This window comes from Tinamus guttatus, unplaced genomic scaffold (assembly GCF_059628265.1).
Source record: "Tinamus guttatus ecotype Peru unplaced genomic scaffold, ASM5962826v1 Tinamus_guttatus_pri_ptg000193l, whole genome shotgun sequence".
Taxonomy (NCBI): Eukaryota; Metazoa; Chordata; class Aves; order Tinamiformes; family Tinamidae; genus Tinamus; species Tinamus guttatus.
The window spans coordinates 2,553,152-2,841,509 of NW_028288727.1; the positions used below are offsets into that span (position 1 = coordinate 2,553,152).

The 288,358-nt window shown below is 37.6% G+C and overlaps 1 protein-coding gene across 2 annotated transcripts; it reads right to left on the minus strand.

Moving 5' to 3' along the window:
- Nucleotides 1-73,126: 73,126 nt before the first annotated feature.
- SEMA3D (semaphorin 3D) lies at nucleotides 73,127-211,055 on the minus strand. Of its 2 annotated transcripts, none has more exons than XM_088523517.1 (18): nucleotides 210,986-211,055; nucleotides 165,861-166,051; nucleotides 149,794-149,954; nucleotides 137,643-137,705; nucleotides 135,976-136,095; nucleotides 131,521-131,614; nucleotides 128,302-128,430; nucleotides 122,430-122,572; nucleotides 108,699-108,813; nucleotides 108,232-108,301; nucleotides 106,898-107,042; nucleotides 94,240-94,462; nucleotides 91,245-91,333; nucleotides 89,567-89,608; nucleotides 88,167-88,324; nucleotides 86,048-86,112; nucleotides 83,818-83,957; nucleotides 73,127-73,999 (listed from the first exon to the last, which is right to left on the minus strand). In XM_088523517.1, exons 2-18 carry the CDS (start codon nucleotides 165,973-165,975, stop codon nucleotides 73,586-73,588), a joined length of 2,286 nt encoding a protein of 761 aa, XP_088379643.1. In that variant the 5' UTR covers nucleotides 165,976-166,051; nucleotides 210,986-211,055; the 3' UTR covers nucleotides 73,127-73,585. The 2 variants fall into 2 exon arrangements, with proteins under 2 accessions (XP_088379643.1, XP_088379642.1); XM_088523516.1 differs by lacking the exon at nucleotides 210,986-211,055 and adding an exon at nucleotides 199,471-199,679.
- Nucleotides 211,056-288,358: the final 77,303 nt, after the last annotated feature.

Below are 288,358 nucleotides of genomic sequence, written 5' to 3' on the forward strand. Positions count from 1 at the left end.
AAAAAGAGATCTTAATTCAATCTTTTAATTTAGTACTTATTCATCTAAGTATATACGTCAGCTTCTTTCTTATAACCCATATTTATCTGAATTGTAGTCATAGTGAAACATGCTTATATATACATGTCGTCTGTCACACTTTTTATTTTCTATACAGAATAGACATTGTTCAGTCATTAGTTACTTCTTCACTATTAAACTCGTGTCCCTGAGCCTTATTAAAATACACTATTCAAACAATAAAGCACATTTTACACTGCAAGTAGATCCTTCTAGAGCTTTACCACTGCTGTAATTCAGGGTTTACAATTATTAATGAAGTATTTTTGAAACCCCTCTCAAAGGGCACAGGATGTGTGATGATCCAAAGAAAGCAAACAACCCGCTTTGTTATTTTATCCTACAAAGAACAGAATAAGCATGTCGTGATCAGTAGATCACAAAAGGATGTAAGGATGCAAGGCAGAAGATATAATTACAAGACTGGAATTCACTTACTAAGCTTCTTAGGTACTCAGGCAAAGTCCTCTGGTACAAAGTGATTCTAAGTATATAGTTGCTACCAACAACAATTTAAATGACTAGTTACAAAAGACGCTGGGGATCTCTGAAGGATGTTAAAGCAGGGGACAGTAGAGCATTTCCAGAGATTCATCCCATATCATGAGCAAAGGCGGTAAGGAGCTAGAAGCTTCCTGTGTAGCAAAAGATGGTTGTGCATTTGGTGGGGTTTTCTCCAGTAAATTTTCCATGAACAGGAGGGCTAAAGGAGTCAGGAGAGGCAGACATACATAAGAAGTAAAAAGGTGAAAAAAAGTGCATATAACTACCGGTAAACCTAAATAACCTTATCACAGAAGGACACAAAAGAGGAACTATTTAATTTTATGTATGTTACTGTTGGAAGTCTACATAATAAACACAAGCAACTGGAACTGCTTAAGATAAGCGTGACCTAGTTAGGAATTACTGAATTGGGGCTGCAGTTTTTCAGTAATTCCTAAGTGAAACTATGTTCTAACATTCATATTACAGGAATCTTACCATTGATGATTATAACCTATTTAGGAAGAACTCAGTAGGGAAAAAAAGAGTGAGTTAGTACAATATGTCAAAAATAACTATTTCTAAGTTGCCAGCATTGTGAAACAAATGATCTTTTATAGTTATGGGTTACTGTGGTAACAGATAAAGCACTATATGTGGAGCTGCAAATTACCAAATCTTGCTAGAAAACAAGATGATCAGTGTCATAAAGACCAATATGTAGATGGAAAAAGATGCATTATCATCAAAGACTTAAAATTTTACTGGAAATCTCATAGAGGAAACACGTCAATGCTTTCAAGATTTCTAAAATTAGAAAAAATATCTAAAATAAGAAAATACATACAATATGGGAGAATGGCAAGTTCTTTATCCTCGTATGAAAGAAAAGAAAAGAAAGGGAAAGGGAAAGGGAAAGGGAAAGGGAAAGGGAAAGGGAAGGAAAGGAAAGGAAAGGAAAGGAAAGGAAAGGAAAGGAAAGGAAAGGAAAGGAAAGGAAAGGAAAGGAAAGGAAAGGAAAGGAAAGGAAAGGAAAGGAAAGGAAAGGAAAGGAAAGGAAAGGAAAGGAAAGGAAAGGAAAGGAAAGGAAAGGAAAGGAAAGGAAAGGAAAGGAAAGGAAAGGAAAGGAAAGGAAAGGAAAGGAAAGGAAAGGAAAGGAAAGGAAAGGAAAGGAAAGGAAAGGAAAGGAACTCAGGGCAAAACTTAACAAGCAAACAGGTACAAGAAATAATGAGCCAATTATATCTGAGAGTGCACAGTAAAGTCCCCAACTCCAGTATATTTACACTTCATTTCAATTTTATAAGCTAGCTTCATGAAGTGGATGACAATTATGAGCAAAATCCATTGGGAGAAAGTAATTAAATGTGATTGATAATTGGGATTTTCTTAAATGCCCAAAATGTCAAAATTTCTGCTAAGGAAGAAGTCTGTCTATTATAGTTAAAACAGACATAGAAGGGATGTGAAAGCATCAATTAATTAACTAATAATTATGATAGAAAATCGAATGTGATGAACAGGCATAAATACATAATAGAATAGGAAACATAAAAGATTAATAAGGCAAGAAAAGAAATCTACAGCTAATAGATTTATATAAATTGCATGTTTAATTTTTTAAAAAGTATTACTATACATTTTTTGAAGTACATTCAGACATTGAGATGGTAAATTAAATATTTTCATCTACGTCTTCTTCTATATCTTAATAAGATAAGTGATAGAAAGCTGTATAGCACATATAATGGGTTCAAAAAGCCAAATCTTACTTCAAAGAATAAAAGTTATAGTCTTAAATTTTCTAATGTAGATCTGTAGATTCTAGTTCTTGAATATACACTATTTAGTCATTTTAGGCAACACTTGAGGAAAGACAATGATTAACAGTGAAGAAATTATATCATATAATGCAGAATTAACTCAATTTCTTGGTAAACATACTGTGGGAGAATGGTTTGCATATCAATACAGCCTAGTGGAAAGAACATAATTATGAATGAGGAATGTAAGTCATTCTTTAGGATGGGGAATTGTAAGGAATGCGAAAAATATTGAGTGACTTGGAGGTCAGCATGGATAATTACTAGAACATGAGTTTTCATTGTGGGATAACATAGTCCTTGAAAATTTTAGTAGGGAAATGCCAAGTATGAGTGAGGAAGTTATATGACATCTGTACTAGTACTCAAGCCATCAATGTTAGATTATTCTATCTAATTATCCATTCAAATAAAGATGATGAAAAATTATAAATGGCTCAGAGAATCCATGAAAATGATTAAAGGACTGGAGAATATGTCTTAAAGAGAAATGAGGGAAAAGAAGAATTTAATTTCCAAAATTGAAGGTTAAGTGACATGATCAGTGGTTAAACATTCTTTCCAGGAGAAATCTGATAACAGAGAACTTCTCAACCAGAAAGCATAAGGATAATAATCCTTTCTCATTTTTCTTCCCAGATAAAACCAGCATTTCTGTGGGATGATTCTGACTCCCAATGATCATCAATTTTAATGTCTCAAAATCCTTCCCTGAAGGTGATTTTCTGACCTCCACATGATTCTAATTTTTAATTTCAGAATGAGAAATAGCTGGGCAATTTCTGCCATAAAGATTTAAGGAAAATTTCAGCCTGAGGATGGACACTGTAAATTTCAAATAGTTAAAGTCTGGATGCCATCTATTCACCTAAGAATGCAGACTTACGACACACAACCCCATCCTGCGCTGTCACTTTCTCAGCTACCTTTAATAAGTCTTCTGTATTTTTCATCTGAGTGATCTCAGTGTTCCTCAAAAGAGGATGAGTGCCCTAATCTACATTTTCTAACTCAGCTCCTGTGAAAAATTTGGCCTTTCATGGCTTATCCAGGCTCACAAATAAAACAATTTCTCACAAAACAGATCTCCCAACCCCAGCCAGTCCTGAAGTCACTACCAGTCCTCCTTGTTAATAATATAGTGATCAACAATACTTCATTACAACTACTTCTTTAGAGGATTTACTTGTACTCCAGACTCTGAATTCTGATTTGGAGCTCCCCAGTCCTCAATCTGCAATTTATTTAGCCAAACAAAACAGAGATAAGTCAAATAAAAGCAACAATTCCTCACTGGGGACCCTCCAGGTTCTGGATAGTTTCAGACTCTAAATATCAGATATCAGAGGAACTTCACCATAATAAATAATAATAATGATGATAATGATAATAATAAAAATCAATTCTCCTGATTTTGGTTGTAGAGGAGAAAAAGGTGAAGTCTGAGATGAGTTTTGAAGTTCCCAGTCTCGAAGTTAGAGACTGAAGTCTTCAGCTCAGTATCTTAGGCACGGTGTGTATGGAAAAGTTTCCATGTGCTACAGTTTATGTTCTAATCTAAACAGTACAATATAAACTGAGGCATGTGTTATTTCACGGATGACACAGTTTTCAAGTTATGACAGTTTAGTAGTGTCCCAGGCTCTGGGTTCCCACACATTCCACGTCTTTTTCATTTTCCAGAGCTTCCATCAGAAGCAGCTTCACACTGCTAAAGGACACTGACAAAAACAACAAAAATAACAACCAAAAAATAAAGAAGAAGAAAGAAAGAGAAAAAAATGCATTGTATTTAGATAGCAAATTGTGATGGATCTGTGTTATGACATTATCTATTGGTATGATGATAGGTCAGGACTGCAAGCAGGCAGTTTAGAGCAGTTTGTCCAAGAAAACAAAATTATTCCCAGAAGATTTCTAAAGACCATTACAAGCAGTAGAGAAAATCTTTTTACACATGCACTTCTCCAGCTCTTATTCTCCTGTCTTCTGCCATAATGAATCCCAAAAATAAACAACCTTTTTAAATTCATTTTCTCCAACCTCAAAAGCACATTTTCTTCAAAATAGTTTATCTTCCTACTCTAGTGAAAGCTGAAATGAATTCGATATCTCCTCATCTTAGGATTGTTTTGTGGCTTGCTTGTTTTAAAGTTAGTCTGATTCTAGTCAGCTGGTTTCTTATTTTCAATACTGGTCACATCTGGTGAGTAAATTGTGTACATGTTTTACCACCTCTTGCTTAATAGAGGAAAGTTAGACCCATATTTTAAGCTTAGACTCTTGTTTTCTTTCCACTTTCACATATAGGCACAAGTATCATTAGTCCTTTTACAATGAATTATTATCAAGAAATAATCCAAATGAATTTAGTAGGGGCCTTGGCTTTCTTAATGGAGCTGTGTTTAACATTTCTTCACATTTTTTATGTAATATCATTAGAGCATTTCATTTAGAGCAGCACATGTTTGGAAGTTTTGTTTTCCTTCCAAAGGAGCAATATTCAGTGAGGATGGCACCTAAAGTGCTAAAACACTAGGTAAGAGATGTGCTCTTCAAATGATTTTTTTCGTAGCTCATTTATTGTCAGATTCATCAACAAAGACACCGGAAAGTAACGGATGCTTTGTAGAAAGATGTGGAAATAAATTTACAACTGCTTTAAAATAGAAAAAAGTCAGGTTCTGCTCTAGGCTGAGTCTATTGGAGTTATATCCATTATAAATTGATAAAGACACAGGTTACAATCTTCATGGCTAAGAACCTGATCGTATGCCTGGGACACAGAGAGATTTGTTTATTACCTGCCTGAAGCCTGTGCACCCATGTATTAGTGTATTTACCCTAACCCATCTTCCAGTGATGAAATGACTCCAGCCTGTATTTAGAAACAGTTGACGGGATAAAATAAAAATACATAGGTAACACAGTATACATCAAAATAGTCCATCCCAGGTTAGGACTCTTGTTAATTCAGGCATGCAGAGCACATGTATTCTCTTCCTAGGTTCAGGTCAACAGACTAATGTACAATAAATCTTTCAATATGAAAGTCTGATAGGTAACACTATTGCTATGTTGCATGTCACCATGCAGTCTGAATTTGCTAAAATATTACTGGTACCTCCTGAAGCTTAGAAAATATGGATTCATTTAAAATGACATCTGTATGTAGGTTTACTCTCCAAGTTTGTGTTCAGAAATTTAAATTTAACTTAGAATTCTGTTCCAGTCATCAGCATTTGAGGCTTAACTGTGCTATCTTTCTTATATTTGCAGAGATTAAAAAGATTTTAACAGTAAACTGAGAAAGACAACTTTTTTCCTACCCTGTTCTATACACTCTTAGAAAAGTCATTTCTTGGTGCTAAGAAATCTATTGAAGTACAGCAGCTTGTTTCAAGGGATATCAATAACTCAGAGCAGGTTAATGACGACTGGCTTTGATCATGCATGTCCACACTTGTACAAATAACACAATGAAGCCAATGGGATAATTCCTGCAAGTACAGGCCTTTTCTGCTAGGAAAGATAGCCACTTTGTGCCTGCACTCTTGTGATAATGAGGAGGCAGATACTGACATGTGAATTCTAATGTTTTGTTTCCTGCAGTAGGAAGAATGATGGTCAAAAATGTATTTAATTTTTCTTTCTAATATCTGCAATATAGAGGGGTCTATGGTTCTAATTTGGACATGTATCAAGCAAAATTCTTGCTTTTCTCTTTGAAGACTGTCTCAGCCACTGCTATGCTCATGTTTTGGGCAAAATTCAGCAGGCTCCAAGCTTTTACTGTAGCAAACAGCAGATTCCAGAGTGCCCATGTGTAATATTTTTTGAAGAGGATTTGGACATTGTACTTAATCTATAGGCTTCTATATATGCAGTTAGTCCAAATAACTCAATCTGATTAATCAAATTTCCTCAACTGAATCTTATTCACATCACGGAGCGAAATTACACTAGAGATGTATCCTCTAGCATGTATATCTTGTTTTTTATACTTTGCATAAATGCTTTTGATTACACTTTGATTTTCCAAAACTCCTATAGATTTTTACACCCGTAGAGAATCCAAGATGTGGCTCAGTCTGTGCAATCTAAGTGATAGCTTTCGAAAGTCTTCAAAAACAAAGAGGACACAACACCACTCGTGCTGAAAAACAAACAAACAAAAAGACCCAATGTGAAGTAAACATTTTAATCATCAATATAAATCTTTAGAACATTATTAACTTAGAAAATAACAGTATAAGAAACTGGAAGTTTCCTCTTACAGTTCAGCCATCTGATACTATAATTCTTCAAAATAAGCATGATAGACCTCATGATGATGGTGAGGTGGGTATGCAGAAGTACAGCCAATTCTCTGACAAATGATTGGAATCAACATCCACATGGGGCAGTGGCAAGGTGGAGTCAGATGTCTTCTTATATTATCATAACAATTTTGTTAAAAATTATAGAGTTTCAAAGAGTAAATCCAATTTCTGTAATTCAGAATACCTCTTCCATCACTTTTCTTTTACCAAGTTTTCCTCAGAAAACTAAGTGTTAAAGGGCAGGAATCTACTCTTTCTGGTCAAATAATTTGCCATATTACTTACGTGCTTCCATAAAGGCCCACTACCCAAGTAAATTACTATTTTTAACTTCTCAGCTAGTATACGATCCTGTTTCCCTCAGCTGGGGAAATCCGAGGGGGCAGCAAACCCAGAGTACTAGGAAGGTCCTAACCAGGAAAATAACCTTTTTACTTACAGCACCTCACTGGCCAGGCAAGTGAAGAAGCCAGAGTTACTGCTGTGTCTAAATTGTGCTTGAGAAATTTGGTCTCCATCACTGTCAGCCTGCAATCTTTCATGAACCCTGCGAGCCTAAACTGTTCTGCAATCAGAGCCAACAAAAGATTCCCACTGCCTTTAATGGCAGCCAGCTCAGGTCTTGAACCCCTTCAGATCTGAAATTCCAATAGCAGAAAAAAATAATAATAGGGCATTCAACAGGCATGACATAAAGATTTTACAAGTTAATTCCCTTGAGAGTTCAGAAATTATTGACTGATTGAGAGAAACTGCTCATGTTTTCAAGTCTAAAGTATTACGAATACTTCCAAAATGAAATTATTTTATGGAAGTATTCTCATGGATTGCTCCAGTTTTGCTTTCTGGTAGAGTGGCACCTGCCTTTGGGCAGGTCAGTTTATGTATAATTCATATAAACTTTGAAAATAGGAATAAATTGAAGACTGATGGAGTGAAAGGCAACATTCCTCTGATGAAGCTTTTTGCCAAACAGAGCATCATCTGCTGAAACCACAGAATCCTTAAACTACTCAGTTTGTCACGAATTTTGAGTTATGTTTACAGTAGTTCTTTTTTTTCCATCTCCCCCTCACAGTTTTTAAATCGACTAAGTGCTGTTTTCTATTCAAAGCTGTAGAGAGGTCATGAAAGTGAAGGGGTTACATGTGGTTGAAAGCATCACCATGCATTTTAAAGACAGGTGCTGCACGACACATGAAAAAAAAAAAAAAAAAAAAAAAAAAGTTGTTAATTATTTTCCTTAATGGAGCATGATCTCAGCCTCTCTCTTCTGTAAACTATGACCAGAATCAATTGCAAACACTAATGAGAATACAGCAGAATAAGGACTGGGAAATTTTTGGCTCCATAGTTGACCATAAGAGAGTCCCAAGGTGCTATCAGAATATAAATTTTAAATTGCTAAAATAAATTGGGACTCCCACTGCATGCTAAGGGAAGCTGTGTTCATATATAATTATAGGATTATGACCTATTTTCCTACTCAGAATCTGATCTGTAGTTTTTCAAAGCAGCCTAAGCTAATACTCAATCCCCAGTGGGATTTAATCTTATTCTAGACCATTCCTCCAAGTTAGCATTAAAAAGGACACTAAAAATGACCACATTAAATTTAGAAATGATCATATTTTTATTATTTAATATTATTTAAATGTACCATTTCATCATAAAATATTCTTTGACTGCCCAGTCTTTGAATTAATATAAATGCTCTAAAAGTTTATCACATCTGATTTGCTACAATTTTGTATTAACAGACATTTCCCATGGCACTTCCTTTCAAACGTCCATAACCATTCTCTTCTAAAAATCCACGTCTGCTATCTTACACAATCTGAAAATTATATAATTGTGGATAATGTATTTTACTCCCATAATCCTTGCTTTCACTAAAAATGTGTTTTGTTTTGCTTTTTAATTCCATCTCTGTTTTTCAGGTTCGATGAGTTCACAGCATCCTTCTATAGAGCATTTCCTTCTACAAATACCTCATAATCATCTGTGTCACCATTTAGAACATAAGGTATTTCCTTCTCTTTATTTTTTTTTTTATAATATTTGTTTCTTCTAGTAAGAAACATTTGACTTTTTTTCTTTTCTCTTATTTTTACCTACTTGTAACTTCTTTTGAAGTTAGGTAACAGCATGCAAGTCTTCTTCAGGATATTCAATCATTTAGTTATTAAAAGCAAGATCCAGTGATTAGAAAACCATGTTATGAGAAAGGATAAAGAAATGTGGAAATTGTAAAAGAACAGGACTGAGAAAAAAATATGCATATAAAAATGCACCTATTGATGTTATAGTAAATACGAGTAAACATCCATTAACTGCAAAGAAGTTCGAAGAAATCAGGCCATAAGTTGAATCTGTTAGTTTGTCCACAGTAGGAGGAACAGTCATTTAGAAGATGTGATACAAAGATAAAATAAATTGAACTGACAAACAGAAAATAAAAAACGTCATCCAGGGATCTTCGTTAATTTTCCTTTTTTTTCTTTTTTTATCGTATTTGCTCATTTACCTTCCTTGTGATAGTGATTCTTATATGGGTGGTAAATATTAACAGCTGCCTACAAAAAGGGAAATTTTCAGTAGTATAATTGAAAGTATTACACATCATTATGATGTGTGAAACATATTGCTTTGTGACTACATAGCTATAGGATGGACATTTTTACATAGCGCTCTATACCTATGTATGGCTTTAAAGAATTCTAAATACTTGGAAAGCAGAAAGTAAAATAAACTCTACGTTCATTTGTTATTAGTACACAGATTTCCAGATACTTTCTGTTAATAGAAATAAACTATTGGTGACTGAGATGATGAGAAATACCAGAGGATGGCAAATCTTCAGGTACAGTCTCTATTTGAGTTCTTAGTGTCATTTAATGAGTAAGCTGTCTTTAATGTCAAAATGTTATTATTCAGAACGGTATAATTTAGTATAATTTAGAACAGTATAACAGGCTGTACAGCTGGATCTGTTATTTAGTAAGACACAATGATGAAGTGATCCAAATTCTTTCTTTGTCTTTTATCAGCTTTCTATTGCATATCTGGCTGGACAAATCTGTTAGATAAATATTAAAAGTAACACAGAAATATAAATCATGGAAATCACAAAAAGAAAATCACAGCAGTCACAAAAGGAAGGGAAACAGTTTCAAACCCCTTATTCATCACTATTCATGATTAAGAGTTGATTCTGACAATATTAATAAACTATACATGTTCACAAAGCTGACCTCTCCAGGGACATTAACAACAGTAAAGAAGTGTTGATTTGCCATAGTTAAAGTTGTCCCGGAAAAACAGAGAGAAGGAAAAGCAATATAGGAGCTCCCTACTCTGTTTTCTCCTCATGAGCCACATAAAAATTTTTGCTGATGTGCCCATAAAAGGCAGAACATGCTACAAATGTGGGGTCCTCCAGCAGAAATTATTTTACTGCAGAATGTTGGTCACTGTATATACTGGGGTATAAGATAATTATAGGGAATGCAGCAGGACTGAACTTTGTTGAAAGCTCCTACACATTCAGAATGTAAAACTGAAGCCAAAGCCTATAAACTCTTGGACATTTCATGTGGATTAGCCATGGTTTTGTTTATGCAAGCTGTAATTAGACCACATTGCAAGACATCATGACACAAGCAGACTTTCATATATCTAAACACTGCTTTTTAAGAGTTGTGCAAGCCTATGAGAGTGGTGGAGTGATTCTGCTTCCATAATATACTGAAGAAATGGTGATACTATGTGAATATCTTGTTTATTGTTAGATTATTCGCTGCTTATTTTTATACTATTTTCCTGTAGCTAAATAAACAAAAACAGGTCCACCCCTGCAATAGCTCTAATATGGAAGCTGAAGTGTCAAATATCTTTATATTGCTTAGACCGTTGTTAAGATATTTGCCATCACAGCCAAGCTTTAGTTAGCACAAAATGAACAAACTAAACTTTGCATTCCTTAAGTACTTTGCTTTATCTGTAAAAGACTAAAAAATGGCTTTTTGGCTGGCACCAGTGACTTTGAGGAGTGTTTTACAGTAAATTTTTGAAAACTGCTTATTTCAGGTTTATTGGCCTCATAGCAGAGATTACAGAAGACCACACAATCTGAACGATCATTTTTCTTCGCAATAGCAGAACACATTTCAAATGGCAGGAGCTAACCTTAGGGGAACCTGGACTAATGAATGGTGCTTCATGGAAAATGTTTCAACATTTAAGAGGCAGTACAGAGGGGAATCTTCAAATGCATCTTTGGAACTGAAGTCTGAAAAGTACAGTGAAAGCTGATGAATTTCTGTTCCTAATTCCCTGGGTTTTGATTTTATTCTAATTAGGCCACTGTTTCCCTGTCTTCAGTCCTTTATAAGCACATTACATGGGAAAAAGTTATGTGCTCTAATGGCTCATGGGTAAAGAACTCTTATTCCTTTAGCTGCAGCAAAACAGGCTTATTTCTGAAATAGAGGGAATTTCCTTGCTGATGGTCTGCTAGACTTCTGAGAAAAGTATTTCTGAGCAGGCGACATGTCCATAGCACATAGGGATTATAGAGTTCTGCAAAATCCCTTGGAATTTAAGAGAAATTTTCCTTCTCTTGAAGTGACACATAAATACACACATGCATGCGTATTTATGAAGTGACTTGACTCCTACTTCTTTGTTCTATGAAACAATAGTATGAAAAAACATCTATTCTTTGGGTTTAGAAGCTCATCTTCTTTGTTTATTTTTGGCTCCTCCTTTCATAATCCCATCATAAAGAATTGAATTAAAGTTAGAGAAAAAAAGCCCTATTATATCATCACTTTAATCCTATTTCAAAGCTAGCATATGATACAGTTTATGAGTAGAGAATAGAATAGATGATAGCAGTCTTTTACAGAAATTATGTGAAAGTATAGGAACATGGGTCAAGCTCATCCATATTCATTTGCTTCCTAAGCACATCTTACACCAGGACTGAATTTGGAAACATAAACAGTAGTTAAAAATAAATGCTTAAAAGCTAGCCCCATGTACTGTTTTCATTACATGTCTGAATAATAAAAAAATGGGGAATGAAAATTCAAAACATATTGCCATGATCTCTAAGTAGCACTGTTTATTAATACAGTAGTTACAACAGTTTTCAAATAAACTGTCAGCCAGATGAAGACATCTTCTGTAAAAGTATAAAAAAATGCATACCACATTTTAAGTAAATAAAAAAATACTTTATGGATGTGTTCCACATGATCTTGCCCCAAAAAGATTAAAGGTCAAAACATAAAGGAGTAAAATCATTGAAGTGTGTGAGACTGTCACTCTGGGAGCCTGTGCCAAAGAACAAAATAAATAAAATTAAGTTTGGAAGTCTATACCTTTATCAACCCCAAAGTTCAACAACATAAGGACTGGCTATTTTCCAGAGTGGGCAAACCTCTTTCATTTGTTTGTGAAAGCATCTTAAGACATCATTTTTTTTTGCCTTAGCATTTTCAAAGTTCACAAAAAAAACCCTAATATATAGGGTCACAAGAAACTGCATCTATTATATATATATATATATGTATGTATATTTATCCAATAGATTTATAATGCTATCATTTAAAAATAAAAGAGTCTATAATCTCTAGCTGATCACATTAGGTTCTGTTTGAAGGCTTAGAGTAAAGACATCATGTTTCCCTCCTAAGCTGGGAATGCAGTATTCTACCAGGCACTTCATATTGTAACATTTTTTTTAACTTTCTGTTGAAACTGGGAAGATATACTGGATTGCACTTTCTTTTAGCTTCTATTTATTTTCTTTTGGGCAATAGCAAATGGGATTTAATAGGCATAGTTTTAGGATGATAACTTTGAATATATAAAGATATTATTTAATGATAAAGACAGAAATCTATCAATCCAACATATGACTCATTTTATCAATACACTTAATTGACAGTCTTTAAGAAACATTTTAGAAGCGCAAGGTATTTTTCTTGTAAACTTAAGGTTATTCCTCTCTACATTTGTGTATGTAATGAACTCAGTTTATGACTTTATGACAATCTGAAAACTCAATTTCTGTTTTAGACACTGAGAACTTGTTTTTATTTCTTAAAATATTATTTTTACTCAATATCCATCAAGGACATATATCGTTATTTGATACTCATGTGGCAAGAAAAATTGCTCAAGACACAATCTTCAAGAAACATTGAAAGTTGCTCTAAAAAGGTATCTAACTTGTGATTCTTGTTCATGCCCCAAAATATGACATCATTCTGAGAGCACTGATTTAATTGTATGCTTCCTATAATTGGCAGCAGTTGAAGTAACAACACAGAATTTGCAAACTTTGTTGGTTCTAGTGTATTGTGGAATCTGTCCAAACTTAGTTTATCAGAAAAATGTGGCAAAATTCAGGACTGCTCTAATTCTGTTGACATTAGGAATGATGAGTCATTAATGATTTTGAAACACTGAGCAGAAAATACATATATATATATATATAGACCAATCTCAGGGTTCCTTTTGTTTTAAAAACCTGATTTACTAAACAAACAACATGTGATTGCAGGACAAATATTCTTTCTGTTTATAAACTTAACATGCCCTTTAAACCTTCCATATTCTTCAAACAAATAATAAATTTCTTCATTTTAAAATGTATGTTTTCTCTAACATTGAAAGCCATAGTTAAGCAAAATTCTGAAGTTTCTGCCTTTACTGCATTAACTCCAGGAATTACAGCCTGATCTTTTTCCTGATGCAAAATATTAACCTTTGCCAAGTACATTAGACAGTAATTAAAAACAGGTCTAAATCCTTTATCAATCAAGATTTCAAAGATGTTGCAGCAGACAGATGCTATTTTGAGCAAAGATGAAAGCTTCACATTATCATGATCACAATTTATGCACTATATGCCTGCACAACCACGGTTAAACTCAGGGAAAATTTAAAAATTGTGGCTTTGTTTGAAAAAGGAGAAGTAGGTCCCTGCTTGCAATTAGTAGGTGAAAAGCCAGGAGAAGAATTTCACTGATACATTCTTCTTTAAAAAGATACCTAACATATTTAGCTGATAAGCTGAAAGTGAAGAGTCTCCAGAGAGGCCAAACAGTGGTTGTACTTGAAAAATGATCATGATACCTCCAGGGAATGAATATCTTCCAAGTACTATTTCAAACTAGACTGGCCAATAAGCAACAGAAACCAGAAATACAGATTTTTTTTTTTTAATGTGTACTGCATGACCTTTAATTTAAACCACAAATATGGCAGAGAGTGCCCTTAGACTTCAGAAAGTAGTGTAAAAAAGCTATAGTTAATGTTGTTCAGCAAGTTATTTTATGTTCTTTGAAGTGAATAATCATCTCTATGTTTATAAACAATGCATCCAAATACTAACACTTTAGTCAAAGTTTTAACCCACCCATGACATAGTTATTTAGTTATCAGACCTTCTGACTTAAGCTGGGATTTCTCCATTCTCCATATTCTCCACTTGATTTGGTGATTTATTGCATGCTTATGAATATTTTAAATAGCATATGCTCAAAAAAAATTTTGAAGTGACAGGGCAGGTTTGTTAAACTGTCATTAAAATTTACCAGCCACATGCAAAAGAAATGGTATCATTTTTAGTAATCTTTGACTCGCTTAAACAAATCCATTGTTCATCTCGAGTAATAGGATAGTAATGATATCAACTACTTTTCAAAAAAATCTTTGGAGATTGTTCAAAAGTGTTCTCCTAAAATATCATTTCCTGTTGATATCAAGAACAAGGTATTATATGTGTTGTCTTATTTCTCTGTTATCTATCACATTAAAGATCACTGATCATCATTTTTTTGACAGACAGAAATATTTACTAAAATTATTTAAGTTCTTTTATGAATTTTCATTCAAAGTTAACCTATAAAATAATCATTGCATAGAGTCATTTCTAGGAAGTGAACATTGTCCAGTATAGAGTATTTTGTAAGACTTTTAATATTTTTAGCTTTATATGCCATGGAGAAATTTTTTCTTTACCTAAAATGTGACAGCGATTTTCCTGAATACCAAAGCTTCCATATACAAGTTGACATTATTCACTACTCAGATAAGGTAACGCATTTATCATGTCATTGAACTCTTCAGTCATTCTACAGCTGAACATATCTCTTTGGGATGCTTTTTCCAGGACAAGTACTCTGGATATATTGCTTTTATAGGAGATGTTAACCAAAACCACTACTTTCCTTCAGCCTTGAAATTCTCGCCTGGCAAATAAGAAATATGAAACACATTGTTTGAATTTCACCAAAGCTAAATCATCAAGAGGAGGAAAGAAGGGGCAAGTCGAACAATCACTAGAAAGTTAAATTAAAACAAGGCAAACCACCCAGGAAGGAATCTTTTATAAGTTATTTTACAAGAAGAAATAAGAAACGATTATTTCATCAAAGATCATCTTTTTGCCTTGTCAATGTGACATAATATAAGAACAATATAGTTGGCATTTTAAAACTCATAAAACATTGGGTTTATTAACTTAAGGCTTTCTAATAGTCATCATAGTTGTTGCCTTGTTGCCCATGAACCTCTTATTGAAAGGCGATTCGGAGGGACCACCCATTCAGAGACTTTATTGCCAAGCAGGGAAGTGCCAAATTTAATCCTTGGGGGCACTTTTTACCCCCACTGCATATCCAGCACATCCACTAAGTTACAGCCTTGAGTGACAAGAGATTTAATGTTTTGTAATGAGAGGCTAATTTTTCAGGAATTATACTGGGGGCAAGGGGTCTCCGTAGCAGAGCTGTGTCAATGAAAATGCCACAATGGTGATATCACCTCCAGGTTGCAAAGATTACCACCTACTGATGTCCCAAAGGTGGAGACTAAAGAATGGACTTCACAGATTTAGTTATGAGTTCATGTTACAGAATGCAACCATATGTTGGCATTTAGGTTGTGGAAGTGGGACTCTTAGCTATGGAAGAAACTGATAAGACAAAGGGAGGCAGAGAGAGATAATCAGGCATATACAGATATATGAAAAAATATATATTTATAATTTTAACTTTAAAAAAAGATCTTTCTAGATTGGATTTCCTAGAGGAAAATAACCTTCTCCTTCATTTTATTGAAATACTCACCTTTCAGCTGGCATAAAGTAATAGATTTTTATTTTTATTTTATTGTTCAGTAACATATTTATCATAGGTAAGCAGACCTATAGGTATTATAGGTCCTACAGTAAATGAACGGGAATTGTCTTTAATAGCTTTACCATGAGGTTGGTTTGTTTCGGTGAAATCTGTGAAAAAATATCTGTGGTTAAAAATGTGTTGATGGTATGTTAAATGCATGGATATTCTGGTTGCCTGCAGGCAGAAGGAATGACTGTTCTCACACACAGAAGTACTTGACCTAGGGAGTGCATTCAAAAATTGGGGTCAAATGGGCACCAGCTGAGTTAATTTCTAAAGGCCTGGTTTGTCAGAAATGAAATTGAGAAAATGATGGGGGAAATGCTGATGAGATCCTAGGTTTTTATACTAGTTTCAGGTGTAAACAACAGCTGCTAGAGCAAGAAAATACATGATATCCGCATAACAATGTTAAAACAGCTGATAATAAAAATGTGCTATGAAAACAATTTCAAAGGTTTTGTTTCAGTCAGATATCCGTAGTTGTCTTTGGATGCTTCATTTATTCTATGCTTAAACATAAGAAAAGAGATCTGGAAAAAAATGGTGAAGGTTCATTAACAGAATGATGTGAGCAGCAGGGCAAATAAATGACATAAAAAGAAAGAATAAGTTTGGAAGGGAACCTTTAAAGATTTTTATTTTTCAAAGCAATAAAACTCAGAAAAGCAAAAATGATTCCTACATCCCTAAGAGAAAAATAAAATGGAGAATCTGAGTGGTTCTTTCTCTTGCTTGCAAGGTTCAAGAGTCTTTATTCATAGCAGAAATAATGATCATAAGCATCTTATCTTTACTATATGAATAAAAATGTCAGTTATAATTCATTTTTGTGTGTTTAAATGTATAATTCTAGACATGATAGGATATTTTATGCAGAGGACTGAGAGTCTCTCTTTTTACTCTTTGAGTGCATTCTTTTTTGCATTTTATCCCTTGGGGAAAATGGATGGAGAAATGACCTGGCTATAAGACAGAAAAAGACAGGAAAACAGACTGACATTCATGAGATGTGTTTTTGTATTCTGGCTTGAAAGTTTAGGGGAATTATGCTTCTCCAAATCACATGGATGTCAAGACAACTCTTACACATGCTCCTCACATGCATTGGTCAAGAAAACTATGTTAAATATTCAGCTAAATTGTTTGTGGACCTACCTTATAACTTTTGTTCATCCATATAATAAAGCCTAGCCAAACAGCAGTATATCTATACTTTCCCTGTATGCCATACCACCTACAGTGAAAGATTTTAAGCAAGTACAATCTCTCTATTTTCTATGTGAAAAACAACAAAATCTGTCAAATGTTAGTAGATGTGGTGTGTTTCTTTGTCCACAGAGTAAAACAGAATCTGATTCTTTTTCTTCCATATTTTCTTGACTAGTATATAGTGCAGTGTGCGGTGAAGTGAGTGATGTGGGAAGATCTTAACAGTGTGGCTGAGGAGCATGAAATCACTGTGTCTAGCACATTTGAGACAACATTAATCTAGCAAGTTGAGGTAAAAAAACACTGCTATGGCAGCAGTATATGGTTCAGCACACAAGTAAATTCATAGAGTTGTTCCCAAATTGGTTCAGCCCCAGTTGTCATCTGCATTTTTGCATCTATACTATAGCATCCATGGTTTGGCTATGCTGGAAGGCAGGCTGGAAACAACTGTATATGTTTCAATCATATATTTCAACTGCAGTACAGCTAGAGACCATGACTAATATGAATATATCTTTCTTATTTTGTAATTTTGCAAGGAAATTTCCTTTCTTTTTCTTTTTCTTTTCCATTGGAGGGTGGAAATAGCTATAAAATTCAAACATAATGAAATGTACTCCAGATTAGAGCTGGGTAGTGCTGTGTTTACATTAAACTAATAAAACAAAACATACTCCAGAGGAGTTGATTTTATGAGGACAATTGTGTCATAACTCATGTCTGCTCCAAATTTGACACATTTTTCCTCTTTCTCAACATATTTATGATTTAAAGTGGATAGAAACTCCCCTTGGAGTTGTATTCACCCAGATCCATCAAGCTTGAGAGGCCAAAATTAATGCATGAATTACAAACCAAATACACTCAGCAGAAAGGTTAAATAAAGGAATAAGAGAGATGGAAATATTACCACTGCCATTGTACAAGCCATTGATTCTGTAGTGTGTCCATATCTCTATGTCATGATTCTGATCATCAGAAATGAAGGATCCATGGCAAAACTGTCTACTGTGAAGACAGCATATGTATTACAACTGTAACAGAAAATGAAAGTATGAAACAATCACCATCTTCATGCTGCTTTCAGAAAATCAGACACAGGATTTTTTTTTTTTTTTTTTTTTGCATATGATCATGGCACTTTAGTTAAAGATCTCTAGAAGATGTATAGAAGAAATCTATTAGAAAGCAGAGAAAAAGCAAAAGTCTTTCATGACACTATCTAATTCATTGTGACATTGAGGACTCTGTAAATACAATATTATTTATCTTACCCTGGAATTAATTTCCTTTTACTAAATATTATAAGAGATATTTAAAGATTACTAACAATGTTGAATGTCTCCATGTTGTCATTACTGACTCTAGGAGATCGTAGTTACATACTCTGTTTGGAGAAGTTTCTCAGGATTCACATAGTCTTAGTTTCTTTCTCAGGGCTCTGTTCCAGGATCTCCAGGGATGTTGAGTTAAAGCTGGCATGTGAAAATATGTCATATGTGAACCATCTCTTCTATCACTACTAAGGTGCCTTTCAGGCAAGGACATAGTGCAAAACTGAAATGAAATTTACCCTCTTTTTTTATATGTTAACTTATTAATTACTATTTATATTGACTATATATTTAGATTTAATCTATGTTGACATGAGGCAATTTATTTCTATCTGTAATAAATTTAAGATATTGGCAATGCACGTTTACTGCACAACATAAAAAGCAATTGCAATGAAGTGATGAATGGTGATTCAGCTTTGCAATAGTTAGAATTAAGAAATGTTACTTTGGAGTTAGGAACTAAATTTTAATTGTTTTAAAATAGCTCATAAGAAACAGTGAGCTGCTTCTTTGCCCTTTGACTAAAAAATATACTTAAAACTAACTTTGCAAAACTTCTCTGCGTATCAGCTGAATTTATTTCCTGCTATTAATTTATTGAGATATTATTAACAACTTTAGAAAATGACTGGCAAAATGAAATATATGATCTATTTTTATTTAACCTGACTGTTCTCATGGTATTCTCATATATAAGCAGTCTTTCTCTTATACTGAGTGATCCTTTCACTTTGTAGTTTCCCAGCTTGTGGCTATGAACAATTTAGAATCTTGTCTCTAAGGATATATTTGGATTATAACTATTTTAGTTAACACTATTTCTCACATGATTGCAAACTGCAGCTAGTTGTATGATTTGCCAACTAGATCCTGCTTTTGTAAGATCCTGCATTTGTCAAAGCACATGCCTTTATAAAGGTGGTTAATCCCCTCACCGAAATAGAAAAGGAATATTTGTGACCATAGGCAACTTTCTAAAGGCTGCAGACAGCTCCAGATGTAGCCTCCTTTTTTACAGAATTGTGTGGATGAAAGTGTGTGGTTGTCTGTAAAAGCAAAATAAAGTCTTGTTTTACAGTCATCTCCAATGTTCAGTTCAATGAAAACATGCTGAATTGCTTTCTTCACTCCAGCAGCTAATTAACCACATCAGTTTAAAGAATGATCTTGCTACAATGCATGCATAAAAAGACTGTACTTATGAAGAATATTTTCATATTAAAGCACTAAACATAATATAGTACATTAACCACTAACTTTCCATAACCAAAATGGCAATGAAAATGGAAGGAGACACTATGTGAGAATTCAAATATGAATAAAAACTTGAGTTTTCTACAGAGAAGAAATGATAAAATGAAACTTTTGATTACTGTTCATTTGAATTTAGCACAAGCAGCCTCTGAGGGACTCTCTATAGTGAAATTTACCACAATAAATGATTGTGCTAATACATCACAGTTCTTTAATGCTTATTCAAATCATTTACTTGTTTGAGAGGAATAATGTTATGATACCTTGTTATGAAATCAGTTTTTAATGGAATCTTATCTCAATTGTATTGATCTGGAAAAGTACATAATAGAAATATAAAGTTCCTGATTATCATAAGAACTTAACTTTTTTCTTTAACATCAAACAGTTTGCGTGATGACTTCGATTCAGATTCGTGCTCATGGATTGACTGTGGACAATTCATGGTATGTTGCACAAGTGAAAAAACATAATGACTTGAGCATAGATTCTTAAAAACACTTAGTCAAACTAAATCTCTTGGACTACAGGGGGAATTAGTATTGCTTTTTATAGTGTAGCATAAATAACTTTAGAGTTTAGGTTGTAAATAGCAACTCAAGTTTCAGCTTGCTTGAACTAGAGCTGTATGCATGAAATAATATCTGTGGGCTTTACTGTAACCTGTATTCAGGAAATCAAATTAATCATCTCTTCTGAAGACCTTTGCATCATTCCATTAGCAGATAAATGGTGCATATGCAGCTAATATCTATCCATCAAATTGGTATAATCTCCGAATAAAACAAGACTGCAGCGGAAGTGTGCTTAGTGGGAGCCGGGAGTGATGAGCAGAGCTCAGGGCCATATGAGCAGAAAATAAACTGAGGCCGTTCATTCTTGTGAAATTATACTAGTCTTTCCTCAGCAGGAATGAAACAAATTGATTTGTAAATGCAACCAAGTAGTTATATAAGAATGCACGCTCTGTACGGCAACACTGCACATTTGCCAGCTAATCAGCACCAAGCTTTTGATCTTTGCGTTCTCTCGCTAATGCAGAAAATAATGAAGCTGTCATGTGAACTTGAGCAGGGCAGTTAAGCCCCAAGCTTGCTCCATATGTTTGTTGCGTATACCAGAGGGACTTGTGATAAGTGGCTTTTCAGCATATTACAGCCAGATTCCATTTCACCAAAGCCAGATTCCTTTTGTGTTAAAATGAGAAAATCCGCATATATTTGCCCCAGTTGTCTCTAATTTTATCCAAAGTTATTTTACTCTCATCATCCCTCTTCAATCAGTGCTCCCAAAGGCCAGTGCATATCAACACCAAAAGAGCAGTGTCTTGCAAGGCCTGCAATTATCTAATGAGTTGATATGGCAGGCTAATCGCATAAAATTGCAGCTATATCCTTTCAACTGGATTCCCCAGCTCCAAATAATCAGCATCACAAAGAGTAAGGTTCTCTGTTTTAATTCTTTATGGGTAGCCAAAATGAGCCCTGCATCATTCTCCCAGAACAATATTCAGCATAATTCAGTGTCTGAAAACTCTCCTATATTTAATCCAATTATTTTGGTTCTTGTTCACAAAAGCAATGCATTTTTTTTCAGCCTTAAACTGTAAGATAATTAACATGATGGTTCACTAGGCCATAAAATGCCTATCAAAAAAAAAGGGCTTTGGCCAGAGATAAGTTTGTCAGCAAATCCTTAAGGACTGCAGAGTAGGTACAGGATTCATTCTCAACCGAGGAAGCTGTTTCCAGTTATTATCTATCCATCTCTAATTGATATCTCAAGCCCTAAATAAGTTTTTAGAGTCCACTATTGTTATCCTTTTAAATACTGATATTACTATTTAAAACCTAGTAATGAAAGGAACCAGAAGGAAAATACCCCACTCTTCTCAAGTGTACAACCAAGATTTTTTAAAAATACAAAATAGTCATATTTTGAGATTTTCTTCAGCAATTTTTGAAAGTTTCTTCAACAAAGTCTCATCATTTTGATGAACAACTTGAAGCACACAAATTTTCAGAAATTGCGAAATAGGTGGCCAGTAGATAAGGCTCGTTTACATTACTTTAGTAGCCCCAAGGAATATTCTGAAATCATATCACCTACTCAGAACATCCTCTGAGTATATGGGAGTATTAGGAGTAACAGACACTCTGGATAAATTATGAGGCAACATATGAATAAAAATTATGACAAATGACTAGATATCTATGATCAAAGGCCTTCATTCCTTACAGTTTAACCTATTTTATTCAACAAACCTGCGTTTCTGCAATGTGCTAGAAATACTACAGCAGTAATGGAACAATTTCATTTTAATACTGAAATTTTGAAATATCAAAAAAATACATCCCACAAACATGAGTGTTTGGAGATTTAGATATTAAATTCAATTGGTAAAAAACTACCACCCATGAGAAAACATTTCAGAATTCTGTAATAAATACTCCTAGTAGCACTGTAGCAGCTATAGACACTGCTGAAAATGTTAACCTGGGATAGTCAGATAGAGAGGTTAACTGAAGGTCAGCAGAGAAAAGTTTAATGATGGCATTTAAAGGATCACCAGACTACTGAGAAGAGTGGCCGCAGTTTGTGCCTTCCGAGGTTTGAGGAAACTCAAAAATAAATTAAAGTCATTTAAGAAACAGACCTCTTCTTTCCCCAAAATAACCTACAGTACTCATATGTATTACAGTCAAACTGAAAATCCTCTCTAATTGTTTAGGTACCTGTTCTTATGTATGTATTTCCCAAGCAGTACTTATTTCCTTTTCCTATAAGGGTGCCCAGCAGGTTTGACAGGCTGGATGCCCTTTAAGGGTATCCCTAGTTGAATTGCTGTGTTTAAAAAAAAAAGACATACCTTTGATTCTACACTGTTTATTCAATTAATTCTTTGATTCTTTATGAACAGTATAGAAGAAATTGCTAAAACACAGATCTGAACAACAGAGTATAGGTACAGAAAATAAATTAGAATAAGATAGGGAAGTAGTCAATAGTACAATATATCTAGCATTAGAGAAAAAGGACCTTGAGCAACTTAGTTTGTAACAGATACAACATGACAAAAGATATTTTCATAGCAGTGAGACACACATACATTTTCTAGATCAATGGTGTCTTGACGTCAGCTGACAAGGTGTCTTGATGTCAGCTGACAACGTTAAGTGATATCATGACATCAAATAACACAAGGGAATGAAGGTAAAGTATTTGCCATTCCTTTTTAGCAACAACTTTTCTACCTGGAAATCCCACTAAGTGGCTCTCTCTTTTATCTTATAGTGAAAAAGGAATTAAAGGGAATATAAACTACACAGCTAAGGGGAATAGAAACTACACACCTGCATTCTGGAATTGAGTTGTCTTTGAAAAAAAAAAGGGGGAGGGCAGACAGCAGCTATAAAACAGGAAACCACCTCTTCAATTACACAATAAATTTGAGATAAATGCCAGGAGGATGACAGGCTGCACAATAAAGGAGGAAGAGATGAAACAAGAAAATTTAGAAATAAAGACATTAGGTGAAACTCTAGGTAGAGGTATGTTAACACCTTGGGAAGAGGAAGGAAGCATTAAGAGTGATTCCTCCCACTAGTATTTATTCCTAAAATTGCAGGTTTGGTCCTAAAAGAATGTAAAACATCCATTAGCCTTCCCAAAGAGAGACTAGCTCGTGAATTATAACCGCTGAGGAAGCAGCTAAATGAATGTCCAGTCTGGCATATTTTTCAACTTAATTTAGAGATTTGTACAAGAGATTAGTTTATACAGTGTCTTCCTTTCTTGCAGATTCAACTAAGAGGGCAAGTGTTGGTTCTGTCTCCTTATTCAGACTGGGGATATCTCCTCAATAGAAATAGCAATGCTGCTTCTGCTGCAAAGACTTGTAATGTAAGGTTTCAGACCCAAACACACCCAAGGAGCTGTTATAAAAACTTAATAAAGCTGCTATGTTGACTACAGAGGTGGTCAAAAAACCTGTCTCTATTATGTGGTTTAGTTTTAAACACCAATATTTGGAAAGAGTGGATAAAAATAACTACTAAATCATTCTCTTTTTTTTCTTTATAATAGAAAAATCTGCTTTCTCCAAGGTCCAATGCAATGAAAAATAAGTATTTGACCAAATTCTTCTGTCTTTCACTCTGAGCCCACACAGCAGGTTCCAGCTAAGGTTTTACTGCTGTAAATGGTTAAGAATCTAGTGCATTTCCTTAATGACAGATAAACAGCTTCCTTCAGCTTCTTTCCCTTTGCCCTGTTTCTCTGCCTTCACATTTCTATGTTTTCTAGCTGCATTTTCTACCATTATTTTTTCCAGTCTTTCAGAAGGTAACAGCCCGCTGAGAATGCAAGCACCACCACTGATTCACGATGCACAGAGGACGTAGATTTGTAACAGCTCAACAAATACAGACTCAGTATTTGGCTCAAGCTACAGAGCGTATTTTTTGCTGGTTCCTAATGAATTGGTTTTCCTGCCTTGCCTGGTGGCCATCAAACACATGGGGATTCAATGCTAAATCAGGAACAGATAGGCAAGCAATGACTACTAGCCAGTGGATTATATCAGTGGTGCTGTAGCTGCCCTAAAGCCTTCAGAAGGGATTTCAAATTCAACAGTACTCATGTGCGATCCCGATGCAGAAGAGTGAATTTCACCCTCAGGGAGCTTAAACTAGCTCATATAGTTGTCTTATTGTGGATATCTCACTTCAGACCCAATTTACAGTATTCCCCCTCTCTCTTCTTCCTTTCCTCAGCCAACAAAAGGAAATCTGGTTTATATTTCTCAGCACAGCATTTGTTTTCTCCTCTGACATGCACTGAAGGATCTCTATGTGTGAGCACCCTGCTAGCAGCAGGGCCACGCTTCTCACTTCATGGTCTCATCACTCGCAGCCTCCAGCGCCTTCTGCCCAGCTCGCCACCAGCTCAGTGACACCTTCCCGATAAAGCCTTATCAAGGGGATTTCATTCGGGGAAATGAGAAAACGTGCAAGATCATAATTGCACCTTAAATGAAAGTTTATCTTGTCAAAATTATGAAGAACACTTTCCTAAAATGGGTGTTCAGCAAAATGCCAGAAGGCAAAGACAGAGCAACTTTATCGTATTTGTGACATGTTTCAGGATCACCTTTGTTTCAACAGCAAAACTGTTTGAGTGCAATGGCTGAGTGAAATCTAAGCAACTGGAAAATAACATTGAACTAAGTTTTCTATGACTAGTCATCAACTGTCTGTGAAAGGAGAGTAAAAAAAAATGGTGATGAGCCCTACCCAGGCTTAATTTTCAAAGATGGCTTGGCCTGTGTGAATTGGAAACCCTGGTGTCTGGATCCAAATGGGATTTACCTAAAGCTGCAGATTTGAGTGTGGTGCTCAACAGCTCCTTGTTAAGTCCTTGAGTAACATGACAGCAAACACCTTCCCATACTGGTGTGAACCTGTACTACTATGAATCTGTGGCTTAACAAACATTCATATTATTAACAATTCAACCAGACCTGATCTTTAATTTATTATAAAGACTATTCTCATCCTTTCTTTAGTGCTGAATTAACTCTCGGATAACTTTAGCACAGCAATTCAAAATTTTGTTCATATTGTACTGACTTTTCAGACATTGGGGGACTCAGGCCCCATAAACATTTGTGCTCATGCTTAGCATATTGCAAATGAATCTGCAAATGGTCTCACTGAGACCATTCCTACAGCTAAAACTATGCACAGCAATACAGCTGGATTAGGCTCATTGTTCTAAACACTATATACAGACAACTTCTCCTCTAGGGCATATAAGCTAAATAGACTAAACAGACAAAGTCTTCGTGGGGAAGCAGGATCCTAGCAACTTCTATTTATCTTAGAATTTGCTACAGTTCCATAAGTGAAACCTTGACTTGTTCTTTTAAAGATTTTGTAAGCATCAATCTAAAGCAATCTGACTCCTTCTCCACAGGAAGAATAATCAGGTAACTTGCCCAGGCTGCTAGGGCAAGTCCTTGGCACAGCTGGGAACAGGACTGAATTCTCTGCAGCTCGATTTATAATCCTGCTTCAGACTTCGATAAATTTGCATCCTGGTGTTAAGCACTGGAACCATAAGCAAATGTGCAAAATTTTCTTATCTTAAACAGAATCAATTTACTGAGGTCTTCTAATCTCCTCTTGAGATTATCTTCCTTCTTATCACAATCTTTCCAAGCCCATGCTTCCTTCCATTGCATCAGACTTTCCTATTTTATTCTCTCTTATGCTGATTATCCATCAGAGTGTGTCTTTTCTGTTTGTTTTACAGACTGGCAAGACACTTTAGCCCAATGAGTGATAATCATTATCTAAATTCAAAACTGGGTTTAGGCACTAAATGCAAGGTAGGGTAGACTTCAGAAATCTTAGTCCAAGAAGCCTCTTCAGTTACCAGGTAACCCCAGACTAATTAAAAGTATCTTCTACTTGTTTACCCTGAAAAGTCCATAGATACATTTGGCTTAGCTTCTCTGCATATCAGAAAAGAATGGTTTTGCATGACATTTGCAACTGAGCCTAAGGAGAATCTAATGATATTGATGTTAGCTTCAGAATGTATCAAATCAGGCACAAATTAATGGAAAAATAGAAATGATGTTTTCTTCCATCAAATTGACCACTTTATACATTGGCCAATGCAACAATTAACGGCTTGATAGATCATTTGATCACTCTTTTCATTCCTACTTTTTGTTTGATAAAAGCGTTCAGAATCCATTTTGACAGACTGCCTTCTGTCTGTCTTAAGCAAATGGAATTGTTGAAGTTTATTCACTATCTAAAAAGACCTTTCTGTACCTAGTAACTTATGAATTTCTTCACTCAGGAGCAATTTCAATACTGTGATTTCCTTTGCTCTGCTAGCTGGCACTGCTGCAGTGGGAGGGGTTTAAGGCAAATTCCCTGTGTCCCCATTTTATCTCCTAGGTGGTTCATCCGAGCTCGCTTTCTGAAGATATTTCTGTCTTTCTGAATGGTCCTTCAAGAGGTAGTTCTCTCTTGAAGGCTGTGCTAGGTGGCACAGCTCCACAAGTCTGAGGCTCAGGCTGCTCTGGATGGACCCTCCAAGTAGTGCTGCTCCTAACTATGAAGGTGCATTGGCCCAAATCCATAGAAATGTTTGGTGGAGTCCTTTGAAAAAATCAACTACAAGACACTTGAAGTCCCAACCTATTACCTCAACACTGAATCACCATTGCTGAAGCCTGGTTAAATTTTTGAATTAGCCTCTTGCTAATAGCATTCCATTCTCTCTGTCCATGTCGACCTCTTTTGCTTTCATTGGAAGTGTGAATTCTGTGGTTAATATTGTACTATCGACGCACCACAGAAATGTGCTAAGTATTGTCCTCACGCTAACAGTATTTTCAGTAGGTTTTTAAACACTTATACGTGACCAAAAAAAAAGCCCAAATTTTCTCTCATTGTCCAAAGATTATTTTTAATCTAGCGCTAGAATAGTTAGAGCAGGTAGAGTACCTGCACATCCATGCTGGGCTCCAATATTTCTTTCTCTCCCTCTGTAGCTTTAAAGGTAAAGTCTCTCAGCATGTCTTAAATAGGGAGAAAAAGTAGGGATAATTCTAGAACTGAAGGAAAGAACTGGCAAATAACCATAGCCATGTCAGCAGATTCAAGTCCTCACTTTCCAGGCTGCTACGACAACTAAAAACAACATATCCATTTCATACATGCTCTAGCCCAAAGGTTCAGAAGGTGAGAGGCAACTCTTGTTATGTATAAACAGTCATCTACGGCATATTTGACAAAGAAATTTTATTGTCTTAAAACGGCTTCACTTCTACCACCCACAGTGTAGAAATACAACAGCGAGGCTTGTAAACCAGCTTCCATCCTGTTCTAATGATAGTTTAACAACCAGAGGAACTATAATGTTTAAATATAGAATTATTTCTGTTTACACATTTGGCTATCCCCAGTGTTTCAGGGACTTTGGCAGTTTACATAATATCTTCTGAACAATAGATATGTGCAGTCTGCACTGGGTGAAATGATGCAGCCATCCTTTAAAGGATGAAAAGTTGTAGCTTTTCTCTTTATCTTTTTTTTTTTTTTTTTTTTTTCAGCTGTCACTGATCCTGTCTTTGATATGCAATGCCTGCGTTGGCAACCTCCACAATGCTGACAGCATCTAGGTTCAGTTCAGGAGCTCCAGCTTAAATTTGCCCCTCCATCCAGACTTATAGGCACCAGGCACTATGGTGATGTCTACACTAGCAAATAAAACAGGGTGCAGCCCTCTGAGCCACAGGATATTTAAACAAGCCAGGGAGAAATGTTCAAAGCAGTTGTACATCTGACATATTCTCCTTCTCTACTCTGAATTTAAGTACTAACCTCAAACATATCTATATGAAACAGGCTTTTCATGGACCAAAATCTTTTTTGGTCTTTAGATACCTAATATGTCTTAAAGGAGCTACCTCTTTTAAATGTGAATATGATGATTAATATCCTTGAGCTTTTTGTCTATGGACTGAAACATTAATTCAGGAGCCATGTTCAGTGTTTTTATCAGATTTGAGGGGATTCAGACTCACATATTTTTAGTTGTTGAATCAATCTTCAAGAACATCCTAGAAAATAGGGCCTAGAATCAATCTTGGGTTTGCATTATAATATGCATAATGTAAAATTTTGTGGTTATCACTGGCATATCAAGAAAGTTTCTAACATTCTTGGATAGTTACAATGCTTGGTTAGTTACTCTTTGCAAATTATCAAAAATTTGTTTATCTTTACTCCTTATAAAACTCTATCAGTCTTAGACTGTCGCTTTCTTCAAAATCCCAGAATGTGAGCATTAGTTTGGCTCTTTTAAGATGGTTGATAGAACAGTTGATCCAACAAGAATTTTATGAAGTAAAATAGTTCTCAGCTCTTTCATTAGGATGGTATTATATTGTACTGCATTAAATATATTTTTAGCACTGGATGAATCACATGTGTACCAACTATACTGTCCTCAAATCACAGATTTTATTTTTTTCTCATGCTTCTTTTTTTATTTTGATCCTTCACAGATGTATCCAAAAGTGCAACCAGACTATAGCATTGTTTAAGTCCAATGTTTTTATTGTTTTCTCACTTTTGAGGAAAAAAAAAAGACTATATAAGATTAGTCAATCTCTCATGCTTTCCTTGTAAAAAGATGAACTGCTGTGCTTGATATTTGGTCCAAGTTCACATGAGGTACAGCCAAAACCATAGTCAGAAAGGTCAGAAAGGAAGATAGCAAACGGCTGCCTGTTCAGCATAGGCCTCTGTACTTCTGGTTATTATTCTTTCTTGAAATAAAACTTGGACATACTTTTTCTTAGACCCAAAGGACTACTCCAAAGCCCTCTGAGCATTGGCTGTGTTTACCTTAGTTGTCTTCCATGGAGAAGGAGGGACACATACGTTCTCTAGGATAAAAGCCACTGTATTAAAGTACATCTACTAGGGTTAAATATATATATATATCGACCAAACTTGATCTACAGACTTTGCCTTTATGTTACACTTATAGTAAAACTGAAAGCCAGATGATATTGCCTGACACCATTTTTAGTAAGAATTGTTTCCCAGAGATTGGAATGAAAAATGTTTTTCTTTCTCTTAACTAAATGTGCTTTATTTGAATTGATGAGGAAAATACAATGTGCTACCAAGGCTATCAAATCAAATATAGAAAATAAGTTACTTTAGAAATTAATCTCTTCTTCATAGTTGGACGTCTGCTCAGGAACTATGTTGTTGTTAGATAGCATGTATTTGGCCAGCGTGTGCTCTGGGTTTATATTAACACACATATTCTCCAGCACTAAACACAGCTGTGAAATAGAGAGTGAAGGAGGAAGGCTGTGCAGCAATGTGAGCACTTCTCCATTTCATAACTTGAAGCACATGTTTGTGTTGAGCATTGCTAGCAGGGACCCACAACTCCATTAGCCCATTTGTTTCTCCACTCCTCTTACTGTTTTTAAGGATAGCAGGAGAGGTATAGCCCCAATATCACTACTAAAGAAGCAACAAAAGGGAAAAAATAAAAGAAAAAAAAGATTGGAAAACTCAGTAACATGGGATTTCAATCTCTGTTATGCCCTAGTAAAGCTTATTACCACGGGTCAGAGGTGGAGACATTTTAATTGTGATTGTGAAGGGTGGTGACAATTTTGTATCTCTGTGTTTATCACTCTTACATCTGGTTTATATCTTGGCATGGTTATAATTTGTTAGCATCTTGAAGTATTTTTCTTTCCTTTATTATACATGAGTACACTCTGTCTAGATAGATGCCCTTGCAGTTAATTGACACAACAGAAAGGATTCCAAATATTAACATAAGAGAAAGCAATATATAAACTAATCCCAGGAATGCAAGGAAGTTGTCAAAGATTGTCAAATTATTGGGTGAATACAATAATAAATAAACCAAGGCATAATAAAAGCTATTTCACATCATTTGAATTAGGACAAAAGCTTAATTAAAAAGGATATAATTAATAAGTAACAATTACAGAACTCAATTGAACTGCACAGATAGAAGTATATAACCTTTTTTTCATGTAAAGTTTATGCTTCCTAGGCATACCACATGACTGCCATTAAGCTCAGGAACGGTAAACATGTGCAATATAGTTTAAAAATGGTCATTTAAAGGCTATGCTAAAGATATGTATAGCTAAATCTGGAGTAAAATCTATGGCCGTGATGCAAATTGGTATGACAGTAGACAATGAAAAAATAACACTCAGTGTTGTGATACGTAGTCTATACAAAATGACACATTAGGACACTCAGCAGATAAACCAGCAAAACCTTTCTGCGTTTGATTTTGCAACTATCGGATCTCCCATCTAAGTCTTCTGCTGAGAACTTTGGGGTTCCAAATATCACTTGCCATGCTGACTGCAGCTTCTCCATAGTGGCTGGAACCAAAGGGGCTCCTCTCAGCTCTTTCAAAGCTGCAGTACTGCCTGTGTAGCTCTAGTCCAAAAGCCCAGAAAAAAAATATATATTTTAATTTTCCTTATTCAAATTCACTGTTTCTGCTTTTAAGACCACCCAGTGACTTTCTCGCTTCTGACACCCATAAATTCAAAGCATTTAAAACATGGAATTGCAGAAATAAAAATGTTGACTTTGATAAGCCAATGAATATCCTGGCATTTGTTTCTGGAATGATGCAAAATTATTTTAAAGATAGGAAACATATGTTATTAAAATCCTTATAACAAAGACAGAAATATATAAATTAAAAGATTTTTTTAACTAGTGCAAAATCATGTGCAACTAAAAAACTAACTTTGTTAAAGGAGTTCATACAAATTAATTTATTAAATACATTAAGCTAAAATATAGATAAAATTCTGGGCTCTTTGGCGGGGGAATATCATTATAACTAACTAATTCTCTGTAAATATATCCTCTCCTGATGCCAGAAAACTTAGAAAACAAATTGCCTAACTGGTCCAAATAAAGCATATAACTGGTTAGATTTTTAAGATTTAAATACTGTATCCGTTCAAGATATAAAGAAAAAAATAGAAATCCTTAGCTTTCTGGTAAGTAATAAAATATATCCAAAGCCACAGGCTCCTCATTAATCTGTTCTAAATTCCACTTTCTTCCGCACTTAGAAACATCAATATATTTTCAAATAATATCCCCTGAAAAATTTATTGCTGTTTTGTCTGTTCTCATTTCTAGACTAGCACATGACACACACGACCTTAAAACACTGTAAATTCTGAAAAGAGTACAGAAATCTTTCATATATTGGAAAGCCGTCTGCATGTTTTGGGTTTTTTTTTTTTTTTTCCTTTCTCTCACTGATATTGTATTGCCAGAAATGATGTCATGCTATTCATACCATATCTCACAATAACACTTTTCTAGAGTAAACCTTAATCTCCTAAATCCAGTATACAGTGGCTGTCCAAACAGAATAGATCTCTTTCTTTTTTTTAATAAAACCCAGGTGATAAATTAAGTGCTTCTGATAAATGAGAACCCCACTGTTCCATGGGCCTAATCCTCCCATGGAGAGAAATATTTGACCAAGTATAATATGTTTCTTATGAGGAAGGTACCTTCGAAAAGGAAACAAGGCATGGAATGTCTGTAACATTCCTTGCATAAACATTCTTATAAATGCATTGCATATGGAAATAATAATAAAAAAACAACTAGTTTCATCATTCTTTTTGGACCAGGAAACAATAAATAGGTAGGACACCTGGCCATCATTTTCAAAGCTCTGTTTCTGAAGGTAGGCCTATAAATTGTATCTATGTGAAAGCAATTTTCAGGGGTGCTGAACATTCACAGTTCTCACTGATCCCCATGTGGATATAGGTACTTCTTTCTAGACAGCCAACTTGGAAAATTTTGGCATGTGAATCAACTACATAAATTCAGGATTTGTCCCAATAAAAATATGAGTGAGATTCATCATTACTTCTCTTGATATTTACTGTCTCTATCCAGCTACTTATATGGCCCCATCAGCATAGTTTTTTGAGAACCTCCCAAGATTTAAAAATTAAAAGCAATAAATCTCCCTCTCTTATTTCCTGTCTTCCTGTCTTCCCAGTCTGTAGAACACAGTTTGATTCATTTACTTGGCTTTGCTTTTTCAGTCTGTGAGACTGAGTAAAATCTCAGCGGGAAAAACAGAGGGGTGGAGGGGAGGGAGATCTTTCTGACCTTGTATTTTAGCTAGTTCTGCTCATGTTTTAGACAGTTCTGCTCAACAGTAAATTATGTCCAACTACAGCCATGCTGCACGTAATTGTCCTGGTCCACTTCCCAGCACTCACCTTGCTCGGGGGGTTTCACAGAATGATATTAAGCTCTGGGAGGCAAGCAGGACCAGAAAGCATCCTGAGGACTAAAGGAAACTATCCATGAAGGAGTGTCCTGTCGTGAGGCTGGGCTGCCATAAAGTCACATTGCTTGGAGCAATATATTACCTCCACCCTGGGGTGTTTTCTTATGTTCCTCAGGATAGTTCCCAAGTTTCCTCCTGCCCTCTTTCCCCACAGGAGGATGGTTTCTACTTGGTAAAGAATTAAACATAGCCTTAGTCACTTTAAAACCATTTTATTACCTGTGAACGGTATAGTTAAATATGTAAAAAAAAAAAGAAAATATATTAAAAAATATAAATAAGTAATAAAGGAATATGTAAAAACAAAAATATACTAAAACAAAAGCCAAACAAGAACAATTGAACAATTATCAGTCAGCAATCCTACAATAAAATATCGTGGCAGCGGCCCTAAGTTCCACCCTGGAATCAATGTGCCGCCAATGCGGTATGAGCCCACAGCTCATGGTTTGAAGGAGCGTGTTGCCTAGCAGGGCACTTGTTGTGCTTCAAACAAATAGAGGCTTTTCTCTGTTTATGAAACTTCGTGCCTTCATTCCTGGGAACTGGCAATCGCATTAGTAAGGTCTGAGCATGATGGATTTCTGCACCAGCCCAAGCAGGTACCTGTTCTGATAGTGGCGACTGTATTCCAGCCCGGGCAGATGGAGATTGCCTTTTTCAGGCATTCAGAAACACTGAAGAGCTGGAAACAGTTCCAGTTTTGTCACTGACTTCATCCTGAGGCAGCACTCCAGGCAACATGGGGAAGTTCAGAGAAAAGTGATTCTTTCTAAGTGTTCTTTTCTCCTTGGCTGTCCTTTTTCTTCCTGCTATTTTTTTTCTTTAAATATATATACATATGTATATATTTAAAAAAAACAATAAAATAAAATAAAAAACCACTTTGGCCCTAAGGAGGGTAGAGGTGATGCAGTTTCAGCCTGATAAACAGCTGAGCTAAGCTCTAATTGCCAGGATTGCTCAGTCCTGATATATAGGTCTGCAATGCTGGGCAGGGCTTTTAGAGATGCTCAGGAGTACAGAGAATGTTAATGATAATGCCAGGTGGGAGATCTGAAGGTTAGAAAATATTCTCTGTGCAACGCCTTAGATACTGCTTGAGGGGAAATAATTAAACAGGTTCAAGTTATTGCCATTTAGGTCGGCTCATCTCTAACAGTTACAGAGAAACTTATGCAGAAGAATCTGGCTATGCTCAAAACAACATATTTGCACTCTTTGGGCATAGAAACATATTTATAAATTAATAAATAAAAGATACAAAAAAATAAATTCATATTGACATGACTGTTTCTGTGGCCATGTCTTACAGAGTTTTTCCATAAGCCTGTCACACTATTTTTGAGCAATCATAAAATGCAGAAAAGAAACTATTCAATTGTCTCAAAATTCACTTTATTTCATAAATTAGCAGCATGAAAAGATTTAGCATTAATACCTAAGTAAAAAGGTACCCAAAAGCCCAATGGAAAACAATGCAGACGCCTGTGTCTGTCTAGTAAAGTCAAACAATGGCATAAACAAAACAAAACAAAAGGTTCTGTTGTTAAATGCTGAGAAATGGAATACAAAGAAGTTGCTGCATAAAGTGTGGCCTCAGGAATGGGCTTGCTTGCCACCAGACACGAGGACGGAGAGGTCTTGTTTGGCTGGAGAGCCAGGAGAGGAGGTGTGCATGCATTTGCACACCATGGCTGCCCTGACCTTGGCCCAAAACATGGACCAAACACAGCCAGGGCAGTGACGCTGCTTTCATAATATACAATATTTCCTATAATAGTTTAATTTCATGATACTTGAATCAAAGTCAAAAAATTAATTCAGATGCCTCAATCTAGTACTTCTAATACAAATTCATCTTTCTATTATTTGCTAGGTATCAGTTCTTTTTATTTATTTTTTTTTCCACCCATAAAATGCTTGAATGCATCTACAGGTAAATTTATGTAGTTTCTGCAGAGTTACTTTGATATGTCTGGTATATCAGGTAAGTATAAGATGGATACTATATCATACAATGTTTAGTGTTTTGTTGTTTTTTAGGCTACTTGCATAATGCCTTGAGTCAAAACTAAGTTATTCCTCATAGCTCTGAACAAATGATTTTTTTTTTCCTATATTTATTTTTTTAGCAGGCCTAGAAATTCACAGTATTTTCCTGTGCATGGGACTGAGGCCAGGACTGGAAGATATTTCATCAGGATAGCAGATCATGAAAAAATAATGGTTTTGTCAATGTTTGGAAATGGCACTTTTGAAAGTGATGTCATTATTTATGGGATCAGAGTGATGCCCATACACAATGATCTCAGATCTAGAATGTAAATTAAATAGATATAATCTGATCTTTCTCAGATGTTATGCCCCTAAAGTTCAGAGAAAAGAAAGAGAGCCTCATGTCTGCGCACTAAAGTACTTCAAAATAAAATTCTGGCCAGTTCATTTACCAACTTGTTAAAAAAAAAGAGTCTATATTTTGTGTGCAGCCACTTTCTTGAGCGGTGTATTATCTTACAACATACTTTTGAAAATCTTAATGGTCTAACTGGCAGAAAATCCCCAATACATTATTCCCGTATCTTCAAATAGCTACATCACTTCAACAAAGTAGAGGAGACAATTAGAATAAATATTTTACTAAAAATGTTCTAAGCTAAATAGTTGGGTCTGCACTAATCTTTCTATTTATGGCTTCCTAATGAGCATTAAAACGTGCTGAGGATCTTTTAACAGATGGATCACAGGGAAGTTCAGTACGTAATTTACATTACCAATTTTAAATTGTTCGCAGCAAAGCTAGGATTTCAAAAATAAAGTTTTACATAGTTTCTTTAAACAATCTAGTTATATTAGGGATACAGCCTTGTCAGTTCTGAACTGTCAGTTTACTTCATTTCTCATGATAGGTGTTTGTTGCTTGAGATGGCTGCCTTTAAACCTGAGGAATGTGTAAGAATCTCAGTTTCCACTAAAAAGAAAATGGAGGAAGAGGAGGAGGAGATAACTTTCTCTCCTTACTAATCAGAAGCAAATGTCAATGGCTCAAAAAAGGGACAACAGCAACAAAATTTTATATAACTTCAAAACCTCTTTTAAAACTCTTTATTCCTGAAAAGATTTGTAAATGAAGGGAATCTAACACAATTTTATGATTATGAGAGGATTTTAGAGTACTAGGGATGGCAGTATTGGAAATAGCAGCTTCATACTTATCAAGTGAATCCAAGTATATACCAAATGGAGGAGGCCACACTACTCTTAATTACACAGAAGCATCATAGCTATCTTCTTGCTTGACAACTCTGAATCTTTTTGACAGGCTAGCTATCACACACTGCTGGGGAAATAACCAGCTCCTGGCTCCTTCATGGGGCTTACAGGCGGGGAAAAAGTATAGAGCAACTAAAGCAGGATGATAAAACACAAACTGGCTTTAAGACATGAGCCTTCTTAATAGCAGTCTGGAGTCATTGCAATTAGCACTTTTCAAGCACTTTCTTAGATACCTCAATTCCCTGTGGGCAAGAAGTCTAGTTGTCCCTTTGGTGACACGCAGGGGAGGATTTAGAATACCGTTTCTCTGCGTGTATAAGCACAGACAGCCTTAGACTTCTTCTTAAAACAGTTGTCTGAACTAATTCAGATGAATCGGCCCCTACAAGTGCCCATTTCCCTCCTCAGACATCTCCACGACTCTTGGGGTGTGTGGCTGATGTTGACACTTGCAGTAGATAGATGGGTCAGGTCATGTCTATCAGCAGCAGCCTGCTTGTCACGGGAAGCTTCTGCAAACTGCGGCATCCTGCTTCCCAGAGGTTGTGCTCCTCCTGGTGCTTGAATTAGCTCTGTGAAAGCTGACTTGGCCTCTGGTGTCTGTTTACATCACGGGCTGGCTTGATCATTTTTGTGAGTAGCAAAGCAGAGAAGTCTCAGAGCATCAGGAGCCAGCGGGCTGCTGCCAAAGCAAGAGATGGCAGTGAGGCTCCAAAGAGAGCTGGGCTGTGCGCTTTCTTCTGCAATTCTACACCTTGGAAAATCAGGTCATTTTTTGAGTCAGATGCCAATATTTTGAACTAGCTGCTTTGCATCCAACGGGTCTCCTTAGCATGTCAACCTTGGCTCTTACAAAGCTGACCACACAGCAAAGCTGGCCAAAAAGTTTCTTGCTCTCTGAAACTAGTTGTGAACATACAATAACTGAGCAATATACTTTTGACCTCTATTTTAGAGTGTAAATCTGTGATTCATTTATGCAAGCTAGCTAATTTTTCTACAATCTTAACTTTTCCTTGATGTGGCTGATCATATTCTTACTTACTTTGGTCAAGAGCCTGAAAGGTATGTTCTTTATTTGTTTTTGGCAGTGTGGTCGTCTTCCCTAGTTGCTATGGGGAGAAAAAAAAAGAAAAAAATATAAAGGAAAAAAAAGAAGAAAAGAAGAGAAAAAAAGCACACTAACAGTGCAAGGGACTGACAGATGGTTACAGTTTCCTGACAAATTATTTATTTGAATTCTCAAACACTCAGCTCTTACTTATGACTTTTTCACTTAAGTTTTAAGGGCCCATTTATCAACAAGAATGATCACATATTGACTGTACCCATACTCAAAGGCAAATGTATTCAATAGTTCACTGTAAGGAAATGAGTTAGTGACAAGTGAACTGACTCAGACAAAACACCCAAACTAAGGCTTTGGTCCAACATTTAAACTGTTACAAATAGCTTGTCTAGGTTCTTTCTTTCAGTCTTTTTCTAAACTTTTTATGTAGCCCCCTGCTTGACATCACATGCCCTGGTGTGGGTCTCTAAATTTTTCCTTTCAGAGAACGGATTTTTAAAAATCTTTTTGATGTGTAAAAACATTAAAACATGTTTTCTAGATATTAAAAAGCATTTTAATTTGTATTTTGGAAGTATCATGAAGGATCTATTTTTGTTTAACAATTTTAATTTTTTTAATAAATTGAGTAAAATGCTTGAAATGAATTGATTTTTCACTAAATGACAAATTTTGCTACTAGATTTAATGAAAAAGCTGGAAATTTGAAAGGTTTTTTTGGTGGAAGTGATTGTCTATGATTTATTTTTGACATATAAAAATAAATTTTAGTTTGTAAAACCTAATTGGAAAGCTTTTGCTTCCTTCTTTCTATCTTCCTCTGTAATTGATGTCTTTTCAGAATGCAAGCTCTGCAATCCTGACTGGCCCTTACTTTCTATGGTGTTCTGGAAAAGTTTTAAAAATCATTATTAATCACAACATCTAAATTTTGGGGTAGAAATTTTTTGATCAGCTTCTCAGAATGACTGTTTCTTTAACAATAATAATAATTATTAATATAATTACTGTTAACATAAGTAATAATAATAAGTAAATATCATAAGTACTATTATATATGCTAATAATTATATTATTATTACTCTTACTATTTTGCAATTCATCCTTTGCATAACAGGAGATTCATAAAGGATCTTTAAGTAATATAATCCATCATTTATATGGCAGAAGACCAGTATTCACACTAGTCTCTTAATCTTCAGTGAAATATAGCTTACTGTTAAAAATCCACTTAAGAAACATCACCAAATCGAAACCCAAATTTGTCATATTTTCCTTGCCTGGTTTCTCTTCCAGTACAGTGAAGTTTTGCTTTGTTTCTTAGATGTATGGCTTGGTGTCTAATTTGTAAGTATATATGATTCATCTGTATATATTATAATTACAGTATTATATAATATCTGCCTGTATCTGCAGTTTATGTTTTATCTCACTGTTCACATCCTGTATTTTCATGCTACACAAATGGAGCATTTTCTACCTCCTGATGGAAATACCTGGGAGTCCAACCTGCAGAGGCTCTCTTTTAAATGCAACATGAGGTGAGGGAATGTGTGTGTATACACATGCAGAAGGAAAAGATGTTCACTTACTTTGTAGTGGGCACTGTGGGATGTAGACAGCCTGGGGCATAGGCAACCTTAAGTGTAATCTTGATTAAGATATCTTTTACAAAATGACAGCATGTTGTTTCAGGCAGAAATGTGGAAGGTTAAGATTCAGGGTTGGTTCCCCTGTCTTTGACTACTGTGTATCCTGGATGCAACCTGGAATCTTTCTTCTTCCTTTTTTTTTTTTTCCCTCTTCAAAATATAAATATCTAATTCTGTAGCAGAATGAAATCTAGATTAAAAGTTTTTTTTTTCTGCTTTCTTCTCCTTTTTTTTTTGAAGCAAAAAGTCTTTTCACCCAACTCTACATAAAATATTTTTATTTTAATTGAGCAGGTATCTTAAAAAATAGGTTCTTCATAAGGAAATTGATCATACATAGTGATGGCCCCAAAAGTGAAAATAAAAAGCTTGTCATAAACATCCAGGTCCTACTAGCCTAGTAACAGGAGTATCCTTTATTGATTCAAGTAGCCATGATTTCAGCAACAGAGAACTCTGGCTGCAGAATCAATATTTAAAACATGATGAATGGATTCAAAACTAAGAAAACACACCAATCAGCCCAGCCTGAAGACCTTCTCTAATGGAAGAAAAAATAACTAAGTGATGTAAACAGACAGAATAAACCAAGTGACAACCTGCAAGACCACCCATCTGGACTAGGCAGCTTGTTTGGGGTTATCTGACTGCTTCCTTTGTCCGGGTGCATACAGTGACTATTGCTCTACATTCTGTTGACAGTGACCACAGATTAATCAGATCAGTGCTTTCTTAAAATGTAAACATTCCCGAGTTTGAAGACAAATCTTGCACACAATTTCCAGTATGTTTGCTAGGAGGGAGAGGGAAAAGAAAAAAAAAAAAAAAAAAAAAAAAAAAACCACCATAACCTCACAGATTACTTAACTGTTGCCTTTCTATGATCTGGAGTTGTGCAGTCACTGCTAATAGATATCTGTAGTTCATTTTTAGAAAGCATCCTTGAAAACTATTTTAGTTTTACTGAGAGTAAATTTTACTTTGCTGAGAGTCACAAATGTCCAATGTCAATTCCAAAGTGAAAATTAATTCCAGTTAAGTTACATATAACCACTATAGAAGAGGAATGATACACAATAAGCAAAAAGTAAACACACTAAAATATTTAATTGATCATAAAAAACTTACTAGCAGTCTTTGTGGTATATTGGATTCTGAAATAAAACAGTCAAAAGACTTGGATCATTTCTTTTTATCGGTTAGCCATTAAAAATTAAAACATATGCGTCCGATTCTGCCACCAGAAAAGAGTGCCACACTCCATTTGTGCTCTCACGATTTCAGTAGCCTACTTTTTTGGGGAAAAAAGTGTTCAGTGTGCATTATGAGACCTAAATACTGCAATGAGCTGTTGCATGTCTTGCCTTTAAATATTTGTTCTTCTGCCTAATTGCAAGTGCTGGTTGCTAGTTGCTGATGAACACCTGAACTTTCTATAGCAGGCCCATCTGTTCTTAGCTAAATATCTTGCTCCCCTCTTGAAATTGCTGAATTATTACCTTTACTTCCCTCCTCCAGTGCTGGAGGAAAGTACTTAGAAACCCAACAACTTCCTTAATTATTAAAAAGCACAATAATAAGTGGCTTGGGGCAAATAATTGCCCTTATTTTTTTCCTACTTTGTGGAAGTCTTCCCTGTTTTATGGGCCCTCGGGCTGTAGACTTTCTCAGGGTACAATGATGACCAATAAATAGTTTTCTTGATTAGTAGCTGAGGGCTCCACTATACAATTATTCCTGTTTTTCCTGAGACGAGGATACAAGGGAGGGTTCTGCAATACAGTGGAAGCCAAAGTAACGCCCTTCTCCTTTTGAGAATGATATCCATCTCCGAAAGCAAATATCAAAGCAGCTGAAACTAGATTTCATGGACCTCAATTCCCACAGATTTTTCTGGGCTTCAGATTTGATCACCATTATAAAACATTCTATGTGAGTAGCTTAGACACTTTGAAAAAAAAAAAAAAACACAGAAAAAAATATACACAAAAAATCGTTCTGTGTAATTTAGAAAGTTGAATGAATCAATTCTGTGGAAAACATTTTGATGTGAACTGGATAGCTTTAAAATCAGTATTCAGCTGAGTAAAGAAAGGGCTCTATTCCCCTTTGTTGAGCTATTGTGCATTATTATTTTTTACTTAGGTCTACCTATTGTGTCTCAGATTTTAGATTAGCAGAAAAAAAATGCAAGCTGCTATTGGAACCTGTTTTAAGGAATAAAACAGCATAGGGATATATGGGGAAGATTATTATCCTAGTAGATGTTAGTTGACACTGAAACAACTAAAATGCCATGTAAAATATTCACCTCCAATACTTAGTTTTTTTTTTTTTTTTTTTTCTCTCCCCTCTTGCCCCCTTAAAGGAAAGGCTGCCCTCTTACGGCAACATTTTTGGCAAAAGAGAAAGATTAAAGTTTCCAGATGGGACATCAATCTTTTGTTCTTCATTTCAGAACTATATAACCCTGAAGTTTTAAGTCCATGCTCTCCAGGTGTGTTTTATTCTTTGGCCAAACTCAGAGAACATTTTTTTATTATCATTGTTCAGAGATCATTTTTATTATCATTAGCAACATGTATGGCTGACTACCAGATAATGAAGACTCCTGTTTTTCTCATGTCACTGACAGACGCTTGCATAAAAATTCAATTAGGTCAATGACACTACATTAAAATAATAATAATAAAAAAGCAAGGCATCATAGATCATGGCCTTTATAGTGTTTATTCCTGTATATTTTGAAACAAATCACTATGGATATATACCTAAGCTGAACTCTGTGAATAACCAAAATGCAAGTCTTTTCCATGGCATGGAGCTGTATAAATTTATGTGTCAGAACCTGGAAATGCTCTGCAGAAGACAGCAGAGGAACTGAATGTTTTCATATGATGGGTGCCATCAATTATAGAAAGATTTATTATTATCTAATCATGCTGAATAGAGAATTTATAGACTTTAGATAAATGGGCATGGCGGCTCGAACATCCCTAATGTGTTTAATACTTTCCTGAGCTATCTGTGGCAATTTAGTGTGTGGTGAAACTAACCATTATTCTCTAGAAATCACTTATTTTTAGAGGAAAAAGTCCTCTTTCAGCTTGGGTTAGATTTGGACTTATCATAGTGGTAAAGAAGAGGTTAAGGAGAAAAGCCTTTCAGTGCTTAAATTAGTACTATATCCACTTCACATCCACACAAGAGGCAGAGATTGTTCTCTAAAGCTGTCAGTGTTATTCTGCTCTGTTGACCCATAAGTAGCTGAAATTTGGGCTTACTCCAGTGTGTGATTTAGGGGTTACCCTCTCACTTGCAGAGTTAGCATGTGGTCTTTTTTTCTGCTGTATAATTCTCTTAGCAACACACACTTCTGTTTGCCAGCCTTTCTCTTGTGGATTGTGTGGGCTTGAAAACACATGACGTCCAAAAGTTTGGAGGTCAAATCTGGCAAACTGTAGCTCATTGTCAGGAATTATTTCTTCTGAAATTCCAGAAGAAAAGAAGTTTGTCTTTTAAATTTTGTAAACCCTGATGAGTTTTGTAGGGAGAATAGGAATTTCTATGTAGTTGGAAAAAGATCAACTTTTTTACCTTTTCACACAAGTTGAGGATTATTATATCAAAAAGTCTTTTGGGAAACATACAAAAACAAAGAAATATTTTGCCTCTTTGATCATTTCGTATGGTATAATTATATACTATTATATGATTTTACTATATATGATTCCTTGCATATATGATATTTTAAGTCTTGTCCTTTGTTAATATATCTGATCAATATTTAGACTACCTCTTGACACTTGTAAGACTTTAAGTGTCTTAACACATATTCTTGCCAAGATGTGACCCTACAAGTGCAGTGAACCAACAGTGTGGCTGACATAGAAAGGACTGGTTGACCAGGATAGTCATAATGCTTCTCTGAATCTCATCTCGTCTGAATCTCGTCTCATAATGCTCCTCTGCACTTGAATGCAGACTTAAATCTACATGAGAGGCATGAGAGGCCTTTTTTTTTTTTTTTTTTAATGACCTATCAGTTATTAGATACCCACACTGATTTTCAAATTCACCTGAAATTCTGGAGTAATAGGGTGACCAAGCCTTCCTTGAGAAGACACTAACAATAGTTAGGATAATGAAGACTGTGAAGAACTGTCTGCAAATATTTGACTCATATTTAAAAGACAAAACAACCTCTGGTGCAAAAGACTGTGTCTGTACTCCACTGGCCAAACTTTTTTTTTTTGAAGTACTCTGTAGGGCTTTTTTGGCTTATTCTCCTGCCTAGGTATAAGGTAAGGTAGAAAGATCAGTACAGTCTGATCCCAAGCTGGCGTGCAACTGGGCATACACTCTGGTGTAGGTCCTGGGAACTGCTCCAGCATCTGATGATATTAAGCAGAGCATAGTTGAGTCTGCTCTACATATTTTCTTCTTAGGAAAGAAGACTATTACTGTCCTGAGATTATCAAGACTGGAAATATTCTGCGAATTTATCACACTTCTGTAAAATAGACAAACTTTTTCTCCCTCTCTCTCTCCTTCTCTCTATCTCTCTCTATATATATATACACACACACATATGTGTATATTGAATATATATGTATACGTATATATTCAATATACCTCAATGCATCTCTAAATAGCTGTGGTCCAGATGCCAGAATTTTAGCAACCAGGATCTGCAGAAGTGATCATACTTAGAAATGTTATAAAATATAATACAGGGGATATGGTTTAGAGATTATTTAAGCCTTCCTTGCAATTCAGAGCTCTATTACTGTCTTTTGTAAGCACTCCATAATAAAAAAGAAAAAAAGCCTGGATTTCTGAAAGCTCTCTAGAACTGACATTTTTACTTGTTCTATGAACATGAGGACATAAAAAATAAAATAAAAACTTCCTCCAAATATAAGTTAAACCATAATGGTTAAATCCTGGCATTACTGAACTCAATAGAAAAATTCCTGCTGACTTCTGTGTTCATAGATCATACTTATAAAAGTCTAAATTTTTGAGCTTTTCTAAGTCTTTAATATATTTAGCCCTACACCCTCCTGGTAATGGAGAGAACAACTGTAATTTTACAGATGGCAAAGTCAGTCAGGCAGGCTAAGATTCATTTAACCGGTACCACCTATTTGAAAGTTAGGCATTTAGTCTAAACTAATCACCTCTGCTTCCTCATTAGCCATCAAAATAGAAAAATGTGTAAGGTAAGGAGAAGGAATTGCCCAAAGAAAGTCCCTCCTTTGCATAGCAAGAGCTCTAGATGCTAAAGCTAAACTAGACACCTATTTTTTAGAAGTTAAAACCAGAATTTCATGGTGAAGTCTGCAAATAGACTTAGGTAATCACTACACTGAGTAGTAAACACTTAAATTCTAGGTGTTTGCCCACAGTGTGGAGGTTGCTGACTGTTGGCTGGGCATTCCAGATCCATGTACTGTGCTCCTCAGCCACCAGCTGAAAGGTGGGCCCCCAAGTTATTCATTTCTAAATGAGCAATGTAACTTCTCTTGTGCATCATCTCACTGCCCAGGGAACTCAAAAGGAATCAAAAGACCTGGGTTCAAAGCTCATCTTCTCACAATTTTAATTAATTTCAAATTCTCACCTCTCAGCATAAAAACTCATGATCTGTTTGACATAAGAATGTGATTAGGACAGTTTATTGGATGAAGCAGAAACCTGAACCTTGGCCCTCACTCCCAGATTTCATATATTTTAGCCCTAGAAGCAGAAATGGGAACCCAGAAATCACTGCCTCAGATACTAGTCTGAGAAAGAAAAGTCACTTCCTCTCTTACAAAGTGTTTCCACCAAGAACCTATTAGCTCAATCTCTCTCCTCTGATCACAAATCCTTCTAACGGTGTAAAAAGTTATAATTTTAATGCTTTGACATAGACAATAACAAGTGTTTCTTCCTGAATTATTTGCACTTTCTACCTGGTCATAGGCAGATGTACTTACCCCACCAAGATACCAGTGAAAGTTTGCTTGGAGGAGAAAAAAAGAGAAAATCTACAAGGTGATTTATAACCACAAACACCTGTATTTAAAATGACAGGCATCTCAAGAATTATGCGAAATAATGAAATAGCAATAAATCTTATCTTTGCTGCTGAACTCTTTGATAACTTTGTTGTATTTGCTGTCTGACATTTTTAATTACAAGGATGGGGTAAGCCTGGTCAGACAAAGAAGAGAAACACGTTGGGATGGATGCACGCCAAAAATATCAATTGGTTTTCACTGGAGGTACGATAACTTCTTATAAGTATTCCTTGGATTTGATGAGTTATTTTCATATCATGGAAAGATGATCTGAAGTTAACTGTTTTTCACTACATTTTCACTTGAAAAATACAAAATGAAAACCAAACAACCACACAAAACAGGTCAACTAGTTTTCAGTAAAAGTATGTAAGGGCCACACATCATTTCTGAGTGTAAACTAAGAGGCATTTGTCAAAGGCAACATGCAGCATTTCCACTGTTCATATATATCTACTCTTAAGTGCTTATGTCCTTTTTTTTTCCTTTTTCTTTTCTTTTTTTTTAAGGCACAAATAAGATCTCTATGTAATATTTTTCTACCTCACATGCATAGAAAGTAAAAACACAAAAGATACTTTTAATAATATGCTTTGAAAAACATTAATAAATGGACACTAAGCTGACTTTGTCTGAATTTCTGATATATAATAGCCGGAAAAACTTAACAGATAAACAATCTCATTAACAAAAGCAAGATTGTGTAAGTCTTCACTTACAGAACGGATATGGAATGATCAAGCTTCTTTCTTTACGAACTGGTATAGAAACAGTGCTAAGAAGGAGAGGCATTTTGAAGTTAATTATGGGAAAGCCTATGTATATTATTATTATGGTCCATAATTACCAACTCAATTTATATTTAGATAAAGAAAATATATTTTAATTAAAGAACAACATAATATAACAATCAGAGACTATATTTCAGTGCAAACAGTAAGGTTCTTTGTCACTGGAACAGTTTTATTAGGGTTATGATGAAATTTCCACAACTTGAAAAGCAGACTACAATAAGCAAAATGTGTATTTACCCTCATCTGAACTTGATGAGCTTTACCAAGGAATTGCTAGGTGAAATTATGTGGCTTGTGCTGCATCATGACTTTTTTTTCGGCTCAAGGTGCCATTTGCATCTGTCTTTGTGTAACTTCACGGTTTGGTGCAAATAGAGTATATGCTTTATTTTTGTGCTGCTTTGGATTTTTATGTTTGTATATTTCAGTATGAAGAACTGAGCAGAGACCACGAAACTCTTTGAGGTGGAGACTTGTGAGTAGTCACAAGAGTGAGAACTAAAAAAAATAGTATTTGTCACTTCTGACTTCGTTCAGAATTAAATTAATGACCTTTTGTATAATTCATTTAGTACATTAGAATATTAAATTAATCTAATGCTTTCCTTTCCTGATTAAGATATTTTGTCAAACTCTCTCTCATTTAGGTTTACAGGCTTGAGTATTCCAATCAGTGGCCTTTTATACACTACTAATTCCAATTTAGATGTGCGATCAATGATTTTTTGTGAGTAATTACCCTAGGAGATTAAAGAGGTTGACTCTCTTTTCAGAAATCATTTTATTCTCCAGCATTTTCTAGAAAACAATCTGGTTTGAGAGCAAGCTGTATTTTGAATAAGACCCTGTAGTCTTGGCCTCTGTTTTAACAGTGGAGTGTTATAAAAACAGGTGCTAATGTCAAGCATATTATGTACTCACTCCCGAACAGTTGTTACGGTGATAGATAGGATGGAGGAAAGCACCTTCTGGTAGATGAAATTTCCTGAAATGCCCTTGTATTCCCCAGCGGCTGCATGAAAGGGGGGTCAACAGCCATAATGTGCTCTGAGATGAGCAGCTTCAGTTATGAAGCTACAAAGCTTGGAGGCCAAATTAGGAATGTGAGGAAGTGGGTGAAATCCTGGCCCCAGCTGAGTCCCAGGGAATGTTGCTAATAGCTTTAGGAAAGACAGGGATTTTGTTCAATGTGTTTTGGTAATTAAAGTCGAGACCAGGATTCCCTAACAAAGACAGAAGCCAAATGAAGTATTTTGTTGGTGACTGTGAACGGTTCAAGAGCCAATGTTAAGTGGATGTGATTACTTTTCTTCACAAATGTATCTACATATTCTACCCGAACAAGCAACTGGAACAAAACCATGATGCTATTAAAACCATTTGATTTCACCCACCACCCACCACGGAATACCAATCTTAAAATTTCTGTACAATAAATTTTAGCTTGGGGATCGTATACATCATTGCAGACTGTAGGGAAGGCAGCATACAGAGACAGTGAGGCATGTGACATCTGATGGGGGAAATTGCTGGAGCGTTTGTATGGAGCAAAGCACTGCTCCGATTGCAGTGCTCATGCCAGGCAGCTCTAGCATTCCAGGAAGGGGGATACAGGGACTCCAGGGTATTGTTCATGATGGTGCCTACACCGCAGGCAAAGAGGGAGCATGGCCCCAAAGGAAGGGCAGTGACTTCAGCATGGAGAGCATTGCCTCCGGACAGTGACTTCTATTTTCTCAGAGCTAGCCAGAGGTCATGAGACCAGGGTCCTATTTCTCCCACTTCGGCCATTGACACAGGTTTGCCTCACCAGTTACACCGTTATGGACCATCTGTATAACGTGGGGCTTGCCTTTTGGTGAAACACAGCCCCCACTGCAGAAGTGTGTTCAGCAGTGCAGCACTTCTGCCCCTGCTGTCTAGTCTGAGATCAATACTTTTGTCTAGGAAAAGCAATATTTGAGAAAGTTTCCTCATGCTCATAATGTCAATTCAAATTGCTGTATGCAAGAATAGCCAAAATGCTAGTTCAGGACACACTTTTGCTAAGTGGGCAAACAAGTTAAAGGGAAATATATATGTTCTTTCCAGTGCATGTCAACATGCCAGCATGTTGCTGACAAACAATTATTTTCAAGAACTGTCCTTTGTCCTTTGGAAAAAATACTCGTTTAATATCTAGGCACTGGCTGGCTCTTTCAGCTTATTCGAAAAGGAAAGGCAGGACAGAATATTTGAAATGTACTTAAAGCTAGAAGTCATTCCTTTGCAGGGGAATTTAATTGCTGGAGCATTCAAAATACTGCAGCACTTTCCACTAAGTTTTAAATAGGAGAGCTCAACCAAACTATTTTTGAGTTTATTTTTACTGAGAGGGAAGCTTTCACATTGTGCTGCTGCCGCGTGTAAGAGCAGAGATTCTGTCTGAGTTTCAGAACCTTGACCCTATGGCTTGCACAGATGTATCATGAGAGGCTCTCCCATTACACGATCACATAGCAAATTCACACCCCGATTCCTGTTAAATAATTTGCAACTGTTTGAACATGAGAGCTTCTCACTATTCAGCAAAAGCTCCATGCCAGCCGCCTGCAAGTGCGCACCATATGAGTAGCTGAGACTCTTGCTGCTCTGGCTCTGCCACCAGCACATGCTCCCTAGCACGTGGCCTGCTTATGTACTTAGACATCTTGTTTTTAAGATGCTTAGGCAGGTGGTATTGTTATGGCCTGTGAAGCAGATGTGCACCTATGACTAACAGATCATAAAACGAAGAGGTTAATAAAGGGATAAGAGGTGTCACCCTTGCAATATCAGTGCTGAGGCAGTCTCGACGGGAGCCCAAGGTGTAACCATTGGTTAAAGGATATTATGTGATTTGCAAGGCTTATTAAAAAGTTAAAACTGTTTTTCAGTATTTCTCTGCAATTCTCTCTCACACTTCTTATTGCCTTCTCTCTGCGCCCCCATGTTTTTAAAATAAAACATTTGGAAAATATTGTGGTTGGTTATAATATTTCTTTTCCATACTTCCTTAAGTGTCCTTTAAAGCAGGTTGATTTTTCTATTTACTTTGAGTTATCCAATAGAAAAACTTTACAGCTGCTGTAACATTTTTGGCCCTCTTTCTCTCTTTTTTCCTTTTTTTTTTAATTTAGAAATGAAAACAGTAAGTGTCAAAACATTGCAGCAGATACTGAATCTGCTTTTATATGAAAAAAATCCTGTTTAGTAAATCTGAATGACCCAGGAAAGTAAATGAGCTAAAATATTGTTACACCCTACTGAAGCTTTTGTTTCAAAATTCCTTTCTTCAAGTTTTTTAAAGTTGATCAGTGGTTAATACAGAATTAATGGCAATAATAGTAACAGTATCAATTACTAACAGCTGTGGATGAGAAAAGAAGAAAGATGATTGCAATGTAGGATCAATGGAAGCGAAATGTGCACTAATGAAGTAGAATTAGAACATAATTTTGTAATAAAATGTCCAGATTTTACTGTTTTGGGCTTCAAGATTTAATTAATATGCCTTTATTTTTGATTCATAACTGGATCTTCATTTCTCTGTTTCTAAGATTGCATATTTGAATTCAGGTACTACCATCAACACCTAACTGGATAGGCTAATAAAGGCTAAAGGGGTAATGGGGTGACTGAGACATTGTAGGAGGCAGATATGATCTTCGTTTAGTGTTTTTTTCTTTTAATTTAGAGCTCCCATCTTGCAAATTTAGAATCACAAGATAGCAAGAGACAACTGAATTTATTTAAAATGTATATTTAAACGTTAAACTCTGTGACTTGAATCAGGAACTTTCAGCTGACTCAGCAGATGCAGCAATAAGTGAGCCGCAGCTGGAAGTAAGTCTTTGAAGATCTTTCAGATCCATTAATCTACATCTACTTATTCACTGAACTGAAGAACATAATTCAGTAACTTTCAAACTGACTCAGCAGTCCCCAGGAACTTGTGAGTTATTTGACTTTCATCCTTTATGAAGAAAAATATAAAATGTAAGAATATGAAGACTTTTATCTACAACATCTGATTTCAAAGCTTGCCACAATATCTAGGCTTTCTGCATTTCTGATTGTATTTAATTTAATAGAGTTGATGTGCTTGGAGCATTGAGTGTACCCAGCAAAAAAATTAATATCTAATTACAGAAGTTGACAGAAAGCCAGAGCAAAGATGACACCAGCTGACATTCATTCTGGCTTCTTGGCTTTGATACTATATTTTTCACAGTGCAAGTACTAAATACCTATCCAGAAAATCTGATGCTTCCCCTTTGGTCTGTGTAGTAAATGAGTCTTGTCCTCCAACACGTGTGCTTCTACAGTGCTGTTCAATTAAAGTGTGTGAGTAATGGGGTGTAAAAAAGATTATATCTCAGACATAAATCAATCCTGTGTCCTCCAGATCATAAGAGGTTTTGCCCAGACTTGAAAGATTGGAAATGCCTCTTGGCAAGCAATCTGCATTTTCAAGATAAGACCCACTGCAATTGGCATAACTGGGCGCCGTGGAGAATATCTTTTGACTTCACATGGGAATACTCTAGCATATAACACATCATCTGTAACTTATTCCCTTCAGGAAAATGCATGGCGATTTTGGAAAGCTTGCTCTAAATTACCACTAGAATGTAAAGATAAGCTCTGTGTCACTGAAATGTAGAGACATTCAGACTTTGTGCCTCAGTGTTGCCATTGTAATATTCAGAAAGAACATGAAAGATTAGGGCGAAACCCACTTGTTTTGCTTTCAACAAAGTTGTGTTAGCCTTTGCTGACTGCTTCTGAAAACCTTGTCTCCTTTAACATGTGCCTTAGTGGCACATTGTGCTCTGGGGTTAAGAAGTTCTCCATTTGTGTAATTCCTTTGCCCTGAAACGGGACCACATACACGTTTTACACACTTCTTAAGCCATTGCTGCAGGGCTTCTGTGAAAACTGAGGACAAAATTCTCATCTTTACATACTTTTCTCACTTCTTGCAATATCATTGGGGTCTGTGTTGAAAAAAATAGATTACCGCATACTGAATAGAAGTGTCAAATATAATGACATTTTTACATGGCCCTTGAAGAACAACAGTTTTTTTGAGAAAAAAATCAAATGGAGAGTTTTTATATATAGTATACATATACACATATATGTTTTGATATACATTTATATTTTTAATGAAATTTGAAGTAACATTTCAACAATTCAAATAATCCAAAATATTCTTAGTTTCAGCCACGAAGGATATGAACAACTATTTTACATTATTAAACTACTAAGCCCCAAGATTCTGCTCCTGTTACTGGAGGTTGCTATTCAGACCTGCTGACTTGACTTCAGGTGGTCTTTATCTCGATAAGAACAGACATGATAACAGCAATATCAATTTAAAGACTTTTTCTCCATCGTTAAACAATTCAAGTTTGGTTTGATTGAGAGATAGAGCACTTTTATCAACATTTTTATTGAAGAAACCATCAGAATACTTGCTTTATCTCTGTAAAAAATCTTTTAAAAGTAACCTAACTTTCAAAATAAAAGCTTTCAGTGAGGTCAAAGCAGAAATATCACAGAATATTTTGTTTGACATAAAATTTCAGAGAGTTTGGTATTTTGTAATAATTTAGAAGGAAAACAAATTTCTAAATATCAGAATTTTCCATGTTTTGGAAAAGTGCTTTAGAGCCTGCTGTTAAGAGAAGTATAACAGTAAATTGTCTGAGGCCCAGGAATATATCCTTCTGCATAAAGCAGAGCAAAAGAAGACTGATAGTCTTTCCAAAAGCTGTAGTGGGACCTGGTAACCAGGTGCTGATAAAACTGAATGGAATTAGATAGCAGATTCCCTTCACCTCCATTGAAAATTCTTAGCCACAAGAATGAAAGAACAAAGACCTTTCAGCAGGTTGGAGAATGTCCCATTAAATATTTTGACTAAACTTTGATTATTGATTTGTTTTGATTCTAGAATCAAGAGAAAAAAATAACAACACTATATGTTCTGATTCCGATGTCCACAGTGACATCTAAGCTTTTCTCTTCTTTAGATAGTGGAAAGATGCATAATTAACCTTCAAAGTGTTGGCAAAAACAACACCCCTCAGAGTTTAACCTCCAAATTCTACAGGATGAACACAGTGACTTTGTTAGACAAAATGACATTTTAGAGCAGCTGTAGTTTTGGTTGAATATAGGTGAAAAAATAACAAAAAATAGTTTATATTTCTTCCTCCATTTTTTTTTTAATTTCTCTTTTTGGGTGGAAACTTGATTTGTATTGTTTGCCTGGCTATTGTTTATTTTCTTTTGTCTATTATGGAAATAGTATTTATTAAAGAACAACACTTACTAGAAGGAGATGGCTGAAAATTACAGATTTGTTGTATCTGGTAGTCATATGCAGAAGAATTTTTTAAAAATATGTATTTTCTGGGTCTTAAAAATAAGAGTGTGAAATAAATAAAATGTAAATTCAAACCAGAAGCCTCAGGGTATAAACTGATCACCAGATGGAGTAAGGAAGAAATATTCCCAATGGTATAATATTGTATGCGCTAAGTGGGTTTAACACCTTCCTCTGAAGTGTCCAGAATTGAGACAAGATGCTGGATAAGATTGATTATTGACCTATTCTGGTAAAGCACTTCTTCTGCTATTCTATCCTTGCAATAAAAATGATGGCTCCTTTCATGCAATGGATTCCAGCAGCTTTATTCTGTTCATCTTGTATGCACAACAAACTGGGAAAAAAAAAAAAAAAAAAAAAGACTATTTCCTTGCTTAACTCATACTGCAAATGCAAAGTAGTTTTCCTTTCTTAGAAAAATCCAAAAGATAACTAGTAGGAATTTTCATTGCAAAGCATCTAAAATGACAGCTACTGTCAGCTGAAAGTAGCCACAGGTGTACTAGTGTTTCTGGAATTTCATCCCTTGTTCTATGGTGCACTTTAAATGTGCTTTAAATAAAAACAAACTACGATAAAAAAATAGAGGAAGAAGGGATAAAAGACCAGTAGAAATCTTATTTTAATCAATAAATTACTCAAGGATATGAGCCAATTTAGCATCACGGCTGGCCCTCCAGAGCACAGATATCCAAGAACTCAGATAGGAGGCTTTTCCATAGTTCTAAAGCATTAAGTCTCAGTCCCTATTTAGATTTTCCTTCATTATCCATTCTTTCTGGTGTCCATTCCATTAGCTATTGAGCTGCTCTGGGCCTCTATTTTGCTCCTATTATATTTATAGTGAATTTATTAGTATAAGCTCCAACAAGATTAGAGTTTGGACACCTGTGAAGAGGCAATGACTATGAGATCTTCCCCAAGAAAAGGTAAACTGTTCAGCTTCTGAAAATACCAGCTGGTCACACAGCTGCACATACATGTACACATACACAATACTTAGCATTGTAAGGCTGACAGAGGGGAACTCTCAGGATGACAACATGAAGAATGCTTTCTTACTTTGGGCTCTGTCCTATACAAGCGGTCCATGTTTATAAAGGTTCCCCACAGTTCTCTTCTTCATTCTAACCATTCTGTTGTATGAAGGATATCTTCACAATTAAGTCAAAAGTAACATTTCATAGTTGAACAACAGTACACTAGACTTGATTAATACTGTATTCAGTTTTAACATCAGCTAGAACTCTTTTTTCATTATTCCTTACCCTCAAGCAATGGCATGTCTTTGACCAACCCAACAAAAAACCCAGCATGATGACTAATGTCACACAGAGGTAAATTAAACTGTATGAAATGAATCAATTGCCTCCCTCCTGTTCCGTTGATTCCAATATCCCTAACAGTCAGATATGTTGGGATCTTCTTGGGGACATATGATAAGAGTTTTCTGAATTAACACAGATGTAGCAAGTTCACATTTCTTGGGCCTATCAAAGTAGTATAGGGGGATTTACAGGGGATGTATGAGAGATGACTATAACTGATTAGATTTCCAAGCTTTTTAATAACAACTGAGATTCCAGTCTCCAAAAACCAGCATCCTAAGCACAAACCTGTATATCCAATAGCTTCAAGCAACTTTGCTGTTCACTTAGCAATAATGGACTCAATGTTACAAAGGATGACTGCACAAGTAGATACCTAAATCTTCTTGTTTATGAGAGGATAGGAATCCAGTCAACAGCTTGCCATTACTCTGCAGCTAAGTGTCCTGGACACCAACAGCCATCAAAAGAGGGACATTTTGCCCCTCTGCAATGGATCAAGAACTAAGACATTGATTTTATTCTGGTGGGCAGGCAGTTGAGACATTTTTCAGCTACTCTGCATAAACAGAGTTTTCAGTGAACCAGGACTTTATTTATTTATTTATTTAAAAGGCAGGTTTTGTGTCTTTTCATACAAATCTGATTAGCTGTGGAGGAGAAAAGTAGGAAAGAACAGAGCTCTACCCACTGGTTTTCTATGGGCTTACTCATGTAAAGAAATAATTGTGAGAAAATTTTGCCAGATAAGACAGCTTTCCTGGTTTCTCCATGGAGCTCTTGTGTTCCCATTCATAACACGCTTTGCTCTGAATCCTTAAACACAACAAATAATCATGCTTTAGTAAGCACCTGTTTGGCTTATGTGAAGAATCTGTCTGTGACAGCATTAAATCTTGACCTTTGGCTTTTTCTGTCTGATGACAAAGTGATTATTCCTGTTGATTCTTGGTTTGACATCAGGGAGCAATTGGTTAAGCCCCAGACCCTTCAGCCTTGTTATCTGCCATTCTTATACATGCCTGTCAAGTTTCTATACTTCAGATTTATTAAGATAGATTTAGTATTCTAACAACTATAGAAAAAAAAGCTACCTCATTTTCAGTTGATGATAGCTCACCTCCATCCATAAAAACACAATTAAACTTTCTTCTTCTTTTTGCCCACAGAAACACTAATGAATGAAAGCCAACAGCTCAGTTCACACATATCAAAGAAGCACTCACAGAAAATCTGAACCCTGTAGGAAAGCAGGTCACCTTTGCAGAACAAACACAATTAATGATGATTCTAACTATTGTTGATCATATTTTTCAGGCAAAAAAATAAAAAAAAAACTAATTTTTTTTTGGATAAAATCATATTGTACCTTTGTGCTGGCATAGCTCAGGACAAAAAAGAAAAACAGTAAACATTAAAATATTTTTAAAAAATCAATTTATCAGTTTGTATAGTTTCAAAGCAAAACTTTATTCTTTCAACTTAAAACAACATTTCATTTCAGACATAAATATATACTACGATAGTGGGGTGAATGTTCATGTTGTATATGCTTTAGATTTTTATTTTAATTGAATAATTTAAGTTTTGAAGCCAATCCAATATTTTCGGAGATCTCAGTTTACATCAGGGAAAATACAAGCCCGTGGCCTCCTGATGTACAAGCTGGGTCAACATGTATCTGCACTAGCTTTGGCACCCATTTACATGCTTCAGATGGGTATAAACATACCAGTAGGATTCCCATGAAAAGCTGATGTTAAGACTTCTTCAGCACTTTTGAGCAATCGAAGCTAATATGCTGAAGAGCTCTTACACACATCAAAATCAAGGAGCTAATGCGTAGCATGGGCACTAACAAAGAGCACGTTCTGGGTGATTTCCACTTGCAGTGTTGAGTTTTCAGGCAGATCCATTGTGACAATCTCCGAAGTAGTTTACACAGAGGGGCAGCAATCGCAGTGTTTTAATTTAAACTACTCAGTCAAATCAAGACAGATGTCATTTGTTATTTAGTGAGTAGGCCAAGGTTTTTTCTAGATTGCTGCTTTCCTCAAAACACAAGTTATGTCATTAGCTGCATTCAGTGTAGGAGCCCCATTTTACATTTGCATTGTGTTTGTCTTCTTCACAAAATGAATGAAGCCTTTGGGGTTTTATTTATGTTATCTTTGGTATTGCAGATGCTACCAGAATTGCCTCTCTTCAGTATGAATTAACCTGTATTTCTCTGGTTTATCTTCAAGCCCCCCAGCCTCCCAATCTTTGAGTCCTTCAATTTGGCGATTTTGTCATCAAATTATCATGTCTGAGTGCTGTGCATGCCCATACTAACGGAAGCAAGTAGAATATGTTTTTAATATTACATTTGTCCTTGCAAGAGTGCCGATACTAGATTGCCAAGACCACCAGGCAGGACGTCTCTGCTCTGTCACTTACCCAGTTTGAGACACCTTTTGTTTTATTTTTGCAAGATGCTACTGTTGATTTCATTCTCCTTCTCTGCTCCATATTTTGTCTTTTTCTTTTTAGTTTATCTTTTTTTTAATATCAGCCATTATTGATTCTTTGTCCTTGACTTTTTGTTGGTCTTTATCACTTGATTTAGCTGTTTGTGTATTTTCCTGCATTCTCTGGCATGCAAACTGGGAACTCTATTCCCAATTTACCCAATGAGCACTTTGTGAATTCTATGAGCACAGTAGCTCCTGGCCTAATGCTGTTCCCACTGAGGTCAGCTGGCAGCTCGCCATAGACTTCAGTGGGAATAGTATCGAGCTGTTATTTTAAGTGCAAATTCAGTCCCAGATCTGCAATTTGAAGGAAGACATTGTGTCTCAGCCATGCTTAGCTTGAACGGTTCATATTTTAGCCAGTTTAACATCTTAGATCATGATCTTGGCATGTTGCTCTGAAGCTGGACACTCCCACATCTTTTGTTACCATCATTATTATATTCTCCATGGGTTCTTAGCATGCTCTCATCACTGTTGTATCTCAGGCTTTTTAAATAGATCATTAAGGGACTAACATCTGTCACATGTAATTCATTCCTGGTCTCCCAGGAGGAGTTCAGTGGAGGGTTTTGCCATGGCTTCCTCTTCTCCACCACATCAAACACAAGCCCTACCCTTCCCTCGCCATCAACTAAAAATTAGAGCTGGTAAGAGCAGACTGTCTGTAAAATCCCTCTCCAGTCATAATGAATGTTTCTGAGGTCAAAATGTTGCACCCTTCTCTATGTAAGAGTATGTTTTTGCGGAAGGATGTATCCAGATGCAGATGTGCAGGCCACTGAACTCCACAGGAGTGCATCTACAGCCCAGATGTGGATCCTCCTTCAAATTATACAGGCATCCACACTGGCCTTACAGGATTTGTACATCCAAGTAATAAGATAGATGCCATACTGCCAAGGATCATTCCCGGGCTTCAGGGAAGTGATGTGCATACATATGGATAATCTTTTCCCCCAAAAAACACAGTGACACCAGCTATACTGAGAAGAGTCTGTGCTCTGTGATACCCTTTGATTGTGCTGGAGCATAGTCTAAAAGAGAAGATCACATGCTGTAGCCTTGCTTATTTTACAAGTATAACTTCCGTGTCCTTCCACGTCCTGTTACAGAAGTCCCTCACTGCCTCTATGCGCTTCTTGTCACAGCCAAAGTCACAGGGTAGGTCTAGCACTGCAAAATAAAAAGGTGAATTGGTTATAATATTGTCCTAAGATTAGGAAGAAAGAAAGAAATGTGAAACAGCATGGCTTGCTTAGAAGAGTGAGTGATATAAAATGCAAGTTAAACTAGGGAAAAATGATGGCAAACTCTATTAACATGCTCCTATTATTAGGAAAATATTTGGAAATCTATTAAGAAAATATTATTTAACTCTAAAAATACCCAGAGTATCTGAATAAACAAAAAACATATTAATTTCAGTGGGTAAAAAAAAATCAGCGATAGAACCTATATATAGGGAGTTTGGAACTGACTTTCATGAGACAGTTAAAAACTTCTTTTTATTCCTCATCAGAAGGGAAAAGTTCACCAACCATCAAAACTGTACAAAATTTCACTTTGGACAGGACCTCTTAGGATCTTACCTTAGAAGATAATTTTAAGCATTAGTCTGCAACTGCATGTTGCAAAATGTTAACATGGAAGGTAAAATATTCAAATTTTCAGATATCTTTCCTGCCCTGTGAATATCGGTGTGCTGCAGGCAGACTGAACAGTCAGACTGAGCCTGAGCAGTCTCTCATCCCAGCTCTGTGTCATTATACATTAATGCATAATGTCATTATGCACAAGGCCAGGTGGGCAAATCAGCCTTTCTTCTTTGTTTTTGTCTTCCCATCCAAGATCACATTTTCCAAAGCTAAGGCTGAAGCGCTTCCTGCAGAACATTATAGTCTTGGTAAAACAACATATTTTAGCAACAACAACAGCAACAAAAGAACCTGATCCCACCAGCCCACCTACTCTTTTCAGGAACATTTGGCAGTAGGTCCTAACAGTTCTTTTTTTTTTTTTTTCTTGATTTTATTCTTTTAGACAAAAATTGTGTAAAAAGTCTTGAACAATTATTTTAAAACAGCTCATCAGACAGCAGATGAATCATGCTTGAGGCAAACAAAATACCTTTGGATGATTCAGCCTGTGCAAAGTAGCAGCGTACGGTGCAGCTTGTCCTGCTGGCCCTAGGAGATGAGATATTCATTAAAAAAACAGGTTGGTAACAGTGCTAATGTAAAACATTCTCTTCCCAAACTATTGCCAGATTGACTAAAGAATAATAAGGTTGTTAAGCAAAATAAATAAATAGCGAGCCTGAAGTTAGAATAGGTTTTTTTGTGCCTTTTAAAAAGCAGAATAAACTGAAATTCTCATTTATTCACTTAACACCAAGACATTAAGAAAATATATATAAATATTACAAAAAATTTTGACAGTAACGCTGTTGAGAAAAGTCCAATATCCATATTGGGAATAAAACAGACTATTTTGCTAAGCATAAAACATACTGGATCTTCTAAAAGAAAACTTTATTTTCATTAGATGCCTTTATTTAAAAATCTAGACAAGTTTAGAAGTGATATTTGTATAAAACTTTCACATGTTTCTTTTCATTAAAACATTCGTAACCTTTCTCCATTCCCACTGTTTATGTTTTTAATGGGTCGCCTGGACAAGGCACTCAGATATTGTAAATAAGCACTTTTACAATTAGCATTCCAACATTAAAAGAAAAAAGTATTGGACGAATCAGAAATGCAATGTAACCAGTTCGACTATTACAGAATCATAAATAGCAAATAAATTCTGAGATAGCACGGGAAAGAAAACCTGTCCTCTTTCAGAAATGCATTTTATTTTTACTTTTCTTTGAATTATTTTAATGATATAATGTCAAATATCTGCAGGAAACCATTGTCTTTGAGAGTTATCTAAATAGTTACTCAAGTTAGTATAAGTTCACAGTTGGGGATGGAATCAACATTAATAATATGAAATACATATATAAGAAAACTATATAAAAATTGTGAGTGAGATTCATTAACCTCAACTAAAAAGCTTTCCTTGGTTGTAACAATCACTTTGGAAAGCCAAACGCATGTCAATAAAGACCAGATTTTTGCCATTTAAAGAGGCACAGCAATGTAATGAACATGAAATCTGACTCTTTATGGAAAGCAGAATTTTTCTATTTCTTTCTCTGAAGTACTATTTTTGTGGGTGCAGAAGCCCCTTGTTCAAGTGGATTTCATCTCTCTCTCTCTAAGTGAATGGGGCATAAATCCATTGGAACTAAGCATGGAAAGAAAATCCTAAGGGCAAATATTTTGTTGTATTTCTAACTTCTTTGCTTTTTTCCCAGTTTGCATTTTGAAAGCGTCTTTTATATAGTCATGAAAGCTATAGTGCTAGCTTAACTAGAGGTGGCAGAAAAATAAAGATTAAAAAAAAAAGTGTTTTTCTTTAAGCTTTGCTTTTGTATCACTTTTACATTTAATTCAAGGAAGATTTTTAGTTTCATAGGAATTGTTATACTACAACAGGTTAAATACTCATTCTGAAGTAATATTGTGTCTCCAAAATTTGATGTCTCTCATAGAAGAAATGAACAGAAATACAATTTACTATTCCATGCTATTCTCAGAAAAGTTTCTGTTGTTGATCAGTATTTTTCCTTCAAGGACAGTAGGAGTCAGTAAAATTGGTATATATTGGATAAAGAGAGGCTAGATTACTAAATTACTCAGTGGTACTGAATGGTGTCTAGAGAGACTGTATGCTAAAAACCTGGTCTTTTTCTATTTATAATACACACTGATAGTTATAATAGTTATAAGAATCCCAGAACTCCAGACAAAAAGGCCAAGGAAATTGTATTTTTGACAGTCACATCTTTTACCAAGTAAAGCCAGAAATTCTTTGCCACAAATCCTGATTCCAGGGTTATTTACCTACGTTTTAATGTACCATACGTTTAGTCCCAGATCTTGATCTAACACAGTGACAGTTGGATATGATCTTCATTAGTCTTACCTTTGCAGAGGTTAAATGCACAAATGAAACCAACGTGTGTGGATTTAACTAGATTTTTTAAAATGATATGAATGGGTTGGCAAAATGCACACACAGCAAATGCAAGCATCTCTCCTCTGGTGACCTAGGTTTGATCTGATTCAGCACAGAAGCACAGAAACGTTAAAGGTCTGGGTTATGTTTTTGAAAGAAGACTCCATAGAAAATATTCACACAAATTACTATAATAAAGGACAGTTGGCAAAAGTGGTAAGAATGATAAGGATAAAGCCTGAGCATATTTTAGTCTGAAATAGTCTTTCACTATCACAGACCATCTGTTTCCACAGGCATTGGAATGAAGCTAAGCAATGTTTTCCTAGCTGGAAATAAGACAAAAGGAAAGTATTCTGTCAATTCCTCATGATTAAGCTAGCAATTTTTTAATACCGTGATTGGATATCATTGATTTGCTTTGAACTCAGATTCCCTAAAAACAGAAAGTTCATATTTTTTTGGTAATATCTTAGTGTAAATCAAAAATATTTCCACTGGATTCTTATTCTTGTACTTCAACTTGTTCTGAAATACCAAGTTGCACTTTGGAGAAAAAGGGGATTCTCCTCTTTTGGTGGCTTTTTGTTTGCTTCTTTTGTTTGTTTGTTTGCTTGTTTGCTTGAGTTCTTTTTTTCTTTTTTTTTTTTTTCTCCATTTGATCCTGAGAAACACAGTAGCCATTTTATATTTAGACTAGCTAACATTTCTAAACAATGAAATAATGAGACTTATCACATTTAAAAAGCCTTCTCTAGTGAATATTGTAAAATTAAATATGACTAACTTAACAAAATATTTATAACATTTGGCAGCAAATGTAAGCATTTCCTCATGAATTCCAGAATATATTCATGCAAGCAAACTACATGCAACTTACTATATAATCATTATTATATTAGTAATATATTTCAATTAAAAAGCTGTTTGATGACTAACACCTCATGAGATTAGACATTAGATTAGTCACTTATAATGATATTTCATGTTTACATACTTCAAGCTGAAATTTTCAAGTCAAAATTGCATGAGGTTATAGCACTTTCAGAAATAATACATACAACTGTATTACTGTATGCAATAACTGCCCTGATTCTTCTCACATGATGCTAAGAACAGAAGCAACTTCATTTTAATCAATGGAATTATTTATTTTCTGACACTGAAGCTGTTAAGAGAAGAATAATGTCATGCTGTGACTTACAACCGATTTCTTCAACCCTGGTTACATCATATGCTAACTGATCATGGAGAGGTCAAAGGATTTCAGCAAGACAACTAGTTTAATAAAGTCCTACTTAGCACAGGTCAGACAGCAAAATGTGATTCTCCAATTACTCAGTGTCACAGTGTCTTTGCCCACAGCACACATGGAGCTCTGGGGTGTCTTTTCCAATTTTGAGCACAAAGAATTTGTGGCCATGCCCCGTGCTGCTATAGATATGACATCAATGCCCGGAGCTGCCATATTTGAGGACTACAAATGATTGGATCCCATATTTCAGTAGGAAACTACAGTTGACACAGCCAGATAATGATGATTTTTCCAATAGTCTTTGCTAGATTATTGTTTGTAATAAAGTAACATACTTGCATATGGACTGTAAAGCCACATTTCAGAATCATAGAATCCTTAAGGTTGGAAGAGACCTTCTAGTCCAGCCCCCCTGCACATTCAGGGTCACCTAGAGCATGTGGCACAGGATTGTGTCCAAGTGGGTTTTGGAGATCTCCAAAGAAGGAGACTCCACAGCCTCTCTTGGCAACTTGTTCCAATGCTCTGTCAAAGATTTTTATTTTATTCTTTTAAAGATTATATTGTTGCAAAAACTCTACAAAGACATAGGGACAAATATGCAGCATCTGTGCATCTCTTTTTCATTTTTCTAGTATATACTTTGCATGTACACAGATGTATTTTTCCCCAAATAATACAAACCAGAAAACATATTACCCTTTCTATTCAGCCTTCATCAAGCCTAAGTAAGATTTGCTATCCTTTCCATTTTATCATAAAAAATATAATTCTGTCACCTCTGAAACCATGATGCTTATGATCACTACAACATAATCACTCAGCTGGTTTAGGACTTATCTTACTAATGCTTCCAATATGAAGTCTGCCATCAAAAGTCATATACACACCACTTCTTATTCCCTGATTGCCTTCTCTTAGAAGTATCACATATCCTATAACCACCAAATGTGCTGTGGCAGCTAGAATTGTTTCATACTTCTTCAAATCTTAGTTTTTTCTTTAATCTTTTCAACTTTCTTAAAGCATGTGTTGCCCTAAATATTTTTTCTTATGCAATTTCTATTATTTAATCATCTCTTTCTTAAGCATTTATTTAATTGTCTCTATATACCTCAGCCAAAGCTCATTTAAAAAAAAAATTAAATGCAATCCCCCATTATTATGCAAAAAACAAAGATTCATCTTTGAAAAAACATAGTGTATGACAAAATATAGTACAGTATAAAACAGCAGTTTTTCACAAATATCTTCCAGGTCTTTGAGCTCCTTTCAAATCTATTAGCCAACTGGTTGCACATCACGTAAAACAAGCTTGCTGTGCTGTGTCTGAAATGTTGGTCATTTCTTAGTATTACATTTACCTCTTTCAGATAACATATTCATAGATGTAAACCTGTATTCTCCTACAAACAAAAGAGGTCTTCATGCAACCCAAACAAAAGCAGAACATGTAAGACAAATAAAAAAACAACAAAAAGAGCTGAAAAATAAAACCCAGAAGTTTCAGTGTTTTTGAATAAGTTTTTATATGGAGAAAATGAAAAGAAAAAAAAAAGAAAAAAAATCTCTTAATAGGAGCAGAATGGAATTGCATCAGTGCATCAGTTCTACAATTTATATTCCAAAGCATTTTCATTTATCACAGAGGAGTTTCATACACTCTTGTAATGACATCCAAAAGGACCAAGGAGTAAATCCGAAGTATGGAGTTGGGTGCACAAGTTATTTGAGAATTTATCAGATAAAGAAGGCATCTCTACAAAATGAAGTTCATATTGTATTAAGTTAAACAGAACATTTTCATCATCTCTAAACCCTGCAGTAAAGAACACTAATTAAAGCATCTTTATGTAAGGATATGCCACCCTCTCAGGAATAAGAAAGGTTAAAACGGGAGATAAATACTGCTAAATGGAAGGTGAAAAAGAAAGGAGTAAAAAGAAAATGGAAGAGGGAAAGAAGCAAAGGGAACAATATGTAAATTCAAAATGGTTGACTGTAATCACCACTTATTCATGTTGTTCTTCCAAGATTCTCTTTTCACAGAAGAAAGCCATTTGAAAGGAAAAGTGCAAGCTTCCCATTACATGCTAGGTAGCTTGTTCTCTGCAGCCACTACCTAACATGTAGCCAAGGTACAAATCTAGAGATCCAAACCATCTTTCTGATGAAACTTCCTTAATATATAAGGTGATTCTGCTGCCAACTGCCCAGTCTGTCATTTCATTCAGATGGAAAATCTTGACATTCTGAAAATTGAAGAATGTCATAAATAGTTCACTGCTTGAAACTGGAGATTCGATCTAAGAGAAGCAATACTCCCCCTCTTTCTCTAGTGTCATGCTGTAGATGGAGCTGTAGTGATCAAATGAGGCTCAAACAGACCGAAAATTTGTCTTTGCAATAGAAGGCAACTCCATGCAGAGAAAAGCTGACTCTTTGCTTAGGCTCCTGGTCAATGTCTTCAGGATTAGAGTTCACTCTTTCCTCTACCACAGATGTTTATTTTGTGACTTGGGGATAGATCCATAATAAGATTCACTGTCACTCTGCAACATAGTTCCTGAACCCCAGCTGCTCAGTGTCCCAAATAAAATCTGTAGTTTGAGATTTTATATTTGGGCTATTTGCACAAAGTTGAAAAGGTGTTGGAAAAGTGGGAAAAAAATCTAAAACCCCACTTGTTTGCTTCTGAGAAGACAAGTTTGAATCTATATGGTTTCCAAATGACCTGGCCAGTTTCCTTGGACCATCCCATATGGGGCTAAAGTTCTGCACACCATGGACCCCTCCAAATACACAAACCTTTGGGTGTGCTGGAGTCCCAGCACCTGTCTAGGTCTCTTGCACAAACATTTCAGGACTGCCAGGCTTCTCATCAGAGTGTTTGATCACACTTCTGATCTCCACTATGCTAAACACTGCTGTGCACAGATAAATATATGGAGAATCATTCTGAACATTGTCTTGGGTCAGATCAAAGGACAGGGCATTGCTGTCCTCTTTTCCTGAAAGAAGAATTACTAATGTTTCCTATAATTTTTCATCACTTACTATGAAACTTTGCTCTTCAAAAACCTTGATCTACTGCTGTGCTTTGCAGAGTAGAACAAAGTCGACCTATCTGCTGACTTCTAAAGATTTTCACTTAAGGAGAGCAATAATTTTATTATTGTGACTGGTCTTCTTCATAATACAGCATCAACCACAATGGATATTACTTTGATTCCATAACAAGGTTCTATGTCTCCTAAAATAAATAAAAAGATAATGACAATGACTCTCATATGTTTTTAAAGAGTGTTTCCTGTGGCCACACTCTCAGCTTCTGAAAGTAAACCAGGAATCTCGGCCCTGTCCATGCCAGCACCTGGCTCAGCTTGAAATCGCTGAGAATAATGCCAGCCAGGGGCAGGAGCAAGTCTTGTGTTAGCAGATTCAGTCCAAATATTTTGTGTTTGTGGTTCTTTTTTTATGGGGAAAAAAAAAATCGACCAAGTTTTACAGGGAGCTGTTACTGACCACACCTATCTGCAAGAGACAGAAAAGACAGCTGCTAATGCTTTCACTGATGGTTTTCTTTCCTGTGTGTGGAAATAAACACAACACTGGCAGATATAATTGTGTGTGATAGTGTCCTTAACATTTTAATGGTGAGGCAAAGAATGAGACTTTGGCTATAGAGCCAAGGTTTTTCATTTCCTGACTTAGCCCCCTTAAGTTTCATTTAACAACTCCTAAAAAAATGCTTGGTTTTCCGCGGTATACTTAGTTGTAAATTTTCTTAAGGAATTTAAGCCAAACCAGTGGGGAGATAATATTTTCCTTTCATAAGCAGTACTGTGTATCCTGGCATATTTTTTGTTTGTTTAATTGTTTTGTTTTGTTTTTTAATGTGAGATTTCTTATAGCAATGCACTGGGGAACTCAGTGCCTGCAGACAGGCCTATTTACCTACAGACAGGGTTTTACCTCGCAGCAACACAAGTGATTATGAACAGACTGTCAGCTCCCAGGTGCCTGTTGTTTTCACAGTACATACGGACCCTATGTGTGAACACGTCCCTGAAAACCTCCAGTGATTTGAGTGAAGGACCTGATTTACCACATACCTCTTACCTTAAACACAGATTTCCTCAGCTAACAGCACTTTTGTTTTCTAAGAGCCTGGAGAAGAAAGGCACCACTCACTGAAAAGAGTGGAACAGAACAAAATCAGGAAGCTAATCAATTTTAGAAATGTTTCTGAGTGACTGTAGTTTGCTTTGATGAGCAACGAGCTTGTTTGCTTGTTCCAGAGCCTCATCACTAATTGTCTCAAAGTCTGACCTTGCTAAATCATTTCAGATAAAATGACAGATTCCAGTTTAATTAGCTTTTCTTTCTACAAGTGGACACAAAGCAGAGCTGCATTTATGATCTTCGGAAGCATGTGGCTGCAAAATGGAGCTTGAGCGTTTCTTTCTCTCTTACTCCCCTTCCCTCTCAACTCCCTTGCTGACTAATGAGTCCAGATAATCACCAGACTTTTTGCAAAGCACCTCTTATCCTTCAGGAGCTGCAAGTGCTTTGCCAGCTGTATGGAGCACCAGATCTGGGACGCCCTGGCAGAATTCCCATTGACTTCAATGGGACCAAGATTGATCCTACATGAGACGTTATCAAGGGCGGCCACCTGTGGGGAGGGAGCGGGGGAGCAGCAGCTGCTTAGCAGGAACGCAGAAATAAGAGTTCAGGCTAGGAAATGAAGGATGCCGTATCCAATTGCAACCGCAGGTGGAATTTAGGTAAGCGGAACATTCCTGCTGCAGTTGGGACTTGGCATCAACTTTCAGGCCAGCAGGACCATGGGGTCTTTCCCAGAGAAGGGTCAGAACCACTGTGGCCTAATGGACACAGCGTGGGACTGGAAATCAGACATCCTCGAGTGCACTGGCGCGGATGTCCTTGGAAATAACGTGATGACCGTCTGTTAGCAAAATATCCTCCTTAACCTTTAATAAATTCCGTGAAACACAAGGGGCTCTGCTGGAGGCTAGAAAAGGAGGTGGATGAGAGAGTCTATTTATTTTCCCGCCTGAAGATTTTTTTTTCCAAAATTCCCCTTTCCCTTTAACCATTGAAGGAGGTAATGATACTTGATTAAAAAAACAAACAGCCTTTCCTTCTCCCAGAAATATCCCTATCCTGAAAACACTCCTAATTGCAGGAAACAGTTGCACTCCCTTAGAACCAAAGGTCCTCCAGAGGCCTTCAGAGATGGAGGATGGATCAGTTTGACTGGAGGGCAACTGTGAAATAAAATGTCAGTGCAGTCTTTAAGGATGCTGGTTTTAATGCATGCGTTTAAAAGCTATTGTTGAATCAAACCCAACAAACATAGAGATGCCTTTGTGTATTGTTTTCTGTGTACTAACTCCAAATCAGGTCAGGTCCGTGGCTTCCCCGAGACGTTTTTGGAGGCTCACTCTTTTTATTGGTCTGGAGCATGTTCTCCTTATAGGGGGGAAACTCCAACCATCCTTACTCAGGTAGGACACCTTCTGAAGCAAGACACTTTGGGTGGCTGGCCTTATATTAATTCCTTAGCCTTGTTATTTTCATTATACGATGTGGACTTTATTTCTCTGAAAGCTCATATTTTCCTCTGGAGTTGGACAGGAATTTAAAGAAGAAACAGACTCAGAATTTGCTGTTTATTACAGTACAGATGAAAGATACATTTCATGGTTTCTATTACCTTGCAGAATAAGATTGGAATCTCTAGCAAAATAGCAAGCATGACAAGCTCATTGCTTATTGTTGGTCTGAAGTGATTTCTCACTTATAATGTTAACACAACATTGCAGTCATTTACAAATAGACACTCTTATCCAACTATTTCAGTCATATTACACTATAAACAGTTATGCCACAGCAGTGAAATTCAGCCCCACTCATAAGGTCAACCTCTGTACCACTCATGCTGTCCGAATTAAAAAGAAGATTTAGGGAAAACAGTCCATGTGCTGGACTTCTGAAGGAGCAATGTATTTCACCTTAGGAAAAAAATACTAGCATTTATTGGTCAAATGTGAGGCATTAATCAAAATTGTGATGGCAAGTCCATTTAGTCTGTTTTTCCACTCTAGAATTTGGAGATATTCCTTTGTAAACTTTTCCTTTCTTCCCAGACAATACACATCCTGAGATAGCCCCAGGTCACTAAGGTAGAGTAAAATACAAAAGCATGCATCATCCACAAGAAAAATCCATGTAAACATTTGGAGATAATCTATTTTCACTTCTATTCCCTCAGATCCATGTTCTTTAAATCCAGTTTTTTACAACGAAGAGATGTTGACAAGCAGTCTTAAAATGTGATTATTATAATTCTTTTCAATAAGAAAATTCACATAGAATTCACTTAAAGTTTCAAACAATGATACAGGTAGTCTCTGCTGCTGCTTTTTCTAAGCTTTGAATACATTACACTTGAATATAACGTTCCACTTCAACTTACTTACAACATTCCCATTTTTCTAATTTTGCTTACAAAAAGATATTTCAAAGTGCAGATTAGAAAAATATTGAAGAAAGGGAATTCTTAATAAAAACGTAGTTCAAATAAAAACATACTTTAATGACAGTTGATTATTAAATAAATTTTAAAATCTGAAAACAAGTTTCTGAAAGTCCAGAAAATAAAAAGTAGAAATTTCTGAGGTTTTGTTAATGCATTTTTATTTGCATAATTCTGTCCAGTGACAGATAGACCTAATAACAGTTAGATTTTCTATATGTATTTACACTGACAATGTTTTAAAATTAAAAAAAAAAGAAAAATACATCTTCTGTAAATTTATCCTCAATTTCAGCCTAGACCAGGTAAATGGTACAGTGCCCATTACATCTCCATATAGTCATTCAATCCATAAGACATTATCCACTATGAACATATTATGTTATCTCCATATCAATAACTGTGTAAACTTCTGTCCCACTTATTATTTTGTCCTATGTTTCATGTCTAGAAGGTGTCTGGCCTTGGACATGATCCTGTCTAGTGATAGAAGTAGCAGGAATAAAATGGTTAGAACAAACACACACGCACACACACAAATATCCAAAAGGCTTTCAGGGGAAAGGGTCGGAATATGAGGCAACACCAAAACTAAGATGTTTCTGGTCTTGTTAAAAATACTGTGGACATCTATGACTGAGCAGAGAGCTTCCTTGGCTTGTTGTACTGTTTGAAGCTATTAACCAGCAGTCCATATCAATCCAAAAAATCACGCAGAAATGCTCTTCTTCTACCACATGCAATGTCTTATGTTTTAAAGCACAAGAGACTTCGATTTTAAATTGGTGAATTTGTTAAAGTTGTCACATAAGCAAACGGAAAATGGACCTGGTCTCTACCACACAGTAGTTTGTTGACATCTGATACAGAATGTAAAACCTAATGCTTAGGAATGTCCCTGTCTGCAATATTTCTCCATATAGAAGCAGAATTGCATGAGAGAAGGAGAAAGTCTCAAATGCATGAGAAAACTGGCTTAACTGGAGGAAGGGGGAAAAAAAAAAAAAGCAAATAAATACCCACTCTCACTACTCCTGTCACCACAGATGTTTCAGGTACACATTGGGAGGTGATAATCTGAGATTTAGAATCTGTTACGTACAATTACCTGTCCAAGAAAAGGAAAAAAAAATACTGGTGTTTACAATACATTTTCAGATGGTCACTATTTTGATATTATATAGAAGTTAAATTTTACAAAAAAAAAAAATTGTCTTGTGGAATATATAATTAAACCATAACTTCTGTTTTGTTGCAATAATGAACTTACTTTACAAAGCTGGAGACTGGCCTACAACTGCGGGGAATTTCACACTTCAGCTAACCACAGAAGCCTAACTCAGGGTAATGTTAGCAACACCAGAATAAAATGTTACGATAGAGACTATTTAAAGTTTATAAAATGTAACAGAATATATTAGAGAGGCACGTGGGCTTAATTTTCCATCCATGTTGATGTAACGCCTTAGACCTCCCCATCTCCTCTGCAACTGTACAAGAGAAGAACCAGGCCAGTGCACTGTACAGAAGGACACACAGTTTGGGCTGACTACTGAACCATTGGTAAATTAGAGTCTATTTAGACAAGGATTCAGTTCTGCTGAAGCCATTAGGACTTTAGTCTTTGCCATCCGTGGAAGATCATCTGAACATCAGCTCTTGAAATCATCGGCAATTACCTGCTACAGAATGAGCAGACAATAACACATTAAGACAAGCCCTGCTCTACATACATGCTTCCATGGCAAATCATTAGCAAAATCAATTTACATTATTAAATAGTTTAACATTATAACAAGACATATGGACTCATTTTTGAATAATGAGCAATAATAACAAATAAGTGTTCACCACCTTAAATGCAGATCAATACACATAGCGGTTAGATTAAGGGGTTTGTAGCAGTTAAACTGTGGGGATCTTCTGATTTCAATAGCACATGAAACAGAGGAATTCCATTGCATTTAACCTAATTAGTACATTAAAAGTGACGTAAGAAAAAGTCCAAAGACTACTTACGATTAAGCTGTTAGATATCTCAAGCAAGTGTAGGTTTAACTGCTTAGACGAAACAAACCAAAAAAAAAAAAAATTGCTTATGGCCTGAATACACATTCACACCTGTTGTTAGAGCTATTTCCAGCAACTGAACTGGTTTATCACAATAAGTGTTAATACTTTATTCCTTTTTCTGCTAATCCCATTTTCTGTTTTATTTTAACTGACTTCAAGATTGCTGCAAAGTTTAGGACCCTGTTGGGCTTTAAAGCTTATGTCAGTTTTTAACATTTTTATAACTTCAGCTCACATTGTGCTGGTTATTCTAAGACTCCATCTGAAACCCCTGCACTTTGATTAAACTCCAGTCTTTTGCTGAAGTAGAGTCAGAAAGAGGAAAAGCTAATTTATTATTTATTAATAATCAGACTCCTGGTTAATATGTAAATATATACCTATATTGTATCATTTGCACTAAGGGATCTGTTTAAAACTTTCAGTTATTAAGGTGGAGGCAACTTTTTTCAGCTCTGAACCAAAACTTTGTTTAACTTCATTTTTATTGAGCTCTTGAAGGAGCGTAGGTTCAGTTTCATTTTAACTATGAGCCTGTTGTGGCTTGTAGTGCAGCTCACAGCAGCACAACTGACCCCCAAATCCACATTTTGAAATTCAAGTAGATTTAGATTTGAGGCTTTAAATTATACACAAGGTGAAACTTTTTCCTTTCCTTTCCTTTTTTTTTTTTTTTTTTTTGAAAAGTGGGGACTTTTTCCAGTCCTCTCCTGTTACAATCTCTGGGCTATGTCAGCCTTTGAAGGCCTCTGTAGGATGGCAGGTTGCTGGATGACCCACTGCTCCTACTACTCCTTCTTGTGACCTTGCATTAAGAGTCCAACCCAACAAAATCCTGTCTTACCTTCTTTCATGATCCCTGGTCCGTCCAACTCATACCCTAGTCTCCGATGGCCTCTGGAAACATGCATGTGCATTAGCTGCTGCACACAAGAAGCTGTGCTAGCAGTTCAAGCTACAGGATATGTCTTATACAATGTATCAAACCACAGATTTTTATCTGTGCAATATTATTAAATACCTCTCCCTGGGGTGGTATCAACCCAATAGAGTGCACTGATCTGGAGGATATTGAAATTATTTCCCTGTGATGAAAGTGGCCTTATATATCACTTGGGGTTTCACTCTAGCAGCAAACCCCAGACTGATGAGGTCATTTCTTTAAGAAAAGTCTCATTGCAGCGACATTTGGAATAAGTGAAATAAAAGGTATTTTTTAGGAGTAATAACATTTTAATTCAACTACTTAAATCTAATGCTTCCAGCGCTATGACCATTAGTCCGTCAAGACTTCTACTGAAGTCAATGTTGAGCTTCCTTTGCAGAATACATACTCCCAATAATTTTTAAACATAAGTCAAATGATTTAGTTTCCATGGAAGATGAAAAACATGAAAGAAGGAGTTGATTTGTTTGTTAATGTAGAAAGCGGGCATGGGATAAGAACTTTCTGAAATGCAACAATTTAAGCATCGAGTCATCACGAGGGAGAAAAGCAGACCTCTGCCAGTGCATGTAACACTGTGTGTCTAGACCTGAGTGTGGTTCCACTCATTTACTTAAAGGCCAAGTTAGAGAAATGGGATTTTATGGACTGATAAAGATCCAGTAAGGAATAATTTGGCAAGTTCCGTAAGGTGACAGCATACGTTTCCAGCCAAGAATATTGAATACTCCAGGCTAAGGGTACTTTAAATTTAGCAGTTTAATACACCCCACATGTTCTTAGAGAAAACTAAATTGTCCTTAATATCAAGGCACCCCAAATGATGAGTCTCTTGTGAAATATCTGGCCTTAGTTTCACAGCAAAAAAAAAAAAAAAAAAATGACAGAATGTTCTGTGCAGGTGCTCAGACATTGTACTACTGGTTAGTATCTTCAGCATAAGTCTCTCTGCTGATTAAAGCTCCTGGGCCATGAAATTCCCTCTGCCCCACAGCCATGTTTTTACAATATTTAGCACTCAGTGCTTAACACTATCAAAGCATTTTACGTATGCCATCTAATACCTTCCAATTAACTCATACATCTCCTATAAAAAAAAATAAAATTAATGACATATGGTACTGCTGGCTTTTATATAATACATGCAAATTCGGCTTTAGGGGACAAACCTGGGTAAGCTGAGCTCCCCTCCTGAAACCCTCCCTGCACATTGCACGTTAGTGCTTCTCAGCAGAAAGGAAATGAGCAATGATGCAAATTGCATTCACGCAATTAGGGGCCAGGGACCAAACACACACGCAGACACCAGCGGGGCTGCAGGCGACCTGCAACTTGCAGCGCCCAAGTTCCCAGTGCCTTAATGAGCTGCACACCAATTACACGAGTTTCCCACAGGCTTTGCTCTCAAGGTCTGCAGAATGCATGAGAAATGGGTGAAGCCTGTCGTTTTGGTAGCCATCAAAGCTCCCTTCCATGCGAGGAAGTGCCTAATTTGTCATTTCACACTCAAAAAGGCGTGAAAGGCAAAAGGCAGGGAGGTTAGATGGAAGAGAGAAAAAGGGGGAGCGACTCATGAGAAGGCACAGTAAGCCTAATTTTGAGCTTGTGTTTGTTGCTGCAAATCAGGAATAAATTTGATGAAATCATACTGGTATAAAACAGGTAAGAATGAAGCCCAGTGTTTCTGCTTATATAAACTCTTAAAAGCCAAATATGAAACTAGGAACAAGGAACACTTTACAAATGAGATTCTGGTCTATAGCAAATTTCTAACTTACATATTTTATTTACACATGGACATCTTTTGTTTTATTTAATTATAATAAAAAGTATTAATTCCAACAATGCATTTTTTTTTCAACTTAAAAATACATAAGACCTTTGGGGAAAAAATCCCAAAGAATACACACATCTGAGGAATGTCTGCTCTGTGTCAAGAGCACTGGTCTCAGGCGCTAAATATGTTTCCCTCATCGTCTTTTCTTTTAGCTTTGTTGTTGTCTTTTATTTTTCTTTCCCTCTGCATAAAATGAAGCTAGCAAAGGGACAGAGAAACAGTCAGGTTAAAACCTTTGGAGAGATAGGAGAGGTGCAGGCAGGAATCCCATTATTTGTTAATAGGATTTGTGCGCATACCTCCCACGCATCACTTAGGAAATTTACTCCCAAACATCTTGGTGGCAGTTTCAATTAGAGTCAACATTTCATTTCAGCAGATGGACTGCAAGCTGATGGCTTCTCAAACTCTGAAGGATAACACTCTATAATTTCCCACTTTTAAGGTATGATTATGCCGTCTTCCTTTTGTGGGGAAAAATGAATGTCGTTCCTAAGCCAATATTTGATTTTTTTTTTTTTTTTTGCTGAGCCTCTCCCTGCTAGCAAACCCCACCCATGTGCCTTTATACAAGACAAATGGGTAAAAAAAGAGTGGGGGGGAGCGCATTTTTCGGATCTGTCACACATTTCTACAGTGCTTCTTATTCAGAAAGATGCCAAAGAGCTACAAATACGTCTGCCCTCCTCTGAAATGCAGTCACCTCTGAGGGGGAACGTGGCAGCAAGTACTAACACGGGAACACGGACACTAAATCCTATGTGAAAATTATGCAAGAAGAAGTACAGAACACAACTCGTGTAGCCTCAGGCTATCCAGAAATTAGCTGAAGTGTACATCTTTTGTTCTTAATGAGAGCATTTGAAACTATTGCCTGGTGTGTGGTACTGTGATAGGGAACACTTCATTTGGTACTGTGTCCCATGATACAATCTTGTAACAGATTAATAGTGATTGTGAGTTATCTGATTTTGACAAGAAGCAATATTAATTCAGAGGCAAGATGCACAAAACCATAACACAGTATATTTTTTTTCTTTTCACGGAAAATGTCCTTGCTTTAAATAGAATTTCCAGACTACGTAGATGGTGGCCGGGCAGGCTCGTGGTGCCTCCGGTTTCGCTTTTTCTTCATCTCCTGCACGTGCTTCCACTTGGCCCCACCTTTGTTTCGCTGCCGCCGCTTCTCGCGGTGCCACATCTGCTCACAGTACTCGTCCAGGCTGAAGCTGGGGCTGCTCACGAGCTGGATGTAGTCCTTGTACCTCAGCCGCGACTCGGTGAGCAAATCCCTCACCCGGCCCTCCTCGTCCTCCGTCTTCTGGGTGCTTTCCATCTGCCCGTTCTCAATGACGTTCAAGTTCAACTTCACGATGGTGTGCACGAAGGTGTGCTCCTGGGCTTTGCAGTAGTAGGCTCCTGCATCCCGCCTCTGCAAGCTGCGGATCAGCAGCCCATGCTCCGTTTTGATGATCCTCTCATCGGCCTTTAGCTGCGTGGTGGGACAAAGAAGAACACGAGGTGTTAATTTTACTGGGAAAATCTCTAGGGCTCTCTTCAGCTGGTGGAGAGACATGGCCAGCACATGGCACATCCCACCCATGGGCTGCCAGCATGGATGGGGTGCGTGAAGCTCAGGTAGATGCCATGCAACCCCTCAATTTTGGAGTGGTGCTCCTAACTATAGCATCTCCATCAGTAGTGTTTCAGCATGCATTGGTGAAATACACATGCTGCACAGCTGAAAAGAACAAAATACAGGATGGTTGATTACATTCTCCATGGAACAGTATGCTTTTAGGGCCCACAAATCTCAGTAATTTTGTAATTCATGACGCATAGACTGTATTTCTTGAGGTATTTTTATTTCACCCAGCATATTTGGGTCTTTATATGCACATGAAGCACGTAGGCACCATTCCATTTCTAATAACTCCTACTCCTACTATCAAGTTTTCAAAATCACTTTCTTTGATTCTGATCTTCAACTTGGCTTTATAAAAGTGAAATGACTTTGACTCACTGGATTATGATTAAAAGTACCCAGTAAGACTAGAAGGCTACAACCCCACATGGTTCTTCAATTCTTTCATTATTTTGCCTTTAAGAACTGTGGAAAAAAAAAGTATTTACAGGAAAAGAATGTAAATGTATGGGGAAATGCAATGTGCTGGCAAAGAAAAAAAATAAAAAAGAGAGATTTCAAGTGAGGGCTGAAGCCTGTCAATGGAAAACTACACTTTGATTTACGAATGGGAATATTTCCAAAAATACAGCATAATATTTCTTATTAAAATAAGGAACACCTTAAGAGTAATAGCACTGTCAGGTAAATTACATATCTATCTGGTGATCTGAAGAAGATTTACAAAATAATCTAACTCCCAGAAAACAACCAAGACGAGCAGCAGACACCCAAATACTTTTGCAGCTGGAGCACCCAGAAGGTAAGCGATTTGCCAAAGCCCGTGCAAAGATCGATAGCAGAGGTGGGAGTAGAAGTGAGGGCCCAAATTCCCAGTGTCTTCTTCTGACACCAGCCTTTGCTTGGAAATGATCCTATTCCAGCAGCAAGCTGCCACCTCGGGCCATGCTATGCTCTGCTGCCACGCAGAGGCTGCAGTGCCCAACAGCACTGAGACAGCCTGCAGTGCAGCTCCAGGAGCCCACATTAAAGCCAGTGCTTTAAATACAGCACCAGCACTGCTGGTGGCATTGCTATAATGTATAAAAACTCCAGCATAAGGCAGAGGGCTCAGTTTAAAAAGGGGGAAAGGAGGGGGCACAGAAACTCAGCGATGAATCTGGAAAATTTCCCAGGGTGCACATCTGACCCTGCAGCAAACTTCAGAGGAGGAAGAGCAGGGAGGCATAAAGATGCCTAAATTAGATTTATTCACAGTGGGTAAGCTACACACTGCTTCTTTATGTAAAAAATCTGCACACAATTCCCTCCTCGACTCCATGGGAAAAGATGCGTGCATGCAGTATGTGTGTGTGCATATGTGTATATACACATACTTTTTCTAAATATCTACATATAGTGTATATATATGATAAGATTCCATGGTAACTATTTTGTTATTACTAAATAATATAATAAACCATTCCTAGATCACTAGAGAAAGCAATACACACATAGATATATAAATAATACGTATAGAGAGAGGGGGTTTCTAGTTTAATACTATATCCACTATAAAACTCTAGAGTAAAGTACAGATAGCAGATAGACAAATAGATCCATTCCTCTGTATTACCATTGATCTGACTGTGTCAGAGACAGAAAATCCACAAATGCCACAATGCTACAAATCTCATGACAGGACATGGCTCTGGCAGCCCAGTTCTTTGGCCAAACACTATTTGGCTCCTGCCACCCGTTCACAGTGTGGGGCTGCCCCTCAGCTTCAGCTTCTTTAATCATAAACTGGATATAATCATGTTTACTGGCACCAGCAGCATGAAATCCTGCTAATTTCAGCAAATTCCTGGAAAAATGGATTATCTCCTGACAACAGGTGCTACATGAGTACAAGCTAGTTTTGATTTACTACACTGCGTTTAAACCAGAGAACTCATGGTGGATACACAAGCACTTGCACAGACTATAGCAAGCGGACAGATAGAAAAGACCACTTCTCCATCTGCAGAAGCTACAGCAGAGAACAGTAGTTCTCAGTTTTAACAGCTTGTAACACTTTATTCAAAGCTAAACTCTCTGTACGTTTCTTATGATTGCAGTAAATGTAAGGGCACAGAAGTTATTAATGCATCCAAAGATAAGTAGCTATACGCGGAAACATGTCTAGGGCAGGTGTTTCCTTGTGGGGCTGGACTGCACAAAGACAGGGAGAGTGGGACCAGGTGGAAATACCCAGGTGGGAGTTTTGCTTGTCACCACCTGATGGGGAATCCCTTCTCTTCTGCCCAGGCTTCACGCCAAGGATGGCGAATCCCATGCATCAACACACGAGGAACTTGGGGAAAAGAAGGTTGGGAAGCAGCAACTGATTCCCAGACATTTGGGTTCCATAAAGTGCTACCAGAGCCCCGGTTCCCACATTGCCTGAGTGAGAGCGGGAGCAAGTTTGCCGAGCAGGGGGGCTCTGTGCAGTTGCACTCGTAGCATCTGCCGATGGGTAGCTCTGCCAGCGCTGGAGTCTAGAGCGGCTGGACAGCTGTGCACCTCCCACCCTTGGACACCCTCCAGCTGCTCCAAAAGGCCCCCACTAGCGCGCCGATGATTTTCCAGTGAAAGGACAGCAGGATAATGGCAGATCTCCAGCTGAAAAGACCTCCGGAGCCCAGCTCCCTGCAACTTGGAAGCATTCACTATTGTGCCTTCACCTTCTGGTCTTAAACATGTTAACTAAGGCAGCTGCCCTCTCTGCCTGGGGTACCCCTGAGCAGGCTAACAGGGTAAATTGGTCATGTCCCTTAATCCCAGCCCATCACAACGTCTATTTTTAATGAAGCAGCACTCTTACAGAATGTCCCGTGCTAACCTTGGGTAATGATTTACGGGGACTGTCACCTCCTTCTTCTCTGTGGTTTCACTGTTGATTCCTTTTTTATCCTCTGGCAGGATGAAATTATGGCTCCGATTTCACACATATTGAGCAACACTTCATTATTGTTTTCCCTCCTCGCTTCTCTTTTTGGTATCCTGTTTATGTTGTTTTACCCACAGGTTAAGAATTCTTCCTGCCTTTCCTCTCTACTTGTTCCCCCACAGGGCTCTGGAGTTTCATAAACACCTGGCATTTCATTACTTGGTAGCAGATCTTTAACCTTTCTCTTGAATACTTAATGTGCTCTTTGGTTCCTGGACTATAGATGTAAAATATATTTTATTAAATTTTGGGGATGGTGAAAGACTGTGTTTAGGTAAAAGCATTATTTTATCTCTGTCAAATATGATTTTTTTTCAATATATCATAATCAATTATTCTCTTGTATGACAATTCTTAAACTATTTATAAATTAGGTAACAATTCAGAAAAACAAAAGCTTTAATTCATAAAAGGATACTGATATGTGTTTAAATCTGCGCATACCATAAAGACTAAACATTACTTTTCTTAGTGGAGAGGAACCAGATTTTGACCATATTTTATCAGATTTTTTTTTTAAATCACTGCAGTAATCACTTTAAGTTTGCATAAGATACATTACATAAAACATGGGGCATGCCATAGATAGCAACAACATTTAACAACGGAAAAAGACTTCCATGTAAACCAAATACTTGATTTTCCACAACCCGGTTTTAACCATGCAGGAAGAATAGGCCTTGCCAATAAGGATGGCAAATCTTTAAACAATCAGTAGGTTGGAAAACAACCAAGGATTTGAAAGCGCTGTGGCACCAGGTTAAGTCAATGCCTTTTGTCCTTTGCTAATGATGTGTTTAGATAGCTCCCTCTTTACAAATAATTCACATGTCAACTCTCACAGTTAAAACACTGCACCTGTCTGGGAGAAGAAAGTGGCTTCAAAGCCTTGCCCTCCCTCATTAATCAACATGTGAAAAAATGCTAGAGGTAAAGCTGGGCTAATCAAGGGTTAGCTGCAAACCCTGAACAAATTGAGAGTGGGAGGAAGGAAAAGGGGGAGCATTTGCTGAGAATTTGCATTCATCTTTGTTTGTGCATTGTCTTTTTCTTCATCCCCACCATTTGACTGGAAATAAAGGTCAGTGTTTCTGTTGGAATTATTGTTATAGGTAATTTTGAGGCTTTTGTATGGGGAAAATAATCATTTAACTCCAACACAGCTGCGGAGTTATTTATTTCTCTCCTTTTCTCTCTCTTTTTTGTTTTTGCTTTTTATTATTATTTACTAAGAAACTACAGGTGAAACTGTGAAGCTAATATCTCACTACAAGCTTATTTTTTAAGCTCCTATCCCCAATTATAGTCAGATAAAAGCAAAAAGAAAAATCACAAGGCATATCTCAACTCGGAGATACTTTTCTTTTCTCTACATTTTTCTAGAAAATTCAAAATATTATTCATATTTAATAATTTGACAATATCGGGGGAAAAAGGAGATAATAAAACAACAGTTCTAAGCCAATGAATCAGAGTAAAATAAAAGAGGAAAGCAAGAGAGCTGCATTTAGTTTCTAGGCTGCAGAATCAACTTCTTATTTTTACCTCTTCTCTTGCTCTCTTTCTCACTGACCCAAAGCTTCAGTGTGTGTCTGCAACACAAACACTGAACTGCACCCCTCTCATCAAGAGTCCTGCTGAGACTCACACTTGATGTATTTCCTCTTCCTCACTCGGCTCTCCTCCAACTCTCAGATTTTAAGGCTCACGCAGAATCTGTGACCTTTTATCACACGATGCTGCTGACCAGATGTTTATAACAAAGACAACCGTGGCCATCGTGACGCAAAAATGTCCAGCCACAACACAAAAGGGAAACTTTTGCTTCATTCACCAATGTACTCCCGATAAGGTTAAGTAAACGGGACAGAAGTCTAGGCTGGCCAAACTGAAAAACGCCTTCTAAGTCTGGCTAAAATGCAGAAAGGGAACAACAGCTCTTTGCTCTGATGGGGTGTGTGGGTCAGAATGTTGTGCCTAGGAAGGCACCTTTCCTAATCCTGTACTAAGCCTTCCAGGTGGGCATTAAGCTGGGCCTTCAGGAAAACACTGCCTGTGCTTGGGGGCAGGAGTTTGGGAAAAGAGCTACCAAAGGAGACACCAGAACATACCTCAGCCTTCCAGTGGATTCTTCCCCCCAGCTATGAACAGAGCTAGAAGGAGCAAGATAGAAGACATAGGTGTCTATCCTGCATTTCAGACCATATGGCTTGTTCTGTACCCTGCAAGGGCACATGGCAGCTTGGTGAACCTGGGGGGCACAGGTGACTCGGTATAAAAGACTTGACATTAAGTAGAGCTGAATATATTAAAAATCCATTGGACACTCAAAAGAATGGTTTTGTGTTCACTAACGGCCCTGCATTTGCTTTTTTTTCCAGTCCTGACACCTATATACATAACACAACACACCGGAATTTTAGGAGAAATACACATCTGATTTTTAAGCTTCAGGAAGCTTCAGCACTTTAACACATTATGGACAAATGGCGTTCCAACTTTTTATATGATTTCCACTCCCAATAAAGCTCTGACTCCACTCAGTGACTAACCCTGCAAGCAGGGGAATAAATATGATCAATTGCGTGAGCACCATGAGATGCAAAAGCACTCGATATTCAATTCGTGACCTTAAAACAGCCCCAAACTGCAGGGAAATGTACTCCCACTGGCAGCCAAATGACCTGGTGACAGCTCCTGTGTCACAGGAGATCCTGTCCCATCCCACAGGTCGTTCTGGCGAAAGTTGGAGTCTGAACCATGACCTGGTGGGTGAAATGTCAAAGGCATCCTGCTGGGCCAAATGCTTCCCATCTCCTCTGGATTTTGTCCTTTTTCCTTTCCTCAGGAAGCTGGACTGCATGTCACGGACAAGGCGTAACCATCTATTTGTGAAGTGAAGTTTAAAGATTTGCTGAGACGTTACAGTTACAGCTCTGGAACTAAAAGTCCATAACTTAAGTTCCAGGTGCAGAGTCATTTGCAGAGCATGGTATTGTCATCACTATAAGTTATACCTTGAAGACACGCACTGAAATAACGTACAGTGTTATTTGAGAAATCTACTGCAGGAAGAGGGAAAGAGCAGAAAATATAACTGTAATAGGAAAAATTACAGTACAGCATTGGCTGAGCAAAGATCAAGCTACACATTAAATATGATTGCACTATTTTCTGTCACGTGCAGTATTTTGGTCAAATAGAAGAAATTTGAAAAGAAAATGCCATTTGCTCTATCTTTGTATCTTTGCATCTTCTAAACCCTCCAATTAGGCAATAACCCCGAATAATTTGTTTTCACTGAGGAACTAGGTTTCAAATTAGAAAATATCAAATCCTTAATTTCTAGATCCACAAATTAAAAAGCGATTTAGTGTTCTAACTTGAAAATATCTCTATTCTCTCTAATAGGAAAAGTGATCACTCAGCATTTGAGTGATTCAGTCATTTATTTAGGCTGCAATATATAAATTTAGGACCATAGCTTCAGATATGTGCATTTCAAAACATTCAAAATTAATACATTTATCTTTTTTTAAAAAAAACATAGAGTTCCTCTTTAAAAAAATGAAATGTCCTAGCATGATGATTTTGAGTGTGCAAGCTGAGTTTCCTCGCACTGACTTCCAGTTCTTACAACACTGACACTAACCTAGGTCAAAATATTAAGAAATCTGTTCCTATAGGAAGAAGAATTTTCTGGCAGGGACCAATATATATGGATATATATTGTCTCTAAATGATCTGATCCTGTGATTGCCAAAGTGTGCATGCATTTACATAGGCTGTAGTCTTCAAAGACTGAAAAAAAAAAAAAAACCCTTACCCTCAAGGAGTTCTGCAACATGTGCTCCAACTTCTATTTTATCAAAGTTAGATCTTAGAAACACTGCTATGGCTTTAGGGACAATATGTGGCAAAAAAGCTATTTGCCTACTGTTAGCATTCATAATGTAGACAATCTGTCTGCAGATTTCTTCTTCAAATTTTCTTCTAAATTTGCCTCAAAGGTTAATCTAGCCTTTTAGCAAAGCTTTACTTTTCTCATACAAACAGATGTCAGGCTGTTTACACAGAGCTAGCCCAGTAAACAGCACTGGGGAAGACTGCTGATGTGTAAAGAAGTGTGCTGTGTGCTTGTTAGAGATCCTAATACTATCAACTCATGCACTATCCCCTTGCCATCCTTGACTCTTTGCTTGGGAGAACTGGGCAATCCCACGGGACAGCAGAATTGCTGCTCCCGGATTACTGGTTTTTCAGCCCAAACCAGGGAATGGAGTGCCAGTTCACTGCCCCAGTGAACCTTTTGTAAACAGGCATGGTAGCAGGAGGTAATAAGGTAATAAAGTCTCAACTTAGGCTATATTAGGTAGGCTTACAGGGTGTCTTAACTTTGTTCAAGAGCCAGTTTGACATGCAGCCTGATGTATAATTGGATGAGAGAGAAACACAACATGAATTTGGCTTCCTGACCTCCAGAGGTCTGGAATTAAAGCAGTGTTTTATAAGAAATTCAGCTTTTTTTTTTTTTTTTCTCCTCTCTCCTCAGTTTGGATAGACAAACCTGAGAAACAGCTCTGTACATAGCTCAGGCTTTCAAAAGTGGAAAGTGCTACTTATCGTGATTCTGAACTACACAGCCTTCACAGCGAATTGGCCACATTAGGCAATTTGTAGCTTTCTTTGAGAAATGTGGGCCCATGTTATAATGCATTCTTTTTATAATGATTGAGGCTCCTCAAAACTCAGTATAAATTTCCTCTTCAGGAAAAGAAAAGAAAAGAAAAACAAAAAAGTAAGTATCTGCTTAAATGTATTTGAAAATGAGACTTAAACACGTGGTTGGAATTAAGCATCTACTTAGCTTGTTTTCCTGAGTGAGGATGGGTATAATCAAATATGTAAGTGCATTTTCTGAACTGGTGCCTTAGGGAAGTGGAAGACATAGTCATTTGTACTGGGCAGTTAAAGGTAAACCATTCAAAGCATAAACCATGAATGTTCATAGGTCTTTAAAGACTGATAAACATAAGCTTAAGGTAAGTTTTGAGTTCAACCACCTGTGGCTATGAGCATGCTTGGCCTGTTGATCAGAAGTATGTCTCCAAGTATGGATTATAACAGAGGTTAAGATAGTATTTCAAACTATTAACCTCCTTCCTTTGGTATTAAGCCTACACTATGGGAAATACTATGCCTATCCATTAATGATATATTCTTTCTCCACAGAGGAAGGAATCTTTGCCAACCCAAAGCACAAGAGAAAGGAAGAAAATTCAAAATTCAAAGTACTGCAGTGTTGCAATCAATATTCAGTCCTGCATTTTTGTCTCAGCTGGTGGAAAATCAGAAGCACATGAGGCCCCCTTATCCTGCCCCCTTACCCTCACTACCTGGGCCAACACATAACTGGAATTAGCAACTCTAAGCTGACAACTTCTTGGAGACTTGCCTTCATGCTATAAGCAGTGCTTTGAGTTTACCACGGTGAGCTGCATCTCAACAAATGGGGCTGTGCTCACAGGTATCTGGGCAAGCCTAGGTCTCCCTGGCATTTAAAAGCAAGGAGCCCACGTGTGCACTCAGAAGGTCTCAAGATGAATGAGCATTGAGAGAGGAAGGCCACACTTAAAACGCCATTGTGCATTTGATAGTTCCTGTCATTGAAATTAAATTTTATCTAGGTTGAATATTTAACAACAACAACAAAAAAGCATATCTAACACCTGGGACCAGCTAATCTGAAAGGATAGTTCTTTTCCCTTCTCTTTCCTTGTTGCCATGGTTGCAATCACAGCAGGACTTGGCCTCAGATGCAGAATCATTCATGTAAGAGAAAGGATAGGAAGACTTATGAGATTGGAGATGCGCTCCATCCCAGTTCAAAACAGTCCCAACCTGTAGACCGTTTGGGAACGTGCTCAGGCTCCCTTCATTTCTCGCTAGCTCGGAGAGGAATCTGCAGGAAAATATGGAGGGTGTGAGCAGGGAGCTGGAGTCTTTCCAAGGGCTGCTCCACCAGGGAGGACCCCGAACCTGATCCTGCAGAAATTAGGGACAACCACATATCTCACCGCTTTCTACTTCAGATGCAGAGTGTGAATCTTTAACCCGACTTCTTCACACAGGTGCAGAGCAGCATTTAAATAAAATCCTCAGGCTCTACCAGACAAAACAAGGTGAAAAGAAACTTGTGACTGCATGGGCTGTTCCTTTCCCAGGGAGGGATGGAGAGAAGCAGTGAGCCATATGCATCAGCCCTTAGCTACATCACTTAACATGATAAGGGATGGCAATCAGACACTAAAGTCAATAAAGATTGATTTAGAAAAAAAATGCTTTGAATATATTTTTGTTCATAGAAGTATTAGTTTTGCTAATTGCTAGGGGGAAAAAAGTAACTTTTTGGTACTCTGATATCTTAGTACTGTTTAACACACAACTTCTCTCTCTTTTTTTTTTAATAGAATGAGCATACAACCAAAGTAAATAAACAAAACTGCTTAAGATACAGTGCAAATGGCCTCCTCTTCCCCCCACTGTATGCCCCAAATGGTGATACCAGAATGCTGTGTGATAGCTAAGGTGAGGCAAGGAAAAGAAAAACATCTACTAATACCAGTAACTCCTGCCTCTCAATACTCAGCTGAATTCTCTGTGGAGGAAACTTGCCTTGATGACTATAACTTACCTCTTCTCGATGTTCTTCTCCAGAGCGTTGAATATACCACCTAATAGAAGCTTGCTGGGACTTAGGAATACATTCCAGAAAAGTTGAATTAAATTCAATGCCAAAAATCACCTTTTCATCAGCAGTTTCATGACTAATGCCTGGAAAGCAAACATGGTACAGGAGATTAACCCTGACCTGATTTTTAAAGCAATGGGAAAATAGCCTGATTCAGAACAGATGCTATAAGAGCGAATGAAGTATAAAAAAAGCAAAAGGAAACTTAACTTTTAGCTTAAAACATAACTATGAGGATTTAGAGACGGCTGCTAACCTTTTTTCAGTGCAACTGTTTTTTAAGGAGGTCAATAAAATCTCTATCATGGGCTTGCTCCATTTTAAAGTTGAGGCTTTCACCTTTTAGGGATTTAAAACTCGCTCTGTGTTTTTCCTGGACGTAATGCTACTACTGGACCTGATTGAGAGGGAGCAGTTCAGCCTGCTCCAGACAAAACTCTGAAGTTGAAGATCTGGGTCCCCTTTGTGGCCTTCTATAAAACCTAAGCATGACATTTCTAATCTCTGTTCTCTGTTTCCCTTTCCAATATGGTCTTATCTGCCTTATCTGGGTCTTATCTGTCTTATCATTAGGCATAAGCTGTTTCTTACACTCTGCCAATATCAGTGAGGAAGGTGAAAGCAGCAGCTTCCCCTAAAACAAAAGTCAGCTCAACACAAAATGGATACAGTTTTGTTTTTTCAATATTTTAAGTACATACAGGAGATCTACAGAAATTCAAGCTCTCTGCATCAAATGTTTTTCTTTTATTTCACTGCACAACAGAGATTTCAGTAGAGCCAAACAATTTTATGCAGTCAAGACAGTCTGCAAACAGAAAACCTTGCACAGTGGAGCACTAAACTTGAGTAAGCTTCGGGGTTGTAACACTCCTAATTATCACAAATAACAGAGATACACCTTTGTGGTGGTAAAGGCCACCTTTGAGTCCTTATGGTGCACAGTGGTCATCCTCAGTTGGATAAAGTTTCTGTTGGTGGCAGTACAGGATGGCCAAGGATTTGTTTTAATTTTTGTACTAAGCCATTTTACATTTGTCCAGCAAGAATGGTTCTTTCACTATCTCTTTATGTGTCCAAGAAAAAGTGCCACTGGCAGCCTTTTTCTTAGTGTTGCTGCAACTGTGAGCTTTGCACAGTCTCAGATACCACAGTAAATGGAGAAATGCCGGCCCTTTGGGAACCAACGGGAGTTTTGCCATTGACTCTAATGGAAATGAGATTTTTTACTTTTTAATTATGTCTGCATGTACGCATGTACAGTGGGAGCCCTGAATACTGTGCAGCAGGCTCGGGCTTTGATCCTGTGGCAAGCAGCTCTGATTTCTGCAGTGACTCATGCTGAGATCTGCAGCAGGCATCCAGCGCCGCCGCCGCATGAGAATAACCCGAGATCAGTCGAAAGTGGTGGCTTCACTCGAATCAAACGTTCAACTCTGCGATACGATCAATACTGTTTTGACTGGGCTGTTCACTTTAATAAGTGAATACAAGAACCCCAGACAAACCCAAGCTTGGTTTTGAATGCTTTCCATTTATTTGTGCTGCCACAGAGATCGCTGCGTAACCGCAGGATTTCATACTGACAGTGCAGGCTGCAAGGGAATGGCTGCAGTTGCCAATGGAGCAAGCCAGACGCTTTGGCTTTCGAAAAAAGGGTGTGGGAAAGGGAAGGGGGAGCTGGCAGGAGGGGGTCGAGGCTCTTGTTAATAACAGGAGTATTTTAATAGGCTTTGGGTGGGGGAGGTGCCTAATTTGGCAGCTGGAGCTGGGCCCTGGGACTTTTGTCCCGATGTGCATGGCGGCAGGGAAGAGGATGGAGAAGTCCCAGCTTGCCCATATGCATTTCCTCAGGAGGTTATCTGCTGTCTTCTGAACGAGTGTAGGTCCTGGTATCTGCTTTCGTGCAGAGTGGGGTTTTTGTGTTGCTGACACATTTTGGTGCTGTGGGTCAATGCTGCAATGCATCACACAAGGAGCAGGAGGGGTGCTGGACCTCACCTCTGTTAATGGTCAAGCCTGAGCAAAGCCACTGCAGCATGAGAAAAAACACATTGACAGCAACTTCTTCAACAGTGTCAGTCCCTCTAGCTCAGCAGGGTTGCACAAGTCAAGACTTGCAACAAACTGTTATTGAAGCAACCAAAGGAAAAGAAAGATGCAAAATACTCACTGTCTTCAACATCCCAGCACTGTGCAACAGGGTCTCCGTATTTGACATCCTGCCTTCTGGCTCGCCTATGGGAAGAGCATGACAACTTGTAACACTTCAGACATAATTGCTGGAATTCAACAACAAAATGCAGAGGAGCTCAGCAGATGTGGACTCGCATTGCTCCCACCCTACTGCTGACAATTACGGTCTTAACTAAAACCAGCCTCACCCTCAAAGCAGCATGTGGCCTAGAGAGATTTGTACAATTCACATCAAGAGAAAGGCTTATGATTTGGGAAAACCGCTGGGAAGAGAAAGAGGGAAAAACGAGATGATAGAAAAAAAAAGTCTGACTAGAGTAAAAGATGTGCAATATGTTGACAGAGCACCCGAGCCTGCTTCAGGAGCTCTTTCACAGATCTTCGGATGGGATTGACTGTCTTGAGCTCAGGATCTGCCCAGAATAAGCAGTAAGTCAACCATTAAAATGAAGAAGGAAAAACTTACATTTTACTTAATTAAAAAAGAAAGGAGAGAAATCTGATTATTTATAAGGAAATGAACAGAGTAAGATCCTGAGAGTCAAAAGTCTTAGATTGTGTACCCCGTTTCACAACTAACTTATTTGGTAATCTCTGGGTGTGTCACAGTTACTTAAACTGTGATTTAGTGCTGTTTCATTGTAATAGTTCTAAAGAAAATAACTCTTCCCATGTCAATGACTGCATTTATCTCCCAAAAAAACAGAAACAGAAGTTCATATTTTAATCTTTCAGTAGAAGCAGCTGAGACACAGGAAGGGGCTCAGTTTCTCACAGCCACATTGTGAGTGAAGGGAGCAGGGCAACGCGATGCCTCGGCAGGAGAGCTGGATCCTGAGGCAGAGGTGTCCACTGTGGTAAAAGCTTTAGACATGCTGGAAGCGCAGGCAGCTAGACAGAGGGAAACGTTTAAGTAACTGATCTACTGGAGGATTCCCAAGGCCAGGCACCCATTCCTTCTTTTGAGCCACAGACTTCTGGCCTACCCACCAAACCGAACATCTGTTTAAGAGCACGGACCATCAATCTCTGTATCCCAGTCCCACCTCAGGCTTCAGCAAGCCTCACGTGTGACTAACTTTGCAGTGAGCCTGAACACTTGCTTTTCTGCTTTCATCTACATTTCACTGAATTTAGTTTACTTTGGCTTTGAGGGAAAATACATAAAGTTCCATGACACCATGACACAATAACCTATGACTCATTAACTTCAATGGCTTGCCTAATTGCATAGGTCCCAGTCCTGTAGTCCCCAAGGTAGATAAAGGTCTCATTCCCGAGCCTGAGCTCAGGCTGCAACCCCTGACCCTTACTACAAGAATTACTGTCAGAAAAGCTTCCTCTAAACAGGAATGAAGAGGCTGTAAAGGCAGCAATCTCAGAGCTCTGGCTAAACCAGCCAACAGACCAAGAGGGACATCATGTGCTAAATCAGCAAATGTACTTACTGCTCTGCCTTCATGTGAATTCATATCGGCTGTCCTAACCCATAGGTAGAGAAAGTTCAGATATAGCCCCTTTCTTTGTGAAAAACTGCTCCTGAAGTGGTTAAAGTATACCACTGAAACTTCTGTCTCCCTCTCACAGTTGGTTCATGAATGCGATTTATGAGTGACACACTGAGACACAACTGGGTTACTTAGTTATATGAGACAGGAGAAACTCGTTAGTTTAGACTTGCAGTTAAATGTATTCTGCTATTGATCACTCTGGGGTGCTGTACTAAACTCCACTATATGACTGTAGGTCACCCCTACGCAAAATGAGAGGATCTTGCTTCTCTCTTTTCCACCACTACATTCAGGGTGGCTCAGCTCTCAATCTAAGCATCTTGTACCTTAAAGCACTTGGCACAAATAAAGGGAAGTGATGGATTTACAGTGTCATTTGCAGTAGCTGAGTTATTGTCACATGTGCTTAAACAGTGTTACGTTGCCTTCACAGCTCTCCAGCAGAAATACAAATACAGCCAAAGCTTGATCCAGATTTTAAGGCAAAAGGCATGCCAAGTAAAAAGGCAACATGTTCTGATTGAGAACCTCTATATTCTTGCAATGAGGAGGGTCTTTTGCAGTACATTGTATTCTTTTTCTCACCTTTTAGAAGTGGGGGCATATCTGGAACATGAGTTTCCATCCCAGGCACAGTATGGATCTCTGGCGAGGCAGCAGTCTGCACAAGCCTTCCCATACGTGTGACATCTGTGCAGGGAAAGCTGAACCAATCCATCCCTGGAACCAATGTACAATTGTTGCTGCAAATCAAGCAAAGCAAATGAATTAGAAGCGTTCTCTGGGCAGCCCTTTTTAAAAGTTCCTTTCTGCAGGGCCACATTCTCAGACTTTCAACCTTGTCCTAGATTTTAAAAGGCGAGTGAGAACGCCTCCTTCGCTGCAAAATGTTTCTCGTGGCTCTATATGAACTGGACAAACTCCATCAATCCCTGACAACATGATAGCAAAGGCAGGGGGCCGTAGTCCTGAAAAGGCACCAGCACTCAACACCCTTGCACCTTTTGCCTGAACGTGCCGTATGAAAAAAACAGAAGGCACCCACAGTGAGAGGAGTTTAACAGCATGCTTAAAAAACAAGGGGAAGGATATCCGTGACATCCAGAATCCGGATGGGGAACTAGTGATGACCTTGTGTGAATAAAACACTATCTTATTTTGCTTCTGTTCTCCATGCAAAACGGGGATAATGTTACTTCCCCGCTCCCCCAAGAGTGCGCGGGCTGCGTGCTGAGACAAGGGTGGTCCAGCGGTCGCCCTTGAGCCGGATCCGGCTTTGGCAGCGCTTCCAGCTGGCCCAACACCTCTTCCCGGGGGCGATGGATGGGAGGCAGCTGTGCGGTGCGTGTCCTGCTCGGCATGGCAGGCACGCCGTGCTCTGCCACCGTGGCAGGGCGGTGAGGGGGGCTCTGCTGTCATGCGGCCCCCCGCGCGCAAGCGTGGCCACCACAGAGCTGCCGTAGAGCAGCTTCCCATAGGGAGCTCCCCAACCGGCATCGGACTTTGTCATTGCCAGGCTTCGACCACCCAGATCTACACTGTGAACTTGGAGCAGAGCCACCACTTTTTGGTCTGGATAGGCACAACTTTTAGCACAACAAGGCCATGATCTCAGTGAAGTCCTAATAACATCATAGCAGCAATAATAGTAACGAAAACTTATTACTAGATTGTATATAGCCAAGCATTATCAGTGTCAGGAGAATGAGTGTGCATTGACTTCACTCACAAATCCCATAACCATATGACTAAAGATTTGTTTCCATGAATAATTACCAGCTTGGTACCCAAATTACTATTTGCAAGCAAATGTGAATTACACAAGCAAACACGTTTAAATTTATCTTTTTCTTCTTCCCCAAATACAATTTAAAAATCAGCTATGCAGAATTTGGCTAATAAGCAACAGAAGTCATCTGAATACAAGAAGCTAGATGTGAAGTATATGATATATCTTGCATTGATTCAACAAACATCTAAATTACCTGCTTCTGAGAAATCTCCATAGTTGAGATAAACGAAGGATGCTGAAAAATGAATTAGTAAAGCTTATTAATTTACATATTTTTCAGATGTAAATGGAAAAAGAGAACATCTGCACAACCACCACAAAAAAGGTAATAAAATTACAGATGAATTTACTTGGTTTAAATAGGTATGAAAAAAAAAACAAAACAAAACAAACACAAAACCTCCCCAGAAGCCTTTACATACATGCTTCCAGAAACACGTCCCTGAATTACTGATGACTTCATTACTGATGAATTTTCCCTACTGCTCATGAGGTGAGTAGCTTTAGTTCACAAAGTCTGCAGTTTATCTCATCCCAGGGACTAGCAACAATCCTTCACATCAACCTAAGCACTATTTGAAAAGCTAAGATGGCACTTAAGGGATACATACTCACATCTTCTGCACCAGAATATATTTCAATCCTATGAAAGACAGTGGAAGTTTTGCCAGTGACTGATGGGAGAACAGGACAGAGCTCAGAGCATTATCTATTCCTTAATAAAAAATGATTCATCTAAGTCTAATGTTTAATTTTAATTTTTAATTTTATTTTTTTTAATTTTTAAGTGCCTCACTTTCTTCAATTTTCTGTATTCAAAAGCATAGAGGTAACATTTATAAATGTTACCAACAGAAATTTAAAGGAATGTCTGCTGAGCAGAAAAAATATCTACTTTTTTGTATTAAATATGATATGGTGCATTTGCCCTTGACGTTATATTCTAAGAATGCAACAAATTGGTACACATTGTGAAACTCCTGATTACTTGGCAAACCACTGAGTAATCTTGGTATTTTCAGAGTGATATTTATAATTAGTGTCTAAGACAGTGGAGATCCTTTAAAACAAGAGCATGACATATCAAAAGATATATGGAGAAATAATGTATAAAGTTCCTGTCCTTAGGCTTGGAAAACACTGTGTTAAGTTCCAACTTAATTTATTTAATTTTGGTCAGAACTTCTGGCTAAGACTACCTCTAGCACATAGGAGAGAAAATATATGATAATATCACTGAACTTCTAGGGATATGACTAAACTTTAACAAAGAAGTAAGGTGATAACTGAGGAAAAGGAGACTACAAGGAATGAAGAAGAAACTAATGGAAAAAAAATCCATATGTGGATCTACAATTTTCTCTTCTAAATGTAAATCGATGTCACCAACAACGAGATTAATCAGAAACTGGGCTAGTGCAACAGAATGGAGGTTTGGCTTATTGAAACTTCTATATATGAGGAAGTCTTTAGTGTTAACAGAGAAACTGTGACTTTTCTATCATTCAGCCAGAAGATCCAAATCTAAGTGATCAGTAATGTTAAGCCATAAAAGAATTAAAGGACATTAATAATCCAAATTTTCTTCTTTTTAGTAAAAAAAAAAAAAAAAAAAAAAAGTGGGACTCAGTAAGTTTGTGAGATGGAACAGGGCAGGATAAAAGAACTGTGACTTTGAAAAAATATGGGGCTTTGTTTGTTTTTCTCATTTGACTTAGCCAAGGAATACCAACACATTTAAAATTTTAAACAGTGTCCCTCTGGAAACTTGAACTAGTTCCAATAAACAAACAACCAGACAGATGAGGCCACTCTGGGCCTTAAATTCCCCTAAATAATATTTAATTAATGTTGTTTCTATTAATACCTACCTTGAATATTTGGAGTTCTTCTAGGACTACCTCCTCTTTAGTCCACTTCTCCTTTGTGATGCTCACAACTTTCAACACTGTGCCTATATCTGAAGCAAATATACACCATGTAAACCCTGCAGTCATGTTGCAGTACAAAAGTGCTACTTTGTTTCTTATTTTATATCAATTTGAACTCAGAATTTAAAATAAAATAAAATAAAATAAAATAAAATAAAATAAAATAAAATAAAATAAAATAAAATAAAATAAAATAAAAGAAGTGATGTTTCAGACTTAGATTACAAAGAAAAAAATGAAATAATGGGCACTGGAAATCAAGTTAGTGCATCAGAGATGTAGGCTTCAAACGACATCTATCCATGCTTGGTATCTGAATGGCTCTCGTACACCACACCTGTGGCGTTACCGTATGGCTGAGCCAATGTAACTGCAGGCTGCTCTTGGCACGGGTGGTCTAATCTGTCTGCTAAACACACGAGCACACACCATGCACACACACACACGCTTCCCAGCTACCAGTTTCTGCACTTCCTTGTCCCACACTTGGAGCCCATTTCACAACCAAGGAGACTCAACCTGGGGAGCTGTGGTGGCAGGAAACTATTTGCTTTGGTTTTGGACAATCTGTTTTTATACAGTTGAGCTCCATAATGAGAAGTAGGTTGCATGTTAATGCTGGCAATTATGCAGTGTATTTTTTCTCATTTACCCTGACAGTTGGGGGAAATTTTCGAACAAATAGTTCTTTTCACATCAGAACATTCACTTAAAAATTGTGGAAACTTAGACTTATCTGGAGAGTTTTTGTTTTGCTTTGTCTTTAACTTAACTTATTTGTTAATTTCAACTTTAATTCCTGATTTGTGAAGAAAATAGCTACACAGCTCAACTCAGATCCCCACAAATATGTGAATCGTGAACTGCCTTAAAACTAAACCTTTAAAATAGGTTGGGGAAGTGGACTGAGTGGCTTGAATATACAATGTGCAAAACCAAAAGACAGCTTGATCTTAAGCATTATGCACAATATTAAAAACATAAAGAACAGAAAGTGGAAAGAGTGAGATTTTCATTCTCGGTTCTCCAAACTACACCATATCACTAATCACAATTGAAAATATTTCAATTTGTCTTCTGTGTTGGCCATTTTACCATGTCTGCCAGGGCCTGTGCATGCACAAGGAGCTGCAGTGAGGCTGAGTGCTGAGCTCCGGCCTCCCTGAGGTCTGCAGCAGTGCGGTCGGTCGCATCCAAACACACAAGCTCCTGAACTGCTGCTGTTCAAAATCTCAAGGTATTTGCTATATTTGCGTTAGGTCTCTACATACAACAGCTGAAATTCTATCTTTGAGTTTACTTTTCTTTTTTCCTTAGGACAAGTTTAAGTGGATAAAATGGAACAAAACCATGTGTTTTTGGAAAAGCTCCTGCTTTTAAAGAAGGCAGTGCAGACAAAAAATGTTTATGTATTACAGATTGCCACCTAGTGACTACATGGTTCATGCTGGTCTAGACAGCTCTAGGACTGAAGAATTACTCTGAACAATTAGTCGTTTATGCTGGCCAGTAACAACTAAGATGTGAGTATTCCAGTTGTTAAACTCTCAATATAGCTTAATTCCTATAAGAAACAATTATAATCAAGGATAGCAAAATTCTGAGAGCAACCTTTGCAACCACTGAAATTTTGTACTAGCAAACTTACGTTTTCTGACAGCTTCAGCTTAAAATTATTTTTCTCCTTTATTATCACATGAAAAGTAAGTTTTAGAAGGAGGGGGAACTCTCTCAAATCCTAGGTATCTCGCAACTTGGGAAATGTGGTCACTTTTTCACTTGGATGACTATAAGAACAATTGCATTCAGAAAGCAACAAGGATTTTCCATGATCATAGAATCTAATGCAACCCAGTAACACCAGAGCAGATTCAAAGAGAGACTTAAGTCTCACAGCTCATGTCAGTAGCTTATTTATTGCCCTTGGATAAACCTTTCCAGCTCTGTGTACCTTAGCTTCCCCTGTTGTGGGACAGGGATAATGACAATGACCTCCTCAGCAAAGCATTCAGATGTGAAAGAAAGTGCTTTGTAAGAGCTGATAATACTCAGGGAATTTCAAATGTGGATTGGGAATAAGGAATTCCAGTGGAGTAAGTAAGTGTATAATTATTTCTGAAACATTATGAATAGGTATGTTAATGTTTCTTTGCATACCATGCTCCTGGGTGATTTCAGTGATTTGAAACTTAATTGCAATTGTAAAATTAGACTTTCCTTAAGGTATACAATATTCATAAAAATTTAAATAGATACATAATTATGCATAACATAACTGCAAAGCATGTTTTTTTTCTGGCATAGTAGCCCAACCTCAACCTATTCATCAAACCTAGACCTCTGATTTGGAGCTATTCATATTGCAAAGTAATATTTTAAAAGTGTTTTAGTGGAATAAGGCATTTGCTTTAGGCCTAATTTTAAATGTTCACTGTCACACAAAACTTAATGCTGAATCACTAGGTCACTAGATTTTGATAATGGAAATTACTCCTTTAAGCTACTAAGGGTTTTTCTTTTTATTACTTTGTTGTGTTTTGCTTTTTAATGGCTTATTGATGTGCTGCCAACAGAAAGTAGAGCCAGATTACCATGTAGTATAAAGTCAGGTACTTGGACAGGAAGAAAGCCGATTTATTCTCAGTTCAAGTTATCTATCTCCTCAAAAGCAGGACACGTTAAGATCCTCATGTCAGTGGTGATTCTCTGAGCCAACAAGTTCATCTAATCTCAGTGTTTTTATGAAGTGCTGGTATACACTTGAGGGTACCTAAAACCTTCATGAAGTTGCATTCAGGAGAATAAAAAATACTTTTAAAAGAAGATTTTGAGCTTTCTGAGGTTAACCAGAATGTTTACTGGGGCCTGCTGGATCAAAAGAAATTGTTCTTAAGTGACAAGTCTTGTGTAGAGTGACCACGGAAATCTTACATACCTGTTCCTAGGAATATAACATCATATTGTCCATCCTCTGCCATAACGTGATCCACCACAATCTGTGTCAGTCGATAATCCACATTGATCCGAGTGAACACCGGTCCTCCAGTCACCGGATAGACTGATTTGTACATCAGTGGATGGCGTTTTATGAAGCTGATGACTTCATCAGGGAAATCTCTCGTAGACTTTATAAGTGGGTCGTAGGTTTTGCTTGGACACTGAACAAAAGAGAAGGAACAAGAAGATGAAAGGAGTATTAGGAAAGAAATAGGGGTAATTTCAGAGTTTTCGTGTGTGTGTTTTGAAGACTAGAGGTTTCTCTAGCCCCTCAGTTATCTTGAAAAGCAGGATACTTGCACATGTGCCTAAATAGAAATATTAGTCAGATATTTCCTTACCCTAAAATCTTGGCCAAGGAAGGCTTTTTTTTTATACACGTAAACATGCAAATCCATTCAAAGAATAGCAACTACCAATGGCTAAAGTGCTTTTGCAGTGGCCAGTTATTTAGCTTGCAATAGAAATAACATCAGTGGTTTCGTCTCATCTCACCTATTTGTGCTACTACTCAGAATTACAAATCATCTGTAACATCTCCATATCTGCACCTACCCCACAGACACACGTATATTCTGAAGAAAGAAGTCCTACAGATTTTTCTTCTTTTCCAGACATAACTTTGGCTAACAAAAAATTAATATTAAAAAAGGTAATATGAGAAAAAAAAAGAGTTTGTCTGTTCAATGTTGCATAGTATTAGATGTGACATTAATATGCTTACCACTATAACCAGTCATGACAATATAATATTATTATTAACCTGCTGCTTTGAAGCCACACATTTGTGACAGATTTTTAGCTTTTATTTTTTCTTTTCAATATATGTTGGCATCACCAAAATTTAGTCATTAATGATCCAACCACATGGGATAATCCCCAACTTTTCTTTTAAAATTTTGGAACTACTGGAATATAATACTGTAATATCCACTGACAGTGTAGATCACATAAGAAATTTGGTCTCATATCAGTCACAAATTCACTCCACATTCAACTAGAAACCAAGTCTTCTGCCAGAACACTCAGAACTCCCTTTGAAGCTGTAAGAAATCAGGGTGCTCAGTGCATCATCTTATACCATTGACCAGAAAGCAGCACTAGTGCCCATTAGTTCATTCATGGAAAGTATCTCTCTGCCTGTCTCTCTCTTTATATATATATGTGTATATATATAAATAATCATATATATATGGCATATGTATAGATATTAATCTGGACAGTTCTTATGATGGGATGCATATATCCCTAGAGAGTTTTACCTCCCTCATTCTCTGCCCCACTCACAGGAGCCTTCTCACTTCAGGTGTTTTCCAAGAAAGGGAAATCAAGTCTGAAGTAAATAAATGATCTATTATTCTGTCCTGCTTGCCATTTCAAGGCTCAGGTACGCATACACAGTTCAATTTGCTATATACTGAGTAAACTAGTTTTGCTGGTAGCCGTGCAGAAGACTTTCAAAGATAAATCTGCACTGCCCTCCAGTGGCTATCACTGGATAATCTCGATGACTCAAACAGCAGGAAATATTCACAGATCATTTATTTACTGCTGGTTTTATTATTTGCTCTATGATCAGCAAAGCCACAGAATGCTTCCTCTGCGCACAGAAGAAGAGAGAAATCAAGTACAACAAGTTTAAAAAAGGAAGAGGATCTAAGCAGAAGTATTCCTGCCAATTTCCTATTTGTGAGCAATGGGTGATGTCCGATTGCCCCTCTTCCCAAGGCCAAGTATCTGCCCTGTTGCTGCAGCAGAAAAGAACCGGGCAAGTGCCCCCACTGACTTGGGGCTTGACTAATGCCTGGATTGACTAATGCCTGAATCCTTAGGGAATACGCCCAGAGCCACTGTAGTAAAAGACCACTAGTAAGTGCTTTACCAATGTTCATTTTTATTTTTTTCTTGCTTCTTGACTGAAGTGTCCACACCTATATTTCCCCCAGTATAGACAATCAAAGGCCGTAACTTTTTAACAAATTGCATAGGACATCTTCATTTTTTTTTTCTTAAAATAAAGGCAGATTCCACAAATGATTTCTCAGAGGAGACTTCTGTTTCCTATCCGCGTAGCTGGAAGTCGTGCTCCAGCTCACAGCTCCATGGCTGCTCTCTGGCTCTGAACAGTGCAGCCTCATCCTCTGCCAAGGATGCTGAGATCCCTCTCTTAGATCACACTTGCCTGGTGTCTCTTGCTCACTGCTGAGCTTGGCTCCCGTTTCTATTTGGCCCTTACCAATAACCTAATCAAATCCAGCCATTCATTTTTTCTTACACACATTTTTGTGCTTTACTCCAGGCTCGTCCTCACATTTCCTGCTTTCAGAATGCCATAAACTTTCCTCCTTCACCTCCTTCGAGTCTCCCCTTATCTGTTGGTGTGAGTCCAAGAAGTCCTACAAGGCTGGTCATATTGGTACTTTGCGACCCATAATCTCTCAGACTCACCCCTGTACCTGCTTTCCTTCCATGACTTTTTACATCTTTTTACTGTCCCTTGTCTTACACTTAATCTATCACCTGAGTCTGAGAGACCTTTTAATTTCAGTCTGGATGTACCTAAATGCACTACTGGACAGTGCAAATCGTAGACAATGATAAGAACTGGAGATTATATTCCATCTGATGATATGGCTTCATGTATATATTGCAGTTTTCTTAATTTTTAAAACTACTTTTTTTTCCCTGTGCTTCCTGCCAGGTGGAGCCATAACACCATTTGTGAAGAAAGAAATATGATTAAATAATATCTTTGCAGGGTTAGGATTTGTGGTGAAGTTGCTTTGCAATCCTCCTTCACAGTCAATCCTTACAAACAGAAAGAACTGAAGTCTGTCTCCCTAAATCTCCAGCTCAACAAGCCTTCCATCTGTGGTGCCAATTAAGGGCTTGCAGTCAGGATTTATTCACGATGTGAGGGTTGGCATTATCCAAAACATTTGGAGTGAGACATACAGTGCCAAGGGCTGAGCACATGCTTCTTCCTTTGCTGGTGCTTATTCTCCTGGGGAGGCAACTTTGGTTAACTGGGAGCAGAGCTCTCCCTGCAGGCTCTGTACCAGACCCAGATCCCTCTTTCCTTTGGAGACCCTTCTCCTCCCCACTGACAGTTCCCTACTTTGGAAAAGTAAACGTCAACAGGACAGGGCATGACTGAAGTTTTGGTCTTGCAGATTTAGCTTGACATAGGGTATTGCATGCCCATACCTAAATACATCTAATTAATACAATCCATATACAGTTTTACATGAACATGTACTTGCATAAATAAACTAAATGAAAAGATAGAGAAGTGGTCAAGCAAAATATTCTGACTGTGGATAACATTCTCAAAAGTGTCAGAGATTACCTCTGATTCATCGTAAATAAAACAGGTCAGTGAAGCACAGACCAGCTACTGTTCTTATGGTTTAAATTTCTTTCTTACTCTCCAAAACAGAGTGACAACATCAATCCTGCAGCGGACAGTTCCAGGTCTGTCTTTAACCTCAAACAGTGCCACAGCATTGCCTGGGGGACACATGCCTCAAGTATGGCATGGACCATACTAGCATTAAGCTGTACAGTGACTGCGGGCCAGTATTTGAACCTCACTTCTGCTTAGGAATCATGTAGCTTGATTTAAAACACCACAACCTATTTCCTGAACTTGCTTGGACCAATATGTATAGCTACCTAGAGACCTCATAAGTTTTGAAAGTGCTGATTTGCCTAGCTCCATTTCAGTCAATAGGAGTAAAGTTTGTGCATCCTTATCATGACAAATACCGTGACACTGGCTACTGAAAATAGGACTTAACTGATAAATCACCCAGTGACTTTTAAAATTAAAAACTCTGTAAGACAGTAAATCTGTGCTAATTTGAATTAAGATACACTTCGGTGCATGCTCAGTCACTTTTTTTGCAAAATACAGTTTAATGCATGGCTGTGAAAGTACTGACTAGAAAACAAAGAGGTATCTGTATAATCAACTTGTAGTAAATACCCAAAGAATACTCCTTGAAAATGGAGCTTAGTTTCAAGCTAAGTAGAAAGGAAGAAGATGAAAGCCCTATTGAGACAACTTTTGTAAAGAGCTAATCCTATGGACTTTCTGCTAGCATTTGCACAAGAAATTTATCCTCTGGTTTGCTGAGCGTGATCTCCCATGTTCTGTTTCGTGCTGCGCTTTCACAGATTAAACGCTTTACAAGGTTACACCATCCAGGTGGGTTGTAATCAACTTGGTTTCTGAAGATAATAATTTTAGTTTAATCATTTGACAAAGAAAAGTTTTGAATTACTTAGCAAAAGACACTGCAGAATAGGTGTGACAAACAATGTAATTCAGATTTTATACTTTTTTGGGGAAAAAAGTGAACATTGCAAAAGTGAATATTGCAAAGGAAGTGATTAAGACAGTCTATACAAACGTCAAGTTATGTACACACTTGCAACATAAGCAATGCTTCAGAAATGGATATTTCTCTTTATCTTTAGAACAATTTACTCCAAGTCTCTTCCTACTTGTACTGGAATCGGGACTCAAAAATCCTACTGATTTCAAAAAGGAATTTGTGTTTATGGGGCTGAAGTTTTTTTAATTTAGTAGAAGGAGACCCATGTTCTGTATTTACACAGGACCAGAATCAAACTATTCTTATCTGCTTCCCCAGCTGTACAGTAGCCCTCTTTTCCCTTACTCAGTATTACAGTTTGATTTTCCCTTATATGTGCATTTTCTGTGGTTCATGCTCTCACTTAATAACTTTAAGATACAGCCTAGATCTTCTAGGGCTCTGTTTATTGTTCACCTACCTCCAGCCAGAAATCTCTTTCTATTTGAAAATGGGAGTAGTCCAATGAGTCTAAAAAATGTCCCAGATTTTTGCCAAATTTGGAACATGAAATGCTTAAGCACCTTATCAAAAATGTTTAAACAAAGGATGATGAGAGTAGCGACATCACTTACTAAAAACAGCTAGGATAAAATGTATACCAAAATATAAAAAGCTGTTAAAATTTTCCCAGAAGGCTAAAACCTATCACGCACGATATAGGGAAATCTCTGCCAACTTGTGTAGTTCATTTAGGAGAAACAAGGACTAAAGGTCTGATCCAGAGTCCACTTGAGTCAACAGGACCTTTCCAATTATTTCACTGGGCTTTGGATCCCATCCTAAGACAGCATGACCACCAAGAACAGCTGGCCAGGTGTGACCCTGTTATGCTTGGCAAAGAGACCTATTTCCAGAGGCATCACTAACTGTGGCACGATGAATGGAATATGGGAGTGAAAACTGTGTTTTGGCCATCCTTTGGCAAAGTCCTCAGGCAGCTGTTAAAAACTGTGTCCACCCATCATTACAGAACAATTCCTGTAAGCTTGTGCTTCCTTTCGGAGCGATCGGTGGGATGTGTGATGATAAAGGCTGGATGGCCAAGAGAGTGAGTGAGTAGCCTTTCATCTCTGAAAATGTGAGATCACATCCTCATGCATGTCCCATGTGATAATGGTATGGGTGTTCTCTGCTGAGTTCACAGGGAACATTTATTCATATCATCAGCACCAGATGCCATTTCAGATATGTGACATCTTCTCTCACTGGAGACAATGAGAGATCTGCATTCATATCAAACGTCACAGGCATAGGTTGGCAGTGTTGTTACATGTGAATTACACAAGGATCCATTTCTGCAGAAGTTCTTATAAAATTATCATCGTGCTATCTCATCATCATCTGCTTTTTCAACAGAGAAGGGATTCATCTCGCCTAACTTAGATTCTTACCTTGACTGTGTATGAACTTTTCAAGGGAGGTGTCTATCTCTTTCTTTCTGAAAAACATATCTAAAGAACTAGCTCAGAGATGATGCTTTTCTTCTAGATAGTTAATGCCAAGAAATATGAATCATCCCTAATGAATACTTCACATGGAAAAATTGGTTTTGCATCAGAAATCATGCATTGAATTTTCACTGTGTAATTTATTCTTTTCAGATTTCTTACACCTTTGCTATCATGAAGGATAACTTGATACAAATGTACATGTTCAGAAATGAAAAATAAAAAAAAGAGAGAAAAAAATAAACCCCATGAAACAGAATGAAAAGTGCTACAAGTGCTATGCATATTTCTATTCAACTGCTGTGAAAACTCCCAGTCACAAAACTTTTAAGGAATGAATTCATTGTTTACTTTAAGTCTTTTCAATACCTTCAGTGTAATTTCAAGTCGACAATAATCATGCTGGACCCCGTTCTAATCCTGGATGAACTGAAAAAAATGGCTTTTTTTCTTCCCTCATTTATCTGTATCCAAATTTGATCAGAAGGTGGTAAACGAAAGTTAATCTTTCTCAACTAAAAGTAAATACTCACTAACTCAGCAGCACTAGACATACGTGAGATTTTCTCTTTTTTTCACTTGTCTTATTAAATTTGCAACTTAGCATGGTACTGGATGTGTAGGTCTCACACAATACTAAGATACATGGTGTGACTGTGTTAACATTGTGTGGGGCCGCTGGCCAAGATTTTCAAAGGCTGGTGCCAGAAGTCAGGTTCCTAAATAAATGCCTGATTTGCCAAAACGCATAGTGCTTCATATGATCCAGCAAAGCCAGTAAGAGCTGCTGGATCTAGCACCTATTAAAACTGTGACAATTATTTAGGAATCTAAAGATTGTAAAAAAGTATATCCTTTTCATTTAGTGGTGTGTCTTTAATTCAGCAATAATGTTGACTACTGATAATTTTTCAACATAATGCCCTTCCCCGTGAGCTTCAAGAGTTCTATTTTCTGCTGTGCCTAAAGTGCTAGCTTAGGAGCGACTTATCACATTGAGTCTTAGACCCTGTTAATAACCAAACACCCACAGGCTGGGTACGCAACAGGCACTCGACAATATGGAGTGCAGGGAGAAACTGCTCGACAAATTTTGCAACATCTAGGCAATTTTTATGCACCTCACAAGGAAAAATAAGCACCATACTAAGCCAGGCACTTTTCTGAGAGCATCTGAAGAAGTTAGTGGAAAACATTAAGGTTGCTAATCCTTAAATCTTTCCCATCCTGGAGAATTAGACACCTTAGTCTAGATTCTCTTCTGGGGAAAGATTCCCTCTGTTTCGGGCTCATGGACCTGAGCCATCCTGGGATCTCCCCCACTCCTTCCTGTGGAAGGTGTTTCACCTCCATAGAATAATTATTATTAGTTTAACCAAAAGTACTAAAGATGTTATATATTAACCAAGAAGGCAAAAGATATGTTTTCCACTGGAAAGTTCTCTCCTTTACATTAAGTGCTGCAGGACCTGGGAAAACAAGCTCTGCTTTACAGGAAAATATATTAACCAGATAACCAATACAGACATAGTCCTTATCTCTACAGCTCCCACACAGTGAACTTCTGACTAACAAGAGGACACAGTGAAAAAAATATGGTGCAGTCCATCAGCATTCCCCAATGGCATAAAGTCTCCCAAGCTCTAAATGAGTTTCCTTATCACTGAATTAAGTATTCAATTCTATGTTAAACATGGACCTTCCCCCTGGCATTAAATGATGATTCTCAGGATTGAAGTACTTTTATGTTGTTGGAGATTTACCTATAAACTGTTTTGAAGATGAGACTTGGGTTCCTGAGTCAGATAGACGTGTGGCTTCTTCTCAGCAGTCCGATCAGAGCTGCACAATACATTTGGCATTTGGACATGCTTTCAAGGAGCCTTATTGTTTCTCTACAGAAAGAAAGTCTGGATATTCATTGGGAAGAATTTCTTGCTAACTTTGTAGCTATTCAGAGGAAGTCTTAAGGAGGCCAGGAAATGAAAAAGGCTTTGAAGGGAAGAAGAAAACGGCACAAATTTTTAGTGGAATCAAGAAGAAACCTCCTCCCTCTGCTTAAAGGGCACAAACAAACAAAACAAAACTCTCTAAAACAAGTTGGAGATAGGACATCTGCTCTATGCTGTTCTGCTGCCTGCACTTCATGTTTCCTTTCCATTTAACACACCTGTAGTAGAGGCTGATATAAGAGAGCATTAATCTGAGGCCAACCAGACTGAGAACATTTGGATGAGCAAACTGGTCTTTGCAGGTGGCACTTTGTAATCCTGCGCCAGCCTCTGCAAGTGGGAAAGGTGACTGGGTTCACAGAGTTTTGAGAGGCAGCTACGAGCTGAGCCATAATTCATGTTGGGGAAAACATCTTGGTTAAGTAGGAGGAAGCGGAGGAGGATTTCTCAGCAAAATAAACCCCTAAAGTGAAACATTTCACTTAACTGAGCAGCCCCGTTTACAGTGGGGAGATCAAAGGACTGAGGAATTGGAGAAGTGAGGAATACATTCCACCCCATAAAAGAGCAGGTGAAGGAGGAAGATAAGTCTAAAAATAACAAGAAAACCTGTGCAAGCCTCAGTGTTTTATGAACACACTTATTAAAGCAGCAAAACTAACCAGACGGGAGGACAGCGGGAAGCTTTTTGGCAGACAATGTTGTAGCATCTTTCTCTGTGGCTCAGCCAAGTCCCAATAGGATGGCCACAACATCTTGACTAGCCTGTGCGTTGGATTAGCAGGAGAAATAAAAGAAAGGACTTCATTGAAGAAGGAGAGAAAAAGCAACAGAGAAGGAAAAAGATGAGAAAGATCAGAGAACAGTGAAACTGTTGTCAGGTTGTAAGGTTTTTGAAAAACAGAGTGTTTGGGAGTTCAGGGTGACATTTTGGTGTTCAGATAGGAAGTGGAATGAGATGAAATGCAATGCTCTTAAAATGGACAAAAGGTGCATCCTGCATCCTAGACAGTTTCTTCTTGTGGTTGAGAAATCAATCAGGATGCAAAATTCTGACTTTGCTAATTCTGAGAATTGTTTTGAAGTCTTGGCAAATTGATTAATATGAAAACCAGATCCCTCTGAAAATCTTTGGTGCTGCTCAGAATAATAATTAAAGTCTGTGATATTTTGATAGATTTGATTAAATGTTAACCACCATCCTCAAACACTAATAATCTGGCCTCGGTGATGAAGATCTATTCATCATCAATAAAGGCAGGATGTCACCTTATAAGGGACCTTATAAGGATCATAAGGGTTTCCAAATGGGCTGAATTCACTGTGTGGTGCTCTGATATTACCAGCTGCAGAAATAGCCTAGAAATGCTCTTTCCTCCTAATTTACTGAAAATCTTATTCTAATGCTTTCTCTGATCCCTCATAGTGCATTCTGAAAATAGTTTTAGGACACAGAAGGAGATTCAGAACACATTTTAAGCAAAGTCCGTAATGATTTCCTTATCAATGGATAATTTCCTGAATGAATCTTTAAAGGACTGGAAGAAAACTAGTTTTGTTATCTAGGGACAGCTGCAGACATGCAAGTCCAATTTTTAATTTAACGTTCTTAAACAGCTAAAAAAGACACAGCTAAAGCTCCCTGGATTTCCAAGCCATCTTGTGTGCTGGGGCTGTTTGTTTTGTCTCTTTTTTTGCAGCTTCCCAATCTAAGGGTATTTCAAGCATTGCCTCTGCTTAATCTCCGTTATTTCCACTTCCTACCAGTAGTGAGAAGAAAAGACCTGCAGGATCTGCAGGCGTGAGACACCAGACACAGGCACGTCGGGGGGCCCGGAGCTGACACCAGAGGGCAGGCGGACCATGCGGGTGCGCGAGCCCCGGCGCTGCTGCCCCGAATGCAGCAGGCTCTGCATTGCAACGGCATGATCTCATGCTCATGTTGGGAGTTTATCGCCAGCACAAATTGCCACAGGAAGCATTTTGTCAAAATTTCAATATCAAAGTGGTCACAGCCCCTATAGTGAACAGCTTTATTTACTTAGGAGATAAAGGCAGCTGAGCAGAACGTTAAATTAGGGTAAGCAGGCTCCTGCTTCTGTATAAATGCTGAAAGGAAGTCAATATTTCTCTGGAAGTCAAACTTCAAAAGGAAATGCATTTCATAATATAGCCATTTTTAGAAGTGGCCAGTTACTTAAAATATAAGAAATATAAAATCAGAGGATTGCTGGTCATGCTAATAGTGGGCAACACTTAGGTAAAGTTTTAATGTAAAACAGAAAAAAATATTAAAAATGGATGGATTATCCATTTTTGGCGTTATTCTGAGCACTCCTGAACTAAAAACGTGACGTGACGACATTTGTCTGTAAGGAGTGGTGTTACAGCACTTACACAAACCGCAGCTTTCTGAAGGCACAGAGCATACTGCTTCCCTTCCATCCCTTTGAGCACAGGCTTCTGCTTTTGGATCACAGCCTAAAGCTGTGCGATTCCACAGGCTTGGCTTAACCCATTATAAAATGACAGCATGGTATAAGTCTACTTTTTATTTGGATACCCTACCTTAAACCACCACGCTTAAAGTATGTTACAATCTGAGACCACTCCAGCTCACTAAGACGAAAGATAAATAACTGTGCAACAATAATTTACCTTATCTATATAGCAAATATTACAGATAGCCTTCTTCAGAGAGCTTTCTTCAGTAAAATCAATTTCTCTCCTCAGTCCCCGATCAGACAAACTCCTACAAAGATCAACCGGGTATGGAAGTCCTAAGGATTTTTATGGGACCATTTTCTCACAGCTGTTATCAGGTGCTTAAAGGAAGCAGTTGTAGAGTTAAGGGGTGGCTTATGGAAAATATCTGTTTATCTTTAAACTTCCCAACCTTTAAAATACTTTCATGGATACTCAAATCAGTGATAAAGATCAGTGTTGACATGCTTCAACATGACATGTTTCCTTCCTTGTGAATCCCAGCTCAACCATGTGATGGCTAATACACTCAAAAATGCAATGAGCTTATGACCCGTCTGTCTGTGCAGAGTGTTCATCCTTATGGGGCACTGTGAGCTTTTCAAGAGAGTTATTTTAATCTCTTTAGATACCATGGGACCAGCTATTGTTCTCACTGGCACCATTTTTGTACTTAAAATGAAACGCATCTGCACTTCTTGACCAGTAATGGAGTTGCATGTGCTGAAGAAATAATAATCAAAATAATTAAATGTAATCTTCTTTCCTGGGGACACCATGCATTCTGCACGACAGCGAGACATGTAAACTACAAGTGTCTAAATTAGGACTCTGCGTGCTCCAGCAGTTCAGATCCTAGACAGCCTGAATCAGGGTCTGAAGCTGCCTTGCGCTTTATGGAGATCGACACCATCTCGGTCTCTCCTGTGCCTTAAAGAAGTGCATCAGGGATCGGGACACAGCCTGCTGAAGTGGGAAATGGCTAGTTCAATAGTTAGTTCAGGCCTATAGTTTTGAGTAAAGAAACTGTGAACTACGACATCCAGAACTCCGAAAATTATATCCTGATACATACGTGTCTGAATGTATTACTCAAAGATAAGCTGTTCAAATATGTCTTATAGATGGCTCATTCCTCCTGGTGCAACTGACCCCTGACATATAGGACAACAGTGGACTTGGCAGTAAGGTGCTTTGACAGGATGATGAAGAATACACAGAGACACAAGTAAAGTTGTGAGAACAGCTAAATAAACCAGAAAACATGGCCTGAAACTAAGGTTGCGCTGATGCTGACATCCCAGAAATCACACCGAGCCACCTGGCTGCTGAGGCATCAGTGCCATTCTGACCTGGTAGCTCGGTGTTCAGCTGGGTTCGCACAGCTGCCTACTACCACTTTACTCAGTACCCCACCTAGATAACATAAAGCTATCTTAAATAATATCTATATTACTCTTAATTTATTTATCTTCTACATTCTAAGTAAAATTCTACTCATTTTATTTTCTGCTTTTTAAAATTATTATTATTTTAAGTGGTTGCATTTTTTCTGAAATATCTTTTTCTCCCTCAACTGTGAATGCAGGACCATGATCTTAAAAATTTAATAGAAAGACAAGAAGTAGAAGGAGAATTCTTTAATGAACTTTTTCAACATTTTCCTTTTTGTTTTGGCCTAGTGGTTATATCTGGACTCTAACTGATAGGGATTAGCAACATATTAAGCTTAAGATAGAAAAGATAGTAATTTTCACTTTTACTGCTATCACTTATCCCTTTTTTTTGTCACACATAAAATCTGCAGCAACTGACTGCTTATTTTACTTTATCACACAGCATGTGGACATGCATGCATACACACAGAAGAATCAAAGATCATATCTCAAGAAACAGAATCGTTACAGCACAAAGACAAAAAGGAAACTCAGATATGTGAGAATTCCAATAAAACACCTCTTCACAATTTAATAACCTGAAAAGAAAAACATTTAGTTTTGTACAGAGTGTTGGTGTCTCAGAGGTGATTTATCCCAACAGATGGGAATATAGCTGAACAGTAGAGAATAGCTGAATAGTAGGAGACTACAATACCAGAGACAATCAGGAAATGGACAGTCTGGACACAATGTTATCTCAGAGAAGTGGAAACTATGCATATATATATGTACATACATATTTTAAAAAGGTAGTTAGAAGTCTGAGCTGTCAACAGTAGGGAAAGGGTTGAGAGGATAATTTAAAACATCCTGAGTGGAAAATGTAAGTTACTAATCTGGAGGGGAAAACTTCTATTTTTACTCAAAGTATGTAATTAAGGAGACACTTACTGTACCAGGTCTGGGATACGGGATACGACCTTCATATTGCACCCATCGATGATCTGCACTCTCTTTGTGAGCGTAAGGGCCATTGAAGACAGCCCGGATGTCTGCCATGCTGTACACACAAACTGCAGAGCCTTTGAAGACAGAGCTGAAAAGAGAAGGCAGATTGAAATGCCTGTTTCAACAGTTGATAAGCATATCTTTGATCAGATCAATTAATTCTGACGGGTTCTGCATCAAGTCCTGCACCCGAGAGTTGCTACAAATGGTGCTAAATAACAGATGTTGTGTATTGGTAACTTCATATGCTTTATGTTGCAGTCCCTTCAGTTAAACATTGCTCACTAGGACTTGCTGGTCTTTGGGATAACTTGCTAGACCTTCATTTCTCCTAGTGGCAGAGTGGTTCTTCATGTCATTTATTGACTATTTTTAGAACTTTCTGCAGTGGAAGTCAGCATTTGAACGATTCTGTAGAATTACAGGTACACAGAACAGAGTAAAAAGAAGAGATAGAGGAATGAATATTCTGTGTCTTTCCTAATAGAAACAGTTCAGTTTTTTGGTGAAAACCACATCAAGCTGCAGAGCGTGATGTATTTTAGCTATTTCATAGGCCATTTCATGTGGTTGCATGTTCTGTGGAGTCATTGTAGAGGCTGCTTCTTGCTTAAGAAATGTCTTTTCACTGTGGTTGCAGTGTTCAAGGTACAACTAGTTCTTACTGATTACACTAAGTTCAGAGGTTCTGGAGACAAGAAATAAAAAATTTCTGTCTGACAAGTCTGCATAGCATGCCTCACTACTGTAACTGAGATGTTCATTACTCTGCCCTACGAGATAAAGATAAGTTATTCTTCGATCAACTCTGCATATAAAATGGTAGTGCTTTATGAATTTTTCATTAACAAAAATGGCATCTTGATATGTTGCTTTAAAGCACAATACTTTTTGATCTCAAGACAAGCTGATGTCAAGCTGTTGTTGATAGAAAGGATAACATTTGATGTCAATAAATTGTATTAAATAGCGACTATTTGGCTCTTAATAAGATTGTAGTTTGTAAATTAAATTAGACTGAATTAAATCAGTATGTTCTTGATTGTTTTTAAATTTGCGTGCTATTGTTATCATAAGTTAGGCATACAAAGGTTTAGGCACACAAATTTCAATTTTTGAAAATACTGGCCATACTGATTAGAGCCCCAGTATGGCAAACCTTCCTCCAGCAGTCTCTTGTTATTCTCAAAATGAGGATCAGGTGGCTTTACGAAAAGCCTGAGCAAAACCTTCAGGCCTGGTTTGGTGGTGGTGGGGAACATAATCCTAACACATACCTTGTCGTAGTGAAGACTCCATATACAAGAGGATTTCTCTCATCTCTGGTAGAAAGTAAGAATATATCTTCTGCAATGGGAAAATAGCTTATTTTTAAATTAAACATTCATTGAACATTTATGCATTTATATTTATAATTTGGAGATTTGTAAAAATTTAAGCTTCATTTTCCAGTTTTAATTTGTGCCATATGAATTCATGCTAATATTCTGAGGTTCCTCCATTTGCAGATAGTCTGTTTTCTATACAGAATCACAAGGTCATTTTGCAGTTAGGGGAAAGAAAGTAGAAAAAAAAATCTGTGTGGAATAATTGCAGTTATAATCAGGGAGCTCTAATAAAAGACAGAGATATTACCAGCAGTGAAAAATGAGCGAAATCAGAATGAGACATGGTGCTTCGACAAAGTAGAAATAAACAAGCAAGGGTGATGTCAAAACAAGCCATTAAGGATCACAGAACTTACGCAATTCATCAAAATGTGTGTCGGCTCCCTCAGGACCAGGTATCGAGCACACGAGCCTAGCTTTCAGAAAAGTAGTCCACTTGTTTATTAGGCTCCGTTGCCCTCCCATATCATTCTAGTAAAAACAGTAAAAAGGCACAGCTGTGATTTTTTTGTTTTTTTCAAAATATAGGGCAAACTCCTTTATAAGTAGCTCCAGTAGTTACTTCTCAGCTCAGAGAATAAGCAATTAAAATTTCCTAATTATATCCAAATCTGTTTGCAATATTCTCTGAACAGCTCCACAGCTGGAATGCCCCAAAACATATGTCTATGTCATGTGATTTCTTGTTCCCTGTAATGCTATTTTTTGCAATCAGTGGTTCTTCCAGAATTGTTTACAAACTCAATAATAGCATAGAACATTTTGGATAGATTTCTTAAAAATGAAAACTATATTCATAAACAATTCTAGAGATGCAAATACTGAACTGCTTTGCACATGTATTGAAGATATGCATTCCAGGGAAAGCCAGTCATATTATTTCTAAAATTACTGTTATGGAAATATCATTCTATCCTTCTCAAAAGTTTTTTTTTTTTTTTGTCCCATCTATATTATTTTAATTCTCCAAGATATTAGGACACTTGCCCAAGCACTCTGTAGTCACCAGAGAGAGGGTAACTGGAAATTTGAATTGCCCTTCTGAAGGGTAGTTGTCCTTCCACTGGCTTATTGTGAACCTATGTGCATAAAGACAGGCGAAAAACAGGACTTGATAATTCCATCTAACTGCATTTAAGAAATTAAGTTATTTTTAAAATGACTGGAGATATTCAAAAACATTTCTCTGAAGGAAATAGAATAGTATGACCGAAGTGATTCAAAATACTGACATGTAACAATGGGTATGTCAAGGACAGTAGTAATCAGTTGTCAGGAAAGAAAAAAAAAATGGGGGGGGAGTGAAGAAGGAATTTTCAAATTTTAGAAAGCAGGAACAAGGAGTCTGCTTAAGAATTTACTTCTTTCCAGTGAGTATATGAGCAATCTATTGATTTTGTGTGTTCCCTGTTGTCCCAAATCACAGATGTATTTCAGTTCTACAGCACTATTTAGGCACCACATTTTATATGTTGGCATACACAAAGATATTGATGAGCAGAAATCAAGATTTTGAACACTTGAAAGAAACATTCTCATCATTAACAGTGGTCTGTAGGCTTTATAGATGTCTATCCCACTTCATTTCTAAACAAAGAAACTATAAAATTTAAGTAGCTGTAGCTCTGAAGTTAGGCACTACAAATATGGTCATAAAAGCCATCGTCTCTAGATTCATTAGAACAAAGGAAAAAAAGAAAAAAAAAAAGACTTTGTAAAGATCAATTGAATCTGAAAGTCTAGAACCAGCCAACAGGAAACACTGGATAGAGGGAGTTAAGTGGTATTTCCATGGATTATATGCGACCCTTTAGGGCTATATCATAAATATTACAGGCATTCACAAAGAGAGTTTTAAGTGCTGAAATTCACTTCACGAGGAGTAGCAATTTTCTGGTAATGCACTCTAACTGACTTCCCTTTTCATCTACTTACTACTTTTAGATAGTTTAGCTCAGTTGGAAATAATTTTTGTTAATATATTGCCTCTGGAACTCCTGTTCTTACAAGAATTGCTACCTCTCCTCTTGATTTCCTAAAGGCCTGCCAAGCCTGAAGCTTTGCATCTAGCTAACAGATTTATTACAAAGGTGTCAAAATTAGCAGCCTTAAGCCAATAGAAGTCAGCTGTGCATGTGTGTGTTCCATTCAAAGGCATGAGAGATAAAGGTTGCAGCATAATTAAAGCCAAACAATTACAAAGACATGACAAAGATTCTTAAAAAGAAAGAAAAAAAAGAAAAAAAGTGTTAAATTTTTCCTCCCTCTGGTAAATCAGATTGGCTAAACAATTTTTGTGTTGCAGTGCTTTGACTCAGGCTTCTGGTGGATGCTCACATGCCTCTGAGCTGTGCGTAACCACCTGGCTAGGATCAGAAAGCGGAGAGGCAGCAAGAGGTGTTGGGGCTGGAATGGAAAAGCACAGCATTGTCCAGCTCCTGCTCCTGTCGTCTCAGACATTCAGCTTCTGTGAGGGACTGGAAAATCCATACTTGTGTTTTACACCCTTAAGCTGTGATCCAAGAGGCTATTTTTGCAAATGTTTATTTTAAACATATCAATAGTTCTACAGAGTGAGGGAGACTAATAAAGAGTGGTGCAAACCAAATACTTTACTGGAAGGAAGCAGTCTTAGCAAGTGCTATGTATTTTGAAATATAAGTTTCCCTTGGATTTAAGATGCTTCCATATTTCCTTGTGTTCAAGCCAAGACACAATGTTAACCATGTTACTTGAATTTAAGAGACATTAGCAGAGACATTTAGTTGAGTGTGCCGTATGTTTGAAGCATATATCCAAATGTTGCCAATAACACTACACTAATTATAAGGGAATAAGGAGAAATTAATGACCAGCCAGCACTCTAAACCAAGTATGCCTGCAGCCAGAGACTGAGAAACTCATGGTAAAAAAACTGAGGTGGAAAATACCCTTTACCTGTTTACACAGCTCTACATATGATCTTCCGACACATCCTTCAACATGCTTCAAACTACTGAAACCTAAAATGTACACTTTATGTTTTTTTTTTTTTTTTTAATTTGATTAGCAGTGATATAATACCATCTCTGAATAATGCCATATCTTTGAATGTCTAAGCGTGACAGTGCAAGAACTGATGATGGCTGTGGAAGTTTTAACTACAGGGCAGACTTAGCCCAGTTCAGAGGAAAGAGATTCCAAACCTATCAGCATTTTAGACAAATATCTGCTCTTGGATTCCCAGCTAACATCTGGGAAGCCCTGGACATCTCCACGTCCTAAAAGAAGGATGGTGCTTCCTTCGTAACACTATCTATTTGATATATACTAGGTTAAACTTTGAGACCTGTCTTGAAGTTTCAGCTACGGAAAAACATATGATTATCTGCCTTTTCTTCAGACCATGTTGGCACAAACTAATTAGCCTTGCATCGTATCATCTGCTGACCTTGATATAAATACCTCAGGTTGTCATATTTCATCATTATTGGTCCCTGAGAGGTTGGGTAAAGGAGTTATTGGCCCAACATCTGTCCAAGACAGGGTTAGTCCACAAAGAAAACAATCTCTTCTGCGGAAAAGTTGATTTAATAAAATCAGTCCACAATGAATCACTGGTATGTGCTAAAATGCTTGCAAAGCTTGATGATTGTATTGATATAGCTAGATGTTCACGCTGAGCAATGAGTGGGTTAGAAAGAAGGTTGAATAAGAAAGCAAAGATAACATGGAAGAAGAACTTAAAGGGGGAGTTAACACAAAGTAACAGATTCCTAAAATCCCTGTTTGACTGATTTACACCAAGCAAGGATTGGGCTCAGCACCACTGGAGCGTGTAGTGTGTTGATACGCTGTAGTGATTCCGAGTTGGAGATATCAGGACGGAAAACAAAGAATACTAGGTATTTCAGTGAGATGAAACAAGAAGACAAGACAAATTTAAGATTTAAGTGCTCAGAGAAGAGAAAGGCAGAATGAACAGTCCTTTCATTCCAAAAATATGGCTAATCTCCTTGTAACAGACAAGCACCCACAAGTATCTGAAATCTTATCTCACAAAATATCACTTCTAAGCACAATGGATTAACAGTGTTTACTATAAACTTTGTTACATTACAGACGAAGGCACTTAAGACTGCATATTTCTTTTTGAATATAAATAAAGGTTTAATTATCACTTACTGCTTTGCAGTCTCACAAGCTGTAACAGATACCAAAATTTCTGCCTGAAATACCCTCTCTATAATAGAAAAAAAAAAGTGTCTGTAAAAACTCTAACTTATGTTTGTCTGATTTGGAAATTTAGATAAATTGTCAGCTAGAAGGCAGACAGTTCAGTGCGTCATACATTGAGAACTAAAACAATAAAAAAGAACCACAAAGACCTAAACAAAGAAATTATCCACATAAGTAGGTATTTCATTATATTGATAGAAATAAATTAGAAATAAATTAAAGAGTTTTTTCTTGTTATCGTGCTTTTGTTCTAAAAATAATTTGGAGTGAGAAATCACGTTTCAAGCTATAGAAAGAATTCAAATATCTGATGCACAACCTAGATGAGAATACAGGTATATCTGTAAATATACGCCTTCTGAAATCACTAAAGAATGATGTTTAAATACCATAATGTAACATTTATGAAGCAAAAATATTTTTATTGGGCAAATTTTATGCATATCTGCAATTTACATATAGCAGAACAGAACAAATGAGATTTTCAAACCCGTGGCTTAGAGATATTACCAGTTTCTTGTAAATTAAGACTGTTGGAATAAAGAGTTAAGAACAAATGGTTTAAAAAACAAGTTATACTAAAGACTCTCTGTTTCATCAATTTTCCCTTCTGCTGTGTCTTCTACAAGCTAGAAAATTAGCTTCATCAAAATGCACAAATGTAAGTCACAGAATGCACTAGGCAAGCAAACAGATGGCAACAAAGCTAAAGAACATCTGCATCTCAGAGGCTCTAAATCTTTTGTTTGTTTCAAGTAATAGTGACAAATTGAGCATTAGAACAGAAAGTGCAGCTTTTTGGAAAATCAATCAACTTCAAAGATGTCAAATGCTGTGATTCATAAAACTTTTAAAATAGTAATTATCCTGAACAACCACTTAAATCAAAGAAGACAATGACTGGAATTTCTAGAAACAGGTTATTAATTAAAGCCAGTGGCAAGATATGCAAAAGGATCCTCCGAAGTGAATTCCTTGACTGAACAAAAGGAAATGCTGGAGAATAGAGGGGGAAAGTGCTGAAACTGCAAACGGCTCTGGAGCCCGTCTTTTGTTTGCAGTCTAAGTGGTAAAGCCACCACAAACACATTAAATACCAGCAGCAAAGCCCTACATTATGGAAAAATCTTTCAGTAGACTTCAAGTAATTTCTATAAATGGACAAACAGCCAGCATGCTTATCAGTGGACTTATGTCTTCAAAGCCATATTTCTTTTGTTAACTATTATGTTTTGTTGCATACATTCTGTCTGTCCCCAACTCTTTTAAGTACTGGCCATGCACAGGAAAGTAAGATGTCTTCCTTCACAAATCTAGCTTCAAAATCTCAGGTCTGAACCATACTGATGTCAAAGGAAAGATTCCTCCCACCATTTCAACAGGCTGTGGGGAATATCCAGGCAACCCATGAAGTGTGACTGAGAGCGTGAGTAAAAGTTCAGCTGATACACAAACAAGGGAAACATCATTTAAATATTGGACTGCTCTTTTATAGAAGTCTGGAGTAGCTTTGGGAAAGCCAGTTCACCCTTCTGTCTCCAGGTCTTATCTGAAAGTGAAGGTGGCAATTCTGTCTAGCATTTCTGCTATTTCTGTGAAATGACAGAGCCTTTTCATGGGAATGTTTTCCATCATGGGATCATATATTGTTCTCTACAAGGCAGCTTCAGCTTTTCTGGGCACTGTGGATACTGCTAGTTTATAGCACTTCTGCTACTTGATCTTCTACAGCCAAAATCAGGATATGGGTGGGACTCAGTCACTCCTTTCACATGCGTTCTCAATAACATATGTTATCAAACATGGAGTAGCAGAGTGGTGTAAATCTTCAGCACATAGCCTGCACATTGCAAGGTCTCCAGCACCACAGTAGACCTGAGACATAATTAGAACTAAGTGGAAGAAAAAGTGAGAACACATACAGACAGCTGATGCGAACTGCTGTTACACATTGCCTCCACAGGAAGGCTTGGGATAAACAGAGCCCTCCTTACTTCTGGGATAAGGCATGAGCATCGTAACTCTACAGGCCTCCTCAAGCTGCAGGCCACATGTTATCTCTCTCCTCCAGAGACACAATCAGAAGTACCTCTAGATTTGTGAGACTCTGCTGTTGAGCTTTCCACTAGTGAAACTTTCTTCCGCAGGCGCTTTGACCACTTTCCCCACAATTCTTCAGAGCTGGATATTGTTGTAACTCAAAACAGAAAACTCAGTCTAGAGTGCAGATGTGCAAACCCCAGATGGCAACTTGGTCCCTGCGGGGCTGTCATGTCTGAAATCTTTCTGAACTCAAGACTCTGTCATAGTCCAGCACCTAACATATCACTGGCCCTGCATTTCTGCCTCTATCCCCCAACCTGAGACAGTGCCATAGGGTCAGGCAGAGAGACTAGAGGGTCCTCATCTTTAACGCAGCAAGTCTACCACTCTCAACTGCTGTCACTGCACTAGCCTCCTTCCCTTAGCGTAAACCATGCTGTTTGCTGCAAAAGAAACTGGAGAGGTTAAGTAGGATCTTCTGCAGACTAAGATTAGGTTGCATTGAATTATAGGTTGTGGATCAGATCATTCAGTGAGCTGTGTGCGAGTACAAAGCCGATTGCACAACCAGGATTAAATATAGATCTCAAAACCAAAACAAACCAAAAGGCCAAACATTTGTCACAACCTGTGCCCTTGCTCAACTAGACACCAAGCTGAGGCAGCAGAGAGACATATTTCCATAGCCAGTGGCAACTGAGGCTAGTTGTCAAAATCGCTCCACATTTCAACTCCCTTTGCTGAAACTAATGAGCGTGCAGTAGGACTGAGCAAGGGAAGTCTTTGGCCTGAATCCAGAGATAAGCTGAGAGAGATGAACACAGGACAAGATGTCCCGTGGTCCCTTGACCGTACACCATGAGTTGTAAAGCTTCCATGAAACTTGCAGGGTAAGGATGCCATTCTGGGCATCCACCTATTTCTAGCCCTTAAGACAATAGGAAAGTGGTTCTTTATCATAAATGAAAAACAGAGTTAAAACTGGAGGACTATAGTCTGAATGGGTCATATTCACTATGGAAATGTCCTTTGTCTGAACTATGGGTCAGAGAAATGGTATTTATTTTAGCTCTGAGTTCCTGCTCTTCAAACAGATTTGCTGCTATTTCATTCAGAGCAGTAATTTACTTATGCTAAGCATGCACAATTATTTCGTTCACTACGGAAAATGTTGACTCTCATTTTGGAAGATATTTAAACATCATACCCAGAGGTTTTTGCTGGGTTATGTTTGGACAGGATCCAAATTGGAAAATCTAACCATACAGAAAAGAAAACTTTTGGAATGTTGCTATGCATACCACGAGAAAAACAAAAGCCAGAAATAAACAGTCTCAGGTGAAGAGACGAAGATGACAACAGCATGCTTGAATGTGTTTCAGGACAAATACAATAATAAAATTAAACTTTTCACTGATAAAGCTCCACTTTACCACATGACCACTCAATATTCATGCTAATATCCCACAACACCTTGTTTGTCAGCATTAAGAACACTTCCCAAAACTGTTCAAAGACTGCCATGAATATACTCTGTATATTCACTGTTGGTCTATTTGCTCTAGTACTGATGGGATTTTCAAACGAGCAGAAGATGATGGCTGAAATGAACACATTTTAAAATTAATTCTCTGTAAAAATCAATCTTAAATTTTGAGTATAATCACTTTAGAGTTCATTCCACTGTTTGATTTGCCTCTACCTATCTGTTGTCCAAACTCTCAGATTTAAAATCAACTATGCGGTATAAATGCATAAAAATGATATAAAATGACAGAGGAAAAAATCTTCAAATCAATGAAATGTACCATTCTTGACCATGAAGTCATGAAGTCCAGTCCAGTGACTAGAGAGATCATGCAGCTAAACCTGAACTTCTATGATTTGAGTAGTTGCATTTTGAAATCTTTGTACTGGAGTATCATAAAGAAATGGGCATGGCAATATTAGGATAGGCTATTTTCTTTATGAACAGTCATGCCTGAAATCACCCAGAATTTCACATTCTTGAATAAGCATGGAGCTAACTTATGATGTAAAAAACACAAAGGCACAATTGCTACTTTTAAAAATATTTAATGATCTTAACCAAAAGAAGTCTGAAGTCAGGGGCTTTGGATTGAGCTAGAGATGCATAGGAAATCTACTGCAGTTAATTTTGCAAGTTCTTCACTTCTACATCAGTAAAGACAGTATGCTCTGAAAAGCAACTAGAAAGCTTTCCAGACTTTGTTTTAGGCATTCTGCAGCTGCATTTCTATAAAACAGTTTTTAAAACTGTATCTTGACACTGTTTTTTTTTCATTTTCCCTGAAGCTCAGTAAAATTCAGTCACACCTCTTATATAGAAGCATAACTTACATATTTTTGCTTCATCGGCAAAACATGAAATCTGACAGAAAAAATGCTGATTACACTGTTGAAACACACCCATCAGGGACAAAAAAAAATCCAGAATTTCCTATACTCATGCCTGTACCTTTGCCAATAGGCAAGCTGGAGCTAAAGACCTGACAAAGTCGAGTCTTATATCTCATAACTCATTACACTTAGAAACAAATACAGTGTGGAACTGGGTCATCTCCAAAGCATCAGCCCTTAAAATGACATCATCTTGATGAGCATCTGCTTTTTTTATGTCATTTGAAAATTTTAAAATTGAACATAAGGTTAAAATGTAAAACTCTGAAACCCAAGAGGATCTGGCTGTTAAAAGATAAACTGCCATAAAGATGTTTAACTGGCAAACAAGGGCCAAAGTTGTTTTTCGTTGGGTGTTTTTTTTTTTTTTTCCTGGAGATGACATTTTCTAAGTAAGTGATCACTGAGAACTCTTCCTCAAAAAATATCGCTATTGTGTCTGGGCAACATTATGGTGTCAAGAAAGTATGCGAGCGTGTAGCCGTCAGTAAGTTCGGTCTCCTAGCTCGTCCGGAATGAGTTGCCTCCAGAACTGGAAGCAGGATAGCTGCGCTCACATGGCACCCAGCCCAGGCTAATTAGCCCTGCTGAGAACATGTTAACATGGCTCTTTTGCTTCCGGGAGCCGAGCTAATATTGCCGAATGGTATAGCATTACGCTATAAAGGCACTTGGTCGTTTTTGGAGGTAGCTCAATTATCTATATACGGTGATGCATTACATAATATAGAAACAGAAGGAATGTTAATGATCCGGTTATCCCGACTCACACTAACAGAATGGCTAGACTATTTCCCAGACAAGAAAAACACCTCCTAACTCTTACACACAACCAGTCCAACACCAGAGACCACTGGAGCCCCCGTGCCTGGGCTGGCGGGAGGAAAGTTGGCACTCCAGGAGTACAAATTGCCTTAAAGCATCAGACGGGATGCAAGGTCATGGCCTTGAACTCTTCTTGTGCTCACGGCTTTGGAAATGAATTGCATTCCCCCAAGGTGGAATGCAGGGTGTGTCCGCCGCTCTCGACTCAGGAGCTCTTAAAATGATTGCATTCCACCACGCTGAGAAAGCAGCATTTAAGCAGGAGGGCTGTGCCTAATTGCTATATTCCCGTCCCCAGGTACGGATTGGTATATGTTGGGTGGAAGGGCATACAGAAAAAGCACAAAGAGCTCAATTGTTCCCACCCAGCACAAAGAAAGCTTCTGGATGCCGAATGCGCTGGGAAATACAGTTACACATCAGGGATTGAAGTCTGATTTCTTGGCAGCTGAGGTCTCTTAGAAATCAGTCTCTAAGCCCACATGCAGTAACTTTTGCAATACATCACCAGAGCCATTAAAGAGAAGCTTGTAATACAAGAAATAGACATTGCTGTAATAATAAACAGGATTTTCATACTGCAGCAGAGAGACTACTGCTTCTGGCTAATTTACATTCCATTCCAATAGAATGAGGTTGTAACTGTGAAAAAAAAAAGTAATTCCATGTAGAAAAATGAACAAACAAAAATCTCCTCAACCCACCTCCCTCTCCAGAACCTTTATGGGTAGTCTTATAAACTAGGATTTTTGTTTTTCATTTTATTTGAGTGGGAAAAATGGAAAGAAAATCTAAGCCTTTTCACAGAATCACACAATGGTTGAGGTTGGAAGGGACCTCTAGAGATCACCTAGTCCAACCCTCCTGCTCAAGCAGGGACACCTGGAGCATGTGGCACAGGGTCACATCCAGGCGTGTTTTGAAGATCTCCAAAGGAGACTTGACAACCTTTCTGTTTCTGCAGCCTGTTTTCTATAGTTATATTTGTTCTTATATGAGGTGTGCTTAAATACAATGACAATCCTGTCATCACATTATAGTAAACGTATATGCCAAAGTGTAGCTGACATTACTTGAATGCAAAGGGCATAGTGCATGGATGGTGCATTTGTTTTTAAAATCTAGGTCCATGTGTAATGACTGGGTCAGGTCTTTGGCAGATGCAAGCTGGTGCCGTAGCACTGACCTGAAGGCAGTGCAGCTGTAACAGTTCATGCCTCTATTTCCAGAAATGGATATATATTGGCCCATGCTCCTAAGAAGTAATGGTCTGTGCGATGCATTCAGTACATGGGAGTGTATCTGTGTGTGTTTTAAAAAAATGGATAAAGATTCCTTGATGAATGTTTGATAGTCATTCTCTCTTTTCATTTATGAAAAGAAAGCAAATGACGCAAAATATCACACTTTATGTAAGTACAAACATATCATAAGACATATCACGTACTGCAGATAGGTCGATGATACTTTTTCCCCCTCCCTCAAACCAAATATAAGAAATGCCATTTGCCATGATAAATGGCATAACAGGGTCTGAAAGTGACTGTTGAAAGCCCTTCCTCCCCATTCGTAATGATATCCCCTAATGACACATAGAGTGCAGATGACGTAAATCTAAATCAGTGCTGTTCAGCACTGCAGCGGCTACGTTATTACTGGACATGCTGCTTGACGGTAAGAATAAGGATGGGCTGATGAACAGGACAAGTGACAGCTGTTTGACTCCGGGCAAAGAACAGCCAGGGAGTGTATTGTAATCTTCTGGGCCTGAAAGTAGCCGGGAAAAGGGAATGCTTTCCAGAGAAGATGTTCCCTAAGGGGGACGACCAGTGAGACAGCACATTGTTCAGACAGCGAAAAAGTAACCAAAGAACAGGCTGCATTGACCAACCTCCTTATTAAAAACAAAGCCTATTCTAATTTCAGCATGTCTCTGACATTAATGTACAGGAGCCCTGAGGCACCTTGAGGTAGAGAGTAATTAAACTCTAGTGGAAGGAAATTGGGTTTACACCAAGCAAATGATTTGGAAAGTTGCTGGTCTACTCTCATATACTGGTATTCTGTGCTTGCTATGGGAAGAAGGCAAAGGTTTATCTTTATGCAGTACAGACCACACTAACCAGGCAGAGTGAGTAGAAACTGTTATAGACATCAATTCCATATCAGAGAATTAAGAAGTACAGCATATTTACCACAGCAGACCACAGATACAGAGCACCTTAGCGGGTTAGTCTGCAAACAGCAGAGTGCGCTTACACAACATTAATTTATATGAAATAGCTATAATAATTTTATTCATACTGAGGCTTGAGGCTAATCTAGACAAATGTACCAGCACCAAAAAAAAAAAAAAAAAGCAGTAATGTGAATTTTCAGTAGAAGTCTACAGCCTTCAGGAAGTTCTCAATGAATGTGTAAAACAAGGCAGTGTAAAACTAAGATTAATTATAATCACCTTAGCTAAAAGTTTCCATTGTTTTGGCAAAAAAAAAAAAAAGAGTTCTGGGGTGCTCAATTCTTTTGAGAGTTCCCTACTTTCTGGCTGAGGGTGATGGGTCCTCTTGAATATTTGTCCTTTTGTGCATTTGTGTGACCATGCACAAAAATACACATACGCAAATGCACATTATAACAACTGCGCATACGTGTGTCTTGCTACACAGGCTAATACATTATCATTGTTACATATTTTTATGCATGAGGGCAACAAAACAGATTCAACTATTCAACCAGATCATGAATTCAAGGCACTCATGATCCTGAAAAAAAAACCAAGGCATTTTTCCCCTAATGTGCTTACTCTACAAATTCAGTCTCTTTTGAGGAACAAGTATGTCCAGTCATTAGGATTACCTTACAATATGTCTGCTTTTGTTAGGATATCTTATCTGCTTTTTCTCCTAGGTAAAGGATGCTGGAGCTCTCTTGCTAATATATCTTAGTTTAATGTAATCTCTAATGTGCCTTGTCTTGAAAATGTTGTCTATCAAGTTTTACTAATGCATTAAGTGCTTTCTCATAATCAGCAAATGCCATGTCACAGCAAATCATACATGTTTGCATTTCCAGGCTGCCATTAATCAAACCTCTGAGAAATACCCAACTAAAAATTATCCATTCTTTCGTCTGGCTAAAAACCTCCTAGACAACTGATTAATGAATGAGGTGGTTTTGTTTGTTTGTTTTCTTAACATTTAGGTCAAGGACCAAAGTGTGAAATGTCTGTGGTCACTGAAATCTCAGTTATTAAGGGGTCCCTGAACTGCAGAAGACTCACAGATTTACATATTCATACACTCCATACTGGCGTCTGGTGTTTGATTTTATTAGTGAGTGTCCATTTTGTTTACAGCATTTTCCTTTTTTTTTGCCTAAACACATCTTACGGAAAATCACTATTTTGTTCATCATTTGTTTACTTTCAGTCTTTTTCTTAAGAAAATGCTCACAAAAATACATGTCAATGAAAACAAATATCAAAACATCACAGAAATGTGCTACCTAATTGAGTGATTACTATGATGGTGTTACTGATCATCTCAGGAAATAAACATTTGCTCAAAGCTTATATTTGTTATTATATTTGCTGTGATATTATGTGCTATATGAAGATAACTGTAAAGTCCCATTTTCCTGACTTTTGGCAATGATTCCTGGGTGCTTGGATTGACTGAAGGACAGGATGGGAGCACCCATACAAACCCACTCCTTCAGCACTAGGGCCTACAGGGGTGTGAGAGAGTAAGCCTGCAAAGTCCACAGACCCTCCTGCTGCAACCAGAGGCAGGTATTAGTCACAACAGCAGGCTGTTGAATAGCAGACTCTTTACTGGTCACCACTGCAATGTAACACTAATTGGTTTACCTTTGCATTACCATTTTAAGAGGCTCCTGGCCTTGTCAGAAACGCTGCATCAGTGAGTGCAGTTCAAGAATATCTAGGTCCAGGTTAAGTGTGCCACAGGGGCAGATATCTTTCATAAGGGGCAATGCCAAACATAGAAGAGAAGTGGGAGGGGACAGTCTTCTAAAGCAGGCCAGGAACTAATAGAATTAAACTTTTAGTGCTGGAGCAGACTTGGATCCTGATGATCAACAGTTCAAGGACTGCATTTTACCACAGGGGAGGGCACCTTCACGAAGATGTGCATGTATCTTAGGAAAAGGTATAACTTTTTCACTTCCTCCCAATCCAACACCCACATCAGGTGTGCACAGAAACAAATGAATGATCCCAGCTTTCTGCAGCGCCCAGAGATGACGTACTGATGAATAACATACCAAGGAGTGAATACTGATGAATAACATACCAAGGAGTGAATCCCCACTGAAAGCTAACAAAACAGAAACTGCCACTGCTTTATAACTCAAGGTCAGTGCATTATTGTTTATAGACAAGGTTATTGCTCATGTTAGCTTTTTCTAAAAGTAGTACACACATTCAATATCAAGTCTATTTTTCAGTGAAGCAAGTATCATTACTTCTTTCTGATTATTTGAAAAAAAAAAAAAAAGATTTCCCAGAGAAGCACACCAAACTTTTCTATTAAAAATAATGTAAGAGAGAGAGTCCTCACCTTACAAACCCTCCCAACTCGGGAAAGGATTGTCTTGTCAGATGTTCCACTATCCTGTGATATTTCTCGGAAAAAGAGGTAGATTTTGTCATCATCTGGGTTATAGGTGTCCGGAATGGGAAAAGTTCCAACGAATTTTGCTCCTGGAAGTTCCAAAAACATGTTTTAAAAGTATGAAGAAAAGTCCTAACACATGATACTACTACACTTCTGCTTCTCTAGCTGCTTTTACATCACATCCTCCAGTGAAATTAAAAAAAAAATCATTATATAGACTTGTTATTAACTCTGAGTGAAAAACATCATAGATTCTAAAGTATTTACTCTTAGCACGGTGTTTTTGTATGTACCTTACTTTCACTTGCACAAATATGCAGCATTGACTATCATTTCATGTGTGTTTTAGGACAAAATATTGCCTACAGAAATCTGCATCACTTCTCTTGCCACATTATCAGGCTTAGGTTTTCCAAAATTACAGGGTTGAATTTAAATTTATTTTATCATACATTTATAAATTACAAATTTGTAAGTGCTGTAACAAGATTATGGACTATATCTACAAAATGCAAAACAGCATCTTGCTGAGATCAAGCATATCAAAGCCCAGGGCTGACCTGTATATCTTAATGCCATGGTGTCTTACTATATGGAGACATTGACCCGCATTGCCAGAACAGGCTAGCTACCTCAGCATAACAGTCTTTTGGGACTGTTAAAACTTGCTTTTATCAAGGAATGCCATGGCATGCCTTGCCTTGACATGGCGAGCACTTACACTACTTCTGGTGACTTTCAAAAGAAGCTTGGATATTTCTGCCTGCATTTTATAGGCATGTCTATTGGACCAACAACTTGAAACAAATCCTTCATTGGATAAATATATTTTTTTATTCAGCTCTCCTGCTCATAATATCCAGTCCTGTTCCACTTGCTCACCACATTTCTCACTTACAGTAAAATCAGAAATGAAATTCCAGGCATTCAGTTCACTGTTGCACCAGGGAACCAGGTATCTGGGGAAGCGATTTGAAGGACCGATTCCCTGATTTGCTACCACAGATGAGCTCTTCTGAGGACCCTTGGATCAATAATGTTTCTTCTTTAAGCAGAGTAGAGCTACTAGCTAGGCAAATACAGTGTGAAGAGACCCTTGATTCTAAAATACATTCCTTCGGGAATAAAATACATAGACCTTGTTCTCACAACAAGGCAGATTGTAGGAGCAAGCTGTAAAAAGGAGGATGACAGATGTTCAAGTAAGCAGTGCACATTAATTATTTGTGGGGTATACTATTATCTGCTTTTAATATAGGTACTCATGCCGTTGTCACTGTTCTAGTGATTATTGCCAAATCTACAGTACACAAAGAACAAAAAGATGGTCCTTGATTCATAATTTCACAGTCTAAGACAACAGACAAAGCAGAGTGGGTTTAAGTGCTGAGTATGCACCTTAATGCCAGCAAGGAAAGATTTATGTGTCAAAACAGCCACACTAATACTTCTATTTGAAACCTTTCTGACACTACAGCATGGCGTCAGCAGGAAAAAGAAATGATGAAGGCATCAAGCCCTATAAATTAAAGTTAGGATTTTGAAAGGAGCCTAAAGAATACATTCAATTATTCCTGAGGCCCTTTCAGGCTGCTTTGAAGATTAGATCTCCAAGCATGAACAAATACATTAACATGCATCCAATATATAGTGTCTAAAATATGTGCTCAGTTACTTAACTATTTAATAGGAAAATCTGTGAAATATTTCTACAACAGTCTTATGAATTTCATATAGATTCTTTTTTTAAATTCAAACCTACAGAATTAAACTCTGAATATTAATTTTTTAAAAACTTAAACTTCATTGCTTTACTTGGCAAGCTAAATACAAAACCAAACATCTCAATATCAGTTCCTGGAACAGATTTAGAAGAATCTACAACAAATTAAAGGAATACAAATATTTAAAGAGTTTAAATCACAATTGAAAACACTGACACTGAGGCTGAAATCCAAACAAAAATACCCTTTAAAAGATATGAAGAGAAGGAGAGGGAAAACAATTTAATAAAAGAGATCACAATCTGAAAAGCGCATTATGTTCTGCAAGTGAGATCTAGGTCTCATCTTCTGTAATCTGTCCATACTACATAAAAAAAGGTAAATTCAAATCAACCACAAATTAGGTTTTTTGACTCTTTGCATGGGAAAAAGTCTATGATGATCATCTTAAAGCACTGTTTGTTTTCTCATACATACAGTGTTTTCCCTTTTAAATGTCTGAGTTATTTTAACAGAAACCTCTCCTTCATGGTAATCTCATGGTTAGATAGTATGTAAGCAAGCAGGGGATTAAATGCATCATATACTCTGAGAATAGTGGATACGATAAACTCAGGCATTATCTTTTTTTTTTTTTTTTTTTTTTTAACATACTCTTGTGACCTAGCAGGAATGGACTTTACACCTACAGTCTTCACTGAAGTGGTCATATATTTCCATGTTTGATTCTATGACACCCTTCTTGTAGGTTAATGGCATATGCTTTAAAAAGGCCTACACAGAAGTAAAAGTCTACGTGGAAGAGAAAGAGAAGACAACGTACGAGTAACAAATCCCATAAAATAAATAAATGACAGAGACTTCCAACTTGTCAAAGTCTTTCTGCAGCAGGTCCTTGTAACTGGGCTTCCAGAAATATGGGACATGATGATACAAGGGATAGCGCTCACCTTGGCTAACTTGGTTACCATTTGGAAGTCAAGCTCTAATCTGCACTCATCTAGGTCCTCCCTCTCTCAGGAAAGGAAATGGAGGAGAAAGTGACAGTGAACAGTCCCATTTGAGGATAGATTCCTGCAATAGGTGGGGTGCGTCATGCTCTGGCAGTGCAAGTTATATAAAGGGACAACTAAAATGACTGAGCTCAGACAGGATGCTGAGTTTTGCCTTTTAAAGCTAAGTGAACTGAAACCCATCCAGAGCATGCAAAAAGGTTAATTCTATTCATTTTCTATTCATGGAAACATTCACTCTAACGATGACTTTAGCTTCCTATAAAAGCAGGAGGAATGTGCAGCTGCTCAGGGCACGCTTGTGTGCACAGTGCGGTACCCTCCCGCCACGGGATGCATCCCTGCGCTCGGCCGGGGCGAGCCGGGCTCGGCCGGCGGGTCTCCTTCCGGAGCGAGGCAGAAGTCTCCAGGTGTCTTTGTACTGTGTCCCGGCAGCTCCAGCGGGGAACCCTGTTAGTGCCTTGCTGTTCAGCATGGCTCCCTTGGAGCAGAGACGGCATCGCCTCTGTCTGCAGGGTCGCTGCGGGCAGGAGCATGAGCCTGGGTGAGTCATGGGAAAGATTAGCTGCCTTCCTCCCTTCTCTTTTGTAGGGCTGCTATTCAGTCATTGAGATTAAGACATGTCTTAATTAGTCAAGATAGAGATGCCCTGCAACGAACTGGAAGGTATCCTACACATTTTTCCCTTGCGCTTTGCCTTTTCCTCCCTTCCCCTAGGAAAGAACAATCCTGTTTCCAGAAAGGGGATAAGACAAAACTTAAAAAATGTTAAGATGCATTAAACAAAAAGCTTCTCAGCCCTAGGAGAAAAAAAATACATTTTATGCTTATCCTAAGTAAAACATGAGTCACGCCTGGAAATAATTTATTTCTAATTGTAAAATTACTTAAGCATGTACAACCATTCCTGGAGGTCTAACACATGCTTGGTAGATTTAGGGAACTGGAGGATTAGATGACAGAGGAGTTTTAAACCTGAAATCAAGTAAATATTTTTTTTACACCAAAATCTGCTGAAAGCACAAAGTATATGCAATTGATAATGTTACATAATAAACTCATAATGCATTGGCTAGCCATTGCAGATATGTTCCCATCCTTTAGAACTGCGCTCAATTTTTTTTTTCAGCCCTAAAAGGACCCTTTCAAAATATTAGAAGCATCTAGTTTATACCTATACCTTTTAGTATAACACTCCATGGATTATGTATGTGAGCTTTCAGACAGAGAGTGGCTGTAGGATTTTATATAGATGGAAATAGGGTAAACCTGAAGCATATATGGGGTCTTCATGTGTTTACATAATTTAGGATAGTTTTCACACCACAGCCTAATACATTAAAGCTGCTTTTCAAAGCCAGACATACTAATATGTTATTCTTTTTGGGAAACTTTCAGCAATACAGACATTTCCAGTGAAAATAGGATTAAAAAATGAAATGGTAGAAAAGAAAAAAGACATCTTCTCGCAACATCCTTCAAAACTAGAACACATAAACAGTCCTCAATCCTTTAGTTTACCCTGTGTTCTTGTAATATTCCCTCGTCTCAAACTGCTCATGAGGAAACACTTGAAGCATAAAGAAATGTTTGGAACAGTGGGTATTTGAGCTGCAAGTTCTTTGGGGCTGGGAACTGAGCCTTCTTTCATACCTCTGAATGAGGTGGATCTATACTAATGGTAACACCAGATGCTCCTTGGTTCCAAAATGCAGTAAATCTTTCCTTTTCGGATATTACAGTATCCCTTAGGAAAGCAACTACCCACAAAAAACATCTTTCCATCTTGAGCGGCCAGTGATAAAAAGGGTTGTTTAGCAGCACGAGAGCTGCCTGTTGGACGAACCTATTCTGATCAACATATTCTTTCAGCCCATTTCTGGTCTATATTGCACAACGGGCTTTTTGCAATGTGCAGTAGTGAAAGGCAGAAGACAAGAAAGAAGGGCCAGGTTTTCAGCCCATTCATCTAAGGAACATCAGAGATCAAAGTGGGGTAGGTTATCAGAGTCACATGTGAGATCTTCTACTGGCTCAGAAGCACTGATCTTTTTAGGAAAGGTGAGTTAAGTGTTGTGGGGTTTTTTATGCTTCCTTTCCTTTCCACCCCTAGGAGAAATCCTGAGTATATGGTATGACATCTAGTAAGAAATGTAGGGAAACAGCTTACGGAAGAGAGAAAGACTACAAAAAAACAAAAATCCCTTCTTGTTGAGGTCTGCAAGTGTTAAGATGTGAAATTACCCCTTACAGAAGCTGACTGCTGGGAAGACAACTTAACCCTGTGGTCAGCAGGCCCTGCCTTTACAATATGCCCATAATAGTCACACAGGCATCCTGAATTAGGGCCAGTGTTGCCACATCTTTAAAGACAGTTGACGGCTAAAAGGGAGATGCTTTAATTGAGGGGGGTTAGCTTGTGAGTGAAGTTTTCCATGTTACTCCATGTGTGGTTTGTGACTGCCTGGGTGTAAATGCAGCCAGTTTTTTAGAGGGTTTACTAGTTCCGAATGTTTTTAACAGGCAAGAAAAAAGGCGTGTTTTGCTTGGGAAGCTATTTCAGGGTGCCCTGAGTGGTTTTAAAATGATCCTCGTAGCAACAAAGGGTGTTTTTCCACCTTCTAAAAAGAATTTAAAAAAGAGAGGAGACCTCCTACCTAAAAATGTGGAACTTCTAGTCTGTCATTTCAACAAACTGTAGGGAAGCTTTTTTTTTTTTTAACAAGTGATGTGAAAAAAAAAAGTTTTAAAAATATTCAGGCAACACTGGAAATAGAAGCATTTAAATCATGATATTATTCCATTTACCAGACTATATACAGATGTATGAATCAAAGACAGAAAGAAGTATTAGGTCTTATTATCCTAGTGCTTCTTTTATTCGATTTTCACCTCTGCAACATTTCTCAAGAGCCTTTTTTTCCACTGAAATTTTTAAAAAGGAACCTATATAATCCAAAGATACCGCAATACAGGATCTGTATTTATAGTTACTGTACCTATATTTATATAAGAGGCTATTAACTTCAGAGAGACTGGGTCAATGCAAATGACAACAGCATGTGTTTGAGATCTTACCCGTAAGCCAGTAATGTTCAGAAATGTCAGTTCTGATGTAATGGTGATCGTGAGAAGGGCCCAGAGAACGTGTTAGAGCAGTATCTTTGCCAAGGAAATCAGAAGCTGTTCCAGCATAAAGATACTCATCTGTAAATGAAAAACAAATAGTTTTTCTACAGCTACAGGGTAAACAAAATTAAACTTTTTACATTTTATTATGCGAAAAACACCCATATCTAATTTGCCCATGAACTAATTTAATGTTTTAAAGCATTATTGCCATACATTTTAATGACTTGTGGTTGGATGAGCTTACTTTTATTTAAATGGAGGCTATATTTGAAAATATATGCTTAAGTAATGAAGGAATCCAAGTCCAATATCTGAATGCGTTAGATTAATCCTCTTAGGGGTTAATGAGTCCTGGGATCCCAAGGACAAAAAGGCCTAGCTATACAGCAGTATTGCTAATTCTCTTGCTCCTGGACCTGAGCTGGTTGAGCACGATGGACACTTCACTATGGGAAATGAGTAGCATGTCCCACGACCAGTGTAGGGATCTCTGCCCAACACTTTAGTCACGAAGAGGAAGGCAGGCACTATGGGAATTCTTCTCAACTATGCAACATGTTAATAGTAGGAATACGGCTAAAGACCCAAATCATGATCATGAGCAAAGCTACTAAAAGAAATGAGATATCTTGCTTGAACAGGGCAGCCAGAATTGGTCTCGCAAGCAAACTATATTTGAAATATAGTACAGTATGCCTGCTACAATTGCAGCTGCTATTTATTCTTCTGCTAGCTCTGTGGGCAAGGCAAAACTACACCACTCTAAGTATTACCCGGTATTTCCTCTTTTCTTTTGGATCTCATTATTTTTGTAGAGAAGGAAAAAAATCACTGTGAATGCTTTTTACTGTTTTTTGTTTGGATAGAGGAGTTTTGGTTTAGCTTAATGACTTGCAATGTTAAATCTCTGGAATGTGTAAAAAGAAACAGGGCAATTGTAATGTTTATAAAGAATAATCACATACAGAACAACATGACATATCAAAATTCCCTTTCCCCAGGTTGTTTGCTACCCTATATAGAAACATTTCACAAGATCGGTTAGAGTGGTCTTTTGTTGAGAGTGAATGCAGAATAAATACTATTCAATAAAGATGTTGTATGTTTTTAGTTGCATTTGCTAAAAAAAAATGAAAGAAAAAATAAACTAAACCATTACATCTGTCCAGAAAAAGATCTACCAGTTTTCTTTCCAACTCATTATTACTGTTAGTTATGTATTATTTCCACGACAGTATTGAAAAGCACATCTTTCAGACAGCATGTCGCCTTTATAGAGAAACAATGGTACATTCTGAAAGGTATTTGTCATAATGAGGAATGGGCAGGATAATTGGTGTTTGCTAACTGACAGGCACTCAGTGATTGATAAATCTGAAAAGCTAAAAGAAATTGCCCATCTTTGCTTAGTCTCTGCTGACAAGGAATTTTCATCACTTCCCCCTGCTTTTGGCATCACTCATTCCAAGTTGCACTTAATTCCATAACAGTTTTGGTGAGCAGTACTTTGTAATAAAGATGGACGATGAGCAGGTGATTTAATTTTACAGTCAAAAAGACCAGCTTTTCACATAAAGTATAATTTACCCGTGGAATTTACTTGGGGCAAAATACTTTGCAGAATGAAAGATGAGGCATTTCCACAAAGAATGAAAATTACTCAGGTGTATTAGCCTACATGCATGTATGGATAAAATCAAATGAAACACTATTTAGCTAATATATTTATCAATGATTTCAAAGTGCATTCTGAAGGACAGGGAATTTTTATCACCATTTTACAGATGAATAAAATAAGGCAGAGAGAAGTAACTCTGAGAGACTCTCTATGGCAGAGGGCAGGCACTGAGCTCCTCTGAGCCCCAGTGCAGTATCTGATCCATGAGCAATACTGCTCTCCTAGTACTTTTGGGAATAAAAATATCATCAAAAGATGGGCCAAGAACACATTCTCTGGTCCGGCCTGTAATTCCTTACAACACTCTTTGTATGGTATTTTGAAACACTTGACACTGTCAGAGACACTTCACTGTCAGAGAAGGGATACTGGAATAGCCTGATCATTAATTTTATCTATCCTGAAGTTCATGTTTTACTTAGCTAAAACATGGCAGCTTCTTCATTTCACAAGATTTAATATACAGCAATCAAAGCACTAGAGTGCTACTGAAATTAGCCAACAGGATAATAAATCATGGAGTTCCATTGCATTAAAAGAAGAATAGTTAAAGTTTCTAGAATTCCATTTTATAAATAGACTTCACGGTCATTAAATAGTTCTAGGGGTCCCTGAGAAGAATAAGCACTAGCTTTAATCTATTGTTTTTAATAAAGGAAGTCCTGCCCCATCTGCTGGGTCAGAATCACAAATCATCTATCTTATTATCTAAGAATAAAGACTGAACATTAGTCATATTCTTTTTATAACACAGAGTGACCGATACTTCAAAGCATTGTCATTGCCACTCTTTGGCAGCAAGGGAAAACGTCATGGTGCTTCACTCTTATCTTGTGTTCATATGCTTGATGGACAAGTTAAATGAAAATTGTCCTGAGCTATGAACCAAACCCTGACAAAAGTGGCTCTTATAGTGGTTTGAAATCTGGAGGTCAGGCTGACATTCCATGGCAGCGAGTGTCAGACCACACAGCACTGCAAGACACGCAGGAAGCCGATTGCGCTATCTTGTGCTGAGACTTGGAGCCTCAGAAGTGGCTACTCAAGTAAATAGAAACCTCAAAAATGTATTTATGGAAATAGTGGATGTCAGCAGACTTCAAAGGGGAGAACATATTGATAATTGCAGAAAAAGGCCCAGAAGCATTTGAAACACTGTCTGTCCAAGGTTTTGTGTGTATGTGTGTGCGTGTGTGTGTGTAGACTTCTTAAGAGAAAAATAACTGGGTAAGGGTGAAACTACCTCCAGTCTGAACTGGCAGTGTTTTCACATCTGATCAAATGTCTCTGTTTGCATTGCTGCATTTCCAGCTCTGGTGTCTGCAAACTGAAGGCTCCCCTAGCTCAGACAGCAAAACCCAGCATCTGAAGCATTGCTCACGCCAGAGGAGCTCTGCCGACGACATCTGCTGAGCTACTGTCTCCGGCAGCGTGTCGCTGTGAAGCCACTGCATGAGAGAGGAGTGCCTGGCTCAGATGGGTCTTACCTGCCATCACTGAAGCAAAAGGCTGCTGAGGATCGAAAGGACATTTCATCCTGCCGGACTCCAAGTTCTGAGCATCCAGCCTGAATATTGTTTCCTGAGAGTAAACACATATCCATTATCCTGCTGTGGCTGCAGAGAAAAACTTGCTTGGAAAAACTGTCCTGCTAACATATGAAGTGAAGGTGTATTAGATCACGCAGCTGTCATGTCAGCATTGATGTTTACAGTTTGTGTCTCTGTTTTATATCTGGGTGCTTTCACTCATTGCTTTAATGTATCCTGCTCATTCTATAGCAAAATGTAAACCTTAGAAACATAAAATAATTTTAAAAATAAAGAATGCATTGTTCATTTCTATTCAAATTAAAAGATGGATTGCACTTAAAAGGCACTGGCTTCTATTTGGGAAAGTGCTGATAGACTCTGCTGCAACAGGAGACTCAGAGGGATTCTGGCTAACTCCAAAATTTCTCTAGGGACTGCTGAATAATGTTCACAACAGACACAGTTCGGCCCCTTTTAAATAAGAGTAGCATATGATCTTCCTTGTTATTTTTAACAAGGCTAGTGATATGAGCTATATCAGAATAGATTCTTGTTGTAGTTCCCAAATACATTGTGACTAATTCTTAGGTCACAGAACAAGGGCATAGGAGAAGAAAATGAATCGTTTAAGAATGATTCCTGGTGTTTTAAATAGGGTGATCTTATTTTTGTACTTGATTTTTTGTTAAGGATTATTTGAACTATTATTACAGTTATGAATTGCCAAATTGGTCACTTTTATTTTTTCCTTTCATTAGTTTCTTAATTGCTTGCTTAAACCTGAACCCCATCATGAGTCCTACTAGAAGCAAAATTCTTACTCAGAAATGTAGGGTAAGGTCGTTGCAGGTATGGAGGCTTTCGGCATTTTGTTGTTAGGGAAAGAGTCTTGCTTACAGAAATGTCGCTAACATACCACATCTCTACAGATATTTAAAATCCTACTGGTATTCAGAAATCAAATAATTTTAGGCTTAACATCTATTGTAGATGCACACATCTTGAAAGATAAACCTCTGGCTGCTTTGATCCGATACTTGAAATAGGATACAGTGTCTTTAAGTACTTATTTCTATACCTCCACAAATAATTGCTAAGTATACCCAAAGATGGCCATATAGGATCAACCTTCACAGCACACTAATCCAGTTTTCCATCAGTATACATCCAATTACAAATGATTAAAGCTTTTTATTTTACTGAGTTATCTTCTAAACTCCCCAGGCTCAGAAGACAAAAGCCGAGGATATTGAATAATTAAGCTCTTTAAAAGAAGAAAAAAAAATCAATTTCAATCTATGAACATAAATTCCATTTCCACCATCTATCATGGCATGAAGCAGAATTTAATCATTGAACAGCAACCCTTTTTACTGCCCCAAACCTTTAGGATATCAGGTAAAACCAAATCCTCAGGCTACCAAAGTAGGTCAGAGCAGAGTACAAAGTATTAAAGTTAGTACAAAACTAAATGAAAAACTAAACATTTTTTTGCTGATTGTAATATGTTACCATGCCATCCTCATTTCTCCAAACAAGTGTAAACCTGAGCTGCTTGGAGGAGTCTGGCAGTGTCAAACACAAGTAGACTGTCTCCACGTTAAGCTGCATTTGAGTGACTGCTACATCTACAGATCAACATTAAACATTTCAGATTTCGCCCAGACAAACTAATGGACGCGAGCAGGCATTCACACAGAAACTAGCTTCCTGCTTTCACTCTGGACAAAGCTTTTAAAGAAAAGTCTGTCCCTCAGAGAGCTGTGGCTAGCAGCGCTGGCTGGGCCCAGGCTCCTCCTCATCAGCCAAGAAACGTTCTGGCAGAGACCTCAGGAATAGCAAGACCAGGGCTTTAATCCTCTTTAATTGTGTGATCCTGGCAGGCTTTTGTACTACTTCAAAACCAGTGTGCGCTGAAGTTTGGTGTCACCTGATCTCTCCCGACTCGTCTGCCACCAGGCAGCAGGCCGGCAGCAGAACCACCAGTGCCTTGGCAGTCACCAGGGCTTTCAGGGCCTTCACACAGCTATCTCTGGCCCTGGCTCTCCCAAGCATCCCACAGCTTCCTGTAGAGACTCTTAATTACTAAACATCCATTCTTGTAGACAGAGATTAGAAAAAAAAAGGACAACTAACAGAATTCATCTGGAAAAAGTGATTCAAAGCATGGGAGCTCTGGCTTGGGTCCCCACAACCCGGGGACATTTATTGCTTCCCGTCAAACTCAAAGCACTGTGTTTGCAAGGAGAAGGGAGACACAATCTGCCTGAAATGTCACTTCTCTCTGCAGAGGCAGCGGCTACAGTGTGTTTGGGACATAAGGAGGGCATTTCATGCCATTCAAAGCTGTGAATTCACTAAGATCTTGCATAAATTCACCATTGCTGCTGAGCAACTGGCGAATGCCAGGCAGACAGGACTGGAGCGGCAGTGAGGTGATTAGGGAATATAATATGGGGATTTGTCTTCTTCTCTTGCAAGGTGATCGATCCGGTCTGGTCAAGAAATGCCTCTTGTCTAGACTGGCTGCCAGACTGAATAATTAGGCCAAATCCATAATTTCATGATGTCTGATGAAAACATCCTTCATAAATGGAGTCATTATAGGTAGGCTCCAAGAGGTCAGTTGTTTCTACTGAAATATTCAAAGTACTGTAGCAAAGAAGCCTGCAGGATAATTTCTTTGCAAGCCCAAATACGCAGTGCACAGCAAACAACACTGAAACCATTCACGATTTCCTAGGAAAGCTCTGCTCAGCTCTGGTGAGGCCACACCTGGAGTATTGTGTGCAGTTCTGGGCTCCCCAGAACAAGAAGGACATTGAGCTTCTAGAGAGGGTGCAGCGTAGAGCAACAAAGAGGATTAAGGGACTGGAGCATCTATCTTATGAGGAAAGACTGAGCGAGTTGGGCCTGTTTAGTCTGGAGAAGAGAAAACTGAGAGAACATTTGATCAACATGTTCAAGTACCTGTGGGGTGATTGTAGGGGGGATGGGGCCAGGCTTTTCTCTGTGCTGGCCAGTGACAGGACAAGAGGCAACAGGTGCAAGTTGAAACATAGGAAGTTTAATCTCCACATGAGGAAGAATTTCTTTCCTGTGAGGGTGACAGAGCCCTGGAACAGGCTGCCCGGAAAGATTGTGGAGTCTCCTTCTGTGGAGATCTTCAAAACCTGCCTGGACTGTGTACTCTAGGCTGGTACAGGGGGGTTGGACTAGATGATCTCGAGAGGTCCCTTCCAACCTCAGGCATTCTGTGATTCTGTGTGAAAGGAGCAACAAGAGGAAGATTTTAGACAGCTTCAGATTTCTGTAACACAGGCAATGTCCCTGGGTTGGTCAACAAACTCACAGATTAGGTGGGATAAAAAGATGGGACTCAGCGTGGGCAAAATAGTTTTCCCTAGTTTTTTTTTTCTTTTTTTTTTTTTTTCCCTAAGAGCATTGGTCCTTGATTCTATATGTCAGAATAATTGTGATGTGCACATATTTCAGATTATTGTGTTTAATAACGTATCATGGAACCTAATTTCTTATATTCCAGAATTTCGCTTAGACCCAGGGAGAAGAGAAGGAAGCTGTAGTGTTAGAGAACGACTGCACTGAGGGCAAGCAGCCAGGCAGGTCACTTCCAGCCACTGTTTGAGAAAATAGCTAATGTTATAAATATAGCCAAGGTGTTATACGTACAGGAGTTAGAGAGAGACTTGTGCACTAAGTGGCTGATATACAGGACACAATAGCAATTTTTTTCTGCTGTGAAGGTTTGGTTTAAAATATTTACCACTTGGGAGAGAGATTTCTGTGTCATCAGCAAATGAACACCAATCAGCTTCTAAGCTCAGTGTAGGGATATGCCACTAATGACGGAGGATACCAGGATATTCACTAGGCAACAGGGTTGTAAACTATTTGCAAAGGGCTGAGATGCTGTCCTTCAGCTCAGGCTCTGAAGGGTTCATTTACAAACTGTACACTATCTTTAGGCATGAGGAATAGAAAAACTTTGAGGAGAGAGGAGTATGTATACATTAAAAATGGAATTATGAATCTTGAACTCTGCAAGTGTAAGCAGAAAATATGTGGGGAAGTGACTTACTAGAAGGCAAGACATCTGGCTTGAATGTGCTCTTCACTTAGTTAATCATGTGAAAGTGTCATTTCTGAGGAAGTTTGTGTATTAAGTCTTACCAAGAAAAGTGCTTTGTGCAAGAGCGATATGCACATATCAAATGTGAGCACATGAGTTCTTGTCTAACCTGTAAAATCCACCATTTACCCAGTTATTTATGTAAGCTGCTGTCAGTTCATTTTTTATGCACTCACACAGTATTCTCAAATCTGTGATGAATGCTAAACAAGAGGAAGGTTACTCCTTGACGTGTCAAAGCAGTGAAGAAAATAAATTACCTCTTTGTGAGTTCCAAGTTCAATGTATCCACAGAGAGGGTGAAATGCTCCCGTGCCACAGGCATAAACGTGGGTCCGGTTGTAGGGCTGAAGAACTCTGATAAAATTGGCACATTCTGTCTATTGTGAAAAAGAAGAAAAAAAAATCATTTCCATACTTATTTTTTAGTAATATTGTACATTGTGCAAAGTTCTAACCATAGTATCCCTGTACTTAAGTCAAAACTACTGTAACAGTGGTTGTTTACTAAACAGTTCAAAGTTGTGATGGCTGAAATCTTGCGGTGGCTTGACCAAGCAGTTCATCCATCAGGCTTCCAAGCTTATTTTAGTTATAATGCTCGCAGTCATGAACCACGATAAGCTGTTTGGTAACAACACAGTTTGGAGGATATCTGTTCACTTGCTCATAATAAACATTCCCTGTCAACAACTGCCCAGAAGTAGGAGAGCCTCAGGATGAGATTGACTTCAAATTCTCCTGCTTTTGCCCCCAATGAAGGGTTCTGCACAAGCACTTACGCCAAAGATTACATGATAAAAATTACTGTGGGGAAGTGAGGGGAGCTCTAACATACTTCAGAGTGTATTTTTGTGTATGAGTGAGCTCTCTTATAACAACCACATCCTACTGGTCCATTTATACGGACATTTCTGTGAGTCTCAGGTCAATCCCAGCTCTAGAATAAAAATATTCTCCTTCCTTTTTTGGCTGAGGATGGGAATAGATCAGTACAAATCCTGCATGTAAACCAGTATCAGCATTTTCCCAGTGCTCAGGAGAGGTGATGTTTGGTTCTTGTCTGCTATAAAGATAAGGGTAGAAATGAGTTATGATAAAAGGTTGAAATTCCTCAGGCAGAGAGCGGAGGGAGTGTTTTGAGCTGGAATCCACCTTGCTAACAGACAAATTGGATGGAAAACACAAGATTTGTGGAGAGAAAAGGAAGAAAATTTATTATATACCTGGAAAATGCTCATATTTATGATGGGCTCTAGACACATGATTTAATTTGTGCTATGCAAAAGACATTTTTATATATATATATATATATATATATATATATATATATATATGAATTGACCTTATATACACAGAAACTTTTAAAGAAAAAGACCTGTGGTCCCAAGGAAAAGTCTGAGATTTTGTTTTTAACATTATGTCACCACAGCTGGCTACAAAATAAATCAATTTGTAATATGTACTGCTAGTCTGCTTCGTTAATGACTTGTAATGAAGTTACATTCAGGATGTTCCTAAGAAAAAGGAGCAGTTTGATGGGAAAGAAAGGACTGTGATTACAGCAGTAGAATCATATGCAGACTCCTGTGGATTTCAAATCAAATTCTCCGAGAGCGTCTCCCAGGAAACACTTCAGAGGAAAATCTTCTCTCAGTAGTATCTATTCCATAAATTGATTGTAAGCATGGTTGCTACTTACCCTATTCAATATCTTTTCTTGGAGAACTAATATTTAAAGAAAAGCATGAAAGTACAACGATTTTTAAACGAATAACTTCTTTTATTCATCTTTTTCCACTCATTAGGAAAATAAATGCAAAATTAAGAATAGTTTAAAAACCCAGTTTTGGGAATTTAGAAGCAAATATATGCAGACGTACTACATTATTAGTAACAATAAGGAAAATATATATACTATACTTACATGGGCATCTTTCCCCGCTAGTTTACACAATTCCACCTTTTCTTTTGCTGCAGGCCAGTAAATCTGTAACATAGTTAGCATTAAAAAAAGTCAGACAAAGATTATAAGTATTTTAACTTTTTCTGTAATAGCATCTTACCTATTTCCTTGAAAGTACAATTAATACATGTTGAAGGAATTTACACATGAATAGAAATGAATGAGGCTATGAATACATGTTGTTACACAATAAGTACAGAGGCTTTAAGTCTAATCCCTGTTCTCTTCCTTTTTCTTTCTTTTTTTTCAACTTATATATCTGGTTTTTAAAAAGGCTTAGGTGATCTGGCTAGTACACCTTCTCACTGTCATGAATTGCTTATATTTCAAAAAGACATGATGAGCCAAATCATTTTTAGATTATACTGACTGCAAAAGAGGGAGAATTACATTTGAGATGCATTTAGCAAAATAGTTTTTTCAAAAAAGATTAGCTCTTACTGCCAATTTTAAAAATGAAAAGAAGTTTTGTTCTAGAAACTGAAGGTAGCTTAAGGGAAATTTGTAAAACAAAAAGTACATTTGACAGAAATTAATAGCACACTGTTTAATAACAGTGTGCTATCAACAGCAACTGAGTTTACTGCGTAAGGCACGCAGATTTAGAAAATTAGTTAGTGGAAAATCATGTACCTTACATAAATTGTACTGCATATTATTATTATTTCTTCTGTTTCTTTCAACTACTCTGCAGAATCTAGTAAATTAGCTCTCTTGATATTAGTGAAGATACATTAATTAACAGAAGATAAGGCTGACTTCAGGCTGACTCACTGACTTCAATTCATCAGCTGAAATGGGATATTATTCACTTTATATTTGATTCTATTAAATTCAAAATAAAAACTAAACACAAAGTCTTTGAGAATCACCATCATAATAATGTATCTTTTTTTCCATCTTATTTTGTCAAGAGATAGTTACAGATGCTTTCATAATTAACTGTTGTAAGGCAAAAAAAAAAAAAAAAAAAAAACCCTGAAACAAAAAACAGTGCTACTAATTGTTGATTAGAAAATTGTCTCATGTCCCAGGAACCAATATATAAATTACCCTGTACCCCGTAGCCTTAGCTGCTTTGCAGGAGAGGATGTTTGCTGTGTGCAGATGAAGACCTCAGAAGCTGCAGGGAAAATGCCCTTTTAGTCACTCAGTTGTTGACACCTTGTAGGATGTAAGTCTACCACAGCATGCCCCATGCACAGGTTTTTCCCGAGAAGGAAAACTAGAGATCGACAGCCTTGCCACAGTTAAAAATCCATAGCCAATGTTCCCTTGAACCTGGAAACAAACTTTCCATTTCAATTCTTTCTGTACTATTCACAGTGAAAATGAATGTGTTGGAAACCAATTTCCTTTCAAGTGAATTTAGTTAACTGTGATTAGAAGCTATTAGTATATATATTTTATCTAAACCTTATTTCTTAACAGCAGTAGATACTTAAATTAAGAGATAAGGCAGCATACAAACAGCTCAGAACTGGAGCACAGATTTACCTTCCTAGAGCATTTTCTCAGATGATGTAATGATAGCATCTAGATGCTAGAGCTCCATATGTATTTAGCTGTGATAGTGTGTCTGGATTACACAATAATTCCAGAAACTATAGAGGAAAATATTAGGATGGTGGCAAGGCCATCTAGAAGAACCTAAGTTAGCACCATAGAATTCATCTTATCGCTGCATGGGCAGAGCAGGACTTCTAGCACTTGTAGCAATGGTAACACTGGGATGAAGGAGAGTTAGAGGCTTAAGAGGACCTGGGGAAGAAAAGCTGAAGAGAAGAAATTGCTGGAGGATTATAAAACTGTGGTTCTACAGATACCTTTGGCCAGGTTAAATTAAGATAAGTTCCAATCTTTTTCACATAAACCTTATGTCTAATTATGCCCAGGTTTCCCATATCATCAAAAGAGAATGGTAGAGGCTTTTTAGAGATCTTGGAGAAAGACATTTTTTGACTACATTTAGACATCAAAGGAATCTGACTCTCATTTTGGGGACCCCATTCTACATACTAAGATAGCACATGTTTCCATAGCTTTGACTCTATCCTTAATTTCTGTTTGGATTTCTTCATCAGAAATAGACTTTGTTGCATAAGCTGGACGAGTCAGGATGAGATATATTAATTCCCTGTCTGGTTGACTGAGGAAAAGATCACAGTCAATCATGATAGAAAAGTCAATTGTTTTGCTTTCTGGCTACTCAACAACCTCATTATTCAGCATTCTGTAAGGACCCATTACTCAATGAAAAATGTAGCTAAATGATCCAACTTAAAAATCAATATACAATTATGTAGGGGGGATTTAGAGTGATATTTATTTAGTTTCTGTATGAGAATTGAGAGGTTCCCAGAAACTGTCATTTCCAATCTGTAATAGGTTAAGAAAATTGCATAATAAATAATGCGCCAATGTACTCAGACATAGAACATAAATTTAGTTTCCTATTAGATCACACTGCCTACAAACAGGACTTGTTCTCCAAAACATTGATACACAAATGATTTTATGCACAGGAATAGTCTCACTGGCTTTTCATATGCTCACATTTACTTACATGAATGCATGCTAACTTTTTTATATGGATAGAATTAAGGTGGGGTATTTTATTTTGGATATTTTGTTTAGTAATATGCAAAAATAAGGCTAGATGTTTTAGTAGTTCTTTTTCTATTTAAAATTTTTGAGTTTGCAGATGGTTTGGTGTATTGAAATTGGTTACTTTGTTTCAGAAATTTTTCTCAGTTCAGGTGTTCATTTCACAAGAGCAATCTCCTTTTCAAAAGTCTTTTAACTAAATTCCTCAGAGAAAAACACATGATGGCAACAACAACAGTAACATGGTAAATTAGTATCATTTCATGTTAAAAGTAGCACAAGCTATATGTCATATATTTCATGTTTGCATTTATATCTGAAATGTTCAGAGAAATCTTAGAATAATTAGGTGGGATCACCTTTAAATGAAGAATGAAACCTTTTTGTAATACATGAGCCATTCACTTGAACAGAATTATCTTCATCTTTTAATCTTTAGTTTATTTTTCTTGTAAAGTATCTATACCAAAATTCAAAAGGTCAAGGCTACTATCATGATATCCAGACTTTATCTTTTATAACCCAATCAAAAAAAAAAAAAAAAGCTATTACTTTTAAAGAATTCTGAAAATATTTTCTTAAATTTAGTAATAAGAAAGAAATGAAAAACCTCCTAATGAAGGCAAGCCGATATGTTCTTTGCTAGCAGAGTGAAAGAAAACCTCCCATGAGTACAAAATTAAGTAATACATAAATATAGGATAGATGAGGTATCACTTTAAAGGGAAACTGGAAATTGGTTTCTGATTAAAACAAAACATTAGAAACCTCAAAGGGCTCCCTCAGATCAGCAACAGAGTGATTTTAAAAGTAACCCTTTTATATTCTGCAAGTATGTATTTTTACTATGAAAAAGAGTGCAAAAGGAAAAGTTAATTTAAAAGAGAAAATTTAGAAATATGGATACATAGATTATATGTATCAGTATATGTGTATTACATAAATCCGCCCAATTCAATTTTACATGTGGTAGAGCTCCTCTTAAATAAATAAATAAAGCACTTCATATTGCCTCATGGAAATTAAGTAGTTCAGCTTTAGATAACAGAAAAAAAGAAAAATGGTTCGCTGAGTAAAAAAATGACTAAAAGAAAATGAGAATGGACTGAGTTGAATAGAAAGCAGCTACTTATGGAGATCATGAGTAGCTAATGCAAGTGAAGACTGGAAATATTATGCAAGGAAAATCAAACAACTAGAAGGACTAGAATTATGAACACTGAGAGGAAGTGAATATAAATTGAAGGAAAGGAAGGAAGGAAGGAAGGAAGGAAGGAAGGAAGGAAGGAAGGAAGGAAGGAAGGAAGGAAGGAAGGAAGGAAGGAAGGAAGGAAGGAAGGAAGGAAGGAAGGAAGGAAGGAAGGAAGGAAGGAAGGAAGGAAGGAAGGAAGGAAGGAAGGAAGAGAGAGAGAGAGAGAAAGAGAGAAAGAGAGAGAGAGAGAGAGAGAGAGAAAGAAAGAAAGAAAGAAAGAAAGAAAGAAAGAAAGAAAGAAAGAAAGAAAGAAAGAAAGAAAGAAAGAAAGAAAGAAAGAAAGAGAAAGAGAGAAAGAAAGAAAGAGAGAAAGAAAGAGAGAAAGAGAGAAAAAGAGAAAGAAAGAGAGAAAGAGAGAAAGAAAGAAAGAGAGAGAGAGAGAGAGAAAGAAAGAATAAAGAATAATAATAAAAAATGGCCCATACTGGAACATGAGAGTAACAAGGTTTTGTGAGTAACGACCTTCTTGGAGAAACTGCATGAATTATCCCTTAACTCTAGTTACTGCAAAGCAGGATCAGTTTATTAAAGGAATAATGGCTATATGAGTTGTGGTTGAAAATCAGGAATGAGACCATTGGAGGAGTGTGATTCCTGTCAGTGCCATGTCCCTAAAATAGCTGCTCTCACACCAACAGTGAGCACTTGAGTGGTCCCATTGAGGTCAATGGATTTCAGCAGCTCTTTAGGTTTCACTGGAGCCACTCGCATGCTTGGCACATGTGCTTAAACACTTCTGTATCAGTAGGGTCTCGGGTACAAGAAAAACCTCTAGTGTTTTATTAGTGGCACATGTAGCAGCAGCTGGATGTAGCGGTGTCTGGACTGAGGGACACCAGCTGCCTAGCATGTCGCATAACACCCACTCACCGAGTCCGAGTCCTGTGAGAACAAGGATTGCTTCCTTCCTATTTCAAAGGAGCTGCGTGGAGCACCCAGGGGATAATATGTTTATTTTAAATAGCTATTTTCTGCAGCAAGAGACAGTGATAAAAAGGTCTTTAAAAAAAAAAAAAAATCTGTGTACTAGCTTTTTGTTACATTCATGATAGAAGGAAGAAGAGACAGTAAAATTTTTGCTTCCTGGCATCAAAATATTTCTGCAAGATCTTGTGAATCCTGCGATCATGAAAAACATGATTCAGAAGCACAAATTCACTGATGCGAGTGTACTTGCAATGACAGTCCCTGCTGTGGCTTCCAAAAAACCAAGATAGATCAAGCTGCAACATCCCTGTCATCCTGGCACTGAGAAACAACACATGCAATGATGTTTCCCTGAGGAGCTCTCATTCGTCCATGAGAAAAGAGCCCCTGTGAAAAAGTGATTGTGACTTAGCCCAGTGTGATCATAGAGCAGGTGCAGTAAAGGAGGCAACATAATCCCAAAACATGAATAAAATAAGATCAAGTTTAATCCCAGCCTTGCCACTTTCCTGCTCTACGTTACACTCAGATACTAATTTTCCCACCAGTAAAATGAAAATAATCTTGCTTGATTTTTTCTTGTTTTTTAAACTCAAATGAATTCATACTTAGAAAATTAAAATGAAAAACAGTAAGATCAAGCAGTATGGAAGAAATATGTGATGCTGACAACGAAATGAGAAAAAAAATGCATAAAAAAGGACTCTGTCACATTGTGGAATAAGACAACAATATCACAAATATCCAATACAATAAAAATGAGTGTTCATAGATTGCTTCCTGAGAATCAGGATGTTTGTCACTCCTCTCCTGACCTGCCTAGGATCATTTCACTGAAAATTAGAGCAAGCAGTAGAATTTATTGAATTCCTCAACAAAAGTCAGAGAGCATTTCATGCTTTTTTTAGTATGAGTGTCTCAATTAAAGGGAAATGGAGCTGATTTTAGCACACCATGCATGTATACCAGTTGGTCTCTAAATACCTCACATCTGTTCCACTCATGAGCTTGGTATGGGAAGTTCACAAATTAGGAAACCGCACAGATTGTTCTCACATGCAGTCCTGAGAGGAGGGTTACCCTAAGCAGTTCTTTTATTTAGCTCCTGCTGCATTTGTCATACTCTCAAATTCAATATTTTAAAGTCATCAGTAAGCAAAAGAAGTAAATACACCTATGTTCCTTATCTGGATTTCTGCCTGTATTTAAAAACCTGAATAGATTGTCTTTACAATTAGATTTTAAGTTTAGTTTTCTTTTAATAGTTTTATGAAAGTATCGAGATTTAATTAGCCCTCAGGGACAGTCAGAGACCTCTGAAAGCCAAGAATATACTCCTAAATATCCTTTTCTTTGGTATCTGTCAGGCATCTTCCTTCTTTCAACAGGTACATGTACATCCAGCACATTTGTCCGCGTATGGGAAATATACTTCCAGGGAGACATTTGACAGGGCTTTCCAATTCATGTTCTCTTATAGTAGCAGAAAATTGGATTTCTGAAAGATATAACATGATATATATAGTGGTAGCGAAGAGGATACGGGGATTGATTTTGTTTGATTTATAGCACTCTGGTGAGGAAAGTGCCAGGGTCAGTGTATTGCATTCTTTATTTTCACAGTGTCGTCAGTCTGAGCAAAATTCACTGGAAGTCACAGGGACACAACACCAGTTGATTTGGATGCTTTGCTTCCCAGATTTTTGGTAATTTAAATTTGGCAGGTAGTTGTTAGGTAGTAAATTCTGATTAGAAGGAAACAGGCTCTTTTTCTATTGCATTTGTGCAAATATTAAAGTGAGATCTTAATATGCCAAAGTTCTTATCTTAAAACTTGATCCTTTATCAATCACAATATAAAAATAAAAAGGCCAAGCTTTCCAATATTTGTGTTTTTATGCATTATATCAGAGATATATTATGAGCATATGTGAAAATTTAAAGAAAATGGACCAGATGTTTATTTCACTTACATTGAACTAAATCTTGAAAAACTTCATTGTATTTACACTCGATTTTCCACAGTGTAACACAATAGACTTTGGTCTTCTATCTATTTCTTCTAAACAGAAATTGTACACCAGGATTTTTAGGATAATGGTATTGCTCCTTACATGTCTGTCATTTCAGACTGAAGACAAGTCCTACCTTTGAAAAACTCTGGGCCTGGAAGGCATAAGAATTTTCAGACAGCAGGATACTGATTGTTCCTTACACCAAAACATATCACAAAAAATGAAAAAAGAAAAGGCAGAGGATGTTTATGGAAAAGTAATTTATGGCAACAATGCAAAAGGAAATAATAGAGACACTTTCTTCCATTTAGAAGTGCTATCATTATTGTCACAGATTGCAGGCTCGGTGTTTTGATGCAGTTGGCTATTTTGTATTGGTAAACATTCTTCAAACTTCCGCTTCTTCTACACAGGTGCTAAATTCAGGTTTGGCAAACAATGTTGTGGACTCCAAAGGCTCACAGGTTCAAAACAAGAGCAAGAATCAAGGACCATTAAGCACAAAGTTATCACTTCTGTCTTCTAAGTGTTCCTAATCTGAAATATTATATAACTTATGCTCTTCCTTCAGTTTCTGCTGCTGGCCATCTTGGGCAATAGGACACTTTGCAATAGGTCCCTTTGTAGGACCAGTCTTGATTTGTTGTAAATGACACGTAATACGATTCCTATTTCTGTGAATTCTGTGAGGAAAAGAAGTATCATAAAGCATTCAGAAACGAACTCTGACAATCAGAAGAGATCCTTTTTGTGCCAAACTCATGGCCATCATCATGCAGACAACACCCCATGAATGAATTCTCCATATGAGAAAGTACATACTGTGCCCAGGTCAAACAACAGCCTCACCCTGATCCTTTCTTCAGAACTGTCTTTACCAATGGCATAAACCCAGGTGGACTCGTGACTGCTCTCCTCCCTTGGCACTTGGCTTATTTTAGACTTATTTTAGACTTAGTTTATCCAGAACTTTCCAGTCCTCAGGTCTTCACTTCTGGGACTTCAGAAATAGTCAAAGACATCTTCTGTGTAACTCTTAGGCCTCTGCTTACATCCAAAAAGTCTTGAATTTTTTTTTCGTCCTTTTTTTCTTCTAGCTGGTGAAGAAAGTCTCTTCTCCTGAAAATTTCACCCTCAGACTCATCTACGGCTTTTCCTAAGAGGCAGAAAGCCTTTATTTATTTATTTTTAAGGTACAGGATAAGAAGTATTCGGTAAGGAAGGACCAGTCTTAGAGTTTCAAGGCCAGAAAAAGTAGCTCAGATTTTGTATATATTCTGGAAGACTCTGACTTGAAGACAGACCTGAAGCCTAGCTTCAGAGCTGGCTAAATTCCCCCTGGGCTCAGTCCTAATTGAGATAACACTCACGTGGGCTGACAGGAGGTTTCCTGGGGCAAGGAAGGTAAAACTGGGCTCCAAACTCATGAGGCTGTATTTTGTAAATGTATTTATAGACCTATATATGTATGTGCATGTGCGTACATGTGTATTCACACAGAGACAGTTTTTACTACCAAATGTTCACAGTTAAAGTCAATCCAAAAGGAGATTAAAAGATTAGTCACAAGACGGTTGCACCTGGTAATATCAAAACAAACAACCCACAGTAACAATTGCAAATTAAGGATGCTCCGAGCGACGGTAATTTGTGAGCCCGTGCCAGCACATCCTGGGCAGATCAAAACAAGCCGCTGCAAAGTCGCTCGTAGGACCTGACATGTTTATCTAGTTGGGCCACATGTGGCCGTGTCCCCTCGCAGTGACAGCTCCTGCGGGCTGGCAGCGCTTCAAGAGCTTGTGGGTCCCCGATAGCATCCCGGCCGTGCGGAGCCGGGGGGGCCGTGCTGCCCAGGCACCCGATAGCCGCGCGGCCGGCACACTGTGCTCATTTAGCTTTCCAACAACAAAACAACTAAGGTTTGGAGCAAACTGTAGCAAAGTTACTGTTCCAGCAGGCTCTTGGAAAATAAGGCTCCTACCAAATTTCTTCTCCATCTGCTAACGCTATTTAAACGTGTTTCTTTTTAAACTGCCCTTCCCCTGGTTATGACATAGCTGTCTTCAAATTTATTGTCTGCATGTGGAGCGCTGTGACAAATATAAACCACTGCTCCTTTGTGCCTCCTTTCGCTGAGCATACTTCTTTTCTTTATTTAATTCTTAAGAATGAACCACAAATCCTCCTATTTATAAATAGCTTACAATACTTGACAGGGGTCTCAGGATCTCTCAGAAAAAGATGTTGGTACAGATTATGTTATCCATGCAACAGGGGCTGTGGGCTTCTTTTAAGTCCAAGTTAATAGAAATTACATTCTTGACATGGAAAAATGGTTGTCCTTCGTTAAACATTAGGTATTTGTAGATCGCTTGATTTTAAGTCCTCTGCATTCTTGGGGGGACTTTTCAGTTATGCTATGGTAGTTTTTATTGCTTTATAATAAGGTTTGCAGTGGAAACTGGGTGGATTTCTCTCAAGCTGCCAGCTAAGGAAGTTTTCCACCAATTGAATAAAAATTACATTGACTTGAGAAAATGTGAACTCAAGACGAACTATTGATTTATTCCATTAGGAAAAAAATACACTAGGAAATAAAACCATAACCTAATATGTGTAAGTTCAATTAAGTTAGGTAAATAATTAGGTTATAAAAAGGAAATCATTAAATGATATATATACTTACTCATGTATATTGTTATATTACAGAAGAGAACCGGATACTGTGCTCTGGTTATTTTTTTTTTTAAATACTATCATGGAAATATCTAAATATGCTGTATCAGACTCCACAATACAATTTTGCCAGTTGATTATATCCACAGAAGGAAATATACTGAGAGTAAACTGTTTCAAACTTAGGCTTTACTTTTTAGGTGTATCAGCAGTTTCCCAATACAACAAATTGCTGAAACTGAGAGCCTCAGGGAATCTCTAGATCAACTCAGTATTAGACTATTAACACTCAGTTTGTTTTCAAAGAAAGAAGAAAAACAAAACATTGCACAAGGTTTCATTCTAGTTTCAAAGCTGTTATATCTGCCTCCCCTCCACAGCTCACTCTCTGTAAACTCTCCTTCTTCCAGCCATTAATAAACCCTTGATTTACAGGAGGAAATTTAATATTCTAATTAACTGTTTCCATCTTCCGTGGCTGCATAGTAGAATCCAATATATACTTTTTTCCGGAAGCCTCCTTATTCCAAAGAGTACAAAGGACACACTTCAGACCCTCGTCCTCCCCACATGTGTGGTTTCCTTGCACCGGGAAAGCCTGGAAAGGAGCCGCCTGGCCCGGCGCCAACCCAAACCGCGGTCAGTCTAAACACGGCGCGGGGCGGACGCCGCGTGCGGACGCTGCGCTGCTACCGGAGCGGAGCAGCTCCCTGCATCCTTGCAGCTCCCATCGCTGCCCTCACTGACATGTAGCGACTGGCCCTGAGGTGATGAACCAAAGAGCATCATCTCGTGTTGCCCAAAAGGGCAAAGCTATGAAGTTGCTGATTAGCCACTGAGACCGTGGGAATCAGTACAGACTGATGCGCTGAAAAGCTGTCAAGCCCCTTTCAGCTGTTTAAATATAATTTGACTTATCCTAAAAGTTAAAGGCTACCTGAACACTTATCCTGAAAAGAGAAAAAGAGGCACCTTTACACCTCCAGACTATTCTTTAGTCCAGATACAAAATTGTTTAACTGTTTATAAATTTTATTCTCTTTTTCTTTTTCTTTTTTTTTCAGGTTGCCACAGGCTTCTAGGCATTTTCCATTCAGTTTATCAAATACAAAGTCTAATTCAAATGCAGAGTTTTTGTATTACAACATCTATATTGAGTGGGGTTGCCTGATTCCATGTTAATTCTTTTGGCTCACACTGTATTCTGTGCTTCTTTAAAAGCTCAACATCCATAATAATCATAATTGGTCTGTCTAAAGTCAATGTAACCAGTTTGACCAGTGGGTCTGAGGGCACGAGGGGCTGACTCCTCCAAAGAGCTCCAGACTAATCAATCGCCCTTGAACATGATGGGAAGTGACAGCTCCCAGCACCTCTCAGGAGGAAAGCAGCACCCCACAGAAAGAGAAGTCCTCTTTTCACACAAACAAGATTTCATTTCTACAGAAAGCCAATGCCAGAAGGCAACTGGTAGCCTGAAAATCTGAAATATAAATAATGCAGTTACCACTAAAACATCCTGAAAATATAACATTTTTTGAGCAAATGGCTGAGTTGGAAGATGCAAGTTAATCAACTGTGATAGTTTTCAAGAGAAGAAATTTCCTATAACGCTCAGAATCTGAGTTTTAAAGAAACTGCTGTGTGGATCACTGCAGAAATCTAAATAAGATATTCACTTTAGTACTAGAAACTGTTCTCTGTAAAGGCAGCATGTGTTGCATTCAAATATGCAGAGCAAAACTCTCTCCTGTTACACCTGCTAAGTCCCCAGGCTTCAGTCGTATTAATTCAGGCTCAGTTACGCTTTAGGACTGACAGCAGAACATAGTCATTCAAAACCTCCTGCTTGTGCTTCAAGGATATATAAAGCACAGCTGAGAATTTAAATTGTCTTCAACAAGTAGAATATCTGTAACAACCAGGAAAGCAGTTTTCATGTGTGTTCCTAAACAGGCATCTGTTTTTTATATATAGCAGTCAATCGTGCTTGCAAAAGCACCAGTTCATCATGTCTATGGGAACTACTGAAGGGTAAATTGCCACTCTATTATCCAGAGTTAACACATTGCTGCAAAGCACAGGCAAGGGAGAGGTATAATAGATCCCAGTGGAAACTTCCCCTATCATTCATTACTAATTCTAAATATTAATACAAGTGTTAATATTAAAATTGCCACCAACATCCTTATTAGAATCAAAATCGCTTCTGTGCTGAGTTTACGGTAATGTAAACCTAGTGACATCAGAAAGCAGGGAAAGACCTGTCTTAAGTTATCTTATTTCTAATGCTCTCCTTTGAGAAACTTATCCCTAACACGAGAGGAAAAAAATAAATAAACACTCTGAGCTGCATCTTTACCTATTTGCTAATGTTTTGGTTTTATGCACTGCAGAGGTACCTGCAAGGCAAAGGCTGTAGGACGTCAGTCTCACCAAAGGTCAACTGCTATGAGAAATTCAATGTATTAAAGATAATCCATGTAACAAGGGGAAGCAAGATTATTAAATCCTGGTGCAATGCTTTGCACAGTGAATCTGTCAGCTACCCAATAAAGCAAAAAGAGAAAGAAAAATGGAGAGGAAAGGCCAAAAAATGAATTTATCAGATGAAATCTGTGGAAAACAAACTGACCTTTTTTACATTTTTGTTTAAATCAACCAAGTTGAGCAGGAAGATGTGGTCTTTAGCCCCGATTAGCAGCCGGCCTCTCTCCTCATCTAGCAGCAGGGTTCGAAAATCAAGCCCCTCGGTTGAGCCCAGGAATGGGATGCAGCTGTTTGAAAGCAGCAAGTCTGTGGGAAAATGAAGAAAATCTTTATAATCAAAATGTTTACATATGACTCATTGGTGTCTTTTATAAATATATGCAACCAGCATGGAGTATGCCGGTGAGATAACTGCAGTCTTAAAGCATGTCTTTCTAGGGTCATAACACAGTTCCTGTTAACCTTCATTTTCTTTAGGGATTTTTACTTCCAAACTGGGTAATATTTAATTTCACAAATGATTTTTTTTCTACATGTAATGTACTTAATAAATTATATACATAAAAAAAGGAATTACATCCTTAGTAACAAACAAAAAAAAGACAAAACTTTGGAATATATGCACCATGCCTTTTTTTCTATTTTAAGAAAATTCATGTATATTGTAATATTGATGCATATTACAGAGTATTTGATGCTTTATATATAAAGTCTTACATAAAGCTCATTTGCTCATTGTCTAATATTAGGTCTTGATGTAAATTGGAGAATTACTGTATTGAGAATTGAAAATGTGAATCATCACCCATCAAGAGCAGGCATATCCACACGGCATGGTACCAAAATGTGGGCAATTTAGAGGCATACTGAGGTCAGCACCCAGCAGAAGTGCCACTTTTACTGCCTTGAGGACTCTGCCCTCCTTATGGAAGTGATGATGGGTGTCTTTTCCAGTATCCTTGTCTGTTCTGCTAGGAAAATCAAGATATGGCTCTTGTAATACCTTGTTTATTTTATCATCAAACCTTTTCCTATTAAAAGCACAAATTTTTAGCACTTAAATTTTACTGTGATTTAATAATGGCTTCCAATCTGCTTCAAGAGGTAATTAAGAAATATATGTTTCTCTATGAAACTACTGAAAGAATCCATACTTCTCCTATAATAATAATAAAAAAAAACTAACAGGCCATAAAATAAAAAGTCTGAAACTCTTTGCTTAATGACTACTCTGTGGACCAAATTCTGAATGAGGACACAAGAAACGTAGAAAAGAGCACGACAAGAGTACAGTCATGTTGGGCAGCTGTTAGGCTGGGGAGAACAGAAATAAACATGTGAATCAATTCTTCCACAAGCAAATTCTCGAAGCTAAACTATTCATAAATCTTGGGGCAGAAAAGCAAATCCTGTGTTCAATCGAATATAAAATTAAGGGTATTTCCACCTTCCTGGTACTAACCAATATACTCTATCCTTCCTACTAGAGAGAATAGGTTTACTTGGATCAGTACAAGTTATTTACATTCCCTGATCATGAAAAAAACAGGGTCAATGTTCTGCAGAGGAAGAATCGATCAAAATGCAGAGAAATTACCCCTTTGTCCTAAGGTCTCTCACAAACTATGTGACAGGAAAGGCAAAGATTAAGTCCTGTTTTGAGGTAATAAACAGTATTGAGGGAGAAAAAAAATAGCATTATTCAACCAACCACCTGGTATATAATTATTGTAATTTTTATTTGGCTCTGGCACTCCTATATAAGTCTATGTGGTTTTGCCTGGCGCGCTACTGAGTGTTGTAAGTGTACAATCTGAAAAAAAAATCTTGTATTGCTCCTATTCCCCTAGGTAATATTTGTTTGGCAGTACTTTGAAAAATCTTACTTCACACTGGAAAAATAAATCAAATGTTAAGCTCCATGCCACTTTGCGCCAGTACTGTCCTTACTCACATATCTTCTGTGCAGCCAAAAAATGCTGTCAGTGCTTTGCAAATTGGTAACACTTTAACAGACCTGCTTATTAATTGATAGCAAGATCACTCAGGGGCAAATAACATGTTTTTATAAGCACCTAAGTCCCATTCCAAATACTTCTTGCCCTGGAACTGTCTGAAGAACAACAAAGGCTGAAGAACAACAAAGCCAGCATTATAACTAAATATAAATTTTCTAAAAGAAAAGGAAAAGGCTCCCTGGACACTAGACTTTCAAAGTTTACCTCACTCTACTAGTGTGTTTTCACTCAGTAATTAAAAAGGATTTAATCCTCCTGATACATTTGCTTATTAGGTTCTGTGTTATGGGGTAACCACTTCTAGTGATAATGCTTTTTGCCTTTCTTTTTTTCCTCCTGCTAATTTGTAAGTATGTCAACATTAGACACCATACTGAATACAAACCTTCTCCCCTGTTTTTCTAGACTGAAAATTCTTGGTACTGGGTGTAACGGAGCTGTCCACGGAGAGTAGATGCTTTGATGCTGACCACAGCATAGCGGGCGGTTTAGGTCAGTGAGAGTTCCCTTGGGCTACTCCAACTTGGCTCAGCTGAAACTCCAAGTATTGTTTATCAGCTGAGCAGCACTTGAGCTCATTTCTGAGTAAACTTCTTCCTCTTCTCTGCACATGACATCTTTGATGATGTAAGAGCTGGCTGCATTCAAGCTTATCTGGTCCACTATACATACAAATAAATGCCTTAAAAATTGCAATCTAAATTAAACCTCAGTTTAACAGCTGTTTTTGCACTTAGTAGAGAGCACAGAGTATGGAAGCAGAACATGGGATGATAATAGACAGTATTTAGTTCTTCACAGGCATTAACTTATGATTACACAGGCTACTGCATTTCAGCAACACAAATCAATTTCTGTTATGTCTGCCCTAAATCTTCTCTGAGGACAGACTTCCAGTCTTATCACTGTGCTAGGCTGTGTGACATGGGTACCTTGGATGGAGAACAAGCTCTCCACTCCATCCACAGGAATTTCATCTTAATAAGGAGAACATAAACGTTCACACAGATACACTACACTACTCAGCTTCATTGCACAGAGTTGGGGACTATGTAGGTGTTGACATTTAACTTGCCAAAATATATAGAGCCAGCTCTCCACATCACTGAAAGATGACTGAGACACTGCTTTCCACTTTCTATTCTTTTTAGTTGGCAGGAAAGGTCTCTGACGTGAGCATCCCAGAAGGGCAATAGTCATCTATTGCTCAACTCTTCTAGTATTTCTCAGTAAAGCAGTAAACTATCACCTAGGACAGCCACAACGGGAAGGGAAAAGGTTGTCTCATGGCTGAAACGCCCAACTGGGAATGCACATTGTACAGTGCCTTGTACAGATATTTGTCTCACTGCATCATACTGAAAGCATCTGTAAAGGGTACAAACTGCACTGACAGCATTGCTTGCAGATTTTTTTTTCTTGTCATAAAAAATAACACAAGTTGCAAAGTGGTGAAGAATCAGGTTTTCCAATGCTTTTGCCCAGTTATTTACTATCTACTGAAAAGAGAACAGAAATAAAACTCTGAGAATGGCCACTGATGAGAATAAACCTGAAATTTGACCTAGTAAAATCTGTCAAGTAAACATTAGCAGAGAACTGATTAAATTACAGCCAAATTAATCATTGTACTCACTCATCAAAAACAATCCAACCTTAGGGCTTGGATTTATCCTTCATGGATAGATATGTTAAATTTCATCAAGGACATTACCCTTAAAAACATTACCATGAAAATACAACTTGTCCATTGAGGCTCTAGAGAATACATTCTGCTTAGAAAAACTTGTTGATTTGTATCACTGTATCTCTGTAGAAAGCCCAAAATGGAAATAGCATTCTCACAGTGCACAGAAACATAATTAGTTTCAAGGATAATCCTTTCTGAGTGTGTTTTCAACATTCAGTTTATCATATGCTTGCTGTTTTACTAAAGAGTAACTATTTTTCCTTTCCTTTTTTTTTTTTCCCTCCCTTTTCACAGGCCGCAATCTGACCGTTAAACAAGTATTCAGCAAACTCCCTGCCTGGTTAATGTTTCATTCTTCATTCCCAAGCAATGGTAGAGACTGAAATAGTCACTGTTTTTCTTCATTTATAAAAATCTCAGCAGAGCTGGCTCACAACAGCTCTACCATTACTTACATGATCTACAGCTGCAGAGCCATGGCAAAAGGCTTCTAATGAAAAATTGTCAATGTGTTCTGGTAATATTCACTCAAGTTGTGGCCTCCACGACCATGCTTTCCTTCCTCAACTCCAGTATGGTGTAAGCATACAGCTATCTGGAACCTGTTTGGCCAGCACTCAGAACTGCTGTTGTGGCCAATCACAGAAATTTCTGTAAATTATGGGCTAGGGGGACTTAATTCCTCTCATTTGTGGGAAGGGAACTCCTAAACCTGTTTCTAAACATCTACATCTAATTACATTTTTGAAGGACCCTATGTTTAAAGCCTGCATATGTGTAATTCTGTAATTTTTCCATACAGTCAATAACAAAATGTCATATTATTTTCCTCCAGATAGGAAGAAACTCTTTAACTCATTGGCAAAATACCCATGACAATTTGCATGGGTATTGTCCTCCACTGGACTGCTGGACTAAAATCTTCATAAAACATTAATGCACCAATATATTTGGCTTCTAAAATATGAGTTTAAAAGATACAATTGACCTCAGACACATATGCGTGCAGGCAAAAAGAGTAATTTCACTTTACTACCAACCTCTACCTCTTATTGCAAGAAGTAAGTTATATTTTATTTGGTTGCATCTCACCACATGCAATGAGGATTTGTGATGCATGGCATTTAGTTGCGTCTGTTTTGCAAGGAATTTAACTGGGTGGTGAGGAAAAACATTACATTAGGGGAAAACCATCTTTCCAAAAGGATGTGGATTAGCTGGAGCACAGAAAACTTGTTTTCTTGTTGGCATAATATTGTATCAAAATCTTGCTTCTCTTTCAAACCAGGCCTCTGCAATTTAATCAGTCCCTCTACTTCAAAGCCTGGTGTACAGCCAGTCTATGATGCTGGCAGCATGTATTCTGAATCTGGAAGAACTGTAATACTGCAGAACAAAATAGATGTTAAGCATCAAAAATACAGCTCATCTAAGCTTGGACTAAACAATTCTCGCTTATGTTTATGAAAGTATATTTTGGTTGTGTCTTAACTCCAAACAAATTTGACTAGTGAAACAGCTGCACAAATAACTTTCAAAGTGTTATTATTGCAGAGATGATTAAAAGCTGTTTTGTGACTTCAAGTTACTGGTGAAAAAGGCAAAGGCCCAGTTCACAAACTGCACAGAGCCAAACCAAATAGTTAGCTTTAGGCAGCACGAATGAAAATGTACCCGAGTGAAACATTTGTTTTTTTCTGAAGAAGACCTAAGGCCGTGGGCTTGCACAGGTTGCCTTTTCCTAAGTAGTTTATCTTCCTTGTACAACTGCCAAAGAAAGCAAACTCATTGCTGTTTCCAAGGCTAAATCGAGTCATTATTTTTTAATGATACTGTCACTATCAAAAGGTTGTGTAATACAAATTTAATTCAATGCAAATACGTTGCAAATGTATGAGGTTTGGTATAATATTAATAACCGCTGAACACACACCTGTTCTTTAGGAATGCCTGGTGCTTTCAAGGACTTAAATGGTAACTAAATCTCTTCTCTAATGTAAAGAGAGACCATACAAATAAGGGATCCCAGTGCTTCTATTTCCTCATTTTCAAGTGTCAGGATGGAACTTGCCTGTTTTATCTTCATGTCTCCTAGATGCTCCTCTCATGTGTGATAAGTAATTAATCTGAGTTTTGTAACTAAAATTCATTTTCTTCACCTTCCATCAGATTTAAAATGTCCTTTTAAGTATCCTGATATGGCAGAAACCTTTCAGGAGTGGAGCAAAGTTGTAAGCTCCTTTTGAAGCTGGAGGCCCATTTTCATGACTGTTCTTGATTTACCAGAACAGGAGTTGATAATTTAACTGGAAAACAAGCTCTACTTCTTTTTCCTTCTTCCCGTGACTGTATCAAGCAGGCAAGGGAAACTTTTGCCATCTTCTGAGGAAGATGGTCTCAATGGGCCGATTTCTAAAGCCATTCCAAAGATGCATATTATTACATGCTGCCACAATGGCAAACAGGCTATGAATCCATTGATCCTCGAAAAAAGACAACTTTAGATTAGCTGTGCTACTCACACTCTTTCTAATTATAATTTCAAATTTTGGACAGTTTGTGCCAACTTAAAATCAAGAGTCCTCCTAATCTGCCCTGATGTAAGTCCTTTCCCTCATGCCCTGCTTGCATAAGCAAGCCTCACAACCTCTTTTCTTTCCCATTTTTCAGCAAATCAAATAATATAGAGATAGCAGTAGCCAGTTGGTAGGCTTCAGGTAGAAAAAAAAAAGTCAAAACCTTCTTTGCCTGACTTACTCAAATGAGCTGAATTAAATTCATTAATTGTGAATTGGTTCTAGCAATCTCATCTTGCTAACTTCTCAGATAGTTTTAAGTGCATAATAACATGATCTACAATTCAAAAGGCATAAACCTTATGAAGGACACAGACACAGAGAATTAAGTGAGGAGATCAGCCAGCAGTGAGGAAGAGGCAGCACAAGCAATATTCACTGATCTAATATTCACAATAGCTTGGACCTAGTGCAGTCTATCAAAAAATCATTGCATTAAATTCCATGAATTACAGTGTAGCTATGGACTTAATTGTGCTCGCTTGGATCAAGTGTGTTGCACTTTCCAAGTATGTGCAAGTGTCAAAAATGTAACATGAAGATTATATTTAGCAGTTTTAGGCACATAACTCTTCCTTTGTCAAACTATGCTATGTAAAATTATATTCAGTGTTATCCATCATTTCAAAACAGATGACAGTCATTATATTACATTTGCTTCCAAAATAGCACCAGCCTTTAATTTCAGACCTTACTTTCTTCAGGGTGACCTAAAAATGGCTAGAGTATTTTCAAGCACCTGTAACTGCAAATTTCAAGTAGCTTCATCCTCAGAGAGACTTCTGAGAAAACTATTTTTTTTTCTGAGGATCCCCACAGGACTTGGAGCTAGGCAAAGCCCCAACAACATCTTATGGCCCGTGTTCCTTTGGGCTGAAAAAAAACAACAGCGGGTTGTGCAATTTCTTCTATCTGTGATATTTGGTAGCAGCTGTACAGAACATGACATATTTTTAAACCCTTACTCAGTTTTTACTCTATAGATAAAATTCCATGCTTCAGAAGCAAAACACTTGAAACAACAAATCTGGATTTGGCTCAGGAATTTACAATACATATAGTGCTGACTCCTTTTTTAGGTATCTGACTAACTCTAGTTATATCTGCTTTCTCACCTCAGGGATTGCTTTGTTGGGCTACACCAGTAGTACATGAAAGATGCTGTATTCAAAAATGTCATATTTCCCAATGATATTTTCACTTCAACATTTTCATACCAGGTTCAAATGTGCTTGCCAGCTTCTTAATAAGAGTGTTGTTCCGAACAGGACTAAAAGATGAGAGACTTTCATTACAACAGAGCATTCTGTTGTAACAAAAATGTCAGATAACATGGACCTGTGAAGCACATTCATATTGATCCTGACAGGCTTAGAGGATATGCACAGTAGCACAAGCTATTCCCCAGGAAAGTAAGCTGACAGTGCAAAGCAGGGTTAAAATCGGCCAAGTTTACTTTATTAGTAGTTACCTCATTAGCACTTTCCGTACCATCCGTTTTTATGATTTGAAAGAACAGTTCACAGACAGAAAACTCCAGCTGTGCTCCCTACCACTGCTGCCATTGAAAACGATCTGTAATTTTTATTTGAGTGTAATCATGCTATACGCCAGTTAGCAACAGAGGTTTTCATGCAAGTATTCTCTAGCTGTATGTCCCACCCTTCTCTGTCCTCCTCGCTGAAACGCTCATCCAGACTCAGAGCCAGATCCTCAGTTTAACAATTGGGACCTGTAATAACTTTATCAGCTCAGCATCCAGCCATAGCACAGAGCAAGAAGCTTTGTCCTGTAGCAGACTCCAAGCATTGGACCGGTGCCTGAGCAAGCTGGACTGCTATGCTGGACTGTAATGCTGAATCAGATAGAGAGCTGAAGCCCTAACTGCTAGCAGCATGTGTCCTAGCCAAAGATCTGACGAGAACTGGAGCTGGTGCTATAAAAAAGGGCAGGTCCTTGCATTTGGGAGCAGATTAGGAGGGAGAGAAATGCATATGTGTGTTTGGGGAGAAGGGAAGAGGGAGGGCCACTTCCTGCTCTGAGAAGCAGCACGCTCTCGAATTGACTCGGCTGCCATGAAACCGCTGTCTGAGCAGCCTGGAAGACCTCTTAAGTGCTGGTGGTCCTTCAACGCCCTTGTCTCAATCCCCCAAGGGCAGGCAAGCTTCCTCACAACTGGTTTCGAATCATCTTCTGTTTTTTCAGCTAGACCCCGGTGAACGGAGAAGTTGCTGCAATAAAGCAAGTGGGATCAGGTTTGCAAAATGACAACTGAGCCGTTCCTCAAGGTGCAGATGCAACATTTGGCACCAGCTAAGGAACAGTGGCAGGAGGGAGCAGGTGCACAGGAAAGGAGGGCAAGGGCAGATCTACCTGTTGGTGGATCAGGCATTTCCTCTGCTGGCAGCAAATCTGCTGCAGGTTCCTGCTTGCTCCCACCACACGTAACTGCCTGTTCCTGTCCCCGCAGAGGGGTTCCCCGCCTGACTCTGGCATGATAAATTATTTCCCATGCTCCTGTGATGGTGGGAGTCATAATAATATTTGACAGTGGGAGCCATCGTAATGTTTCAGCTGTTTCTTCCAGCTACTGGTTCAGCTCTCAAAGCCTTAGGCTAACTTGCTATAGCATTGCAGTTCAGGGATGTATTATTTGCTAGGATTTGGGATAACTGTGCTAACTCCAGTACTCCCTGATAGAACTGTGATGTTTAAATGTAGAGAATTACTGTTTTTGAGAAGTGTGGAATATTCTGGAAAATATTTTTCTCCTTATATTGTTATTTCCTGTTTTAATTGCTAGACATGCATGATTAAAAAGCAGGCAGGTATAGCAAACTGTATAGGTATAGCAATGTATAGTGAGGTAGAGCTGTTGTGAAGGCAGGTTTCCCTAGTAGTGCTGCACAGGTGATAGGAAAGGGCCACTTCCATCAGTGAAAATAAAAATGATTCACATGATAAAAACTCAGACTGTTGTACTGTTTGCTCATGGCAAAGTGAAATATAATTTCACCCAATGAATAATATTTGCTGATAGCGACAGGACTTAAGGTCGTATAAAATCATTGAAATCAGAGGTCACTGAATTTCTAAATTAATTCTCTTCTGTGTTAGTTGTTTGTACTGGAGCTGAGCCCAGCTGCCTCAGTTAGATTCAGGCCCATGTGCAGATGTGTAGGTGGACCTAGTCTCTTCCTTGTAGACTTCCTAGGCAACATCAAGAGAGGAATGTGCTAACTAGAGGATACAGCACAAGGCATATCAGAGATATATGCCTTCAGAGGCTAATGCGCCCTGTCCAGTTACTTCTTGTCAATTATTTTTATTATAATATGAACAGAAGATATTATTTAATATTCCAGGTTTTTAAAAATATATGTATTATTTACTTCTATTTTTGCTTTTAGGTACACCCGTAGGTTCCATATGGGCAGCTATGATCTTACATAACCCTAATATATTTATCACCCTAATATATTTCACCAGAAACTTTATTATAAAGGCATCCAGATTGCATGGATTATGCAGAGGGAGGCATAAAGCCTTCTCAAAGCCCCAGAAAAACTGAGCATAAAACTTTGGTGTCTTCAGGAACAGGACAATATTGTAACCTCTTAGCCAGCAAACTCCTATACTGCAACACAACACACTGCTTGTCTGAGGAACACATCTATATTGGGACAACAGAAATGGAGAGGAAGGAAGGGGAAGTGTGACTGGAGGAATTGCACAGCAAACGCAGGTGTCAACAGCTAGACGCTCACTGACGTCAAGAGGGCCATGCCCTCAAATCAGTGCATAGGAAGACAGCAAAGCTGAGTTTTTCAAAACTATTTAACACTGGTTTTGTTTTGCAACCTCCTTTAGTAAAGGCATATATAAAGAAACATTTCTGAAAATATCCTCTTTGAAGCTAATGCCATTGATCATGTATATCTCCCCCACATTCTTCTGTGGGAGCAGTTCCGTGGAGCTGCCTTGTCCTCCCTTTTACAAGGGCCCAATCATTCCTCCTAAAGTCCTATTCTTTTGTTTCCCTCTCATCTGCTGGGATTTAATCAAGTGAACATTCAGCAGAATAGTATGGCATTTTGCTAACACAATTCTTTTTTTTTTTCTTTTTTTTCCAATTGAGGCCCTTTTGTGATCATGAAAAAAGAAAACTGTTGTGAGCTACAGGCTGTTTACACTGTTAAGAGGTTGATACGGGTCAGTTCTCTAAGGTTATTCTTAGTTCAACTACTATGTAAACTGTTGATGTCACTGACTGGAGGCTGCTCTCCAGGACATTATATATATGATAATTATATGACAGAAAATGCAACATATAGTTGGAGCTGACCTCCAAGTTCACTAGCTAAGTAAAGGGAAAAAGTGTTCTTTGTAAGAAAGTTGTTGGTTTTCCAGTTACTAAGACATCATAAAACTCCTTAAGTTTATACTTAAGAATATGTACAGAATATGAAAGCATCTTCCTAGGCAGGGATAGGACTACTTCTCCAGCTTCACCTAGGGTATGTCTTAAGTCTCAGTGTGCATTACCTTCAAAAACCACTTTTGACATAACAGTTGGGACAAAATCTACTTTCTAGACTACTAGACCAGACAATAATCTGAACATGGGATCTTTTTAACTCTCAGATATAAATTCCAAGTTACTCAATAAAATAATCAGAGGCAATAATCAGAGTTTTGTTTTCTTTTTCCCTGAGAAATCAATACTAACCAAAAATGAATAAAGCAACAAGTGAAATAAGGGATTACCTTAAAAAAGCTCTCCCTAAGATTTTCGTTAATCTTCATGAGCACTAGACTTATCACTGCTGATATTGCCACAGAGGCATGTTTTTTTGCTGTTTTTTTTTTTCCTCTTCCTGTACAGCCAGCACAGCTGCAAAAATGCAAGCTAATTTCTAAGGGGTTTTTTTGTACATCATTGTTTTCCTATATTCCAGCCATTCATACTTGTCCAACCCTCCTTCCTTAGGATTTTTACGGTGTCACAGACAGTTTAAATGAGGCTCATGGAGCTACGCAATTGTGACTATATTTTACAAGCCTAATTAAATGATGCATGTGTGGAGATGCATGTGACGCATGCGCATAAGCCAGCTTTACTGAAACAGAACAAACTTACTGCTCTGATGCAAGAGTTAAACATCTCTTTAGTCATAAACTGGATGTGTTTAAAGCAAAAATAATTTAGAAAACAGGATGCTTGGCATTGTAAAGTATTATGTTCAAAGGATCATTTTTAGAACATTAAGGAAATGCACTAGTGCAGTAAAATTTTCAAAAGAATTTCTGGCACCAAAATGTCTTCATTTCACACACACACATATATATATATATATATATATATAAAGATGTGAGAAGGAGTGCAAGTTTGATCCCAATGCAATCTTCTTTGGTTGCAAATCTCTTGCCATGAGTTCAGAGGGAAAGAGACTGCAAGTTTTTCCATTTAATGTGAAAAGTCCCCAGCACAGGCAGCAGGTGTGCACTAAGGCAGTATCAATGTATTGTTACAGAGTGCAGACTGCTACTGAGGCATCCATGAAAAGGAGCCAAATAAAGCAAGCCAGTAGGCTTAAATTTGTTGTTATGCATCTACACTGGAAATTTTTTGGTAGCATCATGAATGGAAAAGGCTGAAAAATGAAAATTCTCCAGGAGGAGGTTAAATTTTAGGTCTAGCTAGTCTCTGTGAATACACACACAAATCTGAATAAAGGTATCTGTCAATTGGTTGGCAAAGTCTATCATACAGAAGACAAACCTATAATACAGTAACAGCATGTAGAATTGCCACTGTCAGTAATAGAACTGATACTATCCTCTGAATAACAGTAGTGAGACGGATATACAAAAACCTTCTGCATTTGTTGTCTAAGTTGAAAGAAGGGTACTAAATGAGGTAGGGAACAGCAAAACAAAAGGACAGCTCAGGGAAGCTGAATGTTGCCTCTGTGCTTGAGTTCTGTGATCTGGAGGACAATCATAGGGTAGCTCCAGCCACACCAGAAACTGCAGATACTATTTGAGTATTACTAAAAAATCAGACTTGATGCTTCTAAAAATTTTAATCACTTGTTAGCAGACACATTTTCTTTTTTTAAACTTTTCCTAATTTTATATCTATAAAGATACCTCACAATCTTGCAAAAGTATCTAAAAGGTAAATTGATTAATGTCTATGTAGTGAGAGCTTACTAGAAACATCAAGACAGCAATGCTGGTTTCTGTAGTAGGAATGATATGCCCCACTATCTGAAAGCTAAAGATGAAGATAAAAAGAAGATAAAAAGCAACTTTGATTTTTTCAAATAAAAAAAAACAGCTAAATATGGAAACAAGGTATGTAATTAAAAAAGAGCAGCATATTATCAACACTGGCAAAGTGTATGTATTTTTGACTTTGCAATTGTAATACAGATATTTAAACTGATTGTGTTTGCAGGTTTGTGTGTGTACAATCTTTTGAAAGCTTATTTTTTAAAAGTAGGGCAGAGAATAAAGAAAATCCATCATCTGGCATCATGTTGATACCCACATGATTCACTGCAATATCTGGAATCTTAACATTTCTGGCACAGGTTTCTGCTACTTAAGCTATCTCACAGCAGATGAAAACACGTAGCTGCCACGCAGACAAGCTCTGCAGTTTTAATTGCTGTCTGAAGGCAGAGGGCTGGAAAGGCACTAAGGTTTAATAAAGCTCTAAAGGGAGTTTGCTTTTGTGGTTATAGGCACTGCTTTCAACTACCCCTCCCTTCTCCTTTTCCCTCTTCCTCTATCCACTGCTGACTTTGCTCTTTCTCACTTTACTCCTTCTCCATGCTCCTTTGCTACCCTTCCCTCTTCTTCTTCCTCTTCTCCTGTCCCCTGTACTTCTCCATCCTGAGCATCCAGGGTCTTCTTTCTTCTCCTTACTCCCAGGACATGGGAAGAAAGAGGTTTCTGGATTTCCAGAGCGCCCTGTGTTGCAGTCGAAAGATGGAGGTTCAGAGAGGAAAGTCCTGCCTGGTTCCAGGGGTCCTGCCCTAGCAAATGCTCCACAGTTCTGGGAAGCAGGAGCTATTCCACCTTATAAATGTATTGCAGTTGGAAAGGGATGAAGCCGCTTCTCTTGAAAGACAACATCCTTCGCAGCCAGATGAACCAAATATGTGTGATCAAGCTTTCGGAGCCTCCTGATGCGGCCAAGTTCGGTCTGTTTTCCACAGAGGTGGAAAAGGGCCTCATATTAACCTCCTCATGATAGTTCAGGTCTTAACTCTAGAGAATGGAGAAGCCAGGAATTGTCCGTCATATGATTCTAATGAATTTATAAGTACAGGCAAGATGGTTCATTTCCCCTCTTATTCTCAGGGGTTTTTTTACTGAAACATTTTTTAAAAAATAAAGCTTAATTCTGACATCTATATTAATAGTCAGGACTTCTGACTTCCTTATAAACAGCAAAAATATGATTAATTATGACAGGCACTACCTGCACCATATACAGCTCCAACTCCATCAAGGAAGAATTTCAGGACATGTGGAAAAACAGACATATGTGGATGCAGAGTAGTCATTTGACCAGCATTGACCACAAGTTTCATCCATTGCTTAATCTAACTTAGTTGGTTTTGAAGTAGTACTCTACAGTATTGACTAGATCAGATTATGGTTTATGAAGACACAGTGCGTTTCTGGAAATTGAAAAATCTGCAAAATCTTAAATAAATGCTTTTTAACTCATTTTGTGGATAGAAAAAGTGTGTTTTCTTCAGAATTCATATCAGCTCTGTGTTTTTCTTTATTTCTTATCTCCTTCTCACTTACCTATATATTATTCAGAGACATAGCAACAAGCAAATATAGCAGACGACTTTTTAGAATACTTTTCCCCTCACTTCTCTTTTAATGCATCTGGAAATGTGAAAACAATGCCATAACTTTTTTTTTTTTAATTTCCCTACAGGAAAAATAAAAACCTAACCCTCACCTTGCCTCAAAAAACCCAAACAAATAAGCAAAATAAACAAAAAAAATAAGCAAGAAAGAGGAAACACAACAAAGCACAATAACATCTGATAATTCTCTCCTTCTCTTGGCTTTTTAGTCATATTACACTCAGGTCTCCAAATTAAGATTTATGTGCCAGTTTTTATCTGTTGTTTCTTTTTTTTTTCCCTAAAGGGATATAGGTGGAAAAGTTTGGATAGGAAACTAAAATCATCAAGCCAAAGTGAAAGGTTTATAAAGTTCCTAATAAAAGTTTGGGTTACAGCCTAAATATCAATCATCCTCTCATTGTCTTCTTAAACGAGCTCAGGCATTTTCCCAACCACTCCCAGCAGGACTCTGCCACTAATTTGAACTAAGATTTCAGTTTGGTATTATTTTTTTCTGTGTTGACCTCCATAATTTTTATCTCTTCTACCTGCCAAATTTATCCATCAGCATTTTGCCAAAGGCTATCTGCCTTTGAAATACAGAGGAAATCACTGATCATGAATGTCAAATCCACAATAAATGCCATCTCCGTATGGTATAGGCATCTCCTGGGAATGATCTCTAGCTGCTAAAAATCTGCCTATGCATTAGAGTGTTTTACTGCTAACATTCATAACTCAAGTCAGGCTTTCAGTTCCCAAGTTCACTGGCGTCAGTGAGTGCAACTGTTTCCTGAACGTATAAAAATGTTGTCAAGGTCTCTCCATCCCACTTCCACTCGCTCACACATGTTGAAACGCATGTACACACCACACGCAGCGATGGACACAACTGGCAAAGCAGCAACGTGGAAATCCATAGGATTTCACTGTACTTACTCAATGAATTCCCATGTGTGCTACAGCTCGTGACAAACATATAATCGCTGGTGAAGGCTTTACAGCCTCCTGTCCCACCTGACCATCTTGAGCTTAATTCTACCATGCAGAGGAAGAGCTCTGTTTGAAAAGCTAACAGAAGAATTAGCCCCCATAAGGGCAGGGTGCTGACACAGTTGAAAAATAACTAACTAGAGAGCTCTCCATTTTCAGCTCTCCAGTGTCAGCTAAAGAAGACAATATCAAAGTAGTATATCTTTATGTCTATCAAAGTAGTATATCTTTATGTCTTGCAAAAACTGTGGAAGTATACTATACATCCAAAGCAACAAGAAATCAACACTTTCTATAAGAAGAATTAAAAATATATATGTATTTACACCTCTCAGCCTGTGACTTTCTCAACAGGAAAAAAAATGCGAAAGCTTTTCAAAGAATAATGCCTAGCATAGCTAACTTTTAATCAAGAATTCAATTAATGCAGTATTCATAAGAAGAACATAGAATAGAGAGACTTAAGAATAAGGAATTCCTTAAAAAGTGAGGGTTTGTTATTCAAAGGGATGAGAAGAAATAAAACAAGATTTTGACAGTTTCACTTCCATTTTACTGTTAGAAAAAAAAAAAGATTATGAAAAAATAGGTGTCTAAACTTTGGCATCTTTTGAATTGCTTGAGTTATTTTATCATATGTGTTGTTCTAGAAGTGTGTGGGTGTCCTCATGATCCCATGTCATCCCAACCATGTAGTTACATGGAACTTTTTACAAATTATGGTGTTTCAAGGAGCTCTGGAAACCTATTTTAGGCAAGTGAATCCCACCTAATTTATGTACATCATATCTATTTCCTTCTGGAGCAAACTACAATAATAATAATAGAAAAAGAATAATCTATATTTGATAAATATATACCTCTTCTCTCAAAAGACAACTTAAGATTGTCCCAGGACAGGATTTATGCATCTTTAAGGATTCTGCTGTGTGTTTCTGGGAACTGTAGTGACAACCATGTTTCATTTTCCTGTTTAATAACAGAAATGAACTGCTGGCAACATCACATCAAAACAGAAGCGGCAGAATCAGAAAAAATGCTGAAAAGTTTACCTTTATACGAAAGCTTAAGTCTTGGGATATTTTGTTTTGACGTTCCAGTGACTGGAAGGAACAGCATTGCTAAAGATAACAAGCTGCAGGCACGTGGTACTTGGGAAGCTCTCATTCTGCTCTCTTCTTCTGTGTCTTTCTTTGAACTTCGTTGAAAAATCTCCCCGCTCTTCAGACAATCCAAATTTATTCTGGAAACAAAAATAAAATATCTGTAGATCTTTTGCATTATCATGTAAATAATGTTTCTGAAAGCAAGCCAAATGTCCTTAAGCAGTAACTTAAAGAGTTAACACACTTGCTAAAAAGGAACTTTTTCTCTAGTAGAAACCAACACATTGTAAATCTGTTTCTTTAATACTAAATTTATACATTTTGAGATTGGAAAAATATATAAGCTTTTCAAAGATTAATGTCTAGCATAGCTAACTTGTAATCAAAAATTAAATTGGTACTACATCTAAAAAGAACATTTGCCATTCATCTCATTAGTTCATACCAGTCTGCTGGATATCTTGATGTTTTAATAACTCTTTCTTTATCTCAGTACAACAGCTATTGTATGTTTATTCTATGAGTAGAATAGACTGCAATATCTCAGATACCATGGGCATCCACATTGAGTTAACAGTGAGTACATATCCATCACAAACATTCGTACATAAACTAAACAAAATTGGATGCGACAGGCAGTTGCGTTTAGTTTTAATATATAAAAAAAAATCAGCGCACACAGCTGATGGATTTAAAAGTACTTTTCAATATGGTGTTTTCTGTAGAACAACTGTGAGGCATAGCTGCCTCAGTTCACGCACCATAATGTCCTATAAACTTTAATGAGTGGTTCAAGCTGAGGTCAATAGGCTGATATGGGATTATGTTAACACAGTGAACAACTAAGCCAGCTTTGCAACACTTTTCACTTAATAACAGTCATTCATATTCCATAAATCTTAAACTGTTTTACAAAAGAAAGTAATTATTGCTGTCCTTATTTTCCCTATGCAAAAAACAGATTCATAAAACTGGAGTGAACCTACTTCCTCAGGGTCACCCAGCCACCCTGGGAGCTGAATGCAAAAGAGCAACAGTTCTCCTGTTTTATACCAATTTCAGAGGAATTTGTCCAATAATGCAACTTTTGCATATGTAGGTATTTGAATTTGCATGCTGAGATTTGAAGGCAGAATTTGATGGTTAATAGATCACAGATGTCAAAGAACAAAAATGCCTGTGGGACCAGGTTTGTCCCCCTTCAAGTGCGTCATACCAGAGGTCAAACAAGATAGTGAAATGACAAATGTCAGTGTTCAAGCAATGCTGTAAATCAGTGAATAAGCAAATGTTATGGTTAGTAGTTAGAGCTGGGAGATTAATGGCTTGTGACTTTTCATGAACAGCACTTCAAATTCTTTTCTGAAAGGCACTGAAACTACCCGTTTGATGGAGTAACACTAGCACCCTTGTAGGCGAGCACTGCACAAGCTTCAAAGAGAAGGCTCCTTGCTCGCCTGCCAGAGGTGCAGCACAGCCCAGGGCCTCAGCTGCACCACAAGGATCCAGTCTCAGGAGAAGCTGGGGCTTTCTGATCCTCCAGCACTTCTGCTGATAGTAAAGGACAAGTGAGTTTATAGCAAGGGTGTGATGGAGATAGAGGGAAAGGTTTTGCATGAATGCCTGGAGCATCTTTCCTATGTGAAAACACTGAGCTGCTTTCTTCTTAGTCCCTTCCTCAACACCCAGATTCAATGTCTGCACATACTCCCTTTGGCCAAATGCCATTACATATTCATGAGATGGCATGAAAAGAACACAAAACAAACATCAGATGCCTCTGGTTTGCTCTTCTTCCCCTCTCTTTACTCCAGTGTAGGATTCTAAGAGGAAGCCCATACTTATTCCATATCGGTACATCTATTTGTGGTTGGAATACGAACAGCTGGTGCTGACTTCTGTTATTACAGGGTTATACCACATTAAAGAAATCTTTTTGGAGGGAAGAAGGGGGAAAGAAAAGGGAGAGGGAAGGAGGGCTATGTAAAGACAAGAGACACCAGCCCTGTTCATCTTCAGTGGGATAATGAAGACAAGCCACACTTCAAAAAGAAGCAGTTAACAAGAAGCCAGTCTCACTAACAAACATGCTGAGAAGCCATGGCTTGAGGGCCTGGGTCTCAGCCAACAGGGATCTCACCAGAGGATTTGGACTCATTTTCGTGAAGCAAAGTGCAGCAAAGAGTCAGGACTAAAGTTACCACTGATAGAATGGAGCAGTTGCCTAAACAGACTGTCATTTGCTTATTTACAGATTGAGAAACAGTGCTGAATTTGACCTTTTCGCTGTGATGAACCTGACATTCTCTTGTAGAGGTTTTTTTTTTTTTTTTTTGGTTGTTGTTCTTTTTTGTTGTTTTAAATTGAAACCTTCTTTTTTTTTCCTCTCTTTTTCTTCTTTCTGAATAATGCCTGTGAAAAAACATTTACTTTAATGCTTGACACAAGGCATTTAGTTTACACTGGAGGCAGCTGCTCTGTGAGTTTGAGCCAACCATGTCTTGTCCTAGATTCATTGCAAGCTGGCCAGATTGTCGCATATATTTTTAGTTTATGATGATCTCCTAATACAACTCCAGCTTCCACATAAGAGTCCTTCCAAGAATCTAATGACTTGCTCAGGTTAATGAACTTCAGACCAACTAACCAACCATTAATTTTCAGGAAATATCCTTACTCTCTTTAATATACGCAATGTCATTGTATGCTATGCTGACAAGAGCTGAAGTCACACAGATCAGAAGCAATCAGGCCTGTGAACAGAAATAAAATATAAAATCTCTCAGAAATAATAATAGTAATAAAAAACACTAAGAAGAGCTTTTTTTTCCTTTTCTTTTTTTTCCCTCGGGTGGAAAGTTGTTTTATCCTGGAGTTCTTAATACTTCTGCTAAGCACTCCACATGCTCTAAATTTTTCTCATGATGAACTGACCCAAAGGAAAAGAGGAAGATGAATGTCAAAATAAAAATGCTGTCACTAAAGATGCTTTTTCACCTTAGCCTCAGCTAAGGTGAGAAATGTCCACCCCCATTACCGCCTGCATGACTGCTTGAGGAAGGAAGCTGTGCAGACATCTGACTGAAACACAGGGATATTTCCAGCAGAATTTCCCACCCCGTGTGGGATGCAGAAGAGGGACTGATACACCTGGCTCAGTCCTGGCAGGACCTCCCTGGGGGCTAATAAATTGGTAATGGGAGGTTAGACCTGCTGGTATTCTGCCATCCTGCCAGCGGGAGCCAGCTGGATGCGCCCAGCCCACGTGCGATGTCACTTCCACAACACGAGGTGTCACCTCCCTGCAATAGGTCAGATTTAGTGGAGCCCATAAAACAGATGACTCTGAAGCTACTGTCTGAAACAGGAAAACCTGGAGCCAATTTACTAACCATAATTTATTCCAGGCCCTTTGTTGCAATAAACAGGGATCTTTGGCCTTCCCAAATATCCAGCCGATAGGGAGCTCTGTGCTTATATGATTTTTTTCAGATTGCTCAGCTAAACCCTAACAAAACACAAAATCTAGCATTCACAGATACTGTGTAGCTTTTTGATTTCCCCTGGCGTCCTGAAGTCCAGAAGCTAAAGGACTCTGACCCACCCACACAAACACATTTTTAAACCATTGCTTATATAATTAGTGTGATAATAATGTACTTAGAAATAGGCTAAGTTACTAGGCCATTGCATTGCAAGATGTAAAATAGCTGGGGTTTTCTTTCAGCTGCTTCTGAAATCACAGGATTTTATTTTATTTTTCCACACAGTGAGTGGAAAATAAATGAAGATATCATTTGCAGACATTAACCAAATAACATAAGTGGACTGATATATGAGCACATTGCTTGAATCAATGTAACACCAATTAGCACCAAAAGACAAATAAATAGTACTCACAAGTGAATTATGTATTGAAAGGCATGTGCCTGTCTACTTATATTGTACTTTACCTACGTATATTCAATTTTTTTTCATGCTGATATATCGCTTCTAAGTAGTCATGCCTGCTTCCAATAGGAATGTTTCTGAGGCTATTTTGTACTTCAAGGCTGTACCATGAACTGGACATTGAACATTCTGCCTTAGCAAAAGGGAAAACTACAAATACATGAGTCAGATTAATAGCTCATCAAATAAAATGACTAAAAGTAAAATTTAGTCTTTAGACTCACTTAACATCCTCAGCTTGCTTTTTAAATAACAAAGATGACATTGATCCAGACCACAATGAAACTGTGTTCTTGTACTGCTTAGATAGACAGTCTGTTGATATGCTATTTGGCAGAAATAGCTTTTCTCTTCATTGTGAAATCTCAGTCTAAAGCTATCTCCATCCAAGAATTGGTAAACAGTATTATTCATAGCTATTTTCCCATTTATTAAGTAGCTTTTGTGCAGTTTATAGTGCAGCAAATGTTCTCCTCTTCTAGGTTTCAGAGAAATACTTCTTTTTACAAAAAGTCTCAGATCAGTATCACGTCACTTCCCACTACTATGAGAAGTAACAGAACAAAAATACAATGATGCCATCCAAAAAATGAACTGAGTCTTGGTGGGTGACTAAGTGTTGTTTTTTTTCCTTTATGTGTGTGATTTTTTTAAAAAATCATTGCTTGGAGTATATCCAGTTTAGGTAGGTTTTTGCCATATAGCAGATATTAATACTGCTAAATACTCTAATGAATAGTGGTGACTTGTATGATCCATACTCCAGCTTATAATGAATTTTTTTTTACAAGCACAGTCTTTATTTTTATTAAGCTCCTCACAGGATTTATACTCTATCCACTCAATAGCAGTGTTTGGAAGTCTAGACAGGTCTCTGCTCTGATTCCCATTTGAGAAGAGCCAAACAGCAAAGAAAAATGAAGGGTTTGGGAGACAAAGTAGAACTGAGGGAGCAAAGAGTTGCCAACAATCCTATTTTCATTAGAGAGAATCAGCTGATAATAAATAAAGTTCTCCAATGGGTGGAAAATATTTTTGAGGATTAGACTGGATTTTCAGTTCATTAGGACAAAGATAAACTGAAGCTGAAGTCAAAAATGGAAACAAAGGAAATGAAACAAAAGAAAGGAAGGAGAAAAATATGATGTTTTTGGTTTATTTTATTTTTTACAATTTTCTGTGTCTTTCTAAATATAAGACTCAGTGAAGCTGAACTGATGGAAGCACTTTAAAAAGGCACGTAGCCTGTTAGGAGAAAAAAACACTGGTAAAAAGGGATTTCCTCTGCAGAGAAGTCTGTATTGTGTTGCTGTGTGCACATAAACTTTAGTATATGTTTAATATTATACATATAGGAAATGAGCAATTGATCCTTAAAAGGAACTTTTTTTTTTCGTTCTCCCAGGTCTCTCCATCCTGGTCAATGAGGTCAGAATTTCAACCACAGATTTCACCTAGGAATAGAAGTAATACTTTCAGAATGTGATACATAGAGAGCCCTGCAGGTACACACATGTATCATCATGTATCATTACAAAGGGAGCTTCGGAGAAGCTTTATCTACAACATTATGCCTTCTGGACATATAACTCATTTGTCCAAGACTAAGGATGAAACAAAGGCTTCTGTTTGTAAAGAGCAGATAGGCAGATGAATGAACACTGTGAAATAGCCAGATGTGCAGCTGATGTCATCCACACAAACATCTGCATGCCTCTCATTTTAATGTTACATGCATCAACATTTCATATATATATAATTATTTTTCCTTTTTTTACATGTGTTTAAAGAACTGTGGTTTCTGATACTGCATTTTTAATAAACACTCTCCATTGCCTCTCTATTTAGAGCCACATGAAAACTCACTATATTTCTGATTTAAAAAACAAACAAACAAAAAAAGAAGAGGAACACACGTAAGAATCAAATTGAGCCAAACCTCAGCATGACATTATTTTTGGTATGGCATGACCCAGCAGACCATAAAACCCTCTCAAGCTATGAAAAGTGTTTCTAAGTTGGAGTTTACAACTCTTTTTTTACCCAAAAGGAAAATACAGTAGGAACAAAATTCCTGAAGGCCTTAATGAAAAGGTGGATGAGATGAAAGCCACTTCCTGCCGAGTGCCGTGACGTTTAAAGGTTTCCCAACAGAGCAGAGAATTTTCCTCTAAAATACCAGTCTCCACCTACAGCCCTTGGAGTCGCTTGCCTTGGCTCTGAAAAAGCAGACAGAGGGATGAAGAAGGCAGGAGGTTGGCCTGCTATCGAGAACAGAACAAAAAGCCAGAAAAGTGTCATGGTGGCAGTCAGGAAAAATAAATACTCATTTTGAGACAACCTGCCTAAGCACTAACAGATCACATTTGTCCTGCTAAAACCTTAATTAACCCCAGGCAGCTGTGTCAAGCCAGCTAAAGCACTGACCCTGCAACTACCATTATTTTGCTGGAAGAAACATATATCTACAACAGCCAACTCAAAGGAAGGATTACAGTCCTCGTTTTCACCTCCAGGAATCCTTGCCAGTGTTTCGCTATGGAAAAAATGTACTCTGAGCCTTCTTTCATAGGAGACTTTCCAACATCTGCAAGGGTGGATCAGGAGTCCTCCAGCAGTGACAGTTTTATTATCAGACGTCTGGGCTCGCTGCTCTTTCTGGGATCACCAGTAACTAGTGGCAAGGGGGTATTTTACAGATGAGCCGCTTGCAGAAGATATGTTCTGTCATATATTGTGTATGCTTGTGAAAAACTCAGCTTGACAGCAAGGCAGTGTAACACACTGGTTACATCCATGATGGATCACCTGAACAGCTAGGCAAGGTGGAAGCTTTCTATCTCTGCCACCACCATCAGCCAGGAGCTACGAAAGGGCTTCAGGGCATGAAACAAGTGATCTTCTGATAATGAAAAAAGTAAATTTTATATTAGCAGGAAGTTAAAAATAGGTAGGCTGAGAGATTGCTGTGAGCAGAGGAAAACTGGAAGTGAAAAACATATCCAAGAGACTGAACAACACCGCAAACACTGACATTATTCTAGACTGCTTACTTCTAGTCACTGTACAGCAATAAGGTAAATAACAGTCCAAAATCTGAAAGTTAGTAGTCTGTAGGTATGTCTATATGGCTCTGTCTACATATACAAATAGGTAGGGCTCTTCTGTCCTTGGTTCAAGCAACCCAGACCTAAGCCAAAACTAATTGTTATTTGGCTCCACTAATTAGGATATTATACCACAATATACTCACACTTCAATTATATGTACATTAAGACTCACCCAGTCAGCCAACTCCAAATGCAGGCTGAAATAGCTTGATACTGCCTGAAGCCACCCACCCATCCACAAAACTGTACCCTGATGGACCTATAAATAAATAAATAAATAAACAAACTGAAATAAAGAATAGTGGAAAAAAGACAAACTTATATACACTTATAATGTATATATGTATTTATTTCAGTTCACAGGAAATGCTTGACTGTGATAAAAATTGTAACTACATTTATTTGATTTAGACAATTTATTATCAACTAATTTATTTTTAGAATTTTATTTAGACACTTCTTGGCTCCCAGAGATTTCTCAGCTGGATCTAAAAGCTGCACAGGGGACTCTTAGAGAAAACTAGACTGTTACAAATATAGAGGATAGGCCACTGCATGTTTTGGTTTGCATCCTATGCAATCAACCATTTTAAAAATTATTTCTAATGCACTAATCCTGGTAAGATGCTTCGTTATCTGCCAGAATTATCTAATTCATTATTAGCAGTGTAAATCCCTGATCTGATAACTTTCAAAGGCATTCAGCTTATTCCTGGGCCTATATTCAGGCTAATATAGTTTTGTCATGGTTACAGAAATGTTTATTTCATATGACATCTGATCTTTGATCAAAAATGTTTGCTGTATACCAAACTGCATGTTTTCACATAATTCCTTTAATCAATGCATAGTATGGCCTCATTATTTGATGCACAGTCAATGAACTCTGTATAAAATGATAATACATAAATTGCAGTATAGGGAGAGACATCCTGGAAGGATGTTAATTTACATTTCCAAAAGACTTTGGTTTAATAATTCATGATCATATATTTGAACTCTTTTGGAAGAGCTTTTAGTTTGTCCAGCTAAATTTTGGATTGACTTTTTGTACAGCCAATTTGTAAAATGATATTTGAAGAGATTTATTAAAGAGACATTGCAGTGGGATGGGTCTTATTTGTGAGTTAACCTAGTTGATATATCAGTAGGCTGAGTGCATTTTATTTCTTCCTCTTTTTTAATAATATTTTATAGTATTTGGTTAGGATTTTGTTTGGAGAATGTGGGAGAGGGAGTCAGCATGGTCCCTATAAGACCTCCCATTTGTAAGCTTACACAGCTCCATTGCATCCTAACTTAATGTGGACATGTTCCTACTGATGGAGTTCCCCAGGGTACTCGACACCACAGCACTTGAATGGGCTTAAAAGCTCTAATGCCTTTATCCTCACCAATTGGAGGCTATTGATTTTTTTTAATGCTATGGTAGGAGTTGACATCACTTAAGAAAGGTCACACCAGCAGTTAGGATCAGTACCCACATCCCCTCAACATCCAGTCAGCATCTTAGTCACCAAGCCACCCTTCTCACTAGGGATTCATGCTGTTGGCCACGATTCCTGTGGCAGGATTGTTGACTCACATACCACTTCAACCAGTGTTTTATTCTTGATTTAAGTGCTCATGCAAACGGCAGAAAGCTACACGTGATCATTGTTTCATTCTCAATAAACTCAAAGTCTGTGTAAACCGTAATATACAGCCAGCATGAGTTTGGATGGCAGGTTATCAAAGTTTTAACAAAGCTGCATTAACTTCTCTCCACTTTTGCATTTCCAAAGGTCAGAATGTTCTGCTATTAGACGCTTTCAGAACTTTCTGTATGTGTTGCAGCAGAAATCAATTTCTCTTTAGTGCAATAAAATTGTTTTGCTGGTCTATTTTTAAGCTGCTTTGTGAAGGGTGATAGCATGAAAGTTCCTGGAATCTAAAACAGCCGTGCTGAAAAAGCAAACAAGAATTCAGGCATCACCACCTCCGTTCAGCACAGAACTATTTCCACTCTGGTTTCAAACCACAACGACTTTCCTTTGTCTCGTGAGGACAAAATGAGGACACAGAGTGCACAGATGAATCAATACTTAAATGAAACACAGCAAAGCTTTTTAGACTGTTAACCAGCTAGTTACTGAGGAGGTGTGGGGTATGGATCCTTTCTCACAGTCACAGGTTTTGAATGAAAACTGTGCCACAATAATTCACGCTTTTAAAGCATCCTTAAATTTGTCTACAGTCCTGCAAAGATCCAGTTCAATGACTTCCCAATTTTTCTCGCCCACCAATGGTCTCTTTGACCTTTTGGAATCTGAAAAGTCCCCTCTGCAAAAAGTTTAGTTACTTATAGTGTGCTCCCTGTGAGGACAGCCACTTATCTCCTATCTAAAGCAGACAGTAGCACACACTTGAGTGGACACCCTCCCGGGTTAATCCTGAACAGGGCTACAGCTATCTTTGTCACCACATCAGCAGCAGAGTCCATGTTTTTTATACTATCCTGGTGGCTGGAAGCAGGGGATCTAGACAGGCCTCAGTCTTAGAGGGTGACACCTGCACCTCCTATCCTATAGGAGACAGAATTGCCTTAACTGCAAGGTTCTCTAAAACATCATTTACAACCCTTCCTCCAGGTAGCTCTGGCTAGGTCACGAATATAGTGAAAAGAGGAAGAGTGAAAAAACAGGGGAGAAAAGAATTGCTTTTGTAAGCTGTCTAGCTGTCCTTGACTTCTAGCCCTCAAGTTCTAGCCTCTGCTCCAAGTTATCAGTGTAACTAGTGGCATATTTCCAGTTCTGGGGAAGATATTCCAGAACCTCATTTCTCTCTCTTTTTAAATGCTTTATTTCCCTTTTTCTAGTCGTGTTACTTGCATTTATGTGCAGTAGCTCTGCTTTAAAAAGAGTGCTGGCAAAGAAGAAGCAATCCTGAAAATTCTGGTGCTGGTTGAAGAGAGCATTTTTGTGAGACACAAAAACTCTCAAATCTGATGATAAAAAAGACCTAAATCTCAAACTTACTACTTCTAGAAGACTAAAAAGACTGCTATACTGATATGAAAAGAGTATAAAACACTACCTCTAATTTTCTTTGCCCCAGTGGACACTTAGCCCTTAAAAATGAAGAGTCAGACTTGACCCTGACGAAATTCTGAGGTTTTATTTCCTAGGCAGGTGGTCAGACACTTAAAGAGGGGCAGAGAGGTTATAGAGTCTCCATCCTTGGAGAAAGTCAAAATTCTACTAGACAAGGCTGAAATAGAACCATAGATCTCCAGATGTCCCTTCCAACTCAATTATTTCTACCAGTTCAGAGGAATAACTGACCTAGATCACACATTGAAGGTCTTCAGCAGCATCTAAAACCTTTCCACTAATCTTTCCGTTTGGCTCTAACATCCATCAAATGACTGCTATTAATCTCCAGTCATCCTTACCTTTCCAATGACTCTTAGAATGGGGGCAAAGCCTATTTGTCAGCTCACAAATCAGCTCCTCTACTACTGAAATAAAACTGAAATCAGAAACACCTTACTTGTCTAAGACTTGCCAAAAGTTGCAGGTATTTAAGAGCTGATTCACAAGCACCTAATAAATCCCTCTATGAAAAAGAGCAATGTTGTCACAATGTGTGAAATATACCAAGGATGGATATGTAAACAGCTTTAGCTACGTAATACAGTATCTCAAGGTTGCCATATATTGTTCACCCATGCAGTCCTGGTTTGTGTGTGCCATGGGAACTAGGTTCCAGAATCAAGTGCTTAAATTATTTACATTGTATTTGAGATAAACTTTTTGTCTGCACTGACAAGATAAGGAAGTGATTTCTGCTAGAATTTCCTAATTGGAGCTAGAAGAGGAAGATGCCATGGCAGTGTAGGAAATATCACTGGGCACACTGGTGCCACCAGCAAGGTTTTTTCATCTAGAAGAGAAAACATGAGTTGTGTGCTCCAACCCAACCCCTCCCCTACCATCTCCTGGTAGGGTCAAGAGGTAGAGTCCACTGTAGTTACTACACTAAATGCTTCTAAATGGATGGGGAGAGAAGCGACTAGAAAGGATTTGACCTCCACAGTAACTTAGCCAGAAAAGGGATGTGGTGGAGTGGATTAAGTTATGTTTCCATAGCCATGGCTGAGCAGGTGTAAAAAATCCACCACAGGTGCTGGTTCTAAAGAGGATCCCACTCCCTAGAAAAAGAGGCACCCCTCAAAGAAACTGGGGCTTGAAGTTACTTAGTTCTCTTCAAGTCAGATGAGCCCTCAGTAAGTTTATAAAATGCCTTGGGATCCTCATGATTAACTATCTTCTATAAGATATTCCCTACTGGGGTTTAGTGCTTTTAAACCACTGACCCTTTGAATTAAAAAAGGTAGATTTCTCTTTTCACAGCTGTGGCTCAACACATGGAGGAATTCAGAAACATTTGAAAACAAAGCTAGGCAAAGTTTAAAACAAAATCCTTCAATGACAGATTTAGAGAGTGATGGCTGCAGCTGGAGCTTGCAAATATAACCAACTAAACGAATATTCATTACACAATAGCCTTACAGGGAATGACTTCCTGAATGGCATTTTTTTTATTATTAAAAAAAAAGTAAAATTAAATATTGTCCCTATATAAAAGGATCCTTTAGAAAATTTACACCTCTAAACTACGGGGGAAAGTAAAAGCCTGTAATTAATCCTTGATCTCTTTTGTATCTGCAGTGCCAATTTCTGAAATCCCTGTGGGTGGAGAGGAATAAAATTCTGAAAAGATGTAGCATTTACAATGAGTATACTTTTCCCCCATGTAATTCCAGTCGTATAAATACACATGCGTTGTTGAATCTTTGCTAAGGAGATGCGTTATTCCATTTTCACAGATGGAAAAGCTGATACTAAAAACACTCAATAGCCCTGGTAGGCAGACTGGAGGAGAGTAAGAAGTGGAAATAGATTACATTAAGTAATAATTATTAATGTCATCACCTTTAACATGATATTCTTTTTCTATCCTCTAAAGACAGCTATTTGATGCAGTATCAGTTTTAAATGATCACAACCATAAGAGTGAAATAAAGAAAAGAACACAACAAATATGTTGAAGATACCGGAGCATGAAACACAGTTGCAGTGGAATAAGCCAACAGACCATCTTCTTACAACTTTGCAATGTGAAACAGAGATGACTATTGGACACTGTGCTTCCCTTGTCTGCTCGTCTGGAATATGTGACTTGCATTAATTGCACAGGAAATAATGTACTTGAGCTCAGGTCCAGGACTGGCTGATTTCAAATGGAGGTCAGCCATCTATATTAATGGAATGAGAACCTGCTTGGGGGAGTGGAAGTCTCCCAGACCTTAGGGTCATACATCGACAAGCTCTCAAACATTCCCCCTGTTGTGCTGACTACCCTCCATTCCGCAAGAGGCCAGTTGTCCAGACCCTGAGTCCCAGTACAGCTGCTCTGTGCTCCTCCAGCAGCTCAGAAACAGCTAACTGAAACTTGGTCCTGCGTAATGTGCAACACAGGGAAAGACCTCACAGGTCCCCTTCTAGGGCAGTGCAAAAAAAAGGTTCATACATGCAAACTCTTTGTCTTATTATTCCAGATATTTGCTAGTGATTGAGACATATGATGACAGGAGGGCTATCAATGATAGAAACGACTGAAAGATTTAATCTAGGAAATAGACAGATGACTAACAATTTTTACCAAGAACAATATTGCTAAATTCCTATGGTCTCATACCATTAATAAACTGGGAAGTGGCTGTTCTGTCTGATGGAATTTATAGAAACTATGGAGAAGGAAATACCTTCCCTCAGCATTTTTCTTGACAGGTTCCAGAGTATCTGTATACTAGTAGATTATAATCACTGTAACAAGCAGCTATTTCAAATGGGTGCTAGAAATCCGTGGCAGATAAAGTCTGCCAAAATGTTAACATGAACAAAGGAAAACATCGAAGCAGAATTTTGTTCTTCATACCAAGCAGACACATCTGGAGGAGTAAGTACAGATGTGATTTTCACCATCATCATTAATGCTCATTATACTAATAATAATAACAATACCCACAGACATTTTCTTGTGCAACAATGATTCTGTCAGAGGCAAACTTAAATTTTATGGATGATAAGAAAGTTGACTGTTTCCAGTGACACTGAGAAGTTATAACCCAACTCTGTCAGTTAGGACATGCAGAATGAGTCAGTTCAACAAATCCACTGAAACCTTGGCACCTCCCTTCTGAGGCACCTCAGTAACATTCTTGTTTTTCAGCAGTGCCTGTGTAAACATTAAAAAATACAAAACAATAAAAAGATAAGAATCCAACATGCAAGGCCAATCCCAACAATGGATAAGACGAATGGTGAAAACAAGATTAAAACAAATGCCTTATGTGCATAATAAAAAATTTCAATTTTATGAGTCATTGAATTGGCTCATGAACTATGAGTTGACCATTTCTCTTTTAATTGTTTCCAATAATGATCTCCTCTCTGAAAAAGGATATGTATTTTTGGCACATACAGTTGCTACAGTTGATTGTTGTATTTGTTTGTTTATTTGTTAATAATATATGCATACTGTAGTGCAACTTATAGTACTTAGGACGGTAGTGGTTTAAAAGGCATAAATATGTCCATAAATGTCTTCTGTGTGTACTTTGAAAATTACCAGGAGAAATCACTGACAAAACTGCAAATCTATTCATCACAGTAATATAGCTTGAAATGGAACAACTAAAACTAAGATTGCAAATATATGTAATCAATAGTCGACAAAGTAATCATATTTGAGGTTCTTTCAACATGAATGTTGTCTCTTTGTTTCCTTTCTTTACCAATACATATCACTAAACATATTACTATTTTCTGCATTAAAACAGTACTGGGTATCCTTCACTTTCTACATTCATTTTCTGTTCCACAAAGGAAACTCTCAAACAACAGTACGAAGTAAGAAGGCAACTGAATATGTTTGTCCTTATTCATGCCAAAAGTTCATATTGTCAAGCTCTCTGTTTTCAGCAGTAAGAGAAAGGAAGAATAAGAATGGAGGATGCATATATGATATTTCTATCCATCATACTCCTTTATTTTCAGCTCAGGTGATTTCCTGAGCCAACCTGTGGCTCTTCTGTTGGGTAACCCCCAATACCATTTTCAAGTATTCTTGCAGTCACTATTGTGCTTTTTCAATATCGCCCGTTTATAATACCAAGTGGCAAACAATTTTGCATGTCTACTACCCAGTGTGTGATGTACCACCTCCAATAACAACAAGAAACTGTGACAACATATTCACTTCCCCTCTAATAGTACCACCTTCCAAAAAGGAAGTACTCTTTTTTTTTTTAGCCAAAAAGTAGATCCCACTGGGCTATAAAAAAACAGAAATATAACAGTTTAGTTGAGACTCTCCAACTATTTTGCCATTATAGGATTTATGCACATTATACCATTATTTTTCTATTATAACAGATTCAGAGATTGGCTGGAAGGTCAGAGAAAATTAAGAATGTGGTAGCAGCAGTCAGCTCCAGTGGGTGTCTTGCTGTGATGAATGCCCAGGATGGCATGTAGTATTTCAGAGTTGATTTTTTGGTCTGAGTCCAGGACCAGCTTTACATATTCAGCCAAAGAAGGTTTTGTCAAGGTTGGCAAATACGTGAGGGTGTCAAAATCACTGTTTAAATTAGTGAAAGAGAAACCTTCCAGGTTTCAACAGTGGCTCGACAAGAGCAAGAGAGTTTCCACACATCATTCTACGTGAACACCACTAGAAGTTGGGATGGGAAAACCATCCCAGGATCAGCAGTTCTGTGGCTAGGCCACTTACATATCTAACATGGTCCTTTGCCTCTCTGACATTGCCGCAAAATTCAGTTTTGTTGTACTGGAATGGCCAACTTTCCCCATATCCAGAACTTTAATTCTCATTATAAAAGAAATAAAAGAAGGAGAGAGAGCAAGGGTTTTACTTTTCTGCAAATTGATTACATCTCTCAAGTATGTTTTGTTTTTAAAATTATTAGGATAAGCAATTTAGAAAACATATTTTAAGGTTTGTGCTATAAGTTAAAACTTCTGTAAATCTTCATGTTTCAAGGTGTGAGTGTTGAAAGAAGCAATATCTTGCAATTTAGAGCAGTAAAATTGCAAAGATTTATGTTTTCCATTGAAACATCTGGTCTTGACGCTCTTGGTGCCAGAATGGCAGGCTGGGGGAGCTACTTGTTTATTCCAGCCATGTGTTTCCTTGACTCCTAGACTTTCAGTTAAGACATAATGAAGATCTTACTCCCACTGGAGAATGTTTTACTCTCATCACGTCAGTAGGTCAAAACCTAAAATTTACAGCTCATGAAAGGGATTCCTAATTTGAATTTGTTATGTTATAGTGGTCTGTTAGACAAACATAAATACTAAAGAACAATTGCACTTTATATACTTCTTGCTTATATGTTATACTGCACTGACATTAAGTTAAAGCCTGTCAGAATATAACTTTATTTAGCAATATAGCGAATCATGCAGAATATTAAATATCTAAATGTGCTACTTATCATGATGGTACAATAACCCAATTGAAAAATACTTCCTCTCTTTTCATACTAAGAAAGAAATAAAAAGTTTTAACTCACTGTCAACTATACCATAACTATCCTAAAAGAATCAAATTAGTTACATGTACTTATTTATACTCAAATGTTAATTAATTACCTAGATATCTATCAAAATGTCAAGTTTCAAACCAGCTATTATTTATATAGGATCACAATAAGGTAATGACAATTCTGCTATTGTCTTGACGAGAGTTTAAGAGTGCTTTGAAAAAAAAAATCATATTTTGAAAAGTTCTGTGACTTTTTTCATCAACATTAAAAAGGTGATGGAAAAAATTACACTTAAAAAAAATCTCATTAAGTTAAACATAAAAGTTGCACCTCCTTTTTCAATTATAGCTATTTTTAAGATTTTTCCAAAGGTAGCTACAATTTGGCTTTGATCCTGCTATTGCAAAGTGCCAAAAATACCTAATTATAGTAGGGAAAATGTTGTGTTCACACATATGTATGTGTTTGTCTATAGTTCTGTCTGAGCAATTGAAAATTATCCAAAACATACATACAGTAAAACACATAATTAAAATAACTCTTATACAGAGTAACTCTCTCGTTAAAATGGAGAATAATGAAAGGACAGCAGATACTTCTCAGCAGCATAGTGCTTCATTTAATGAGTAGTTCCTGGAGAACAATGATGTTTACCTTGAAATCTGGCAAGCTGGCAAGCTACAGAATATGGACAGACAGACAACTGTAGTACTTCTGATTACTTGTTAACTGATTATAATGCTTAATTGTATGTATACCTGTGTATACATGTATGCATATATATGTGTGCGTATTCATATACTTGGATTCTTTTTATGTGCCTATATACAGAATTTCTACATTTTATCCATTACAATATGATTTTCTGATTCCCAAATATGAAATGATTTAAAAAATAAAAACTTGTTCAAAGTCAGAGTGCTCGAATCTTGATCCACAAATCATTAGAGACTGGTGAAAAACTGAAAATTACCTCCAAAGCTTCTGCAGTACCTGAATCCATTCAGACTTCACACAAAAGAAAAAAGAAAAAAAAAAAGGAAAAAAAAAAAAGGTGTTAATAAAAGCAGCACAACACAAGTCGTGCTGTTTCTCGGGTGGATAATAGTCAGATGGCAGATTCCTTGATAAGGCCATTGAATTGAATGATTAAAAAAATCATTAAATCTAGGTATAGCAATAGGTATAACTTACAAGAAGGTAAACAGATAAATTTTGTAAAGCTATTTGTGATGACAGGAAGAAAAACAGTATCTCACCCCCACCTTTTTATTATTTAATTTTCAATTCTAGGAAAACTCCTACCAAAGGCACACAGTCAAAACAGTGCTTCCACACAGTGGAATAAGAGTTGGAAAATGTAAATGCATTGGAAGTGATGGATACCTGATGAAGTAGGTACAGTAGCATTTCAGAATAAGTTAAGGCTGGAATTTAGCAAATGGGATTCAGAGTCTGGCACTGCTGTTGTCCTGCTTTGCAGATGGCAGAGAGGCAGGACTGCTGCGGTTTGTACTGAACACCTTTTCAGCAGCAAAGATGAAAAGAAAGCAGCTTTCCTGACTAATAAACTGGATTTTCTGAGAAAGAGGGTGGAGAAAAATAGCATAGTTGTGGGGAGCAGGATTGTGGGGAGCTTAGTTGTGTGTAAGCTTTAGATTAATAGAAGACACTGACAGGTGGCTTTAGAGAGTTTTTGCTTTAGGAGAACTGCAAGGGCAGAAGAAGAGATGCTTCTCAATTTGCCTCCATTCCTACACCACTGCCTCGTCTCCAAGTGGAAGATGAGCTTTTGAGATCGTATTTGGCAAAAATATGGCTTCAGTTATTAAAAAAAAACAAACCTAACAGATGAATAGGGACTTCAGCTATTCAACAAACAGGGAACCTCTCAGTATCATCTTAATATATCATCATGTGCACAGGATGCAGCTTTCACTGTTTTGGTTAATCCTGAATAGGCTGCTGAGCAGCTTTTTCAGTGTGTGACTGCCATTTAACTTCTCCCTCACATCAGTGAAAGCATAAGGCAATAAATCAGTCTACCTAGCAATTTTATACACTAAGATTCTATACAGAAATCCTTTAAAAAAAAAAAAAAAAAAAAAAAGCTTTTTTTGGTATTTTCATGTTATTAGGAAAGAGGTGTTAAATACTGATAGGATCTACACCATATTGCTTTGTGGTATGTGATTCCAGAATCACAGAACTTATGTATTTTCTGTATTCTGTATAATGTGTCTGCACATTTGCAGCTACCAGTGCAAAAAACAGTTTTACAGTGCCCTGTAAGGTTGTTGTAACTATAATAGACTAAGGAAAGGTAAGATAGGCTCAAATGGGGCAAGGCTCACAGAAAGGGAATACATGCTCAGATGTAGATACACACAGTATGTATATACAGATACACAGTATGTATATACAGTATCTTGTCTGTGGGGAATAATCACAATTTACAGCAACTGAATATGAGCTTATATCTTACTGTAATTTATTTCTTAAATATTAACCCGGCATGCAATTTAAGATTTTTTTTTTCCAAAAAGCAGTAAATACCAATCAAGGGTCAGCTATATTTTACATGGCATAATTTTGTATTTCACACAAGAGATCTCTGACATCTAAGCATGGCTGAAATATCAAAATTCCTTCAAATACTTATCACTTTTAATGATATCTGCAGCTGCATTCAGAAGCTGCTGCCCTTGGTATCACTTACATTCCCACAGGAATATAAATCTCTGCAAGGCAAGGCTTTTTAAAAGGCATTCTTCTTAGGCCACTGCTAAACACAGAGATTTATTCTTTTGATGCTGCATTGCAATTTTATTGGGTTAGATACGCTGAAATATATGTTCTTTTTTTTTTTTTTTTTTAAGCTTATCTACTTTTACAATATTAATCTGAAAACAAGCCAAAAGAAAAGCCAGGATGAGAGAGCCAACAAATGCGGAATTCAAGTTCTGTCATTTGGGCCACTGAGTATCTTCAATGAAACCGATTTAGTTCTAGGCATGGGAACACTGTAACAGAAACATTATAAAGACAGGCTACTGAAAGCTGGTTGTTATCTGCCTGAGATCAAAGAGGATCAAAGCAAATATGAAAATGTCTTTTGTGGATGAGCTAATAATGTACATTGTGAAGTTGATCAGAACTGTTTAAATATTCATATTTCAATATATTATTTTGAAACATGCATATTTAAAGCCCAAGAGTAATCCAACAATGCTAGTCACAATGTAGAAATATAGCATTACATGGAAAAAATGAGGCCTATTCCATCCTTGTGCACTAAGGACTAGGAAAGTCAAAATGATTTGTTTTGTCATGGTAATGCCATATTGTTTTGAAAACCTAGTGGCCATATTTGTTTAATTTAATTTATAAGTCTCTGGATATCCTCACAATTCATACAAAAGTCATCTAATGTTCACTGCTATAGCTGATGTATCTTTGAAAAAAATCAGGAAAATAAACACTAAAATAATAATGACATACCTAGAGACACATCACCAGCCCTTACTGAAGTGTCAGTCATGTCACGAGTGAAGTGCAAACTTAGAAAAACATGATCACCCAACAAACAAACAGCATTAGCTGAACCAAATACATGTGTCTTGGATTGTGCTCTCAGGCTAATTGGTCTCAGGCTCTGGTGCGGTACAGCAGGATGCCTCGGTTGAGAAATCCCTCTAGCTGGTCGTGCAGAGTTCAACACAGAGCACAACCGCAATTGCTTAACTCTGAGGGCAGGAGGCACAGTGAGAGATCTCCAAAACTGAGCAGAAAAATAGTGTAGGAATATGAAAGTCTATGTGAGAAAGAAATGAGCAAAGTCTCCCGAGCCAATGGCCTCACTAAGCAAAACATGGGCCAGGTCCTGACCCTACAAGTGTGCTCCTAGTTGACTACCACCACTCCTTTACACTGAGTCAAGCAGGACAGAGAAAGTCTAGGTCCAGGCCACCTCAAGAATAAAAGTGTAGGTGGAATGGTCTGCCTCTCATTAGCCTTGCCTTCGAAAATGGAGGCACATCCAGAGGGAAAAAAAAAAAAAAAAAAAAAAAAAAGAAGGAAAAAAGAAAGAAGAATCACTGTTTGAATAGCAGAAGTTGAACAGAAGCATACATACCCACTGCTTGGCAGATTGTCATGTTAAAGTGGACTATCTGAATTATTCACAGTAGACTCAGATCATCTAGGTTAATTTTAAGCACTTTTAAAATAATGTTTAATTTAGAAGGCTATTGGTGCAAGGCAGGTAGTTATGACTCCTTGGTACACCCAGAGATAGACAGACACACAAACTATTAAAAGTACTGTGGTCATTCTCAAAAGCCTGTTCTAATCTGTTAAAAGTCACAGTGCAAGCAAGGAACTAGAGGACATAATCAGTTGTGTTTGGCCCGTCCAATATCCAAGTTGGAGGAAATAACAGTTTCTAAAGATGGATGCAACCTCTTCCCTCCGGTCCCATACATCAGACTAGCCCAGACCTTAAGTGCATCTTCCAGCCCAGTCATCTCCAACCTGTGATTTACAGAGGGTAATCACAGGTTGGCCTGTAAGCCCTCATGCTTTGATTTCACTACCTGGCGCATTAAAAACAAAATCTGATGGTCTCTGAGGGAGACCAAAATGCAATGCTGCCTCCCAGTAAATAGCTTGCTCTCTGCAGCAACAAGGTTGAACTGGTTATTAGTGGACTATTGAACCGGTATCTCTTCACTAGAAAACCAAGTTCATTTGGTTTGTCAGCCAAACTGGAGATCTTGACCTATGGGTCTAACAACTCCATTGAGTCTTTACACAGTGCCACAGCTGGGCGGCTGCAGAACATATTTGTGAAAAGAATCTGAAGAACCTAGCAAAGAGGGAAGAATGCTTCAGACATGGTAAAATAGGTTTAATAGAGCTGGAAGTGAAAAAGGGCTGAGGTGATTACCCTGTGTGAACTGGCCATAGGAACAATAACTACCCAGACAAAAGATTATCTAACGCAATTCTTACAACAGAGCCTGTTCTGAGAGGCAACATCTGAAAAGGCAGCGTCTTTTTAAAAAATTCTCAGGATATTAACTTCATATTTGTGTGTTGTATTAAGAAGACTAACGTCATGACAACAGCTCAATTTAGCACAAACAATAGGCCAATAAATACAATACTAGAGCCTTAAAATAATTAAATAATCATTTGTTCTTGCATTTGTGTTGCTTCCAAATACTGTCAGAATTCCTCTAAATAAACAAACAACATTTTTCTTGTTTAATTTCTAAAGATTCCATGTTGACCATAATTTAGGCAAATCTGGAACATTTGTTCCATTCATCTGAGGTGAAAAAAAACAAAGACAGATCTATCATGTTGCATTTTTCACTCCTAGAAAGCCAAAGCAAGGGCCCTCCAGGGAACTAAAAGTTTTATTATAAACTATCACTGTGAAACTAGATAGATTCTGAGACATATCTCTGAGAACATATTCAATACACTAAGTCAATATAATCTGAAGTGTATCTTTTGTTATGCAGGGCCAAGATTCTCCTACAGTGTAAGCAGTTTAAAAAAAAAAAAGGAAGAAATCAGCAAAGTAATGATTAATTGCAGAAGCACAAAGCCTAATGCAAAATAATGTTCATAATATGGTTAGTAATTATTCAGAAGCACTCAGTAGAATATACAAACATGAGCAGTCTGTCATCAACTGTATAAATTAAGAGTTACAGTGCACAACAAATCACCTTTTCTGCATTGAAGATTTACTTTAACTCAGTTCTGCTAAAGCTTATCACAATTGTATCAACAATCACAAAATCTTCTTAAAGAAAAACAAAATTATTCCTATAAATCTTCTTTTTCACTTCCCCCCCCCAAAACCTATAATCTTCACTTTAAAGCATCATTTAGTCCTAGATGAAATACCAAATACTTTTTCATCATTTCTGAAAAGATCAAAACAGTTCTCACAAAATTCACCCAAAAGGAAAATGTGATTCTTTAATTAAAAAAAAAAGGTTGAAAGAAGCTGTAGCTCATTGAGGCTATTTAATAATGCAGCAATGGATTTCAATTATTTAACAGTGAAGAAAATGAGTTATGTCAATAACACTGTCAATGAGGTCAAGCCCCAAAGGAATCCCTATGAATTCCTTTTAAAATCCTGTGTAGATCTGAAAACCACTAAGTCGTGATCTTACCCACCACATCGAAGTATGGAGCTTATTTTAAACTACTACATACTGACAGCCTAATTCTGTTTTCACAAAGGTGAACTGGGTCTCTGGAAAGGCATATAGCTGTCTCGTGTTATGAGAAGAGTCCATCTGGCAAATCGATTCTCCTGGAGAAATGTGTTACAGCAGTAAGCATGCAAGTTTTGAGTTGAATTTAACTTAGAAAAATAAAACTCAAGCATTCCTCTCTTCTAAAATTCCCACTTGACACTAAGGGTGGATGCTATGTTTTCTTCATTTTCTAAAAATTTCTACTTGGATCTAATATATACAGTGATAAGAATAGAAATACTTATGAACAGAAGTAACACTCTTTTCCATGTTCAGTTCCTTCAAAGTCATTCAAGTTTCCAGAAAGCATGCAGTTTCTAAGGATGGTAACATAAAGGGTCATCTACTTTGCTCAAATACTGATGATCAATGCCTTAGAGAGGCTTCCAGTTTGCAGTGATTATGTGTTTATTAATTCTCATTTTCTTTCTTCATTATTTTCACAATAGTTAGCTTTTTTTCAGTGAATGTCCTGACAATCCTGACAATTTATTAAAGATGCAGACATTTATAATAAAGAAAAAAATATTCACTAGAGCTGTATCAGCATAATGCAGAGAGTAAACACTAGGGGATACTGGTATGTGTCCACTGACTTCAGTGAAGTTGCACCGATTTGTTCAGAAAGGGTCGCAATCCTACAGTACTGATGAAACTTGTGATCATTAGCACAAAAATACTAACTTCATCTTCTTAAACCCTATTTTGAATTCTTTAGAGTCTTTAGAGGACATGCTTATTCAGACCATTTGAATGAAAGTAGAACTTTAAAAAATGACTGTAGAAATAGTTTTTGAGGTCTCTGGGGTCATTTTCCCTCATTTCAATTTAGGTACCTGAGAAGTACCAGGCTTGCCAACTGACAAATTGGCAGCTTTCTTGCTTAATGCTATATGTAAAGCCAATGAAGAAAAATAGGAACCACCAAAAAATGAATCATATGAACTTTATAATTGAGTTGCTTAGTCCTGCTGATTCCTGTTTGGTATTACATGTCATACAGAGTGAAAAAAAAATCTCTAAGACCTTACTTGTTTCTCTTTTTGACCATAGCAGTCCAAATAAAACCTTCCAAGAGTAACAAATACATACTGATAGCAATTGCTTCCATTTCTCCAGTTCCAGATTTATGTGTAGTTACTCCATACATAATTCACTTCATTGTGGAACATGTGCTGAAACATTATAAAATCCTGACATGTCTAAGCATGGCCCTCTGCTGCAGGAGGTAAAGGAATGAATCTCTCAGATGGTAGCAGTAACAGTCTGTTATGCCATTACTAAAAAAGGAAAAACATATTAGCTATTGGGCACATGTGCCAGTACTGGGATAGTATTCTCACTTGAGAAGAAATAAAATAAAATGGCCTGCTACACAAAATGGATTCCATGATATATTAAACATGAAGATTACAGAGTCAAGAACTGGAAAGTTATGAATGACGGAACTCTAGCTGGAATGCAATGGCAAACAACGTGATCTTGCCTCTTCCTGGCAAATCTGTGCAGCAGAGAGAAAAAAGAAAAAAAAAAGAAAAACAAAACAGAAAAAAAGCAATAGGCTCCTAGGTCTTACTGAACTCTTAGCTCTTAAAAAAAAAAAAAAAAAAAAGCCTTCTTCTTCCTTTGTGTTTATCTCATTCTGTGTCCACCCTATGCAGTAATGACCCAGAGGTCCTGAGGAATACATGCTTTCTGATTGCATGCTTAAAAAATGCAGCCCAGTACATATACATTAGAGAGTGGGAAGGAAAGAAAGTGCAGACAACTATCCTTTGGGAGCCTGATAATGAAAGCACTTGCAAGGGATTTGTCATTGCTTCCCACTGAGGGGAGGATGGCTGCAAATCTCTGAAAATTAACATATCTAAATGTCTGTTAGTGCTTCATTTTTATTAATCAAAATAAGAACAGTATTTTCCTTTTTTATCTCTGCAGACATACCCTCTGCACTCAATTAGTAAAGCAGAGGTCTGATTAGCCTTGTATATTATTAAGGGTCATACTCATGCTATCTATTTTAAAGGAACATAAGATTTTGTGTTCCAAATTAGAAGTCCTGATCACTTGCTGTCAAAAAAATAGGACCAACGATAGAATTGTCATGCCAGTTATTGAAATCTTGCAAAGATGTGATATAATATTATTATTCTGGTGATAAGGGAAACAGGATGGGGAACCTGTTTAGCAACTAAAGGAAAGAAAGATTTTTTTATTATTACTTTTTCTCCCAAGCTTTTCACTTTATTTACAGAAGTTATAGCTATATATATGTGTTTGTATGTATCTTGAATATAACTGAAGAAAACTGATTCAAGGAACTGAAATATATCTTTACTATTACTTAAGACCTCACGTTAGCCAAACAATCCATGCCTGGCTTCTGATAACATTTCTGTCTCTGAGTTTTGGGATGGAGCAAAGCAGTTCTTTCCTGGAGGTCCTAGGACATTTCACTTAATCTTCAGCCTCCTATTGTGGATCTCAGTCACATATTTTGGTTTCTCTCCCTGTGTGGCCATGGTGAGAGCACTCAGAAGCTAACCCATGGGGAAGAAAGAGGGAAGAAGAGGAACTGCAAGGAAGTCTGCCTGGACATATTGAAAAGTGCTCCCAATTCATTAAGCACTAGAAGATTGAACTTCCCCAGTGTTATTGTTTTATCCCTCTTTACAAATCATAACTTTATGTTCTTTTATCCTCTATGAACTATTGCACTACACACAATAACTTAATGGTAAAGTATTTGAAAAACACTAAAGTAAACATATAATAATAATAATGTAAATGGACTGACATATGTTTATGATTATTGTTACAAATGCCTTTTAGAGAGGCCATATAGAATCCTTGAAATTTATCTTCTTAAACCGTGGCCCAAAATTTAGGGTTCTGCTAAGTACATTCAGCTTGAATCTTTTTGAGTTTCCATGTCAAGAAAGTATAGGCTTTCAAAACAGACAGAGCCTGGCCATAACACCGCAGGATCACAGACATGCTTCTGCCGCAAGGGAAAGCACTTCAAACATCAGGGTGCCAGTCTGTCAGCACTTATCACTCAGTGGGTTACACTATCTCTCAAGCAGATTCTCCATCCAAAGTTATACTTCATCACAGTCCTGACCTTGCCAGATAAGGCCCCTTCAGCAGAGTTCAAGGCAGTATTGTGCAAGACATGAACAGTTTACTCACTGCTTCTTATTACCATCACGGAGTTTTGTTCACTGCGAGCCAAAGTGATTTTTGGGATGTTCACAGAGAAGAAGGGGCTGAAGCAAAGTCCCACCAAGAGAATGTTACACAGCAAAGAACTTGAGCAAACACCCACCGGCTCATGAGCAAATGATTGCTCCTGCACCGCTTTGGTGTGCAGAGGCCAAAAATGGGATGGAAACCATGACATCCAGGTCATATTGTGCTCCAGCTAATAAAGTGCTTCAGATCAAGAAAAACAGGCAAGGCTGCTTCATTCTGGGCTGCGTCATATGGACTTTTTTTCCTCTCTTAAATATTCCACGTGCTGCTCATGCCAAGACAAGAAAAGAAATACTTTCAGCCTTAGGGGTCTGACATAAGCCTGCAAGTAAAATAGCCAAGGCTGAAATGGAAAAGGTTTTGCTGTTTTTAAGTAGCTACTCTTTGTTCCTTCCTTTATGGTGCAGTTATAGTCAGGAAACTCACTCTAAGCTCTAAACAAACAGTGAAGTCCAGATTCAGCTGCCTTTATTTGCACTGAAATTCTATGGAGAACAGGGCTAAATATTCTACAAATATATAGTGTCAGTACCTCCCCTGATGAGCTCACATCTAAAAAGATAAAATAAACAAAAGGTGGGAGGAGGAGAAGCATGTGTAATTACAGGAATGTGGTACAGTCACCCCCAATGCAGCTCTGACTTGAATCTCTAGATCCTGAAGGATAAGTCTGTATCTATCAATAACTAAATTGTGCCAGATGCTATTTGCAGGTCCTGATACAGAGAAGTTTGGCACAGCTTATGTCTGTATGCCTAAACTCTTTCCCTTCAAAAAAGCTTGGCCTCCTCCATACTGCCCTCTGGGAACCCTCTACATCCCCTCAACTCCTGCTAGGGCGCTTCTTAGGAAAGTACCAATTGGCAAGGGTCAAAAACAGGCCAACAAGTATATGAGCAAACATTATGGGTTATTGCAGTCCAGTTCTGTACCTTGGCCTTTATTAACTTATAAATACAGATGCAACCCATCTGTCTCATGTGGCCTGCCTGAGAATCTCTGCTCCCACGAGGAAAATAGGCTCTTAGAGTGATTAGTGGAGAAAGATAGCTAATCAGAGAGAAAGACAGAACAGTACCACACCATGTTTTGGCATTTTAAAAACATATTTTCTTTTGCTGTGTAGTTTCAGTGGAAAGAATGTGATGGTCTGAAATCCTGCAAAAAAAATCCATAATGTGAATTCAGATGCCAGAATCAGGTCAATGTGACCATCAGTTAGAAAAGAAAAATCAAACCAGTTGGTAAGTTTTGTTAGGGAGTGGATAGCTAAACTCTAAGTGAAATTCTTTGAAAATCTGAGTGAAGATCTTTGAAGTTGGACAAATCCTCAAATAACAGTAAGCAGCTGGTATCTACCACAATGCTTACAAGTGTCCTACAACATCCTGCTCGTGGGATATGCTTTTAGAACAGAACTTGACCTACTTCTCCACAGACATCTTTTGTTCAGCTTCCATGAGATATGCGCTCCCAAAAAAGGAATAAGTGGAGACAGAAGCCATACAGGCAGCAATGTGACTACAGTCTAACACTTGGAGGGGCAGCACTGATCTCCGGTACTTGTCACAGCCCTTATACCACATGTCACCACCTCTTCCCTTCTGCCAGAAGATCTGCTAGTGGAATCATCCTCTGTTTCAGTCAACTTCGGTTGAATTCATTTTCAGTTTAAGAAACTAAGTACAATACTTGATGATAACAGATCTGCAGGACTGAGGACGGAAGGATTCCAGTGGCCAAAGGCGAGTGGAAATAGGCATTAACCTTTTCAGTTATTAGAGGAGGATCGGTGATGAACCCCTTGGTCTCTTCAGCCACATGCTCAGAAAAGGGATTAACACTGATCATACTTACTACTAGTCTGCTCCTTTCATGTCCAAAAGACATAATATTTTTTTAATCAAATTTGTGAGAAGGAAAAACTAAAACAAATAATAGCATGGATCTTGGAAGAAAGTTTCAGAAAATATTTAATGGCAAAGCACAGTCCTTCTGCCATCCAGCTGTTTGTTTTGTTTTAGCAGTTCATGAGAGGGGAGCTTCTCCAGCTTCTCTTCTTTTTGCCATTCCAAAAGCCTTGGGGATGTTTCTTTTCAATTTTGAGCATACTATTCTGCTGAGAATTCTTTTCTCAAAGGGTGAGTGTGAATGATATGAAAGGAGACCATGATGCTGCTTACCTCTTCTCTTGCTGCTCTGTGTTATTTGCCTAACTGTTCTTGAGAGCACAGATAGAAACTCTCTTTTTATTTGCAGCTATGGAAACAAGAGATTCTGAGTGCCTACATCCATTTATAAATTCTTCCAGAGAACTGAAGTAACATTTCTAGAGTGGAGAAGGTCTGGAATTAGGAGCTATGGATTTCTCTGATGCAGAAAGCCATGGTACATGGTACAATCGCCATGGTACTCAGCACCGACACTTCTCAGGCTGCTGAACCTCCCAAAAGCTAGCAAAAATAGAAACAAAACAAGGGCACTCCGGACACTGGAGAGTCTGGTATCTCTTATTTACATGTTAAAATGCTGAAATGTGTTTCCTTTGTTGCTGGGTTCTCGCCTCCCCAGTGCTTGGCAAAGTTTGTCCTGATGCACAGTCATGCAGTGCTGCAGAGAAGTCTCCCTCTCCCAGTTCCACTCCAGGGAAAAGGCACCATGGAGAGGGAGGGAAACGATAAAAAGCTAACACAGGTGTTACAGAAAGCAGAAAAATAAAGACGTTTATCCCCAGTTTCCTGTTTGTGAATGTTGTGTCTGCAGAGACAGTTATGAACTTAAAAGGCCCTGTCCAGCTCTTTGAAGTAAAGGCAACCACTCTGGTCTCCTTAATCAGATTGTCTTTGCTTTACTCATTAATGGCATTTGTGATGTGACATAAAAGCACACAGCACGCTGTTGTATTCCCATCAACAAAGAGCTACCCAGATGCTCAACAGTTGTGGCAATGATCTTCCTAAATCAAACCCTATGTGGTTTTCCTAGACTAAAATACCACACACTCCTGCAGCTCTAACAGTGATCAGTGGGGAATATCAGCTCCAGCAGCCACTGGCCAGCAGTGTGGAAACCTGTCCCAGTTCAGCAGCAGACTGGAGACACTAACTGTGCTCCAAGCTGCAACTGCATGTTTCTCCAAAGATGAAGGGAGCTGGAAAAAAAAAAAAAAAAACTCTGCTGCAGAGGTTATTTGGCTGAACCTTCTGGCATGGAAGCAGGCTCCTGTGTTGCCAATTAAGAGGTTCACCCGAGCTCACTGCCTCCGAGCACTGAAACCTAAGTGAACAGTAAATATTTTGGACTATGGTTTGCTATCAGAAATTCTGCTTTCCAAGCTCATCTTGCCACCAATACCCCCAATGTACTTCTAGTGGGGAAATGTAGTTGAGAGGGAATTAAAGGAATACTGTGATTTTAAAGCTATGATTCTCCCTTTCTAAATTTAGTCATCTAAAAATGAGGTGTCAATTCTTTTAGTTTCCATTTATAGTCATTAGAGAGAGAAAGGCATTTCAGGGGCTGATTCATCTCAGCAACTTTAGATTCTTGGATGGAGTCTGTCCTGAGGTATCACCCTAACTATTGATTAAACAGAGGATCTATGTGACCAGCTTAAGTTGGATACTCAGACTTTCCACTTGTAACCCTCAGACAAGGTTCCCAAATGGACCCAGTTCTCTAACCATTGGATTTGCTGCCCCAGTAGGAAGATACCAGTACAGGCCGGGCGCTGACCTGCCAGAAAACAGCTCTGTGAAGAAGGACATGGTGGGTCCTGATGAACAAGTAGTTGACAATTACCCACTGCTATGCCCTTGTGACCAAGAAGGCCAATGTTGTCCTGGGATGCATTAGGAAGAACATTGCCAGCAGGTCAAGATAAGGGATCCTTTCCGTCTACTCAGAGCTGGTGAGGCCACCTCTGGAGTACTGCATCCAGTTCTGGGCTCCCCAGTACAAGAGAGGCACAGAATTACTGGAGCAAGTCCAGCAAAGATGATTAAGGGACTGGAACACCTCTCATATGAGGAAAAGCTGACAGAATTGGGCCTTTTCAGCCTGGAGAGAAGAAGACTGAGGTGGGAAAATCTTATCAGTGTGCATAAGTATCTGAAGAGAAGGTGTAAAGAGGATCGGGCCACATAGATACTTTTTAATGGGCCAGTGAGAGGATGAGAAGCAACAAGCACAAACTGAAACACGGGAAGTTTTATCTGAACATAAGGGAAAAAAATATTTACGGTGAGAATAACAGAGCACTGGAAAAGGTTATCCGGGGAGGTTGTGGAGTCTCCTTCCATGGAGAAATTCAGAAGTCATATGAGTATATTCCTGGGCAACATTCTCTAGGTGGCACTGGTTAAGCAGGGAAGGTGGACTAGATGATCTCCAGGAGGCCCTTCCAAACTCAGCCATTCTGTGATTCTGATCTTGCACAAGAGGGTCATTCTAGTGAGTGGATCAGGGCCTGGAAGGGATACAGGAATCAATTTTCCTTCAACAATTGCCTGAGAATAAGTGCTGTAGGTTCAAACTTTGCTGTTACAGTGAAATAATCCTCTGCAACATGAATGAGTTCATTAAGAGCATTTTCAGTCTTTCAAAACACCACTAAGCAACCAAGCAACCCCATCAAATCAGCTTCAAGCAGCAACTATTTACAGCTGTGAAAGTGCAAGTCACTTTATATCTGTAACTCAAAGGTGACCGAGGACAATGCTTCATTCCTTTAACTCATGTAGCCTAGCAGGGCTCTGAGCCCAATGAGCCTTACAACAATAACTGCAATACAAATTATAATATTAACATCTATTCCTGTTATGCATTACCCTTGCACACCTCAAAAGCTGTCTATATCACTAAGATAAGCTGTTTCCCTTGATTTGATTCTTCCTGGTGCAACATAAACAGGCTATGCTGTCTCAGGAAAGAGTAGGCTGGTGCAACACCCTGGGCAAGAGCTGAGAAGACATAGAAAACATTAATGAAGAGTAGTCCAATTGCTTCATTTTAAAAATTGTGTTTTAATATTAATCTTGGAAAACCTCCAAAATAAACTTGAAAAAGTCCTAAGTGTCACAAATGATGAATTCTTCTCCATACCTGTAAATCATCTTTGGCAGACTTCCCAATTTTAGTAATTATAGACTTCCCCCAAGTCCCCCACAGATAGCACAGAGATATAAGGCTTTAAGTGTGCTATCTTCTGGTTTTAACTCAGAAATCTACAGCAAGTTATTACATGAACCATACATTAGACAGTAAAGTAATTCAACACCAAAGACTGTTTAGGTCTCTGTGTGGTTTGCTTGTCGGATGTTACATTGCTGATCTAACTGTGTGCATTATTTTTACTGGTATAGTGCCTGGAAGACCCAGCCAAGGGCAGGGTCCTGTAGTGCTCCACACACCATGAAGAGGGATGAGAGAGGCCCACATCCCAGCATTTAATAATTTAAGTATTTAATGAATGACACTGGATGGATAAAACAGCCAGAGGGAGCAGAAAGTGACAGAGTAATGAATAGAATAAGTAACAGGCAGAGCATAGCAGATATTTTGCTATGTATAGGCAGCTTTGTGTTCCCACCACTGTTCTCTGTTCGCTCTCTGTTCCCTATATTGTGTTTTACAGCTACCTGCTGTGAGGTGTGGATGAACGAGGTTTCACCCTGTGAATGTTTATGTATAGAGTCATCCTTCTTGTGTCTCAAGCACAGGGCTCTTGGAATTGTCTTTCACTGCCTATATTGGGCATCCATAGGTACTTACAGAGGGTGATTCAGTGCCTCTGAAACAGGTACTTGTGATGTGAATTCATGGGGTTAGAGTCACAGGAAGGATTAAGGCTCTTAACTGTTTAGAGAACCCAGGAATAATCTGGTGTCTGTGGAAACTGGCAGCAGGAACTACCTTGAGCTCTTCCAGCACATAGTAATGTAACAACTAGTTCATGTCTAGGCTCTCTGGGAAACCAAAGATTGGTTATATCTCCCATCCAGCTTACCAGCCGGATCTTGAGCCATTGGAGATAACTAGAGACACTTGCAGTGGGCTCCTAAATTCATAGCCCTGCAAAATAAAGTCTTGTATGTGAGACTTATTTCATATCCTTCCGTTACCTAAGAGGATGTGAGTCAGGAGTGCTCCACACTTGGCAAAGGCTCCTGCAGCTTTTGGATCCCTTCTGTGAAGCCTAAATCATCCTCTAAACTTAGGACGACTAATCTCTGATTTCCTAGTGATACAGTGCCTGAAGCACTATGTCTTCAAGTCAGTAAAAAGCAGTAAAATAAAATTCATAAAAAATTATTTTGCTGCTCTGAATTCAGTATCCTTTGACATGCTTTATCATAAGCTTGTCCTGATATCATAAGTATTCAGAGTCTCTCTGATACGAGGTCCCTATTGCCACAGGGGCTGGTCGATCACTTGTCCCTGCTTCTTCACTAGTTGTTGAGCCAGCAGTTGAGCCTGAATACTAGAGACTCACCCTCTCACCCTTCCTTCCCTGCAGAGCCAGCAAAGTAGACAAGTGACAAGCAGTTCTGAGGAAAATGAGCATTCAGCTGTGTGAAAATGAACTCTGTCAGGGCTGGAGGTGGGACCCTCCAAAACAACAGGGACAAAGCATGAAAGCAAGCTTTTTTCTTTGAAGAGTGGAAAGCAAAAAGAGCAAACTAGTCACAAAGAGAGATTGCTGTCCCACAGGGTAATGCATGTAATAATACAAGGGAGGACTCTATCCTAAGTCACGCCTGCAGGAGGGTAAACTAATTAAGCTCATCTTTCTTTGAAATGCAAACTTGTGCAATTGCATGGGTGCAATTGCATGGATGGGTCATCTCAGTCTCCCTCACTAGTCTTTGTTGCTCAACCTTCCTTCAGAGCCTCACCATGTTACACCTTCTTTGCATGTGGACCTCCAGCAGCTCTATGGAATTTCCCAGCATTTTTGTAGTATCTTCCTGTATAATTTTCATTTTCCTACTAAAAAAAAATAACTCACAATGCCCATAATTGTAATTTCTGTGACAATCATTGTCAAGTAGGTAGCTACAAGGTAGAGGTAACTCGTTGTTCCAGCTAGCATGAGACTATATTGCTAAAAACATTAGAAACAGATTTCCAAAAAGGCTCAGCTCACATCGAGTTACGAAGGCCTAGATTTCCAAATATAGTATTATGCAACTTGGAACACATAGGTCTTAATAGATACAATATTTCTTATTAGTACTTGCACTGTGGAATTTTGTGGGATGTTGCTGGTCTACAGAAAAGGCTGTGTCACAGAATTTGAAGGAGTGGGAGCTCTATCACGTTGCTAATTTTTTTCACAAAGGACTTCTAATAAAGAATAACAGGAGGAAAAAACAAGTTATTTGAGAAAACATTTCAGAAGACCCTCTCACTAGAAGCTTACCCCCTCCTTAAAATCAGGCATTCATTTTGCCTAGCTCTAGCCATCTAAAATACAGTCTTGGTTCCCTCCAAGGTGGAAGAGATGGGCATTGCTGGGATGTATTCATCCCCTGCCTTAGATAGCTATCTCCAAGTAGAATGCACTGCCTTTAAGAACAACTTATCTCTCTGTACTGAATACAGTGGAGAGGGGGCTTAGCTGACCACCTACAGACAAGTAAAATGTAATCAAGGTAGGATTTATTTTATTTTACGTCTATTCAGCATACTTCCATGGCTCACATTATCACCACTTCTAAATGTCCCTATATTCTGAATCCATCATTCTCATGCCCCTATATATAGTATAGTTTTATATCCATTTACAGACATAGCTGAGGCAGGCAGATGCCAAGATTCAGACCTGCAAAGGTATTTAGCAAGCTAATTGTCTAATTAGGTAATTTGCAATCTCAGCTGACTAACAACTAATTACATAGACAAAGAAGTAGCAGCTGGGTGCCTCTAGAAACTTCCTAGGATCTAAGCATAAATGACTTGCCCAGGGACATATATCACGAATTTAACATGAGGTCTCCTGAGCTGACAGCCTAACTTTAGGAAAAACGCTCTGTTTTCTTTTTTTTGTTGCTGTTATTAAACTTCTCGAGTATTTACAGTCACGTTTTCTTCTTTGTTTAACTCAAAGAAGGTATGAACATTCAAATCCTTTATTTTTTTTTCTTCATAAATCTAATCTGACTCAAATTCTCCCTTCTCAATTTATTGCTTTTCTCTGAGATTGCCTCAGATATCAATTTACCAGTTAGTGAAAGAAGGCCATGATCTCAGGTTGGATTTTTAGGTGTTGCCATGGTACAAATAAACACATGGACATCAATATAAGGATGTATGTTCAGTGAAAATACTATACTCACCCCAATGAGCTCAGAGCCCTGGTCCTATAGCATTTGGGCTTTCTGCATCTCAGTGCAGTGCAGAGACACCGTTTGCTGAACTTGTAGAAATAACTGACGAAGACTTTAAAATTGAAACACTTGAAGATTCTCAACAGGAGAGAGTCAGGGCAGATTAGCAGATTAGCAACATACCAACTACCATGAGTCACTTCCCATAAAAATGTACATCAGAAGCCTTTTAATTAGAGAAGTGGCTTATTTCACTTTGAAAGTAGACGTGGTATGTATACCCTGAGACTGGTCATGCAGAGAGTTCATGTAAAGACACCACTCTGCACTTAGCAGCATGCTGCCTTCTGCTTGTAGACAAGCCTTATCAGACTGGAGCAGGCTTCAGTATTAGGCGATATCTATTTCTTAGAATAATCTTGTGGAAAACTGCTGAACAGAAGCCCGTCCTCTGACTTTACTGGGGCTTCTCTACCTGGGCATCCCAGCACAGAGTGGCATGCAATAATGTAAAGTAAGAGGAGATGCTTTATGAAATCAGTTCTATTTATCTCATCTTTTTGTGTGTTTGGTTGTCTTTTTTATGCTTTTGGTAAGGTGAAAGAGAAAAATAATTTTCCATGGGGACAGAGATGAGTCTCGCACTATCCAAACAAATCACAAGAATAAAACATTTTTTTCTAGTGCTACATAAGTGCAGTTTTCCCTTTTCAAGACAGCATCATTGATCTCTAAACCACCCAGAACCACAATATATTGCTTTTGAATTGTCAAAGTCCATTTACATTTGTTTCCAGAAACTTTAAGCACAGAATATAGGCAGCTTGAGGGAAAAATTCCTCTTTCACACAAGATGTTTAAATAATTATGAAAAGGTTTTTTTCACATTGCAGATTAATAGAGAGACACTTGACCTACTGGTATGAAACAGACCATAGAACTTACCTGGTTACCCTTGTACTGAATCCAGTAACTTGTTTGTAAACTAGTGCATATTTTCCAGATAAGACTCACTATCTGAGGACACCAAGGAAAGGAGATTTGGACACTCCCTTAATAAAACTTGGCTTGTCCATGTTTTCCAACATCTCTTCCATCAATTGCCTTACCTATCATTTCATATTGAAGAAAAAAGCTAATAAATAAACAAACACCTACTCTGAAATGAGGAAGCTTCTTGCTAAACAACCCAGGTTCAGAACAAGGAAACATGGTTGTTTCCTATATTGGGGTTTCCAAGACGTCTTTTGTAAGCCACAAGTGGGACACATTACCTAAAAGCTGTATACTGAGAAGAAAATCCCACTGGCCACCATCTATAGGGAGTGAAAAACAAATATTTCTTCTACAAACATCACTTAAAACTCAAGTGCCTTTTTGGTACTTTTTTATAGCCTAATAGAAAAGCAGGAGATGGAAAAGACGCCAGAAAGAAGGGGTGGAGGGGAGGGAATTGCCATCCTGAGACTACACCTTCAACTTGAACATGTTTGGGAAATAAAGAGCAGTTCTTGATTCCTCCACAGCTGCAACAGCAGTGGTGTGCAGGCAGGCCAAGTCTGGGAAGCTTTTCGTGAGGCAGCCTGTTTGAAACTCAGAGCATACTCCACCAGGAGAGGCTGCCAAAACTAGATAGATTTGATCAAAAAAAGAGTATGATTCGGAAGAAACACTGGACACACAGACTGAGGATCATGGTCCATTTGGACACAATGCCTTGCAGGACCCTATGAAAGTATATATACAAGAATCTTTGTTTCCACAGGTGTCACGCAGGAGTTTCTCCATCCCCTGCCAGCACCCTTTCAACTTTCCTAAGCACTTGTGCTCACACCTTTGCTCCTGTGTGGCTGAAGGATGAATGAGGAGTGCCAGCAGTTTAAAAGGGCCATGCCTTCCAAGCATCGTGCTATTTTGGCCAGAAAAGAATGAAAACAGATAGACAACAGGGATAATGAGGAGCCTATTGTGAGATTTCCCCAAGGGCATTATGCAGGACCTTGGTATTCTGTGATGATGCTTACACCAAAGCTAGCAATGCTTCTTCTGCTCAAAGTCATTGTGTCCCAGTTATTCTAGCCTTCCCACAATGTCACTTAAATCTCAAACAACACTTTATAGGTAGTCTGATACTTTTATCTTGAAGGTGTCAGATCCCACTTTCCTTTGTGTTATGTGAATTCCTGAACAGAAAGCAAGTGTAATGAACCCAAACATATTCCAAAGTGTTTTTCTCAGAACATTTACTTTGCTTGCAGGAAAAAAAGAGCACAGAAGGGACAAAAATGATTTTTTCCCCTCCTGTCACTCATTAAGGCAGATATTATTACAAAAACTATGTGATAACCTAGATTAAAATTATAAGTACACCCTGTTCTGTACTAAGAAAATTACTATTCATATTTCAGCCCAGATGAACTGAGTAGAGATGTACCAGTGAGGTGAGTGGTGTAAATGTCATCACAAAGAAAGGCCTTTTTTAAACCATTGTCATAAAAATGTGACACCAAACCCAAAACTGCCTATTTCTGAGTTGTCTCCTTCTTAACAACTTAACAGCACACATGCAATATCGCTCCTGCGTGCAGCACCCGTGGGGAGTCCACATCTGGTCTATCACTAGAACTTGACAGCAGGCAGCATAACTGTGCCTAGAGTTTTTACTGGGGCACTGAAAGCACATTAAGTTGTAGGAGCAGAAGGGGACAGAATTTAAGAGCAGGGGAAGACGATGGAAGAACGGGACGCACAGCAGCTTGAAAGTACCTGGAGAACTGCTGCAGCAAAAGCATGGGCTCAGCACAGTGGAAGAACCAGAGATAGAAAACAAAACCAGAATAAATACTGCTCTGGCTTTTATTTATTTATTTTCCTCACTCCCTCCTCCTTCCCTCTATGCAACCAGACATTTGGGACTAAGATCAGTAATTTCCTTGCTCTGCTCCCTTGTGCAACTTCCAGCTTTTCTTTCAGGCTGTGAAAAGGTACAGAAACTGTTATTTGACTGTTCAGCAGTGTTTTGTGCCTAAATTTTATTCTTCATCCTTACACACTTCTGCACAACAACAATTAAAAATAAATAATAATAATAGTAATAATAATGAGACAGAGAGAAAAGCTGCCATCGCTATGGGTGTCAAAGTACTGTAATTTCTCTATATACCCAGTACCACCATGTTTGATTTTAAGAACCATCAAGGAAATTGATTTCTTTTTCATTCTAGTGCTCATGCTGCCATTTAGTAAAGTAATGATATATAACAATACACTGGAGTTTCAGACTTACTAGCACAGCACAATATTGATCTATATCTGAAAGTGCAAATCTCTGAAAAGTCTTACCTTTTTTGTTCTTTTTCTTTTCTCCCTCTCCAGAGGAATACCTTAATAACAGAGGTTTATCATTTCCCTCCTCACATACTTTGTGAGTGAGTTTAAGCATTCTTCAGCCTGCACAGTCTATAATGATTTTATTTGAAGTTGGAAACTCTTCCCATAAGAAAACTAGCCTAATTTCACTGAAAGGTGTTCATGCACTCTGGGTATCATATTGGGAAAGATATTTCTTCACTATAGATTTATTTTTACCTTTTTCTAGATGAGGCAGCTTTATGATATGTCTGCTTTTTGTATATGTCACTAGAGACTATACTCACAAAGTCATAACTCCAGAATAAATCTATACGTTGCAAACAATATTACCCAGGACCCTCATCTTAACAAGATAGGCAGCAAGGAACAGCAGATGTAAATGCACCCTTTCTTCTACAAAGAGGGCCTAAAAGACCCTTGAACCTGGACAGTGTTAGTAACACGGCTGGATGAATCAATTCTCTCATTTTTTCCTCAATTAGCTGGAACCAGCCTTCCAAATATCACTCCCAGTCAGCTTTGCCTTAAAGCCTTTATTACTTTGAGTTCAGTTAAAAAAAATAATAAATTGAGTCCTAAAATAAACACCTTGGATTTCTTCAGGTCTGAGAAAAACCTCAGTTCTGACAGCATTATATACTGTGTAAGACACCAGATAAACAGACCACAATGATTCAGTCAGTAGTTATGTAAAGCATCCTTGTCTATTAATATTGTTTTAACTAAAAAAAATCACATTCATAACAGAGATTTATGTTCTTAGCAGCCCCTTAGCCATCCAGGTCCAGACCAGCATTAAGAAACTGTTTTTTGCTGTTACCGTGGCCTGATACATAGTCAAAACTCCTTGGCACACAGGCTTCAGCTCTTGGGTGCACATACACCAAAGTCATGGTTATCTGAAGCAGTTTGGTGCTTATGACATCTAGAAAATAGGCACTGCTTTGCTCTGCCCATCTTCCTTGGGAAACCCAGGTGGGTAAGCTTGCTCACAGAGCACTCCGTTCTCCCCCAAACCAAACCTAAATGAGCATCTCCCAACCTCCCTCATCCAGAAGCTGCATGTTTAGGGCTCTCCCTCAGGAACAGGTAGGGTTGAACCCCTGTTCTCATGATTAATTCAGTAGTTAAGTCTGTATCAAGCAGTAAGCAATAACACCAACACCAAAATATTAACAGGAGCTGATCCAAGAAGTGAAGTCTTTTGGATACGCCAGCCACTGAGCCATACAGGGACTTTCTGTGGAGCCCCTGACAAGGCAGCACTCGCAGAGAAGAAGAGCTGAAACTGTGAAAGGCAGCTCCAAAATACTCAGCTATAACAGGAGTCAGACATACTCTTGCAAACCACAGCTTCTGGTCACCTCAGAGAAAAGCAAGCATATGAAATGCTAAAATACATGCTTAAAATACATGTGTGTGTGTGCATATATATATATAGGCATATTTATACATACACACACATATTTTTATATATGCATGTATTTTTGAAATAAAGGACAAAAATCTATCTCCTCAGACAGCTCCTGAGTTCCTAGCTGCTTCTGAAGGCATTTGGCAACTATTATAAATCACTAGGCTAATTTCAATTAAGCCTTTCCTAGTTTACACCAATGGAAAATGAAGCTCATTATATCTTGAATGTTTTGCAGCACAGTAATTTTTTTATCCTCCTATCATTGCCACCAAGGCTGTCCAGCTCCTCAGTGCAGCAGTTTTATGTAAGAGCTAAAGAACAAGTTTACTCCTCATCTCCAGAGCATACCGTATTAATAGAAAATATACTGTAACCTGTACAAAACTAAACAAAAAAAAGAGAGAGGGAGAGGGGGAAAAAAGCACCTTCTCTGGATGGTTTTCCTGTAATTAACATGAGCTTTATCAAACACCTCACCCAAGGCTATTTTAATGGAATCCCACCCAGAAGCTATGTTTTTCTTAAGTTATAACTCTGAGCCAAAGCCATGCAGATTTAAAAAATCCATTGGCAAACAACAAAAATTGTGTGTTAGATTTGGGAGTTAGGAAAGGAATGGAGGCAATAAAGATATCTTATTAGCTTAGTCTTTTCTGTTCCTTTGCATTAATCTCTTCCTGCAGCTTAATGGCTTGCAGTGTTTTGTTCTCAGATAGCACCTTTCACCTGGGTGACAACAGCTGCCTTCACTGTTAATGTGCAGAGATACGTGCAGATCAGGCAATAATTGGTTTGCCTGTTCCACAGATGAATACATTGAAATGTCCTTTCTGCTTCTTAGAAAACCTGTGTTTCTAAATAGAATATCAAACATATATTTTCTAAGATGAAGTGTTCTGCTCCGGTTGAAAGGAAAAGGTTTAGCGCCTGTGACTCAAAGTATTTTATGGCTTGATGGCTCCCAGAATTCCAGATTTATTCATGTGGAGACTTTGTTCCTCTGGAAAATACTCTAACTTCCTTACAGCATGCCTCCCCAGAATAAAGTGGATTCCTTGAAGCTTCGTCATTCATAAATTAATCAGCTAAGCCAAGAAGGCCACAGGAACCAAAAGTCAGGTTAATTCAATCTAAATAATTTATTTAGGCATTAGGCCAAATTGGATATTTATCTTTCACAACAGGGAACCTCATCATGCTGCTACAAGTTCAGCTCTGCCCTGATGCTTCCATCATTCATCAATCAAAAAACAGTCTGCAACCGTTGTTTATTCTGCCAAATAAAACTATTTATTTTTATTTGCTTTCTTGGTGCATCCATGTCTCTTAGTCTCATGTGCTTGCTGATTCTTGCCGTGTAATATGGTTGTAAATGTTTTTTTGTTGTTGTTTAACCAGATACATCAGTAGTGCTAAATACAAGGGGACGAAGTTACGAAGTTAATACAAGTAATGAAGTTACTGACTGAACCTCCTGATGCTGCTCCAATGTCACTACTAAATTAATAACAATATTTTTATGTGAGAAAAAAGTTCATTTTTTGCAACTAATGAATATAAAAATGAAATGATAAATTATAATGATCCATATCTTTTGTGAGCTTCACACTAAAACTAAGATCTTAACAATATGAGAAATATAAGTATTTTCTAAGTGTGTCTCAATATTTTATGTGCAGGTGGAAGACATCTTTTAAAATTCGGAAATCTTGCAACGGCACAGGTTGTAAAGAAGGCCAGAAAAATAGTGGGGGAACCTTACAGTCTAGGCTGTGTCTTTCATTACTTCTCAGGAAAAAATACACTTGCAACAGTGCATTGCTATTTGCCATTGCCTGTCCATTTTATTTACCTTCCCTTAAGTGCAGCTGTTTAGCTCTTTTCATGCCAAAGGATGTTATGAGCACAGTTTTCCTTTATTACACTGCTCTTTTATACGATAAGTCTTCACAAAAACTCACATATGTATATTATAAAATTACAGGGAATAAGTTCCATATGAAAAAATCATCATATTTCTTCATACTGCTTTTTAGCAGGGATTCTGACATTAAGCACAAGAGCAACAGACATTGTTTTAATTCCTCATTGTGGAAGGAAAAAGAAAATCAATGTTTTGCCTTTGGTTGAGAAAGAATTTTTTACATTCTCTCTCTTTTCAGTCTTTCCCTTGCAAAACCAAAAAAGGATTTTAGCCACACAAAAAGTAACCACAATTATATGGATTGTGTCATTGATAAATTCCAAGGGAATATAATAGGCTAGGTAGGCACATACCATTAGATCTAGCTCTTCAAAGTATTAAAATTCTAGCCAAGATTAAGCTGGAATATTTGGCCACATCAGCCTTCATTTAACTTTTAAAAGACTTGATCTCACTTTGGATTTAGACTTTAGAGAAGTACCTCTTTCAAGAAAGCATTTCAACAGCAGTCTGTCTTTAAGCATATGCTTAGTTCACTTGAATTCACTAAATACAGATAAACTGAGAATAGGCATAAGTTTTACTTCATGACAGCCTGCCTTAGTTTTGTATAATTTTATGTTAATCCTGGGCTTTCTGCTTGGAGTGAATCTGGCCCTGAGTTATGCTGATGTGAGATGAGATCGGACTCTGGCCTTCAAAGTCTTCAGGATTTTTGGAAAGAGACATTCCAGGAAAATGGGTAATTTTCCTCTTCCCTACCTCTCTCTCTCTCTCAAAAAAAAAAGCATATCATTGGAGCATTCTCAGATGTTATAGATTTTTTTAAGTCTCCCTTCTTTTGCAATAGCAACTGCTTCCTGCAAGGCTCCCGATTCACCGACTAACTAGATTGGAAACTGCTTAATGCTGGATATTTGTTTTGTTTTTAAATTGACCACATCCAAAGGCAAAGCTCACACAACTTGTCTTTCTGTTTACGCTAACAAAAGAGGAAAGAAATAAACGCAAAGATGCACAGAGGAGATGTTTGTTACCGAAAGCTGAGCAATATCTACAGTGTGCAGTTCATGCAGAGCAGAGTCCTCACCAGTTAGAAGTCTGCATATACCTATAATTATCCTCTAGAGCATGAATTTGTCTCTAGGCACTATATATCCTGAACCCTTTAGGATTCTTCCTGTAAATGAAGGTTGCAAATAAAAGCCTGTAACATGCTGTGCTTAGTGTGATCAGCAAAGCTATCTGTAGGTCATCCAGCAGTTAAAGCTGACTATTAGGTACCAGCAGTACTCTGAGCCTTAATCACATTTTCCAGTTCTGTTGCAGGAAAGTGCAAGGATCTAGTTAAGGTCAATCTAAAATTCTAGACTGAAATTCCACACCCAACACCCAGATAGTCAAATCCAGTCAATGAGTCGACCCGGATGGGAATGCAGGTTCTTCGTGGCTTATTCTTATCTGCTTTGCCCATTAGGCTGTATAGCTTCCATAAATTACTTTGGAGCTGCCGTGAAAAGAAACTACATCTACACGATGCTAAATGCTGCTTCCCAGCTGTAGCGTAAATTGGAATTTTGGAATAGAGCTCTGCTCTCTGACTCACTCTGGATCCACTCCATGTGATGCTGGATCCATCCATGCTAGGGAGAGAAGAGCATAAGGGATTTTTCTTTCTTTTTTTTTTCTTTTTTTTTTCCTATCAGCCACTGTCAGATAACACGTGGATGTGCATGTGGCATGTCTCTAAGAGGCAAAAAAAAATAGCAGTACTAGAGGAGGTCTTTCTGAAACAAAAGGATGGAGAGGAGAGGATGAAAGGGCTAAAGATTTATACAGGGATAGTTTAAGTACTGACTCATTGTCAATGCTAAGTTTATAATAAATAAATGAAATGCAGATAGGAATGTTGGGGGGGTGGGGTATTACTGAGGTGCAGCACTATATAAAAGACAAAATATAGCACACCCAAGGAAAAAAAGTTTGTTTCACACACAGTTTAAATACAGCCAGCATGCTTCACATCTCCTGGGCATGGTTTTGCTCCGAGCTTCTCTATTGCTTGTTTGCAGTTGGCAAAAGTCCAAAATGCAAGGAAAAACAAACACCTTGCACATTCACTGTGTGATTTATGGGCTTAATAGCACTCATCGTGCACCTTGAACATTTTGTATGGGTTAAAAAGACAATGGGCCAGATATAGCTCCTGGCATCCATGCAGGCTGCCTTGCCAGGATAAAGCGGCAGGAAAGCCTGTGTAACCAGTGTCGACGGATTCCCTCTCGTAGGAAACCTCAAAGCATATAGAGATGCCTCAGTGGCCAATCCAGCACAGCCAAAGAAACGTGCTGGGAATTCGGCTGACACTCAGCTGAGCAATCAGCCTCTTGGGAGCCTCAGGTCGCTGGTGTGTCTGCCTTGCAGTCTGACGTGCTCAAGAGACACCTAAGATTACAATTTTTGTACAGTTTGACAAAGAAAAAAAAAAGAACGAACTAAGGGGTGGGGGGAGGGGACCAGAGATTCCAAAAGCATATAGAGGTATAATTATTCTGAAGACTAAGTTGGCAGCATGCTCACAGAACAATTCACTGAATGCTTATGACCTTCTGCAGATTGAACTATAAAGACCCTGACTTGGTGGGGAATTCACAGCTTTACTTGTTCTGTGACAGGGTATGGAAAGAGCAGAGGAGCATACATCTCCATCCAGGACCAGATGAAAAATAGAGACAGGTTTTGTTGGGAGTGATTCATTCTTTGGATCAGCCTTTTAATACTTCAGTGGTTACAGTGCTGATTTATTTAATATTATTACTAAATCCCTGAGTAATAATGATGCAGTATCCTTGAATACTTAAAGATCTCTCTTTCAAAGAGCCTTTATTTCTGTTTAATATTCCAGTTTAATTAGCAGATTTTTTTTCCTAGAGCCCTATTTCATTTAGCTCCACTGCAAAATCTCAGTCTACTTGCAAGGGTGCAGCATAATTTGCATAATGAACACAGCAATAGCTACAGAGGAAACATCACCTCTTAGAAAAACTATCGAGAAGTAGGGTGCAAGTGAGGCTATTAAGTACTGTGTTTGGGAAGCTAGACCTGGAGAGAAGCAGGAGAAGGCTGGTTCCTGAGAGTGAAATCCAAGCCAGGTTTAAAAGAGATCTAATGGTAGGTACCCATCAAGTGGAAGTCGAAGGCAGGAAAAGGACTCAAAATCGTGCCTTTCTGAGATTTCTTCACCTTACTCAGTACTATTGGAAGACAATTCTCTTTTTAGCTAGGATTATTGTCCTGCAAGCATCTCACAAAGGTAGACGTGCCAGGCCTTTCATTCTTATCTTTTGAGCTGTCCCAGAGGGTAATGGGGAGGCTGCTGATTCCTCTTCTGGTTAAAGTGCCCTGGGCAGCAGGCTTATCCTGGCAGGGGGAAAACTTGGTCTCAGATCTCTTCTGCCTGATTTGGAGCACGCACCTCTTCCAACCTCAGTGCTTCACTATATTATCTAATGCAGAGTCTTCTCTCTGCACCATACCCTGAGGATCCCTGTTGGACTGATCCAGTGGTAAGAAGTGGGAAAGTAAATTTGGTTTCTGGATCTCCAGCTAGTCTGGATGTCCAAGCCAAGATAAAGTTCAAATAAAAGTGAAGGCGAGCTACTCGGTCTGATCAAGGCTGAAATGTTTCTGTTTGTAAAGCACTGCAGAGCAGAACTTGATGTTCTTGTTTCACTTGAAGTGAAAACTAAGAAAAAGAGATGTGACACCTGCAGAATTTGGGTATTCATTTTGGTAGATTACAATCATGAATTAAAATACCCAATATCCAATTTAGAAAGACACTTTGACATCCAGCTGTCATCGATTTAGAAAAGACCTACACCCCTACATACCTTGCACGAATAGTTCTCTTTTGGATCAGACTGATAATGTGATAAAAAAAATCTAACTAAAAGCCAATGATGCACAAATACATCAAATGCACTAATGAAGGCTTGAAGACCAGCACTGAAATATTTTCCCTATGGGGGATCTTTCACTAAGCGTTAACAGTGAAACCCAGTCTCTTTACCTGTTGGCTAGATCTGCAAGAAAGTGGTACAAAAGTTAAAGTGGACATGACACCAAAGCTGCAGAAGTTCTAGCCCGCATCTTGACTGACAGGTTTGCCAGGAGATGCAGGTCTAAGCTGCTGCCGTCTCACCAAAGTGCTCCCTGGTGCATGGTCAGACTGCCCCATTGATCTCTATTGTTCTTGGACAAGTTTTTCGAGTTCAAACAAAAGCGGAGCACGTTTTACAGGCAACCTAGGTGGCTGCTGTGATTCTGCAGCACCCGGTCACCAGTCACCTCGCGTGCTCCTGAATGCTAAAAGCGGCAACTTTCAGTTTGCAATGCTCGCAGCGAGAGAAGGCGCTTTAGCACCCTCTGTGCTGTTGCTGAGGGCAGAGGCTGTCAGGGCCAGAGCACTGACCTCCTCCGTGCCGCGAGCCCCGCGGGCAGCCAGGTGCTCCGCGGCGGGACCGGCACCTCCAACGCGCCCGCGCTGCGGCCGGAGCCCGCGCGAAGGGCGGATTCCTGCGCGCTGCCCAAATCCGCAGCGAAACAGCTGGGCAGACGCTCAGGGGGGCTCGCAGTGTCAGCACCAACCCCCGCCCGCCCGGGGACCCCCCTCTCGGTCCCTCCGCAGCAGCTCGGGGCCGCTCCGCGCTGCGCCCGCGGGCTGCAGGTGCAGGGGCTCCCCCCTCCGCTCCGCTCCGCTCCGCGCCCGCCCGGGGCTCGCGGGTGCCGCGCGCTCCCTCCGCGGTTACCTGCTGCGGGGCCGGCGCGCTGCTCGGGGAGCCGCCGCGACGCAGGGCGATGGGCGCTGCCCGGGAGCGGCGGCGGCGGCGGGAGGGGTTTCGCTGGCGCTGCGAGCGAGGCGGGCTCCAGGCGGCCTCGGCGGCGGCCGAGGGTCTCCCTACTTGTGCGCCGAGTGTCAGACTTTCCCCTGGCTCCTTTCCCTTCCTCCATCCCCACCACCCCTTTCCACTCCCTCGCACGCACATGCACAGCCCCGCCAGCAAATGGGCTGCTCCGCGCGCGGGGGGGTGTGTGTCTGCGTGTGTCCGTGCGTCTGTCCATGGGTGTGTGTCTGTGTGTCAGTGAGCTCAGCCACACGCCCGCTGGCCCGGCGCGAGTCACAGCCCCAGCAGTCAGGACACATCAGCTCTGCTGCAGCTGCCAGTTGCCCACGCGGCACCCAGGGACCCCAGACTCACGCACCCTGGACCATGTGCTGGTAGGTCACACACCTGCAAGCTCTCTCGGGGACATTGCACTCGTGCTGCAGGCACCTTGTGCAAGCTGCTGGCCGAGGTCATCATGTCCAGGCAGCCATGGGTACCCTTGCAGCACCGTATGTTGTTCCTTGACACGTTCAGGGAGCTGAACTGCAGCTCACTGGGTCATAGATGGTGACTGAAAGAAAGTGGAGCTTTCTGCCACACTTTCTGATAAGGGCAGAACACTCAGATAGCGACCCAAAACTGGAGGTTGGTGAACGTTTAAGAGTAACTGTATGCAAAGCTTCAGCTGCTGGGGCTACATCTGCCTTTCCATGTATTTGTTTTGCCCGTGGAATGTGCTACATTGGGGGTTCTCCAGCTTTTTCATTCTGTAGACCACTTCCTAAGGGAGAATTCCTCTCGTGGACCAACCCCCTCCCACACCAAACCCTTCTGTCCAACATATTTCCTCCTGTGGCTGCCCAAGGAAGAGCCTGGCTACCCACAGGCTGAGAGCCATTGAATACATAGCACAGATAATACCAGACACTTCCAGACAGGACACACAGGGTCTCTTTCAAAAATTGGCAACACTTCCATCGGTGAGGAGCTAAAGGTTAAAGCCTTTGGCTGGCAAAGTGGTCGCAGAACAGACCGGGACTGTTGCTCCAGTAAAGGAATAGCAGAACCCAAGTCCATTGGAACAAACATACTGAGGTTTCCACCTCTCTGACGACCTCAGCAGAACCTTCTGCTCACCTACCATGGCCGTACAAGTCACATGGGTGGTCCGGATATAAAGAATGGGACCTGAATATGTATCTCACATGTGACCAAATTCCAGCTTTACACCCTTTTTTTTTTTTTAACCTAGATTTTTAAAGCAATTCATTGCTGTAGTACCAAGCTGGTGGTGTTTTTATAAGCTCTGCAAACAGACATACACAAACTCTGTTTGCATACTTGTGTCTTATTTTCCCACAAAATAAGCAGAGGAGTTTGAAGACAGGTTGTTTCATAGGTTTCACTGACTTCTGTCAATGAAGCTTCAAAAGCTTCAAAAAGGAAATTTGTTCCTGATTTTACACATTCATTTCTTTATTAGGAATAACAATTGACATTGCTTTAGTCCCTGACTGGGTGGCTCTGTATAAAATATATAAAAATGTACATATGCACATATATATGCAATTCTGATTTGTATGATGCAAAATAGAATCCAATTTGTGTTTTAAATTCATGGGAAAAGACACTTGTATTCTACTTTGTTCCCATATCCTGGCGGAACATCACAGGTACTCGGCAAATACCCACCCTTCACACCAGGAGAAGTTCAACAAAGAAAATGAGGAACAAGTTAAAACGAAAATCCCTACTGATTTTTTTTTTTTTGAGCTTTCTTTGGATCTAGAAGATTGGACTTTCTTTCTTGCTTTCCTAAAACATTAATCCTGCTAGGAATAAAACCTGTCCGAAAGAAGTGCTACCTGCTTCATGCATGGGAGATGTTCTATACTGAAGTGAAAAGGAAAGTAGTGTGAATATCTCTTCATTTGTAGAAGCAGTTTGCATTCTCTATAAACTGTAAACTGCTTTATTTTAGTAGCTGCGCTTTCTTCTTGAAGTTCATGAGAACACATAACCTTGGTGTAATAAATATGAGAAGAGTCATCTTTCGAGAATTGCTCTAAACAGTTTGTGAAATAATTAAGCTCTTCTTTTACTCGAGTGGAAGAAACTGAGAAAAAAGATGCCCTCTTGTGGCTATTTTCTGTATGAAAACTGGGAAAATTAACTTTTTTATGCAGAGCACAGAGTGAATAAGGATTTTTTTCTCCTTTTTAGCCAAAGCTGCAAGACAAGATTACACAAGGTCATACCATGGACAAAGGCAGCGAAGACATTCACCATCTTTTGAATATCATTTTAAATGCTTGATTAATGCATTCCTTAGTACTGTATTTTAAACTACTGTTAAGAAATCTCAGAGTAAGTAAATCCAGCTTTTCTGGGAAACCTAAGGAGGAACTTTACCTTTCAAACTGTCTGCATTAATGTTACGTGTTTGAGTGGCCTTTTGTCAGGGTTGCATTTGCCCCTTGTATGTGGCTACAAGTGCCCAAAAGGTTATAGGAGTTTCTTCAAAATTTACAAAATCGGCTAAAAATTTAATAGAACTCTGTTTTTCTTTTTTTTTAATTTTATGAGAATGTTGTTTATAATGATGGTTATTATTATTTTTATTGCATAAGGTACTATAGGGTATTAGATCTATACAACAGGTTCTTACAAATGTGAGTAAAGAAATGGGAACATTCTTTTTGCTTTTTATTACTCGAATAAGCATTTGAGGCTCCCCTAAGACCAGATTCCACACCCAGTGCTCTGGGCAACTGTTCAAATCTCCTATAAGGCTGAGTGGCTCATAAAAGAGCAGAAGTTGAACATCAGATACCTGTCTTTTCCTTCTCTCACTGAACAATAAAAGAATCATGAATTAAATGACATGATGGATCTTTAACAAATAATAAAAATAGGAAGAGAGGTAAGCTTCTTTTGTTAAATTTTATTCACTTCCTTTTCTGTTTGATCATAAGACTGAATACTAGATACTGTAATGCCAAACTGGCATATTGCAGAGAAAACTATTTTCATCTGAGATAAGTTGTCAAAGCAGATAGATGGTCTCTTAGAAAGGCTGTAGAAGAAACATGAGACAGCAGCTTGCTGTTTCACTTTGAGCATTTATCTTTATGCTGAGCAGTATTAGGCCTTCTGCAAGTAGTGACAGAAATGCCTGCAGCAGTATGTGATGCTTTAAATGGTTGTTACTTAAATCTCTTAAGGCAAGATACCATTTGCCATATGTAAGCCTAAATAGCACTTAGTGAATCTCTTCTAAAATAAGCACCAAGTTGCCTATGAATTTGGTGTCTTCAGGTGTTAAGAGAACTGAAAATCTGAGCTGTTTTGCTTTGATATTCCAGATTAGGAGCTGAAGTGGCACAGGAGCAGCTTCATGGGCAGTTCAGCTCCTTGCGCACAAACGAGGCAACCTTTGAGTGGATAGGAGGGCAATCAGCCAAGGGAAGAAACCATCTCATCCAGGCAATCTTAGTTGCCTATATTCCTGAGTTGGAGCCAATGTACCTCTCTGGGGAGGGCGGAATTGTTAAGCACCTACATCTTAGGTACAAGGATATTGCCAGACTGGGTCCCATGCTCCCAATGCTGTCAGGGCCAGATTCCAACACTATCCAAGAATCCCAGTCAATATCTCCTGTAGACAACAGGCATCTTTCCACTGATAATAACAGCAGGTAGAGTGATTGCAAAGGGACTATATAAGGGAAAGTGTTATATATCATAAACCTACTAAACGCCACGTGTTTTAAGGAGGATGGAAAAAAAGCAGAATAGTATTAGCAAGGTTTTGAACTGGAGTTTTGCAGGCCCTCTGAAGGCAAAGGCCTGCACTCTTCCTGCAACTCAGGGCCCTGCCTCATGCAAACTGGGACAGACAGGGTTTACCCACTTCTCTGCACAAATTCAGCTATATAATATATAATTTTGACTGACCAAAGAAACTCTAGAACAAAACAAGGGACTCAGCTCACTCTCTGAACTGGAGAGTCCATCTATCAACTCCTGCTGTTGATATGCATTAATGCAGCGCTTGCACAGCAGTTGCAGGGATTTCATATCGCCCCACCCCCGTCACCCAAGCCTTGAACCAGGGATTCCTCTGGCCTGGATCTGGCCCTTTCTTTTCCTTACAAGGTAGCTCAGACAGAGCCTTGATTTTGCAGTTGTGATATGATTTATTTCCTAACAGAATTTATTCTGTTATTATATATATATAATAATTGGATATATATATATTCTTTAGGTTAGGGATACATATAGCCTTTTTTTAGGTTAAATATACAGAGGTAATCACACATAACTAGGCCTTCGAAATGCATCCTTTTTGTTACTTTCCTCTGTACCGGAGGAAAATAAAGTTGCAAGGACTGACCAAGCCTGCATGAGAGGTTTCTTTTATTGCTTTCTTTTCTGCTGTGACCTGCTCATGCAAAGCTCTACCTGAGGCAAAGCACTGTGAACAAGAAGCACTCAGAGCAAGTCAGGACTTCTTCCTTCTACCAGTCTGTGAATAAGCTCAGTATATATTGTAGACTGTAGCAGAACAAATCTCACTGAATGCATGGGCACATCAAGGGAAGCATCAAGGCATTTCTAGCTCCCAGGGCTCCCAAATGGGAGCAGATTTCACTGGTTTCATTGCTTTACGATGGGAAAATAATCAGCTCCACTGAGATGATGCTCCATGAAAAAGGCAAAAGGAAACTGTAGGAAAGGCACAGAGAAAAGTTACAGATGATACTAAAAAGGGGACAAAGCCTTCCTAAAGAGATTAAGTAAAGTAGAATACCCAGCTTTTTCTTCTTGCCAGACTTCTGGCTAATTGTCAAGACTTAGTCATGCAGGATCTGATCCTGAGTCACCGAGCATGTTCAAACACCAAGCATTTAACTTTGCTCAATATATCACAGGCCTATATACAAATTAAGTTATATGTCAAGTCCAAAGACACCTTCTTGCTTTAAACCCTGTCCGCTGAAGAACTCCAGCTGTTTCCTGGAGCACCTACTGTTCCCAGTAATGTTACTCCAAACTTAGGTGCACAGGGCATAGATGGAATATGTCGATAACAATGAGAATTTTGTTTATAGATCATGTTTGGGATGTGATTTCAATATCTATAAAATAATTCTTTGAATGAAAAACAGACAGTTATATTTCCATTTGTGTCCTGGATAGGAAAGAAAAGCAAACCGTGAGAGCCCACAGTGCTATGTATTTTATGACCCAGACAACAAATTAATTTCCAAGGAAAATTAACAGGAGCTCGTTTTCCTGCTTGAAAGCAAATTATACTTCTACAGTTCTAAGAAGGCATTTCTACTTCCCATCTCTACTTGCAATGAAACCAGTGGTTGAACTAATTGATTTAAAGTCTTAACCGGCTCTCATTGTATGGCAGCAACTGACCTATTGATTTAACAGCCTCAGCAGCAACATGGGAGTAGAAGAATAAATTCTACTCTGAGAATAAATTCTACTCTGAGTTATGCCTAAAGAATGCCAGTTCCCATTAATAGTGGTTGTAGAATAATAAAATATCTTCTCATTTTAATAAAACATGAGTGTTAAAACAAGAAAAGATTCCATATATTTTCTTATCTCTGAACACAGGATATCTAGTTCTGTTTATTCTTAGCATGAGCAAACCTTTGTGTATGCCTGAAAGTCAGTTTTTCTACCGAAAATATGTACTTGTGGTTAATGGAAGACAAACATCCAAGCAATGCTTCTATAGATAGAAATGTTCTTTCTGGCTTTAAAATATTGCTTTGTCCAAAACACCTCCTATTTATTATTTATTCTTGGATATTTTTGTTTCCTACCCAAGTTAGAGCAAATCTCAGCTCTAAGGTGATCACTTTGCAAGCAAAATATTCTCATGCATTAATAATTTACGGTGTACATTACATGTTCATGCTTATTCTTCCCAGTAAATAGCTACTTGGTTTGTATTAAAGGTTGTCTCCCATAAACTATAAACATTGAACTTGTTATAACTTCATTAGTGAGAACTGATTATTGTTAGTAGCTAAAGATAACATACTACTGGCCAAGAAAGTACAAAATCTGTCTGAAAAAAAATTGAGTTATAAGCACTGTGTCAGATAAATGAAAGCAGCAACTTGGTATATAGCACATTTGTTTACATGTTCCCTCTCTTCCGTGTTAGTATGTTCCAGGATGTACCTATGCATCAAGTTTGAAGGAAAAAGGCTCTTCTCTCAAAAGTCAGCACATCAGTTTTAATGCAGACAGGCATAGTTTTATGGGGGCTGTGGATTCTGGAGGCCCTGAAGGGCAACTTCAATGTTTGAAGCCTGGGTTTTTCTCTGCAAAGAACATGACCTAGCCAAAAGAGTTTACTGAGGCATCCAAATCCCAACAAACGGATGCCAAATCCCCAAATCTTAGCAAAGTCCCCACAGCACACATCATCATATTTTGAGTATCTATATAGTCCACAGCTAGCTACATTTGGATTTAGAAATGTATTTTGTGGGAAATTCTTGGGAAAGCACCAGCATTATTTCCTTGCCTTTTTTTTTCACTTCTCAATTCAAAGGCAATTTTTAACATGCTCCCTCTTGCCCACGTTGTCAGGTGTAAACTTGTAGCAGATGAACTGGTTTCTGTGGGAGATGCAGCCCCCATCCCTCTTACCATGACAGTGGTCCACACGAGGAAGAAGCAAGTACGTGTTGCCAACTATTCCTGTTTGTGTTGTAGCTGCATCCAGGTTTGGCTCTGCTACAGTAACCTTACATCCTTTACATTACCACCACTACCATCAGTGATTATTTATGCATATTCCACACTAACTACACTGATGAATATTGCACTGATTGCTTCTCTCTGTGGAGTCTCAGTTGAATACTGCATTGAACCCAGGCCTTGTTCATCCAACACGTGTGCTTAGATTTACACACAACTTTATTTCTAGAAGGTACAGTTTTGGTCATTCAGGCCAGTTGTAGTTGATAGAGGTGTATTGGCATCTCCAAGCAATGATCAATCTCATCCTAAAAAGAAAAAAAAAACAAAAACCTTGAAACAGTGAAGGCAGCTTACTCCTTAGGATTTTTATCTCTCTCCTTTGACTGCAGAGGGAGCCTACACGACTGCCTTAGTCTAAATGCCTAACTTCTAAATGTTTAATATTAAATGTGTGAAACCCACCCTGAAGTAGTTCAGCTGAAGCCAACATAATTACATACAAAGTGTTTTCAGGACCAAGTCCAGAGGTTATTGAGGACTCTGTTATGAAAGGTGCTATTCATCTCAACATTACAACCCAGGAACAGAGTGACCACATTTTGGTGTTCCTTGTAGATCAAAATTACCTTCAGAGTCTGACAGAAACATATTTTACTCAAAATAAACAAAGTTAATTAATTCAGCAGAAATCATTTATTCATTTTTATATCAGATTTAATTCAGTATACATCAGCAGGATTTCTAGATGTGGCTATGATTGGCTGCCATTCAGTCTTTGGGGCTATGGTTTAAAAATTAAAAAAATAAAGAAAGAAAAAAAGAAAAACAAACTAATAAGTTTAGAATCATTGAAACCATGTGCATCTGTATCACATTTTTATGTATTCAATGGCTCTATCGGCTGAGAATATCCGAATGTGGAAGATTCTGGTGCATTCAAGAATATGATATTGTGGTTTGGGTAGATCCCTGGTCTATCAAACTAGCTTTACATTTTCTCTTTCAAAATTTCTCCTTGCAGTAAGTAAATGGGAGCTTTTTTTCATTGACTGCAATGAGAATGTGAGACTACAAAAAGGCCCTGCAATGAGCGAATACTTTAAAAATAAATTTGTACAAAAATTAAATTTGTTGCATCTACTAATTCAATGCATAGCTCCAGGTTCTTTCAGTTCACAAAGAGACATAAATAAATAAAAGCTAGGCAAGGAAACTAGTGTTTTAGATTAAAAATGAATTGTATAATTGTTATAAAACAGGTACTTCTCAACAGTTTTGTTTGGCTTAGGAAAAAAAAAGGAATCTACTTGCTCTACTTGCATGATTTTCCCATAGTCTACTGTTGATCAGATTTGCGGTAGAAAAATAACATCAAAGTGAAGCTTAATTAATATCACTGATATCAGTAGGTTTATTTCCATGATTTTAATTATTACAGTTTAAATTACTTAACGGCTATGCATGAGTGTCAGTCAGCTAAAAAAGATTCAATTTATGCCAAAAGCCATAAAAGAAACGATTTTTAAGCCCAATCTGTGATCTGATCACTTATCTCTGATTTAACTCAGGAATCTCACAGGGTGATCACAGTCTAGCCTTCGACCTTTGTCTGAGCTAGAACAGATGCATAAGAAAGCATGCCAATCCCGATCTAAGTAACTAGAAGAAAGAGAAATCCTTTGGTCCCTAAGGAAATTGTTCCAATGGCTAGTAACTGTGATCATTTTCAAGATGACTGAAGTAGTGTTAGAGTGAACTCCTTTGCAGCAGTATGGTTCATCGTCCTGGTTTTTGGAAAGCAGAAGTATAACAGCATATCATTTTGGCATCCTTTCATAAATGTGAAGGCCTCCAAATACATGAGACCCTGTAGTCCACTTACTAGACATGAATGCTCTGTCTGCAAAACCAGAGAACAGAGCAGATCCAGATGTATGTAGGGGAACCCCCAGTTGTATCCAAGCAAAGCTAAAAGTACCTGTTAACCTCTCAGCTTTTCTGGAAACATTTATAGCTCATCTATATTTGTATAAGGCAAATGTCAAGAGTGGTGGGAGAATCACACCATGCTGTGTAGGTACTTGTTTGCTGATAAAGACAGATAATATGACTGAAAAAAGGGCTTTAATAGAAAACAATAAAATACATTTTTTTTAAAGGAGGAAATAAATGAAGTGATTACTCAGAGTAGAAGCATCTGCGAGGTCACAAAGAGCACTAATATATATCCAAGCTGTAGCTTATGTGACTAGGGGACAGAGACTGATCCAGCTTTCTATATTCTTCCAAGATGTATATTGCAACATCAAGGACTCATGCCAGAATCACTTTGTGTTAAAGCAGCTCTCTTCCAGGATAAACCCCGTAGCAAAAATGAAAAAAGAATATTTGATTGAATAAAGCATTTTTAAAAGTACTGATGAAAATACACTTTTGTTTCATCACTTTCTAGGTATCTCATTTTCCAGGTTCTGACCTTTTTCCTTTTGTTTTTATCTTTGGGATTCTTCTTGGTAGTACAGAATACCCAACCATGCAAGCATAGGCTAAAATCAATATATTTATGATCTAGTCACTTGAGACTCCTTATTAGTCAAGAAAGTGATATAAGCCAGAGAATATGTGATCTTGCTCTACAAGTGGTCAGATGATCTCTTCTTTGAAGAATCCCCACAAAGTAAATCTAAGATTACTAGTTGGTGTTTAAAATGTTCGTATAAAAGCAGATGAGATGAATCTCAACTATAACTAACCTGCATGTGACCTTTTCATGAATACTGCCCTTCATCTTCCTATCATTTCTGATGGTTAGTTGTGAGCTCCTGATTTAAATCGGATGTAGACTGAGAAAAAAAAGACTTTTCCCATGCATTTGCAGAACATCTGACAAATAGATCTAACTCTTTCCGAAGTCTTTAGTTATCAACACTTGTGATTTACAAAAATGTAAGGGAAAACATATTGAATTGGCAACTACTTCGAAGAACTGAGAGGAAATTTTTACCTGCGTATTTTATTGATGAAAGGGTTTTAAAGCAGTGCATGTCTTTGCTCATTAATGATGGGTCCAATTCCCCCATTTGCATAAATATGGGAATGTATATTTTTATTTAAGTTGTACACTGATATAATTCTATAGATCACCGAGGAATTGCATTCATTCAGTTGAATTAATAGATGCTAACTCAAGCAGAATTTTTTGCATATTTCTATAGCTTAAATTATGAAAGCAGTCAGTCAGAGTTATCACAATCTTTCTTCTGGCTTTAATCTGTGAATGAAAATCCAGTCTTCTACCAGTATCAGTAAAATACCCGCTTTTCTTGCAGTACAACAACAGAATTCAACAGCATGATTCTAAATGCTGTCAGTTTCCAATAACAATAAAACTACCCATTCAACATAAAATTTCACAAACTGTAGCCCCATAACTTTATTATCAATAAATCAGCCTAATGTAACAATACACTTCAAGAATCTTAGGAAATTTGACTGCAAAATTCTGTCTCAGGATCATTCACCCACATTTAGCAGCAGAAAAACTAAATGCTCAGGTTCATTCCTCATGCTATTTGCCTTTGTTTTCTTCAGGGTGAATTTTAATACAGTTTTCTTGGCCTGCACAGCCTGTTAGCAACTTCAGATCTTTGATATTTTTATACATCTCTTACATATAACATCATTCATCTGCCTGGCTTTATACGATATTGGCTGTTTGAAAGCACAAAAGCTGTTTGTTTTGGCAACATTGTTTAGGAGCTAGGTTTCAAAAGAGTACCATTGCTAAGGAATACACACTTTGTGTACCCTTAATGTATTTCAAGTTTCTAGAACTCCAGCAAATCCATATTGCAGGTGCAAGTTGTCAAAATTTGTGGTTCTTTCAATTCAACGCAGAGACATAGCTATAGACATATTTTATGAAACACCAGTTACATATTCTAATTGTAAATTACATAGCCCTTGCCCATTTGATGGCCTCTTCTTTATGTTTATTGAATCTAGAATTAGACTATAAAGGAAAACAGACTTGGCAAGCACCTAGGTGGTTTTCTGAGGCAGCTAAGGCAACTTACTCCCAGGTTTTGTGGTGCTTGCGGCCGAAATGGTTTCTCTGCTCATGGTTTTATGGAATATCTTTGGATGCTTATGCAGAGATATGTTCTTCCTTTTCCATAACTGTAAGCTTAGAGTTCACTGAAAAATTTAAGCCTGGTTTTGGAATACCACACCACTGAGAAGGCAAAAAACAAAGCATGTGTCAAGCTAGTATTTTTGTGAAGGACAATGCCCATGAGTTCCAACTGGAGTTCATGGTACATTTAGTTCCACTCCTTTCATATGTGGCCATAAGAGTCAAGTCCTGTCCATCAAGAGAAGCAGCTGACATGTCAGGCTTATTTAAGGAATATAACAATGAGAGGTTTTGAAAGCCCTACAGAGAAGAAGATTTAGCATAAATCTTTATAATTGTTTTTCAATGTAAAAAAGCACAGGCAAAAACAACCAAAGAAAGATCCCTTTAGGAACAGAATTTTGTATTTTACTCTCATTTAGAGACAGTCATCTTAATCCATAGGAAAGAAACCACAGGAAAATTATAGAGATTCAGGCTTTAGCACTTAGCAGTTTTTCAGTCTAGGACTTGCTGCATCCTTTGTTCTGCTTACTGGTGACCTGCCTGGCTAACACACCAGAGTATAGGAGGGGCAAAGGGAAAATATTATTGAAGGTGAGAAATCAAGATGTGCAGAACAACCGTGCACAAGGCAAGTGGGTGGGGGTTGCATTAATGCCTGTGCCAAATCTAGAACTAACTGAAAGCCGATGTCACGGGAAGGATCATGCAAGCCCCTGATGAGATTGCTGCCTTGCACTGTGAGTTCTCCGGGTTGCTGCAGAAGTTCTTGCATCAAGACTGCCACAGCCTTCCACCATAGTTACCACTGCAGCACGTGGATAAGGGCTCTCAAGATGTTTTTCAAGCTTGAAGTGCCATGTTCCCAGAATGTCATCATTACTCCTTCTTGTGATAATAAATCCAGGACAGCAGCTATGGGCACTTCAAGTCACAGACAATTCCTTCAGCTTTTGCACATCCACTTTCTCAGTTAGAACACTGACAAGTTGAAATTCTACAAAAAGTTCAGGCAAGATAGGAATCTGCAGACAAAATGCCCAGAACCAGACAAATTTCACTATTTTTCTGCAAAAAAAGGGAGGTGAAGCCTTGTGCTATGCTGAATCTGGGATTTTGTGGTCTCGGGATACATTATTTGACTGCTAATCTCTGCTTTTAGGGAGTGATTCTAAAATACCTGAGCAGTCACATCTTCAGTTCAGTGGAAAGAGCAGATGATTTTTCTCTCAAGATCAGCCACTTAATTAAATATAGAATATCTATTCAGCTATAGCCAAGCAGACCCATTGACCCCTGATTTTTTGTCTCACAGTATTTCTTTAAAGTGCATTATCCTGTCCATGAACACTCAAGAAGAAAAAAATGCAATTGAATTTACAACTGTCATATTACATATGTTCTGCACAGAACAGATAATGTTCTGGCAGACACAAGCTCACCAATACATAAAGAAAACTGTAATATAAAAATCCCACATTTTTCTTAACTGATAATACACAATGGTACTAACATTTGCCATTCATGGTGTGATATGTACTTTGAAAGATGATGTGTAAAATAAACTTGGGGTTCATTCATACCATTTTTCAGTGAGGGTCCCATTCAATAGTGGCATATATTTTTTTACTAAGTGAACTTATTTTATAGCAGGTTATTCTGCATCTGTGTCCTTTAGAAGGATTCTTGATTCTTCCTCTGAAACTTAAACAAACTCATCTTTTGGAGCCAAGATGAAGAAAGGATTAGCTCTTTATTTGAATGGTGATATAGTTTTTATATTACTGGAACCAGAAGGATAGATTATACCAAGGTACCTTAGATTCTTGGAACAGGTTAAAGCAAATATGTGGATTTTTTTTTTAGAAATTAGAATGTAAATGTTTGTAATTTTTCTTTTCCTCACATCAAATCTTTCTGCCAACAGGAACAATAGCCTTCTGGGAGATTCTGTTGAACTTTTTGGTCTCCCAGGTAGCTATGCTGAACGATCTATTTCTGTGTTTCATTATATCACTTTGCCCCTTCCGTGACCCTTAAGCTACGTTATTTTCTGTATCAAAGGGACATAGAAGCAAAATGCTTCAGAACAGCTATCTGGTGTGGCTTAGTGAGGACTGAATCCTGAAACCACTGACATAAACAATAACTGTAAAATTTGCTGCTTGGGGAATTATGATTTTTCTGACCAAGGACCAAAGCCTTTGTTCTTACTTTTCATTATGAGCAGGGACTTTTTTTTTTTTTTTTTCCTGCACATGCACTGCACACTAAATTCACAGCTCGGTTCAATAGCAGATCCTTGGCTGGGTAATTCGTTGCAGCAGCGCTGACCTCAGTGGAGCTGTGCTGAAGCATTGCAGTGGACTGAAAGTATGAACTCTGCTGTGTATTTCACAATATCCTACCACTTATGCCAAGTAATGTGCTGTGCTTTCTCACAAAAACCAAGTGGTGAAATGATTTATTAAAATATATGTGTATATATATTATAAATTACTCATTTTCCACTACAAGAACAGGTTAGACCTCGAGTATATAAAACACGTTAGTCGTTTGTGTTTCTAGCCATAGCTTCACAGAACTCCTTTTCAATACAAAATAGTTAATTTGGATCAGCTTTAGGCAGACCCCCATTGACATGTGAAGCGAAAGCCTTAAATGTATTAAGAGTGTCAAGATTTTGCTGTGAGAGGCTCCCTCCCACCCACAAATGGAAACAAGACTGCAGAAATATGCTTATATCTCAGTAAACTATTAACTTGCTTGGAATGATTTTAGCCCTTGGCTTTTCATCCTAATTAATAAATCAGAATTTGAACCATCCTCACTTTACACAGTTCCTGATCACACTGTGAACTTTGGAGAATCAGTTGCCAGAGATCAGCTGTGTTCACAATTTAATCCTTGTTTACAGCATTTCTTAGATGTTCATGTCCATAATGCTTGTTGTTGTTGTTGTTGTTGTTCAATATCAGTCTGCTACTACCTTTGCTTAATTTTCATTCTGTTTCTCAGACAAACTCACTCTCTTTTTTGCATTCTGACATTTTATCTTTCTATGATCTCACACTCACGTGTGTAGTGCTCTGAATTCCTAGCATAGATCCATGGCACATAAGGAGGGACCACCAATGAGGGCAAAACTCTATGCATAACATAAATTTTCTCGTGTGGGTATTTTAGAAACTTCTGTCTTGATTAGTAATAATGTAGCATATATAAAAATAAAAACATTATTTTAAATATACTGGGAGGATTCCCAATTTCTTTTTTGGAAGAAAAGAAAAGCTAGCAGAGTTGGAAGAACGGCTTCTGAGCGAGCTCTCTACCAGCTAAGTCCACAGTTTACATCCAGTGCCTGGTGGCAGCGGTGAGTTGTCATCCTCCAACTCCACAGCTGCAGGATACCCCATGCACACTTTGCATATTATTGCTCTTGCAGCCAGGTGTTATCCTCTGCACTTGTGCGAACCACCGACTTTCTTGACTAAAGGAATCACACAAAGGGATGCAATTTTCTCCAAGCGTTTTGTTTCAGATCTGCAGGGAACTAACAGCTACAAACCAAGGGAAGTCTTATTTGCAGACGTGTGTTTTTCCAGCCCACTGTCAGTCTCCATTACTTAAAGTAAAGTCAAGCAAACTGTCCATATGTTTATCCTGCTGTGCATTACCAAAATGCAGAAATTCAAATAAAATAGAGGCTTGCTGAGAAACCCTGAAAACTTTTGGTCTTTTATTCCAAATAAAATAATATGTAAGCCTATGCAAAAGAAATTAAATTATATGTGGATGGTTTGCCGTTTTGTAGCCAGTGGGAGAGTTTCTCTTTTCAGCAAAAGATGTAGTTAAGGAGTTCTCCTGAATATCGCTATACACACGTTCTGAAAAGTCCTAAATAGCCTTCCCCAAAGCCTCACTAGTTTAAAGATTGTCTTACCCTTTAAATGACCTGATCCCAGCCACTTATACAGCCAGCTAATTCCCTGACTTGTTCATTAAGATTATTATTGAAAACCTTAAAAATTCATGATGTGTGATCACAGTGAGAACATGACAACTTTTTGGCTTATTGCTAACAAGAGATAAGTTTATTTTTTACCTTGAAAATGAAAAAGAAAAGAGTCTCTATTTCCCAGTTTAAGCCTAGAGAGAGGTACTTTGAATTTCTTAAATTTATGCACATAAAAGACATGTAATTCCACCATATGAAAAAAAAGCTCTGAATGGATTTTACTCTGGGGAATAAGCTTATGAGCCTATCAACTGAATTAAAGTGAATCATAGGAAAAAAAAAGGAGGTGAGGAAGAACAAAGCAAATTATTCAATGTTTAGGAAATTGAGCAAAAGATATATAGATAAAATTTCAACGACTCAATTTTAACAACTCACTGTCAATATAACAGTTGAATCCCTGTGGAATAAGCTGCTTCAGCAGATTTGTTTCAGAACATAAACCAGTAGCAGATAAATTCAGGTAAATTTTTCAAGTTTCAAGAAAGAGGTTGACATTGAAAAGCAATAACATAAGATTTATTTGTAAGGATACTATGCACTGAATAGATTAAAGGACATTGGTGAACCTGACTGAAACTACAAAATATTGATTCCAGATTTTTTTCTTACATTTTTCCTTTTTTTTTCTCATTTTTATTATTACTTTTCATATGATTATATATGTGTTAGTTACAAGACTATGTGACATGCCATGCCAAAACTAACATGCTAGATGAAAAAACATAGCAGTTTGCTAGGAACGTTTTTTATGTGGTGATAATTGAAATACTCATTTCTCCAGATCAAAGCATCTCCTGTTGGAAACAGCATAGCATGCTGCATTTAAACATATCAGTTTTTCAAAATAGCTTTTTGTGATGAAAAACTGCTGACAACCCTTATATAATCACTTCTAGATATGATGAACAGCTCTCATATGCAGTTCATCTCTGCCTCTGTCTGGCAAAACAGAGAATGAAGTGCCCCGTATGTTTTTCTAACTTATTTCTTTGATTGGTTATGCTTGTTCTTTTTTGGTTAAAAGAGTAGAGATATGTTTTTGCAAATCAGACGTTTGTGATGTCCCTTATGTCCTTGGGACCACCCTTGAATGCTTCAGATGTCCTCACAAATCCCACTGCTATTTCTGGGCCTCTTGATTTGCCTTTTCTTCTGCAGAACAGGTGGGAGCTTCCATTTTACTTGAAGACCTCGTGTCCTGCTCAGCACAGAAAATAAAAATATGAGATAAAGATGAAGAAAAAGCAAATTCAATGCGCAAAACAGAGCAGGGCTGGCTGATCTCTTCTCCTACCAACAGGTCCTCATCTGTCAGTGTCAGAGGTTGAGTTGCCTCTGCTGGATTTAATAGAAGAAAAAGTGTGAAAGGACACTGCAAAGTCAGCTAGCCCAGATGTGTGCACCATACAGTTTACAAACAGCTCAGGCTCATCAATAGCTGCTGTGGTCTACCAAAATACACTGCCAAAGCTCCCCTTCTACCCTGCCTCGCTGCTCCCTTTTAGCACATGGCTGACTGGTAGAAATTCAGATTCTATGGCTACATCTAAACTAACCTTTGCCTCCACACTATGGAAGACCTTGCACTGTTTCAGAACAAAGACCTCATTAAAGTTCACTGCAAATGACAGACAGCCTGTGCCTCAGCTATCTTTCCACAGTAAACAAGGTGTGGGAGTTGTCTGGGATGTGCTTAAATCCCACTTTCATGTGGGCAGGCTAAGATCTACACACAGTTTGGGATCCTGGTTCTTCTCTGGAGTCTCTCAGTTTAGATGTTACACAGGAAACTATGTGGAAAAATCACAGAAGATAACTTTAGGGTGTCTAGCATCCTTTAAAAGGCTTGATTTTTTAGTCCTGAGTAAGAAGAGGGTATGTCTACGGGGCGTTGCAGAGCAGAAGCTTGATGCAGGCACCTTCACTGAATCCGCAGTAGTTTCTCTCTGCCCGTTAGAGATAGAGGAAACATCACAAAAGTAAAGTTAATCTTCATGACTAATTGTAATCTGTTCAATTGGCACTTAATGTACCTACAGTTAGATGGGAATTTTATGAATGTTAGCAGCACCTAAAAGATGGTTTGGAATCCTTAAAATAGCATTTAGATGAATTGCCTCCTGGATCTCACCTGGCATCTTTTTGTCTCTGTGAATACTGAGTGGGGCCAACTTTCTTTTTGTTCCAGCTGGCATAAGGACCTTCCTGGCACACAATATTTCAAACTAACTGCATGCTTCTTTATGAATCTTTAAGGGAAAAATGCTGTCAGAATTTTGGTATGAAGCTTTGAGGACTTAAGAGAAACAAAACGTAGTAGATTTTTTTTTTCATATATGTGATTAAAATAAGGCTAAAGGAAAAGAGAGAGAAAATGCTTAATATTTGAAATTCAGAGTTGCAAAATTTTCTATAAAATCACTTAAGGTCAAGAATTGGAGAGTTGGATTGAAGTCAAAGGAGAAGAAAAATCAGTTTGTACATGGATATGTTCTTCTTTTAGAAGGAGGTCATTCTGAAGCCTTACAAAAGTGTCCTACTTCATGTGTTTACTTCTTAGCTCTACACTCTCAAGGCACTTCCTCTGGTCTTGTCTGCTAAGCCAAATGCACTATTCTAGAATTCAGATTAAAGCACCAGATGAGGTGGCTCATCTTGCATTGCTGAACTCAAAATGAAGCTTAAGCTATTAAATTCGGAGCAGTCAGAGCAATCTCTTTGTTCAGGGATGTAAGGGCTTTTCAGAAGACCTGCTCCCTTGGAACTTAAATATAGTGGTAGCAAACTGGGGAAGAAGGGCAGGAGGAAACTATTCCAAATGTTCAACTCCTTCTTTTGGCATCAGTGCACAGGAGCCGTCTGTTCATGCTGGTTCCCAAGGACATGTTTGGCCTACAAAACAGTCCATTTCCAGGATGTTTTGCTTAATTCACAGCTTGGGTTAAATTGCCATATGGTTCCATGGAGTCAAAAATTAGAGTTCACTTTCGACTTTATCCTGCTTAAACTTCACGCTCCGTAGATTATATGACTGGTGAAGCTTTTTGTAGTTTTAGTAGTGAATACTACCTTTAAGTTTAAAAATATATATATAGAAAAAAAATCTTCCTAGAACCTAAGAACAAGAGTCCTGGAACAGATCAAAAACCCATCTACATCAGGCAGTAAAATAGGTAGTTTCCAACAGTGGGAATCTCAGGCAGCTACAAGAATAGGGAAGCAGATGGTGCTTTCATGCTAGAACACTCTCCAAGACCTTAGTCATGGCTAAAGAACTTCTTAAGCTTAAGGTGACATATTTATGTGAAAAATTCCTCAGTGATTTCCTGAATTTTCATGAATGATTTCATTCCTTTCTTTTATGAAATGGTTAGTTTTCTTTTTAACGTATTGTCCAAAGCAGTGTATGAGTTTCACTGTTCAGTTACATGCTAGATACATAATCAGCCCCTTCTGGGTGTCTGAGCATAAAGCTTGCTAAAGTATTTGATTCTCCAAAGCTCTTGTAAAGTGATAAATTGTCAGCAGTCACTTCCTATCACCTTCCCCATACAAATTATTGCTCTATGGAACTCTAGCATAATCCTTTCTGTTCTCTGTTTTTCAAGGATGAACTGTCAATTCATTCAGTTTTCTTATATACAGAAATCAATCACTATCCTGCTGTGCCTCTTTGTACCTAAAGGATTTCAATTTTGGGGATTATCTCTTAAATAAATCATTATATATATCCTATGTTTTTTATGTATACAACAGAGCACAGCTTGTAAATGACTACATGTGTGATAATTATGTCTCAGGAATAAAACTGATTTTTTAATGGTAATGCTTTATAAGTATTTAAAAACAGCCTATTAGATGTAAGAACTGAGCAATGATCTTGAAAGAGAAGTACAAGTAATTTGTGTGCAGGCTATTTAAGTTTAGAAATAGGTCTAGAATGGGCCACTTGCAAATAGATTTAAGGCAGAGATACATTTACATACTCAGAAACTCTTTATTACTTCATTATAAAGCAACGATAACATTTAGAGAACTTCAACTGTCTAAACCTGAAAATAGCTCTTTTCAGATTAATAAAACATTTGAATGATACTGGTTTTTCTTAATATCAATGTTCATTGGACCACCTCTAACAGCATTTTTTTTTGGTGTGACATTATAAAGACATATTTGTAGCAGATCAAAACTCAGATACTTTTATTTTATTTATTTATTTAAATGTTTAAAAGGTATGGAGAGTTTCTCCTCTTTCTGATTTCCCTATAAATGCCTTCTGCTGCATTCTAGTCACTCAGATAACCTAGTCAGTCAAATGACATTTTGGCATAGGAGTATGAAAGCAGAGTTTTAGCCTTAGCAAATTGGTCCTTTTCCATGGACTACCTAACTTGCTTTCTTTCTAATAGTACATATACACACTGTAACAATAAAGAATATGTCTAGGAAATTTCAAAGCCAGTTTGAAAAATAGTGACTACTCACCATATTACATTCATATTACATAGAAGCTTGTTAGCTTCTATTCCAGACGAATTTTAACCTCAAGAGAAATGGAATTAGTTCCAGTTATATCAAAACAGGGCCCTTTTAATCTTCTTATGAAATAATTAACAGTTCTATTATGTAAAAAATATCTCTTTCAATCAGAAAAAGGGAGAATGAAGATAAGCTGCTATGTGCAAACTCCTGTTTCAGCATGGGAATATTCTGTGACAGGTGACGCGCCGAGTGTAACACTAGTCATTCACCACCCACTTTCTGAATCAGCCATTTCCAAAATCATCTTCAAAGAACTGTTCTAATTGCTATTATTGGCTATCCTGAGATATTCTTTATGATCATCTTCTTCAGGATAAGACCCCTTCTGCACCCACGTGTAATTTCTATAGGTGAAAAAACATTAAACTAGCAGTTTCTCTTTCACAGTCAAATTCATATAAGGCAGAAGAGTTTTAGAATACTCCTTATTTCACTATAAGGAGAGTGAGAATGATCACTGCAGACCCTTCCTGAGAAAGTTTATGAGACCCATAGCCTTTCACGTTTTGTATTTATAAAGAAGATATTCTATAAACAATCTATAAACAATATATTATATTCTTCTTTTTGTCTCTACAAAGTTAGATGTACCTTTCATGAATGGTTGTATTTTGTATTTTTTTTTCCTTTTGTATTTTTTTTTCACTCAAAATGTTTGGTGTGTCTAAATCACATGTTGCCAGAGAATGTCTGGAAGACATTCAGATCAAAGAAGAAATTGGAAAGCATGTTTTCACTTACCAAACCCAATACTTTTATTTATTGTTTTTAAATTTTTTCAGGAGTTATTATGTTCGAGCACTCCACCACATCATTGCATATATAATTTCAGATGCTAAAAGAAGTATTAAGAAGACAAGATACAATGCTCATTTCCTAACCTGCATTGTTTTCTGATGCCTTTCCGGACACAAGCCATATATTTTTTTTTCTTTTTGCCATGCTTCTTTCTACATCTGTCTATCCTACTAATCTACCTGGTGTCACCCCAGCTGTCTCATGTGAACTATTGTGCTTTTATGATCATTAATGCTGTAGGACATGCAACATAATGCTGTATGAGCATGCAACAATAAGATAATTATCATAATAAAATATTCAAATAGGAAAGATCAGCTTTTCTCTTACATAGCTCATTGATTTGATGTCTATATATGATCATGTATATATTATGTGGAAACAGAGTGGCTGAATGTTAAATCTGATTTTCTCAAATAAAAAGTCAGGTTTACAGATCTGTCTCCGGGCCCAACAATCTATGTGCTGAATTAAATAATATAATGTGTCATTGGAGATGCTCGATAGTTACTTTGTATTGCAAGAGAGAAAGATACCTGTCTTTGAAGACCCATAAGGATTTTTGCCTTGCTGACCCGCCTAGCCGTGGACAGGCTCCAGATCTCCAAATATCTGGCCCTGTGCATAAACTGTAATATCATACCATTCATCTGTTAAACATTTTCAGAGTCATTTTTTATGTGCTTGTATAACTTATGGAAACTCCTGCTTATATTCTATACTTGCCATTCAGAGAAGGGACTATATGGCCAATAAATAAATAAATAAATAACTTTGCATGGTAGCACAGTTAGTCACATGTGATCATAGAAATCCTACTTTTGACTATGTATGTTGTTAATGATGGGATGGATCTTACCTAAATTTGACCAAACAAAAGATGAAGTGCAAGCCTACATAATTCTCCAACATTCCTCAAAAAGATAGAAACCTGCAGAAGAAATATCCCACTCATACACTTACTGTAGGATGGGACTTTTTTTCTCCTTAGAAGTGTATCTCTCTGAGTAGACTAAAGGTCTGTGATTAGTTTGTTACAATATACAGAGACACAAAATGACTAAATTTGATTTTCTCCAAAGTTTTCTGATTTTGGAATGTAAATATAGCTACATAAGATGTTTAAATATGAAGTATGCTAGCTTACTAAGAATGGGGATTAAATAAGGATATTAAATAAGGATATTATGTATCCTAGATATTTAGAGTTCTCAGCAGTGAACAATAGCATGCAATAGGAAAAAGAAGCCTTGCTGATAGATTAATACTCAGGTTGGCTAGAAATCCAACCTAAATTGTTCTGTAACCATTCCCATGGCAAACTGGCATCTTTTCAAGTTTCATAATGGGATGTTCTACTGCCGGAAACAGTCACTTTTTCCAAACTATCCTGAACAACTAGATTAATAAACAGCTTGGAAAGAAGTGGGCACAAAAACTGGAGACATTTACAGATGCACATGGAACATTTCCAGGGAAATGCAATGCTACTACTAACACACAGCAATGTATAGAGATTTACAAGTAATAATTTCACAAGTATCCTGGGAGATGTACTCAACTAAGAGCAGAGCCTGAAACTCTAAGCACTATCTTCCTCTCTGTAGTCCTCTGCTGCAAAGAGAGTTGAAACAAATCCAAACGTTAGATGACATTAGCTATGAGTGAATGCTACGCAGAGCTTCTGGAAAATGAACAGGCAGTATTTCCAGGTGAGGTGTTACCATGAAGGTAAGCAGTGAGGTTGCTGATATCCTATTTAAAGAACTAGCAGTTGTCCATTAGGGACTTATTTTCACCTATACAATCCACAGTGCATAGCTTAGAAATGATACTCTTGTTCACAACATATTGGAAATGACTATATTTTGTTTCCTGTAATGCAAGAAACCGTAAGCATCAGTGAAGTTACCAGATGTCAGGTTACAACAGGTAAGGAAGCATCTACTCACTTAGCACAGAGTTAAACTGTGCAGCACACTGTAACAGAGAGTCATTGATGCCAAAAGTTTACAGGAGTTAAAAAGTGATTAAATAAATGGAAAAAACAAATCAGAAAGTCCCTAAGTTGCAGGAAAAACTGTAGACAGATTTGTAATTTAATACAATACATATGGTGTAGTTTGAGGAGTGCCTCTATCTATTCTGAAATCTATTTCTACTGAGAAAGAAGAAAAAATATTTTGCTCTTAGAAAAGACTGATATGAGGATACAGATATGCCAGCAGGATCCCAGTATGCACTTGGGATTTTCCAGTACTAATACCCACAGATATAAAACCCGGTACCAATACCCAACAGATATAAAACTTAAATTCAAATTCACCCTCTTAAGGCTCTTCTTCTGACTCTAGCTCCAACACAAGATAGACTTCTAATGAACCTTTTAGAGTTTATCCTATTTTGGTTAAAATATCAAAGACTTAACTATTCAGATCCAAGAGAAGGACTTTTGTGATGCCAAAATTTTCCCATGTGCCTAAAAAATCAAGTAACTTCCACGTTTTATTTCATGGTTCCCAAAAGCAGCAATGCAACATAGCACTGTATTAATACCATTACAAATTCCAATCCTCAAGACCTAATTGCTAAGAACGATTAAAACAAACCACTAACTATGTAAAAACACAATTACGGCATTAGTGTTCCAAGAACACAATCATCATCAGGCTTAATAATTCACTATTTGACAATTTTCCTTCTAGCTTCAAACACTGGAGAATTCAATGCTTTCATTATTTTGAGTATATATACCTGAAATGTTCAATATAGCCAATTTTATATGAATGTACATAATTATACATTGTAGCTCATAATGTATATTAGAGACTGCCCAATATTTGGTATGTATGTAAATATCCAATGTAAATGCAAAAAGTGTTTGAATTACAATACAAATGACTTTTTTAATAGTTAAATCTTCTATATGAATATTGAAATTCTGTATTTGTCAGGATATCTTGGACACCTTTATAAAAATCAAAAGATACATTACTGTTAGGATTTTTATCACCTTTGATAGTTGTAATATTTTCCCACTATTTCTAATGACAGTTTGATATATAAAGAAGAAACAAAGGAGTTCTGGGAAGCACTAAAAATATCAGTAATTTTCAGTATGATTTCCTATTCCTCCCTTTTTTTGAACAGAGACAGGTGAGAAAAAAGAATTTTACAGTGGTGGCCTACATTAAGTATTTGAATTCACATTCAAGGAATGTAGCTAACATTATCCAAGCTTGATGAAGAAATTGGGGATTTTACATTAGATTTTAGGCTGGCTCATTCAGAAATTCGAGTCTAATGGCTAGAGGTTATAAAATGTCTCCAAGTATTTTTCTGTATTTATAGAGGACTGATTCTGTACAATCTCCTTTACTCCCACAGTAGAACAATTCACATGTGCAACTGTTTGGAGGAGATGTTAAAAATTCTATATTGTGAATGAAAAAACAATTAAAAAATGCCCTCCTCTCTCCCTCTCCCCCAGGTATGTGCAAATCATATAAAGATTACTGTAGATCACTTTAGATTAAGGTAGGAAGGAGATAATGAACGGAGGAAATAATTTTAGTACAAAGTTACATTAAAAAAAAAAAAAACCTTCTGCATGGAATTTTCTCTCATAAGATCTACAGGTCACCCTAAAGAAACTGCAATTGCCGAGAAAGTTAAGTGGTGTAAGCGGAATGGAGGAGTGGAGGGGGACAGTGTAAGGAATTAGCTGTCAGCTCTTGTAAATCTGTTTAGTTCCACATAGCTCAAATGAACCGTGTCAGTGTATATCAGTCAAGGAAATTACTCTGTGGTTATGAAATGATTTAGTCAAGGGATAATGGAAGTCAATGTGTTTAAAGTCTAAGTCTCTTTGGTACTTTTGAAAAATTCACCTACTGCCTTTGTATGTTGTCTTAGAGTAGTTGCTGTTATGTATTGTTCACAGCTAACATATGAGCTCAAATATCACATCAATTGCCCTTAAATAGTTTCATGTCATTTTTGTCTGTTATTTTCACTGTGATATTAATTTTGTTAAATTGCCCATTTTTTCCTATATGGCTCCCTTGATATTAAATATCACTAGGTCTGCTGCTTGCATGATCTCATATCTCCACTTAGCATGATGTGGATGTCGCTAGAGCAGTGAAGATGAGTAATGTCCTCAAAACTTCCCTGGTTTTGCTGAAAGAGGATTTTTGAACAAATTTCATTCTTCAGCTTAAAAAATGGAAACAGCTCCTAGTTTCAGACCAGATTTGACTGGTGGGAATGTGAGATCTGAGTGGGAGATCAGAAGATTACATATCTCAATAGTATTAATTACATATATGAATAGCTATATTTGAAACCAGAAACAAAGCATGGGATTCATATCACCCAGCTCTGGGTTCCAAACAATTTAAGAGGTTAAACTAACCAAGAACTTGTTGCAGCTCTTGATTTTCCAATACAAGACACAAACCTTGTTCTGTACAACTGATCGAGCAATGAATCATCAGCAGGATTAAAAAAATATATATTAAAACTTAAATTCATTTAAGTTACTGGTCTAATAGCTGGGAAAGCGCCTGTCTGGTATGTGGTACAATCTATATCCTGGCCTTAGTGTTTTGAGTGGGCCAGTAGGATTGAAGCAGAATTTTTCAAAGAAACTATGTTGTAAAAACTACAATTTTCCATGACTCATTTATCGAACAGGATCAAATAGCTGATCAGAAATATGCAACCTAGATGACCAGGACACTCATCAGAAGTGATAATCAAAAGTAACTCTGAGCTTAGAGCTCCATCTGTGCAAGCCAAAGCAAAAAGATCACAAACTCACATTATATTGTGTGCCATTAAAAAAAAAAAAAAAGTCAAAAAGAAAAAAAAGTCAACTTCTGAATTTAACATTTACCAAAGTGCACATCTAATCTATGCCATCTTTTGCATCACAGCTGAAAGTGCCAATGACCTTTTTTGTGTTACAGCTGAGTACACAATTTTCAATTTCCCATGACTAAATATCCTTCATCTTCAGGCTCGCTAGCTGTGCAGTGGTCTGTTTTTGCCAAGCTGTAATATCATTTTAGTCTTACTGATGCCAGATGAAGATGGGAAATTCAGGGATGCCCTATAACAACAATAAAAATATACACATGAGGCTTAGGGAGGAGGCTGGGATTTGAGTCACAAAAAGGGTTTGTTTTGCATCAAGTTTTGGCAGAGAATTATGATGTATTGATTCCTACTTAAAATTAATGAGCTAGCTGGGACTTCTGCATTCTTTGCTGTCAGTCAGAAGCAGATCTCACAGCTTCCAGATGAGTGTCCTCCCTTAGAGAACCAATGACAGAAGTCTGGGTGTGTTCATATTCTAAATTTAAATCTAAATCTAAAAGAACAGCCCAGAGCAGAAGTCAATTTAGATATAAATATAAATAAATTTCCATAATTTCTAATACTACACACTTTTGAGCTTAATTTTACATATATAGATAGGAGAACAGTTGTTGGTGTAGTGGTAAATCCCATTTATTCCAGTTGACAGATGTCTCCAAAATAGACACAAAACAGGAAAAGTGATACTAATTTACAAAGTGATGGCCATTATGGAAGAAAATGTTAAATAGAGAGTTTAGAAAGAGTGTGAAAGGAAACAAGATCAATCATGTAAGAGCCACGTTGCTGAGCTCAGAACTTGTAAGGACAGAGTAAGGTCCACTTTCAGAATAAATTAATAGATTAAAAAATTTCAGCCACATTTTACACACCAGGAATAAGAATCAACTCTGCAAGCTGTGCAGTGCAGAATAAGCTGACTTTAAAGGAATAGTACCCCAAATCCTGTAGATAATTACCTGTTTCAACAGAGAGACTAATTGAGGTAAGGATGGGAGATAGGAAATAACATGTGAACTGTAAGGAAAATGCAAAGCCTTAGATGTTCTGATTTGAGGGAGATGTGAACAGTAATAGAATCATTTCCATTAAGGACATATGTAAACAAATAATAGAGAGGAGAGGAGAGGAGAGGAGAGGAGAGGAGAGGAGAGGAGAGGAGAGGAGAGGAGAGGAGAGGAGAGGAGAGGAGAGAAAAAAAGTAACATCTCTCCTATGAAGGAGTTTTAACAAACTTGCCAGTCTGGAGCGCTGTCATATGATGGGAAATTAGAAAATCTAGCTGCAACATACTGAAAGGAGAAAAAAAATGAGTTAAGACAATATGCTGTTAATAGTATTAATTAAGGCTTTAATAAAATTTTAAAGAAAAATCTATTTCAAAAAAGGTGATGAAAGCACAGGTTATCAAATAAATCGTATATTAAAGACCCCCCACACACCCTTCCTTTAATAAAACACTTCATTTTCTCCTAAAGGAAATACACTAAGTCCAGTCACATATCTGGACCTGTAAAGTATTTGAGATTGGGTCACAGGGGATATTTGTTGGGCTGGGTACAATTAATACAAAAACTGGAATTTGGCTAAGGAATTGTTTAAGCGAGAGATGACAAGCTGTATCTAAATGGGAAGGCTTGGATCACATGGACACTGCAGTGGAATTTCTTGAGGATCAAACTTGGACTAAGTTCCTATAATATTTTCGTTATGGCTTTGGCACAGAAACCCAAGAGTGATCTAATAAAATGTTACAGCACGAAGTTGGAAGTCACTGTCACTCTACTGACGGAGGGAATGCCATGCAAAAAGAATTTGATGTCATTTAGTTAGAAAAACAGAAAAGGGAGGAAACTCAGTACTATGAACTCAGTACTAAGAGCTTCATTTAGGAGCTATCAAAACTTTCTGCCAGAAGGGCTGAACATTGAAGTCTTGAAAATAGTAAAAAAGAAAGTTTGGGTGTACGAGAGCTCCCCAGAATGACTATGAGCTGCTAATGCTTGAGAGCTGTGAAAAAGTCACAAGAGACTCAAAGAGGAACTTATTAATGCAGTGTACAAGGCTACAGCAAGACCTCATCTGGTGCAACGCACACAGTTCTGATCTCAGGCAGAAGAAAGATGAATGGAAACAGGAATAAAAAGTAAATGTCGGGCAACACTGAAATGTGGAAGTCATTTTAGCATTTCTAAAACTTATAGGGCAGTTGAATGTGCTTTATACTGTGACTAAAGGCATCCACTGAAAGTACCAGCGTTTGAATTTGCTCTGTTTTAGCCTTTCTGATTCTGCAGTCTACAAAACCACGGCCAGGCAGGACCAAGGGAAAAGCTCTGCAAGCTGAAGGAAGCACTCATCACTCATGAATCTTTAAAGAAACCACACGGAGCTGAAACATTAGCAGGGAATGGCAAAAAAGAATGTTAGTCTTTGAATAGTCTTCACCAGGGGAATTTATGTACAAGCTGCATTTTATCCTCTTTGTGACTATGTGTTTTCCATATCCGGGCATCTAGTATGAATCTGTAAGAGTTAGTTAATACAGCAACAGTAGAGATTCCTCCAGTCTTGCCAGTAATACAGTACACATGTAATGTGTACGGCCTGTGAAAACTCAGCCATCTCTGTGAATCTATCAGTCAGAACTGTTCAACCCATAAAAACCTGGTCCCCACAAAAATAAAACGAAATGAAATAAACTAAACTAAGTGAAAATAAAATAAAATAAAATAAAATAAAATAAAATAAAATAAAATAAAGTCAATTAAGACTGAAATACAAAACCTAGGTGTTTGCAAGAAAACACTGAATCAAGACTTTAGAATATAGCTATTTCTTTTATCCTTTTTTTCAACAAAGGATATAAAGCCCTTAGCCTGAATATTAGATTAGGATGTTATGAGGAACTGATCTGTGCATTGAAGTTTACATTATTTGTCTCTCAACTCATACATTATTTGTCTCTCAACTCATTTTGGAGTATGATTTTCTGATAGTTCCCTTTCAGTATGTTCATTGCAAACATTCATCTTTTTTTTTTTTTTTTTTCAAAGTGATTTTCCAAAACTGGACAATACTTTTCTGAAAATATTATATTTCTGCAGTTGTTTGAAAAAAAAAGAATTAATTTTTTAATATGTGTCAGTGGTACTAAAGTACGAAACTGAGCTCTGTCTGAAAAACAGCTTTGGCTAAATAATGATCCAGAAGAAGAACAACAAAACTTAAAAAAAAAAAAACAGAATTTTACTTTGAAGCATAAGCAAATATGTTTTGTTCATTTCTCATTGAAATTACATTCTACATTTTAAAAACTGCATTAAATTTTAAGGGAAAAATGATTTTGAAAAGTGTTCAATAGCTAAGTCATTGCCTTCCTGGGTGCCCAACAACAGAGATTTTGGAGTTGGAGATTTTTTCTATTTCGTCTGAAATTCTGATTCTGAACATACATTTTTTCTCAATTTTTAAATTTGGCCACTAACATCAAGACCCCAGGACTTGGAGTGTCCTCAGATATAAGTAGTGAGAATCAGTAAATACCTTGGAATATTTCAACTGGGAGGATTACAGTCATACCAGTGTTTCCCAGAAGATCTGCTGCAAGAAGCTTGCTTAATACCTGCTGCCTGTAAAAAGAATTAAGCCATAACTGAGGGTTTGCCACAGGACCTATGTCTGGTTTTACCAGGCAAAATTAGAGAGGAAAGAGTGCGGTCATTTTGCTTTCTTCGGGCGCAAATTTGTCTGTCAGCTGATGGAGGCCTGTGGAAACAGATGCTCAGGGATTTAGAAGAGGCGAGGAGAAGAAAACCTGCTCACACCACCAGCATCTCTTTAACCTGTGTGTGAACTTTCAAATTAAGTGACTTTGTTCATAAGCCTTAGTTATCTGGCATGGCGCAGCTTGGTAGCTAATGCCAAAAAAACCCATGTGGTTTATAAAAAGCAGTCAACTCCTCATAGCCCTTAAATACACTAATCCAAGAAATAAATATATAAATGTTTTGTAAAAACTCATGTTACCCCAAATTTGTTTTTAAAGGCCGAGTTGCTGGAGGCTTGAGGGTCTTTTACATCAAACTGTTTGAGAGGGATAAAAGAAAAAAAACAAGTCTTATGTGACAAAAATTAATGCCGAGTATGAGTGCTTCGGAAAAGCTAAGTAGTTTGATTTTAAAAAAGTCCTTTAGTGTTTGTCTTTGACTTAGAAATCACAGTAGGTCATTTGAAAAAGTCAGACCATTTTCCTGATAAAAATAAGGACACACTAAATTCTGAGTGTAACCTTAGAATCTTCTATAAGAGGACAAGTACAGATTAAAGAAAAAGAGTAGCTTGTAAGGATCTTTCATTTTTTCCCCTTCTTTTTTTTTTTTTTTTTTGATAAGATAGAAATAACAACTCAGTTAAACCTGTCTTATCAAGGAAAAAGTGAATGGTCGAGTGGTGGCCAAAGTTCACTTTTTTAACAACTTGGCCAAGGTAATCTTATCATGTCCCAGCTCCCAGTTTACAGAGAGTTTACAGAGTCTTGCTATTTGCTGAGTGCATAAATGCATATGAAGCCTGTGAGAGAAGGAAGACATTATATAATTGCCATATAAGTATCCTCTTCTTATATCGAGTAAAGGAAATGCAATGCATTTTGATGATGATACACTTTGAAAGTATTTCTCAGTCTTCTTTGTTACCTTGCACATCTTGTTTGCTATTTGTTTGTAGAAGAACCATATGGAAGAACATAAGAAACACTATAAGAAAACAGGGGAAAAAGAAGATATAGAACAAATCAGTGCCTTCTGGATAATCATGTGTGAAGTCTCAGTGAAAGTGTTCCATAGGTATACTCAGGGGAATGAAAAGAACCTGAGGGATGATTTCTTGGGTCTTCCTCTGCCAAACTGTTCTAGTCCTGTCTTTTGAGCAAGTCTTCTGTCATCTTTCAGGTTGACAGATGGAGAACATGTAGCACATGGGAATATCCCAAGGCCAGCACCACCATGCCGCTTCTCTCATTCATATACCCAAATGATGGCTCAGTTATTCACTTGGTCAATAAAGAAAATCACAGAATCACAAAATGGTTGAGGTTGGAAGGGACCTCTAGAGATCATCTAGTCCAATCCCCCTGCTCCAGCACGGACACCCAGAGCACGTGGCACAGGGTGGCATCCAGGCGGGTTTGGAAGATCTCCAGAGAAGGAGACTCCACAGCCTCTCTGGGCAGCCTGTTCCAGGGCTCTGTCACCCTCACAGTAAAGAAATTCTTCCTCACATGGAGATGGAACTTCTTGCATTTCAATTTGTACCCATTGCCCCTTATCCTGCAACTGTCCACCACAGGGAAGGGTTTGGCGCCATCCTCCCTACATTCCGCCCTCAGGTACTTATACATATTGATCAGATCTTCTCTCAGCTTTCTCTTCTCTAGGCTAAACAGACCCAGCTCACTTCGTCTTTCACCTAAGATTCAGGATTCAACAAGACTCAGGACTGTTGGTAAAAAAATTGAACACACTACCAAGATCATAGAATATTTTCAGCATCTTAGAAACTTACACTCTTTCTAAGAATCTCAGCAAAACACTGCACAGAAAAGCCCTGCATTTATTTATTATTATTTTTTTAATACAGTCTTACTGATCTTATAGCCCCACACACCTCTAAGCACCCTCCATAATGCCACCTCTCCGCATTTGAATGCGAGGCTTACAAAAATGGATTCTGGAAACCTCAGCTCCAAGCCTTGTGATTATGAGAGATCTATTTCCATTAAAAATAGACAAAATGTAGACTACCAGCCCTTGCAGTGGCAGAGAAGAGCTTGAAAATGTAAATTGTAGCAAATTAATAAATATAAAGGAAATAAAAGATGCCTAAAGACTGTGCTTGGAAAACATTGTGGTTTTTAAGTCTCTTGATTAGGCCAATGCGTGTTTTTTAAGTGTCTGTGAATGATAATGATTAAATTTGCCTGTAGAATTCCTGTGTTAGTATTCCATGTTCCTTTGAAACTGCTGATCAGAATGTTCTCATCCTTGCAATTTGTTCCTGCTCATTTGAATAATTTCTTCTTTGTTTCTAAGCCATAGTTGAGCAAAGCAAACATAACATGAAGACTATGAATAATGCCTTATACAGATGATATTCCAACACCAGTCTACTCAAATACAGACCTTCACATTACAAAGAACTGGAGATATAGGAAAGTTTGATCAAAGTTAATACAAAATTGGCAGGAAAGTTCATTTTCATTTTACATACAGGTATCCTTGATGTTTTAGTTTTATTTACTTTAGAGGAGTCTTTCTGAATGGTTTCTTAAATTCACATCCAAAACCTGCATCAGTTAAACAATCTTAGCTGCTTCTTCAAGAGTATGTCAGAGATTAATATCTAAACCAGAAAAGCTAAGCTGTGAAGTATGACTTCAAAGCAGAAAAGTGGGTGATGGCTAATAATCAACGTGAGATCGGTTGTCATGGATTTCTGTTAGCATAGAGCATGAGTCATCACTGCAAGAAAGTCCTCAGATAATCAGACCTTCCCCAGAAATGAGACAATCAGCTTGTTTAGCAGTTAAATTTGCTCAAAATTATACAAATGGTGTCATCCTACATATATTTGGAGTTAACATTAAAGCTTATTGCTGTTATACATCTAGAGATGACAGGACTAGAGAAATGTAAACCAAAGACCAGTCTTGGACTGAACATCCTCTTCTAACATGCAAGCTTTCCAGGTGCAGCGTTATCTCCTATATCTTCATTTAGTACTATTTACTGAACTGTTTGCTAAGCCTTCCTTTCTCCCTCATATTCATCATCTATTCTGCAATTACAGGGCCTATAACTGAATTTGTGGATAAAGAAATTTTTAGGAGTAATAGACTTAGTATACACACAAAAAATGCCTCATTCTGCTGAATTATGGAGTCACATTTCTTTAATGGAGGGAGGTTATTTGCATTACCTAATCATATAATCCATAAAAATTTTTATTATGGAAACTGAACTATGAAAATAAAATATGACGTCTTCATGTGCATATGACAAATATAGGCAGATGCAGAAGTTGAATGTCAGACATATCTGTTATAAACAATATGTTATATTCATGTTATATAACAATATATGTTGTGAAGTTCTAAAACTTAGACCTGTCTTGCATAGACTGTGCTCCTAGTGCATTTTTGATGTAAAGTGTCATATTGAGCTTCCCATGTTTGTAGAATGATGGTATTTTTGAGTGGATATTTGATCTGGGCTTGTCTGTTTAACTTTTGAGACATTTTTATTGTTATACAGTACTCCATAAACACAGTTAAAAACTTGCATCAGTTCTCTTACCATTTAAAACCCCAAAGCTGGAGCATGTTCTGAAATTTAAACATTTATTTATTTTAATAGGACTCTACCATATTTAAAATTCAGTGTGTCGAACAACAAGTGACCAGTTGTAATTTAAATCAAGTATACTGCATCATCTGAGCAAGGATACATGTGAAGAGGACAGAAGAGAGAAAGAGAGTTAAACATTGCTTTGGATATTTGTACTGAAAATACTTCAAGAAAGTAAGTTTGTTTTAAAAAGATAGAATTTTCATTCTGAGTGGGCCCTCTTTCAGTTGCAAAGATTTATATATTTTTAAAGCTATTTTTTAATATTAAATGTCATCTTGCTTAGCAAGACAAGAAGCAAATAAAAACTGTCTGATGAGCTCAGCAAAAATTTAATCCAGCTGGACTGAATGAGGTACAAATACAAACAATATCTTTTTACCAAGAAGTATTTTATGTTTTATTGGGTCTTATTTTTCAGAAACGATTAAAGGAAAGCATCCTGACCAGTATCTGGTCTAGGAGACAGGATTTTTTTTTTTTAGCTGGTAGGAATTCTGCTGGTAATGGAGAATGGTAATTCTCCATTCTGTAGACTCAGCTGTCAAAACAGACTGGTGATTTTTGGTGCCACCTCTTCTATATCTGTGCTGGAATCTGATTTTCCAGGTCAGCGCTCAGCACTCCTTAAAATTAGGACTCTTTTAATGTTACTGAAACTGGACTTTTACCCTGTTCCTTTTGGTATCTCAATGTTTATGTTTAGTATCATCCTTCACCCTAAGAGGGCTCCTTCAAAGACAGCAAGGAAGATGTATTTCTTTTATATTCTTTTGTAAAGAACACAACATTAGTAAGATTCCCTTGGCCCTGGAAAATGCTAAAGGATCCTAAGAGAAGCAATTCAAGAATGAACTCTATTGCCTGCCCTATGTCTCCAGCTTATCGAGAATATTTTTTTCTGAAAAGGTCACACTGACAGGCCTTTTTCCATTGCCACTACTATTTCTTTAAGTAATAAAGTTGAAAAAAACTGAAAGGCTCAGGAAAAAATGTTAATGCTGACAAAGAAAGAACTAAGAAGGAAAGATGTTCTCTACTCCGAAGCCCTGAGTATCTTCTACTTCTTTCTGAAATATCGTCAATGTATCTTGAGATAGCTGAAAGGATATACTACAGTAAAGATCATTTTATATTTGCGCTGTTTCATTGTATTTCTTTCCTTCACTACACATCAGGTATTAATACTGGATGAGGCAAGGGCAGATAAAAATATTGGCCGACCTCCTGTGATAATCTTTGTTTTCTAATTTTTCATATTCACGCCTTTCATTATTTGATATCTGCGACAAAAGAATGTTATTCTTGACAGATGTAGAAGCAGTCATCAAAGAATATTTTTTACTATTAAATACATGCTAAGTGTGCCATATACTCAGCAGGCGTAAGCAACACAGTTCCAGAAACAAACATGACCGCAATAATTTATGCCAGTTCAGGATGTGGGAATCTTCCTTTCTCTATCATTTTACCAAGAAGCATCTAAGTCATTCCATGTTCTTAAAACCAGGGTCCAGGAACTTACAAGTGCTCATTCTCATTTTTTTTCCTTATCTGCAATTTCAGCCATCTTAGGGGAATTAAGTCTTTAAAATAAGCAGCAAGTTTCAGATATTATTTCTCACACCTTTTATATTATATTTTTGGTCGTTATCCCTGTTATTTTTTTAGTTTATCAGGCATATAAAAGAAGTTTGTTATACAAAACAAATTATACTTTTGTGGCTTCAGTAAAACATTCATAAACTGTGGATTGCAACTATACGTGAGAAAAAAGCACACCCATACATTGTCTATTGTGTCCTATATATTTTCATTTTTTTCTGCTGCTTCAGTTAGTTAGAATTTCAGAGTCATGCATAACCTGTCATTCACAGGGCTTATGCAAGCTTGCACTGATGGATGAAACTCATACTCACTATGGGTATGGGAAAAAGCACTTTATGTAATCCTCATAAATCCTGTACTGATGTGAGCGCTCTTTTTGTTGAGAGGACTGCTTAATTCCAAGGGAAAAAGAAAAATCAGACTCCAGTTCCTTGCGTTAATTGTATAACATAGCTTTTTGAACCATCATTATCTCAAGGGACTTGCATAAGAATAGACAAATGTGTAGTTAATTGGGATGGTAACTGATTGCCTCTGGAGACCTAACTTAAAGTCCTATCAAGAGTCACAAGAGTTTAGTGTTTTTAAAACCCTTTTAATTGTCCATTACACAAAACGATGACATAATGCGGTGCAACTGGTTCTTTCTATTCAAGAGGAGGTCAAGGGTTGGAATGGCAGGGACACTTCCGTTCAGATCTGAGATGTGCTGGAAAGTTTGGAGGGAGGAATCCAACAGCTCTCCTTCCCATTCTGTGCCCTGCCTAAGCAAATGTATCTCCATGGGATAGTAAGGAGAAAAGCTGGATGAGTACCAGGAGCTATTTACACAACTGGAACCATTCCATTCTTTAGTCAAGTGAAGCAAAAAACCCCATAAAAGCATTCTCTATTTCAGTCATCCAAGAACAACACAACAAAGTGGACATCATGAGAAGCTAGTTGCCATAGGCATACAAACACCTAACTTGGAGAACACCCACATACACTGAACTTTGGTTCAGCATTGCCTTAGTTCTTATTAAGGCACATGTTGCTGTCATTCAGCTTCAAAAACAACCTAGGAACTTTAAGGAAAATATGCATGGTCACTAGATAAGGTCCACCTTTGAGGTGAGACAGGAAAGAAGCTATATAACACAACTTAGGCAGCGGAGGAATCTCTTGTTTTCTCACAACAGGTTCCACAGACACTAGTTCTACTTGACTGACTCTTCAAGTCTGTGTGTGTAATCCTTCAGAAAAACACATGCTGCTGAGTGTCAGGGAATCTTTGGATAAATTTTGATAGGGATGGCTAACTTTTGTAGCTAATTCTATTAGAAGGCCCAGAAAATTGATTGAGAAGGTCTTGTAAGCTCTTTTTTTTTAAATCCATTTATCCATGGTTGTTCAATTTAGAACTTAAATAGCATGTTTCTTCCTCTGCTTCACTTTTACCATAAAGCCCAAGGACAACAGAGAAGAATTTGACCAAATTCATTGGTCAGTAAGGTCTCGCTTTTACACATTTTTAAAATTGGCTTTGATGAAAGAGGTCATTCTCTTTGTAGATGTTCCTGCACATTCGTTTTATTTCAAAAATGAACCAAATATTCAGTTTTTTTGTTTGAATAAAGCATGAACATAAATTCCTATAACAACTCAGCCATTCAATGCCAAATGCAATAAAATCTCATGACAACGAAAGAAATGATTATTCACAAGTCATAATTTAACTCCACTGCTTCACCTCCTGCTAACCAAGATTTCTCCTAACTTTGCAGTTCCTCCAGTCTTCCCCTCCTAAAAAGGGATACCTGTAAGTTATGGCAAATTACTTTTCTTTGGCCCTTTTCTACTTGCATCTTTCTCAGGGATACAACACTGCCGGCTGTGGAAGTTTCATCTCAGAGTCCAATGATCTAACCTGGAACACACTTGTCTAAAGAACATGCTCTGCACTTACCTCCCAGAAGAATTTTATGGCCCAGCCAAGATAGATTAATACTGTTCTTTTTTGGAAAACATGATCTGCAGTTATGTTACTTTGGGATATGTTCTCCAAAATAAGCAGTTCAAGTGTTTAGTTTAGGAACACCTAGTTATTGTAGGCCAATATTCTAGTTCAGCTGGGGTTAACCTTCACTCTAAGCAAATTCTACATTCATATTCAAGTTTGGATTTAGGAAACATTGTACCATGGGATGTGGTCTTCTTCAAGTAAAATAGATCACAAAGAAAGCAGTGCAGCAGCACTGCAATGTCACCAGGTAGCAAAAATAATAGTATCTGTCTAATATGTGCTTCTTCACTCTCTGATTGATCTTCTGCAGATTTTTACCTTTCTGCATTTCCAGAAAATCTTAATGTGCCTCGCATCAGGAAATTTTTGTTTTGTGATGTCGGAAAGCCTATACATCAAATGTGGCTACAAAATGAATGAGGAAACGCAACAAATATTCCAACCAAATAAATGATAGAACATTGCTGTGTGGACACAGTGATGAGATCCCAAACTGTCAGATGCATCTGTCAAATGCAATGAAAAATTTGGATCGAGTTAGGCTAGATTAAACCTAGGAACAAGATTTTCAGGGAAAGTTGGGATTTTTTTCTTTTCTACCTGCTTTTTTGAGATACTCAGGTAGGAATGACAACACAGCTCTTGTGAATGTTTATTTAGAAAAAAATGGAAAGGCTCCAACCATGCTGCCATCAAACTGCACTTGTGTTCTCCTAGCTCTTGTCAGGAAGACTGTAAATCTCTCTTTTCTTCTAGGTTGGGTTGTTTTTTATCTATTTGCCTATTTAGACTTTCTTCCTTTACTTAGTCTATATAGACACGTATACTATCTCTCCTCTGTTTTTTTTCTCTCTCTCCATTTGATTCAGTTGTCGGGAGATGCAAATAAATAAAGCTCCATTATTTTCCCAGCTCATCAGATTCTATGCCATCTATCTAATCATTATCTAGCATTTTGTGGGCCTCACAGTTGATCTAACAACGGGAAAGACTGAAGGAAGGAGAGAGCACAGACCATGTGGCATTTACAACTGTGTCCTTCCACATACAAGGACGGCACAGGGCAATTCTCCAGGTCATGCCACTTGGGATTGCAGTGACAGGTAATAGAAACTCAAGCTGAGCAGGGGTAAAGCTGAGCTTTGACAGCATTAAAGAGATAATGGGCACAGAGAGGGACCAAAGGGAGGAGGCTTATCCACACACCTCAGAGGCTTGATTTGCAGTAAAGTCAGCTTCAAGATAAGTGCAGTTTTCTTGACAATCATAGATAAAATTTGATTTATGAGAAACAGTCCTGTGTCTCTGAAGAGGATGTATCATTAAAGAATAATATACAATCTATTTTATCACTTTGGGTGCACTTGGGTACTTCTGTACCTCAATTTTTCTTCTTTTTTAAATGTAATATTTACTGACTCTTTTCCCTTTCCCAGTACCAGAACAATTCATATGAGAAAGTCAGCCAATATTTTTTCTCCATTAAAAAGAACAAGAATTGTGAGAACCATAAAAACTCTGTAAAAGGTTCAGACAAAATGTATACCGCTTACCAGTTAAAAACTTGTCCCCCAGGTTAAGAAAAGATATATTTTCTCCACTTCAAGGAGACAACACACCATCTAGAGCCATGTCGCCAAGAGAAGCAGAAGTGTTATATTGGAATGGCATGTGATAGTAACATAATGTTCGCATTATACATTTATGCGGTGGTAATTCCCACAAGCTGGCCTTTAAATTGCCTCGGCTACTGTAGCAGAACAAAGTAGTGCAGAAACAATAAAAAAAAATCTACATTCCACAGCTTTCTCCGATCTTCCAGTTGCTGTGACAGGGGTCTCGCTGTAGTAAACAAAGTGAGGTCATGGTCTCTATCTCAACAAATCCGTCAGTTAATATCCTTGCAACTACTATTTCTGTCAGAGAGGACTGATTGTTTATTTTACTTCCTTTTTCTCTCTCTCTTTTTTTTTTTCTTTTCTTTCTTTTCTTTCTTTCTTTCTTTTTTTTTTTTTTTTGGGAAAGGGTGGGGGTGGGAAATTACTGGCAAGGCTGTGATGAGCACTGTGCCATTGTTACATTGTCACTGAGACTCAGAGGTCTAAGCCAGCCCTGGGGAATTTTTCAGAGCTTTGCTGATTCTGCATGTCCAGCTGTGTGAACAGAGCCTAAGAACTTGGGTTTCATGTGGCTTTTCTCCCATAGCTTTGTGATAACTGATGTTGGGAAAAAAATGACAACTTCGACTTTGCATGTTTTAAGTCATTTAAGAAAGCCGCAATAAATATTCTGCTGCTGATAGCTGCAACTGTAGTCTTTTAGTCTTTTTTTTTTTTTTTTCCTTAAAAAGCTGACAGGCCAAGGGACTATGCTGGTCGTATACTGAATCTTTGTGCCATCTGAAAGCTATGTTAATCTTGTTAGGAGCTAAAAAGTTAATTTTCACACTGGATATGTTCAAGAGATGCTGAACTTAGATTGTACTTTCCCTGTTTCACCACAAAAATCTCTAAGCACTCTAAGCAGGGTGAGAAAAGTCAAAAAAGAGGAAAAACTCTCTTTAATGTACAATTCCTTTTTTTTTTTGGCTGGACTGTAAGGGTGAGGAAGTGACGGGGAGTCTCTAGAGAAGTCCATATTACACTTTCTTATGGCCAAACTTTGATGAGTGGAAGTTCAAGATATTTGTGGCCTATAGGGACTGTGCTGTTTGGTTGTGATCTCACCCAGATCAGCTGGTTTGGAGCAACAGGACGCAATGGCAGCAGAAAGAACAACTGAATCCATGTTAAAGTTCTCTTCTTCACCAAGGAGTCACTTTACCAATAAACATACTCCAAAGTAATGCTCTAATGGGCATTAATAGTATATTTGCCGTATATAAACTGATGTGTATCTGTGCCTAAAAGTCAAGCTAACAATCCTACACTATCATGCATTACCAGTATTTCAAACCAGGCTTTATGTTTTTTTTTTTTTTCATCTTGACTGTTATATTCTGGAAAAACTTGTAAACATTCTCAAGGATGCATCAATATTTGCAGTGTTTCTCCAGGTGCGGCCTCCCAAAATTTTCTCACTGCAATACTCCACCGTACTCTGAACACCCCACAGGTCTCATTTCTATACTCCTCCATATTCCCTTGCTGGCCCTTTCTCATACTTGAGCTGTAGACTCTCCAACTATATCTGTGTTATGATCAAGATTCAGAGGTTGGTCTATGATCCTGTCTTCCTAGGCCATGGCATGGCCTTCTACACAAACTTAAAATAGCTTCTCTCCAAAGAAAACCAGGACAAAAATACGCAGACTGCTTATAGGAAACAGCCTCCAAGCATATGCTGTCCCCTGAACTGTGCCCAGGTCAATGCTAAGTGGCACAAAACAGTGGCAGAGAGAATGCTAATGGTTAAATAGCACACATAGTGGTGGCTAACACTCTAACTTGCTCCCTGGTCCTAATTTTTATTTCCTATTATAGGCATAATCTCTGGGGCTGGAACCAGTTTTTATTTTTGGTGATGAAACACTGATTGCCCAAGAGGTTCCTTGTTTATTATTTTAGCACACTTTAGCAAGAATACTTAGTCTGTGAAACTAAAGTAAGATAAAAAGCACTTTGATTTTTTTTTTCTGGAAGATTTTTTGTTTGTTTGTTCATTTTTCCCTTACCTGAATCAATAAGAAGGACTTGGAGTGTTCTGTGTGAAGCTACTCAAAAATGTGCGTAATGTCTTCTGTTCTACAAGAAAAAAAGAATCATTTTTCTTTCTGAGTACCAACGAAAGTGTGGCTGTCCACACATCCCTGTCAAGAAATAATATGGATGATCTAAGAGAAAGAAAAGCAAATCAGGAAACTGCCTGCAGAGATAAGAGGGAAGAGGATTTAAAAGGATTGTGTTTCCATAAATCAAGGCAACCGGTGACAGCTTTAAAGTAAGGGTCAAAAACATTGCAAGAGGTGTCACTTGGATAAGAAGTTAATCCAAGTTTCCATCTCTCTGCCTTTAGTGCTTGTTCAAGTGGAAGTTAAAGATCCCATGGCATTATTTCAGGATCATAAGAGATTGATATGCTGCCCAAAATCTCTCTTTCAGGATCATCACAGACCCCTCCACCAATATCAATACACACAGATTTATGTGATTGCTATAAACAAAGGAACGCATTTGTCTGCATTCCTTTGCCATAGTTTATTCAACTTGTTTGGATAGCAGCAGAGAATGTAAAAATCTATGGAAGAATGCTGGGTAGTGTACATGCTATTGCAATATATCTGCAATGAGAATGAAGAAAAAGATGTTAAAACTGTGCATCTTTGCCATGGAGGATTACAAGAAACCATGAAAAGAGGGGACCAAAGCATCTCGGAACAAGATAACTTGGAAAGAGGTTTTGCACAAATTTCTCAAAAACTCCCTTTGATATATTGCCTATGAAATTATGTTGCCATGTTGTACTAAAAATTAATGTTTTCCTCCTCAAAAAGAAAATAAATTTACACCATTCTCTTGACAGAATGGTCTGAAACCAGATAGTTGAAGTGGCAACATTATAATTTAAGGACACAAATTCCTCAAGGGATGTTCCCTTAAGTGGCCTTATCTTGGCTATTTCCTTGCACAGAAATCAAGCTGGTAAGTTTTGAAATGGAAACTGTGAGATAACTGATCTAAAGAGTGATCATCTACATGATTCTTTTTTAAGGAAACAGAAGCCAAATACTCATGTTACTCCCACATAATATTATCAACTGGTTAGGTAAGAGCTCTGATAAAGTAAAAAATAGTTCTTCAAGCTGCTCTGTAGAAACGGAACCTCTGGACTAGACTTGATCCAACCCAGATTCAGATGTCCTTCAGTTTCCTGACTTCAGTCAGGAGGGTTGCTAAAGATCCTTACCAAATAATGGCCTGAATATATCAAATGGAATATTTTTGAAAGTAGATGAAAGGGTTTCTATTTTACAATTTACTATTTATTTTACTATTTACTTATATATATACATATATATGTATAGATTCCATGTTATTTTATTTGCAACAACAAATTTTGCATACACTTGCAAATTCAATAATGAATCCTGGTGCTCAAGAATGGGATCCTGGAAGCAGTGCTAGTATGTTTTCAGTTCTGTAACTCTACCTTTGTATTTTCATTCTCCAGATGGAAAGTAGTGGAGTGAGGGTGTGGGGCTGGATGGAGACATTTTTTCTGTATTAATAGTAAGAAGGATTTTTTTTTTAAAGGCAGGTAATTGCCTAAAGACTGAAGAGATTATGTTCTAATTATTCTGTGGATTATCTGCAATACTGAATAGAAACCTTTATTATTCAAATATAAATATAATAAACCTTTTTGAAAGACTCCTTTGATATTAGTTAAGTAAGTTAATTATGCTATATCCCAGTGGAGTGGAAGGTGTTCTTTATAAAGGGAATAATATTGCATGTGAAAGGAGGAATTCAAATGGCTGCTCTTGGTAAACACACAACCTGGGAAGGTTACAAAGAAAAAGAAAGAAGAAAAGAAGGAAAGAAGGAAAGAACAAGGAAAATGTATATTCTAATTTATACAGGCCCTATGGTGGCAAAAAGATGTGAGATGATTTCAATTTTAAATTAAAACACATGTGAGTCTGAAACAAACTGATGTTATCTTTTTAATAGAATTGGAAATGATGACTAGCCGGAACTGTGTGATCCACTAGTATGTAGTCTACTCATCAAGATAGATATCAATCAAGGTAATGAGTAAACAAAAGAGGGGAAAAGGCTTCTTGAATGATGCTTCAGTGATTCCCTAGATTATGGCTTTGATAGTTGATTTCTGGAGGAAATTGAGGGGTTGCTTTTCTGAAAAGGTGTTGAGGTGGGAGGAATACTTAAGCATCTGCAAGTTGTTCAGCTACAGGCATGACAACTTAAAGCAGACTTAGGACTCAAACTTATCACTGTATGTTTTCTTATAGTGAGAAAGCTGTCAGTATAAATTCAGCAAGATAGAGGAAAATAGGAAAGTCATTTCTGAAGTACTCTATCTTTGAAGTCTTTTGAAATAAAAATTAAGTATATTATGATAGTTTTAAATGAGTAAATCTCTTCCATTTACAAAACTTCTGAATTTTAAAGGAAAGTTATTAGCTTAGTCGCCTTTATGGCACCTCACGGCACGTTTACATTGCAGATGGATTGTAGCAGCTTACTATTAAACAAATATTTTAAAAGACCTGTGCAAGCAGCACAGCTGGACATAGTAGGAATCACAGCTGTCTGCTTTGGAATTTGCTCCTGTGTTTGCCATGAGTATCAGAGATGCTATTGCCTTCTCACTGATGAATGTAACACTCAGAGTAAATAAAAACCCTATAGTTCCTGATGATTCTGTGTTATAAAAGAGTTCAGTATAAAGAAAGAGAGTAAAAGAAAAGAGAGAGAGTAAAGAAAAGAAATATCAACTTTCTTTTCTAAAGAAATAAGTGTCTTTTTACAGAAAAATTCTATTCTATCTGTTAGCTATTCTAAGCAGAAGGAAAATAATCAACAACAGTAACAGGGCTGGTGACATTTATTTGCATACTCTTAAAGAAAATAGGGATGAAGGTTTGATTCCTACCCTATGCTTGCAGCAGCTGGCACTGCTGCCTCCTCAGGCTCACCCTAGTCTTACAAGTCATCTCAGTTCAAATTTTGTCGTTAATATCTCTCTCTCTTTTTTTTTTCTTTTTGTCAAAATCTACTCTATTTATCCTTTTCCTCTTATTTTCCAGGGCAGCTTAAGCATCCTGGCTGCACTACCAAAGTTAGACCTTGCCTGGTTGGCATTTCTATCCCCTGGGTGATTTGTTGTGTTATTCTGCTTGTGCCTGTGCTGCGACACTGTGGGGATTTAGAATTTCCAGAACAAATACAGGAGCGTGTGCCAGCTCTTGGTACGCCCTGAAGAATCCCAAAGCACCAACATTTAGCAGAAACAGAAACATTGCAAGCCACTAAAATCTGTATTTAATCATCAGAGCAGCATCTCCCCACATTTACAAGAGAATGTTCAGATGAGAAGAAAACCAAAAGACAAATTCAAGTGTCACAGAATGTAGGAACAAAGCAGATACACAGAGGTTTAACTCTTTAAAGCTGGACTTCTCTTCTTGGGTTATTCTTGCTTTACAAGTAGGTAAAGATTGTGCTCGGATGTGCATGTTTTTATTAGGATGTCAGTGAAACGACTGTATTTCAGTTAAACCCCAGGACACCTCCTAGACCATGCTTGTGTTGAAAGAATCCGAGAGAATAGAGGTAGATGTAATAACATTATTCTTGCTGTTTGCCAGCACAAAAATATTTCCTACAGACCATTATTTATTATTTGGGGTGAGATAGTGGGGTCATTGACAGCTCTAGTAAGAAATCTCTTGTTTTTCTGTGAATAAAGAGCTTTTCTCAACCACAACGCCATATTGCTCCTAGATTTTTTTTTACATTTGTCTATAGGTCTAATTTGTAGTTTCCCTACCACACACCACTGAAAAGGAAGTTTCATCCTCAGAAATTGCTGCAACAGCATAGGAATGCAGAATAGTCAGCAATATATGACAGATAAAAAGCCTACTGGCTTCTTTCTATCCTTCCTCCATTTCACAAGAGAGTTTGGGGTTTTTATTGTTTTGTTTTGTCTGAACCTTGCCAGGTTAGATATAAGAAGTCAGTTGTTCATTCTAAAGTATGCAAAATACATAGTAACCCAAGATGTGTTGCTCTAAATAGAAATTCCAGCCCCAGTGGCTCAATCCATCCCCCAGATCTGTGATATCATGAAGACAACTTCCAAAAATACTCATTTCTGTTAGACATTTAGTCATATATTTATCTGGTATTCATCAGTGTTACTCAGCAAAATTGGTGTATGTATAGCAGCTGGAGTTGGAGATATTTTCTTTAGTCACTAAACATCCACTAAACATTACTTTCTACTTAAGTTCAGTAGGAAGTTCTTAAATGTTTGCCAGAACGCACAGCAGAGTAAGAAAGGTTGAATAAGTTGATATATGTGTCACCCTTTAGCCAGCTGTTATACAGACCAGGTTAAGTTTCTAGGCATCATTCATAAGAACGAACTATATTCCCCAATGAAGAACTCAGAAAAAAATCTAGCAAGCAATTAGCTCAGTGAGCTAAACCTCAGTCTTGCAATCAATAAATTGAGTGGCCAACTAAATATGGCCTTTTGCAGGAAATCTTACAAATGGTCAGCATCAAAATAAACAAGTTAATATAAAATGAACTGAGTTGTTATTTATCTTAAATTGTTCTCGAAACAGTTTCAGTCTTCCTTAATTTCTTGGGAAGACTTGGGCAACTGGCTGCTTCCCAGCTACTCTATATCAATGTTCCATTCACAGTTTTCAATTTCCAAGATTTTGATACCAGCACTGCACTTTAATGATGACACATCTAAGTTACAGTTGATCCAGAAGTGTGAGCTACCATTCACTGTGCTGAGCCATTCCTGTTCCACTAATTATTCCTGGTTTTCAGGATTTTTGCACTTTACTGAGAGTATACATAGGATGAAAGAACACACACATTTTTTCCTGCTGAAAGAAGACTTCTCTAACAGTCTATTCCACATTTCTTTACTGTCTGTGGCCATTGCACCTATATACTACAAATGTTGCCCTAAATAGGGTTACCCCTCAGCCCAAGCATGCCTAAACATAATTAGTTTGCACAGACTTTCAAAGATTATTGCAACCATAATTTCTTCCAGGTTCCAACAAGCTTACTTAGACAAAATTGTTCCCAAACACTTCAACACATTAAAAACACAAATTGCTCATGTTTCAAAACTTCTTTCGTCCCTTTCATTCAGATTCCATCCTCACCAACAGATTCTAACAGAGACTCCTACACACTTGGGTTTCACTTGGGTTTCTTTTACTATGGAAGTCTTCTGTTTTTTACTTTCTGGTTTCACCAACAGAAAAGTTTCTCAAATATTAAAAAAAAAAAAAGTATATTAGAGGTGGATGCAGTGACAGGTAGCACTGTCTGAGCATGGAGAAATGGAGTCAGAAAGTTAAAGCTGTTTGGAGATGAAACTGGAAAGGGACATGAAAGGTTTCTATAAGCACGTAAGCCATATAAGAAAGGTGATGGAGTATCTGGATACTATTTCTAGACATATCTAGACAAGTAGATCATCTAAAGTGGTCAACATGAAGTTATGAAGAGGAAATCAACCTTTATCAAACTGCTAGTCTTTTATGATAAGACGACTGACTTGACTGATAAGGAAAGAGCAATGATTTTTTTTTTACCTTGATTTTAGTAAGGCTTTTGACAATCCTCATAAACAAGGATATTGTGGATGTTCTGTCCATGGAGATATTCAAAAGCTGACTGGACATGGTCTTGCTGGCCTTTTAGCTGCTCTTGCTAGCCATTTTTGAACAGGGACATTGAACCAGATGACTTCTAGAAGTCCCTTCCACCCCCAAATATTTTGTGATTCTATGGTTCTGATTCTCCAAAAGCTCAACATTAGGTAGAATATAAGCTTAAAGTGTTTATACTGGTCAAAGATGAACTTTTAGTTCCCAAGTATAACAAACAGAGTAGCAAGAATAAATTATTGGAGAAATTTTTATCTTTTTTTTTTTTCCCAAAGCTTGCCCTTTTGAGTGAAAGCCTAGCTTCTGAGAGATGAAGGGGAAGAACAACAAAAAAAAAGTAGAGAATTCTGATACTTAAAAGTATCCAATGAAGCTATAAAAATTGGAGAATAAGGGACAAATCTTTTTCTGTTTCAACTGTTCATTGACTTGGCCAAAAAGAGTTGGCCATGATGTGAACAATTACCTCTCAAATGGAAGCTTTGCTTTCCAAAAGCTATGTGCTTTAATATAATGTTACCAGTTAGACCATTTAAACCGACAAATGCACATGAATTGAAAAGGTTTAACGCAAATGAAACCAAGAATATATGTTCTACTAATGCAGAGATTGTGCTGGATCATTTTGTTGACAAAGAAAGAGGTCTCTCCACACCTACTGTTACCTCCATCAGAAGTAAGACTAGCTTCCCATCCGATGATCTGAACAGTTTTCCACTGTGAACTGCAATCTAACCAAGCAGTACAAGTCATTAGGCTGCAAAATACAACACTTTTGGGTAAAACACACTCAAGAATACTTTTGATTGTGAAGCACAAGGCCAAAAGCAAGGGTCAACCATTCTCTAGGATATTAGTGTAGAGAGCTATCAGCTACTGTTGTACACTGCTAACCAATACCAATATATTGCTCGCTTTCGGCTCTGTCTGCCTAAATCTGTGTATTTGAATGAGGTTAACTGGAAAGACTATCCCTCTTCAGGGATACTTAGAATTATCAAGAAATTGATGTAAATTAAAATGGATGTCTGAGACTTCTTAAAATATCCTTTCTATCCCCTTACACAATATAGTGCAGACTTGAATTTTCAAGACTGTGTCTAAGTTTAGACTACATAGGCATACTTTTAAATATCCAGTAGACATTTAAGTTACCATAATGGTCAACAGAGTTTTTGCTGGAGTAGACATCTAGGGCATGATTAATTGGCTTAATTATAAGTACTTAATGCCACCTGAGATATGCTGGGGGTATTGGCATGGGACAGAATGATAAGGACATCATCCTATCCCATGCTGACATCAGGACAAGGGGGAGATGCATGGTCTTCTGGAGTGATAGCTGGAGCCCAGGAGGTTGATGCAGAATATTTAAAATGGCATTAGACTCCTATATTCAGGCAAGTCAATCAAACAGTCATTTCATCATCTGTGCAGCATCTGTTGAATTCAATTAATTTATCTAAATTTAGATGTCTGTCATCAGCTGAGCTGCCTAGGGAATACAAGACAGTTGCGGGTTTGGCAGTTACTCAACAGGACACAGAACAGAACTGTGTCCTTCTTCACTGACAAGTGGAGACCAGGTAGAAGACATAAAGCTTCTCAAACAGCATCAGACATCTAAGGCCACTAAATCATGCTCTGCGTCTCCAATCCTATAAATAAACGATCTTTCGAACTTAATTATTGAAACCACTTCTCCCTTTATTTTACTTTTTAAATTCAAAGTAAAATTCCTTTTTATTTGAATTTGTATAGTACAACACTATATCCTAATTTACATCATGGAACTTACAGCAGTAGTAAGGAAACATCTGTGGTTTCCTTTCAGTAAATCCTTTAGTCATTTATCAACTGAACTTCTGCTTACTTTCTTAAATATTTTATTTTTTTAATTTGCATGTTGCATATAAGTAATATCTTGCTGTCATAGGCACATAGATATGTAGGAGATAACTAAAGGCATAGGATGTAAAATGCAATGATTATAAAGGCATAAAAGTAGGAATTTGGAATGTCAGGAAGAATGTTCAACATTATAATTAAAAAGTGAATACAGGCGAAAAGTAGCAGATAAGATTTGACATATGGTCTGTAGGAAAAAAAAATCAAACATAATCATAATCATAGTCTCGCTCTTGCACAGGTGGTAGACTTCATACACAGAGATGATCTAAGCCTAATGGAAGAACAAGATTTGAAAAGAAATGAAAGATGATTTTGTGCCACTTGTCCTCAGCATGGTGAAGACTGTTTGAACAGTTTCCCGGAATGGGACAATATCAGTAGAAAGGCCTAAAAATGTAAAAATATGAACCATTGCTCAGGATGCAGAACATTCAATAGCCACAAGTCACTACAGACTGAAATTACTTTGGGCAATTATAAGACAGAATGTGACTTAAGTTGAAATTATTCTAATACCCTGTCAGTCTTACAGCCAGATGTTTCCCATGAATAATCTTTGCTTTTTTGAACATCCATAACTTATACCCTGTTATGTGTTACAGTCTAGTTACAAAGAAAACTTTGCTGGCAATGCTGTATACCTGTTTTTGGTACCACATAAATGTTGTACATCTCTTCTACTTGCACAGAGTAAAAAGACATTGTTAACTGCTATAAATTCAGCTTTATTGGAAACATTTTCTATATGTGGTTTAACAGCAGCTTTTATGGCCATGACATAAAAGTGAACATGAAATTATAGATGGGAAGAAATGAAAAAAAGAAGTCAGAACCTCTCAGCTCTTTTTAACTGAAATAGTATTTGGCGCAACAAGCCTGTCGAGGCTGCCTGCCTCATGGAATGCTGTTTTAATTCCCATTTTACTTGAACATAAGGGAGAGATTTTTGGGGTTTGTTTATTTTAGATTGGGTTATATGGTGTTGTATCCATGTATAAGAAAACTTAAGCCTGACTGAACAGAAAACATTGACCCAATATTTAGTCATCACCCTCCACTAAAACAAGCCTCCAAATGTAAAAAAAAAAAAAAAAAAAAAAAAACAGGGAACTAAACACTAAGCTATTTAACTGGCTTGCTCTACTACATGTCAGAAGAGCATATGAAATAACCCTTCTGTAGGAAAAACAAGCTCAAATCAGTGACATTCCCTATGCAGTGTAGGAGCAGGGAATCTTGATTGGCTCTAGGGTTGTATTGTGAGATAATGATGTTTGTTTCCTTTACGATACTCAGATCTACAAGTTTTCAGGTGTGAGTATTTATTAATTCTATTGGCTTTATTGTGATTTTAAAATATTCAACCTTAAAACAAATTAACTGAAAATTTCTAGAAACTCAACATGCAGAGAAACATCAAGGATTAATTGTCTGCCTATATGTTTTAAAGGCAGCTACAGTATTACTCAGGTTACAGAAATGGTAATGAATAACATTATAAATATTTAGACTACTAGCTGTAGTCCGACATCTCTATTAGGAATATAGTCAGACTAAGTTCCCCCTATATTTAATGAACTGTATTCACTGGACAATATCTTGATGGAAGACTTTATTCACTTTCTGGAAAAATCACTGTTGGAGGGGATTCTAGACAATAGTGTCTATAGATTTACATGAGGTGATCAAGATTAATCTTATTAACTCCTACTGTAACTCAGATTCATATCAAAAGAAAAGGATCACAAGACTAAAGATACATATCTAAAAAAAATCCATGCTTTACGCACTAGCAATTTTTTTTTAATGTATTAAAATGTTAGAATAGAATAGAATAGAATAGAATAGAATAGAATAGAATAGAATAGAATAGAATAATAGAATATTAAAGCCTCATCTTACTCTTGAGTCTTTTGGAAAAAGACTTATACCTTTGAGATTCTGTATGGAGGCAATGGTTTGCTTTTCATGGTTGGGTTGATAATATTTATATTTTTTAAAAGTATAGGAAAGTGTAGACCTGTGAAGTTTCCTGCCAAAATCTTGCCATGATGACAAGTAATAAATAGATTTTCCCTCATTCTTAAATGAGAAATTATAGCAATGCCATTGTGTAAAACATTCAGATCATTATAGACTCTAATTGCAGAAAAGGAAAAATGCTGTTATAGTTAAATGTCTTACACATGGATTTCAATTAATGCAATCTTAATATTGCTTAGCAGTCTGAACTTTTCTCATTAACTTATGTAACATTTTGTTCTTGTGACAGAATATTCAAGCTACTGATTTACTACTGGCAACATGTTAAGAGACATTGCCATTTATATTCCAAACATTTAAGTAACCTTTGCAATGGGTCACTTACTAGCTTACTGCTCAGGTATCAGGCTGTTCCATGCTCCAGTCATAACGAGCAAGAAGCTCTTTTCCAAGCTTTTACTGGGCCTTTGCTACTCACAAATCTTATGATGAATGTAGTGTCTCAGACAACCACTCCCAAGATAGCTGTGGCAATCATATTTGATAAAATCACATGGGGAAAAAAGGGATGCCATTGCCTTTAAAACTGCTCTGTTGGACTAAAGTTTTAGCTTTCCATAATGGAGGAAAATGTCTTACCTCCTCTTATTTCTTCTGTTAAAAAGGATTCAGCCATTTTAGAACACTGAATTTTTCATTTAAGCCTGATTTTTTGCATTCTTGAAGAACTGCCAAATGCACATCCCAAAGCCTGAAATACCCTGTTTATCCACAATGCATACAAAAGCTTCATGATCTTCCCACCCACATGCCTCAGTCTTGAATTGGAGAGCTCTGCCATTGCCCCAAAATGGACTTATGAGTAAATTGTTTCTTTGGTTGACCTGATTAAAGGAAAAGATTGTAAGACTTCCAAAAACATGGTGGGAAATTATGGGAGTATTTGTTAATGGTTCTGTAGATGCAAAGCATTATCGGTGACCTTAGTGGTAATTTCTGCTCATTACAGTAAAATCACATCTAGTTACATAGATTAAGGGAAAACAAAACAAAACAAAACAAAACAAAAACAAAAATAAAAGTTTAGTCTGTAAGATAATATTGTTCACTCACTGAAAGAAGGCTCTGAGGCTTTTAAAATGCTTGGAGTGTATTACGACTCTTAACATTTACCACTGATGGTTTGTCCTAGGTGATTTAAAGCTCACAGCAATGCAGGAAAATGGAGAAATAGCATCTGACAGAATGGGATTGAGCATGTCTGTATTTGGGGTCTGTTATCACCCAGCTCATAGTCCTTGTCTGGACAGACATTTCATGCTAAGCACCATATTCTAAAAGACGTTTGTTTCAGAAGAAATATTCGAGACAAGGAATGCATTGTGTTCACTTATTTCAAATTGCAAGGCTTTACTATAGGGGAGTATAATAAAATATTCCACTCTGCAGTTAATCTTTTTCATTCCAAACTAATAGTTTTGAAGAAAGTGGTTGGAAAAAAATCTTGCTTTCCATTTCCAAGCAGTTATTATACAATTAAGATTCAATCTGACTTATGGAGGGAAATAAAGTATGCCCAAATGAAGTAAGAAAGAATCTTCCCTCATTGCCTTCTACTTCCAGAACAGATTTGGATACTGATTGGGAACAGAGCAGATCTACCATTTCCAGGAAAAGAACTGAGATAATAAGTCTGATCTGCCTTTTTATTTATGTAGGGAATCTTCCACTTTTCATTGTCCTAATATTAGATGCCATGGACATTCATAATCTGTTTCTCTTACATCACATTTTTAACTGCAAAATTCCAAATTTTGTTCTGTACTACATCAGTGTAAATAGGATTTTGCCACTATTTAGAACAAAGTAAGAAAAGGAGAAAAAAAAAGTTCATGTAAATGAATGTGTGGAATTTTATTTATTCTTTTCTCAGTAATTAAAAAAATAAAAAGAGTAGATGACGATTTCTAATCAGTACCGACCCTGGAATTTGAAACATTTGTCTTCTGTGTAAATCCTCTGAGAGAAAGAAATAAATGCTAAAGCCAAGGTTTCGAGTGTTAGGTTGTGTAAACTAAGGATCTAGCTTGTTTTCTCCATTCATGAATATGGGTGTAATTTTAATGACACTAAGAAAATCTGGAAAGTTTATATTCATGTCCATCCTAATAACATGAAATGCAATTATTTTCCATGAATATCAGTCAATTATTTCAAATATCAGTCCTGTCAGATCTAATATGTACCGTAGTTTCATTAGAAAGTATAGTATTAACGCTATTTGAGCACTTCTTATCCAGGCCTGTCTGCATTGCCACAGCCATACTGGCGCCAGTCCCAAACCAAGTTGGGCAGCTGGCCCTTGCTGCTCTACAACACCCAGCTTCTTGGGTGATGATCTCCAGACCTTTGTGATCTTGTGTTCACCATGTTTTTGATGAATTTCTCTTCATGGTAATATCTATGCAACTCTTTTAGGAGTGATTTCCATCATCTAGCAAGTGAAGGGATTTGTATGCTGCCATAGATCATCAAGATCTTGCTCTTTGGAGTGCTTTTAAAGAACAGAGTCATTTTTTATGCCCCCTTTAAAACACGGTAATTACAGGAATTTTATAAAACTGCATTTATAAGATATTCTTGTCCTTTCCAAGTTTCACTGAATTCCCTTAATCCATTTCAACAGCAAAGTCTTTACTGATATAAAATTACACAGTGAGAAACAGCCTCTAGTCTCTTTGTACTCAAGTGAAGATCCTTTGGAAGTGATATCTGCCTACAGTTGATGATCTCTTCCATCATAATGTCTAAAACATTCATATTTTATGTTGTCTTCTCCATTCCCCATCCTCTCAAAGTATGCTGTCTTCCACATGACATCCCAACATTCAAGTCCTTGACTTGGTTTTTTTTGTTGGTCAAATAGAGATCCTCCATGCCATAAACTCAGTCCATGTCTCCTTTCACACTTTATCTTGGACTATGCCTTGCACATTCACACTTACCTATTACCTTGATGCTACAAGTATGCTTATTTGTCATCCTTCTAGGCTTCCAAATGCAGCTCTATTTTGTGCAAAGGGCAGTTCAAGCCTTATTTCCCTGTGACAGTGTGATTAGAAGCCATGGATTGCCTTTGTGCTAAGACAAACCATTTAGGAGCTAAAGTTGCTTAAGGGAGGACTTACTTTACTTTGTATTTCCCACTGTTCCTAAACACAGAGCTACAACTTAGAGGTACCCCTAATTCTGCTCAAGCTGTACAACTTCCAAAAGATTTACTTGCAACATTGATTTATGTGGACCCCCTAGATTTGTCCCATAAGTTCGAATTCTGGATTTACAGTAAAAAAGAAGTTTCTAATTTCTGAAAGTTTGTATTCCGACTTGAGAAAGGAGTAAAGTTCCTAACCGTAAAATTGAAAATGCTTACAAATTTGATTCAAATTGGGAAATAGTCTTTAAAATTTATCCTGTCCTACCTGTCACATGGGAGGGTATTTGTCCCCTAGTGAACTGCGGATCTGTCTCAGTCAAATTACATTTCCGAGCAGGATACTGAGTTTCGATCTTCCATTTATATTTGAGGATTTTCTGCTGAATCTTGACAAAGTTTCAAAGTCTTAGGAACATTTTTCTTTCTCTACTCTTTAGAAGTTCTGGAAATAGCAAGGCCTTTCTTTTAGCTGCTTGTTGACTATCAGAAGGCTAATGGAATGCTCTTAAGCTTATTTGAAAAAAAATACACTTAGGTACAGAGGAATCATAGAGTGCTGATTTGTCTATCATGCTTATCTTTTCTCTGAGGAAATTAGCTGAACTGCAATGATAAAATAGAATTATAATAATAAACCTACAATGTACCATTCTGCAAGCTACATATCATGACAAATTTTTTTGGCACAAGCAGTGGTTTTGCTTTTGATTTACTGGCATATCATAGAGACTACATATAATATATTAATATACTTTTGGTTTTGGGTCACTGTGTCACAGTCCTATTCAGGGAAACACTTAAGCATCTATATAATATGAATCATGTGCTTAGGTCCCACAGGTGCCAATGGAAATTAAACAAATATTCCAGTGCTGCCTTGAACAGAGATTTAGTCTTAAATTGTGTTCTAAAAATAAAGCATTCTCCTTTACTCTAATTGAGGATGGAATAAACTGATATAAATCACTTTGGCATATTATGCTTTTTGCTTGTTTTTTTATTTGTTTGATTTCAAGATGCTTTTTAGAATATGTTTCAATTTTCTATTTATTATATGTGTTAATCTACATCTGTACTGAGCTTTTCTCAAACCCTCTGAAAGAGGTAATTATTTTATACAGGGATGGATCAGATCATCTCTAATTGAAATATTGCTGAATAACATAGGTTATCTACACAGCAGCAGCACTTCAGTTACTGTGACCCATGACAGACAAAATATCTGTATCCCTGGGGGACTCTGCTGGATTGTGCTTCAAGAAGAAAATAATAATGCAGATAGATAGAACATAACAGTGCAAGATCTCTAAGTTGGGCACGTTTGAACACATCGCACCACCTCTTCACATGGAAGCCACGACTCTCTTTAATAACCTGAAGCATTTGTAGTTTATACCTTGCCCATGCCCAAGGCTGTCTCCAAGGCTTGTCTACCTCCACTGCAAGTGTTATTTGCAGTAGCAGGCTAGTAAGGCTAGGCAAGAGGGTGTTTATGCCTCTACTTGTCCTCCCAAACTTGTTCCTTTCCATAGTAGGCAGAACATGTTTGGTGATGTGGGGCATAAGCACAGAGAGGAGCCAAACTTTCACCAATTCTTTGTCATCTTGTACAGCTTTCTGTCCTCAAATTTACCTTTCCACTAGTTTCTCTCTTTTTCTCTCTCTCTTCCCCTTTCTTCCCTCCTCTTTCCTGGATCATAAATATAATCAAACTTGCAAACCAGTTCTTATGAGGCCTCCACTGGGGAACATTTTTTCTTATGCTCAAGAAATAAGCAGCACAAAGTTGGATTTTTCCTGTCACATCATCTTCCAATTTTAATCAGAAAACCTTTCAAGAACATAAAAATTAAAGGGAAATGAATTATGCTTCCAACAAGAAGACAGAATTAGTTCAAGATCTGTGTTGGAGAAATAGGTCGTTCTTATTTCATTTCCATGCTAAACGGGAGACTGCTTTTCATTTCGGAGTTGGTAACTTCTAATGCTGCTGGAAAAAAACAGACAGCCTGCTGTTCCCAGCCATCTTCATAATATTTTCCAGCACTGGAAATTGTTGACTAGCACAGCCTTTGAACAAAAACATTCACTATGCTAAATTTAGACTACAGTCCTGTAGCAAGTGTATTTTAGCAAAAGCAATTACCAGATCAGCACCAGTTTAGCCACCAGCTGAATCAGAGTAAGTTCTTCAGTAGTCTTTCAGAAAGTGTTTCCTTCTGGAAAGGATACAGACCATTGTTCAACTAGTGCCTTTTATCTCCACCAGAGTATACGGGGTCAGCAGTTTAACTGAGAGAATATTCAGAGAAACAGCGAGACCATTCACAGAAATGCATGCTCTAAGGTACTAATGACTCAGTTTCAGCATCTCAGAGGTCCCCATTCTGCAAGGTCTTCATAAAAATACAGTTTTCATCAAAAAATTGTATGATGTGCTCATCTCAGATCCTACATAAAGAAGTCATTTCTGAACCTTCCCATGCCAGATCAGAGTTTTAGAGAGAGGCAGGTCTGAGTAGTGTAGGCATATACCTCTTTTACACATTTGTCCTTAAAGGCCAGGCATTATTCCCTGGAACTGAATGGCTTTAGTAGTTTGGAGGCAGTCACATTATGGACTACCAAATGAAGAGAAATGCCTTCTGTATAATCCCAAGAAGATCTCTATAGATATCTGGATATGCATCTGAATGTAGTTTCAGGCAGTTCCTCATTTACTTATATAAACTTTCCAAATTTTCTCTGTTAGTGCCAGAAGAAATCTACATAGTCTGGACTACCTTCTACATCCAAAGGTGGAATCCAGTTTCAGGGTAAGAATGTGAGCTAGATATCCAGTGTCATTCAAGACACAATAATGTTTTATCCAGATGTTGCTTCAGAAGGTGGTGGCAGACGGATTCATACCTGACAGCTCTGTCCTTTACAGCTCTAAGCTATTGAACAGAGGGTTAGGATTAGGATTCATCCTTTTAGGATGAATTGACCTGCTCAGTAAATTCTACTTATGGTGTTGACTATATTGTCACTAAATATGTCAGGAAATTAAATACCTGTCTCTCATGTTAAGTGCTCTTTATGTAGTTATACTAATCTTGATCTCAATGTCATACTCCATCCATGTTTTGCAGTCATTATGGTGTCTGTATTGAAAGAAATCACACAAGAACCTGACAGTAGCATCTCAGCATCACTTAGAAGCTGCAGTACCAAAAGCAGAAGGACAATTTTGCAGTAGAAACAGATATACATAGGCAGACAGAACCTTTTAAGGAAAGTATTGATCATTGTGTCGGTCACTACAGCAGTCAAAGGTGTTAGCTCGATGTTGATTTCTTTTTTTGTGAGCAGCCCTGGGATCAGTTATGGCATGTTTTGAAAACCAAAGAGTTGGTCTTCTGGATGTGGCATGAGGAATGTATCATATGAAAGGGCATGTGAATATGTTCATTCTTATATTGAACAAGCATCCCTATTTTGACAGATCGGGAAGAAGACTACTTCTGTACTTCTAAGGTTGAGGTTTGAGTCAAATCCACTAGAAAGAGCTACAAAAAGAAATCCTCAAAAAATACAGTTTTCTAAAGTACACACATTCCAATCAGGCTGTTCCATGGGATTTTTCGTATAAGACTAGTGATTATATTGGAATTTCAGAAACAACTTGTAGGGCTCCCAAAACACAGGGAGGAGTCCCTCCCAGAGGTGGAATAGTAAGCTGGCTGGAAGAAAGTTGGCTTTTCAAAACATCCTGGACCATATTGTGATCATAACAAGCTTTTCTTACATTTTTCTAAGGTTTACATGAGAGCTCTGCAGGGATACAGGCCACTTATCAGATAACTCACAGAAAAATAACTTGTTTAGTGTGACAGACTTTTCCTGAGGGTGCCAGATATACTCCACAAGCACATGTATTCTGACATTTAAAAGTGCAGTTTTTTTAAAACATCACAAGCAAGTGATAAGTACATGAAATGTCATTGACAAGTATACCATGCAAAATATAACTTTGCATTTACTGTAATCATTTATTAGTATTCAGATCTATATTTAAAAGCCAAAGAATCATGGTCTATTTAACATATCCATTGTGGAAACACTTTATTGAACTCCAAGGAAAGATCATAAAATGAAAATAATTCTGATAAGTCAGTCTAATAGAATGAACTAATCTCTATCTTGAGTATTCTTTAGTTCAGTAGAGCTGTTAACATCTCTACCCTGCAGCCTTAGGTGTGAATTTTAATGTCGTGCTGAAATCCTTGTGGGAAAAGAAATTGTTTATATGCTTCCAAGAAGTTGATGGTTCAGGTATGGGTTCAACGCCTCCACATTTCTGCATTATGAACTAATCACTACAGATTACCATGACTGTAACAGATTATATCTATATTCTTCTACAGGTTTCCAAGAAGGCTGCTTATGTTTAACTGCAAGAAATTTAAAGAAAAACAAATAAGAAAAAAACATACTGGCAATTGCAATATAAGAAGCTAACATGTTTCCTTTATAAAGTCCCATCTTTCATGAGCACTCAAAACCAACGATCGTATTTTCTTGAAACAGATCAGCTTTCACTTTCCATTTAGACACAAGAATGGTGTGTCAGCACCAAATAGACTCCCCTGGAAGTAGATAAGTCTGTTGGCTGCTGAACAATCAAAAACCCTTTTAAAACTTCTCTTTCTAAATGGATCCTTGTGTGTCCAATAAACTAGTTAATTTATATAGGAAAGAAGTTTATAAATATATCTCCGTCCCCGTCACTTACTATTTGAAAGACCCAGAAACTGAAATATTTCAGGTTTTCCTTTAAAGCTTGTTGGGCAATTCAATTAACACCATTAATTCAGGAGAGGTTTATTGAACTCAGACTGTTTTGAAGCATTTCCAGTTCAATGACTGTTTCACCAAATCCAAGGAAGGATTAAGTGGATTTTTACATAAGCAACTGCTATTAAGAGCTCCATTTCCCTCTGGCTCCTATGTGCTCCCTTGGAAGAAGGATTCAGCTGTAATAAGGACTGTAATCCTGAAGTCTGTAATCCTGAAGTCCTTCAGGACTGTAATCCTGAAGTTTGCAAAGCCCTGGGGTGAAATGCAGTGAGGAAACCTGTAGCCTAGAACCTCAGTTTCAAAGAAGTTTCTCAGAGGTTTTCACAGACATAACCTGTACTTACTCAGGCTTTCATAGTTTGTGGTATTGGGGTAGTTGTCTTTGAAGAGAGCTGCAAATATGTAGTGAAATAATCTGTTTTGACCAGTTGAACCATTATTCGTATTAGTGCTGCTTGCAAGACATATTTGTTTGTGCATAATGTTTTGTGAATAAGAGGGAAAAAAAACAAAACTCAAAAGTATCAGCTGCAAAATTTCAGATCCATACAGTTCTTTGGAAGTGTATAGTTTTGATTTGAGTAGAACTAAATCAATTCCTAAGGAAAAATATACTTCCCAGAAGCTAGATTGGCTGACTTTTGGTCAACTCTAGCTCTCTCTGTTGCCTCAGAAATAATCTTGCTTTTCAAAAAGGAAAATTTTCCTAAACAGTTTATAAATTTGTAGATGAGGAAAATAAAGATAAACTTTTCTGTATTGTTTATTCCTGAATACTTGTGAATCCAGGTAGATCTCATGGCTCAAGGGTTTGAGTACACAGTCTGGCAGGACGTAGATTGAGTTACTGTATGATCACAGTAATATCTATAAATATGTTCTTAGATTATCTGAGGTGTGAGTTAATGAAAATCAGTTTAAAGATTTCATGATTATTTTATTACCTCAGAATTAGGAGTGTGTTAATAATACTTACCAGAAAACAACAGCCATTTGACTTAGGTGGCAGACAACAACTAGCTAAACTGTGATAACTCGATCACAAATCCCTTATTCTGTTACTATTGTTTTGGGTATAGATAAGCAACATGTAAGTATTTCATTTTTTTCTTTGGCTCTGTCTCTTTCCTCATGTAGTTCAATAATTCTATTCTTCACCTACCATGTTATACATTTGAAAATGTGTGGTGTTCAGCAATGGTTGAATTGCCACTGGAATTTGCCACTAGTTTTATTTTTATCAGTATATTTTCATTCTTTTTTTTTCCAGGGTTTTTAAGAAATTTAGTCATATAAATAAAAACTTGCTGTCAGACACACCTTCCAAACCAAACATTGATTTATTTTTGTATCAAATTTTTAAATGAGTCAGTTTTCCACACCTTATTTCTCCTTACTCAATGAAGACTAACTTGCTATCACTAGCAAGTCATCATACATATTATTTTCATGACGTGACATAAGTCATTTCAGATACAGTCAAAAATTCTTTTGGTCTGGAATCAAGAACTGTCATTATCGGCAATACTGCCAACCTACAACACATATCTTCAATGCCAGTAAAGATGCATTTGGCTTTCTCTTGTTTATGATTTGTCTTTATTGATCCTTTTGTGGTCTCCACTGCAATAATTAGTTTCTTTCCCTTGCTTTCCCTTGAGCACTCTTTCCCTTGAATTTAACTGTTCTAAGTATACTTTTCCTTTTTTTGGGGGGGACTTTTTAAGGTAGTCAGCCCTCTTTGACCTCTGCTCTCACTTTCTTTTTCACCAGTATATCAGACAGAACTTCTATCACACAAAGCATATCTTTGCTGAATTCAGCCTGTAATAATAACAGAATTTCTTCCTCATTAGCTCTCATGTTACTTTATTATCCACTCATTGAGTTTGCAGACAACACACACAAACCCATGTCTCTGCATATGCGACTGGAATCCCTAGTTAGAGCAAATAAGATGTCATTATAGTCCTCAAGTGATTCTTTCAAAATTCCTGATATGAAATAAATAGAATTCTTCAATAGCTGAACAGATTTGGAGTAGACACCTCAGAAATGTTCTTCCAACTTCTTTAGCATCGTGTGCAAGTTCCTAATCACATCAGAAAATGAAAATATAAAGTTGTACTAGGATTTATTTCACTCAAGATTTCTGCAGCAGATCTTAATAGCTGAGCTCACAAATGTCAATAGACAGAAAGCACTTTTAAGGGGTGATACAGTTGACCTATTTTTGACAACTATTTTAAGCTGTGATGAAATATACCCCTGTTAACTAACTCTGCTGTCTGGAAAGGGAGTCATGGGTGACTAGCCATGGATTTTTGACATCTACATTTTGTCAAATTTTATCCTTAATTCCAAATAAATAAATGTTTTCAACCATACTCTTTTTTGGAAGAGATCAAAGCATTAAAATTTATCAAGGATAGAGTGGTATCGACAAAACTAATATATTAAACTAGAGGCCCAGTACAAAGTTTAGTTCTTGGGCGCTTCAAAAGGTCTCCAAATGGTCACTTGAATTATTATGAATTTGGCAGTTTTTCAACCAGAACATTATTTCTTGGACTTATCCAGATATCTAGTATATTAACCTCTTGAATAGCGTCTAATAAACCCAATGTCTTATTATGCTGCATCAAAAATAAACTATTTCTTCCCTTTAGAAAATATCTGTTTTCAGTTTACATATAGAAGATTCCTTTTAAAACTGTATTGACAAGACTAAATGGCAAAAATGAATGACTTGTCTGAACAATTCCTATTTTCTGTTCCTAAGGAAAGATTTATTTATTTGTGCACAGTGAAATTATATGGTCTGGGATTAATATTTATGTAGGCATTCAGCTTTTGCAAACATCTTCTTGGCAGATAGGATTCACACAAAATATTTATTTATTTGAACTAGACCATCAGACTAGACCCTGGCCAAGATTAGATTACATACTGAACAAAGTTCATCATTGTCATTTTTCCAAACCTGATACTGATGATATAAAAATTATGAACTCTAAGAGGTGAGCTGCTTTGCTTGATGCCCTTCTTTTCGATTAATCATGTTTTTCTAATTGCAATTCCCACAAAAGTCAGTATTTTATACTACTCACCATTACCCATACAAACTATCAAAAATTTTGTTAGTTTTTAAGAAAACAGAAGTACTTGTACAGTTTCGTTTAACATAAATTTGAAAGTGTTACTGAGATAGAGCTAATGCCATGGCTCATTAACGTGGAAATATAACACAGAACTAGAGAGTTTTGTCTTAACCAATAAATATTAGACAGGTGTCTCAATTTGTTAGGTTTTTGAGCTAATCATTATCTTTCCATATAGATTTGTCTTTCTGCTTTAAGGTAAGTGAGATTAGATGGCCTACTTCTACTGACAAGGTTTTTAACAGGTCCACTGGGACATACTTGGGACATGCTGTGCCCTGTCTTTTGTTCGAGAATGTGATTAAAGCCTGGACAATATTTAAATTGTTGAATTGGTTAAATGGATTTTGTATCTGACATATTTAAATAAATGAAATACAAATGATTCTTCAGAGATTTTAGAAATCAATGATTTATTCACACAAGATAAATGAAGGTTAAACTATGTTAAGTGTGTCTGAATTGAATGTTTCCTCTTTTTGTCTAATACATTTAAAGCTGGCAATGTTTTAATGAACTTGGATTTCCTCATATACAAGCTTTTTCATTCATATAGAAAATGTCAAAATTACAGAATTGAGTATAATGAATGGTAACACACTCATGCAGAAGTGCTTGGAAGATGGTGTTTGGGCTTGCTGAAGGTTATGATTTGTAAGAATTACCACCCCAAAAGAGTACTTTTATAGAATTTTAAGTGTTTCTCAATATTTCATAATTCACAATGAAGTTTACATCTTCAATATCTTCCAGCATTTTTTTTTCTGGAAAATTCATAATAGAAAATTCTGCGGTTAAACTATACAGCAAACCTTTATGGATAAAATTAGGAATTTGCCTCAGAGATCATGTGTTTTTTTGTTTGTTTATTGTCTAATGGTCACAGAGTTTTCGTTGTTCTGTGCTTGTCAGTAATGTAAATTCAAGGATTTTTTTTTTCTTTTCTTTTTTTCTGTTTCTGTCTGCATTAATTCTTATAGAACACCCTTTTCATTAGCTGGAAGCATTCAACATTCAAAAAGACAAGCAGGAGCTAAGAAATGATTTCACAAGCACAGTAATTTTTTTTTAGAAATATGAACATGAGCATACAAATGTTATCCGCTAGTTCAGCAGCTCTAGTCTCCACCTCACCAAAGGGCAGAGAAGTTCATTCTCTTCTTGTTCCACTTCTGCTGTCTCCTTCTCCCTCATAGTCAACAGAAGAGAGCATGTTGTAAAATCTTGTTTCAAAATCTAATTTTAAAAGCTAGAGTTTAGCTAGTCCATACCAAATACTGGAGCCAGTCTTGATCAGTAATGTCAACTAATTAATGCCAGAGGTTTTTTCTCTTCTGCAGAACTGTGGTGCGCCATCCTTCTCTGTGTGTTACAGCTTGCTGGCCAGGCACTGTAGCAGGCAAGCCAATATCCATAACAGCTTTGCTTACTTATGTCAGAAAAGATGGAAAATATACATTAAAAAAGCTTGCACAACTCATAAATGCAGGAACATATTTATTTCCTTTTTTTTTCCCCTTTTGTATTTATCCTGCAGCATTTTTCAACTGCTTGTAACTCTTGACAGTACAGATCACCTAGTGCTACAATGTTTTTTGTGTGTGTGTGTGTTTAATTGATGATGGATTTGTTTGATTACTGTCTATTAGGTGGGGCAGAGTAACACCTAATAAAGTCAAGTATTTATCTAAAAAAATGACTTTGCTGGCTCCAGAACAGTCATAGGCAGGGTTCCCCATGGCTGCCAGGTTTAACTTGCTGCTAGTTATGTCTGTCAAGACAGAGTTAAAAAATATATTCTCTGTGGTGAGGTTCTCCCTTTCCGCTTTAAATCCTAGCTTTATACTTCTGTTAACATTTCCACTTAACTCCAGAAGTTCCATTCCGCTTCGCCAATATGTATTCCCTTTCAAGTAAGATGCCAGATAAGTCCTAATTCCCCGAAACCCAATCATGACTCTTTAATATTATTGGAATGAATTTCCATGACATGTGCATCCTGCTTATGTCTGAAACAAAATAAGGACTTAAAATGTGCATAAACAAATGTTCATTTGCCTTTTCAGCCACTTGTCTTGTGGTAAAAGACAAAGGCTCTCCTTTTAACATCTGTAGAGTCAAAAATAGGCTTAGCAGAGGAGCAGAAAAATGGTTTTTAAAGCATTGATCATTTGTTCGTCCTATCTATTGTGCATAATACATGTCAGGAGGAAATGTAATTATGGATATGAGCATATTGCATGCAAGAAAATACAATCACTGACTAGAAGTGTAAAGGTCAGATCACCATCCTGTGAAGAAAGCTGGCACTCTAATGTCACTGAGAAATTAGTAATGTATGTGAAGTTTAATATTTAGTATTGATATTTTGTATTCAGGTAAAAAAAATGTGCATTTGTTTGCAAATATTTATACGTCTTATCAGCAAGACCAATTTAATATTATCTTTGTGAGTAATACAATCCCTCTTCAGAAACACATCTGACACAGTCCTAACCTTCCAGAGAAAATTCCAGCAAAGTGATAGAACACCAAACAGTTTGGCAAGGGCTGTAGCCACTCATGCATTAATAAGTCATTGCCAGTAAATAGGAATGTTTTAGAGCTTCTGCTTTTCAGAATTCTGAATTTGTACTAATAGAAATGATAGTACCCTAATGAACACTTACATTGTTAAAACAAGAACAATAGAAATAAGACAGAAGAACGAAAGAATAATAAAAAAGTTCCTCTTTTTAAGAATGCTATCCCACAACCATGAAGATATAAGTAGGACAAAGAAAGGAAAGAGTGAATTGGAAAGGCAAAAATAAAGAACATAGTAACAAGACAGAACGAATGTGAAAGGCTTCACCAGATCTGTTCCAGCGTCCCGGAGCAAGCTGGAGTCCTCAGTGGACCAAATTCTTCTTCTCTTCTTTTACTCTGTGCCAAAAAAAACAATGGAAAAAAAAAGCTAAACAAAATGTCAAACTGGGGGTAAGGGAATGTATGGAGAGAAAAGAAGGGGCAGCCTGCCAGGGAGATTCCCACAAAAAGAAGTTGAAGTTAGGGTGAAGGAGAATCTCTGTAGAAATCATTTTGATTGTGGGAAAAATGGACTAAACAAGCAGCAGGAGCAGACAAACCCTATGGTTCCTGAGAGCAATGGAGTTAAATCATTACTGTCTCCTATCCCAAGGCCTCCCATTAAGAAGCAAAGAAAAAAAAAGTTTGAGAATCACCGACAAGGCTGAAAAAAAAATCTATGCTAATAATGTCTGAAGAATAAACTCTCCCGTACCCTCTGCTACTTCCTCCAGAGAACTTGGTGAATGGTGAGACTGCGCGGCCCAGTCCCTAGTGGAGATCCAAGAGCTTAGAGAGAAGATTGTATCGATCTTCTGTATTGTGTAAACAGCTACATCTAAATTAGTACACCCAATATAAACAAGTCACCTCACCTGTGATTCTTATCCCAACCAATTCTATAGCATTGAATAAAGACCCTCCCTCCTTGTCATAAACAGCCTTCAGATGTACTTAGTACACACTTCTCTCAGCCCCATGTTCTTTTCCTCAAGCTCAAGATTTCCTTATTATCTGTGTTAAAAGTTTGGTCTTCTTGCCTTCTAAAGTTCTTTCCTCTTCCTCATGTACATTTCCAAGTGTTTCTGTAAACTTTATGCCACACTGTGCATGGATTTAGTCAGTTATATACTCAGTCTTTGAGTGTCTCACGGAGTGGATTTCACAGCCATATAACTTTTATTCAGGTCAAAAGCTGCACTAAACAGTGACTCTGAACACCTTCAGATCAAATTAATTTCCAGAGAAGTTCATTAACACTGCAAGGCTACAGAAAGCATAGAGAAAACTTAAAAAACTTATTGCACAATGTCAGAGAATTCACTGATTCATTCAACTTCTTATTCCATTTCCGTCCTAACCCAAGGCCTAGAAGATACAAAAGGCTTTGTCATCATTCACTGATGGGTGAATGTTATCCAAAGTGTACAACATAAATCAAGATGGGAGATGAATAGATGATTGTCTCTGTTCTAAATATTATCCTTTTAGCAATACTGAAGAAGACTTGAAGCCTTGAGGGGTTCATTCAGCCATGATTGTTGCACAGAAACAGTTCTTTTTAGGAAACCAGAATGCTGTCATTAAAAACCAATCTCTGAAGCTGCATCTTTATCAGATTTCCCAAAGCTACATAATATTCCATTCTACTGCTAAAAAAAAATATATGAATTAAGTTTTTGTATTTTTCCTGGTGACTAAGCCAATATACCAGACTACACAAAGGTTGAGTGTATGTTCCATCTGAGCTGTGTTCAGGAAACCATTAGTGTTCAAGGCTGTAGTTTTCCAGACTTAGGCAGGAGCCCTTTTCTTCCATTAGTGAGGGGAAAACTGCATGAATAATGATTATGCAGTGGTCTAGGCACAATGAGTTGGATTGTATTTTCCTCAGTTCCTCATGGAAGTGAGGGAAGAACAAAGGTGGCTTTAAGTTATTTTTGTATCCCAGGCCCTACCAGAAATCTGACTAGTCAGCAGTGAATTAGAAACAAGAGGAAGAAGTTGTGGGAAAGGATAAGGTTAATCTAGTGATTCTTGTCTGGAGCTGCTCTTTGTTTCTACCAAAATGAAGCAACACGGTGTAAATGAATGTGTGTGTGTGTGTGTGTGCGTGTGCATGCAGCAGGGAGCTTCCAGTGGATTTAATTTAAAGTAATTTTTCAGATACTGATTGCTGAATTTAATGAATGAAAACACCAGGTATTTCAATCAAAAGTTGACACTTCCTACAGTCGATACCACGGAAGCTATCAACACTACATAACTTAGGTCTATAGTAAGGAATAAAAAAGGTAAATTGAAAGTATCCATTTCTTTCTACTCATGCTTTTAGAATACTTAATTTGAGCTCCCTCTTTGATTTAGGGCAGTATCAGTGACTGTTGCCTTGCATGAAGAGCTATGGCAGGAAACCAGAATTCAAGTAGTCATCTCTGAATGCAGAGGAAATGCAGAGGAGAAAATCCATGGATGAAATGAAAGTAAGTGCTTCAAAGAGGAATCTAAAATTCAGTTAATCTATACAATTCACTAAACTTAAACTTGGTCAAATATATAAATTTTGAACCCTAACGGATTACTGTTGGAATACAGCATTTTATAGCTCTGTAACTTCTGGCTGAATTGGTCAGTGGGTTTTAGCACAGCAGACCTCCTAAGAGTAGCATGTTAAAAAACAGCTTGATGCTCTAGATCTGTAACAACTCTGCAAGTCCAGCCATGCCCCAAACTTGCTGGGTTTCTTAACTGTAGTTGGAAAATTTCTAAGTATTGATCAGGTTCAAAAAACCCAAATGCTATTGTGTCTTTTATTTTTACCTCATGAAGAAGCAAAAGGATATAGAAATATGACAATAATGGAAAATCAGAAAGAAAAATCCCCCAAATACTGAGAAATTATGATAAGAGAAATACTAGTGTAAATCATTTCTTTGCTAATTATTTTTTTAGGTAGTATTTGGAGCACATATTCTGTAATCTCTAGTTGCTGGCACTGTAAGCCATTGCAATTTGTTCCATTACATGTCTCTCACCTGCAATATAGGTTATTTTCCTTCCCTTATCATTTTGCTGAAAGCAAAATGAGTTATGAAACCCACAGCTGTAAAGAACTGTAAAGATAAAGCTTTCAGATACAGTGATATTAGTGTAAAGTGATAAGAAACAAAAGAGAGAACTTTGTCAACAAAGGCAGAAGTAATTATATGGAAACTAAATTACACACATGATCTTCAATATCTAAATGTCTGTATTTGTCTTCAGTTCCTGCAAAGAGGCAGGACTGGGAAACTGTATGTGTTTCACATGGCCACGAAGATGAAAATATTACATTTTGTATTGACAAATGAATACATTTATATTATTAGCTTAGTAGTCCATTTATGCTTTGAGGATAAAACTCTAACTCTAGGGACTTGTCTTCTCAGTGAGCTACTTCTGCTTAATTGGATGTGTTATATTTAATTTTGTTTATTGAAGTGTTATGATTTGAATTATAAATCCATGAAATAATTCACTTTCATAAACTACTGTGGCAATAAGTGTTGTTACTGACAGTGAGCAATAAGGAAAAATAATAAAAAAGAGTCAGAATAATAAAAGATAATATTACCTGATCATCACCAAATACATTCAGTTCTTGATGAATGAACATAATTCTTAAGGTTTACTGAGCTTTTACCAAAGGAAATGGTGCCATATTCTCTATCCCTGCAAGAAAAGGACTATGATTTACTTGCTTTGGAAAGATTATTAGATAGCTTCTTGGCTTTGTTTTAGATTTGACTGAACAATAGAGAAGACCACATTCTTCCTTGGTTGTATGATCCGAGTCACTAGAACTAGCATTAGCTAATGAGAATGGGGACGGTAGTAGCTACACTTGCTCCTTGTGCATCGGTTCCAGTATTATAAGTAGATAATTTTTTTCCCTCCCCCACATACTGTTGTTCATTTGATTGTACAGTTAAACAAAGCTTAGCCTGTTGGAGGCAGAAAAAACCTCAAATTTCAGGTAATTAGAAGAGGGACTTCCAGTAAATACCATTCAAATATTAGAACAGAGCCACAGTAAAATATAGAATGCATGTATGTATTGTTCAGTCTTTAAAGATCTGTCCAAGAGCAGTTGTAGGAACTCTGGGTTTGAAGGAGGCACAAAATATCCTCTTACTGGCCTTGTTGCAAGAGCAAAGCAAAGTCACGTCAAGCAGATGCATCCTACTGGCAGAAGCCTAACTTGCAGAGTAGTCCTTCAACATCCTTTGGCAAATACAGAGCAACTGCAGGTCATACAGAGAACTTCTGCCCTCCAGGCAGAGGTCTTGGTTTTATGGGCAGCCCAACGATCTAACTGTAGAAAAAGTAGAATTGCCCTGAGTGAGACACCTGAGCTCCTTTAGGCATAAGAGGTCAGTTTTATGGTTGCCTATGACATGAGCAAGTTTGTAGATTGTAACAATAATACATCTTTCAAGCCTTCAGAATAGGTCTGTAATGGTTCTCTAAACTCAGCTGAATTCCATTCTGTCTTCCTGTGTGATACCATCACACCCACAGATTTTTGTTTTCATCAGTGAATGTTTTAGTCTTTTCCATGTCAGAAGAACTGACACATGCCGTGACTAATTACTTGGGGATTATAATAAAAAAAAAACTGACTGATCTTGCAAAAAACAAACAAACAAACAAACAAAACACCTAAATAGTGACCTGAAACATAGCATATTATAATCACCTGTTTCCCCCCAAATTCCTCTTTCAGACACTTCTGCTCTGAAGTGTTAGGAAATTCCCATTCCTAGTCATTAATGATTATGTGAGTTCATTCATATATATCTGAGATGACAGATATTAGATTTCTCAAAAGCATTTTGTCATATGTATAACTAATATACGTAATGTGTGTGAATATCTCATCTAAATTTAGCTATTGGAAAGTTTGAGTACCTTAGAAATCTAGGCTCTTCCAAGGGCTCAAAAACAACAAAATGGGCTTCCCAGAGCTTGATTCACCTTGTCATTGGACAGGAATCTGAGATGGGTAGCATGAAGTGTCTTCTATAAGTACCTTTTCCTTATGCTTCACCTGTATGTGTCAAGTTAACACTTCAAGTTACTGCTTCAAGTACTAACAACCATAATTACCCATTGATAAAGAAGGAAAATACAATTTGTTAAACAGGGTGAGAGTAAGCTGAGGCAAAGATTATAAGCAGTTTTCAAGGATCATGCAGAAAACATATCTCAGAATGAAGAACTAAATGTTCCATTTATTAAGAGCTTAGGTGGGGGATTGAGTTTTGCAATATCATTGTTTATCTCAACACCTATAATATCCTAAAATTATGTTTATCTTTTTTTTGGTACAAATGCAGAAAGGGAAGCTGATGATATACAGTTCAGTGTAAATTATGTTGACACCACATGTTGAATATCACATTATAATGTGATCTAGATCTTGTCAAAGACAGTGTAAAAGAAAAATTAAAATAAAGGTCAATTCCAGGTCCCAAAGTAAATAAAATAAAAAGATAAGTACTGTTGTAACAGCAGATTTTCAAAAGGAATAGCTGAAACTCATTTCTGAGCATTTCTGGCATGCTCTGCCTCACACATGAACTCAAATGATAGATTTTCTCATTTCTGTTATGTCCTTTGAGAAAATAGTTATTCTAATTGAATTACTTCATCAAAAGGCAAAAATGGCTGAGAAAATTAAAGGACAAAGTCAGGGTGACAGAAGAAGAGTGAGAGAGAGAAGCATTCCAACACAGAAGAGATTACATGAAACATTTGAAACTTGTACAAGAAAAACCCTTATTTAAAGGATCTGGTCCAGCATTAATTGGCACAATTCACTGAAATCAAAGCAGCTAAGCCAATTTGCAACAGCTGAGTGCCTGACCCACTATCTTTCTGCGAAGTAATATTCTTTCTCTGTTCCAGAAAGCATGACTGTGTATGAGCTCTTGCAGGTGGATCAGTCTTATAGTGTACAGTATTAGTACTAATATGAAATTCTTTTGACTGAATCTGAAAGATTCTTACCATGACAACTTAGCTCTGTGTAGGTCTACCTGGAATTTAATTTCACCTAGAGAGATGGCATAACAGTAGAACAGTTTTGTTGTTGTTGTTTTGTTTGTTTCTTTGGTTTGGTTTGATTTTTGTTTGTGTATTGTTTATTGTTTTTGTTTGGAGGGGGGAGTGAGGGGTGCTAAAGTCTTTTGTTGCTCAGACTCTTAACTTTTGCACATACTTGAGAGTTACAATGCTTTACTTCTGTTTTGAAACTCCCTTTCCATCTGTCTAGCCACCTGGGAATTCTTCCAGCTGCCTTTTATTATCTTCTGCTGCTGTATTTACCCTTTCCCAAAAATCTGGCTGCTTTTCTACTGCTGTTCATCCTACACCTAACATTGGCTATAGCCAAGAGAAGAACCCCATCAATTTACCAAGTGAATACCTATCTGTGAGTACGTGCCTGGTGGTCCATAGCTGTTCTGTGGAATATCTTAACCAAAGATAAGTCAGCACCACAGTCATACGAAATCTTTGTTTATGCTTTGGTGTACATGTTCTTTCTTGCTTCAACTCCCAGGCAAACAGATGGTATCTGCACTGAGTGAAAGTTTAACAACTGATAAACCTTGGCAATAGCACTTTTACACTGAGTCATGTGTTAAAAAACACCCAACTATTGACATTTTATTTTGCAAAAGTAAGGCCCCCAAAAGCTTTACTGACAATGACTAAGTTGCTGAATATGCCGCTTGGAACAAGAAAACAAGGCATATATCTTGGACAAGAAAAGAGATCAGGGGAGACATGTGCATACTTGCAAACACACGCGTGCAGCGTCAAAGTCTCTGTGTTTACCTCCATTTCTCTGCAGGGAGTAGTCTTAAAACATACCCCGAGATCATTCAGTAAATACAGTTAATTAAAACCTTTTTTCAGAGCCAAGGACGCAAACTATGCTAATTTGTAGTAATATTTATCATGCTGAGTTCCCTTCAGGGATAGCAGATGGATATGCTTTAGCACACATGGAACTGCTCAGACAAAATATTTTCTCCAAAAAGGTAAGAATTGGATCATATTCTTAAACTAAAGACACAACAGAAGACTCAAGCTGTCTTGGAGATGACTGCACTAGTCTGGAAATATGCATGTAAAACAGGACAATAAAGAATAAAAAGCACAAATTATACAAGGCTGATTAATGAACATCTGGGCTCAGATTGTACAGCTTGTGCTTTCACTACAGTATCTCAAAGTACCATATAAAATCCCAATTTTTACAATGTACTTCACAGTACTATGTCTGCAATATGTCACTTGTACAGACACTAAACTACTCTGGGATACATTTGTCAGAGAAGCCTCCGAGCTGGATTGCAATGGTGGAAAAGGGGCTGGATTGTAATGGAAAAATATGGGCTGGCTGTGACAGTGAAATTGGATAGTGAGAAAAGACTTCATCAAGACTTCATTCAATACAAAGACTACCACAAGATCACTTTAAAGGTGATAGGGGAAAAGGTATTCCCAAGGGGAAATTCATCTCATCGTATATATACATCAGTAGCTTGTCAAATTAATTATTATTTTGGCATGATATTTTCTCTCCTTTGACAATGGAGGCAAACTCAGGTGCTCAGAGCTGCTGTAGACATCTGCATAAGATTTATCTAGCAACATGTTAGATGACATCCACAACACATTGCCCTATTCCATGACTTGCAACAAGACCAAATCTAAAAGTACTGATTATATAATTATAATTGAAATACTTCATGAGTAGCCTTCAGAAAGCAAAAGCTTTCATGTTGCCATTTCCTAGCAGAGATTTTCCTTAACTTGAGCAGTGGAATGAATGCTTATTTTTATCAGGAAAGCCCGTTGTGAAAGCCTGACTTCAAATTAGATGGCAAAAGTTTTACTGAACACAAAGAGAAAAAAAAATTTACTCCAAATTTCTAGCCTTGAAAATGTGATTGACAAAGTCCCAAATGGAGAATGGGAACTTTTATATCTAACTTTTATCCATGGCAAGTCATATGCATCTGTCTTGACATTTCTAAATCAGAATCTAGTTTTCTCCTGTGGGTAATTTTCCTATTTTGGAGATAGTTGTATTTATTCTTCAGAAGTACTTCCAAAAAACAGCTAAAATATAAGTGTGCTATATTATTGGTCTATAAGTAAGTTTATTACAAAGATATTGCTTTTCCTGAAAATCTTTGAATTTAAATAAAAGTGCTAATTAATAGGACATGAACTCTGTATAAATTCCCCCATACAATGAAGTACTATGTCCTTCCTTCCTTGTGATCTGAAGAAGTGAAGCATCTTTGTTCTTTTCAGTTAGATCGGGAGCAAAATACTGTACTCTACCTAATTATTTAAACACAAGTTGTAGAAAAGTTGGATATTGTCATTACAGAGAAAAGTCAGAATAAGGCCACCTCCAAACAGCAGATGGTCATCTCTTGAAGACATGATGTATTTAGGTCCAGACTTTAAATTAAGCTTTCCCTCCAGAAGAACATGAAAAAAAAAATCCTTTCATCCAAATTTGCACAGAAATCATTGAATCCTGAAAAACAGTTGATGCTAAACAATGATTAGCAAGTGAGCATATTTAGCATGTTAGGAAGCGATAGGAAGTGAGATAATTACTTAGTAGATCTAAGTATTCTTGACAGGATCCTGATTCAAATAAGCATTTAACATTAAATTTGCATCTACATTTGGAATCTGAGTAACGGTGTGTGTGCCCTATTCTTGTAAAGGCATGCTGCTTTTGACAACTACCGTGGTCTAAGCATGGCAATATTTCTGGAACAACAAATCCTTAAGCAGCCAGTTCTGTTTTTGATTGTATTTAAAGGGAAAATGTGGAGCCGCTTCTTTTCTTTCACCTTTTTCTACAAGCAAAAGAAAGAAAATCATATCGAGAGAGCTCTTCTGAGGTCAACTGTCCCAACTGTATTCCACCATATTCCAACCACAAAGAACTTTTGGGCAAAGAACAAAATGTTTTTAAGTGTTGTACCAGACTGGGCACATGGTCAACACCCAGTTGAGAATCAGAAAGAGCAGAAACTTTCTGCATTAGCTGCTGCACTTTGTGCACACAATGACTCAGTGCAGCTAACACAGGCTCTAGTGCAAAGAATGAAGAACTTGAAAATCATCTGGGCTTTCTTCTGTTTTCAGAGCTTGGTACATGCTGCAGAACATGCTACAGGTCTATCAATTCTGCTTTCTAAAGCAGAGGATGGAAAGAAGGCCATGGAATAAATATTTTTTCATTCCTTTGATGTTTTGAAAGAGGGTAAATTGGGATATCTGAGTGAACTTTGTTAACCAGACTCAGAATTCATCATTGGAATAATTTTAACATAAGCAACAATTTCAAAATAAGCAAAGAAAAAGCAGAATTGTATTTTGCTTACCACAAAAGAGTATCTGCAACAAAAAAAACAATAATATCTTTATTAAAATACAATTGTAATGCATAGGAACAGGAAATTAAGTAAAGCCAGAAAATGCAAGAAAACACTTTTTTGTTTTTATATGTCATTTTGAAAAACTCATTTCAATTCCACTTCCCGAAATATTTCTCATTTGATGCTTGCCACAGGCTTATTTTTATATTTAAAAACAGATAGGCTTTTTAGTACTTAACATGGATTGTACTGACATGATCATTCTAATGACTTTTTTTAGGCATGTTGGCCTGAAAACAAGAATTCTGTTTTGTCACAGATTTTAGATTTCCAAATATATTTCAATTATAAGGGAGAAAGAAACTAAAGTAAACCTTGTAAAGATTTTTTTCAGGGGTTGGGAGAAGAGAGACTGGGAGAGCGGGAGGTAGAGGAAGAGTGAGGCCCAGAGAAGAGCTGCCAACAGCTCAGTGTAAAATGCTCTCATCTGGTATGAGAAAAACTGAGAGTCATGTTCCTGTTCTCTTGTTCTGAATCAGGCAGATTGCCCTGAGCACTGGCCTATTTGGGCTTGGCATTCCTACCTTAAAATTAAGTCCTGAACTCAAGAAGTCTGTTCAACAAAAGTTTTTTCACTTCAGAGTAAGAGACAGACCAAAACTATTTGCTGCCAAAATTTCTGTTTGGGGGCTAATCCTTGTTTAAAGCTATGTTGAAAATCAAGATGATAGACTTAAAGTCTTAAACCCTAAGAATAATGTTATATACATACATATATATGTAATATACATATATATATATATGTAAATTTTTTTATTTATATTCATTTTTCTACACATGAGGGATGGATGTGGTGCAGACTAGAAAGAGGCATTCAGACATTATGATTCTAATTTAATATTTCTTCAATAGAGAGATTTACTTAATAGCAACTGTATAAATTCTCTTCATGGCTGTTTGGAAAAGCAGGTATCTTTTGTGCGAAATGTGTATTTTTCACTCTGAAGTGCTTGTTTCTTATTACTGAGTATAAATGAATGCTTTAGAGTCAAACATCTATGTGTCAGTCAATGAAATGTGGTGAACTGAATCCCATTCCTAATTATCCTTTACTCCCTGCATAGTTAATGAATAAATAATCTCTTGTGGAGTGTGGTTTAAAGGAAAACCTACTTTAGATACCTTGAAAGGTCCTTTTGCAGGACCCTAGTCCTCCCTATGGATAATACAGATAACCCAGGAAGACATCCTCTTAAGTTAAATTTAGACTTTCAGTAGCTTAAAGTTAGACATTTAAAGCAAAGAATATAAAACCCTGCCTAGGCAAACCATACACTTAGCTAGTCATGGATAATATCAATTCTACTGGCTCACCAAAAGCATCAAGACTATCTGAAATACTTTTAGTCAGATCAATGAGAATGATGCTAAAGGCAGAAGGTGAATTGCAGTTTCAGTGTCTACAGTAACAATTTAGCAACTGATATCATTCCTCTAAAATAGTCCCACAAGAAGCTGACTCAGTAGCCTATTACCTTCAAGAGAAGCTGAAGTACTACATCAATTTTGCAGGTGGTTTATTCAGAGGGACAGAAAAAACAACCATATGGTTTATTTCAGTGCATAGTGAAGTGCAAATCCAGGTCTGAAACCCATATCTCTTGACACCCAGTCCTTTGTTTTTACCATACAACTGTTCTTTCACTCTATGTTACTTTAGTGTATGCATAGCTCAGTTCACAGCTGGAGTTAAAGCTGCAATGAAATGTGTGCTTGTTACAGGCAGAGTGTAAAGCAGTGCCTGTCACTAAAGCTGCACAAACGTTTCTGTGAGATATCTTTCAGCTTCGTTACTGTTTTACCTTTTTTTCCCATTTGAAATAGCTTGCTTCTTCTCAGTCCAGGTAGAAGTCCAGAGCGATTTTTCCCCTGGTAAATAAAATTTTCAAAAATAAAGGATGATGAGAAATTAGTGTATTTTGCACTATTAAAAAAGTTTGCTACTGTATTTCAAACATCTCTGGACTAAAGAAGATGGATGATAGAAACTTTAAAAGCGAGAGAAAGTTCAGAGATATGTCTTTGAAAAACTAGTGCAAAATGAATTATATGTCAAAGCTCCAAGGACATATTTAATACAATTTCCACGAGTGTAGTAGATTTAGAGACCTGTTTTGGGGGTATAACAACCAGTCATATCAGGGACTTCGCAACATTGCAGTATTTTCTCTATAATCAATCTATAGTCAAGTGATTATCTTCTTTCCTTGTAGAAAATGTGCATGAACATGGAAGGAAAAGAGATCCTGTTCTCTTCAATGTGTCAGGAGGATCTGTACAGAATGGAAGAGGCAGCAAATGGAGCAGTGAGATAGCAGCAGCACTAGGAGAACTACTGCTTGGCAAATGCCTGACCTTTGCTGCAGGATGCCAGTGCTAGGATTCAGCAAAAGACACAGGTGGTAATGCCGCATTTTCACAAAATTCTCTCTTTCCCTCCATACTAGCTAATTGAAGCCCTGGGTCTTTTGGACAAGGCAGTACCAAGAACAGCACAGAAGGCAGTCACAGCTATTTCATCACCATCTCAGTGCTGAGTCAAAGAGTGTGTTACCACCGGTGTCACCTCTCTCCAGCTTATTATTGTCCAACATTTGTTCAGGAAATATAGGGACATTGTGGAATTGGTCATTTTCTCTAACACTGATCAAATGCACACAGTCCAATAAAAACTGTGAACCTTAGTCTGCAACACATTTGCCTGGGAAACAACAGTTAGAAAAAGTGCTCATAGCACTGCTGCTGCAATGGCTCTGTTACATGAGCCTGTACTTCTTGCTCCACATGCTCATGTGCTGCTGTTGCCAGATAGAGAAAGCCGAATTTAGCTCTGTCCTGCAGAGCGTTGTCCCCTGATAACGCTTCTAGGCTTAGCTCTTTCACATTCACTGCAGAGATAACATGATGCATAGTGAGTTAAACCATAATGCACGCAAGAAGCTAATTGCCATAATAATTAGGACACTGGAGCGTAATCTGGACACGTTTTGAGCCCTTGGCACTCGCTCCCTATATCGTACGCAGGAAATGATTTAATCTTTTCTTTCGTCTGTGAAATGTGGATAATGCTTTCCTGCCTCAAACCGGGAGTGAGGAGGAGTACATTTTTGTTGAAGATGGGCTCAAAGACTGTTGCAACAGGCACCAGGGGGAAGCCAGTGATGATTCTTCAGCGCAGACCTCAGCTAGCATGGAACAAATGAGGCAAAACATTATACTTGAGGATAACAGATGACAAAAAATATATTTCACAACTGCTTCACAGAGCACTGCTCAGCTTGTACTTTGATAAATACAATTATTCTGCAGGAAATAAAGTCTCATACAATAAGGTGGGATTACAACACACTGTGCAAGGGAGCATGTAATGACCTGGCTCTTTAAATAAGCACTTCCTGTTTCCTTTATTTTCATCAGAGATATTTGTTTGTTTTCTTGTTTCTCTCCAGTATTTGCCCAGAAATGTTGAGATTTTTGGCCAGCATCAAAACCTGAAAATGAGCCAAAACTTAGCATCAAATGTGAAAGGAAATCCAGTAGATAATAAATTCAGGCGAGATAAGAGAAAACACAAGTCTGCACATTGACTGTAAGCCTGTCTGAGACACAAATATCCCATACCTAGAGCAACTGTAGTGCTTAGACCCATGTGATGTTCTTCCACATGAAGAACACTCAAATTCCCATGTACCTTCTTGTTGGTTCTATATTATGAACACTTTTGTTGTTGATTCTTCAAGTTCATTATAAATACTTTTCCTAACTTTCTTAAAAAATAAAACTTTAACTATGACTTCACTCTAAACAGAAGAGTGTATATTTACCCAATATCCAATATACACCCAATACAGATAAGGGTGTATATTTACCCTGACACAGAATTACTATACTCCAGCATGGGCTTTCATATCGGGTGTATCATCCATGGTTGAGTGCTGAGTCTTCTGATCTGACGGCATGTAACTTTATCAAGGCAAGGCGTAAGCATATCTTTTAGGCAGTGCCTGGAAACAGAGACAGGGCTCTAACAATAGAGATATTGTTAGGGAGGAGAGAAATGAAAATAAAACCTGACCGTGTTTTTATGAAGATCTGAGTGAACATCACAGTTGTTTTTTAATTGAAGTTTTGCCCTTTTAAGATACACAAAGTTGAGTAAATAAGTAAGCTGCTCAGCAGAAATTATAATTATAAGAGTATAAACATTAGAAATTATTAAAATACAATCGGTGCAGGATTCTATAGACTTATCAGATCTAGAGATTTTAGACAAATTGTGTTATTTTATCTTTCTACCTTCTCTGGCCATGACAACTCAGATGAGCAGTGCTTTTGCTCTCTGCATGTTAAAAGTCTTACCCATTTGTCTTCAAAATAATGGCCATTTCCAGATATATGTACCTCCACATGGAAATTTTTTTTCTTTTAAATGGTTATTTCATGCCACTTATAATCTAATTTTGCTCTACATAAAAGTCGTCATACCTTAGCTATGAAGAAATGAGGCCAAATATAGTATTCTTCCCACACATGTATTCAACAATATCAATAATAG

Excerpts from the sequence above, each read along its gene's own strand:
- SEMA3D (XM_088523517.1), bottom strand. The coding sequence starts at position 165,975 with ATGAGAGCTTCCCAAGTACCACGTGCCTGCAGCTTGTTATCTTTAGCA. Across the intron at positions 137,706-149,793 it reads TAAACAAAAATGTAAAAAAG|ATTTACTGGCCTGCAGCAAA; the intron begins GTCAGTTTGTTT and ends ACTATGTTACAG. Across the intron at positions 107,043-108,231 it reads GGAGTCTTCACTACGACAAG|CTCTGTCTTCAAAGGCTCTG; the intron begins GTATGTGTTAGG and ends TTCTCTTTTCAG.